The sequence below is a fragment of the Ranitomeya imitator genome, chromosome 5, assembly GCF_032444005.1.
Source record: "Ranitomeya imitator isolate aRanImi1 chromosome 5, aRanImi1.pri, whole genome shotgun sequence".
Lineage (NCBI taxonomy): Eukaryota > Metazoa > Chordata > Amphibia > Anura > Dendrobatidae > Ranitomeya > Ranitomeya imitator.
In genome coordinates this window covers 50,743,146-51,031,503 of record NC_091286.1, presented here as the reverse complement: position 1 = coordinate 51,031,503, position 288,358 = coordinate 50,743,146, and the positions used below count along the sequence as shown (strand labels likewise).

Genomic DNA, 288,358 nt, shown 5'->3' with positions numbered 1-288,358 from the left:
ACTGATTGATATTATTATGGTGTTTGGATACATATATACCATTCTTGATTGAAAGTTGCCATTTCACTATTTGAATATTATATTAGCATGCTCTAACCTTTACATTTTGCGGTTCCATGTCTTCATCCTCTTTCAATTCCTATTGCTTGGTTCATGCATTTCATTTTATTGTTTAAAATTTAATAAAGACCTATTTTTAAACTTTATATTTGCGATTTATCGTCTTTCGTCATATTGGTTTTTTGAGGATGTGTATAGAAAATAGGTATGTATAGGTATGCTTTTAGTTTAGGTTCTTAGACACAAAACTTCACCCACATTACATACTATGGATAATTTTAGTGAGGTTTTTGTAACATTTTAGTTCTCTTTGTTTATTTTTTTTTCGGTTGGCAAAAATTCTACAGCCAGATGATTGCTAGGAATCAAAAGTAAAAAATAAAGCCCTGCATCCAAAGTGGGATAAGTATATTATTACAATTCAAATGCTGCCATTAACCCTGTGTGACCAACGTTTTACTATTGATGCTGCCTATGCGACATCAATAGTAAAAAGATCTAATGTTAAAAATAATTAAAAAAAATAAAAAATCGTTATATACTCACCGTCCGTCGGCCCCTCGGATCCACAATAGGCCTTTCCCGCTCGCGACGCACCGGTAATCGGTCTATGTTGCGATCTCGCGAGATGATGATGTAGCGGTCTCCCGCAATGCATGCGTCAGACCGGAGTGCGCGAGGACTTAGCGTCGGTAACCGCTTCGCTAGGATCCGGGGGCTCCGGAAGGTGAGTATATAACTATTTTTTTTTTATTCTTTTTTTTGAACAGGGATATGATGCCCACATTGCTATATACTACGTGGGCTATGCAATATACTACATGGGCTGTGCAATATACTACATGACTGGGGCAATATACTACATCGCTGGGCAATATACTTCGTGACTGGGTTTTATAAAAACCCAATTATTATAAAACATTAAGCTCAAGATTAACAGGGGTGCCCAAACTTTTTCATATAACTGTAATGTATCTCATACCTAGATTAATGGCTGTAGTCCACAGCTAGGATCGCTTTTCTCAGGATAATTATAGATTTCATATGCAAGACAACTAGAGCTGGTTAAAATTCACCCTTAGCCTCCCTGACATGTTTTGCCATGACTGACTTCATCAGGGAACTGCTAGGTGTTGAGATCTCGCCTCTGCACAGAGGAAATCTTGAACCATCTCCGCTGCGGTCCCCCATTCTTCTCCGGCCGCAGTGGAGTCTGCTCAGCGGAGACATCAGTCCCAGTGTCTAGCTCAGGCTGATACTGGACGACTGGTTACTGCTGCATTTCCACCTTCTGCCATTGTAGCCAGTACTGGGCAGCGGAGAGCAGATGTGTTTGGGACTAAGTCCTGCTCTTTCCTTTCTGAGCATGCCCAGGGCAAGATCTCTCATTGGAGATCAAGGGTCACATGCTTAGATACTGCAGCAAATCCCATTGGTCCTTTAGGAAGGTCCTGAAGGTGTTCTTCTTCTGTGGCTGACTCCCATTGGTCCTTCTGGGAAGGTCCTGTTCTTGCTGCAGAGATAAAAGGTTCGCATGGCCGCACGGCCATGCGCTAGTGTACATTTGGAATCGTGTGTGTGTTGATGAGTGCAAGTCATTCTGTAAAATCCCTTTCCCTTGTGTATGACTGTTCGCAAAAGGTGGATGCTTGCTGTCTATCGCCCAACTAAGCTGTCAACATTAAGACACACGATACAGCTTCTATTGCTGTAACCGCCAGTGCGGTGCCGTGCGCTTAGAGAGCACTTTCCTATCTCAAGTATGGGTGGTTTGTGGCGTCCACCAAAGCGGCACAGCATCCACATTGTACCACCATATAGTCCGCCATTACTCAGCAGCAGGTTCCATCTCTGCACAGTGGACCCCGGGCTGCGAACACACCTTATACCATCTCTCTTATAATTTGGTGCGTTCCGCTTGCCCTAACATTACACTAGTGCCAGGGTCTGGCTAGTAATGATGGACAAACAGCAATCCTTGCTGTACATCCAGCAGCTGGAGGGTAGGTTGGCAGCCCTCGAGTGCACAACCTCAGCTGTGGATGTAATCGCAGTTGCTGTTCAGGCTGCTAGGATGGCTGCAGCAAACTTGTCCACTGCCACCCCTGTTCCAACTCTATCTCACCTCCCGCTGCCAGAAAAATTTTCTGGTGATAGTAAGGGTACCATCACACTATACGATTTACCTACGATCACGACCAGCGATATGACCTGGCCGTGATCGTAGGTAAATCGTAGTGTGGTCGCTGGGGAGCTGTCACACAGACAGCTCTCCAGCGACCAACGATGCCGAGGTCCCTGGGTAACCAGGGTAAACATCGGGTAACTAAGCGCAGGACCGCGCTTAGTTACCCGATATTTACCCTGGTTACAAGCGTTAAACTAAAAAAAAACAAACAGCACATACTTACATTCTGGTGTCCGTCAGGTCCCTTGCCGTCTCTGCTTCCCGCACTCAGTGACTGCCGGACGTAAAGTGAAAGTGAAAGCACAGCCGCTGTGCTCTGCTTTCACTTTACGGCCGGCAGTCACAGTGCGGGAAGCAGACGGCAAGGGACCTGACGGACACCAGAATGTAAGTATGTGCTGTTTGTTTTTTTTTAGTTCAACGCTTGTAACCAGGGTAAACATCGGGTAACTAAGCGCGGTCCTGCGCTTAGTTACCCGATGTTTACCCTGGTTACAAGCGAACGCATCGCTGGATCGCATCGCTAGATCGCTAGATCGGTGTCACACACACCGATCTAGCGATGACAGCGGGAGATCCAGCGATGAAAGAAAGTTCTAAACGATCTGCTACGACGTATGATTCTCAGCAGGATCCCTGATCGCTGCTGCGTGTCAGACACAGCGATATCGTAACGATATCGCTGGAACGTCACGAATCGTACCGTCGTAGCGATCGAAATGTTATAGTGTGACGGTACCCTAAGTCTTGTAGGGGTTTTGTGAGTCAGTGCACTATACATCTCGAGCTTCAGAGTGGGCTAATGTGGGATTTATTGTGTCTCTCCTGTCAGACAGAGCATTGGAGTGCACTACGCCGCTGTGGGAGCATGGCGATCATGTGGTGCAGAGTGCTTCATTGTTCCTGAGCACTCTGAAACAGGTCTTTTTAGGACCTTGTGTCACCCATGATATGGCGCTCCAGCGGTTGGCATTGACTCAGGGCTCGTCCTTGGTCAGCCATTTTGCCGTCCACTTTTGCACCCTAGCATCTGAGTTGGAGTGGTCGGATAAAGCCCTTATTTTGATATTTTTGTAATTGGTCCATGATCACAGTAATGATATAATGGTGCTAAAAGTGAACATGTCAGCAGTTTTGGCCGATATCAGATGCGGCCACTGCCTTTCAGGGCTGATATACAGCATTCTATAATGCTGTATATAAGCCCCCAATGCAATCTGCAAGAAGAGAAAAATAACTTTTATTATACTCACCTGCAGGACGGTCCTGTCCAAGGGGTGTCGCTAGTCTTGCTCCGGTGCCTCACATCTTCCTACGATCCCCGTCCTCCTGCTTGCTTCATGTGGAAGATGCATCCACACAGTCTCCTCGGCACCGTGCTCCTGTGCAGGCACACTTCTCTGTCCTGGTGACGCCAGAGCAAAACACTGCAGTGCGCAGGTGCCAGAAAAGGTCAAAGAGCCCTGACACCTTTGTATTGCAGTACTTTGGTCTGCCCTCAACAGGGCAGAGAAGTACGCTTGTACAGGAGCGCATTGCCGAGGAGACTATGTAGATGATGCAGGGCCACATCATCCACACAAATTAGGCAGGAGGGAGACATCACAAGAAGATGAGAGGTGCTGGACCAGGACCAGCCACACCCCTCGGACTGGACCGCCTTGCAGGTGAGTATAATAAAAGTTATTTTTATTCTCTTGCAGGTCGGGTTGGGGGCAGATATACAGCATTATAGAATACTGTATATCAGTCCTGTAAGGTGATGGCCATATCTTATATCGGCCAAAAACTGAGGGGGAATGATTTTCTTCATCACTCTAATCTGTATGGCAAGGGATTCAGAACAACTTAAAAATCATGGGGGACAGATACAAACGTATGACTGATAAAAAACAATTGTCATGTCTGGATCTGAGAGTCAATGATTTAGTTTAACTGTCTACCAGAAATATTAAACTGAAAATTCCTTTCTGGAAATTAGGTTCTAAGTTTATTGATCTTTACAAGGTAGTCACCGTATTTAAACCTGTCGCTTTTTGTCTTGAGCTTCCTCTAACTCTCTCAAAGTCCAAAATGTTTTACACAGGTCATTATTAACAAAAAATGTACTCAGTTATTTTTTATAGTATTTTGGAGTTCTATGTGGCTAGAATTGTGAATTTCCTTATGGTTCCCCACTCTTTACACTGGAAGAAGTATGGTCCTGAGGAGAGGATGTGGGTACTGGCATCAGAGGTTGATGCTAATAAAATAATTTGGTCCTTTCATGCCACCCATCTGGATAAACTTGGCCCAGAGGGTCCAGTGGCCCCTTGGAGAAAGGGGGATACTCTCACAAGGGTGTCACATCCCCCTAGGAGACCTGGAGTTAGAAGGTCACTATAGTTAATGAATCACAGGTCGTCTTTAGAGGCGGTGTGATTTGTGTCCTATTTTAAATGGATTTCCTTTCCATCAGTGCTGAAAGGGTTATGGAATATTTCCTTGCTGGCTGGGAACATAATGCGTTATTGCTCTCAGCTTCTGATAAAATTTCCATTCCCTATATATACTAGCTCTGGGAGTTTCTACCTTGCCGGTGAAAAAATCTTCTTCCTGGAAGTGATGAGCGTTAAAGTTGAGAGTAGTTATTGGAGTGTTTTGTATGCAGTAGTTTCATTAGTGTTTATCTCCTCATCTTTATTCTTATTTCGTTTGTTTGTTCCTCCCTTTCCCTCCCTATATTTGGTGAGTGATTTGTATAGTAGTGGGTTTCAATTACCCCTGTCTGTCTTTGTGTCTGGTTTACTTTACATTTTGGCAACATGCCTCATGGTGTGGGGGAGGGAACAGATTAGATCGTCACAGGAGCATAGTAAGGTTGGAGATTTAGGCCTCTCTACCATCAAGAGTACCCCTAGGACAGGGATAGTTCAGTTCCCAGTTACAGGGACAGTTTTCGGCACCTCTCCCTTACTTCAGACTGTCACATTCTAACAATACTGCACAGTTCTTGTACATTTTCAAGTATTTATAACCTAGGATAAAAACAAAATAAGCATGTACCCTGTGGTAAGTAAATAGTTATAGTATGTATAAATAACATAGGGTACTTAGTCAACACAATTTGGATAAAAAAAAGTGCAAAGCCATTCCATCACAACAAGATATGCCCAACCAGGATGACTGAAGCTGGACACATTTGAAGGGGGTATCCGGGACTTTATAAAAAATAAAAAAAGTGCCTAAGCACTAACAGGCAGGTAATTACAACTCAGCTGCCTGTTGTGCACTGCGCCGTTATTCCCCGGCACAGAGCAGTCACATACAGCTCCTGCCAGGGATTCAGCTGCTTCTGCTGACATGACAGCTCAGGACTTCCGGCATCATTCTGACTGATAGCCAGCTCCCCGGCTGTCAATCAGAATGACATCAGAAGTCGCGCCTCTTTGACAAAGCGGAGCAGAAAAGAACCTTGTGCTCTGTAGATGTGACATCAGCAGAGGCTTCTGAGTCTTTTACCGCTCTGTGCTGAGGAAGAAAGGCGCCTTGCACAACAGGCAGGTAAGTTACAATTACCTACCTGTTAGTGCTTAGGTACATTTTTAGTTTTGCAGTGCAGCAGAATGTCTGTGTCTCTCTAGCTCCTTCTTCCCTCTCTCCTCTCCATAGAACTTTCTATGCACCAACTGTTATCTCCTATATCAATAATGGGAAACTTTATACAGATTTTACCCATGAATTTAGAGTGAAAGATCTAAATCCATCCACATTGTGGCTATTAACAAATAAAACCTAGGATAAAAACAAAAGAAAAAAATTAATAGTTATAAATAACATACGGTACTTAGTTGACGCTGTTTGGTCTGGACCTGCTCTGAACATATCTATTGAGGCTGGTTGGCATATAGAGTACTGTAGAGATAGGATCATCCTGCAAAGCAGCCTGTATTAGCCGCATGGGATAGCGCTCTGTGCTGACCAGCAGTGCTATCATGCTGCTGCTCCACACTGTCAAACATCAGGAGCGCACCTAGAAAGCTGGAAGGCAGGGGAGCACTGAACTATTCTCTATTAGGCCGCAGTCACACATGCGAGAAACACGTCCGTGTCTCGCGCAAGATCTGGCGCCGGCACTCCAGAGCGGAGCGTGCGGCCGCATAGCAACACATGGAGCCACACGCTCCGCTCCGAAGTGCCGGCACCAGAGCTTGCTTTTCACATGCGAGACACGGATGTGTTTCTCGCATGTGTGACTCCGGCCTTAGGGCTATTCTCAAGTTTGAAAGTTATCCTCTGTTTATAAGATATGAGATAATTTCAAAATCCCTGGGGGTGTGACTGCTGGGAAGTCCACCAATACACACCTGGAGATTGCAGATCACTGCGCTCGGCTGGTCTTAGACACTCCTCTAAGAATACAAGAATCGGCAGTGCCCGTAATCAACCTCTGCTCCATTCACTTGTGGCTCTCCAGATCGCCAGATCCCTGATCCTCGGTGGGAGTTCCCATCTGTAGGACCCCCAGTTATGGGTAGGTTATCTCCTATTTCATAGACATGGAATAACTTTCAAACTTGAAAATACCCCTTTAATCGTGTTCTCCATTATTAGACTTAACTAGGCAGATTGAATAGAGATAAGTTAGTAATGGCAGCATAATAAGGACAGTTTATGTAAATTGTTACTAGATGTTTCATTTTCAAGTTTTATTTTTTTTGTTGACAAAGTTGTTTATAAAGAATGTAAAAGCTGAAGTTTGACAGAACGTCACGTACGAAGATTATATTATATTTGAATCGTGATCCATTATTTACTATGTTAATTATAAAGAACATTGATGCCACCCTGTGGTCTCTGGTTGAAAGGAGGGATTCGATGCGGCACAGAATACTACAACCCTCTGATTTATACATAATTGAAATGAATTCATCATTCCCCAGTACCGACGGCTCATTTTATTACATTTTTAAGTAATGTTTTCCCGTGTTAGTAAATAATTATCAGACTTTAATGTTATTCCGGTATTCGGAGATTCAGAAAATTCTTTGATCGTAACAGTTCCCGAGAGAAAGCTCTACGTTTGAAGGAATTCTTGTTTTTCACCCTTGAGATGCAACTGGAGCAAAGGAAAAAAACATTCAAAACAATTTTGTTTCCTTAGGAAAATTACTTTTAAAAATGCCAAAAAAGTGTTTTGTAATGCAGGGCATTTCTTGTTTCAGGAGAGAAGTGCTATACGGTTCTATAAAGCAGTAACATATATCATTCATGATGGCACTAAAGTGCCACTGGAAATGACTAGGAATTATTACCTACTGTAAGTCCATAATGCACCAAAAAAACATAAAACTTCTTACGACTTCCATTCTTTTCTTAAAAGGTGTCTCCATTAGGGTTGAGCGACCTTTACTTTTATAGGATTGGGTCAGGTTTCACGAAACCCGACTTTTTCAAAAGTCGGGTCGAGTGAAATCGGCCGATCCTATAAAAAAGTCGGGGTCGGGGTCGGCCGAAACTCGAAACCCAATGCAGTGCATTGGGTTTCCAATGGTTCCCAGGGTCTGAAGGAGCGGAAACTCTCCTTCAGGCCCTGGGATCCATATTTAAGTGTAAACATATCGGAAATCGGGATCGGAATTCCGATACCACATTCAGAAGATCGCCGACTTCATGGCCGACCCCACACAGGGGTCGGGTCGGGTTTCATGAAACCCGACTTTGCCAAAAGTCGGCGACTTCTATGTGGCCGACCCGTTTCACTCAACCCTAGTCTCCATCATTAAATTTCTACCTGGGTTATCTGACCTGTAAGAGATGTAATGATCAGATTCAACCTCTAGAGGGAACATGGGAGCAAGTGCTAAATTACCCTGCATTGCCTCTACAGGAAAAATGAAGTATTACATGGTGCTTGGTGAAATCATCAGGTCACTCCTTAAGAATCACCTTATGTTGGGCCAATTTTAACAAACCTTGTAGTTAAAAAAAATTAAATTTGTCTGCATAATTACAACAATGCTAAACGAATATCTTTTTCAATGCTTTTAGTAATTTTGCTGAATAAAAACATGCTTTAAAGAAATAAAATGTGATAATTGTGTCGCTACATTCTAAGGCCCATTACAATTTTCATTTTTTTCTTGAAGAGAAAAGCAAGCCATTGTTTTTTTTCTGGTGAGATTAGTTTTTTTCCATTTTATTTTCCATAATAAAAAGTGAAGTTTACATAATGCGTTGTCTTTTTCTACAGGCTGCTATGTTTTCATGGTATAATGCATCTAATTAAAAAGCATTGAAAAATGTATCTTTTATTCTCTCTTTTCACAAATGGGGCAGTGTTTTATTACATTTTATTGATTTTAATTTGACATTTTTTTTCCTTCTAGGTAACTACAAGCTGAGATTATTTGATTGCTTTTTTTTAATGCTTTAAAATACTCTGTATTCAAAATACATTATTGTCTGATGGTGTAAAACTGACAACCAATAGATCAAGATTACATATCTGGCAAGGCCCAATCAGCTTTCACCCATTGCAGACCTGGAGGGCTTTATCGGATACCCAGGTGCCATGGAACTCCATTGGGATCCTAAAAATGAACACTATATGTAAGGGGTTAAATAACCGGGATTGTCGGTGGCTGATCTTGGCGATTGCAGTAGGTTGTCAGCTTTACATAATAGTGTAGTAAGAGAAAATTGGCACGCACACGGTGTACTACGGGAGCGAGGTGCAGGTGTAACGGGCTGTGGGAAGCCCCTAGTATAATGAAAGATATGCAATACACCGCACACTCTAGATGCAATAATAGTGAAAATTTATTGAGGATATAAACATACAGTTGTGGCCAAAAGTATTTTGCAATTCTGTCAGATAATACTCAGTTTCTTCCTGAAAATGACTGCAATCACAAATTCTTTGGTATTATTATCTTCATTTAATTTGTTTTAAATTAAAAAAAACACAAAAGAGAATGAAGCAAAAAGCAAAACATTGATCATTTCACACAAAACTCCAAAAATAGGCCAGACAAAAGTATTGGCACCCTCAGCCTAATACTTGGTTGCACAACCTTTAGCCAAAATAACTGCGACCAATCGCTTCCAGTAACCATCAATGAGTTTCTTACAATGCTCTGCTGGAATTTTAGACCATTCTTCTTTGGCAAACTGCTCCAGGTCCCTGATATTTGAAGGGTGCCTTCTCCAAAATGCCATTTTTAGATCTCTCCACAGGTGTTCTATGGGATTCAGGTCTGGACTCATTGCTGGCCACCTTAGAAGTCTCCATTGCTTTCTCTCAAACCATTTTCTAGTGCTTTTTGAAGTGTGTTTTGGGTCATTGTCCTGCTGGAAGACCCATGACCTCTGAGGGAGACCCAGCTTTCTCACACTGGGCCCTACATTATGCTGCAAAATTTGTTGGTATTCTTCAGACTTCATAATGCCATGCACACGGTCAAGCAGTCCAGTGCCAGAGGCAGCAAAGCAACCCCAAAACATCAGGGAACCTCCACCATGTTTGACTGTAGGGACCGTGTTCTTTTCTTTGAATGCCCCTTTTTTACTCCTGTAAACTCTATGTTGATGCCTTTGCCCAAAAAGCTCTACTTTTGTCTCCTCTGACCAGAGAACATGTTCTCTACCAGACCCCACACCAGGGTTTCCTACAACTTCATCACTGTGGCATAGCGCTACTACAAATCTTGCTCTACGAATTCTAAGGATCTTCTTTATCCTCTACTCTATTCATAATAAAGCGATTACATGATTAAGGTTCTGACAGAGCCAAAATGTCAATTAACTTCTGGGTGCTTTCAAACATACAGCACAGACCAAAAGTTTAGACACACCTTCTCATTTAAAGATTTTTCTGTATTTTCATGACTATGAAAATTGTAAATTCACACTGAAGGCATCAAAACTATGAATTAACACACGTCTAATTATATGCTTAACAAAAAAGTGTGAAACAACTGAAAATACGTCTTATATTCTAGTTTCTTCAAAGTAGCCACCTTTTGCTTGGATGACTGCTTTGCACACTCTTGGCATTCTCTTGATGAGCTTCAAGAGGTAGTCACCGGAAATGGTCTTCCAACAATCTTGAAGGAGTTTCCAGAAATGCTTAGCACTTGTTGGCCCTTTTGCCTTCAGTCTGCGGTCCAGCTCACCCCAAACCATCTCGATTGGGCTGTGTGGAGGCCAGGTCATCTGGCGTAGCACCCCATCACTCTTTTTCTTGGTCAAATAGCCCTTACATAGCCCGGAAGTGTGTTTGGGGCCATTGTCCTGTTGAAAAATAAATGATGGTCCAACTAAACGCAAACCGGATGGAATAGAATGCTGCTGCAAGATGCTGTGGTAGCCATGCTGGTTCAGTATGCCTTAAATTTTGAATAAATCCCCAACAGCATCACCAGCAAAGCACCCCCGCACCATCACACCTCCTCCTTCATGCTTCACGGTGGGAACCAAGCATGTAGAGTCCATCCGTTCACCTTTTCTGCATCACACAAAAACACGGTGGTTGGAACCAAAGATCTCAAATTTGGACTCATCAGACCAAAGCACAGATTTTCCACTGGTCTAATGTCCATTCCATGTGTTCTTTAGCCCAAACAAGTCTCTTCTGCTTGTTGCCTGTCCTTAGCAGTGGTTTCCTAGCAGCTATTTTACCATGAAGGTCTGCTGCACAAAGTCACCTCTTAAGAGTTGTTGTAGAGATGTGTCTGCTGCTAGAACACTGTGTGGCATTGACCTGGTCTCTAATCTAAGCTGCTGTTAACCTACGATTTCTGAGGCTGGTGACTCGTATAAACTTATCCTCAGAAGCAGAGGTGACTCTTGGTCTTCCTTTCCTGGGGTAGTCCTCATGTGAACCAGTTTATTGATAGCGCTTGATGTTTTTTGCAACTGCACTTGGGCAATCAACTGGAACCACCGCATAGAAGAATTTAGTTGATATCTTTGGCTAATGAACTGGTGAGTGGAGAGCTTCGCCAAAGAAGTCTGGAGACGAGTAGAATCCCCTACATCCTGCGAGTCTGGCTGAAAAGATTTCATCCCAAAGATGATCAAGAAAAATCACCACCTTTCCCACTTCCCAAAAGATGTTGATGCACCACCTGCACCACTGAAACTGGTGGCACAACTTGATCTGCCTGTCCCATGCAAATATGATCTGCCAGCCTTTGCTTCTCTACGTGTAACTGTGTTTCTTCTGCTGTACATGTAACCTCTGGATCTGAGTGAATAGTAGTCAAGAAGCAACTAAGTGTGTTACCATTAAGTTTTTTTTTTACTAATTTTAATGTTTAGCAATGGTTATGTCATGAAAACTGGAGGCTATTGGTGGTAGTGGAGAAATTTAGTACTTTTTGTTTTAATATGTTTACAGCTATTAATTATTTTTTTTTTTTGCATTTGATTTTGTTTACTCTCTTTTAATGCATTCCTATGAAGGCCACTGATTACTTTTAGAGTCCTGAAATTGAGATAATTAGACATTATAGGTAGTTTTACAACCTGTGCCTGACCGAGGGTTTAGAAGGATATTTGGGCAATGGTCCCTTCGCAAACTTCAGGACGCCTGCCCAAGTGTGGCATATGATAAAAAAGTGCTAGATGACCAGTTTTGAAAAAAATAAAGATTTTACAACACTCTGTTAAAAGTCACATATGTGTAATGTGAATTGCAGCCTGTCAATAGACAGAATTTGTACATTAAGAAAGTTCTTAGTATAATATGGATTGGACACATTTGCTTATACAGACTGAGTGTCACATCTCCGAAACCTTCTCCAGCGATGTCTGCTTCTGTCTACAGGTGTAGATGTATTTATTCTGCAGACGGCACTGTTGATGGAGGAGATGTTGGAACCAAAGGTTCTGGACAGCATATGCTCTATTCCAGCTATTATGTTTGCTGTAGTTGGGACCTATAGTACTCTCTAGTCTGACAGTATGAGTGTGTGTGCTGTCCAGCTGGAGTCATCAGTCCCTTGCTCAAGCCAATTGGAGAGCACACCACAGTAAGTAGCTCATATTAAGAAAGGTTTAGGTGAATTGAAGCAAAATAACATCAAGCTTTATGTAAATGTATCAAATACTTGTATGAATTTTAATCACCATGTGAGGTCAAGAAGATTTTACCGTTTAGGAGAAAATTGCCTTTAGTCGTATAGGTTTTTGTCTTTCTCAAAATCAAACAAACTTCTAAAATGGACTCCTCTTGCTTTCATTCTTGTTCTCTCTCTTCCCCTGGTTTCTTAACAGCACCATGCAGCTATTTACGGTAGGTCCTAATATTTCCTTGATAAGGTGTTGAAATGGCCAACATAGGTGTGTATAGGACTAATGTGGTCTGTATAGGAAACCTAGCATCTTAAAACTATGACATTAGAAAAAAAAATCATTAAAAGTAACCTGAATCTCTGTCAAATATATTGCAGTTAATAAAGCTTAAATTTCTAATTGCTTTTGACATTCTTAGCGTTGGTTGTCATTTTATCTTTATAATAGCCTAGCAAAAACAATTAAGTGAAAAGAGGCAAAGCCATAAACCAATTATATAAATGACAATAAGATAGCTAAAACAATAATTATTTTAAAGGAAGACGATAGCTATAATATTACTGAATGGCTCCGTTTCACTACTGATTAATAAACAACATTTACTAGATGTGGAATTTAAGTCAATATGTCATTTACTGGACATCAGAAGGATTAGCTCCTGGCCTCACTTCACTGATACTGGATGTATAAAAAACGTATTTGTGTCTGGCAGGGTGCTCTGCAGATAAATCATATGTAATTGTAAAAATGCACCTACCATTTCTACTTGTTTCTTTATGTAATATATTACGTACAATGGCTGATGGCCGGTGGGGCCCGGGGTCATGAGTAGCTCATCTTTCAGAAGTGCTTAGCTCTTTCATAAGCACACGCAGTGCAGTGTAAGAGCACAACAGATAATCTATATACCTCTCTATGTGCGCTCATACTGATGATGAGCATTTCCATCTGATTAGCTGGCCATGTCTGGAAACGTTTTTGAGTAATGGGTGGGTGTCACAGCACTCAGACCCTGACTGATCTTCAGCATGTATAAGGAAGCATATTTAAAAGGGGTTTCATTTAACATCTATGGCTCATCCTTAGGATAGGTCATCAGTGTCTGATCGGTGGGGGGGGGAAACCCAGCACCCATGCTAATCAGCTGTTCCCGTGTTTACGGCAACCAGAACTGCACAGCACAGCTACATCAAAGGAACAGTGACCATGGCCTAATACTGCACATCTACTACTCTACTGATTAGAATAGGCGGCGAATGTGCAGCACCCGGTCATGGCCACTATACAGTTGATGGAGCTGTGCAGTTACGTAACTGGGCAGTTCTGGAAGCAGACATGGGGATAGCAGGGCTGGAAGGCCGGGTGCCACACCTCCACCGATCAAACATTGATGACCTATCCCAAAGATAGGCCATCAATGTTAAAGTCCGAGACTGTCCATTTCAAATTGAGCAAATCGATTCAAAGAGAATCAAATTCTCTTTGAAATTCACATAAAATTTGGGTTCTTTAGAAACACAAGTTTTGCTATTTGATTCTCTACAATCAAGGCTGTTGTGTACCATTTTGCATAACTCTTTTCAGAGCCAGGGTTGGGTTACAAAAATAACATTATTCTCACTTTGACCTTAGCCTATTCTGGCAACACAGCTTTATACCTGTCCTCTGCTAACTCATTTTTTCATCTGGCTTCAAACTTCTTTTCTTTCTCTACTAGTGCTTCCAGCGTTGATTGGGCCTCAAGTGACATGATATCGCTATGGATGCACTACATGCTGTCGTATGATTTCTAGTCAGTGCTAGACAAGCTGAAGAGTAGCATGAAAATCGCAGACAAGATTGGAGCAAGAGGAAGGATGAGACCGAGCAGAGGTCTGGGTGGGAAAGGCTGTGGTACCAGGATAGCTGAGGGGTGTAAGGTGATTATAAATTATTTTATTTTATAACACCTCATTTTATTATGCCCTGGGATTTGGTGAAACCTTAGAACATAATACACAGCTTTGCCAGTAATCTGATTTGCGTCAAATAAGTGTGATGTTAATTTCAAGGTAATCTGGCATATTTAGTTTAGTCAAATTCGTTTATCTGTAAGTATAGTAAGTGAGAAACAAGTTGAAATTAAAGGTGCACAGTCAGGTTTACATTGGCCATCTAGGACCTATCTAGTTGTAAATCACGAGCCTGTGAGAGTGTAAGCAGGTTGCGAGATGCAGTGACACAAGGGAGACAGAGCATGGGTTAACAAAATAACAGTTTAATTAACACAAAGGAGAAAACTCTTCACAGGGAGATAACCAGTTAAATTTGAATAACGAGCAAATGTAAGATGACAGCAGTCCAATTATCAAACTTATCGTGTCCTTATGGTCCTCCACAGCAGATGATCCGTTGGGGGTTGTAGTACTGGCAGCGTCTGGAGTAGTGTCCACAGATGGGGTCCCACAATCAGCTATCCAGCTTCTGGCGGCAACCAGCGGTCTGCGGTTTTACCCATTGAGCACCTAGTCCATGAGCTTGTGCAGCCAAAGCAATGAGAGCTGCACCAATCCTGGAATCAAACGTGAGCTCAGGTGTGCTGTCCAGCAGACGGTACCGTGGCCTAATGTCCTGCAACTGGCCCACACTTCTTTGCACATGCACGGACTTAACTGCCTCTGGGCGTGCAGCACTCTCTACACGCACTGTTGTTGTGAATTCTGTGGTCGAGCTCCCTCCTGTGGTCACAAGTGGTACTTCGGCTGATTCTGTCTATGGGCTTCCGTTGGTGGATGTGAGTGGTACTGCGGCTTCTGAGTTTCCTTCCTCAGGTGATGAGGTTAAGTCGTTAGGTGCTGCTCTATTTAACTCCACCTAGTGCTTTGATCCTGGCCTCCAGTCAATGTTCTAGTATTGGTCTTGCTTCCTCCTGGATCGTTCCTGTGGCCTGTCTCCCAGCATAAGCTAAGTTCTGCTTGTGTTACTTTTGTTTGCTATATTTTCTGTCCAGCTTGCTATATTGGTTTTTCTTGCTTGCTGGAAGCTCTGAGACGCAGAGGGAGCACCTCCGTAACGTTAGTCGGTGCGGAGGGTCTTTTTGCCCCTCTGCGTGGTTGTTTGTAGGTTTTTGTGTTGACCGCAAAGCTATCTTTCCTATCCTCGGTCTATTCAGTAAGTCGGGCCTCACTTTGCTAAATCTATTTCATCTCTGTGTTTGTATTTTCATCTTAACTCACAGTCATTATATGTGGGGGGCTGCCTTTTCCTTTGGGGAATTTCTCTGAGGCAAGGTAGGCTTATTTTTCTATCTTCAGGCTAGTTAGTTTCTCAGGCTGTCCCGAGTTGCATAGGGAGCGTTAGGCGCAATCCACGGCTACCTCTAGTGTGGTGTGATAGGATTAGGGATTGCGGTCAGCAGAGTTCCCACGTCTCAGAGCTCGTCCTATGTTTTTTGGTTATTGTCAGGACACTTTGTGTGCTCTGAACTTCAAGGTCCATTGTGGTTCTGAATTACCTATTCATAACACACTGTCCCGCTTACATTACCCGGAGGCATTGGCTGCCATACATCGCAGCATCGGGGCTCAGGTTGCGGAGCACACTTCTCACCCTGCAGCGCTCTCCCTGATGGTGGGAAACTGCTCACCACTTTGCACGCTTTTCCCTTAACCTCCGATTCACACGTACCCTCCCTTTCCGAGTCATGGGACCTGTCCAGTCCCCTATTCCGTCCCCCGGGCAACATGGGACGCGGCCTCAACAGTTTCGGAACTGGCTCACCGCAAGTACCTGCAGTCTGTTCTTCCTCCTTACAAGACCTCAAAAGATCCTATTTGGGGCTGTGAACTATAGTATACAGCAGCCCATAGTCAGCAAATGAGGCAAAATCTATTATACAGTCTGTGGTAAAACAACCTATAGTCAACTAACATGAAACAGCTGTTTCTGGCTTGCTATAACATGAGTATTCTTCAACTATTGTACAACCCCATTTGGATAGTAAGACAACAAGATTAAAGGCATCAAAAATATTGACCCCCTGAGAAAGCTGCAGCCAGAGGCGACATGCAGGGAACCTTCCTAACAGCTCCATGCCAGCCTTCCCCATGTTCTTTAATGCTTTTTTTTACTGACATCTGGGTTGTTTCTTCTTGTACTTTTGATGACTATTTAGTACTTTTTTGTTTGTATCCTTTAATTTTCCAGTTCATGGGTTTTTATTTCAATGTTATTTTTCACATACAGTCTACTAGGCTTATTTATTTCTGAAATGCTATTTGGCCATTGTGGATCTTGTACTCATGATATATTTGAGTCACATATATTTGACTCCATTAGCTTCATTTTGGGGAGTTATTTTGTAGAGAACCACTTTATTTTGTTAGTGGAGAAGTGCAGGGTGTACAACTATATACCTTGCTAATACTTTTACTTGTATTGATCGGTAATGTTTCAATAAAGATGAAGTTGGTGTAAATTGATTCACACAACCTAGCAGATTAGCCACAACAGTGGCAGTAATCTGTAGACATAAGATGGACTTTGTGAGAACTTCTTCCTCTGTGGATCCATTGCTCTTCATTTGATTAGCCAGCCTGTGTCATCATCATTAAGGCAATACATCACTAGTTGTGAATGATGAACAGAGCCGCATATGATCAGGTAACAGATTGTATCCTGGCACACTGATGCCATTGCACAGCAGCAATTCTAAGGGCTAATATTCTGCTCTTCTCTTTGTATCAGATACAATCTACAATTAGTGTAGGGAGTGTGAGACAGTTGCAGGAGCAGGGAGAGTGGCTAAATACAGACTCTAGGCAGGGCTTAGGGTTTGCAATCCGTTGGTAAATATATAGCTGCGGCAGTTGACATTTTTATTTTTTGGGTGAAAAAATTGACTATATTGTCATCCATAGAGTATTCAGTGCTTTGTGGAACAGTTCTGGGTTGCATAACACTCACAAAAGCACTGAAACACTTTTTCTGTATTCACTTACTGATCCATAGAGTATCCCATGATATGGGGTATATTTCTGGTGGCATATAAAATTCTGCAAAAGCCTTTTTCTGTATTCAATTACTCTTCCATCTACTATTATGTGGTCTGTGGTATATTTAGGTGTTGAGAGTCCAAAGAAAGCATTGAAACATTTTTCTGTATTGAATCATTTATCCATATACTATTATGTGATCTGTGGTACATTTAAAAACAGAATTGAAACATTATTCTGTATTGAATTACTCATCCATATAGTATTACATGGTCTGTTTTAAATTTTGATATTAGATAACACTCCAAAAAAGCTTTGAAAAATATTTCTGGATTCAATTAGTCATCCATAGACTAATCGGTGCTTTCTATAACATTTCAGTGGTATACAAGATTCCAAAAAAGTGTTGAAAAATATGTTTGGATTCAATTAGTCAGCCATACAGTATTAGGTGCTTTCTTTGACATTTCGGTAGTCTATAAGATTCCCAAAAAGCATTGAAAGATTTGTCTCAATTCAATTAGTCATCCATATAGTATTTGGTCTTTTCTGTGATACTTTGGTGGTATATAATACTCCAAAAAATGTTGAAAAATTTGTCTGGATTTAATTAGTTATCCATACAGTATTAGGTGCTTTCTGTTACATTTTTGTAGTATATAACAGTCCAAAAAGTTGAAAAATATTTCTGGAATCAATTAGTCATCCATAGACCATTATATGCTTTCTGTTACATTTTGGTGGTATATAAGACTCCAAAAATGTGTTGCAAAAATTTGTCTGGATTCAATTAGTCATCTATACATTATTAGGTTTTTTCTGTGACATTTCTGTGGAATATTATACTACAAAAGAGCATTGAAAAATGTAGCTGGATTCAATTAGTCATCCATATAATATTTGGTGCGTTCTGTGACATTTCGTTGGTATATAAGTGTGAAGCCATCTGCAGACCGGACATAACTGCAAGAGAAGTATGCTGCCTTCCAGGTGCGATGGTCAAGGATGTGACCGATAGGATACCAAAGCTCTTTAACTCCAAGGACGTCCACCCATTTCTTCTGATACATGTTGGCACCAATGACACGGCAAGGAAGGACCTACCGACAATCTGCAAAGACTTTGAAGAGTTGGGGAAGAAAGTAAAGGAACTGGATGCACAGGTAGTTTTTTCTTCTATCCTTCCAGTAGACGGGCATGGCACCAGGAGATGGAACAGGATCCTTGATGCAAACAACTGGCTAAGACGATGGTGCAGACAACAAGGATTCGGATTCCTGGACCACGGTGTGAATTACTTGTACGATGGACTCCTCGCCAGAGACGGACTACACCTCAACAAACCTGGGAAACACACATTCGCCAGAAGACTCGCTACACTCATCAGGAGGGCGTTAAACTAGAAGAAGAGGGGACGGGAAGAAAAACATTAGACTTGAACAAAGAAGATCCAGGAAAACATACTCAGAAGGGAGGTAAGAACATTTCTAAAACAATCCACAGAGAGGAGATTGGAACAAAACAAAATCCTCTAAACTGCATGCTCGCAAACGCCAGAAGCCTGACAAACAAGATGGAAGAACTAGAAGCAGAAATATCTACAGGTAACTTTGACATAGTGGGAATAACCGAGACATCGTTAGATGAAAGCTATGACTGGGCAGTTAACTTACAGGGTTACAGTCTGTTTAGAAAGGATCGTAAAAATCGGAGAGGAGGAGGGGTTTGTCTCTATGTAAAGTCTTGTCTAAAGTCCACTTTAAGGGAGGATATTAGCGAAGGAAATGAGGATGTCGAGTCCATATGGGTCGAAATTCATGGAGGGAAAAATGGTAACAAAATTCTCATTGGGGTCTGTTACAAACCCCCAAATATAACAGAAACCATGGAAAGTCTACTTCTAAAGCAGATAGATGAAACTGCAACCCATAATGAGGTCCTGGTTATGGGGGACTTTAACTACCCGGACATTAACTGGGAAACAGAAACCTGTGAAACCCATAAAGGCAACAGGTTTCTGCTAATAACCAAAAAAAATTATCTTTCACAATTGGTGCAGAATCCAACCAGAGGAGCAGCACTTTTAGACCTAATACTATCTAATAGACCTGACAGAATAACAAATCTGCAGGTGGTCGGGCATCTAGGAAATAGCGACCACAATATTGTACAGTTTCACCTGTCTTTCACTAGGGGGACTTGTCAGGGAGTCACAAAAACACTGAACTTTAGGAAGGCAAAGTTTGACCAGCTTAGAGATGCCCTTAATCTGGTAGACTGGGACAATATCCTCAGAAATAAGAATACAGATAATAAATGGGAAATGTTTAAGAACATCCTAAATAGGCAGTGTAAGCGGTTTATACCTTGTGGGAATAAAAGGACTAGAAATAGGAAAAACCCAATGTGGCTAAACAAAGAAGGAAGACAGGCAATTAACAGTAAAAAGAAAGCATTTGCACTACTAAAGCAGGATGGCACCACTGAAGCTCTAAAAAACTATAGGGAGAAAAATACTTTATCTAAAAAACTAATTAAAGCTGCCAAAAAAGAAACAGAGAAGCACATTGCTAAGGAGAGTAAAACTAATCCCAAACTGTTCTTCAACTATATCAATAGTAAAAGAATAAAAACTGAAAATGTAGGCCCCTTAAAAAATAGTGAGGAAAGAATGGTTGTAGATGACGAGGAAAAAGCTAACATATTAAACACCTTCTTCTCCACGGTATTCACGGTGGAAAATGAAATGCTAGGTGAAATCCCAAGAAACAATGAAAACCCTATATTAAGGGTCACCAATCTAACCCAAGAAGAGGTGCGAAACCGGCTAAATAAGATTAAAATAGATAAATCTCCGGGTCCGGATGGCATACACCCACGAGTACTAAGAGAACTAAGTAATGTAATAGATAAACCATTATTTCTTATTTTTAGGGACTCTATAGCGACAGGGTCTGTTCCACAGGATTGGCGCATAGCAAATGTGGTGCCAATATTCAAAAAGGGCTCTAAAAGTGAACCTGGAAATTATAGGCCAGTAAGTCAAACCTCTATTGTTGGTAAAATATTTGAAGGGTTTCTGAGGGATGTTATTCTGGATTATCTCAATGAGAATAACTGTTTAACTCCATATCAGCATGGGTTTATGAGAAATCGCTCCTGTCAAACCAATCTAATCAGTTTTTATGAAGAGGTAAGCTATAGGCTGGACCACGGTGAGTCATTGGACGTGGTATATCTCGATTTTACCAAAGCGTTTGATACCGTGCCGCACAAGAGGTTGGTACACAAAATGAGAATGCTTGGTCTGGGGGAAAATGTGTGTAAATGGGTTAGTAACTGGCTTAGTGATAGAAAGCAGAGGGTGGTTATAAATGGTATAGTCTCTAACTGGGTCGCTGTGACCAGTGGGGTACCGCAGGGGTCAGTATTGGGACCTGTTCTCTTCAACATATTCATTAATGATCTGGTAGAAGGTTTACACAGTAAAATATCGATATTTGCAGATGATACAAAACTATGTAAAGCAGTTAATACAAGAGAAGATAGTATTCTGCTACAGATGGATCTGGATAAGTTGGAAACTTGGGCTGAAAGGTGGCAGATGAGGTTTAACAATGATAAATGTAAGGTTATACACATGGGAAGAAGGAATCAATGTCACCATTACACACTGAATGGGAAACCACTGGGTAAATCTGACAGGGAGAAGGACTTGGGGATCCTAGTTAATGATAAACTTACCTGGAGCAGCCAGTGCCAGGCAGCAGCTGCCAAGGCAAACAGGATCATGGGGTGCATTAAAAGAGGTCTGGATACACATGATGAGAGCATTATACTGCCTCTGTACAAATCCCTAGTTAGACCGCACATGGAGTACTGTGTCCAGTTTTGGGCACCGGTGCTCAGGAAGGATACAATGGAACTAGAGAGAGTACAAAGGAGGGCAACAAAATTAATAAATGGGATGGGAGAACTACAATACCCAGATAGATTAGCGAAATTAGGATTATTTAGTCTAGAAAAAAGACGACTGAGGGGCGATCTAATAACCATGTATAAGTATATAAGGGGACAATACAAATATCTCGCTGAGGATCTGTTTATACCAAGGAAGGTGACGGGCACAAGGGGGCATTCTTTGCGTCTGGAGGAGAGAAGGTTTTTCCACCAACATAGAAGAGGATTCTTTACTGTTAGGGCAGTGAGAATCTGGAATTGCTTGCCTGAGGAGGTGGTGATGGCGAACTCAGTCGAGGGGTTCAAGAGAGGCCTGGATGTCTTTCTGGAGCAGAACAATATTGTATCATACAATTAGGTTCTATAGAAGGACGTAGATCTGGGGATTTATTATGATGGAATATAGGCTGAACTGGATGGACAAATGTCTTTTTTCGGCCTTACTAACTATGTTACTATGTTACTATGTAAGACAGCATTTCATCTTAAGATATCTATTTTCAGTAAGCCAGAATGCATAGACTGTAATCTTTATGTTGACTTTTCTTGTAGGTTGAATTGATCTTTGTAAATTGATGAATGGTTGTTATTTACCTTTTATATTAGCTCATACAATTTATTGTACTGTTATCTTTACAAAACAGGGATGCAGGGTCACTGAACATTGATGTTTGCAGATATGTTGATTAAACATTATACCAGGCATGCAGTTAATTTACTTGCTAGCATTGAAGGATAAACTATAAATAATAAAATAACAAGTGGTAACCTCTTCACCCTTTCCTCTTGTCCTGTGGATTATGGCTTAAAGGACAACAGTTGTGAACTATAAAAAGGGATATGCCTCTGTAACAAGACATCCAAGAGATCCAGGGATCCAAAGAACCAGAGACTCTTTACAAAACCACAGCAAGAAACACTGTACATGACAGCTACCAGATCTTGACTCCATCAAAAGGGACACAGATTTGACAAAACTTGAATATTGTCTCATATACTCTATAACTTTTTTTGTATGAAATTTTCAATTGAATTTAAAAAAAAATGACCTGGAACAGTTTACAAAATATTTTTGTCCCAAAAATTGACTGTTGTAATATATACTGTAGAATTGCTTTGTGTGAATTATCATTAGTTTGATCTAAAAACCAAAATTGGTCTGCTATAGATGTAGAAATTAGATTGTTCAAAAATTGTCTATTGTCACATATACTCTATAGCTTGGTATGTGTTAAATTTCATTGGTTTCAAACAAAAACATAAATTGGCCTGCTACAGGTGTCGAAATTTATTGAAAAATTGACTTGTCATATATGCTGTAGAACTTGGTTTGTGCGAAATTTGGCTGGTTTGAAATATAAAAAACAAATTCTCTTGCTACAGGTGTACAAATTTAGTCCCTTGGTACTTGGTCCCCATCCATCACTATTTCTCCCCTTGTGGCGTCCCCACCTTGTACCAGGTCTTCAGCACTAGCTCAGTGAAGCGGCAACAGGCTCTGCTGAAGCTTATTTGTCTAGGAGACAAATTGCATACCGCAGCAAAGTTAATAAAAGAATAATAGACCAGACAGACCTGTGGCTCTCACCACTGAACCTCCAACCAAGCATCATATGTGATAATGGGAGCAACCTAATTTACCCAGATTTACCAGAGCTTCTGGTAAAGGTACGCTGGGTTAATACCCATTTCCACAAGTTGGTTACAGCTGCTGCCGCTCTGGCAGTGCTGCAGCCTCACATGCAAGTACCAGCTCATCAACTGGTGTGCAACGTGACCACGCGCTGGAACTCCACACTGTACTTGCTGGCAAGGCTTTGTAAGCAGCAGAGGCAAGTTCTGGAATACCAGCTCCACCACGCCTGTCAGTATTCTGGTCAGCCTCCACACAGAACAACTGGTGAATGGGCATGGATGTCTGCCATTTATGCAGTTCTCCAAGACTTTGAGGACTCCACAAAGAAGGTGGGTGGTGATGATGCCATCATCAGAGCAAAACTATCCCACTTCTGTACCTACTTAAACAGTTGCTGATGACAATTAAACATGAAGCTTTTCATATGGACCAAGTGGAGACAGAAGACATGGGGCAGGAAGATACTTTCCAGCCTCAACTCATCTCATCAGCTCAGGGCAGATTGGGTAACAATGAAGAGGTGGAGGCTGAAGAAGAGGAATAAGACCTGGCTGATGACTGGGTATTTTTAATCCCTTCACCCCGAATCCTGTTTTCACCTTCCTGACAAGGCCAATTTTTACAATTCTGACCACTGTCACTTTATGAGGTCATAACTCTGGAACACTTCAATGGATCCCACTGATTCGGAGAATTTTTTCTCGTGACATATTGTACTTCATGATAGTGGTATCATTTATTTGATATAACTTGCATTTATTTGTAAAAAAAAAAGGAAATTTGGCAAAAATTTTGAAAATTTCAAAATGTTCAAACTTTTAATTTTTCGGCACACTGGGGCTCAGAAGGGAGGGGATCATTTGGATTTGGGAACCGAGAATTAGCTAAATTTCTTTTGGTGGGCAATGAGTCATTTAACTTTTCCAGAGCCTTTGTGCTACAAAAAATGTGGAAGCTCCCAAATATATCCATTAAATATGACAGACCTGAGTGAGGGCTTGCTTTTATGTGAATTGAGTTGAAGCTTTTATTGGAAACATTATACATAACGTTTGAAATCACATTTATCCGACACTCTACGCTGAGCACTTGCATCTGGGTTTCCATATAAATCTCCGAGTGACGTGACAGATGAAACCACAGATGGATCCATTCACTATAATGAAGCAGCAGAATTACTCTGGACTCTGTCTGGCCTCTGTTCAGCGGTGTCCTTCTTTTCAGAAGTGCACAAAACTGTGGCCTATGGCACTTTTATGCAATCCCTAAAGGATCACTGGTCCTAAGGCATCCACAGTGCATCCATCTACCTCATTATAGCGAATCTTTTGCCAGGGGTTCTGTTTGAATCACGTATTTCAGAGATTTACACAGAGACCCCGGTGTAAGCGTTCAGCGAAGAGCGCAGGATAAATGTATGCCAAGCCTTACTGCGATCTTTGGGAGGTAGAATGAAAAAATCAACAGCATGTGAAGAATTGGTTTTATTTATTTTTTATGCAGTTTTTCGCATGTTATAAGTGATTAGGCGACTATTCTTTGGGTCGGTGCAATTACAGTGATACCAGATTTATATCAGGTTTTAATATTTGTCTGCTGCTTTCTATTGCCAAAACTAGTTTTGCATCACCATGTTTTGAGACCTATAATTTTTCCATATTTCAGCCACAGAGTCATGTTATGTCTTGTTTTTTGCGGGACGAGCTGATGTTTTTATTGGTACCATTTTCGGGCACATGAGACATGACATTTTTTGATTGCCTTCTATTTCGATTTTTGGGAGACAGAATACACAAAAACTAGCAATTCAGGAATTGCTTTTTTTATACCATTCCGCAAAAATTGATAAGGCAGCTTTATTCTTTGGGTCAGTGTGATTACAGCAAAACAAAATTTAATGTTTTTTTATGTTTTCGCGCATTTACACAACAAAAACTATTTTATAGAAAAAATATATTTTTGCATCACTTTATTGTGAGTGCTATAACTTTTATTTTTTTGCTGATGGAGCTGTATGATGACTTGTTTTTTGCTGGACAAAATGACATTTTCAGTGATATCATTTTTATTAACATTCATCTTTTTGATTGCTTTTTTTGCGCTATTTGTTATGTTAGGCATGATGATAAAGCATTGTTTTTTCCTCGTTTTTTAATTATTTTTTATCGTGTTCACTAAAGGGGTTAACTAATGAAACATTTATACAGAGTGAGTCGTTACGGACGCAGCAATACCTAATATGTGTACTTAATTTTTTTGTTACATAAATAAATATATTTATTGGAAAATATTTGTTTCATTTTTTTCTTTATTTTGGGATTTTTAAAAAAATATTTTTTTACACTTTTTTTTCTTCACTTTTTTACATTGACCCATCTTGGGACCTCACTGTATGGTGTCAGATCACTGATCTGATACTCTGCACTGCAGAGTATCAGATCAGCATCTGACAGGCAGGGAAGAAGGCATGTCAGCTCACAAGCCACCTTCCCTGCAGGACCCTGAAGGTCCCCGCTGTCATCTTGTGGCCGGGGGTCTCCATTGAGACTATCAGGACAATGCAATTTCATCACGTTGTCCTTATGGAAGTGTGCAGGGAACTGATTCCCTACGCGATGCTCCTCTATGTCACTGTCATAACTGACAGCGGCATCACAGGGGTTAAATGCCCTCAATTGGTGCTAGCACCAATCATGGGCGTTGCTGCGAGATGTTAGCTCTAATACAGAGCTGACATCCCCCCCAATCTCCACAGCGCTCAACGTGAGCTGGCGTGATCATGCCGCCACACATATACTACTCTTTGCCGGAATGCAGCTCCCACAGAGCAGTGTATGTATGGTGCATGTCGGGATAGGGTTAACAAGGAGGGAAAACTTTTTAGAGATGGTCAAGCAATACCTAGCTGAAAAAAACAGCATTTCCCTAATTTCTCTATGACCTTCAGCTATTGGGTCTCAAAGCTGGATAGCTGGCATGAGCTGTCACGCTAAGCCTTGGAAGTGTTGTGCTGCCCTTCCATTAGCGTCTTCTCTAAGCCTGTGATTACTGCCACTGAGGATATCATAACAGGCACTTTAGCCTGTCAACAGAAAGTGCTGACAAGCTCACTCTGACAACAATGAACAAAGCCTGGTTTAAACATCACCATCAGATGATAGCAGCACATAAAGTGTTTTTAATGTTCAATATTTAAATGAGGCCCACCAGTTGTTGCCTTCCAGGGTCTATGGATGACTGGGTGACCTTACTTATAATTTTTTCCTGGCCTTGCACTTTGTGTGTAAAAGTATCATAACTACACTTTGTTAATTTTTTTATGAGGTACTCCAGTTGATGCCTTCAAGGATGTATGGTTTACTCTGCTTGCAATTATTGGTAGTCTTTGCACTGTGTGCAGAGGTTTTATGAGTGTAGGAGAAACACAACTACACTTTGTTCACAATATTTGAATGAGGCACTGCAGTTTGTATGTCTGTGCTTGTAGTTTTGGGCAAGCTTTGCACTTAGTCCATAGCTTTATGAGTCTAGGAGTACCTCTACATTACAATTTGAACAGAATTTGTACGAGGCCTTCCTTTATGTCTAATACAGGGTGCATCTCTGTCCCTGATTTTTGGCACTTCTTGCTTCCTTCATGAATGACACTGACATTTCCAATTTCTTTATAAAAATTTCAGATTTGTTTTACTTAAATTATAAATAAGAATTTTTTTTAATATTGCCTTACATACTCAGCCAGTATACAGGAAAAATGATTCTTAACATTTTTTTACCTGTGAACTCCAATTTCACGTTGATTTTGAATGTTTTACTGTCAGTCCTTAAAGTGGAGGAAAAGTTTGAAACCATTGCTATCAGCGGGGATCTGGGAGTCAGAAATGCTTCCAAGGGTCTTCCCCACGCTGTTCTCCTTCTATTCAGTACTTTTTTTTAAAAATTTCAACCTTTTCACTGCCACCCCAGACCTCCTTGTAGGATTTACCAGAAAAAATTCTCGGATTTCCTTCTGACTCCCATTTTACTCGTTACTCATTAGAAATTGCTCAGTTTGAGTAACAAGCATCTAATTATTTTAGTGCTCCCTCATCTCTTCTCAAAACACATAGCCCTGTGATTATTTTTAATTTTTCCATTTTGATATTTTAATAGTTACTAATAAATAATGTTTTTTTTATAGTCCTTTCCATTGAGTTTGCTGGATGTCTTCCTGCCTTCTACCAGATATTCATTATGCCAGGTTTTACATAAGATTTTCCATAAGCCTACCACATTATCTTAAAATTACAGTTATAAAAATTGTATTTCATAATGGTTTTCTGACAAAACTTAGCCCTTCTATATCTGTCCACCAGTCTGTTTCCATCATAAATGTCCAATGCCTCGTTTTATACTGAGCTCCTGGTGAGTTATTCTACTGTTGGACTATTTATCAAGTATGTTTATTCTGATTTATGTTTGGCTTTATATTCTGGCATTGTACAAGTTTTCATCTTTCATAAAGTTCAGTCTTACAGTTTTTGCTGATGACTATAAACAATCCGGTGAATTATAGCATGCATGCAAAATGCAGCATTGATGGATTATAAACTTGCTATCCTTTGACAAGTTCTAAACCATTTTAAACTAAGTGATTAAAATCATTACAGTAAACTCTTCACCATTCATTACCTTTAATATCATAAAATGACAATCTAGTTAAAGCTACTGATAGTGTCAGCTGAATGATTTGTTATATTTCACACAGAAAGACTATAAATCATGCCAGGGAATCAATGAATAGCAGCAATGCAACCATATGTTTTCATTTGTTCTGACATTCAATTATAGCGTGTTTACAAAGGTTTATTAATAAATTCTTACATTACATAAAAGCAAATAATTCGCAATGTGGTCCTTCCACTTTTAATGGGATCTTGTCATTGTAAGGAAGACTGCCATATTTCACTAACGTCTCTGTTGCGCTTCATGTACAATTTGCCTTTATTGAGTTTTTACAATTATAACAAGAAGCAAAAAAGACATTTTTTGCTCAGTTTTGACATAAGGGTAAACTCAGGAATACATTGCATGAGCATTGATAATGATACAGACATTAGTATTTTAACGCAGAAATAAAGTCTGTCAACAGTAAAAAAAATAGAAGAGAAAGGAGGATTAAAAATGGAAAAAAAAGAGAGAAGAAAACCTCTTCATGACCTATGATGTATAGATACGTCATATGTTGTGTCTCTCCCTTTAATGCTGTCAATCTCCGACAGCGGCATTTAACAGAATCGAGCCGGAAGCGCATCACAAACCACACCCATCTGTGCCCCATGAGGCGCTGATTGGTTGGCATGACAACCAGGGGTCTGCAGAAGACCTCTCTGCTTGTCATTGCCAACTTGCTATGGGCTGGGGTTCATAGAAGATGATGATTTTTGCTGAAGCCTTGCTATGTGTAGAACAAGTGATCAAATGATTGCAGCTTCAAATCTCCTAAAGAAACTATTGAAGCAAGTAAAATGTCAAAAAAAATATTTAAAAAATAAAAAAAACATACGAGTTCAAATCACCCCATTTTTGCCCCATTCAAAATAAAACAGTAATGAAAAAGAATGCACATATTTGCTATCACGGCATTCAGAAATGCCTGATCTATCAAAATATAAAAACAATTAATCCGATCGGAATATGGCATAATGAGAAAAAAAAACAATATGCCAGAATTACGGTATTTTGGTCGCTACAACTAGGGTTGAGCGAAACGGGTCAGCCATTTTCAGAAGTCGCCGACTTTTGGCAAAGTCGGGTTTCATGAAACCCGACCCGACCCCTGTGTGGGGTCGGCCATGAGGTCGGCGATCGTCTGAATCTGGTATCGGAATTCCGATCCCGAGTTCCGATATGTTTGCAATATCGGAAATCAGTATCGGAATCCATATTTAAGTGTAAAATAAAGAATTAAAATAAAAAATATTGCTATACTCACCCTCTGACGCGCCCTGGTACTAACCGGCAGCCTTCCTTCCTTAGAATCAGCACGTGAAGGGCCTTAGATGACGTCGCGGCTTGTGATTGGTCGTGCGACCGCCCATGTGACCGCTCGCGCGACCAATCACAAGCCGCGATGTCACCGAAGGTCCTTCAAGCGCTGATTCTTAGGAAGGAAGGCTGCCGGAAAGAAGCAGGGCGCGTCCGAGGGTGAATATATACCTAATAGGAATAACACTTAAATATGGATCCCAGGGCCTGAAGGAGAGTTTCCTCTCCTTCAGACCCTGGGAACCATTGGAAACCCAATGCACTGCATTGTGTTTCGTGTTTCGGCCGACCCCGACTTTTTTATAGGATCGGCCGATTTCACTCGACCCGACTTTTGAAAAAGTCGGGTTTCGTGAAACCCGACCCGATCCTATAAAAGTAAAAGTCGCTCAACCCTAGCTACAACAATGCAATAAAATGCAATAACAGGAGACCAAAACATCAAGTCTACTTCAAAATGGTATAAATAAAAAAAATGTCAACTTGACGCGCTAAATAAGCCTTCACCCAGCCCAAGATCCCAAAAAATGGAGACGCTATGGGTCTCAGAAAATGGTGCCATTTTTTATTTTACGAACGTTGGATTTTTTTTTTACCACTTAAACAAAAAAGAACCTATACATGTTTGGTATCTGCAAACTTATAATGATTTGGGAATTCATAATGGCAGGTCAGTTTTAGTATTTAGTGAATTTGGTAAAAGAAAAAAAAATAGTGGAATTGCATATTTTTGCAAGTTAACCGCACTTGGAATTTCTTTCCCATTTTCCTGTTCACTGTATGGTAAAATCAATGATGTCATTCAAAGGTACAACTGGTCCAGCAAAAAACAAGCCCTTCCATGGCCATATTGATGGGAAAAAAAGTAATGGCTCTGGGAAGAAGGGGAGCATAAAACAAAAATGGAAAATTCCAAGGTTTTGACGGAGTTAAAGGGGTTGTACAGCACTAAGGCTGGGTTCACACTGTGTTGTGTGAACCCGTTTAACGGACTACATTACACCACGGCATAACGCGGTGTAATGTAGTCCGTTAACGCTGCCATTACTGGCAATGGTGAACGCATCGCTAGCGCATGCCCACAATAAAGATGTGCCGTCATTGAGTGACGGACCCGAGACGCGGGCTGCAGCGTTTCTGGGTCGGTCACTAGTAGCGCACTGCTATCGCAGATGGAGCTAGCAGATGCTCCTTCTGCGCTAGCACAGTGCCAAAGTTGGCACTTGCGTTAGTGCAGTCCGTTTAATGGATTTGTTGAATGGACTGCACAACGCAAGTGTGAACCTAGCCTAAGATATCCAGAGCATAGGTTATCAATATCAGACTGGTGGTGATCTGACACTTGGTTCCAACACAGCTTATACCTAGGGTTTGAGACAATGACATCCACAAAGAATGTAATATGTTGTTAGCTGCAACACATATAGGGATTACCTGTTTATTAGACAATCCCTGCATGTGTTGCTGCTGTCTAACAGCCATGAAATATGCAGCCGCTGGGACTCGAACATATTATTCAAGCAAACCGAAGACACTCGGTTAGCACAAGAGTATGCTCGGATAAGACCTTATCTGGGCACATTCTCTGATCACTAGTCGCCAGCCGATGTGTTAGCTGGCAGCTTTCCCATAGAGAATACCAGAGCCATGCCAAGTAAGCACTTTTGTGTATGAGACTGGTGGCTGAGATGGCTGTCATCCAAAGCATTGTTCCTCCGATAACCATCTAATCTGTATGGCAGCCTAAACTGAGAGATTGGACAGTTAAAAGCCTGATTGTGAAAGTAAGGAAACATTGGACCAGACCTAGAGGACAAATGGTGTTTAGTTGCCAAAAAACTACTTTAAAAAAATAATAATATGGAGCTAAGTAAAGTCCAGTGTTGTTTTTATCTTCTTAATATATTACAATCATTATATTATATAGCACTGTTTACTTCCAATTGCTCATATATTTTCCTTTCTAACCAGATAAATCTTCTGTTTTCCATTAGGTCTATGACATCATTTGAGTAAAACCTGACTAGCTGAGTCTTTCTAAGCTCAATGTAGAGACAGGAGGTCAATTTTCTCTGCACAAGTCATCAGTAGTGTTGAGCATTCCGATACTGCAAGTATCGGGTATCGGCCGATATTTGCTGTATCGGAATTCCGATACCGAGTTCCGATATTTTTGTGATATCGGAAATCGGGATCGGAGTGTGCGGTGCGTATGGTTCCAAGGGTCTGGAGGAGAGGAAACTCTCCTTCTGGCCCTGGGATCCATATTAATGTAAAAAATAAAGAATAAAAATAAAAAATATGGCTATACTCACCCCTCCGAAGAACCCTGGCTGTCACCGCTGCAAGCGTCCGCCTTCATTCATGAGAATGTAGTGAGTGAAGGACCTTCGATGACGTCGCGGTCAGGTGACCGGTCACGTGAGCGGTCAGGTGACCGCGACGTCATCGAAGGTCCTTCACTCACTACATTCTCAGGAATGGAGGCGGACGCTTGCAGCGGTGACAGCCAGGGTTCTTCGGAGGGGTGAGTATAGCCATATTTTTTATTTTTATTCTTTATTTTTTACATTAATATGGATCCCAGGGCCTGAAGGAGAGTTTCCTCTCCTTCAGACCCTGGGAACCATCGAGGATACATTCCGATATTTGTGTCCCATTGACTTGTATTGGTATCGGGTATCGGTATCGGCGAGATCCGGTATTTTGCCGGTATCGGCCGATACCATCTGATACCGATACTTTCAAATATTGGAAGGTATCGCTCAACACTAGTCATCAGTCATTGCAAAAGTCTACGGCAGGGGGAGGAAGGAGCAAATAGGTCAGGAACTGAAGAGGAGGATGATGAATGCAGGAACAAAAAACTTCCTTTTTCTATATAGAGTAGAGAAAAGAGAAGAATTAACTGGGTAGAAAGGGAAAGTGACCAATTGTGCTATATAAGATGATTGATGACTGAAATATATTTTAAGAGGTTAAAAACTTTAAAGGGAGAGCCTCTTTAACCCATAACTCTTTTAAAGTGAAAACAGTCTAAGAGGTGAAATAGAAATGCAGCTTCATGATATATTCTAAAGTCCTGAAGACCTATTCACCCAAACTATTTTAATTCAGTCAGGACTGTCCTGGATAACCGTAGTATGCTAATATTCCAAAAAATGTTTCCTTTTACCTTGGTACTTTGAAGTAATGAAAACAAAAGCTCCAAAATAGCTTATTACAAATGGAGATTCTTGTTTAACTTTACATAGGAGAAATGGAAAACTTCTTTGAAGGGTCAATATTGGCTACTGGCATCTATAAAGTCATCAAACTGATAGTAGGTAAATAATTAGAGCAACTGAGATGAAATGATCAACTTGATTACATTTATATGCTTAAACTATGAATGGAGCAACAGTGTGACATCAATGGACCACTGTGACCAAAAATAAATTGAAAATTCTCCTCACTGTAGTTGCAATAAGAAAACCCCCCAGAGAACTAGTAATGGCTAATGGATAAATGGTATTAAGTGCAAATTAACCATTGTGTTATCCTACAGATTAATTCACTTTTTTAAATCTTTTTCAAGCATTTCTATGAAGGTCCTTTTCTTTGAAAGAAAGTTCACTCTTTCATCTTATATCTTCAATACATAGGTCTACTATACTCTTCTACTAAAGGATACTGTAGCTACAACTTTCTGAGAGAAACCATGAACAATATGTCAACCCCCAGCTCAATTAGTAAAGTACAGTAAAGTACAATGTGCACCCATTGTTTTCTTAAAGCACTACTCCAGCATTTTTATTTTTATTTCAGCACTGGAGTAGTACAATAGTAGTACAACTAATGTATACTCACCAGACGTAGTCTTCAACTCTTGCCCGCGCTGCTCCAGTCCCACTCCTCTGTCTTGTGACTGTAGCTTCTGACTCAACAGAAGTCTATGAGACCCTAGTTCTTGCCCTCATAGACTTACATTATGTTGTGACTTCCGGATTGCCCAGCAAACACTGAAGTCCATCAGGGCGCAACTTGCAGAAGACCGACCGGAGCAGCGCCAATAACAGAAATCAGCGGCTAATAAGTGCATTACTAGGAGCAGGGAACTTAGATCAGTTGCACCACTCTATCATTGCAAAAACAAAAAACACTGGAGTGGTGTGTTAGGGCTAGCGGAATGCACCAAATAATTAAATAGATATAATAAGGTGCGTTCGCAGCCCTGGGTCCACCGTGCAGAAATGGAACCTGCTGCTAAGTAATGACGGACTATATGGTGGTACAATGAGGATACACACATGGGTTAACTTCACCCTGTATGAAGAAAGCGATCCCTGTTAAGTCACAGGGTCACGGTACGGCACAGTGAGCGCAAGCAAGGAACTACAGGACACAGGATTAGAGTTAGTGCAGACCTCTTGCGATCGACACCACAATTGGGGTATCAGAGGTAACTAATATGCACAGAAGTGCATGCTGTGCCACACTAACGGACACCACTAACCACCCAGACTTGGGTAAGGTAAGCGCTCTAATAGCACACGGCGCTGCACTGACGGTCACAGCAGTTAGACGCTGTTTCGTGTGTTAAAGCTGAGTTCAGTCGGGTGCTAGATTGCAGCCATACACCTTACGCGAACAGTCATACACAAGGGATGGGTTTTTTAAGGAACGACTTGCACTCATCAACACACACACGATAACAATTGTATACTAGCGCATGGCCGTGCGGCCATGCAAATCTTTTATAGCTGCAGCAAGTACAAGACCTTCCGAGAAGGACCAATGGGAGTCTGCCACAGAAGAACACCTTTAGGACCTTCCTAGAGGACCAATGGGATTAGCAGCAGTATCTAAGCATGTGACCCCCGACCTCCAATGGGAGGTCATCCCGTGGGCATGCTCAGAAAGGCAAAATCTGGACTTAGTCACAGAAAGATCTGCTCGCTGCTGAACATTGCTGGCTACAAGAACAGAGCCTGGAAGGGCAGTAGTAACCAGTCGTCCAGTATTAGCCTGAGCCAGACGCTGGGACTGATGCCTCCGCTGAGCAGACTCCACTGCGGCTGGAGAAGAATGGGAGACCGCAGCGGAGATGGTTCGAGATTCCCCCCGTGCAGAGGCGGGAACTCAACACCTAACATGGTGCTTTAAAGCAACCCTCCACCCTGAACTGATGAGCATACATTTCTCATGAATAGTCACACTACCTGATATTCTGTTTGCCATACATTGCCTCACTTGATCATATTGGCGTTTCATTCCTTCTGCTTCAAAGATGGCCACATATAAAGCATGGCGAGTACAGTGGTAAGATTAAACCATGCCTCACTACCATTTACTGTGATGTGGAAAAAGAAAGTCAGGGGAGACATGGTCTAGCCATACCATTGCACTCCCTATGTGGCAGATACAGTGCCTTGCGAAAGTATTTGGCCCCCTGGAACTTTTCAAACTTTTACCACATATCATGCTTCAAACATAAAGATACCAATTTTTTATTTTTGGTGAAAAATCAACAACAAGTGTAACACAATTGTGAAGTTGAACAAAATTTATTGGTTATTTTAAATTATTGTGGAAATTCAAAAACTGAAAAGTGGGACGTGCAATATTATTTGGCCCCTTTACTTTCAGTGCAGCAAACTCACTCCAGAAGTTCATTGTGGATCTCTGAATGATCCAATGTTGTCCTAAATGCCTAATGATGATAAATATAATCCACTTGTGTGTAATCAAGTCTTCGTATAAATGCACCTGCTCTGTGATAGTCTCAGGGTTCTGTTTGAAGCACAGAGAGCATCATGATGACCAAGGAACACAACAGGCAGGTCCATGATACTGTTGTGGAGAAGCTTAAAGCCGGATTTGGATACAAAATGATTTCCAAAACTTTAAACATCCCGAGGAGCACTGTGCAAGTGATCATATTGAAATGGAAGGAGTATCATACCACTGCAAATCTACCAAGACCCGGCCGTCCCTCTAACCTTTCATCTCAAACAAGGAGAAGACTGATCAGACATGCAGCCAAGAGGCCCTTGATCACTTTGGATGAACTGCAGAGATCTACAGCTGAGGTGCGACAGTCTGTCCATAGGATAACAATCAGTAGTACACTGCACAAATCTGGCCATTATGAAAGAGTGGCAAGAAAAAAGCCATTTCTCAAAGATATCGATAAAAAGTGTTGTTTAAAGTTTGCAACAAGCCACCGGGGAGACACACCAACCATGTGGAAGAAGGTGCTCTGGTCAGATGAAACTAAAATCTAACTTTTTGGCAACAATGCCAAACGATATGTTTAGCGTAAAGGCAACACAGCTCATCACCCTGAACACACCATCCCCACTGTCAAACATGGTGGTGGCAGCATCATGGTTTGGGCCTGCTTTTCTTCAGCAGGGAGAGGGAAGATGGAAGATGGATGGAGCCAAATACAGGACAATTCTTGAAGAAAACCTGTTGGAGTCTGCAAAAGACCTGAGACTGGGACAGAGATTTGTCTTCAAACAAGACAATGATCCCAAATATAAAGCAAAATCTATAATGGAATGGTTCACAAATAAACATATCCAGGTGTTAGAATGGCCAAATCAAAGTCCAGACCTCAATCCAATCTAGAATCTGTGGAAAGAGCTGAACACTGCTATTCACAAACGATCTCCATCAAACCTCACTGAGCTCAGGGCTGTTTGCCAAGGAAGAATCGGCAAGAAATTCAGCCTCTCGATGCACAAAACTGATAGAGATGTACCCCTAGCGACTTTCAGCTGTAATCGCAGCAAAAGGTGGCACAACAAAGTATTACGTTAAAAGGGGCCAAATAATATTGCACACCCCACTTTTAAGTTTTTGAATTTCCACAAAAATTTGAAATGACCAATAAATTTCGTTCAACTTCAAAATTGTGTTCCACTTGTTGTTGATTCTTCACCAAAAATTTAAATTTGGTATCTTTATGTTTGAAGCATGATATGTGGGAAAAGGTTGAAAAGTCCCAGGGGGCCTGTGGAGAAATGGGTTCAGTGGGTGCTCTCGCCCGCTGGCCCGGCTGTCTTTAGCAAGACTGCATGGACCAGGGCTCATGCCACTGAACGCCCCCTTTATCTCCCAGTGGGCAATACACTACACAGACAACACAGGGTTAAGGTAAAACATTGTGGCAATATTTTATTGAACAAAAACACACAATAGCAGACAGAACACTCTCAGCAATTACTCCAATATAATGCACATTACAGGGTTTCACTCTTCCACTGTTTCGTGGGGATAATGGTTGATGTTATATCAGAGCTCCCAGGTTCGTTATTCCACCTGTGATATACACACAGAGAAGAGATATCGACAAGCGTAGGGAGATGACAGAGAACAGTCCATAGAGTCCATTCAAGATCCAAAGCCAGGTGACACAAGAGTCACCACCTGGCTTATCCGACCATCTCCATTGAACCAGGCTACCAACGGATCCCAAACCTGACTTTCTCCAAACATATCCATGGTTCAGAGATGGTCACTGGATCAGATCTGTGTCCTTCCAACCGGGGCTGAAAACCCCTAGGTTGTTTCCTATAGAATCATAGATCAGTGTCCCTTGTGATGGTGCCATGATGAATTGGCTGCAGTTCTTTCTCTTGTATGTGGGGTGGTTTGCAGAATGTCTGGCTGGTAGCTCTGTGTTACTTCAGCCCTAATGATGTGATCTCTGAGTCTTTTTATACCCAAGGCATGTAAGCTATTTTTAGAATTACCCAGTGTCCTTCAGTCCAACATCAAGATAAGGTAAACAATGGTGATGAGATCAAGTAGTACTACTTGACCATTCAATCTATTTGCACAGTCTCTCCCTCTCTGCTTTAGAAGTCACCAAGCTGGTTCCAGAATTCAATGCACAAGTAGCATATCAGCACACATCAATAAACAAAGATTAACCCACACTATATACCAGTCACTATTACAGACTTACTCAGTATGTTAAATGGTATATCAGTTTGCAAGTCTGTCTTTTTGAACCACCCGACATAAACACTTAAATCCACAAACCAACATACAGATGAAAAGTCAGTTCTTATTGGTTTGCAAAACATAGCTGTCTGGGTAATTAAGATATACTCTGGGTTCTTCACATAGCTCCCCCATTTTAATTAGCCAGAAATGATAGGATTCCGAACATCCAGTTTCCTTAGAGCATATTCCATGTAAAATAAACTCCACAAGTAATTGAAGAATAGCAACTGGTATCCATTGGGTCAACGCATCCTTCCTCCGCATTCCATAGTTCCTGAATAAAATCCTATTCAACTTATTGAAGGTGTAACATCTCCTGCAGTTTCCATTTCTTGTTGAGGTCATACATCCACTCAGGTCCTCTTCCCAAGGCCGATTTGGTGGGGTTGGACATAGTGGCATCCGAGACCTGCTGTGCATGCCTCATCAAAGGTCTGCTGTCTCTGTCTGTATACCTTCCTGGTTGTAGAGCCCTGGACGATGTCTACGAACGCCAGTCCCCTGCAGCTCTCCCGATTCCGCAGGGCTGAATAGTGCCCACTGCTGCCACCAATTGTGGAGAAACGGGTTCAGTGCATGCTCTCATCCACTGGCCCGGGTGTCTTTAGCAAGACTGCATGGACTAGGGCTCATACGGCTAAAAGCCCGCTCTATCTCCCAGTGGGCAATACACTACATAGACAACACAGGGTTAAGGTAAAAGAGTGTGGCAATACTTTATTGAACCACAACACACAATAGCAAACAGAACAATCTCAGCAATTACTCTATTATAATGCACATTACAGGGTCTCACTCTTCCATTGTCTCATCGGGATAATGGTAGATGTTATATCAGAGCTCCCAGGGTCGCTATTCCACCTGAGATATAAACACAGAGAAGAGATATCGACAAGCGTAGGGAGATGACAGAGAACAGTCCATAGAGTCCGTACAAGGTCAAAAGCCAGTTGACATGATGTCAGAGCTCTCAGGGTAGCTAATCCACCTGTGATACACACACAGAGAAGAGGTAACGACTAGTGATGAGCGAATATACTCGTTACTCGAGATTTCTCGAGCATGCTCGGGGGTCCTCTGAGTATTTTTTTAGTGCTCGGAGATTTAGTTTTTCTTGCCACAGCTGAATGATTTACATCTGTTAGCCAGCATAAGTACATGTGGGGGTTGCCTGGTTGCTAGGGAATTTCCACATGTACTTATGCTGGCTAACAGATGTAAATCATTCAGCTGCAGCAAGAAAAACTAAATCTCCGAGCATTAAAAAATACTCGGAGGACCCCTGAGCATGCTCGAGCAATCTCGAATAAAGAGCATATTTGCTCATCACTAGTAAAGACAAGCGTAGGGAGATGACCAAGAACAGTCAATAGAGTCCATACAAGGTCCAAAGGCAGGTGATACAAGAGTCACCACCTGGCTTATCCGACCATCTCCATGGAACCAGGCAACCAGCGGGTCCAAAACCTGGCTTTCTCCAAACATATCCATGGTTTAGACATGGACACTGGATCAGATCAGTGTCCTTTCAACTGGAGCTGAAAACCCCTAGGTTGTTTCCTATAGAATCTTAGATCAGTGTCCCTTGTGATGGTGCCATGATGAATTGGCTGCAGTCCTTTCTCTTGTCTGTCGGATGGTTTGCAGAATGTCTGGCTGGTAGCTCTGTGCTACTTCAGCACTAATGATGTGATCTCTGAGTCTTTTTATAATCAAGGCATGTAAGCTATTTTTAGAATTACCCAGTGTCATTCAGTCCAACATCAAGATAAGGTAAACAATGGTGATAGGATCAAGTAGTACTACTTGACCATTTAATCTATTTGCACAGTCTTTCCCTCTCTGTTTTTGAAGTCACCCAGCTGGTCCCAGAATTCAATGCACAATTAGCATATCAGCACATATCATTAAACAAAGATAAACACACACTATGTACAAGTCACTATTACAGACTTACACAGTATGTTAAATTATATATCAGTTTGCAAGTCTGTCTTCTGGAACCACCAGACATAAACACTTAAATCCACAAGCCAATATACAGATGAAAAGTCAGTTCTTAATGATTTGCAAAAACATAGCTGTCTGGGTAATTAAGATATACTCTAGTTTCTTCACAGGGCCGAATACTTTTGCAAGGCACTGTATCTTGGTAGCATGAAGAACAGATTGCCAATCTGAGCAGGAAAAGCAGCTGCAGGTAAATGGCGTGCACCATGTAAAGGATATGGGTATAATAAAACCTCTTCTCTCAGGAACCATTCCTATATTTAATTGCAAAAAAACAACTGAGAATGATGTTCCTAATATACTAATGAGAGTCATATCCTCCTCATGGCTTTCTGTTCCCTAGACCTATGCCTATTTATAACGGTGAGAAAGTTTCAATTGAGCTAGAAATATTATTGTATAATTAGACTACTAAGACAGAGGTCTGGAGAGTGTCAGTAACCTATATCATCTTTGTTATTTGATGTGTTCTTCACCTAAATACTGCTCTCATCCCATATTATAGAGGATTTCCTTATTAACCCCATTTAGATAATTGCATTTCAAGCCTGTATTCCCAAAGGAGGATTTTTTTCATTTTATCTTTGTTTGGAACTGGTCCCAGTGTTGAAAAAAATGCAATTGACTCATCAAACATGATCATGTGTAAGAGCGCTCAAGTTTTTTAATATCTAGTACATTATATTCCGCAGAAAACATTTCATTTACTGAAGATTTTACAATAGCCTCTGATCTGAACATCTTTGAAAATCTGTGGCTAGACCTCAAAATAGCAGCGCATGCAAGACGACCCAGGAATCTCACACAACTGGAAGAACTGTCCAAAGAAGAATGGATGAAAATCCCTCATACAAGATTTGAAAGACTCTTATCAGACGGCTATAAAAAGCATTTACAAGCTGTGATACAATTGGAAGTTCTACCAGTCATTAACCATGCAAGGTGCCCATACTTTTGCATAGGCCCATTTTCCATTTTGTAAATTTTAAAATGTAAATAGCAAAATCTATATATATATATATATATATATATATATATATATATATATATATATATATATATATGTATATATATATATATAAAACTCAAAATCTGTAGTAGCCCGCTCTATACAAATCCATAGTTCTCGTCCTTTTTGGGTGAAATTTGGCATGCCCCCTCTCCACCCACAGGAGAAGAATACTGCACAGGTTACATCTCTCTAGTGTCCCCTCGTCATGAGATTGGGGCCCCCAAAGTTAGGCCCTGTACATATAATGGAGAAATGTGAAGGTGAAAGTAAAAGTGCTGAGGAGAAAACAGTTGTGACTGACAGGGACGGATTATAGCGATGGTGCCAAAGAGTCGCTGCTAAAGGGGCCACACCACCACACACAACACACAAACATTTCACAAACACCATACAAACATCACACAGACAGCACACAAACACCAACCCACAAGCACAACACCACACAAATGCCACAACACACCACACAAACAACAGACCTCTCTAAGCACACACAACACAAACACCACCCTACAAATGCCACAACACGACCCCATAAATACCACATGCACACCACACAAACACAACACCACCCAAACACCACAACATACCACACAAACACCAGACCACTCTAGACACACACAACACAAACACCACCACACAAATACCACAACACGACCCCATAAATACCACACCACCCCATAAATACCACATGCACACCACACATGCACGGACCACACACGCACGCGAAAACTCTCAGATGGATGCACCCTACGCACACGGACGAACTTTACTGAGCAGCAATATTGGTCAGGCGAAAAATGATTAATAGTAAGATTGTCATTATTGCTTACTATACAGTAAGCTTTCATCACTGAAGCTACTGAGGTAAAGTGAAAGCTGAGATCTGATCGGTTGCTATGGGCAACTAGACAACATAAATATTATGACAAATTAGTAAAATGCCAAAACAATAAAAATTTAAGGTGTAAAACATTTTTTACTGTAGCACTCTGAAAATGTCAATTTCAGGGTGACACTGAAAATTTTGCTTTAGCTACTAGTGATGAGCGAATATACCCGTTACTCGAGATTTCTCAAGTATGCTCGGGGGTCCTCCGAGTATTTTTTAGTGGCAACCCCCACATGTACTTATGCTGGCTAACAGATGAAATCATTCAGCTGCGGCAAGAAAAACTAAATCTCCGAGCACTAAAAAATACTCGGAGGACCCCCGAGCATGCTCGAGAAATCTCGAGTAACGAGTATATTCGCTCATCACTATTAGCTACCATAACCAACAACTTAACATATTTTCCATGAGCGAAGCCACGGGTATTCTACTAGTCTATATATATATATATGTATATATATATTGCATAAATTACAAAGGAAATGTCATCTTTAACTTTAAGTCTTTCAGAGATCATTTCATCTTCAATTTGCTTAACTGTTCATAATAACAATAATTTTGACCAGGAGTGCACAAACTTTTACATACCACTGTATATGTCTTATTTCAAGGACCAAGCCCTAAATTGTGTCTCCTCTCCAGTTGGTCTTTCCTCCTCTACTGCTCTTCTTACTGTGACAACCCTATGCACACCGATGACATAATTTTCATGGACTAATTGAACCTCAGGTGGAGAGACACTGTTTGGGTATTCAGGTAAGACTTTTCATTGCCATTTCACTCAAACTCATCTGTCCTGCAGTACCTATACCCTCTGTCTGTGTTGCTTAACAGGGATATCTAGGATTTAAAAAAGGCATACAGTTGCTAACAGAAGCAACTACCTGTCTGTTGTACCCGATGCCTGTCATTGTCCGCTCCTGCCATAGATTCAGCTGCTCCCTGTCAAGAGAGCAGGAGTCTGTCTTCCTGTCGATAGGGTGGGACTATTGGCATCATGCTGATTGACAGCCAGATTCTCCCAATTAGGCAGCAGAGAACCAGCTGTCAATCAACATTACACCAGTAGTCCCGCTCTGTCAACAGGAAGACAAACTGCCACTCTGTTGATGTGAAGCAGAAGTCAGTGACCGCTCTGTGCCGGTGGAGAACGGCGCTGGGCACAACAGACAGGTAGGTAGCAACTACCTTCCTCTTAGTGCTTATGCACTTTTTTTTTCAAGTCCTGGATATCCCCTTTAAAAGCTACTCATGAAGACCGGGGGCTTTGATGAACCATCTCAAAAGGTTAGACAAAACAGCTGACAGTGTCCATGAGGAAGAAGAGTAAACCTACTTAGACCTTCATCTAATGATTCTTAGCTAGCCAACTCTGCTATTTTTACCTTTTGGAGAAGACTTTCGTTGTACTTTCTTTCTCAAGGAGGTAGGCTAATTTACCTAATCAAGGAGTTTAAATGACCTAAGTAACTTTTCAAGTATTGTTCCACCCATAATACCATACAACATCATCCTCCATATATCCTCCAGTGCTTATCCCACTAAATACATTCATCTACAGAACAGATTCTAAATGTATGATCGTCAGAAGTCTGACTGCTGGGACCCCCATGATCTTAAGAATGGGGACCACAAAGACCTATGGAACCTTCAGGATATTATGAGCATTTGTGTGGCCAAAGTCACAAATGAGCAACGTATGCAACTAGTTTCTCCATACAGGAGGTGTCTTAAAACGGGCATCATCAACTAAGGATTTTGTATGAAGTATTAAATACATTTCAGTAAGCTTGTTCAATACGTTTTCCCTGTTTCATTTCTGATTATCACAAATAACTTATAAATTATGGACATCTATAGTTTTATTTTTTTGCCTGTGGGGATTGGGTGAGTAGTTCTAGACATCTGGTGAGAATTACATGTCGTTGGCACCTTTGGAAATATATCTACTTAGAAAATTGGTGACATGTTCAATACTTTCTACTATAAATATACAGTGGGGGAAATAAGTATTTGATCCTTTGCTGATTTTGTAAGTTTGCCCACTGACAAAGACATGAACAGTCTATACTTTTAAGGGTAGGTTAATTTTAACATTGAGAGATAGAATATCAAAAATAAAATCCAGAAAATCACATTGTATAAATTATATAAATGTATTTGCATTTTGCAGTGAGAAATAAGTATTTGATTCCTCTGGCAAACAAGACTTAATACTTGGTGGCAAAACCCTTGTTGGCAAGCACAGCAGTCAGATATTTTTTGTAGTTGATGAGGAGGTTTGCGCACATGTCAGAAGGAATTTTGGTCCACTCCTCTTTGCAGACCATCTGTAAGTTAGACGCTCCTAATAAAGTCATTACCTGCATTAAAGTCAACAGTCTTGCATAGTCACATTTATAAAATACTCCTGTCCACAGACAGACTCTAACCTCTACAACATGGGCAAGACCAAAGAGCTTTATAAGGATGTCAGGTGCAAGATCATAGACCTGTACAAAGCTGGAATGGGCTACAAAACCATAAGTAAGACGCTGGGTGAGAAGGAGACAACTGTTGGTGCAATAGTAAGAAAATGGAAGAAATACAAGATGACTGTGTTAGGGGTCGAGTTCCCGCTTCTGCACAGGGGGAATCTCGGGCCGCTTCTGCTGCGGTCTCCCATTCCTCTCCTGCCGCAGGTAAACCTGCTCAGCAGAGACGACGGTCCTTGCGTCTGGCTCAGTCTCACTCTGTGCTTAGGCTTGCTGTTGCTTCTCCAGCTTTTGCCATTAAAGCCAGTGCTGGGCAGCAGCGAGCGGACGCTTTTGGGACTAAGTCCTCCTTTTTCCCTTCTGAGCATGCCCAGGGTGAGATCTCCCGTTGGAGATCAAGGGTCACATGCTCAGATGCTGCAGTGGTTCCCATTGGTCCTCCTGGCAGGTCCTGAAAGGGCTAACTTCTGTGGCAGCTGCCCATTGGTCCTTTATTGGAAGGTCCTGAAAGTACTACAGCTATATAAGCTTTGCATGACCGCACGGCCATGCGCTAGTGTACAATTGTATACGTGTGTTTGTTGTGAGTGCAAGTCGTTCATTAAATACCCCTACCCTATTGTATGACTGTTCGCGTATGGAGTATGGCTGCTATCTAGCGCCCGACTAACCACTCAACGTGTCACACACGTATCAGCGTCTATTGCTGTGTCCGCCAGTGCGGCGCCACGCGCCAGTAGTGCGCTTCCTGACCCACGTCTGGGTGCTTAGTGGTGTCTGCCAGCACGGCACAGTTCGCACTTCGGTGCTCTAATTATAATAGTTACCTAACACACCCAGTTGCGGTGTTGTGTCAGCAAGTGGTCTAATCGGACTTCAATCCTGAGTCTTGGGGTTGTATTCGCTGACTCCTTGCTTGCACTCTTTAGTGCGGTATTGCGGACCTGTGGCTTTACCGGGTTCGCTTCCACCGCCATATTACGCTGCCATTTACTAGCAGCAGGTTTTCACCTGCACGGTGGACCCCGGACTGCGAACACATCTATTACATCTTTCTTGGTGCGTTCCGCCAGTCCTAACAGACTGTCAATCGACATTGATCTGGGGCACCATGTAAAATCTCACCTCGTGGGGTATCCTTGATCATGAGGAAGGTAAGAGATCAGCCTAAAACTACATGGGGGGAACATGTTAATGATCTCAAGGCAGCTGGGACCACAGTCACCAAGAAAACCATTGGTAACACATTACGCTATAAAGGTTTGAAATCCTGCAGTGCCCGCAAGGTCCCCCTGCTCAAGAAGACACATGTGCAGGCGCATCTGAAGTTTGCCAATGAACACCGGGATAATTCTGTGAGTGATTGTCTCCCATTCTGTGGTCAGATGAGACAAAAATTGAAGTCTTTGGCATTAACTTAACTCGCCATGTTTGGCAGAAGAGAAATGCTGCCTATGACCCAAAGAACGCCGTCCCCACTGTCAATCATGGAGGTGGAAACATTATGTTTTGGGTTGTGTCTCTGCTAAGGGCACAGGACTATTTCACTGCATCAGAGAGAATGGATGGTGCCATGTACCATAAAATCCTGAGTAGAAACCTCCTTCCCTCCGCCAGGGCATTCAAAATTGGCCGTGGCTCCAGCAAGACAATGACCCAAAACATACAGCCAAGGCAACAAATGAGAGGCTCAAAAAGAAGCACAATAAGGTCATGGAGTGGCCTAGCCAGTCTCCAGACCTTAATCTCATAGAAAACTTATGGAAAGAATTGAAGCTCCGAGTTGCCAAGCGACAGCCTCAAAATTGTAGTGATTTAGAGATGATCTGCAAAGAGGAGTGGACCAAAATTCCTCCTGACGTGCGCAAACCTCATCATCAACTACAAAAAAACTATGCAATTCTTGTTGTTTTGATTTTTATAGCTTATTTTTATACATCAACTGCCAAGAATCTATATTGTGAATTTTTGTTTTGTAAAGAATTTTTAAAGATAAGTAAAATACAGCAATTCTTTTATTTCTGCCATATACCATCTGCTTTAATCATCCCAGCATATAGTATTTCCTCTAATCCCTCTAGCTTTACACATATTAATGTAAAATTCTGGGTGACAAGTGAGGTAAAGTGTTCTATTAAGGTAAAGTGTAGATTATGGCTCTGGCAGTCCTGAATATATTACTGTAATAAGAATCTTCTTTTTTAACTTAACGTTGCTAAATAGAGAAAAAGTGAAGGCAGACATTACCAGTTAGTGGTTGATGAATGAAGGAAGTAATTGCAACAATACTATTTCTGTACAAAAAGTATTTTGACAGGCAATAATTGTCAAAAAACATCCAAATTATTAGCATGATGCAATATTTCCCAGCAGAATATTGACCAGAGTATCGCATTTAACTAGGTACTGTAGCACCAGTGCACCAGCTCAGGTCTGGTCCCGGCTCCTGATCCACTCCCCGCTACCTGTCGGAGGTCTCCTCCGGGGTTTCTGGCTCCGGTCCATTGCATCCTTCCCTCGCTGCTTCTTCCTGGTGCGCAGCCCGCAGGTCTCCAGGCACTGGTCTGAGGACACGTGCGCACGCACTCCCAGTCTCTTAAAGAGACAGTGTGCCTTTTTCTAAAAGGGTCAGAACCAATGGCTGAGTAACTGATATTATTTCAGGCACCTCTGCACTAGGGGAGGTGCCTGAGCAACAAGTGCTTCCTGTTGCTATTCCCAGGTTCCCTGCACCTTGGTGTCAGTATTCCGCCAGTATCCTGCTAATTCTGTTTATCTCCTCAGAGTGCCAGCTGTGCCTTCCTACACCTCCTAGGACGTTGCCAGAACTTCCTGCACCAGTTGTTACCTGCTCCAGGCCGCTACCTGATTCTTCTGCCTGCCGTCAGCCGAGTGCTTCACTACCCACAATACCTGCCAATCCACCTTTTCTTTGGTTCCACAAAATTGCAATAAACGAATGTACACTGCAACATCTGTGCCTCCGTTTCCATTCATTACAGGTAAGTGATGCATACACTTAGTCATCCACATAATGAAAAGATATTATTTTTTACCAAATCGTGCAACTTATTCTATTGCCCCATGTTCTAGGTCTAATGGGTCAATTTTATGCCGGACAGCACAGTAGAGCAACCTGACATTTTAATATCCTCCATTGTTACAATTTTGATTTTTTTTCTGTAAAGGTAATAGCTCCACAATTCTGTGCTATGCAATGTTTGGGGAGGGCTTATTCAGACCACACACTGAGGATGGCAGAAGGACATGTAATAATGTTATTGGGTTCACACGATCACGCTTTACAGGTCCTCCTGCACTTCTACCCATAGAGACTTCACAGATAATGCAGTACTAGTATTATCAGTGCAGTCTGTACATTATGCAATCAAGTAGCCTTTGACCGAAGAGTACAGCACAGGCACCCTACCTCCCATTCTGGTTGCAGACTATGGAGCTGACCTTAGATTGCCAGAACAGGGGAAGCTGCCACCCCGATATTCTAAGCTATGGTGGGGGCAAGTTCTTTCTCTAGTATGTTGCTGATCGCTCATGATTGGTCAGCATCATACAAGGAGAAGAAGTACACACCCCCAATGAAAACTATATGATAATACCCACTTGGATTTTAAAAAAAATTAACTCATTAGGGAACAAATACTTTGTTAATATCGCCGTAATTGAGAGTCAAAATGTAAAAAATGACAAAAACATTTTATTTTGTGTGAAGAGTTCAACATGAAAAACATTGGTGAAAGTTCCTCTTTAAAAGGCCGCTGCATTCCCTGCCTGGGCTTTTATACAGGCTGTGATAGTTGCTCCAGACTAGCTGCTCTATACCAAGTGATGTGATTGCTTCATGGTATTATGGGGAAGCCTATGCAGTTGAACCTCAGGTCGGATGAAGCTATTATGGCTACTGCAATCTTCTGCAATGTTTAAAATGGTGGTAGGCATTTTTAGGGCAATTCATAAAAATCTAAATCCAACCCTTTTGAATTTTCTAAGACCTGCAAATGTAATAAAATTCAACGCAAATTAGATATGGTAGGTACAGTGGAGCTGGGTTTGTCAGGATGCAGCCTTTAACTGAGTGGGGTGACGTAGCAGAGCCCAGTGGTTGTAGTAGAACTGGGCATACAATTAGGCACCTGATAGCAGAGGGAGGGGGCGATATAGCAGTTGAATAACAGTTGTTGAGCTATCATAGGTATGTAAAGAGGAAAGTAGTAGATCTCACTGATTGTAGCAGAGCTGGGCAGAGTTAGCAACATAATTGAACAACCTTAATACTCAGGCAGCATACTGCTGACAGAGCTGGACTTAAAGTCCTTGAGGAGAGATACTGTAGGTACTACAGTAACCTGATGTTCACAAAAGCAGAGCATTGATGAAGAGCACAACGCTGGAACTGAACAAGTGAGTAGCAAAATCTTTCTATCATAGTCATCAATCTTTTCAGAAATTTGTGGTGCCATAGCTGAGGAATTAGACCAGGCGAGTAAACTTCCTTCTCTACATGCATCAATGAGCCTTGTTTTCCAATGAACCTGTTAGTTAGGGGGCGTCCTTGTACCATTTTTTTTTAGGTACTGACAACTGCATACTGGGGACACCTCACAAGATCTGAGCTAATCATATCCCCATCACAATTTGACCCCTTGATAAAGTTGCTCAAATCTTTACACTTGTCAATTTTTCTTTCTTTCAACCGATCAGTTTCAAGATTTGATCGTTCACTTGACAGGCACCATTGTATCAAGATAATTAACGTCATTCACTGCAACTGGTTTTATTGTTATGGCTGATCGATGTAATGCACAACGTCACCATACCTGAACTCAGCCTGAACATTCAAGCACCATTCTAAGGGAATCTGTCATCAGAATTTTGCTACCTCATATGAGAGCACCATGATGTTGGGAAAGAGACCCAGCGATGTGTAACAATCAGAGTTTTCTCTGCTGTAGCAGTACTCGGAAAGCTAACCCCACCCACACCACTGATTAGCAGCTTTCAGTGCATATTATATATTGCCAGTAAGCTGCTAATCGGTGCTGGGTGTGTTTGGACCAGGGGGCACGCTAGCAGCTAGTCTGGCAGAGATAATCCCCTGCTGATAAAACACTTATGGTATTAAAACTACAGCACACAGCCTAATATGTAGCACATCATTAAAATCATTTCCTCAGCCTCTACCTCATGCCGCCTTCAGATTACACATAAAAAAACAGATTCTGTTTAAATCTAAAAAAAGTTTGTGTAACATTTTCTTTTAATTCCCAAATCCTTAACTCTATAGGTATAGGATATGCACAATGTGTTGACATTCGAAAACAAAAAAGCAATGAACAAAACTCCTGACACAAAGATTGCACTTAACGACTTAGGGAGCATAAAATAATGTAAGGAACAGAGTGAAATCAGACAGAACATTGAGTGCCTTTGTCAATTAAGGAGGGTGATTTAATACATTCCAAGAATAACAGCTGCGTATTTGACTCTATTGTCATCAAAAGTTAAATAAGCAGAAAAGTTCAGCTGCTTCTGTACGACAAACATATTGTTGTGTTCTCTTTTGAATACTATGTTGCTTGTTTTTTTTCCTAGCAAATTAATTTATGTTCTAAAGCCAAAAGTTCATTGCTCAACACCAGAAATGTTCTTTATGAAGTTTTTTGACTTTCTGTAAATAACAAACTATTTCATACACGTATCTCAATATAATGAGGACTAGATTTACATTGGTGTAAGATGCCACAGTAAAGTGTGGTACTATGCAGATCCTTTATATACCCACCTGTAACATGGCACTGATTGTCCTTAGATTCCTATAATACAGGACTTATTTCTGGTACTTTTGTAATTTAGATGTCAAATCTTATACTTAATCCCACGTGTCAGATGATGACGTTGGTGGTCTGAGAATCAGAGGCGTAGCAGGGGTTTTGGTCCAGGGGGCGGAGCTTCTGAGTGAGCCCCTAACCAGGTAACCTTGATTACAACTCGGTGACCCTCCCTAATACAGGAGGAGAACCTCAGCAGATGACCGCGCTGTTACTGAAAATAATCTCTATATAAAGACCAATATGGATATTACCGCCATATGGTCAGTGATAGATACCAGCCCTACAGAGCATATAACAGATCACAGCACAGTTACAGATAATGACTTACCGCTGATGTTCTCTCTGATGGAATCGTTCATTTTTCCCATCTTTTTATCTGGCCCAGACCGACATGACAACTTCTTCCAGCCACGACTCACCTGCAGAGAAAACAACAAAGACATATTTCACTTCTTATATTCCAGCCCCATAACCATCTATTCCAAACCTGCACAAACTCCTCATCCTGCCGTTACCCTAATACTGAGCCGCTGCTGCCGTATGTGTCCCTATTACTGCACCTGATACCCCAATACTGAGCCGCTGCTGCCATATGTGTCCCTATTACTGCCCCTGATACCCCAATACTGAGCCGCTGCTGCCGTATGTGTCCCTATTAATGCACCTGATACCCCAATACTGAGCCGCTGCTACCGTATGTGTCCCTATTACTGCACCTGATACCCAATACTGAGCCGCTGCTGCCTTATGTGTCCCTATTACTGCACCTGATACCTCAATACTGAGCCGCTGCTGCCATATGTGTCCCTATTACTGCCCCTGATACCCCAATACTGAGCTGCTGCTGCTGTATGTGTCCCTATTACTGCCCCTGATACCCCAATACTGAGCCGCTGCTGCTGTATGTGTCCCTATTACTGCACCTGATACCCCAATACTGAGCCACTGCTGCCGTATGTGTCCCTATTAGTGCACCTGATACCCCAATACTGAGTCGCTGCTGCCATATGTGTCCCTATTAGTGCACCTGATACCCCAATACTGAGCCACTGCTGCCGTATGTGACTCTATTACTGTCCCTGATACCCCAATACTGAGCTGCTGCTGCCGTATGTGACCCTATTATTGCCCCTGATACCCCAATGCTGAGTCACTGCTGCCGTATGTGTCCCTATTAGTGCACCTGATACCCCAATACTGAGCCACTGCTGCCGTATGTGACTCTATTACTGCCCCTGATACCCCAATACTGAGCCGCTGCTGCTGTATGTGTCCCTATTACTGCACCTGATACCCCAATACTGAGCCGCTGCTGCCATATGTGTCCCTATTACTGCCCCTGATACCCCAATACTGAGCCGCTGCTACCGTATGTGTCCCTATTACTGCCCCTGATACCCCAATACTGAGCCGCTGCTGCCTTATGTGTCCCTATTACTGCACCTGATACCTCAATACTGAGCCACTGCTGCCGTATGTGTCCCTATTACTGCACCTGATACCCCAATACTGAGCCACTGCTGCCGTATGTGTCCCTATTACTGCACCTGATACCCCAATACTGAGCCGCTGCTGCCATATGTGTCCCTATTACTGTTCCTGATACCCCAATACTGAGCCGCTGCTGCCGTATGTGTCCCTATTACTGCACCTGATACCCCAATACTGAGCCGCTGCTGCCGTATGTGTACCTATTACTGCACCTGATACCCCAATACTGAGCCGCTGCTGCCATATGTGTCCCTACTACTGCACCTGATACCTCAATACTGAGCCTCTCCTGTCGTATGTGTCCCTATAACTGCACCTGATACCCCAATACTGAGGCGCTACTGCCGTATGTGTCCCTATTACTGCACCTGATACCCCAATACTGAGCCACTGCTGCCGTATGTGTCCCTATTACTGCACCTGATACCCCAATACTGAGCCCCTGCCGTATGTGTCCCTATTACTGCCCCTGACACCCCAATACTCAGCCGCTGCTGCCATATGTGTCCCTATTACTGCACCTGATACCACAATACTGAGCCACTGCTGCCGTATGTGACCCTATTACTGCACCTGATACCCCAATATTGAGCCGCTGCTGCCGAATGTGTCCCTATTACTGCACCTGATTCTCCAATACTGAGCCGCTGCTGCCGAATGTGTCCCTATTACTGCACCTGATACTCCAATACTGAGCCGCTGCTGCCGTATGTGACCCTATTACTGCCCCTGATACCCCAATACTGAGCCGCTGCTGCCGTATGTGTCCCTATTACTGCCCCTGATACCCCAATATTGAGCCGCTGCCGAATGTGTCCCTATTACTGCCCCTGATACCCCAATACTGAGCCGCTGCTGCCTTATGTGTTCCTATTACTGCACCTGATACCTCAATACTGAGCCACTGCTGCCGTATGTGTCCCTATTACTGCACCTGATACCCCAATACTGAGCCGCTGCTGCCGTATGTGTCCCTATTAGTGCACCTGATACCCCAATACTGAGCCACTGCTGCCGTATGTGTCCCTATTAGTGCACCTGATACCCCAATACTGAGCCGCTGCTGCCGTATGTGACCCTATTACTGCACCTGATACCCCAATATTGAGCCGCTGCTGCCGAATGTGTCCCTATTACTGCCCCTGATACCCCAATATTGAGCCGCTGCTGCCTTATGTGTCCCTATTACTGCACCTGATACCTCAGTACTGAGCCACTGCTGCCGTATGTGTCCCTATTACTGCACCTGATACCCCAATACTGAGCCACTGCTGCCGTATGTGTCCCTATTACTGCACCTGATACCCCAATACTGAGCCGCTGCTGCCATATGTGTCCCTATTACTGTTCCTGATACCCCAATACTGAGCCGCTGCTGCCGTATGTGTCCCTATTACTGCACCTGATACCCCAATACTGAGCCGCTGCCGCCGTATGTGTCCCTATTACTGCACCTGATACCTCAATACTGAGCCACTGCTGCCGTATGTGTCCCTATTACTGCACCTGATACCCCAATAATGAGCCACTGCTGCCGTATGTGTCCCTATTACTGCACCTGATACCCCAATACTGAGCCGCTGCTGCCCTATGTGTCGCTATTACTGCCCCTGATACCCCAACACTGAGCCGCTGCTGCCTTATGTGTCGCTATTACTGCCCCTGATACCCCAATACTGAGCCGCTGCTGCTGTATGTGTCCCTATTACTGCACCTGATACCCCAATACTGAGCCGCTGCTGCCATATGTGTCCCTATTACTGCCCCTGATACCCCAATACTGAGCCGCTGCTGCTGTATGTGTCCCTATTACTGCACCTGATACCCCAATACTGAGCCGCTGCTGCCTTATGTGTCGCTATTACTGCCCCTGATACCCCAATACTGAGCCGCTGCTGCCATATGTGTCCCTATTACTGTCCCTGATAACCCAATACTGAGCTGCTGCTGCCGTATGTGACCCTATTATTGCCCCTGATACCCCAATACTGAGTCGCTGCTGCCGTATGTGTCCCTATTAGTGCACCTGATACCCCAATACTGAGCCACTGCTGCTGTATGTGACTCTATTACTGCCCCTGATACCCCAATACTGAGCCGCTGCTGCCGTATGTGTCCCTATTACTACACCTGATACCCCAATACTGAGCCGCTGCTGCCATATGTGTCCCTATTACTGCACCTGATACCTCAATACTGAGCCTCTCCTGTCGTATGTGTCCCTATAACTGCACCTGATACCCCAATACTGAGGCGCTACTGCCGTATGTGTCCCTATTACTGCACCTGATACCCCAATACTGAGCCACTGCTGCCGTATGTGTCCCTATTACTGCACCTGATACCCCAATACTGAGCCCCTGCCGTATGTGTCCCTATTACTGCCCCTGACACCCCAATACTCAGCCACTGCTGCCATATGTGTCCCTATTACTGCACCTGATACCCCAATACTGAGCCACTGCTGCTGTATGTGTCCCTATTCCTGCACCTGATACCCCAATACTGAGCCCCTGCCGTATGTGTCCCTATTACTGCCCCTGACACCCCAATACTCAGCCACTGCTGCCATATGTGTCCCTATTACTGCACCTGATACCCCAATACTGAGTCGCTGCTGCCGTATGTGACCCTATTACTGCACCTGATACCCCAATACTGAGCCACTGCTGCCGTATGTGACTCTATTACTGTCCCTGATACCCCAATACTGAGCTGCTGCTGCCGTATGTGACCCTATTATTGCCCCTGATACCCCAATACTGAGTCACTGCTGCCGTATGTGTCCCTATTAGTGCACCTGATACCCCAATACTGAGCCACTGCTGCCGTATGTGACTCTATTACTGCCCCTGATACCCCAATACTGAGCCGCTGCTGCTGTATGTGTCCCTATTACTGCCCCTGATACCCCAATACTGAGCCGCTGCTGCCATATGTGTCCCTATTACTGCCCCTGATACCCCAATACTGAGCCGCTGCTGCCGTATGTGTCCCTATTACTGCACCTGATACCCCAATACTGAGCCGCTGCTACCGTATGTGTCCCTATTACTGCCCCTGATACCCCAATACTGAGCCGCTGCTGCCTTATGTGTCCCTATTACTGCACCTGATACCTCAATACTGAGCCACTGCTGCCGTATGTGTCCCTATTACTGCACCTGATACCCCAATACTGAGCCACTGCTGCCGTATGTGTCCCTATTACTGCACCTGATACCCCAATACTGAGCCCCTGCCGTATGTGTCCCTATTACTGCCCCTGACACCCCAATACTCAGCCGCTGCTGCCATATGTGTCCCTATTACTGCACCTGATACCCCAATACTGAGCCACTGCTGCCGTATGTGACCCTATTACTGCACCTGATACCCCAATATTGATCCGCTGCTGCCGAATGTGTCCCTATTACTGCACCTGATTCTCCAATACTGAGCCGCTGCTGCCGAATGTGTCCCTATTACTGCACCTGATACTCCAATACTGAGCCGCTGCTGCCGTATGTGACCCTATTACTGCCCCTGATACCCCAATACTGAGCCGCTGCTGCCGTATGTGTCCCTATTACTGCCCCTGATACCCCAATATTGAGCCGCTGCCGAATGTGTCCCTATTACTGCCCCTGATACCCCAATACTGAGCCGCTGCTGCCTTATGTGTCCCTATTACTGCACCTGATACCTCAATACTGAGCCACTGCTGCCGTATGTGTCCCTATTACTGCACCTGATACCCCAATACTGAGCCGCTGCTGCCGTATGTGACCCTATTACTGCACCTGATACCCCAATATTGAGCCGCTGCTGCCGAATGTGTCCCTATTACTGCCCCTGATACCCCAATACTGAGCCGCTGCTGCCTTATGTGTCCCTATTACTGCACCTGATACCTCAGTACTGAGCCACTGCTGCCGTATGTGTCCCTATTACTGCACCTGATACCCCAATACTGAGCCACTGCTGCCGTATGTGTCCCTATTACTGCACCTGATACCCCAATACTGAGCCACTGCTGCCGTATGTGTCCCTATTACTGTTCCTGATACCCCAATACTGAGCCGCTGCTGCCATATGTGTCCCTATTACTGTCCCTGATAACCCAATACTGAGCTGCTGCTGCCGTATGTGACCCTATTATTGCCCCTGATACCCCAATACTGAGTCGCTGCTGCCGTATGTGTCCCTATTAGTGCACCTGATACCCCAATACTGAGCCACTGCTGCTGTATGTGACTCTATTACTGCCCCTGATACCCCAATACTGAGCCGCTGCTGCCGTATGTGTCCCTATTACTGCACCTGATACCCCAATACTGAGCCGCTGCTGCCATATGTGTCCCTACTACTGCACCTGATACCTCAATACTGAGCCTCTCCTGTCGTATGTGTCCCTATAACTGCACCTGATACCCCAATACTGAGGCGCTACTGCCGTATGTGTCCCTATTACTGCACCTGATACCCCAATACTGAGCCACTGCTGCCGTATGTGTCCCTATTACTGCACCTGATACCCCAATACTGAGCCCCTGCCGTATGTGTCCCTATTACTGCCCCTGACACCCCAATACTCAGCCACTGCTGCCATATGTGTCCCTATTACTGCACCTGATACCCCAATACTGAGCCACTGCTGCCGTATGTGACCCTATTACTGCACCTGATACCCCAATATTGAGCCGCTGCTGCCGAATGTGTCCCTATTACTGCACCTGATTCTCCAATACTGAGCCGCTGCTGCCGAATGTGTCCCTATTACTGCACCTGATACTCCAATACTGAGCCGCTGCTGCCGTATGTGACCCTATTACTGCCCCTGATACCCCAATACTGAGCCGCTGCTGCCATATGTGTCCCTATTACTGCACCTGATACCCCAATACTGAGCCGCTGCTGCCGTATGTGTCCCTATTACTGCACCTGATACTCCAATACTGAGCCGCTGCTGCCGTATGTGACCCTATTACTGCCCCTGATACCCCAATACTGAGCCGCTGCTGCCGTATGTGTCCCTATTACTGCCCCTGATACCCCAATACTGAGCCGCTGCTGCCGTATGTGTTCCTATTACTGCACCTGATACCCCAATACTGAGCTGCTGCTGGCGTATGTGTCCCTATTACTGCACCCGATACCCCAATACTGAGCCGCTGCTGCAGTAGGTGTCACTATTACTGCACCTGTTGTGTGGCTCTCTGTGCCTTCTAAATTCTAAAGTATAGTAATGCCGGGTGCAAGTGCCCTAGAAAGCAGTGCCCATATTTTGCCCCCTAGAAAGTAAAAATACACTTTGTGCCCCTTTGATAGTCACAGTAACCTGAGTTCCCCTATAACAATAAGTGCCCACTTTACATTTAAAAATGTTTCCCCCCTGTACAGCTCCCCTATACAAGGTATAATGCCCCCTCACTGTATAGTACCACCCACACAGTATACTGACCCCTTAGTAGCCCCCAAACTGTTTGATGGCTCCAACACTATATAATGATCCCCACACTGTAATCTCCATACTGTATGATGGCCCCCTACATAGCCTCCATATACAGTAGCATAATGCACCAAATAGTCCACAATATAGTATAATGCACTCCCCATAGGCAGACTCTATAGCATAAGGCAGCCCCCATATGCAGACCCTGTAATAAGGCAGCCCCCATAGTCAGACCCTGTAATAAGGCGGCAGATCCCCATAGGCAGACACTGTAATAAGGCAGCCCCCATAGTCAGACCCTGTAATAAGGCGGCAGATCCCCATAGTCAGACCCTGTAATAAGGCAGCCCCCATAGTCACACCCTGTAATAAGGCAGCACCCCCATAGTCAGACCCTGTAATAAGGCGGCAGATCCCCATAGGCAGCCCCTGAAATAAGGCAGCACCCCTATAGGCAGACCCTATAATAAGGCAGCACCCCCATAGTCAGACCCTGTAAAGAGGCAGCGCCCCTATAGTCATACCCGGTAATAAGGCAGCACCCGGATAGTCAGACCCTGTACTAAGGCGGCGGATCCCCATAGGCAGACCCTGTAATAAGGCAGCCCCCATAGTCAGACCATGTAATAAGGCAGCAGATCCCCATAGGCAGCCCCTGTAATAAGGCAGCCCCCATAGTCAGACCCTTAATAAGGCAGCACCCCCATAGTCAGACCCTGTAATAAGGCAGCACCTCTATAGTCAAACCCTGTAATAAGGCAGCACCCCTATAGGCAGACTCTGCAATAAGGCAGCACCCCTATAGTCAGACCCTGTAATAAGGCAGCACCCCTATAGTCAGACCCTGTAATAAGGCAGCACTCCCATAGTCAGACCCTTTAATAAGGCAGCCCCCATAGTCAGACCCTGTAATAAGGCAGCCCCCATAGTCAGACCCTGTAATAAGGCAGCACCCCTGTAGGCAGACCCTGTAATAAGGCAGCACCCCTATAGGCAGACCCTGTAATAAGGCAGAACCCCCATAGTCAGACCCTGTAATAAGGCAGAACTCCCATAGTCAGACCCTGTAATAAGGCAGCACCCCCATAGTCAGACCCTGTAATAAGGCAGCCCCCATAGTCAGACCCTGTAATAAGGCAGCCCTCATAGTCAGATACTGTAGTAAGGCAGCACCCCTATAGTCAGACACTTTAATAAGGCAGCACTCCCATAGTCAGACCCTGTAGTAAGGCAGCCCCCATAGTCAGACCCTGTAATAAGGCAGCCCCCATAGTCAGACCCTGTAAAAAGGCAGCACCCCTGTAGGCAGACCCTGTAATAAGGCAGCACCCCTATAGGCAGACCCTGTAATAAGGCAGCACTCCCATAGTCAGACCCTGTAATAAGGCAGCCCCCATAGTCAGACCCTGTAATAAGGCAGCCCCCATAGTCAGACCCTGTAATAAGGCAGCACCCCTATAGGCAGACTCTGTAAAGAGGCAGCACCCCTATAGTCAGACCCTGTAATAAGGCAGCCCCCATAGTCAGACCCTGTAATAAGGCAGCAACCCCATAGTCAGACCCTGTAAAGAGGCAGCGCCCCTAGTCAGACCCTGTAATAAGGCAGCACCCCCATACTCAGACCCTGTAATGAGGCAGCACCCCTATGGGCAGACCCTGTAATAAGGCAGCCCCCCATAGGCAGACACTGTAATAAGGCAGCACTCCATAAAAAATAAATAAATAAATACTCACCTCTTATCTTTCTGGTTGCTGCGCTGCTCTCGCTGATCTCCTGACAGGGCGCGCTGGGCAGTGACATCATTGCGCCAGCTGTCAGTGCCGGCAACGTCAGACACCGACACTGACAGGAGGATGATGGGAGAAGGAGCGAAGCGCTCCTTCTCCTATCATTGTGATCAGCTGTATTGGCTAAATGCCGATACAGCTGATCTTCCAATGATGGCAGGGGGGCCCACTGCTGGCACTGGGCCCCCCGCCTGCTCAGTGGCCCATAGCGTCTGGGCGGCAGAGCAGGGAGACTGATTCTCCCTGCTCTGTGCAGAAAGTAACTGTATCGGTGTGCTGCGCATGCCGATACAGTTACAGTAGCGTAGCTCTGGGTGGGCCCCCACAGACCACCGGGCCCATGGCGCCCGCACCGTCTGCTCCCCGGTAGCTATGCTACTGCTGAGAATTGGTGGGATAAGAGGCGAGCAGAGAGAGCCTTCAGAGCCGGGTACAGAGCTCAGGCAGATTTTACAGATCAGCTGGCTAGGTTCTCTCTAGTTTGCCCAAGCTGGTTGTTAAAATAACAGAATCAATAGCAAGAGGAAAGCGCAAAAAAAATCCTCCCAGCATTCAATTGCTTCCACATCGGTACTGCACAGGTAAAAATGTATAATCAAGCCTGGCTCATGGGCAACGATGCCAGTGACATGATGATGTCATTATACCATCAGCATCCCTGTGCAGGAACTAGGCCTGGCAAGAAGGGGCCCCAACAGTTATATTAATTCATGTTAGAGTGGAAATAATGTGTTAAAATTCATGTCTGTCATGATCTCCACTCTGTTCCTGCCTGATATCTTACTTTGTTTAGGGGCTGTCACTCTGTTTTGGTTGTGCTGGGTCTGTGCTGCAATCATCTGTGTTCACTTTCCTTGATTAGTCTTCTAATTAATCATGCTAGCTCCTCCATCCAGTGTCAATCTTTCACTTGCTGCTGCCTATGTAAGACTGATCCCTCTGAGCTCTGTGCCTGACCCAGCCTGACTTTATTCCCTTCCTGGACTTAGACTCTTTGCTTGTGACCTGACTTCTCTTGTGTCTGCTCCCTGTAAACTGTCTTGTCTTTCTGGTTTTCCTGACCTCGGCTCGTGAAATGGATTTTGTCTTTGACTTCCCCTTGTTGTACTGCGCCATTTCCTGGACCTGACCTCAGATTGTTTGACTTCTGTAAGTAGTACATACAGTATTTTTGCTATCTGCTATTATAGTCCTTCTCTCCTTTTCTGCGACTAATATTTTCTATAGTGACTTGTGTCACAATGTCAATGGAGTCACAATTAGAGATGAGTGAATATTTAGAAATCTGAATTTGCTGACTTTGCAGCATTTTGCCCCCCAAAATTAATTCAAGTCGAATACATTTGCACGTATTTCAATATTTGAAAGCTTGTAATTGCTTGTAAAATACAAGTGGGGAAGAGGAGACAGACCTTGCTGACCACTAGAGCTTACACTTCACAGGAGAGGAAGAGAGGACTCTGTTGATCATAAGAGTACACACTTCATAGGCAAGAGAGAGAGGACCCCAATGGTCCTAACAACTCACACTTTATAGGAGAGAGAGGACCCTGCTGACAATAAGAGCTTACACTCTACAGGAGAGAGGAGCCCTTTGACCATAAGAGTTTACACTCTACAGGAGCCAGAGAGGAGACCATTGACCATAAGAGCTTACACTCTACGGGAGAGAGAGGACCCTGCTGACCATAAGAGCTTACACTCTACAGGAGAGAGAGGACCCTGCTGACCATAAGAACTTACACTCTACAGGAGAGAGAGGACCCCGCTGACAATAAGAGCTTACACGCTACAGGAGACAGAGAAAGAACCCCATTGGCCATAAGAGATAACACTCTACAGGAGATAGAGACTTACTTAGTGACTCTGCAGATGGAAAATTACACTACAGTGAAAACTGTGCTCTGCTGGCCCAGGTTCTGACCGCCATAATCATCAGCATAGACAGAAATAAACACTTGAAATAGATCACTCTGTTTGTAATGACTAAAATATAATAAATGAGTTTCACGTTTGGCATTGAAGAACTGAAATAAATTAACTTTTTTGATGTTATTCTAAAGTAGTGAGAAGCACTTGTATGTAATTGTCCAAAAATAAAAATGACAGTACACACTGCTGTAATTTAACCCCTTTCTGACATCGGACGTACTATCCCGTCCATGTGGGGTGGGCCCCTATGACCATGGATGGGATAGTACGTCCAGCGCGATCGGCGGCGCTCACGGGGGGAGCGCCGCCGATCGCGGCCGGGTGTCAGCTGCCTATCGCAGCTGACATCCGGCACTATGTGCCAGGAGCGGTCACGGACCGCCCCCGGCACATTAACCCCTGGCACACCGCGATCAAAGATGATCGCGATGTGCCGGCGGTGCAGGGAAGCACCGCGCAGGGAGGGGGCTCCCTGCGGCCTTCCCTGAGCCCCCCGCAGCAACGCGATGTGATTGCGTTGCTGCGAGGGTCTTACCTCCCTCCCTCCCTGCTCGAGCCCCGGATCCAAGATGGCCGCGGATCCGGGTCCTGCAGGGAGGGAGGTGGCTTCACAGAGCCTGCTCAGAGCAGGCACTGTGAAGGCTGCAGCGCTGCATGTCAGATCAGTGATCTGACAGAGTGCTGTGCAAACTGTCAGATCACTGATCTGTGATGTACCCCCCTGGGACAAAGTAAAAAAGTTAAAAAAAAAAATTTCAAATGTGTAAAAAAAAATTAAAAAAAATATTCCAAAATAATGAAAAAAAAAAAAAAATATTATTCCCATAAATACATTTCTTTATCTAAATAAAAAAAAAACACAATAAAAGTGCACATATTTAGTATCGCCACGTCCGTAACGGCCCGATCTATAAAACTGGCCCACTAGTTAACCCCTTCAGTAAACACCGTAAGAAAAAAAAAAAAACGAGGCAAAAAACAACACTTTATTATCATACTGCCGAACAAAAAGTGGAATAACACGCGATCAAAAAGACAGATATAAATAACCATGGTACCGCTAAAAACGTCATCTTGTCCCGCAAAAAACGAGCTGCGATATAGCATCATCAGCAAAAAAATAAAAAAGTTATAGTCCTGAGAATAAAGCGATGCCAAAATAATTATTTTTTCTATAAAATAGTTTTTATCGTATAAAAGCGCCAAAACATAAAAAAATGATATAAATGAGGTGTTGCTGTAATTGCACTGACCCGAAGAATAAAACTGCTTTATCAATTTTACCAAACGCGGAACGGTATAAATGCCTCCCCCAAAAGAAATTCATGAATAGCTGGTTTTTGGTCATTCTGCCTCACAAAAATCGGAATAAAAAGCGATCAAAAAATGTCACGTGCCCGAATATGATACCAATAAAAACGTCAACTCGTCCCGCAAAAAACAAGACCTCACATGACTCTGTGGACCAATATATAGAAAAATTATAGCTCTCAAAATGTGGTAACGCAAAAAATATTTTTTGCAATAAAAAGCGTCTTTCAGTGTGTGACGGCTGCCAATCATAAAAATCCGCTAAAAAACCCGCTATAAAAGTAAATCAAACCCCCCTTCATCACCCCCTTAGTTAGGGAAAAATTAAAAAAATGTATTTATTTCCATTTTCCCATTAGGGCTAGGGTTAGAGTTAGGGCTAGGGCTAGGGTTAGGGTTAGGGCTAGGGTAACGGCTAGGGTTAGGGCTAGGGTTAGGGCTAGGGTTAGGGTTAGGGCTAGGGTTAGGGCTAGGGTTAGGGCTAGGGCTAGGGTTAGGGCTAGGGTTAGGGTTAGGGCTAGGGCTAGGGTTAGGGCTAGGGTTAGGGCTAGGGTTAGGGCTAGGGCTACAGTTTGGGTTGGGGCTAAAGTTACAGTTAGGGTTTAGATTACATTTACGGTTGGGAATAGGGTTGGGATTAGGGTTAGGGGTGTGTCTGGGTTAGAGGTGTGGTTAGGGTTACTGTTGGGATTAGGGTTAGGGATGTGTTTGGATTAGGGTTTCAGTTATAATTGTGGGGTTTCCACTGTTTAGGCACATCAGGGGCTCTCCAAACGCGACATGGCGTCCGATCTCAATTCCAGCCAATTCTGCGTTGAAAAAGTAAAACAGTGCTTCTTCCCTTCCGAGCTCTCCCGTGTGCCCAAACAGGGGTTTACCCCAACATATGGGGTATCAGCGTACTCAGGACAAATAGGACAACAACTTTTGGGGTCCAATTTCTCCTGTTACCCTTGGGAAAATACAAAACTCGGGGCTAAAACATATTTTTTGTGGGGAAAAAAAAGATTTTTTATTTTCACGGCTCTGCGTTATAAACTGTAGTGAAACACTTGGGGGTTCAAAGTTCTCACAACACATCTAGATTAGTTCCCTGGGGGGTCTAGTTTCCAATATGGGGTCACTTGTGGGGGGTTTCTACTGTTTAGGTACATTAGGGGTTCTGCAAACGCAATGTGACGTCTGCAGACCATTCCATCTAAGTCTGCATTCCAAATGGCGCTCCTTCCCTTCCGAGCTCTGCCATGCGCTCAAACGGTGGTTTCCCCCAACATACAGGGCATCAGCGTACTCAGGACAAATTGGACAACAACTTTTGCGGTCGAATTTCTCCTCTTACCCTCGGGAAAATACAAAACTGGGGGCTAAAAAATAATTTTGGGGGGAAAGATTTTTTTTTTTAATTTTCACGGCTCTGCGTTACAAACTGTAGTGAAACACTTGGGGGTTCAAAGCTATCACAACACATCTAGATGAGTTCCTTAGGGGGTCTAGTTTCCAAAATGGTGTCACTTGTGGGAGGTTTCTACTGGTTAGGTACATTAGGGGCTCTGCAAATGCAATGTGACACCTGCAGACCATTCCATCTAAGTCCTCATTCCAAATGGAGCTCCTTCCCTTCCGAGCCCTCCCATGCGCCCAAACAGTGGTTCCCCCCCACATATGGGGTATCAGCGCACTCAGGACAAATTGGACAACAAATTGTGGGGTCGAATTTCTCCTGTTACCCTCGGGAAAATACAAAACTGGGGGCTAAAAAATAATTTTTGTGGGAAAAAATTTTTGTTTTATTTTTACGGCTCTCCATTATAAACTTCTGTGAAGCCCTTGGTGGGTCAAAGCGCTCAGCACACATCTAGATAAGTTCCTAAGGGGGTCTACTTTCAAAAATGGTGTCATTTGTGGGGGGTTTCTACTGTTTAGGTACATTAGGGGCTCGTCAAACGCAATGTGACACCTGCAGACCATTCCATCTAAGTCTGCATTCAAATGGCACTCCTTCCCTTCTGAGCCCTCCCATGTGCCCAAACAGTGGTTCCCCCCACATATGGTGTATCATCGCACTCAGGACAAATTGGGCAACAAATTTTGGGGTCCAATTTCTCCTGTTACCCTCAGGAAAATACAAAACTGGGGGCTAAAAAAATAATTTTTGTGGGAAAAAAATTTTGTTTTATTTTTACGGCTCTGCATTATAAACTTCTGTGAAGCACTTGGTGGGTCAAAGTGCTCACCACACCTCTAGATAAGTTCCTTAGGGGGTCTACTTTCCAAAATGGTGTCATTTGTGGGGGGTTTCAATGTTTAGGCACATCAGTGGCTCTTCAAACGCAACATGGCGTCCCATCTCAATTCCTGTCAATTTTGCATTGAAAAGTCAAACGGCGCTCCTTCCCTTCCGAGCTCTCCCATCCGCCCAAACAGTGGTTTACCCCCACATATGGGCTATCAGCGTACTCAGGACAAATTGTACAACAACTTTTGGGGTCCAATTTCTTCTCTTACCCTTGGGAAAATAAAAAATTGGGGGCGAAAAGATAATTTTTGTGAAAAAATATGATTTTTTATTTTTACGGTTCTACATTATAAACTTCTGTGAAGCACTTGGTGGGTCAAAGTGCTCACCACACCTCTAGATAAGTTCCTTAGGGGGTCTACTTTCCAAAATGGTGTCACTTGTGGGGGGTTTCAATGTTTAGCCACATCAGGGGCTCTCCAAACGAAACATGGCGTCCCATCTCAATTCCAGTCAATTTTGCATTGAAAAGTCAAATGGCGCTCCTTCCCTTCCGAGCTCTCCCATGCGCCCAAACAGTGGTTTACCCCCACATGTGGGGTATTGGCATACTCAGGACAAATTGTACAACAATGTTTGGGGTCCATTTTCTCCTGTTACCCTTGGTAAAATAAAACAAATTGGAGCTGAATTAAATTTTTTGTGAAAAAAAGTTAAATGTTCATTTTTATTTAAACATTCAAAAAATTCCTGTGAAGCACCAGAAGGGTTAATAAACTTCTTGAATATGGTTTTGAGCACCTTGAGCGGTGTAGTTTTTAGAATGGTGTCACACTTGGGTATTTTCTATCATATAGACCCCTCAAAATGACTTCAAATGAGATGTGGTCCCTAAAATAAAATGGTGTTGTAGAAATGAGAAATTGCTGGTCAACTTTTAACCCTTATAACTCCCTAACAAAAAAAAATTTTGGTTCCAAAATTGTGCTGATGTAAAGTAGACATGTGGGAAATGTTACTTATTAAGTATTTTGTGTGACATATCTCTGTGATTTAATTGCATAAAAATTCAAAGTTGGAAAATTTTCATAATTTTCGCCAAATTTCCGTTTTTTTCACAAATAAACGCAGGTACTATCAAAGAATTTTTACCGTTGTCATGAAGTACAATATGTCACGAGAAAACAATGTCAGAGTCACCAGGATCCATTGAAGCGTTCCAGAGTTATAACCTCATAAAGGGACAGTGGTCAGAATTGTAAAAATTGGCCCGGTCATTAACGTGCAAACCACCCTTGGGGGTAAAGGGGTTAATAGAATTAAAAAAACCATGGCTAAAAATGTGGGAGCTAGTAGCAGCAGAACATCCTTCACTAGTAGCAACCAGCTGCCTGATCTTAGAACTACCAAACACGGGCTGAAATTGGTATCATTTGCCTCCTTTGTGGAAAGGAGGAGGAGGGCACTGTGGGTTAATGGCATTACCCATAGTACTGACACCAACAGTTTGCATTCTTGTTCTGCATAGAGCAATCTGCCTGATCGCAAATGGCTAAGTTGTATAATTTTTGAAGGATTCTCCAGCTACAGGGTAAGTGTAGCTTTAGAGATTCCTCTAGAGTCCACTACTCATAATTTGCTGCACAGTGCAGGAGAGGGGGGAAGACAGGATCTCTATATAAGTCCTTGTGGTGCCAGATCACAGCTATACCAGGGACAGACACGTGATTGGTGCAACCTGTGTGGCCGCACAGGGTCCCAACGGGTAAGAGTGCCCATGTCTACCCCCAAAACATGTGCAATTTTGCATTTTTAGGAGCTTTTGGGCTGCAAAGGGCCCATATATTGTTTTTGCATAGAGGCCCTTTTCTAATGTGTCCGCCTATGAGCTATACAACATCCTGGTTGTGTACAAAAGCAGCTATCTCCACAACAGGTACATGCAGGTGCTGCTATTGCACACTTTACTAAGAGCAGGGAAGGATTGATAGCTGCTGCAACATAGATGATTGCTGCTGCAGATACCCAATCAATAGCATGCCCCTGATAGTTGAATAAAGCATATGATTACTGCTGACAGGATCATTTTGTGTCCAGGAACATTCGATTCAATTCAATTCAAAGAAGCTTTATTGGTAGGACCAAATAAACATTAGTTTTGCCAAAGCACGTGTGCAGTAGGGAATAGGGAGTAGGGACTGTGGGGATAATGAGTGGGTACTGTGGGAACGATGGATGAGGTACAGCCCGTACAGTCTATATCTACAATAATGTATACCTGACAGGAGCCCATACAGTCAAATTCAAGGAAGCTTTATTGGCAGGACCAAATAAACATTGGTTTTGCCAAAGCATGTGTACAGTAGGGAATAAGGAGTAGGAGCTGTGGGGATAATGAGTGGGGACTGTGGGAACGATAGACGGGGTACAGGGTGGGGGTAAGTAAGTCCATGGCATATCATGATTGTCTTTCTCGCAGCCTATGGCACGCACTCACATACTGCGCTGCTATCTCCACTGCGCTCTCTTCTTCCCCCAGCAGGATATATGTTTTCTCTTTCCTCCTTCATGGAGCTGAAATCCGGGAAGAGATCGGATGGTCTCCTGAAGTGAGTGTCCCTCACTGCTGAGTATTTGGTGCAGTGTAACAGGAAGTGGGTCTCATCCTCCAGGGCCTCCAGGTCACAGTGTCGGCACAATCTGTCTTCCCTGGGCTTGTAGCTCTGTTTGTGCCAGCTGACCTCAATGGCCTGACCTCATACCGGCTCAGGATCTCGCAGTCTCTGGGGTCCGAGAGTTTCTCTAGATTTTGAGCTAGTCTGTAGTCTCATCATAGTGTTGAGCGATACCTTCTGATATCCAGAAGTATCGGTATCGGATTGGGTCGGCCGATATCCAAAAAATATCGGAGATCACTGATACCGATACCCAATACCAATGCAAGTCAATGGGACACAAATATTGGAATGTAAATAAGCCCTTTCTGTCCTTCTACATCCTGTTCCGGAGGGGGGAAGAGTGTGGGCGGTGCGTGGGCGGACACTGCGTGTGTGTGTGTGTGCGGGCCTGCTTTGGATCTGTATCGGCCTGCCGGGGGTCTGTGTGGGCCTGCCAGGCTCTGTGCAGCTTGCCGGGGCTCTGTGCGGTATGCGAGGCTCTGTGCAGTGTGCGGGGCTCTGTGTGTGTTGGCCGGGGCTCTGTGCGGCATGCCGGGGCTCTGTGCGGTGTGCGGGGCCCTGTGTGGCGTGCGGGGCTGTGTGTGTGTGTGCCGGGGCTCTGTGCGGTGTGCCGGGGCTCTGTGCAGCGTGCGGGGCTCTGTGCGTGTGTGCCAGGGCTCTGTGTGGCGTGCCGGGGCTCTGTGCGGCGTGCGGGGCTCTGTGCGGTGTGCGGGGCTCTGTGAATGTGTGCTAGGGCTCTGTGCATGTGTGCAGGGGCTCTGTGCGGCGTGCCGCGGCTCTGTGCAGCATGCGGGGCACTGTGCAGCATGCGGGGCTCTGTGTGGCGTGCCGGGGCTCTGTGTGGCGTGCGGGGCTCTGTGCGTGTGTGCCGGGGCTCTGTGCGGCATGCCGGGGCTCTGTGCGTGTGTGCCGGGGCTCTGTGTGGCGTGCCAGCGCTCAGTGCAGCATGTGGGGCACTGTGCAGCGTGCGGGGCTCTGTGCGGCGTGCGGGGCTCTGTGCGTGTGTGCCGGGGCTCTGTGCGGCGTGCAGGGCTCTGTGCGTGTGTGCCAGGGCTCTGTGCGTCGTGCGGGGCTCTGTGTGGCATGTCGGGGCTCTGTGCGGTGTGCAGGGCTCTGTGCGGTGTGCGGGGCTCTGTGCGGCATGCGGGGCTCTGTGCGTGTGTGCTGGGGCTCTGTGCGGCGTGCCGGGGCTCTGTGCGGCGTGCCGGGGCTCTGTGTCTGTGTGCCCGGGCTCTGTGTGATGTGCCAGGGCTCTGTGCAGCATGTGGGGCTCTGTGCGACGTGCCGGGGCTCTGTGCAGCGTGCGGGGCTCTGTGCGTGTGTGTCGGGGCTCTGTGTGGCGTGCCGGGGCTCTGTGCGGTGTGCAGGACTCTATGCGGAGTGCGGGGCTCTGTGCAGCATGCGGGGCACTGTGCGGCGTGCGGGGCTCTGTGTGGCAAAAACCTGATGTGTGAAAGCAGCCAGATATATGGATAGATACATCTATGTATCTATAGATATATCTATCTATAAATACATCTATAGATAGATATATCCATAGATATATAATAGAAAGGCCAATGTTTCTAAGGCTACTTTCACACTTGCGTTTTTAGCAATCCGTCGCAATCCATTGTTCTGGGAAAAAAACGGATCCTGCAAATGTGCTCGCAGGATGCGTTTTTTACCCATAGACTTGTATTAGCGACGGATGGTCACACGTCACGTCCGTCGTGCAACGGATCCGTCGTGTTTTGGCGAACCGTCAGCACGAAAAAACGTTCAAGTGAAGGTTTTTTGTCCGTCGCGACCGCCATTTTCTACGAGCATGCGCGGCCGAATCTCCGCCCCCTCCTCCCCGGGCTTCAGAATGGGCAGCGGATGCGTTGAAAAACTGCATCCGCTGCCCATGTCGTGCACAAATTTCACAATGTGCGTCGGTACGTCAGCCCGACGCATAGCAAAGGACCCGTAACAACGCAAGTGTGAAAGAGGCCTTAATGAGAGTTGAATTAAAAACAGAATTAACAGAAAAAAACGGCGTAAGCTCCCACGCAATTTTCTGCGCCAGAGAGGGAAAGACGACGGCCGGGGGCCAATATTTGTAGCCTGCTATGAATATCAGCCCGCAGCTGTCTGCGTAGCCTTTACTGGCTATTAAAATAGGGGGACCCCCAAAAAAATTGACGTGGGGTCCCCCTATATTTTATAGCCAGAAAGGCTACGCAGACAGCTGCGGGCTGATATTCAAAGCCTAGAGAGGGGCCATGGATATTGGCCCCCTGGCTACAAATACCAGTCCGCAGCCGCCCCAGAAATGGCGCATCTGTAAGATGCGCCAATTCCGGCACTTAGCCCCTCTCTTCCCACTCCCGTGTAGCGGTGGGATATGGGGTAATAAGGGGTTAATGCCACCTTGCTATTGTAAGGTGACATTAAGCCGGGTTAATAACGGAGAGGCGTCAATAAGACGTCTATCCATTATTAATCCAATAGTAATAAAGGGTTAACAAAACACACACACATTAGGAAAAAAGTATTTTAATATACTTCATTTAACCATACTTACCATACTTCAGCGCCTGCAAAAAATGTAAAATAATAAACCGTATACTACCTGTCCGCCGTAGTCCAATTAATAACGAGTGTCCCACGATGATCTCCCCTATAGAACAGTGACATCGGGTGATGTCACTGCTCTATTTGACCCTCAGTGACACATTGACAGGAGACAAAGGCTCCTGCAGTGCATCACTGAGAAGTTACCTTAGGACAAAGTCTCACTTTATGGCAATTGCTGAGTGGGAAAATTTCTCATACAGCAATGCCAAAAGTGAGACTAGGGACTATTTTTTCTTACAGCGGCAGAGGAATACAGTGCGGAAGGATACCTTCTTCCCGTCATTGTGTTCCTGGAGCCCCTAGAAAGACGGTCGCATCAGCTGTGCTGCCGTTCTCTACGGGAGATCGTCGTGGGACACTCGTGGATTTCTGCGGACAGGGAGTTTATTGGTTGTTTGTTATTTTCATATTTTTTTTACAGATGATGACTGGCTTCGGGGAACAAAGTGACAAGTAATGGTGCGTATGAACTCTATGTTTAATGTACTGTATGTCTGTATGTATGTATTGTATGTAATGTATGAATGTACTGTATGTGGTATGTATGCAGTATGTATGTATGTAGCACGTATGTAGCATGTATGTAGCATGCACAGTATGTAGCATTTATGTAGTATGTATGTAGCATGTATGTTTTTTGTTTTTTTTATTCATTCAACACATTAGCCGGATGATGGGACTACTACTGTCCCATCATTGACTAATGTTTCAATCACTGTCACTGTAGTAGGCATCGTCTGATGGGACTTGTAGTCCCATCAGACGATGCCTGCACACAGGCACAGAGCCCCGGCAGCCCGCACAGAGCCCCGCACAACGCAGAGAGCCCCGGCATGCCGCACAGAGCCCCGCACAGAGCCCCGGCACGCCGCACAGAGCCCCGGCTCACACGCACAGAGCCCCGCACGCCGCGCAGAGCCCCGACACAAACGCACAGAGCCCTGGCACGCCGCACAGAGCCCCGACACAAACGCACAGAGCCCCGCACGCCGCCCCAGTATCTGATATCGCAAAAGTATCAGAACTCGGTATCGGAATTCCGATACAGCGAATATCGGCCGATACCCGGCTGATACCCGATATTTGCAGTATTGGAATGCTCAGCACTACTCATCAGCAATCTCTTGTGGACCAAAGTGTCCCCTCGGCACCTCCCATTCCCTTATATGCTATATGTAAATAGGAAACTTGCCCTTGTCCCTGTAACCAGGGACAAATGAACCTGTCATGTCCAGAAACACTGTTTACCTGTAGATAGGGGTAATCTGAGGGTAAATAGCATTTAAAGCCTGTGTAGGCCACTTAATAGAGCATTGAGCTGAAAGTGATGTTATATAGTTCCTGCAGCTGCCTGCTTCCAGTCATCGGGGTGGTGCACTATACAATGAGCATACTGTAATCACCATTTACACTTTGATTGATAGCCCTCTCTGCAAACACTCGGAACAGGCTGTCAACCAAAGTGCCAAGGAGTAATCATAGTGAGCAAGGAACGTAACCGCTGCCTGCACCACCGCAGTAACTGGAAGCAAGCAGCTTTACGGAGAATATCACTTCATTTTCTCCCTTTAGTTATTGCTCAAGTAAGCCAGTTTAACAGGATTGAAATATTATTTACCAGCCGATTCCCCGTATATTTCCAGGTAAGTAGTGTTTCTAGATTTGACAGGTTCCCTTTAACTCTTAATCTAACCATACTCACTCAGATCCTGGGATCTGGTAACGTCATGTGTAGGAAAGGAAGGATAATCCAGCCCAACTGACTTGAAATCTCCTTTATTCAAGTAAGTATTTTACAAAGATTGACTGGTAAAACATTCATGTTAAAGTCACAGATGGCTCACATATGACTCTTACACTACATTTTTCATGACTCCTTCATTGGAGTTCTACAGAAAAGATATTAATTTTATTATTAGACTAGTGTCTAAAATGCCACACCACTACTTCCATATGCAAAAATGTGCTGAACGGTTCCATTTAAAATAATAACCTAGAGGACAGAACATATCCTGGTCATTTAATATCTCCATAGCATGAAATGGTTGATAGAAGGGACAAATTATTTCTAATATAGGAGTTTTCCGAAACTTAAAATGTATTCTTTATCCCCCAAAGCTGAAATAAAAAGCCAGCACTATACCCAGCAGTCCCATAGAGAAACAATGGAGTGGACCTTCGCACCAGACAGAGCCACCAGTAATCAGTATATTATCCCCAATCCTATGAATAAGGGATGACATTACATTTTGGGGACGTCGCTTTAACCTACACAAAAGTGAACAAGCTAAACTTTAGTTTTAGTATACTAACGGAACAAATGTGGTGAGATGTCATGTTCAAAAGTGACAGCAATTGTTGGGGCCGCCTCAGGCCAAAAATAGATAAACGATTATACCAATTTCTCTTATACTTTCCACCAACATCATTTTTTTTTTAGAATGATGTCCCTTTAATCGTCCCATGTAAAGCATCCTGTAAGAAAATGCAAGGACATCTGACACTCCAAACACTCAAAAAAGGGAGTGGTGACATTACACCCATATGAACAAAGTCCGCCCACTTTTACTGCAATCGTAAAGTGAGCTAGCAGTGCACCAGTTTTTCAATGCAAATGTCAGTAGTTGCTCCCCCTAGTGTTTAAAAGTGGAACATAACAAAATAATTTAAATTATTTTTCAGATTTTATACCATTAGAAAAAAAATGACACATATATGTATTAAAACATAAACACTTTACATTTTTCAAATTGTTGACAATATTTTTTTTTATGGCGTATTCCCTTTAGAGAAAAAAAAATAGAAACGAATTCTATGTTCCACTCATAACTCATGATGTGAACTATGTGCTTAATCACTTCAAAGTTTGTTTCAAGGTCATTGGGAAGCTAGAATGTTGTTTGTTCATTGTTGTTTTTTTTTTTTTTTTTATTAAAACGGTCACACAATTGCCACCAAGACTTGGGTTACTAAATAGTATTCTACGAGATGGATTGTTTTCTCAGCACTTCGGGGCTTGGCTCAGTCTGAAGGCGGACTTAACTCATTTGTTGATACAGGACACAGGGATCTCTGACTGAATGGGAAAAGCAGCCGTGTCCTGTACTGTACGCAGTTATGAGGCTCCTGAGTTACATGTATGCACTGGTTCTCATTTACCCCTCTTGTGGATGTCACTATTCTAAAAGCATTTATAGCTGTCAGGGAAGAAAGGTGGAGCATGTCCCCCAGGATATTCCCAAAAATGCTTCAGAAGTGTAAGTGCAAAACTTCCCTCCAAGCGTCAGTCTGATAATATACATATTGATGGTGTTGCTTCAGTCTAATTATGTTTGTTTATAGAAATGTAACAGGACAGAGATGGTGTTTTCTTTTCTTTTTTTATCTTTTCGGGGCCGCGTTATTGGTGTATTCAGGTAATTTAGTATAAGGTCCTTTGTAAAACTTGCATTGATACATAGTTGTGCTGCAATAAATCAGATCTGCTACATCCGTACGAGCATATTTACAATATAACTGGAATATTAATTGTTTTTCAGCCCTGATTTTACATGATTACAGTGTTATTTTATTACATTAATTATTATTATTAGTAGTAGTAATATTAGTAATAGTAGTAAAAGTAGTATTAGTAATAATAGTCGTAGCAGCAGTACGGTTTACGGTGAGCGAAAGATTCTATATCAGATATTCATTGTATTAGACGAATCTGTTTAAAATTGCATAAACTTAGGAGGAAATGACTTATTATAAATAAATGATACATAAAAGGCAAAGGAAAGCAGAGAGTCAGCACGGGCGGCCGAGCAGCAGCTCAGTAGGCACAGAATTAGGAGTAAACACGTTGATGAAATATTCGGTGTACTTACGCTGAGAAAATGCTAATCCTTTTATTTGCAAAAAAATATATGCAAAGCACTTTAAGACTATTAACAACATCACATCATAGGACATCAAAATGGGAAACTGGCTGGCACGCAGAGCTTTTCTATAGGATTTTTAAAATCCCCTGTATTTTATGTGCAGTCGTCGAATACGCGAAGCAGGTTGTAATACTTTTTGAGTGACAGCAGAGAGGAGGGTACGGTTTACCCATTTGTACCTTAGTAAAGTCAAAGACTTCTTGGCATAGACGTGACTTATGACCAGAGTTATGCAAAAGATGTGTTGCAGTCCCTGAATTAGCCATATAACTTCCCCGGGGGGATAATAATGAATGTGATTGTCATGGCAAATTGACCATAGAATCGGATATGTTGCTTATGCTTATACTTCAACATTGGTGAACTTAGTATTAAGTGGTGGTCTTTGCTGACCATAAGAGAGGACATACTGGCAAAAAGTCCAGGGCTCCCATCCCGAAAGTGGCCTCCTGTTTCAGCATTGTTTGTCAGCTGCCGTCCACATAAGCAAGGCGGAAGCTAAAAAATAGAGACAGCAGAAGACTCCTGGAGCATCCCATCGATATTTTAACTCTTACAGCTCATCTTCTGCTTAGATGTTGAACTCTGTCCTGGTGCTATTTGTTGTCACCATAAATGAAACCTTGGAACCTTGGCCATGACCATACTTCGTCTAAAGTCAGCCTTGGTAATTACCGTATCTACCTTTAAAAATTGTAGATGTCAAGATTCACCAGATACTAAAGCTATTTCACAGATACCATCCACCATCCATAAATGTTATTCTGATTGCACTCAACCTCACACAAACCTTGAACCTTCGCTAATTATTTTGTGCAGACAATATATGTCTTTAAAGTCCCTCACCCATTTGCTGGTCTACACCTAAAGGTACCGTCACACTAAGCGACGCTGCAGCGATACCGACAACGATCCGGATCGCTGCAGCGTCGCTGTTTGGTTGCTGGAGAGCTGTCACACAGACAGCTCTCCAGCGACCAACGATCCCGAGGTCCCCGGTAACCAGGGTAAACATCGGGTTACTAAGTGCAGGGCCGCGCTTAGTAACCCGATGTTTACCCTGGTTACCATCCTAAAAGTAAAAAAACAAACGCTACATACTTACCTACCGCTGTCTGTCCTCGGCGCTCTGCTTCTCTGGTCTGGCTGTGACGTCACCGCGCTGCTTTCCGGCCGCTGTGCTCACAGCCAGACCAGAGAAGCAGAGCGCCGAGGACAGACAGCGGTAGGTAAGTATGTAGCGTTTGTTTTTTTTGCTTTTAGGATGGTAACCAGGGTAAACATCGGGTTACTAAGCGCGGCCCTGCGCTTAGTAACCTGATGTTTACCCTGGTTACCAGTGAAGACATTGCTGGATCGGTGTCACACACGCCGATTCAGCGATGTCTACGGGGAGTCCAGCGACGAAATAAAGTTCTGGACTTTCTTCCCCGACCAGCGACAGCACAGCAGGGGCCTGATCGCTGCTGCCTGTCACATTGGACGATATCGCTAGCGAGGACGCTGCAACGTCACGGATCGCTAGCGATATCGTCTAGTGTGACGGTACCTTAACTGCTAATTGTCATTTCAAGCACTGTTTACTAGACCACCACCTATCTGTCACCTGTTCAAGGTTTTCTTATTTCTTGAAGAAGTTACAAAGTTGGTAGGTGACGTATGATCATTGCAAATAAGTTTCCTGCCGATGGAAGTTTTTGTTTTTGGGTTACAATTTAAGGGCTATTACATTAATTTATAATGGTGGAAATGTGCGCATGCCTATGTGAAGGAAGGTGTAGGAACTGAAACTGAATGCTGATAAGAAAAATGTAAGTCGGTGAACAGCCAGGCTACTATGGCAGAAAATCAGAGTGGGAATACAAACTCACATGGTATGATTTTCATAGTTGGTTGTGGCAATTCTTACTGTGTTGGTAAGCAGAAAGCTTTTACAGATAAATTTAGTTATTTAACCCCTTTACGCCCAAGGGTGGTTTGCACGTCAATGACCAATTTTTACAATTCTGACCACTGTCCCTTTATGAGGTTATAACTTTGGAACGCTTCAACAGATCTCGATGATTCTGACAATGTGTTCTCGAGACATATTGTACTTCATGATAGTGGTAAAATTTCTTTGATATTACCTGCGTTTATTTGTAAAAAAAATGTAAATTTGGCAAAAATTTTAAAAATTTTGCAATTTTCCAAATTTGAATTTTTATGCAATTAAATCACAGAGATATGTCACAGAAAAAACTTAATAAGTAACATTTTCCACATGTCTACTTTACATCAGCACAATTTTGGAACCAAAATTTTTTTTTGTTAGGGAGTTATGAGGGTTAAAAGTTGACCAGCAATTTCTCATTTTTACAACACCATTTTTATTTTAAGGACCACATTTCATTTGAAGTCATTTTGAGGGGTCTATATGATAGAAAATACCCAAGTGTGACAACATTCTAAAAACTGCACCCCTCAAGGTGCTCAAAACCACATTCAAGAAGTTTATTAACCCTTCAGGTGTTTCACAGGAATTTTTGGAATGTTTAAATAAAAATTAACATTTAACTTTTTTTAACAAAAAATTTACTTCAGCTCCAATTTGTTTTATTTTATCAAGGGTAACAGGAGAAAATAGACCCAAAAAGTTGTTGTACAATTTGTCTTAAGTATGCCGATACCCCATATGTGGGGGTAAAACACTGTTTGGGCGCATGACAGAGCTCGGAAGCGAAGGAGGGCAATTTGACTTTTCAATGCAAAATTGACAGGAATTGAGATAGGACACCATGTTGCGTTTGGAGAGCCACTGATGTGCCTAAACATTGAAACACCCAACAAGTGACACCATTTTGGAAAGTAGACCCCCTAAGGAACTTATCTAGAGGTGTGGTGAGCACTTTGACCCACCAAGTGCTTCACAGAAGTTTATAATGCAGAACCGTAAAAATAAAAAATCATATTTTTTCACAAAAATTATCTTTTTCCCCCAATTTTTTATTTTCCCAAGGGTAAGAGAAGAAATTGGACCCCAAAAGTTGTTGTACAATTTTTCCTGAGCACGATGATACCCCATATGTGGGGTAAACCACTGTTTGTGCGCATGGGAGAGCTCGGAAGTGAAGGAGCGATGTTTGACTTTTCAATGCAAAATTGACAGGAATTGAGATGGGACGCCATGTTGCGTTTGGAGAGCCACTGATGTGCCTAAACATTGAAACCCCCCACCACAAGTGACACCATTTTGGAAAGTAGACCCCCTAAGGAACTGATCTGAATGTGTGGTGAGCACTTTGACCCACCAAGGGCTTCACAGAAGTTTATAATGCAGAGCCGTAAAAATAAAACAAAAATTATTTTTTAGCCCCCAGTTTTGTATTTTCCCGAGGGTTACAGGAGACATTGGACCCCAAAAGTTGTTGTCCAATTTGCCTGAGTACGCTGATACCCCATATGTGGGGGGAAACACCGTTTGGGCACGTGGGAGGGCTCGGAAGGGAAGGAGCACCATTTGGAATGCAGACTTAGATGGAATGGTCTGCAGGTGTCACATTGCATTTGCAGAGCCCCTAATGTACTTAAACAGTAGAAACCCCCCACAAGTGACACCATTTTGGAAAGTAGACCCCCTAAGGAACTCATCAAGATGTGTTGTGAGAGTTTGAATCCCCAAGTGTTTCACTACAGTTTATAACGCAGAGCCGTGCAAATAAAAAAAAACTTTTCCACAAAAATTATTTTTTAGCCCCCAGTTTTGTATTTTTCCAAGGGTAACAGGAAAAATTGGACAATAAATGTTGTTGTCCAATTTGTCCTGAGTACGCTGATATCTGATATGTGGGGGGAACCACCGTTTGAGCGCATGGCAGAGCTCGGAATGGAAGGAGCATCATTTGGAATGCAGACTTAGATGGATTGGTCTGCAGGCGTCAAATTGCGTTTGCAGAGCCCCTAATGATCCTAAACAGTAGAAACCCCACACAAGTGACCACATATTGGAAACTAGAACCCCCAAGGAACTTATCTAGATGTGTTGTGAGAACTTTGAACCCCCCAGTGTTTCACTACAGTTTATAACGCAGAGCCGTGAAAATAGAAAATCTTTTATTTTCCCACAAAAAATATTTTTTAGCCCCCAGTTTTGTATTTTCCCAAGGGTAACAGGAGAAATTTGACCCCAAAAGTTGTTGTCCAATTTGTCCTGAGTACGCTGATACCCCATATGTTGGGGTAAACCCCTGTTTGGGCACACGGGAGAGCTTGGAAGGGAAGGAGCACTGTTTTACTTTTTCAACGCAGAATTGGCTGGAATTGAGATCGGACGCCATGTCGCGTTTGGAGAGCCCCTGATGTGCCTAAACAGTGGAAACCCCCCAATTATAACTGAAACCCTAATCCAAACACACCCCTAACCCTAGTCCAAATGGTAACCCTAACCACACCTCTAACCCAGACACACCCCTAACCCTAATCCCAACCCTATTCCCAACCGTAAATGTAATCCAAACCCTAACCCTAACTTTAGCCCCAACCCTAACTGTATCCTTAACCCTAGCCCCAACCCTAACCATAACCCTAGCCCTAACCCTAGCCATAACCCTAACCCCAGCCCTAACCCTAGCCCTAACCCTAACCCTAATGGGAAAATGGAAATAAATACATTTTTTTAATTTTTCCCTAACTAAGGGGGTGATGAAGGGGGGTTTGATTTACTTTTATAGCGGGTTTGTTAGCAGATTTTCATGATTGGCAGCCATCACACACTGAAAGACGCTTTTTATTGCAAAAAATATTTTTTGCGTTACCACATTTTGAGAGCTATAATTTTTCCATATTTTGGTCCACAGAGTCATGTGAGGTCTTATTTTTTGCGTGACGAGTTGACGTTTTTATTGGTACCATTTTTGGGCACGTGCCATTTTTTGATCGCTTTTTATTCTGATTTTTGTGAGGCAGAATGACCAAAAACCAGCTATTCATGAATTTCTTTTGGGGGAGGCGTTTATACCGTTCCGCGTTTGGTAAAAATGATAAAGCAATTTTATTCTTTGGGTCAGTACGATTGCAGCAATACCTCATTTATATCATTTTTTTATGTCTTTGCACTTTTATACGATAAAAACTCTTTTATAGAAAAAATAATTATTTTTGCATCGCTTTATTCTGAGGACTATAACTTTTTTATTTTTTTGCTGATGCTGCTGTATGGCGGCTCGTTTTTTGCGGGACAAGATGACGTTTTCAGTGGTACCATGGTTATTTATATCAGTCTTTTTGATCGTGTGTTATTCCACTTTTTGTTCAGTGGTAAGATAATAAAGCGTTGTTTTTTGCCTCGTTTTTTTTTTTTCTTACGGTGTTTACTGAAGGGGTTAACTAGTGGGACAGTTTTATAGGTTGGGTCATTACGGACGCGGCGATACTAAATATGTGTACTTTTATTGTCTGTTTTGTTATTTAGATAAAGAAGTGTATTTATGGGAATAATATTTTTTTTTCTTTATTTAGGATTTTTTTTTTTTTTTTTTACACGTGGAAATTTTTTCTTTACTTTTTTACTTTGTCCCAAGGGGGGGACATCACAGATCGCTGATCTGACAGTTTGCACAGCACTCTGTCAGATCAGCGATCTGACTTGCAGAACTGCAGGCTTACCAAGCGCCTGCTCTGAGCAGGCACTTGGTAAGCCACCTCCCTCCCTGCAGGACCCGGATGCCGCGGCCATTTTGGATCTGGGCCTGCAGCGAGGAAGGAGCCCCTCCCTGCGCGATGCTTCCCTATACCGCCGTCACACCGCAATCATGTTTGATTGTGGTGTGCCGGGGGTTAATGTGCCGGGGGTGGCCCGTTACCGCTCCTGGCACATAGTGCCAGATGTCAGCTGCGATAGGCAGCTGACAACGGGCCCCGTGAGCGCTGCCGATCGCTATGACGTACTATCCCGTCGAGGGTCAGATAGGCCCAGGGCACCTCAATGGGATAGTACGTCAAAGGTCAGAAAGGGGTTTTAATATATTGCTTGTCAGTATCTGCAGTCACTTTTTGATGTCTGTCATTTTGGTACCTGACCACTTCTTTGTCTCTTTGCACAAGGTTCTTTGTGGTCCTAGAGAACATTCACAATATATAGACGATTTCCTGCATTGACAATTGACATTCAGCATGTAAAGTATGTGAGTAGTCCTGTAGACCAGAGTTTGGGTATATATTGTCGATTCACTGGTTGGGAATGTAAATTTACTTGACGAGAGGTGTGCATGTTGCTGAATTAGTGGGCTTGGAGATACTGCAAGAAGGTCACTCGCTATCATAATGTGGATTCCATAACACCATTGATGTTGACCCATCCGTTCAGAGCTTGGACAATGGCTGTGCAGCCGCCAAAATAAGCGATAAGTATGCACAAAACACAAAAAGTCATTATAAAAGGTGAATTTGCATTAGTATAACGCTCATATCAATGCATGGTTATGTTTAAGGGTGAGTGTTCACCTGAATTGCGTTGATGTGAGTGTTATATTAGCGCAAATTCACCTGTTATCGTGACTTTTCGTGTCCTGTGTATGGATCTCATTTAAATAAAGAAGAATCTATTCATGAAGTTGGACTATTTCTTTGCTTATCACTCGCTATCATGTTCACTACTTAGGCCAGGGAGATACATAGACAATTTGTAGCACTACTCTTTGATTTTAACAGTTAAGTGACAGCTGCAGTCCACAAGATTGCATGTAATTCAGTGTATGCCTTTGTGTCAGTGTATTCCAAAATGTCTCAATGTAGCCTGAGCCACATAAAAGGCTGATCAGATGTTTATTGAAGTCCCTCAGCAGTTTACTGGCTTACACTTTGCTGAGGGCTCGTGCAGACAACCGTTTTTTCAGTCCAAATGCGATTCGACAAAACATCAGATCGTGCTTAGCTCAATGTTAATCTACGGGGCCATGTCCAAATTTTTTCCACGGAAATTGTCAGTATCAGGAAAAAAAAAAATCGCAGTATGCACAATTATGCATCCGATATTCGGATGGCTATCAGACATCTGAGTGCCGTCTGGTAGTCACGGACCAACACAATGGAGAAGATGGAGACTTTTTTTTCCCCCATCTTCTCATCCAAGAAAATCAGATCACACTATGGTCACACTCTGAGCAAACTCTGATCAGTGTTTAATCAGAGTGTGATTAGCATAATAATTGGCCCAATTTTTTCAGCTTAGAGAAATTACGGTGGTATGACCCTAGCCTTAATACCATGTCTTGGGATTATGTTCTCCTGTTTCTTGCATAACATCAGCACATGGAAGACCATGAGGTCCCTTTTTGGATTTCCATGAGTGCAGTCAAAGTCTTTATGACCTTGTCTTCGAACTGAACTTCAACAGTTATACCTACTACGATAGTAGGTTAGAAATGTGACTATGGTAGAAATGCGCGAATGCAGGTGGAAGGTATGGGACTTAAATATTAATCAGACTGTTGAATAAGGAATGTGGAAATAATGAAAGCAATGAGAAAGATCAGCTGGAATCTATCAAAAAAAGGGTTTGCTCTGCACTGGAATCAAATGCTGGATTATCATTGATTCTGAATAATAAGATGCCATATTGACGGCATTTAAAAATGTTTCTCATTGTTTAAGCAGTGTCCACACATGTCGGATTTGCCGCCGATTTTCCATCCAGATTTCAACAAAATCTGCAGGTCCACTATTAAAAAAAGTATGGAAATCAATAAAAGAAAAACTCAATACTCACCGTGTGGATTTTCAAACAAGATTTTTCAAAGGAAAAAAGCAGCAAAATATAAGATTAAATCTGAACAAAACCCATTTTCGGAAAATGTTCACACAGAAAATAACCTGTGCAAAAAAAAATTAATCCACAGTGTATCAATTTTATTTAAAGATTAGTCAAGGATTTGGTGCAAAATTTCCACAGTGAGTTCAATTGGTAAAACAAAATCCAAATACCAATTATTGAAGATTTTGATTCAGATTATCCTCTATCAGGGCATATTTTCTGAGTCGTAAGTAAAACAAAAACGATTTTTAAAAATTCCAACCTCACCTCGTTTGGCGGGACTGTGTAGCAGTCTGTGATTGGCTGTAGTTTTCACATAAGATGACAAATCACTATGGTATGGAAAGAAGGAAGGGAACAATAGAGGGAGCGAAGGAATATAGTAGGTTTTTTACATGGTCAGTTGTTTTACGCGAGGAAATTGGCAAAAAAATCCACAACAAAAACGTCATTATTTGGTGTGGATATGCCACTGTCTATTTCATATTATTGGGAAAATCAGTCCTTATTACCCAGCTCCGCAAAATAATGCACCACTCAGACAGTTTTTATGCAGGAATTAGTGATGAGCGAGTATATTCGTTACTCGAGTTTTGCAAGCATGCTCGGGTGTTCTCCGAGTATCTTGGGTGTGCTCGTAGATTATGTTTGTGTCCCCGCAGCTGCATGATTTGCGGCTGCTAGACAGCCTTAACACATGCAGGGATTGCCTGTTTGTTAGGGAATCCCCACATGTATTCAGGCTGTCTAGCAGCCGCAAATCATGTAGCTGCGGGGGGTCAAACATAATATACGAGCAAGCCCAAGATACTCGGAGAACACCCGAGCATGCTCGGAAAACTCGAGTAACGAGCATACTCGCTCATCACTAATAGGAACCTTTATATATTTATTTGTAATGTGCTGTATACTTGTCTAATGACCTGGAGCAAAAAAATCTGCCCTTTCACATGCAAGAAGTTGGATAATATGAAATAGGACAATAGTTTTTGGAAGCAACCATGCGATTTGTGTAATATTGTTCAAAGGTAAATTGATATTGGAGAAGTGCATGTGATCTTTCCCCAGAACAGCTTTCAAATACGCAAAAAAGGAAAACAAATATATATAAACAATTCTCCTATATAATAATTGCATAATGTTTTCTTTTCATAATCTTGATATGTTGAAAAGTTTGTTCTGTGCCAAGAGCTGTCAGTCAGAAAGGAAGTGGGTTGGATGTATGTACAAACCAGAATTAACTGCACATTCTGTAATAATGTACTTTTCATATGAAAGCTCCAGCACAGACACCAGAGGCACCAAGGAAGCTTCTTCCCCACTTCCATCGTGTTGACTGTGACCAGTGATGGGTAACAGGGGGTCATCCATCTGCCTCATTTCAATAGCTTAACCTGTCGCATGCCTCATCATGACTGATTCCAATGTGAAGACGTCTCGGCCAACAGAAATGGTGAGGCCTGTAAGTGGAAGTAAAATTGTGCGATTGATGGAGCTTCATAATTTAAGAATATTAATAAATTCAACTAAAGGGGTTATCATGGACTTCTTTAAACTATAGGTCTAAGAACAAACAGGCAGGTGGTTGGTATTTACCTGCCTGTTGTACCTGGCCCCATTCTCTGCAGGCACAGTTTGGTCACAGACCTTTCCTGGCAGCTATTCTTTGGCTTCTGCTGATGTCACTTCTACAAATCAGTGGCTTCTTTTCCACTCTGCTTTGTTGACGGGGCGTGTCTGCCGATGTTATTTTGATTGCCAGCCGGCTCCCTACTGCCCAATTGCGAGGAGCTGGCTATCAATCAGCATTGGCAGTCATGCACTGTCAACAGAGCAGCCCTAAAGAGAAAGAGCTGCTCTGTTGACTTAAAGAAGCTAAATTGCATGCAGGAGAACAGACAGGTAGATAGCAACTACCTGCCTGTTAGTTTTTAGGCCCATAGTAAAAAAAAATAATTGAACAACCCCTTTAATTTCATTTTGAAATACATTCAAAACACTGATATTGCCCAGGACAATCCCTTTTAATCCCCTTTATTGCATATCTATGGGACAAAGGCCTTTATCCTGCTTTCTAAAAAAAAGGTGATTTCCCCTAATTCTGTTCTTGTTTGTTGCTGTCAATATACTTTCTATGAAAGTACGTAGAAGAAGCAATAAAATGATTGTAGATTCAAATTCCTCCACTCCAATCCATCCTGAATGCAACAGCCACGGTCATAAGCTTGTCCAGCTGCTTCACCGATGCCTCCACTTTATGCCCATTCACTACAGAATACAATATAAACTTATCTCTCACTCACAAAGCTTTCCAAAGTTCTTCATCACCATATATATCAGCCCTCATCTCTGTCTATCACCCTACACGTGCCCTACGTTCTGCAACTGACCTAAGACTAACATCCTCCCTCCGAACCTCGCACATCCAGTTCTAAGACTTCTCTCGTGCTGTGCCAGTTTTTTGGAATGCACTACAGCAGGGGTGTCAAACTGCATTCCTCGAGGGATGCAAACAGGTCATGTTTTCAGAATTTCCTTGTACTGCACAGGTGATAATTTAATCACCTACACAAATAATGAGTTGGTGATTAAATTATCACCTGTGCAGTACAAGAAAATCCTGAAAACATGACCTGTTTGCAGCCCTCGAGGAATGCAGTTTGACACCCCTGCACTACTGTTAGGAACTGGTGGTTTAGGAGCAACATGGGACGAGCTCTGAAGGAGGTGATACCTGTACTGACCGCAGTCCCTAAGCTCAACACAACACTTGAAGTAGCCGTGGGATGCTCCTGTCACTCCCTAGGCACCTCGTCACAGCCTGAGAACTAACTACCCCTAAAGACAGAAACAGGAAAACTATCTTGCCTCAGAGAAAATCCCCAAAGGATAGATAGCCCCCCACAAGTAATGACTGTGAGTGGAGAGGGAAAAGACATACGTAGAATGAAACCAGGATGTAGCACAGGAGGCCAGTCTAGCTAGATAGATAGGACAGGACGGAATACTGTGCGGTCAGTATTAAAAACTACAAAATTCCACACAGAGTTTACAAAAATCTCCACACCTGACTAAAGGTGTGGAGGGTAAATCTGCTTCCCAGAGCTTCCAGCTTAACTGAATTAATCCATACTGACAAGCTGGACAAAACATAGAATGCACAGAACGAATAAGTCCACAACATGTGAACAGAAAAGAGCAAAGACAGGACTTATCTTTGCTGAACTGGTCAGGATATCAGGGAAATCCAAGAGAGATGTGAATCCAACCAGGAACCATAGTCAAGTGGCACTGCTGAAGGAAAGAGCCAGGCATAAATAGCCGAGCAGAAAGACAATCAGTGGAAGCAGCTGCAGACTGCTAAATCCAAGGAGCAGCCATTCCACTTAAAACCACCGGAGGGAGCCCAAGAGCAGAACTCACAAAAGTGCCACTTACAACCACCGGAGGGAGCCCAAGAGCGGAATTCACAACAACTACAGCAAACTGATACCTAGCCCCCACATTTTTAAGAGTGCTTTAAAGGCACATCTCTTTAGACAGGCCTATCCCCTCAACTCACCAACATAACTCTCCCCTCTTGATCCTTCTAAACAATGTACAGAATTTGCTCCCTCCTATTCATCAGTCTCCACACCCTCCATGCACACAATAACTGTACTTAAACATACTGGCTGATGACCGGATCATGCAGCTTCACATGATAACCTCTATTTATTATAATGGCTGAACCATACATGACAAACTCATTTTACCTTTTGAGTTCCCCTAATTCTTTGTAGATTGTAAACTTGCGAACAAGGCTCCCACTCCTCCTGTAACTATTCAACTGTCCTACCTTCTATTCAATTTATTGTCTGTATATGTCACCGCTTAATTGTAAAGCGCAGCGGAATATGCTGGCGCTATATTAATACACTTATTATTATTATTATTATACTCTGATGTGCAAAAGGCAATCTCTTGTTCAGCTCCATCAAAAGAAAAAAGAAAAAAAATCTGAAATTTAAAAAAAAATAAAAAATTATTTTGAGTTGACTTTTTCAAAGATTAGTACCGTAACTTTTCTAAGGCACTAAAACAATAATAATAATGATATCAATAATAATAATAAGCATCAAAGACTAGTAACTTTTCTAAGGCACTAAAACAATAATAATAATAAGCATCAAAGACTAGTAACTTATCTAAGGCACTAAAACAATAATAATAATAGCAATAGCAATAATAATAATAATAGGAAGAAGAATCAAAGACTAGTAACTTTTCTAAGGCACTAAAACAATAATAATAATAATAATAATCAATAAAAGCTTAGTATTGCTGTTATCATACTGACCTGGAAAATTATGTTTCTAGGTCATTCACAGTGCACAATCAACATTGTGCAAGCCCCCCCCTCCAAAAAAAATCAATGACAGAATTGCAATATTTTCCCATCACTTGGAACAGTCTTTTGCATTTTTTTGTACATTTCTATCTATTGCGTGTATCTATAAAATGTAAGTAGTTATTGCAGGGCTCTCCTCTCATATTTATATCATGTAGTAACTTCTTGTACCGATAAGTATGCAGAAACAAGGGCACTCGATGTGAGCTTGTTTTTCTTCCCTTCCTCATTATTTGGCAGGATATCAATATGTTGTTTATTATGGGATGTTTTCTTGCATTTTGATATTGGATATACTAGAATCCATCTGCCAGCTTGTAAGCTGTGTTATTATCACCAACTTATGTTACACTGTAGGGAAGATGGACAACACATGCTTTGTATTCTTTCTCGTTGTTGTACTTGTACAAATTTATTTTAATATGTTCTCTTTTTTATCTGGCTGTATGACACCCAACATGATAATCGCTTCCGATCTGTCAATTTAGAAATTAACTGGTTTAAAGAGAAGTCGATTTGATTTTTTTTTTTAAGAAATCAAAAGCACAAGTGAAGATAAGAAACTTTTTAATCTCTAAAAATAAAAAAAATATTTTTTTTCCCGGCTTATCAGACTGTTTTGAATTCACTACTCAAATCTTTCATCAGTGAAGAAAGGCTTTCAGCTCACTTAGGGATCAGATTACATTTGCCGCCTACAAAATTCTAAAATATTGATGATCATCAAATCATTCTCTACACAATTATATGGTGACAGTTTAATGAACTGACAGTTTCCCATTATACAATTAAAAACTCAGAAAAAAAAATTAAAAACATAGTTTGAGATCTGCTGTGAGATACTTTAATCTATTTGTTTTCCTATACTTATGTTTAGATAGTATAACATTTCTGTTTATGAATTTTTACAATCTAAATTGTATATTTTAGGCAAATTGGTGTTTTCTTGTCATCCCAATATTCCAAGGCACTAAGGCCTTTAAGTGAACCTGTCAGCAGAATTTTGCTCAGTAAACTACAGACAGTGTCAGGTTGCCGCCATTATACTGATTAAAATAATACCTGGATTGATGAAATCTGTCTTGTGGTTGTTGTGGGGGAATATAGTCAGCTTAAAATTTGGGTTATCCATTGGTCATTCCAATATTTATCAAATAATCTATGCAATTTTTTAACTTTTTAAATTCCCAATAATTTTGGTATATGTAGTGCAGTATTAATTAAAGAAACCATTTTTATAATTCAAAAATTACATTTCTGATTATTGAGGCATATATGCATTTGATTCAGAAACTATATAGTGAAGTTTTGCACTGCTTGATGCTATAGGACCCAGGGTGTAAATGTTCATAGTTCCTTTGAGCAATACTTCCTGGAGGAAAAGCTTCAAATATAATAATAATTTTATTTATATAGCGCCAACATGTTCCGCAGTGCTTTACAAATTAGTAATTCTATATGACATCCATTGAAGCCTGCCATGACTTTTTCCTGTTATATTCTATACAAATTAAGCATGGAAAAAACAACATCGCACAAATGTCACACGCTATACAGTATTTGCACAAAAATGTGTTGTTTTTTTCTATTTTATACTAATGTCAATGCTTTTAGAAAGCTTCTTTAGTCTGGTTTAAACGCAAATAAGATTTTAGCCTGATTAATGAATTACAATCTTAAAAATGTTGCAGAAAAAATTCAAACTTCAATCTCGTAGAAGAATAGAAAGAAAGGTGAAAAAACAACTTTAAACAGAATTATTAGATCTAAAGATATGCCAAATTTAACAAACATTGTTTGATAAATTTGTCACAAATAACGACAATGCAACTTCAAGTAAAAGAGACCAGACATGAGCAGACCAGGATCCAAAAAGCATAGTTTGAAAAACTTTTTTTAAAGGCAAAAAAATGGATGGCAACTGGATCCATTTTTTTTAACATTGAAGTCTTTAGAAAAGGGACCATAATAATAATCTTTATTTTTATATAGCGCTAACATATTCTGCAGCGCTTTACAGTTTGCACACATTATCATCGATGTCCCTGATGGGGCTCACAATCTAAATTCCCATTCTTTGGAATGTGGGAGAAAACCGGAGAACCCGGAGGAAACCCAAGCAAACACGGGGAGAACATACAAACTCTTTGCAGATGTTGTCCTTGGCGGGATTTGAACCCGGGACCCCACTGCTGCAAGGCTGTAGTGCTAACCACTGAGCCACCGTGCTGCCCTATGTTATGTCATCCATTAACAAACCCATTTTTAAGCACTGCACATGCTCAGAACACTAGGGGTGTTCAGGGATACGTGTACTAAAATAATTCCATTATAAATGGATGCAAAATGGAAACCAAAGTGTTCATCAATTTTTGCTCCTTTTCTAATACATCCAGTTTTTTTTAAATAATGGATCCATTCCAAACGGATAATACCTGGACTTGTGAACTGAGCCTGTTAACAGTATTTTGTGCTCATTTTGTGGATTTTTGTTTTCCTTTTATGCCTTCACTGTTCAACTTCCCTCTTCCAATTGAGCTCACGAAGACAGTAATGAACTTTATATTTGTCTTCTTCCACCTGACCTGTTATCGATCTTGTATGTCCTTAGGTCACATAACCACCTATTTGATTTCTATTCTCCTGCTTATCCCTAAGTGTGTTTTATGATCTCGGTTATTCAGTTTTCTATGGGCTTTCGCACAGCTGATTTATTGTGGCTATTGAAAAACAAATCAGTTTTATTATAAAATTATATAAAGCAGAAGATGAGACTATTATAAATCAAATAATGCATTTCAACAGTGGTGTTCACATGGAGACCTAGGGCGAGAGGCAGAGGGTAATCGATTCAAGTGGAAGATTAGAAGAGCTGTAAATCAGCTAGCTATGATTGATAGCCCATTGTTAATTCATGGTCTAAATCTGATAGGAGTTCTTTGGTTGAATGAATGCAAATATTTAGTTAGGAGCATCCATGACTACGCCTTGCGTTCATGCAAGTGTATACTAAAATACAATCATTGTAGACACTTGTGAAAAAAATATGAAAAGTAACTCTTACCAGCAAAGCCAGACACCCATCGGAAAACAGCACTGTTGTGGGGTTTTGCACCTCATTAGTACAGAGCAACTCTGTCCTGATGAGATGCAATAACCCCCGAAACAGTACTGTCTATAGATGAGTGTTTGATTTGGCTGGTATGAGCTACTTCGAATTTTTGTTTCTTTATGGAGCAGTACTTTGAAAACAAGTCTCCATAATGAGTCATGTCTCTTCAATCAAAGTCAGTATGTTCCATGATGAGCAATATTTAAAGTTAAATGCTCTGTTCATACATGGCTTACATAATTAAGGGAAGTCTGGGTTCATGTTTAGATTTCACCAGTGACCATTTAAAGGGATTTTCCCATAAGTAAAACTTATCACCAGAGATAAGGGAATCACCTTATACCTGCTGGCATCACTGGCTCCTCTTTAGGTTGGCTAGCCATGCGTGACGATACCTCACAATGCTGGAAGATGAAAAGAGGAGCCAGGGATGATGGAAGATAGAAAGTGCTTCACAGGGTTTCTATCTGAGGTCATGGAGTACTGATGTGGCCACTAGACCATGTTCCTGCAAATTGATTCCCTCATTTTTTCTCTACTAGTCACCTATAGGGCTGAGCAGACCCATTTATGTTCGGGTTCGTTGAGTTTGGCCGAACTAGTTAAAAGTTTGATTCAGTATACGAACTTGACCCCAAAATTAACCCTGAACCCGAGCCAAATAAAAGTCAATGGGAACATGAACTTTGGTGTGTTAAAATGGAGGTGAAATGGTCATAGTAAGGGCTATGGGGCTGCAAAATGAAGCTAAATAAGGTAAGAGCAAGACTATTGCCCTGCAAACAAATTTCTATAGGAAAATAAATTAAAATAGCAGAATAAAAAAAAGAAACAATTATAACCTTGAACCAGTAGGCGGAGATCCAAGTGGAGGAGGAGATTGTTGAGGAGGTGAAGGAGGACGAGGTATCCAATACTGTTTTTGTGTGTTTTTTTCATTGCTGTTTTTTGGGAATACTCTGCTTGCCACTCTCTTTATGTACTCAGGTCGTATAATATTCTGCACTTTTTTTGGGTTGAAAATAATGAGGAGAGCATCAAATAGGGGACATAGTCGTGTTGCTGGTGGTGATGTAGATGCTTCAGAGATTGAGAGACCTTTATCTATCTGTGCTGCTATGCGGCCAAGTGCAAGCAGGCAACAGGATGTTCTGGACGAAAGCTAGATGAATGGTGAGACCAGAAAAAGTAGTGGTGGTTTTAGGTTGGTTGGCTGATAGTGCCTTCAGTTCTTTCACTTAGGGTACCATCACACTATACGATTTACCAACAATCACGACCAGCGATACGACCTGGCCGTGATCGTTGGTAAGTCGTAGTGTGGTCGCTGGAGATCTGTCACACAGACAGCTCTCCAGCGACCAACGATGCCGAGGTCCCCGGGTAACCAGGGTAAACATCGGGTTACTAAGCGCAGGGCCGCGCTTAGTAACCCAATGTTTACCCTGGTTACCATCGTAAATGTAAAAAAAAAAAACAGTACATACTTACATTCCGGTGTCCGTCAGGTCCCTTGCCGTCTGCTTCCCGCACTGAGTGACTGCCGGCCGTAAAGTGAAAGCACAGCACAGCGGTGAGTCACCGTTGTGCTCTGCTTTCACTTTACGGCCAGCAGTCAGTGAGTGCGGGAAGCAGACGGCAAGGGACCTGACGGACACCGGAATGTAAGTATGTACTGTTTTTTTTTTTTTTACATTTACGATGGTAACCAGGATAAACATCGGGTTACTAAGCGCGGTCCTGCGCTTAGTAACCCGATGTTTACCCTGGTTACAAGCGAACGCATCGCTAGATCGGTGTCACACACACCGATCTAGCGATGACAGCGGGAGATCCAGCGACGAAAGAATGTTCCAAACGATCTGCTACGACGTACGATTCTCAGCAGGATCCCTGATCGCTGCTGCGTGTCAGACACAGCGATATCGTATGGATATCGCTGGAACGTCACGAAACGTACCGTCGTAGCGACAAAAGTGCCACTGTGTGACGGTACCCTTAGTCTTGTACCCTGCTGAAAGCACATATTCAGCACCTACGGCTCATGGGAATCTGTCTTCCATCTCACCCTCATGCAAATCAGGCAAGCAGTCTGAGCCCCAAGTCAGCTTTTTAATCATTCTACTGTCTGTGGTTCTGTTGGCCATCCACCTTGCCCTGGCCAACAATATGAAGCAGTTGAGAGCACTGAAGCCCAACCACTTGTTCTGTTGGAGCATGAGTACGTGGGAGGGGTAGTGCAAATGGTCAGCGGACCACCACAGCACATCTTTGATGATGTTGAAACACAGGTGCCAACTGCTGCAACTTTCTGCTGTGTAAAGTCCAGGAAGGAGTGCAGGGGTGATGACTGGGTGGGACATCATGTGAGGAATTATTATTATAAAAAATGTTTAGAGCACCATTGATTCCATGGTGCTTTACATGAGGAGAGGTTATCTACAAACATAAATAAAAATTAAAATGAGCAAAATAATAGTGACAGACAGGTACATAGGGGAGAGGACCCTACACTTGCTGCCTTACATTCTAAAGGATTATGAGGAAGGAGGACAGTAGGTTCAAGGGTGGCAGCAGCTCTGGTGTTGGCGAGGTTGCAGCGGGGTCATTGCAGGCTGTTAACTGTTCTAAAGACATGGGTTTTCAAGTTCCACTTGAAAGTTCTGAATGTAGGGGATAATCGGATGTGCTAGGTCAGAGAATTCTGCAGGATGGAGGATGCTCAGGAGAAGTCTTACAGGCAATTGTATGAGCAACTTACAGTTGTGGAGGAGAAAAAGAGGTCTTGGAAGGACTAAAAATTATATGGCGGGAGATTAGTTCAGAGATATAGGGGGGCACAAATCATGGACAACTTTGTAGGTCAGTGTTAGTAGCTTGAAGTGGATACATTGTTCAATTGGGAAACAATAAAGGATTTGCAGAGGGGAGAAGCTGCACAAAAAATGAGGGAGCAGGGTGCTAAAGCACCAAGGCCAGCCCCTAGCTATTAAGTTCGGCTGCTCCTGCACACTAGTGCTGGCCCCTAGCCTTTTCTCTGTCCGTGTTTCCTCCTCGTACTCCGCTTACTCTACCTTCTCCTCATCCGGTCAGAAAGTCTAGGCTGTCTGTGCACACTTTTAGCTTTCTCACCCTGCTGCTCCTCGCCTGTCTGCGATGCTGCATCACTTTTGCCTTCCTGCTCACCACCTTAAATGCAACGTACCAACAAGGTGAAACTCCACCTTGCACAGCGAGAGAGTGTAGGAGCAGCAGCAGGTGATGGTAGGGAGACTGTGCAAGCAGCAGCAGGTGATACTGGAGTTTGAACTGCAGCACGCATAGGTGAGTCGCTCTGCGGAAAACACCACTTTACGATCAACGAGTAGGTCTCCATGTGGGATATGAGTCCTGTGATGCGCTGTTTCAGATACATGGCCAGCGTTGATTACTCCATCATCAGCGTTACTATCCTACTTTTATGCCTCCTAGAAAAAAAAAGATGATGATGGATGAGGTGGTGGCTAAGGAGTAAGAGTAGGAGGAACAGGGCCAATTCACTCTATTATAAGGCCAGGAGTCCACACATGTCTTGGAGGATGGGTTCCTTTACTAACAACAACCTGGTACACAAATGTCCAGCCATGGGATAGTTATGGGGGATGAGGAACAACTGTGTTCACAGAATGTTGGCAATCAAAGCAGCTCACGGGCATCATTGGAATGTGGCTGGAGAGATACAGATGATACCAAGGACCCAGACAATACACCTTCCCTGAAGACAGCTTGTCATTGCCTCCTGGCAGCCTGGCACACATGAAGCAATACATGCTATTGTGCCTGCTCAACAACAGCCAAGTTGTCCGGATTGTTACAAGTGCTGTTTACTGTCTGGCCACCCTGCTGGATCCTCGCTACAAGGACTACATGCCATCCTTACTTCCGTCATTAGAGCAAGATCTAAAAATGCAAGTGGGAAGATCTAAGGTTGTGGGTTGTAATAATCACCTAGGAAGGTCAGCGATACAACAATTTTGTATTCCTTACGTCCATGGTTGTACAACAAATCCAGGTAGATGGCCAAAATACATTGCCCCAGTCCACAAGATCCCCTCCCTGGGGCCAATAGTCCTACTGCCCCGTACCAGGTGATACTCACTGTCTCCCAACTTTCGGTTGGCCCACAGATTTCATATCTACCAGAACTATAGTCTGTAATCAGAGTCCACTCTCCTCCAAATGACAGGTAACACAATCAAAGCCCATGTATCCGGCAGCAACAGTCATTAAGAAAGTTCCTGAAATCCAGACTGCAGCTCCTTCAACAGTAGCAAGGTTGCCCAACCCAGCCTGCAACCGATCTCCAAACTCCATAGACCATCCATCCGTGTGCTCCAGGACATCATCATTGATCCTTTCCCTTCAACATCACTCTCCCAACTAAGAGTACACACAGTAGCTTTTCGCACATACTCCCACAGGCAGGATTTCAGAGTACACACAACGACTTTTGTAACAGTTCTCCATCAGGTAGGGTTGCAGAGAACACACAGAGGCTATTTGGCACAGTTCTCTCCTCCCATGACAATGAGACAGCTGCAGAGTCAAATTGTTTTTGATGCATACTGCTTATACAAACACGGCTACAGAGAGCACTCAGTGGTTTTTGGCAGAGTTCTCCCCAGGCAGGGTTACATAGTACACACAGCAGCTTTTGGCACAGTACTCCCACAGGTGGAGTTGCAGAGTACACACAGCGTAAATTTTTTGGCACAATACTCCCACAGATATGAGTGCAAAGTACACACAGTGGCTTAAAGGCCCAGTATTCCCACAAACAGGGGTGCAGAGTACATACAGCAGCTTTTGGGCACAAACTCCCACAGGTGGGGTTGTAGAGTACATAGCGGCTTTTGGCACAGTACTCCTACTGGCAGGGTTGCAGAGTACACACAACGGCTTGTGACACAGTGCTCCCACAGGTGGGGATTCAGAGCACAAACAGGATCTTTTTTGGCACAGGACTCCCACAGGCAGAGTTGCAGAGTACACACAGTGGCGTTTTGGCACAGTACTCCCAAACAGATATGGGTGCAAAATACACAGCAGTTTTAAGGCACCAATACTTCCACAGGCAGGAATGCAGAGTACATGAGGCAGCTTTTTTGGCACAGTACTCCCACAAACGGGGTTGCACAGTACAAACAGTGACTTTAAGGCCCAGTACTCCCACAGGTGGCGGTGAAGATTACACACAGCAGCTTTTTGGCACAGTACTCCTACAGGCGGGGTTGCAAGGTTCACACAGTGACTTCTGGCTCAGTATTACCACAGGCTGGTGTGCAGAGTACACACAGAAACTTTTTAGCACAGTACTCCCACAGGCACAGTTGCAGATTACACACAGTGGCTTTTTGTCTCAGTGCTCCCACAGAGTACACACAGCATCCTTTGGCAAAGTACTGCCACATGAAGGGTTGTAGAGTACACTCTGCGGCTTTTGGCACAGTACTCCCACAGGTGAGGCTGCAAAGTACACACAGTGGCTTTTGGCACAGTGCTCCCACAGAAGGGGGTTGCAGAGTACACACAGTGACTTTTGGCACAGTACTCCCACAGTAGTGGGTTTGCAGAGTACACACTGGGGCTTTTTAGCATAGTTCTCCCACAGTGACATGTGCAGAGTAGACATAGTGTCTTTTAGGCAGAGTGTACTACCTAACACTGTCCCTCAATCTAGCTACGTCCTATCCCTACACCATTACTTGGCATGGCTGTAATGTCTCCGAAAGTGCCCACAGTCTTAAAGCTTATTGATTGGCTATGCTGCAGCTTTTCAACAAACTCTATTAGGCCAGGCTCACACTAGCGCAGAATACGGACGAGTGCTATGCGAAAAAACATCGCATAGCACTCAGACCAGTGTTAATCAGTTGTGATTCATATTGTCTATGATTACTGTACTTGTTTTTATTATGTAAACCCCTTCTCACATGTAAAGCCCAATGGAATAATTGGCGCTACAATAATAAATAATAATAATAAATTATGGGGCAGCTCACATCACCATATTTTTTCTCCAGTGTATTCTATGTGCATGTAAAATTGCAGCATGCTGCGATTGTCACCGAGACTTGGCCGTGACTTACCAATGTAAGCCTATGGGTGAGAGAAAAAAATCGCACAGCATTCAGACCATGCAAGTGCTGTCCGATTTTTACGTACCGGTGTTCTTTGAAAAGCCGGCAAATCATGTGCCTTTGTATTGTCAGGTGACATCAAGCCCAGAGGTTAGTAATGGAGAGGTGTCAATAAGACGCCCCCATTAATAACCCCATAGTCACATTGTATGAAAGCACAGACACCCAGAAAATAGTCCTTTAATGAAAGAATGACTTATTAATTAAATACATGTCCAGTAATTTGCACACTGCACTAATTGTATTTGTCAGTGACATTTATATATCTACCTATCCCATTTGTATTTACTGTATGTAATCCATCTCATCTATCCTGCAGTGATTTTAGAGAACACGGCAGATGAATTACCGGCTTTTCTTCTATCTATCTATGTAATATATATACATATACACTGTATATACAGTATGTGTCACTGACATCTATATATCTACGTAATCTATGTGTATATACCTATTCTCTCTATTCTATTCTAATATGTCAGTGTGATTTTACTGTGCATAGAACATGAATTGCCAGCTTTTCTTTCATCTATCTATTATTTATATATACATGTAACACCCCAGGTAACCGGTTGTTACAGTGGCATTGCTTTCCTCTCAGGGAGGGTGATGCCATGCTTGGAAGCGAGGAAGGATCCCTTTAAAAGGTAACCAGTACATGCAACACTGTTCTGACTCCAGGCCAGAAGGGGGAGCTCGAGACCCGGATTCAGGGGAACTTCCCTATATATTCTGACTGGAGGAGGAGTTAGTAGGTCAGTCTGTCAGAGGGACAGGGGAAAGAGACAGAGAGAGTCTATGAGAGGAAAGCTGAGGCAGTGCAGACAAGAGGTTCTGCAGCTCCTGAAAGGAAGAAAGAGAAGCAGAGCAGTCTGTAGAAGACTGATAGGGGAAGAGAAGCAGAGGAGAAGTAAAGAGCTGGAGGGGAGCTGCGACTGAGCCCCTTCCAAACTGAAGCTCAAGAAACCGGTAGCAGGAAGACCGAGGTTGTGGAGGTAACTGTATGCCCCACAGCAGAAACCGACGAACAGGAGATTGCAGGTGGCCTGCCCACCATTAACACCCGAAGGACAGCAGCACATACAGCCCGAAGTCATACTTAGAGACATCTGTAAAAAGGCTCGAGTTGCCTGCCATGCTGGTAGCGTCCTACTAAAAGGGACAGAGAGAAAGTGAGGACCTTGTGTGAGGCCTAAGGCAGCAAGGGACTACAACACAGCACAGAGAGGAAGGCTTCCAACCCCACCTGGCTAGGGGGTTTCCGAATCGCTTCCAAGCTGGCTGGACCTTGCCATCACCTGTGATCCGTATCCCACCTGTGATCCCATAGACTAACATAGGTCCTAATGCAATCCAATGTTTTGTCGGATCACACTCAAACCAAAAATACTCTCATCTGCACCTGAACTTAGGGTGTTATACCCCAAATAGTCTGTCTGGCAGCTGATACCTTATTATAATACCAGAATTATTATGGTGCCTTTAATTTCACTTTAACTAGATGTGTATATACTTTGCCCATAGGGTGAGTACAGTTCTGGCATATAACTATCTGTAAAGTTCTCAAAAAGTTTTGTTAAATGGCATGAATTATTTGACCATGAAAAGTAAACAGTGACATCTTGATGGCCCAATACATCCTATTTACAGCCCAGTCACAGATTAATACTTTTGGAAACATAAAGTCTAGGCTAGTGGTATCTAGAGATGAGAGATATATACACCCGCATTCACAACAAGCTGCATTCTGTCTAGTTTGCGAATCTTGATGAGCAAAACATAGAAAATTCGCTCATAATGTTCTCATCCGGAATAGGAGAAATCGGAGGAAATGGCCGTTACCTGCTGTGAACATCTGATTTGTTCATGGAACATGACATCCTGCTGACATTACTACTTTATAGAGATTACAAGGCTGATCTTTACTCTTTCTGCAGAGTCGTCTTTTGTCAACTAAAGGTGATCTCGGCATAATGTTTCTTGAACGCTCCCATAAGAAATGACAGCACAATGTGTAAATTTCCAATGAATGTGTGTGTAAAGCAAAACTCCGAGTTCTGAATAAGAAAGGAAACTTCGTTGTATTTTCACTTCTTTATTTATAATATTATGTTGTTGTTGTTTTTATTTCTTATTTGTATGTATGTGGCTTTTTGTATTCTTGAATTACTTGAAACTTAGGTCATATGAGACATGATGGATATGTGACAAATTACGACTGCAAGAGGTTAAACAGTATTATCATCTCCTAAAGTGATGGCATCTCACATCTCCCTAGGGTGGGCCATCACTTGATGATCCAAGGGAATCCAGCCTTTTGGATCCCTTCAATCCAGAGATTTAAAGGGGTATTCCCATCTCTAAGATCCTATTTCAATATGTAGTAGGGGTAATAATAACAATATTAGCTAATACCTCCAATTAGAAATGTAGTATAGTTTTTCTGATTCACTATGTCTCTTTCCTCATGTGCAGCCATTGCAAGACCTTAGGTATCCATGGTTATGACCACTAGCAACTAACTAACTGTCTCTATGTCAGTAACCATGGATACCTAAGGTCTTGCAATGCCTGCACATGATGATAGAGACATAGCGAATCAGAAAAACCATACATTTCTAATTGGATGTATTTGCTAATATTATTATTATTATTATATTATTATTATTATTATTATTATTATACCTATTACACATTGAGATAGGATCTTGGAGATGGGAATATCCCTTTAACAAATCGTTGCATCCCCTTCAAATTTTTCCCTGCACAATGGCGCTCCTAGCTGTAAGTTTCCATCTTTAACAGCTTCAGTCCGTTGCAATGGCCAAGTTAAGAAAAAACAGCCTTGAAATCTTTTACCCCTTTTTTTTGCCACCTCATCTGACAAAAGCAAAATGTATATACAGATACACAAATTCCAGTGATGTGTCACTTGCTAGGCTGCTTGAGTAATTTTAATAAAGTAACTGTTTTATCAGCAGGAGATTATCACTAGAGGGCTAGTAAACCTGCCGCCATGTAGTCCACCACATTCATGAGTTCTGTTTAACCCCACCTTCATCACTGATTGGCAGCTTTCTACTTATGAACAGTGTACACAGAAAGCTGCCATTCAGTGGTGTGGGCGGGGTTATACAGAGCTGAGCCCAGTAAGTGTTACATCGCTGGAATCAGGGACTCTACTTCTACATTATGCTGCTGTCAGATGGGGGAGCAAAAACCTGATGACAGATTCTCATTGAAGTGAAGATTGCAAAGTCCCAAAGCCTCCCCCTGTTGACATATTGGGCCCTTGCTTCTGTTCTAAGATGTGACTATGACTGATAAACACAAAAATGTCTTGAGCTTGAAAATTAAGGGTTTAGATGTTCATGTTATCCCATTAATGTTTATATAGATTTTTTTTTTGGCTAGGAAAATATTTTTAAACCATAAATCTGTCACATCTATGACTCCGCTAATAGAAAAAAAAGGTTAAAAAGTTCAATCCATTATATGTGATTAAGAGGTCACATTTCTGTACGGTTTTATTTGTCTTTTAATACCAAGCAGAATTTGGCACCAAAAAGAGAGAATTGTTCCAAGAGAGAACGCTAGAAGGTCAGATTGTTCACTGTATAGCAGACATCCATCAGGTCCAGCGCCGAGCCGCAGAACATCACATGTGCACAGAATAGTCCTGGATGGATCGCTCTGTCCACTTGATACACTGCAGAAATACATCGCAAGTTATTTTGGCTCTAACTGACCATCTTTGCTCCACATTGTGAAGCACAGATACGTCCGAGGAAGTAAATAGCATTTTTTTGCATTCCCATTCTGTTGATAAAGTATTTACTACTCTAAGGACTAGTGTTGAGCGATACCGTCCGATACTTGAAAGTATCGGTATCGGATAGTATCGGCCGATACCCGAAAAATATCGGATATCGCCGATACCGATATCCGATACCAATACAAGTCAATGGGACATCAAGTATCGGAAGGTATTCTCATGGTTCCCAGGGTCTGAAGGAGAGGAAACTCTCCTTCAGGCCCTGGGATCCATAGGGATGTGTAAAATAAAGAATTAAAATAAAAAATATTGATATGCTCACCTCTCCGGCGGCCCCTGGACTTCACACTGCTAACCGGGAGGCTTCTTTGTTTAAAAAGCGCGCCTTTCGGACCTGTGAATGACGTCCCGGCTTCTGATTGGTCGCGTGCCGCCCATGTGACCGGCACGCGACCAATCAGAGGCCGCGACGTCATTCGCAGGTCCTCAATTCCTAGAATTAGCAGTTTTGTGAATGAGAATGACGTCGCGGCTTCTGATTGGCCGCGTGCCGGTCACATGGGCGGCACGCGACCAATCAGAAGCCGGGACGTCATTCACCGGTCCGAAAGGCGCACTTTTTAAACAAAGAAGCTTCCCGGATAGCAGCGTGAAGTCCAGGGGCCGCCGGAGAGGTGAGCATATCAATATTTTTTATTTTAATTCTTTATTTTACACATCCCTATTGATTCGATACCGATACCCGATATCACAAAAATATCGGATCTCGGTATCGGAATTCCGATACCGCAAATATCGGCCGATACCCGATACTTGCGGTATCGGAATGCTCAACACTACTAAGGACTAAAAGTTATAGTCATGCGGAACAGCCATTAATGTACTTCACTAAAATTTACTAAAAAGGGAGATTAATAGTTAGTAACCAGTAGTTAGTAACACTATAAACACTTCTACAGCTTTGGCAAAAATTAAGAGACCACTGCAAAATGTTCAGTTTGTCTGATTTTTCTCTTTATATGTATATTTTTGAGTAAAATGTAAATTTTTCATTTATTCTATAAACTTCTGACAACATGTCTCTGAATTTCCAAGCAATAAATTTGTATTTTATTTCTGAAAAGGAGAAATGGTCAAAATAAAAAAAAAACAGTGTTTTCAAAGCTCAAATAATGCAAAGAAAACAAGTTCATAATCATTTAGAAACAACAATCCTAATGTTTTAACTCAGGAAGAGTTCAGAAATCAATATTTTGTGGAATAACCATGATTTTTAATCACAGCTTTCATGCGTATTCTTGGCATGCTTTCCACCAGTCTTTCACACTGCTCCTGGCAGCAGTTCTTCTTTGTTTGATGGCTTGTGACTATCCATCATCCTCTTGATTACATTCCAGAGGTTTCCAATGGGGTTCTGGTCTGGAGATTGGGCTGCCCATGACAGGGTTTTGACGTGGTGGTCTCTTAATTTTTGCCAGAGCTGTATTCACTATTAGAGAATGGTACATTTCTTCTGAAAATGTATCCAAGTGGTAACGTTTCTCATTGTAAAGAGTGACATGCCTGACATGCCAGTGTAAGGAGACTTATAGGCCATGCAATGCTCCTCTAGGAAATTAAATATCCAGATTGACTCCTCAGAGAGGAAGAAGACTAGAACGTTAATGCCACCTATCGGAAGTAGCAATCCTAAAATTCAATATCGATCCTTAGGATAAAAGCCAAACCAGTATCTTAATTTGCAGACTTGGTGTTTCGGGATACTGCCCCTCATCAGTTCACATTGTATAATAGAGGTCTTATTTTTAATATTTAATGTAAATGTAAAAACACAAATCAATAAATTATTTTCATAATTAATGAGTAGAAGCAATAATTATTCTAAAATATATAGGAAAGTATGGGATACGTTTCGTCATGAGTTCTTATCTTCTGCTAATTTAAGTGGGGGCGAGGATTCATATGCAAAGTGGGCGTTGGGATATGCTCATAAAATGTCTTTTTCAGTCGGATTTTGCCTATAACCCAACTGAGACAAGTGCTAAAAAATGGAAAAGAAAGTTGATATGTGTGGATATGTGGGCAGCATAATGGCTCAGTGGTTAGCAGCACTTGGGTCTTGGCTTCAGTCCCATCAAGGACAATATCTGCAACTAGCCCAAGCTCCCTGTACCTAGTTACCATACTTACCAGCCACCATCTTCATCTTCGGCGCCGCTCCGGTTGGTCTTCTGCAGGTTGTGACCTGCTGGATTGCTATCGTGTTTGCGGGATGATCCGGAAGTCACTCCTCAATGTAAGTCTATGAGAGCATGAATGAGGATCTCATAGACTTACACTGAGAGCTTGTGACAGTTACCTCCGACTTACAGTCAGACGTTGCGGTCACAAGATGGCGGTGTGGGACCTGAGCGGTGTCGAGAAGAACTGAAGACGGCAGCCGGTAAGTATAATGCTATGTTAATGGCACCGCTCCAGCACTGATATAAAAAGAAAACGATGGTGTGGTGCTCTAAGTGCAGACTTGAGAGCGGACACCAAAGACTAATCAAAGCCTTGACTCAATGTTCTTTCATTAATCTTTGCTTCTCGTAATATAGAAAAATCTATTAAAAAAAACATAAAAATGGATCCAATTTTTAACCGTATAAACAACAGACCCCTGTGTCAAGATATTATCTCTTTAATGAATAATTAGAAAATATTTTAGCAGCAATCCATGTACTCTAACTGTGATAATCGGAAGGTAGAACGTTCTACTAGTTTTTTGTCAACTTCGTGTTTATTTTCCAACTTTTGAAACCTTACTACTGGATTCCACAACATCCTCATTAATAAATGATTAACTTACTAAATCAACATCCTCTTCATTGTCTAGCACACATTTAACTCTAGCTACATCAATGAACAAGGAATGGTTCCAGACTAATAGTTTAGAAAGCTTAAAGGGAATCTGTAACCAATTTTTGGGGAATTTCAACTGAGAACACCATAATGTTTAGGCAGAGACCCTGATTCCAGCAATATATCACTTACAGGGCTGCATGCTGATATTTTGCTGAAATCACTATTTTATTTGCAGCAATTTTCTAAATATTGAGACCTGTGTCACCCCACCCACACCACTGTTTGGCAGCTTTCTGCCCATGTACAGTGTATACAGAAAGCTGCCAATCAGTGGTGGGGCAGGGATTATATAGAGCTGATCAATATGGTGGACTACAGGCAGCAGGTTTAATAGTCCAGTAGTAATAATCTCCTGCTGATAAAACTATAAGTGATACATTTCTGAAATCAGGGTCTCTGCCACTCAGATTACTGTAGCTGGCAAAGCTGTGGTGACCTGGTAAAAGATTCCCTTTAAATGGGTTGTCCCGTACCAGACAATCCCAACCTAATCAATTCAGGACCTCAATTAAAATAAAAACAATGTTACTCACCTCCCTTAATGTCACCATTCTAGCAATGTTGGCACTGCTATTTCCAGAATGACATTGTTATGATATATGTCCGTTGCAGTCAATGAATGGTCGCTGTTACTATTTTGTCAGAATAAATGTGCACCATAACCATAACGCAATATTGATGAGATGCAACCAAGCACTTATTGGCTGCAGTGGTCACGCAGTTAGTCTCTTGCAGCTCCGCCATTCCAGCAATGACGACACCACTACTGGAGGTGAGAATTCTTAATTTTTCTTTTTAACCCCTTTACCCCCAAGGGTGGTTTGCACGTTAATGACCGGGCCAATTTTTACAATTCTGGCCACTGTCCCTTTATGAGGTTATAACTCTGGAACGCTTCAATGGATTCCAGTGATTCTGACATTGTTTTCTGGTGACATATTGTACTTCATGACAATGGTAAAAATTCTTTGATAGTACTTGCGTTTATTTGTGAAAAAAACGGAAATTTGGCGAAAATTATGAAAATTTCGCAATTTTCCAACTTTGAATTTTTATGCAATTAAATCACAGATATATGTCCCACAAAATACTTAATAAGTAACATTTCCCACATGTTTACTTTACATCAGCACAATTTTGGAACCAAAATTTTTTTTTGTTAGGGAGTTATAAGGGATTCAAGCTTGAGGAGGCTAATTTGCATATTCCAGGTGCCTTCTGGGAAAAGCGAAGAGTCTCCCTAAGCTAGAAGATCGTTGGGTACAGCAGGGACCAGCTGCTTGGAAAGAATCACCATCACCAGAATTTTTGCCTGTAGGACATTATTGCAAGAGAGCTTGGCTGAGTAGATTACACAAGAAGGAAAACACACAGCAAGTCAGCAGGATCTAGGAGCAACATGGCAGATGTGACAACCTACATGGTGAGCTGCAGCATGTGCTACATGTTCACAGATCGACCAGAAGAAGAATTAAATTTCACCTGTCAGAAGTGTAGACTAGTGGCCCTTTTAGAAGAAAAGGTGCGGGGTCTGGAAGAAAGAATAGCAACTTTGAAACTCATCAAAGAGAATGAAGACTTTCTAGACAGAACAGAAGCATCTCTACTGGTCACAGAAGGTGAAAAAAGTGTCAGAGAACCTCCAAAAGCAGATGAGTGGAAGCATGTGACCAAAAGAAGCAAGAAGACCATGGAGAAATCACCAACCACACAACTGAAGAACCGATATCAAATCTTTGTAGAGGATGAAGATGGTGCACCTAAGGATGAAGCAATACCAGCAAGCAAAAAAGAAAAGGGCACACAGCAACAAGTGACAGCAAAAAGTACAGCCAAGAAGCAACGAAGAGTGGTGGTGGTGGGAGACTCACTACTGAGAGGCACAGAAGCAGCCATCTGCAGACCGGACATAACTGCAAGAGAAGTATGCTGCCTTCCAGGTGCGATGATCAAGGATGTGACCGATAGGATACCAAAACTCTTCAACTCCAAGGACGTCCACCCATTTCTTCTGATACATGTTGGCACCAATGACACGGCAAGGAAGGACCTACCGACAATCTGCAAAGACTTTGAAGAGTTGGGGAAGAAAGTAAAGGAACTGGATGCACAGGTAGTTTTTTCTTCTATCCTTCCAGTAGACGGGCATGGCACCAGGAGATGGAACAGGATCATTGATGCAAACAACTGGCTAAGACGATGGTGCAGACAACAAGGATTCGGATTCCTGGACCACGGTGTGAATTACTTGTACGATGGACTCCTCGCCAGAGACGGACTACACCTCAACAAACCTGGGAAACACACATTCGCCAGAAGACTCGCTACACTCATCAGGAGGGCGTTAAACTAGAAGAAGAGGGGACGGGAAGAAAAACATTAGACTTGAACAAAGAAGACCCAGGAAAACATACTCAGAAGGGAGGTAAGAACATTTCTAAAACAATCCACAGTGAGGAGATTGGAACAAAACAAAATCCTCTAAACTGCATGCTCGCAAACGCCAGAAGCCTGACAAACAAGATGGAAGAACTAGAGGCAGAAATATCTACAGGTAACTTTGACATAGTGTGAATAACCGAGACATGGTTAGATGAAAGCTATGACTGGGCAGTTAACTTACAGGGTTACAGTCTGTTTAGAAAGGATCGTAAAAATCGGAGAGGAGGAGGGATTTGTCTCTATGTAAAGTCTTGTCTAAAGTCCACTTTAAGGGAGGATATTAGCGAAGGAAATGAGGATGTCGAGTCCATATGGGTCGAAATTCATGGAGGGAAAAATGGTAACAAAATTCTCATTGGGGTCTGTTACAAACCCCCAAATATAACAGAAACCATGGAAAGTCTACTTCTAAAGCAGATAGATGAAGCTGCAACCCATAATGAGGTCCTGGTTATGGGGGACTTTAACTACCCGGATATTAACTGGGAAACAGAAACCTGTGAAACCCATAAAGGCAACAGGTTTCTGCTAATAACCAAGAAAAATTATCTTTCACAATTCGTGCAGAATCCAACCAGAGGAGCAGCACTTTTAGACCTAATACTATCTAATAGACCTGACAGAATAACAAATCTGCAGGTGGTCGGGCATCTAGGAAATAGCGACCACAATATTGTACAGTTTCACCTGTCTTTCACTAGGGGGACTTGTCAGGGAGTCACAAAAACACTGAACTTTAGGAAGGCAAAGTTTGACCAGCTTAGAGATGCCCTTAATCTGGTAGACTGGGACAATATCCTCAGAAATAAGAATACAGATAATAAATGGGAAATGTTTAAGAACATCCTAAATAGGCAGTGTAAGCGGTTTATACCTTGTGGGAATAAAAGGACTAGAAATAGGAAGAACCCAATGTGGCTAAACAAAGAAGTAAGACAGGCAATTAACAGTAAAAAGAAAGCATTTGCACTACTAAAGCAGGATGGCACCATTGAAGCTCTAAAAAACTATAGGGAGAAAAATACTTTATCTAAAAAACTAATTAAAGCTGCCAAAAAGGAAACAGAGAAGCACATTGCTAAGGAGAGTAAAACTAATCCCAAACTGTTCTTCAACTATATCAATAGTAAAAGAATAAAAACTGAAAATGTAGGCCCCTTAAAAAATAGTGAGGAAAGAATGGTTGTAGATGACGAGGAAAAAGCTAACATATTAAACACCTTCTTCTCCACGGTATTCACGGTGGAAAATGAAATGCTAGGTGAAATCCCAAGAAACACTGAAAACCCTATATTAAGGGTCACCAATCTAACCCAAGAAGAGGTGCGAAACCGGCTAAATAAGATTAAAATAGATAAATCTCCGGGTCCGGATGGCAAACACCCACGAGTACTAAGAGAACTAAGTAATGTAATAGATAAACCATTATTTCTTATTTTTAGGGACTCTATAGCGACAGGGTCTGTTCCGCAGGATTGGCGCATAGCAAATGTGGTGCCAATATTCAAAAAGGGCTCTAAAAGTGAACCTGGAAATTATAGGCCAGTAAGTCTAACCTCTATTGTTGGTAAAATATTTGAAGGGTTTCTGAGGGATGTTATTCTGGATTATCTCAATGAGAATAACTGTTTAACTCCATATCAGCATGGGTTTATGAGAAATCGCTCCTGTCAAACCAATCTAATCAGTTTTTATGAAGAGGTAAGCTATAGGCTGGACCACGGTGAGTCATTGGACGTGGTATATCTCGATTTTTCCAAAGCGTTTGATACCGTGCCGCACAAGAGGTTGGTACACAAAATGAGAATGCTTGGTCTGGGGGAAATTGTGTGTAAATGGGTTAGTAACTGGCTTAGTGATAGAAAGCAGAGGGTGGTTATAAATGGTATAGTCTCTAACTGGGTCGCTGTGACCAGTGGGGTACCGCAGGGGTCAGTATTGGGACCTGTTCTCTTCAACATATTCATTAATGATCTGGTAGAAGGTTTACACAGTAAAATATCGATATTTGCAGATGATACAAAACTATGTAAAGCAGTTAATACAAGAGAAGATAGTATTCTGCTACAGATGGATCTGGATAAGTTGGAAACTTGGGCTGAAAGGTGGCAGATGAGGTTTAACAATGATAAATGTAAGGTTATACACATGGGAAGAAGGAATCAATGTCACCATTACACACTGAACGGGAAACCACTGGGTAAATCTGACAGGGAGAAGGACTTGGGGATCCTAATTAATGATAAACTTACCTGGAGCAGCCAGTGCCAGGCAGCAGCTGCCAAGGCAAACAGGATCATGGGGTGCATTAAAAGAGGTCTGGATACACATGATGAGAGCATTATACTGCCTCTGTACAAATCCCTAGTTAGACCGCACATGGAGTACTGTGTCCAGTTTTGGGCACCGGTGCTCAGGAAGGATATAATGGAACTAGAGAGAGTACAAAGGAGGGCAACAAAATTAATAAAGGGGATGGGAGAACTACAATACCCAGATAGATTAGCGAAATTAGGATTATTTAGTCTAGAAAAAAGACGACTGAGGGGCGATCTAATAACCATGTATAAGTATATAAGGGGACAATACAAATATCTCGCTGAGGATCTGTTTATACCAAGGAAGGTGACGGGCACAAGGGGGCATTCTTTGCGTCTGGAGGAGAGAAGGTTTTTCCACCAACATAGAAGAGGATTCTTTACTGTTAGGGCAGTGAGAATCTGGAATTGCTTGCCTGAGGAGGTGGTGATGGCGAACTCAGTCGAGGGGTTCAAGAGAGGCCTGGATGTCTTCCTGGAGCAGAACAATATTGTATCATACAATTAGGTTCTGTAGAAGGACGTAGATCTGGGGATTTATTATGATGGAATATAGGCTGAACTGGATGGACAAATGTCTTTTTTTCGGCCTTACTAACTATGTTACTATGTTACTATGTTAAAAGTTGACCAGCAATTTCTCATTTTTACAACACCATTTTTTTTAGGGACCACATCTCATTTGAAGTCATTTTGAGGGGTCTATATGATAGAAAATACCCAAGTGTGACACCATTTTAAAAACTGCACCCCTCATGGTGCTCAAAACCATATTCAAGAAGTTTATTAACCCTTCTGGTGCTTCACAGGAATTTTTGGAATGTTTAAATAAAAATGAACATTTAACTTTTTTTCACAAAAAATTTAATTCAGCTCCAATTTGTTTTATTTTACCAAGGGTAACAGGAGAAAATGGACCGCAAAAGTTGTTGTACAATTTGTCCTGAGTACACTGATACCCCATATGTGGGGGTAAACCACTGTTTGGGCGCATGACAGAGCTCGGAAGCGAAGGAGCGCCATTTGACTTTTCAATGCAAAATTGACTGGAATCGAGATGGGACACCATGTTGCGTTTGGAGAGCCCCTGATGTGCCTAAACATTGAAACCCCCCACAAGTGACAACATTTTGGAAAGTAGACCCCCTAAGGAACTTATCTAGAGGTGTTGTGAGCACTTTGACCCACCAAGTGCTTCACAGAACTTTATAATGCAGAACCGTAAAAATAAAAAATCATATTTTTTCACAAAAATTATATTTTTGCCCCCAATTTTTTATTTTCCCAAGGGTAAGAGAAGAAATTGGACCCCAAAAGTTGTTGTACAATTTGTCCTGAGTACGCTGATACCCCATATGTGGGGGTAAACCACTGTATGGGCGCATGGGAGAGCTCGGAAGGGAAGGAGCGCCGTTTGACTTTTCAATGCAAAATTGACAGGAATTGAGATGGGACGCCATGTTGCGTTTGGAGAGCCACTGATGTGCCTAAACATTGAAACCCCCCACAAGTGACACCATTTTGGAACGTAGACCCCCTAAGGAACTTATCTAGATGTGTGGTGAGCGCTTTGACCCGCCAAGGGCTTCACAGAAGTTTATAATGCAGAGCCGTAAAAATAAAACAAACATTTTTTCCCACAAAAATTATTTTTTAGCCCCCAGTTTTGTATTTTCCCGAGGGTAACAGGAGAAATTGGAGCCCAAAATTTGTTGTCCAATTTGTCGTGAGTGCGCTGATACCCCATAAGTGGGGGGGAACCACTGTTTGGGCGCATGGGAGGGCTCGGAAGGGAAGGAGCTCCATTTGGAATGCAGACTTAGATGGAATGGTCTGCAGGTGTCACATTGCGTTTGCAGAGCCCCTAATGTACCTAAACAGTAGAAACCCCCCACAAGTGACACCATTTTGGAAAGTAGACCCCCTAAGAAACTTATCTAGATGTGTGGTGAGCGCTTTGACCCACCAAGGGCTTCACAGAAGTTTATAATGCAGAGCCGTAAAAATAAAACAAAAATCTTTTCCCAGAAAAATTATTTTTTAGCCCCCAGTTTTGTATTTTCCCGAGGGTAAGAGGAGAAATTCGACCCCAAAAGTTGTTTTCCAATTTGTCCTGAGTACGCTGATACCCCATATGTGGAGGGAACCACCGTTTGGGCGCATGGGAGGGCTCGGAAGGGAAGGAGTGCCATTTGGAATGCAGACTTAGATGGAATAGTCTGCAGGCGTCACATTGCGTTTGCAGAGCCCCTAATGTACCTAAACAGTAGAAACCCCCCACAAGTGACCCCATATTGGAAACAAGACCCCCCAGGGAACTCATCTAGATGTGTTGGGAGAACTTTGAACCCCAAAGTGTTTCACTACAGTTTATAACGCAGAGCCGTGAAAATAAAAAATCTTTTTTTTTTTCCCACAAAAATTATTTTTTAGCCCCTAGTTTGTTTTTTCCCAAGGGTAACAGGAGAAATTGGACCCCAAAAGTTGTTGTCCTATTTGTCCTGAGTATGCTGATACCCCATATGTTGGGGCAAACCCCTGTTTGGGCACACGGGAGAGCTCGGAAGGGAAGGAGCACTGTTTTACTTTTTCAACGCAGAATTGGCTGGAATTGAGATCGGACGCCATGTCGTGTTTGGAGAGCCCCTGATGTGCCTAAACAGTGGAAACCCTCCAATTATAACTGAAGCCCTTATCCAAACACACCCCTAACCCTAATTACAACGGTAACCCTAACCACACCCCTAACCCTGACACACCCCTAATCCCAACCCTATTCCCAACTGTAAATGTAATCTAAACCCTAACCCTAACTTTAGCCCCAACCCTAACTGTAGCCCCAACCCTAACTGTAGCCCCAACCCTAACCCTAACCCTAACCCTAGCCCTAACCCTAGCCCTAACCCTAGCCCTAGCCCCAACCCTAAAGCTAGCCCTAACCCTAACCCTAGCCCTAACCCTAGCCCTAACCCTAGCCTTAACGGGAAAATGGATATAAATACATTTTTTTAATTTTTCCCTAACTAAGGGGGTGATGAAGGGGGGTTTGATTTACTTTTATAGCGGGTTTTTTAGCGGATTTTTATGATTGGCAGCCGTCACACACTGAAAGACGCTTTTTATTGCAAAAAATATTTTTTGCGTTACCACATTTTGAGAGCTATAATTTTTCCATATTTTGGTCCACAGAGTCATGTGAGGTCTTGTTTTTTGCGGGACAAGTTGACGATTATATTGGTAACATTTTCAGGCACGTGACATTTTTTGATCGCTTTTTATTCCGATTTTTGTGAGGAAGAATGACCAAAAAACAGCTATTCATGAATTTCTTTTGGGGGAGGCGTTTATACCGTTCCGCGTTTGTTAAAATTGATAAAGCAGTTTTATTCTTCGGGTCAGTACGATTACAGCGACACCTCATTTATATCATTTTTTTATGTTTGGCGCTTTTATACGATAAAAACTATTTTACGGAAAAAATAATTATTTTTGCATCGCTTTATTCTCAGGACTATAACTTTTTTATGTTTTTGCTGATGATGCTGTATGGCGGCTCGTTTTTTGCGGGACAAGATGTCGCTTTCAGCGGTACCATGGTTATTTATATCCATCTTTTTGATCGCGTGTTATTCCACTTTTTGTTTGGCAGTATGATAATAAAGCGTTGTTTTTTGCCTCGTTTTTTTTTTTTTTTTCTTACGGTGTTTACTGAAGGGGTTAACTAGTGGGCCAGTTTTATAGGTCGGGCCGTTACGGACACGGTGATACTAAATATGTGTACTTTTATTGTTTTGTTTTTTTTATTTAGATAAAGAAATGTATTTATGGGAATAATATTATTATTTTTTTTTTCATTATTTTGGAATATTTTTTTTAATTTTTTTTTACACATTTGAAAAATTTTTTTTTAACTTTTTTACTTTGTCCCAGGGGGGGACATCACAGATCAGTGATCTGACAGTTTGCACAGCACTCTGTCAGATCACCGATCTGATAGGAGTGCAGGCTGCTTCACAGTGCCTGCTCTGAGCAGGCTCTGTGAAGCCACCTCCCTCCCTGCAGGACACGGATCCGCGGCCATCTTGGATCCGGGCCTGGAGCAGGGAGGGAGGGAGGTAACTCAGGGAAGCCCGCAGGGAGCCCCCTCCCTGCGCGGTGCTTCCCTGCACCGCCGGCACATCGCGATCATCTTTGATCGCGGTGTGCCGGGGGTTAATGTGCCGGGGGCGGTCTTTGACCGCTCCTGGCACATAGTGCCGGATGTCAGCTGCGATAGGCCGCGATCGGCGGCGCTCCCCCCGTGAGCGCTGCCGATCGCATATGACGTACTATTGCATCCTTGGGAAGTAAAGCCCACCCCACATGGACGCAATAGTACGTCTAATGGCAGAAAGGGGTTAAATGACTTCCTGAATTGACCAAGCTGGCGTTGTCCAGTAATGGACAACCCCTTTAATTATACTAACTTAAACTAAAGTTTTTAGCTTATGTGTCATTTAGACACTGTTTGGATCTTTTACTCAATCAAGAATAAATCCATGGCTATACTTTCAATGGAAAACTCCTAATAATCCATTCCCAAAAGGTCTCATTACAAAAAATGATTTTTTTTTACTGCATACTTTGGCCGTAAATATCATATTAAAGAAGAAGACTAAGTTTTTACCCTCTTAGTACACTACTCAAAAATAAAAAGAACACTAAAATACCACATCCTTGATATCACTGAAAGAAATATTCCAGTTGAAAATCTTTATTCATTAGAGTGGAATGCGTTGAGAGCAAAAAAACATAAAAATTATCAAAGTAAATGAAAATTAATATCCCATGGAGAACTGAATTTGGAATGATATTCAAAATCAAGGTGGAAAATCAAATTACAGGCTGATCCAATTTCAGTGGAAATGCCTCAAGAAAAGGAAATGATGCTCAGTAGTGTGTGTGGCCTCCGCGTGCCTATGTGACCTACCTACTATGCCTGGGCATGCTCCTGATGAGGTGGCGGATGTTCTCGTCCCAGACCTGGATTAAAGCATCAGTCAACTCTTGGACAGTCTGTGGTACAACTTAGCATTGGTCGAGGAAATGAGACATGATGTTCCAGATGTGCTCGATTCGATTCAGGTTTGGGAAACGGGCAGGCCAGTCTATAGCATCAATCCCATCATCATGCAGGAACTGCTAGCACACTTCAGCCATATGAAGCCTAGCATTGTCATGCATCAGAAGAAATCCAGGGCCCACTGCACCTGCATATGGTCTCAGAATGGGTCTAAGGATCTCATACCTTGACCTAATGGTGTGGTCAGAGTACCTCAGGCTAGCACACTGAGGGCTGTGCGGCTCCCCAAAGAAATGCCTCCCCACACCATTACCAACCCACTGCCAAACCAGTCATGCTGAAGGATGTTGCAGACAGCAGAACGTTCTCCACAGCATCTCCAGATTCTGTCACGTCTGTCACATGTGCGCAGTGTGAACCTGCTTTCATCCATGAAGAGCACAGGGCGTCAATGTCGAACTTGCCAATCTTGGTGTTCTATGGTAAATGCCAATCACCCTGCATGGTGTTCAGCTGCAGGCACACCACCAACATGTGAATGTTGGGCCCTCATACCACCCTCATGAAGTCTGTTTCTGACAGTTTGAGCAAACACATGGATGCTATTGACCTTCTGGAGGTCATTTTGCAGGGCTCTGGCACTGCTCCCCCTGTTCTTGGTTGCAAAAAGAAGGAAATAATGGTCCTGTTGCTGGGTTGTTGCCCTCCTATGATCCCCTCCATGTTTCCTGGTGTACTGGCCTGGTTCCTGGTATCTACTCTAAGATCTATACATTGTACTGACACAGTTCCCCGTCTTCCACAGCTCACATTGATGTGCCATCATGAGTAACTTACAGTACAGACAAAAAGTTTGGACACACCTTCTCATTTAAAGATTTTTCTGTATCTCCATGACTATGGCAATTTAGGCAAAGGCACCAAATGAACCATCTTAGAAAATCGGTCACAGACAACCCAGATAACCGACATTCTTTGGGAAACAGGAAGATCGGAAATAAAATCCATAGAAATATGCGTCCAAGGTCTCTCAGGGACCGACAATGGCAAAAGCAACCCACTAGCGCGGGAACAGCAAGGCTTAGCCCGCGCACAAATCCCACAGGACTGCACAAAAGAACGCACTTCCCGTGACAAAGAAGGCCACCAAAAGGACCTACTAACCAAATCTCTGGTACCAAAAATCCCAGGATGGCAAGCCAACACAGAACAATGAACCTCAGAAATCACTTTACTAGTCCATCTATCAGGAACCAACAGTTTTCCCATAGGACAGCGGTCAGGCTTATCAGCCTGAAATTCCTGAAGAACTTGTCGCAAATCAGGGGAGATGGCAGAAAGAATCACCCCTTCCTTCAAAATGCCGACCGGCTCAAGAACCCCAGGGGAATCAGGAAAAAAACTCCTATAGAGGGCATCCGCCTTAACATTCCTAGTACCAGGAATGTACGAGACTACAAAATCAAAACGGGAGAAAAACAGGGACCATCGAGCCTGTCTAGGATTCAGCCGTTTGGCAGACTCGAGGTAAATCAGATTCTTATGATCGGTCAGGACCACAATACGGTGCTTGGCCCCCTCAAGCCAATGTCGCCACTCCTCAAATGCCCACTTCATAGCCAACAACTCCCGATTGCCGACATCATAATTGTGTTCCGCAGGCGAAAACTTCTGAGAAAAGAAGGCACACGGTTTCATCAAGGAACCATCAGAACTCCTCTGAGACAAAACGGCCCCTGCCCCAATCTCAGACACGTCAACCTCAACCTGAAATGGAAGAGAAACATCTGGCTGATGCAACACAGGGGCAGAAGTAAATCGGCGTTTAAGCTCCTGAATGGCAGAAACAGCCGCGGAGGACCAATTCGTCACATCAGGTCCTTTCTTGGTCAAATCGGTTAGAGGTTTAACCACACTGGAGAAGTTGGCAATGAAACGATGATAAAAATTAGCAAAGCCCAAGAATTTCTGAAGGCTCTTCACAGATGTGGGCTGAATCCAATCATGAATGGCCTGAACCTTAACCGGATCCATTTCTATAGATGAGGGAGAAAAAATGAAACCCAAAAAAGAAACCTTCTGCACTCCAAAGAGGCACTTTGACCCCTTCACAAATAAAGCATTATCACGGAGGATCTGAAATACCATCCTGACCTGTTTCACATGAGACTCCCAATCATTGGAAAAAATCAAAATATCATCCAAATATACAACCATGAATTTATCAAGATAACTCCGAAAGATATCATGCATGAAGGATTGGAACACAGATGGGGCATTAGAGAGTCCGAATGGCATCACAAGGTATTCAAAATGGCCTTCGGGCGTATTAAATGCAGTTTTCCATTTGTCACCCTGCTTGATACGAATAAGATTATATGCCCCTCGAAGGTCAATCTTAGTAAACCAGCTAGACCCCTTAATCCTAGCAAACAAATCAGTAAGCAAAGGCAAGGGGTATTGAAATTTATCCGTGATCTTATTCAAGAGGCAATAATCAATACAGGGTCTCAAGGAGCCATCCTTCTTGGCAACAAAAAAGAACCCAACGGTGAAGAAGATGGCCGAATATGCCCTTTCTCCAAAGACTCCTTAATATAGCTCCACATATTCAGGCACAGACAGGTTGAAAAGTCAGCCCTTAGGGAACTTACAACCTGGAATCAAGTCAATAGCATAATCACAGTCCCTATGCGGTGGAAGGGAACTGGATTTGGGCTCATCGAATACATCCTGGAAGTCAGACAAAAATACAGGAACTTCAGAAGAGGGGGAAGAGGAAATTGACATCAAAGGAACCTGATCATGAACCCCCTGACAACCCCAACTAGTCACAGACATGGATTTCCAATCTAACACCGGATTACGTAGCTGCAACCATGGATAACCCAGCACAATATCATCATGCAAATTATGCAACACCAGAAAACGACAATCTTCCTGATGGGCTGGCGCCATGCGCATGGCCAGCTGTGTCCAAAACTGAGGCTTATTTTTAGCCAACGGTGTAGCATCAATGCCCCTCAAAGGAATAGGGCTCTGCAAAGGCTGCAAGGGAAAACCACAACGTCTGGCAGATTCTAAGTCCATTAAGTTCAGAGTGGCGCCTGAATCCACAAATGCCATGACAGAAAATGATGATAATGAGCAGATCAAGGTCACGGATAACAGAAATTTAGGTTGTATAGTACTGATGGCAACAGAACTAGCGATTCTCTTAGTACGCTTAGGGCAATCAGAAATAACATGAGCAGAATCGCCGCAGTAAAAACACAACCTATTCTGACGCCTGAATGTTTGACGTTCAGCTCTAGACAAAATCCTATCACACTGCATAGGCTCAGGGCTCCGCTCAGAGGGCAATGCCACAGTGTGCACAACTCTGCGCTCGCGCAAGCGCCGATCAATCTGAATGGCCAGAGACATAGAATCACTCAGACCAGCAGGCGTGGGGAACCCCACCATAACATCTTTAACGGATTCAGAAAGACCCTTTCTGAAAATTGCCGCCAAGGCATCCTCATTCCATTTTGTCAGTACAGACCATTTTCTAAATTTCTGGCAATACAATTCTGCCGCTTCTTGACCTTGACACAGGGCTAACAAGATTTTCTCAGCCTGATCCACAGAATTAGGCTCATCATACAACAACCCCAATGCCTGAAAGAACGAATCAACATTAAGCAAAGCAGGATTGCCAGATTCCAGGGAAAATGCCCAATCCTGTGGGTCACCACGCAGCAGAGATATGATGATTTTAACCTGCTGAATAGGATCACCAGAAGATCGGAGTCTTAATGCAAAAAACAGTTTACAGTTATTTTTGAAACTCAAAAATTTGGATCTGTCACCAAAGAATAAATCAGGAGTGGGAATCTTAGGTTCTAAGGCAGGAGTTTGAACAATGAAATCTGAAATACCCCATACCTTAGCAGCAAGCTGATCCACCCGAGAAACTAACTCCTGAAGATTCATGTTAATACTAGACTCCGTAGCCACCCAGAGGTAAAGAGGGAGGAAAATACCAAACAGGCTAAGGAAAAAAAATGGCTCAAAAGCTTCCCGCCCTTCTTCTGAGATGCAATTAACTCATTGTTGGCCAGTTGTACTGTTATGATCTGGTGGCCTAGGAGCAGCATGAGACGGACTCTGGAGAAGGTGGTCCCTGTACTGACCGCAAACCCTGAACCTAGCAGCGCAACTAGAAGTAGCCGTGGGGGGTACCTAACACTCCCTAGACCCCTCGGCACAGCCTAAGATCTAACTACCCCTAAAGACAGAAACAGGAAACCTATCTTGCCTCAGAGAAAATACCCAAAGGATAGATAGCCCCCCACAAATATTCACTGTGAGAGGAGAGGGAAATAACATATGCAGATATGAAATCAGATTTTAGCATAGGAGGCCATACTAGCTAAAAAGAAAGAAAAGAACAGAGTGCTATGCGGTCAGTACAAAAACACTAGAAAATATCCACCGCAGAAAATACGGATCACCACATCTGACTAAAGACATGGGGGGTATATCTGCATCTCCTGAGAAATAGCTAGGCTGCAAAAAATCCTTCACAGACTAAGCTGGACAAGACAAAAACATGAAAAAGCACAGAACTATAAGGTCCACTGCAGGTGGACAGCTAAAACAAAGCCAGGACTTATCTTTGTAGAAAAGCACAGCAAACTGGAGAGACCAGCAGGGAAGTGAATCCTTCCAGAACAATGGACAACTGGCACTGACTAAAGGATTCTGCAAAGCTATATACTCCAGTCAGTTTTGCAATTAGTAGATACACCTGTCCACTCCTGCAGTCCAGGCACAACTGCATTACCCTCTACAACCACCGGAGGGAGCCCAAAAGCTGAATTCACAACAGAAATGGTCTGTGGTCACCCCCTGCAGAACTACTCCTTTATAGGGGTTGTCTTGCTAATTGCCTATCATTTCTACCTGTTGTCTGTGCCATTTGAACAACAGCAGGAGAAATTGATTTGCAATTGGTGTTGCTTCATAACTGGACAGGTTGATTTAACAGAAATGTGATTGCCTTGGAGTTACATTATGTTGTATAAGTGTTCCCTTCCCTTGAGCAGTGTACATTGCAATCATCATATTATATAACACTGAAAACTTACAATTGCTCTTTTGCCTTTCTACCCAGTTAATTCTCTTTGCACTATGTAGAAGCTGGAAGTTTTTTGTCCCTGCAGAAATCATCCTCCACTTGAACTCTTGACTCAGCTGCTCCCGCCTCTCCTCTACCAAGGACTTTTGCAGTGACTCATAACTCATGCAGGGAAAATAGACTTCCTATTTCTACATAGAGTTTAGAAGGATTCAGCTAGTCAGTTTTTGATCATGTGGTGTCATAGACCTAATGGAAAAGTTATTAATTAGCTGGGTATAAAGGCAAAATGAGCAAAATGAGCAATTGTAAGTACACAGTGGTAAATGATAAGATGATATGATGATTGCAATATATTATTAGTAGAAAAATGTTAATGGGAGTACTTATTTTATCTACGTCTATTAGTCTGCCACTTGTGCAGTATTCTGACACATAACAATTCAATGGGATGCTTCAGACACACTTGGCACTCAGCATATATACCAGGAGCTTTCCCACACATAGGTTAGGAGCACACAACCTTTTTCTCTCCCTCTGAGTAAAATGGTCTGATTATTCTGATCAGAGTTTGATCAGTGGCATCAGTTTTTCTCGTATGTGGAGAAAAGAAGAACAAAAAATGTCTCCACCTTCTCCATTACGTCAGTCCATGTACATCGGACTGCACTCAGATGTCCTTCACGTGCAGTCCGATGTTTTCCATGGACCCATAGACTTGCATTACCAATTTTTATCTGACACCAAGATCAAACTTGAACATGTCACTGACTTTTTTCCTCAGGCCACTTGGTCCCAGGCAAAGACTAAAAGAAATTCTGAAGAATCACATATTTATGCACAACATAGCACAGAAAAAAAAAACAAAACTAAAAACCATGGAACCATTCCCCCTTTTTTTTCTGTGCTATGTTGTGCATAAATATGTGATTCTTCAGAATTTCTTTTAGTCTTTGCCTGATAAAGAGACCTGTGTAGTCTCGAAAGCTTGCAATTTGTTACCATCTTTTCAGTTAGCCATTAAAAGGTATCAACCACTGAGGACTCTCAATTCTAAATATTTTTGTATCTACTGGCTAACATGGTACCAAGATATATATCTTTCCTGTATCTTTACATAGAGATGTTTAGTGATATATAATTCCCCCACATGTGCTCAGGAGCCCCCTCCTCAAGCTGGTATATCAGGTTTCATTTAGGACTTAGGCCAGTGGACAATAGATTTGTGACCTCATCCCCACACAACTGGGGCTGGACACACCTCTTCTAGCTGGACATAAAAGGCACAAGACACATGTGCTCTGCCTCTTTTTGCTGTGCCTGCATTGCCTGGAATGATGATGGACCCAGATGGCTTAAGTATACTCTGTATTCCCTTTTCTTAATAGGCCCAGTACTATTTATTTGGGTTAGCTAGCCATAGGTGGGAGGGCTGATATTGTATGTGTGATTTGGGTAATCGGACAGTTAATTGCGAGTTTTTATATTGTGTAATATTGTTGTGATATTACTGGTTATTGTGGGTCATTACTGTGTGATACTGTTGGGATATCTCTGTATACTGTAGTGATATTACTATATCAGAGTTATGATATCCGTATATTTGTATATACATATATATTTATAGTTGCCAGCTTGGGTATAAATATATATGCATGCTATAGACTGTAGACTTATGTGTGTGTAATAAATACCCTTTATTGTTACACTGTTTTGTCTCAGTTAATATATAGTATAAGGTAAAGATAACGTTGTGGTATTAAGTGGATATTAATTATTAGTAGTCAATTTTGGCATTAATAGTTGATATCGGACCTCAATAGAGGTGTAAGGAGAATTTCCCTCTTTGATAACCATAAGTTTTGATATAATTTGTAGTAGCAACCCCATCCTTTTACAATTGTAAGAAGAGTTCCCCTCTTTGAAAACCATAAGGTTCGATATAATTTGTAGTGGCAACCCCATCCTTTTACAGATATCTTGATGAAAGCGCTCTCCTTGCTACTCTGAATAGGCACCCATGTTGTTTGAATCTATCAAGATGGGCATCAAGGGCATGTACTTTTAGTGACATTTTGCTATAGCTTTCACCAGAGTCTTAATCAATGTAACATGGTTTTCAGCTCTATGATTTCCAAAGAAGATTGTAATTACAAAATTACAAGATTGTAATTCACAAAACTGATCCATGGTTCTTCTTACTTTTCTTCAGACGGTTGAGGAAACTCTTGACACTATAACTTTCTTGATTTGAGGGCCAATGAAAATGCCAGCTTTAACTTTTGCTTCTGGACACATTGAGAAGAAATCTTGTAGATACTTGAATGCCACTGATTCCTTGTCCAAAGCTGTGACAAATGAATTCATGAGGCCTTGTTTTATGTCCAAATGTGGCTTTGGTATCTTTCAAGGGTCTACAAATGGCTCCCATTTAATGTTGTTATTCAACAACAGTTCATCTCAATATTTCATTATATATCCTTTGTTGGCAATGACAGAGGTCAAACATTTTCTGTAAGTCTTCACAAGGTTGGCTCCCACTGTTGGTGGTATGTTGGCCCATTCCTCCAAGCAGATGTCCTCTAGAGCAGTGATATTTTGGGCCTGTCAATGGGCAACACAGACCTTCAACTCCCTCCAAAGGTTTTCTATGTGGTTGAGATCTGGAGACTGGCTAGGCCACTCCAGGACCTTCATATGCTTCTTACCAAGCCACTCCTTTGTTGCCTTGGTGGTGTGCTTGGGATTATTATCATGCTGAAAGACCCATCCACGTTTCATCTTAAATGCCCTTGCTGATGAAAGGAGGTTTGCACTCAAAATCTCACGATACATGGCCCCATTCATTTTTTCATGTACATGGATCAGTCGTCCTGGTCCCTTTACAGAGAATTAGCCCCAAAGCATGATGTTGTAAACTCATGCTTCAAAGTAGGTATCTTGTTCTTTGAATGCAACTCATCATTCTGTCTCCTCCAAACACGATGAGTTTTGTTTCTACCAAACAGTTCTACTTTGGTTTCATCAGACCATATGACATTCTCCCAATACTCTTCTTGATAATCCAAATGAGCATGTACTGGATTAAGCAGTGGGACACGTCTGGCACTGCAGGATCTGAGTCCATGGCGGCGTAGTGTTACTGATGGTAGCCATTGTTACAGTGGTCCCAGCTCTATTCAGGTCATTCGCTAGGTCCCTCCGTGTGGTTCTGGGATTTTTGCTCACCGTTCTTGTGATAATTTTGACCCCATGGGGTGAGATCTTGCATTTAGCCCCAGATTGAGGGAGATTATCAGTGGTCTAGTATGTCTTCCATTTTCTTATTATTGTTCCCACTGTTGATTTCATCACAGCATGCTGCTCGCCTATTGCAGATTCAGTCTTCCCAGCCTATTGCAGGGCTATAATTTTGTTTCTGGTGTCCTTCGACAGCTCTTTGGTCTTCACCATAGTGGAGTTTGGAGTGTGACTGTTTGAGGTTGTGGACAGGTGTCTTTTATACTGATAACAAGTTCAAACAGGTGCCATTACTACAGGTAATTAGTTGAGGACAGAGGAGCTTCTTAGAGAAGAAAACAAAGGTCTGTGAGAGCCAGAAATCTTGCGTATTTTCTGCCAAAATTTGCAAAATAAATCTTGCCAAATCAGACAAGGTGATTTTCTGGATTTGTTTTCTCAGTTTGACTCTCATAGTTGTGGTCTACCTATGATGTCAATTACAGACGTCTCGCTTCTTTTTAAGTGGGAGAACTTGTACAATTGGTGGCTGACTAAGGTACCGTCTCACAGTGGCACTTTGGTCGCTACGACGGCACGATCCGTGACGCTCCAGCATCGCTCCATTATCGCTCCAGCGTCGTAGACTGCGGTCACACTTCGCAATGCACGACGCTGGAGCGATAATTTCATGACGTGTTTGCAATGTAGAAGCTGTTGGTTACTATGCACACATCGTATACAATATCGTGCACACCATTGTTACACGATGCGATCATGCCGCCACAGCGGAACACTTGACAACGAAAGAAAGTTTCAAACGATCTGCTATGACGTACGATTCTCAGCGGGGTCCCTGATCGCAGTAGCGTGTCAGACACAGCGAGATCGTAAGTATATCGCTGGAACGTCACGGATCGTGCCGTCGTAGCGACCAAAGTGCCACTGTGAGACAGTACCCTAAATACTTTTTTCCCCACTGTATCTGAGTTAAATCAACTGTGAGACAGTTGTGAGAAAACTAAACTGAACAATGATGAACTTATGTGTTTCTATAGCTTTAAACAATGGCAAGTTCAGAATCCTGAAGTACTGAATATCTTACACACTTTTGTTACTATGAAAAGAGAAAACAAATCTTATCAGATAATCAGATCAGTTCACATTAACAATGACATTTGAATATATTGGTTTTACTATTGGACTATGTAAGTATGATAATATCATTGTGACAGCCACAAAAGCAAAGTTTCTAGGGTACATCAACATTTTCCAAAATAAGTGATGCACAATTAAACAGAAAATAACACTTTTAAACTAGGAACAGAATTTTTTTTTTAGATAGAAAGTGTTATACATAGTGTATATCATACATCATACTTCTCAAATAAATATATACATTTTAGACATCTGGTTTTCACTGATATATTTTTCTTGCCATCTCCATTATTCGCATTATTATGCCCGTATAGATTACATCAAAATAACAGAAAAAAGTAAGTACAACCTAATAAGTGGAAATGGCTTCTGAAGGATAGAAGCTAGTAGTAAAAATGATGAAGAAGAGAGATAAAATCACAAACAATATATGAAGTCTAATAGCGGCTATTGTTGTGGCTTGTTCACCAGAGATGCAGAGATAAAGGACTTAAATGGAAAATTGATTAAAAACAAGCATTAGTAAGAACGTCTTTACTCTAATGATAAAAGTGATGAATTGGCTATTTATCATATAGGTTTGCTGGAGCAAAGACACTGTAGTAATTCAAGATTCAATTACTTGTCTCGTCATGCAGTGTAGCAAATATTGCAGCACAATATCTCTTTACCACAAATAATATGCTGTGGTCATTACTTGGGACCACTATAAATTAAAGTGATGCCCCCTTGGAAACTAGATGGTTGTTTATTTTTGGAATTAGAAATATTGCGTAGCGGCCAATTCCAATTTTCTTGCAAAATGACACAAGTCCCATGAGGATTCGTAAAACATGTACTTACAACACTTGTGAGAGTGAACACATCCATACTTTACTAGGGTGAATTTATCATCCATTTTATGCCCGTGATTCATGGACAACAATAAAGATATGACCAATTTAAAAAGAGATGTGCTCTTCCTTAATTTTTTTTAATTCAACAGACTATAGATCTATTGTTGACGAGTAAAGCACTGGTCTTGAAAAATTCCTTCCCAGAGGCTACAACTGCTACCAACGTGGTTTAGTCAGTTTGCTGCTCTGAAGCTCCCCTTATGCATTAGACTAATGTTGTCTGATCCGACCAATATCAATGGTTTTGGCAGACAGTCTAATGTGTGTGGGAGCCCCGGACAGTTTATTAACGGGGGAAAAATGTTTCCGTCATGTCTGATCTTGAAGTACCGTTTGTATTGTCTCCCGGAATTAAGTTGCTGGTGACAGCTCTCTTGTAGAGAACACAGGAACGCTCAGCCAAATGAGCATTCCTGAGTGTGGGAGATCTGACCAAGATCGCTGCTGGCCGAAGAATTGGTCAAAACCATCGTTAAGCTGACAGCCATCTAATGCATACGGGAGGATTTAGCCAGTAGGTCTCTTATTTAGCTTTTTCCTCTTTTTCCTATACCCAATGACTCCCTTGATCATGTCACCTGCGTCTTAAAAACATCTCCAGTATCCGACCTTTCCATTAAATTTGAAACTGCAAAAATTCTTACTCTTCAGTCTGATTCATTCTTTTCCTGACAACTACAACTCTCTACTGATTGGTCTACCTCTTACTGAACCTTCTCTTTAATTCATCCTGGGTGCGACAGTCAGGGACATATTTCTTACCAGCAGCTACACAGATGAGTTCACCTTGTACCAATCATTGCACTGGTTACCTATCCGCTACAGAGAACAACATAAAGTTATCTCTCTCATCCACAAAGCTCTCCACAGTCCTGCAACAACATACATGTCCTCTGTTCTGCAACTGAATTAAGACAACATCTTCCATAAGCCGAACCTCACACTTCTGTGTCCAAGACTTCTCTCGTGCTGCACCAGTTTTCTGGATTGCTCTATCCCGGACATTCCGATTAATACCTAGCCTCACGTGTTAAATTGACCTTTAAAAATACATGTCTTTAGACAAGCCTATCACCTCACTTCACTAATATAATTGTTTGTCTATTCCCCCTTTCTAAATTTTTCACAGAATCTGGTCCTTCCTTCTCATCTGTTACCATATCCTCCATGCACTTGTGGCACCCCTAGGGGTATTTGCCACAAAAATAGTTACTGACACTAAATGCGAATACTAAAATAGCAAGACTGCACTACCACCTCCGGCCAGAAGGGGGAGCTCCAGAGACTCCCCTTGATCCATTCTGGTCTGAGAGAAGAAATGGCAGTTGGGCTAAGGAGCTGATAGTGAGAGGTCATACAGCTGAATTTCTAACAGCCCTATGACGGTTTCCAGGCCCAAATCACCGGCCTGAGGAGAAGAGGGACAGAGAAAAGGGACATTGTGAGAACCGGGTAGCATTAATCACTACCCAGAACAGGCGCAAAGACGGATACCGGATCCGTGGCTGTATTCATTATATATAATACAGCAACCGGAAAAACGTGAGGTGATATCAGCTTCACTAGGGCCGGACGCAGCAACAGACACAGAGTTCAGCGGTACTCCTGGAGGGGGTAAGCCGATAAAAGGACTCGGGTTGCCCGTCGAACCAGGACCCGGAGGGGACAGATTGGGCCGGCAGCCAGTTCACATACAGCAGCAGGGCCACACAGAAATTGCGCACAATAAGAGGCGAAGACCCCGGCAGGGTCAAAGTAACTCAGAGTTCCCATACAGACTCCGGTGACAGGACTGGTTGTGAATCCCTTTATGTTGAAGTAAACTGGTTAAACGTTTCAGTGCCTCAGTCTTTCATTTGGACAATAGCCATCTATCCAGGATCGGGATCGTCACCGCTGGGAGAACCTGCTGCTGATCAAGTAAGTGCCTGTCCCCTCACGATACCCCTTACACTGTGCATTGCCTGAGGCCACAGCACCGGGTCAAGCCACCTGTGACATCCCCCTCAAGAGACAGACCCCATTGGTCCGGTGCTGGGTATCCCGGTCTCCTGGGCGTCACAATTGGCGTCACGAACAGGATCTAGCCAGCCCGTATACCGGGTATTGTGTGCCGTGATTGGAGCCCAAAACTGTGAAAACTTGGATGAAAAATCTTGAAAATTGACTTTATTAAAGAAAAATCCATTCCCCATTGAAAACTATTGAAAGTGACTTTTCCCCATTGGTTATAATGGAGTAAAGATGGCCGCCATCCCCTGAGGTAATCACCTCATAACTGTTAGGCACGAGACGGTTAATTGAGCTACGCCATCACCTGAGCCCCAGTCTAACTGAAAAACTTCAGAATCCACCATTACAGAGCGCGCGGCCGGCAGGAGCAGCAGGGGGCGTGTCATTGTGGGCGGCACCAAGCTGAGCGCTCTGACATCAGAGCAAGGGGAAAATCGATCCTGCTGCACAGCGAAACGAATCTACACTATCCCGACGGAAGCGGAGGACCGGAAGGGTCCGGATTAACTAAGGGGGCACAGTATGTTGCAGCACGGAGACGCCGCAGCATCCGGCGACGCTAATGCAGCTGAAAGACAGAGTGTCGATAGAGAGTCCGGTAGCGCAGCGGTGCAAGGAGTGGCGCCCATCATGCCGGTGCTGATGCCATATACCCCGGGTGGCCCATGGCTTCCAATGTATGAAGGTGAGCCTAATACCCTTGACGATTTCAGAGAAAAGATGCTGGCCCATTTTGACATGTTCCCCGTGGGTGAAGTTCAGCGTGTTAGTCTCCTGATGATGCAGTTAAGTGGCCATGCTAAGCGAGAAGTCACAGCATGGGCAGCTGATCTAAAAGGCACTGTTGAACGCATATTTGCTGGATTAAAAGCTACATTTGAAACCACTGCCAGCAGCAAAGCTAAAGTACGATTCTTTAATTGCAAACAAAAAGTTAATGAGGGCGTGAGAGACTTTGCCTTAAACCTGCAGGAAGCCCTTAAATCACTTACACTGGCTGAACCCATTTTTAACACCGGAGCGGATAAACTGCTAAGAGATCAATTTATTGAGGGACTCTACACCCCTTCTCACCGGGGGCATGTGAGCATGCTTGTTTTTAAGAACCCTGAATTGACATTTGCCCAATTAAAGGAGAGCGTTATACGTCTCCAGCTGGCAGAGGCCCCTCGGGATCAGGAGCCTGCGCAACTCATGGCAGAGGCTCCTCAACAACATGGATTACCAGTGACATCAGCTATGTCCGGGGCCATTAAGCCCCTGGGGCCCAGTACTAATGAGGCTTTTCAACAAAAGCTTGACTCTTTAACTGATGTTGTTGCTTCAATGGCTAAAACCATGCAGGAGATAAGAGGACCCAAGATGGAGTTGTCAAACCGTAGAGAAGGTGTTCCATGGATGAGACCCCGGAGATACCCGACATGGAGAGGACGACCCCGCGACCGCTACCAACCGGATGGACAGCCCATTTGCCGCCGTTGCCAGCAGCCAGGTCACTTTGCACGAGATTGTGATTTAAACGGGAATCCCCTGGGAATGCGGGCCGCTTCGCAGGAATGAACTTTCAAGGCCCAACACCCTGGCACGACAGGTACATCGGAGGACGACCCATTATCCCTATCGTGCTGGACGGAATGCCCCTCAACGCTTTGCTGGACACAGGTTCCCAGATTTCATCTATACCGTATATCCTTTATAAGAGGTACTGGGCTGATGCAGATATTGATAAAGGGCCCTCTGATGTTGAACTAGATATATGGGCCAGTAATGGTAAGTTGGTACCGAAACTAGGATTCAGGGAGATGACCATAAAGATTGGTAAAGTAGAATTGAAGAAACAAGGTATAATTGTTGTTGATGTTGACCGGCGGAACTGTGAACCAACTGTATTGATAGGAATGAATGTGTTAGAGAACTGCTTTTCCGAAGTCATTTCTGTCTTACAGCAGATTGCTGAAACTGCCCAATCCTGCCAGCAGAGAGTTCTCCGGAGGGAAATAAAAGTATTGATGTTAAGGCAACAGGTAGAAGTTGCAGGTGGAGAAATCGGCAGTGTGAGGGTAAGTGATCCAACGTCTATTGTAATCCCACCAAAAACAGAAATGCTGGTATGGTGTAGAGCAGCCATTGGTACTAAGGGACGAGATTATCAAGCCTTAATAGAACCAGTGTACACCGACAGCAGGCCCACTATACTCACAGCACGAGGGATAGTCGAGGTACACCGGGGACGAGTGCCGGTACGACTTTTGAACTGTGGAGAGGAAGAGGTCACTTTGCCAAGGTATGCTACAATGGCAAAGCTATATACTGTTGACAACAATGCCATCACAACCATTGAGCCCTTAGAACCAACCTGTCAGGTGGAAGGCAATGGCTCAGACGGAGAATTGGAGGATTGGTGCCAACAGCTACACGTGGGTATAAATTCAACACCTACCCATCAAAAACAAGGGGTGTATAGGCTAGTGACGGAATATGAACAAGTCTTCAGTAAACACCCATTGGACTTCGGACGGATAGAAGGGGTAGAACACACAATCCCCACCGGTGACCATCCCCCAATAAAAGAAAGATATAGACCCATACCGCCCGCTCACTATCAGTGTGCAAAAGATATGCTGAGGGAGATGAAACAGGCCGGGGTAATACGAGACAGCTGTAGCCCCTGGGCGGCCCCTTTAGTGATTGTCAAAAAAAAGGACGGAACCATGAGAATGTGCGTAGACTACCGGAAGATTAATAACATCACCCATAAAGACGCCTACCCCTTGCCTAGGATAGAAGAGTCCTTAACTGCTTTGAAATCTGCTAATTATTTTTCCACCTTAGACTTAACAAGCGGGTATTGGCAAGTCCCTGTGGCTGAGAGAGATAAGGAAAAGACGGCATTCACCACACCAATGGGTCTATGTGAATTTAATCGCATGCCGTTCGGACTCTGCAACGCATCCGGTACCTTCCAGCGGCTGATGGAATGCTGCCTCGGACACAAGAACTTCGAGACCGTCCTCCTGTACCTAGATGATGTGATCGTCTACTCAAAGACTTACGAACAACACTTAATAGACCTGGCAGAAGTGTTCGAAGCCTTATCCAGGTACGGCATGAAAGTCAAGCCATCCAAATGTCACCTTCTCAAGCCAAAGGTACAGTACCTGGGACACATCGTGAGTTCGGAGGGAGTAGCACCAGATCCCGAGAAAATAAGCGCCATAAGGGATTGGCCAAGACCTACCAGCGCAAAAGAAGTGAGACAATTCCTGGGATTGGTGGGTTACTATCGCAGATTTATAAAAGGATTTACCAAGTTGGCAGCACCCTTGCAAGACACCTTGGTAGGGCAGAGGAAGAAACCTTCAAACCGAAACCCTCCTTTTCAGTGGAACAACGAAAGGGAAGACTCCTTTGAACAACTAAAGAAGGCACTAACCGGAGAAGAGGTTCTGGCATACCCAGATTACCATCAACCTTTCATCCTCTACACCGATGCCAGTAATGTGGGACTAGGAGCGGTGCTGTCACAAAAGCAAGAAGGTCGGGAGAAAGTCATCGCCTTTGCAAGTAGAAAGCTCCGGCCTACTGAAAGAAATCCAGAAAATTATAGCTCCTTCAAATTGGAACTACTGGCAGTAGTTTGGGCTGTGACTGAACGTTTCAAACACTATCTGGCCGCTGCAGAATTTATTGTCTATACTGACAACAATCCGTTGACCCACCTGGACACAGCCAAATTAGGTGCGTTAGAACAGCGATGGATAGCCCGGTTATCTAATTACAACTTCAAGATCAAGTATCGAGCAGGTCGCAAGAATGGAAATGCCGATGCCCTATCCCGGATGCCACACTTGAGAGATGTAGAAGAAGAAACGGGGGAGCTTGAAGAAATTGAACTACCAGCCTTCCATCATCCCAAGGCAAAACATCATCAGTCAAGTACCTATCAGAAACAACAAGAGGTGAATTTTAATCCGTTAACACACCATAGATGGGCTGACACCCAAGACAGCAATCCGGCTGTGAAGTTGGTGAAGGAACTGTTAACTGAGCAAAGTGCATATCCCGATGAGGATGCCCCAGAAGAGACGCATCAACTCTGGAAAGAGAGAGGCAAAATGTTCCTGTATCAAGGGAAGCTCTGTAGAAGGTACACCAATCCGAAAACACATGAATTGGTTTGGCAGATTATCGTGCCTAAACAAGATGTCAAGATGGTCCTCGAAGCTTACCATAATGGTGCTGGTCACTTTGGTTGGAAAAAGTTAGAAGTACTTCTAAGAGAAAGATTTTATTGGGTCGGGATGAGAAAATCAATCGAACAGTGGTGCAGAAATTGTGGCCCGTGCAACCTCAGAAGAAACGATCAAAAGAACCAAAGAGCACCACTGCAGCCCATAATCACCAAACAACCACTTGAACTTGTAGCCATAGACCACGTGAAGTTAATACCAAGCCGGTCCGGCTATGTCTATGCCTTGACCATCGTGGACCATTATTCACGCTTCTTGGTAGTAGTACCCGTAAAAGATCTGACAGCAAAAACAGCAGCCAAAGCGTTCCAAACGTACTTTTGTAGACCCCATGGATATCCGGAACAGGTTCTCACCGACCAAGGTACAGCCTTTGAATCAGAGATCTTCAGAGAATTCTGTAATATGTATGGTTGCAAAAAGATCCGGACGACGGCCTATCATCCACAAACAAACGGCTTATGCGAGAAGATGAACCATATTGTAATAGACCTACTAAAGACTTTACCTGAGACAGAAAGGAATCAATGGCCAGAGAAATTGCCTGACTTGGTGGATCTGTATAATCATGTCCCGGTGAGCTCCACCAACTGCACCCCAGCTTACCTTATGCGTGCAAGACCCGGCCAATTACCAATCGATCTAGAAATGGGAATTCTGAAACCAGACGCAGGAGTTCAAGACTCCAATTGGGATATCATACGGCAAAAGCAGTATCGCCAAGTGCAAGAGAGTGTGGAAAGAAGCCTTCAGCAAACTAGAGAAAGACAAGAGCGAACTTTCAACCAGAATGCTCTAGCGACCCCATTAAGACCGGGTGACCAAGTGCTCAAGAGAAATCGTCGAACCAATAAACTGGACAATCAGTGGGAAGCCGTACCCTACACAGTTTTACCAACAAGAGTGGATAATCCTAAAATGTGTCTCATTAGCAAAAACGGAGGCTTAACATCTGTACTAGTGTCAAGAGACAATCTTAAATTATGCCCGGAAGCATTGAAAGAGCCAGACGTTGCCCAGCCAGAACCAGAAGTTATTCAACCCATACAGGTTCAACCAGTAAAGGAAAAAGAAGAGGAAATGTATCACACCTGTATAGGAGACTTTCCCAAAACCCTACTAACATACCATGGTGCAGTAGTGGTTCCCATGGTGGCCTTTTACCCAACACCGAACCCAATACCAGAAGTCCCAAGACAGGAAGAGGCTGACCCCGTACTACAGGAGGTTCCAGGCCAGGAAGAACAGATTCCTGGTCAGAGTAATCCCATTCACGGTGGACTTGCCAACTCCATAGTCGTGGAATTATCTTTAGCAGAGCGGGCAGATTCTACATCCGCAGTAGACAGTAGTACACCACATGAAGAGACACCGCTATTACGTAGATCACAGCGTAGTACCCAGGGTCAATTACCGGCCAGGTATGCAGATTACCAACTATAAAGCTCATAATGTGAATTGTATATATGTTATGCCGTATATAGTTAAACAGAAAATGTAGTATAGTCATTGTTATCAGTCTGCAACGTTTAAGCCCAGTGCCTACAGAGACTTGTCTGTATGAACTTCTTGCATATTCTTGAACTTTTTATCAGCCCGGAGGCACTAAATCAAAGCTCCGGAAAGACTGCTTTTTGAATTTTGCTTTTTGCTCTTTTTGAACTTTCTTTAGACTTTATATTGATAACTCCGTTGGAAAAATGGAACTAAATTCCTGGACACTAAGTACAGTGCCTTTCCTAGTACCTTCAAGGATAGAACTGTATTAATGGACGCTATTTGAAGTGACTTTTTACAGAACTCTATTTTTGTTTCCTTGAGTGGTTTTTGTAACTTTTCATTTTTAAGACTCTGTACATATTAATTGTTATTTCAAAATGTTATCGTCCCACAGTCCCGGAGTACTGTTCTTAACTAAGGGGGAATGTGGCACCCCTAGGGGTATTTGCCACAAAAATAGTTACTGACACTAAATGCGAATACTAAAATAGCAAGACTGCACTACCACCTCCGGCCAGAAGGGGGAGCTCCAGAGACTCCCCTTGATCCATTCTGGTCTGAGAGAAGAAATGGCAGTTGGGCTAAGGAGCTGATAGTGAGAGGTCATACAGCTGAATTTCTAACAGCCCTATGACGGTTTCCAGGCCCAAATCACCGGCCTGAGGAGAAGAGGGACAGAGAAAAGGGACATTGTGAGAACCGGGTAGCATTAATCACTACCCAGAACAAGCGCAAAGACGGATACCGGATCCGTGGCTGTATTCATTATATATAATACAGCAACCGGAAAAACGTGAGGTGATATCAGCTTCACTAGGGCCGGACGCAGCAACAGACACAGAGTTCAGCGGTACTCCTGGAGGGGGTAAGCCGATAAAAGGACTCGGGTTGCCCGTCGAACCAGGACCCGGAGGGGACAGATTGGGCCGGCAGCCAGTTCACATACAGCAGCAGGGCCACACAGAAATTGCGCACAATAAGAGGCGAAGACCCCGGCAGGGTCAAAGTAACTCAGAGTTCCCATACAGACTCCGGTGACAGGACTGGTTGTGAATCCCTTTATGTTGAAGTAAACTGGTTAAACGTTTCAGTGCCTCAGTCTTTCATTTGGACAATAGCCATCTATCCAGGATCGGGATCGTCACCGCTGGGAGAACCTGCTGCTGATCAAGTAAGTGCCTGTCCCCTCACGATACCCCTTACACTGTGCATTGCCTGAGGCCACAGCACCGGGTCAAGCCACCTGTGACATCCCCCTCAAGAGACAGACCCCATTGGTCCGGTGCTGGGTATCCCGGTCTCCTGGGCGTCACACACTCAGTAGCATCTAGCAACTGCACTTGCATAGATACTGGCTGATGACCGCATCATGCAGCTTTAAATCATAACTCCATATTTGTTAAAATGATGGCTGAACCATACTGTACATGACAAGCATGTTCTACCTAAGCCGTCCGCCCAAATTTCCTTATAGATTGTAATTTTGTGCTGTGTAATGTCTCTATTGTCTGAACATGTCCCCAATTAATTATAGAGTGCTGCAGAATATGTTGGTGCTATAGAAATAAAATTATTATTATTATTATGATTATTAAAAAGAGATCTCCTGACATGTCTGCTTTATAAAGCATTGTATTCCTCATGAAATAACAATTTGGGGGCATCTTTTCTTAAAACTCTGCGATATGCCATTTTGTGTCATTTTAGTCCTTTTAAAAATGTAAGAATATGTAAATTGACAACTGGGTGTTACCAATGGGGTGTTTGTCCCTCACACTCTCATAATGTCCAATCAGTGCTTACACTGTTGACTGTAACAAGAAAATGAATGGTAATGTCAGCTTATTTATCACTACCCAAAAGTAATAACAGAGAAAAGGCTCAAAGCAAAGTTGTAAAAAAAGATGCTACAGAATCATTACTGTAAGGATATATCAGTTTTTGCAACAACAGACATTTCAGGAAAGGTGACATGATCCCTTTAAACCATGACAATCATCTATTCCCAATTTCGCCTTATTTATAGAGTGCTAACTGATTCCGAGGTTCTGTTACATTGATTGTAATCATTTTGCTCCTGCCTCTGATGAGGCTCCTACTGTAATTTTCAAGCACACACTAGAGCCAAGAAGCTAATTATGTACTGTATTATCATCACGTTGTGGTAGGAAGCCAGAATACCTGATAAAATCCCACACAATTACAAGGAGAGCATACAAGGGCTATTCAGATATATCTGCACCTGGTCAGATAAGACTTTACATCCCCAATACGGCAAGACAATAGCGCTACAAAAAGCACTAGAAATTACAGATAAGTTCCTAAATTCCTGTAATCCAGATACATGATATTGCAGAAAGTTTGATCCGACGCTTGTTTCGAATACACAACTATTATGCACAAGATTGACTCGGGTTAATCAGTTAGAATGTTCTTCAGAATGTGAAATATAAAAAGAGGAATTTATCAAGGTGGGTTCACCAGTTTCATCGTGTGAAGAGATGCTGTTTAGTTTGGAATATTTTATTGCAATAAATTGGAATTTTTTGTATGATTTTGACTTTGCCATTGGTTAGGAAAGTAAGCAAGGTTTGACAAGAGAGGGGGTGTAAGCCAGATTAATGAATTCCGACATTTAGGCTACATTGAGCTTTTGATGTCGCAGATTTTCTGCACCTATTTAAGGTACCATCACACTCAGCAACTTTGCAAAGAGAACGACAACAATCCGTGACGTTGCAGAGTCCTGGATAGCGATCTCGTTGTGTTTGACACGCAGCAGCGATCTGGATCCTGCTGTGCCATCGCTGGTCGGAGCTAGAAGTCCAGAACTTTATTTCGTCGTCAGGTCGGCGTGTATCGTCATGTTTGACATCAAAAGCAACGACGCCAGCAACGAGCATAGGGCCCCTAGATGTGTGTCGGATCGGTACACTCCGGCTGTTTGACATGGAGCTAACAACCAGCGAGAATGAGAAGTGAGTCGCCGTTACATCACTGGATCACTCCTGCATCGTCCTGGAGTTCCTGTGTTTGACGTCTCTACAGCGACCTAAACAGCGACGCTCCAGCGATCTAGTTTAGGTCGGTTTGTTGTCTATATCGCTGCAGCGTCGCTGAGTGTGACGGTACCTTAAGGCTACTTGTGTTTTTTCATTGCTTTTTTTTTACATGCATTTTTATCTACTTTTTGAATTTGCATTTTTTGTCTCTTTTTGGTGTGTCATGTTTTAAAGAAAGCTGCTTTGTTTTTTATGTTTCATGGTATTAGGCTTTGCCAAAACTTTATTTTGTTTATTTTTTATTTTTTGCTTATTTTTTACCGACATGGGCGGAATACATGTAGAAAATTTGAACCAAAAATTCTGAGTAGCCGAAAGCAGGGCTGTCTTTGGGGGCAGGCAGAGTAGGAATTTGCCTAGGGCTCCTGCTCCCTCACGGGCCCCAGCCAGTAGCATGCTGCTAATAGTGGCATACCACACTGCTGCTATGGGGCCCATGAGTCAGGGGTGCCCAGAGCCAGCGCATAAATGGTGATACAGTTGAAAGCAATGATGGAGGAAAGCGTGTCAGATAATGCTTCCTCTTCCATCATTCCCCTGCAGGCTGCCCCTGATGCAGCCTGCATGCGATGAAGTGATGTCATGCTGTGCTGGCAAGTGGAGCTGCAGAGGCGCGCTGCAGAGACCAGAGCAGCAGGGGAACAGGGAGAGGGTAGTATTGTACTTTTTTAATATCAGTGAGTACGTGATGGCGATAATACTGCAGGACTGTGAGGCTGCATTATACGCTATGGAGTGACTGCATTATACTCTATGAGGGAGGCTGCATTATGCTCTATGGGATAGCTGCATTAAACTCTATGACAGGGTTGCATTATACTCTATGACAGCATTATTCTCTATGGTGTGGCTGCATTATACTCTCAGGGGGCTGTATTATAGTGTATGAGGGAGCTGCCTTATACTCTATGAGGGGGCTGCATTATACTCTATGGGGGCTGCATTATTATTATTTATTTATATAGCACCATTGAATCCATGGTGCTGTACATGAGAATGAGTTACATACAAATTACAAATATCACTTACAGTAAACAAACTAACAATTACAGACTGATACAGAGGGGCGAGGACCCTGCTCTTGCGGCCTTACATTTACTCTATAGAGGGCTGCATTATACTCTATCAAGGACTATTGGTTGTATTATACTTTATAGGGGCTGCATTGTACTATATGGGGGTTGCATTGTACTCTATCAAGGACTATTGGAAGTGCATTATACTATATGTACTATATGAGACCTGAATTATACTATATCGAGGAATATGGGGAATGCATTATAGTATATGAAGGACTATAGGGTGCATTATACTATGGGGAGTGCATTGTGGTAGATGGAGGAGTATTGGGTGGGTTCATTATACAATATGGAGGACTATGTGATGCTTTATACTATATTGAAAACTATGGGGTGTGCATTATACTATAGGGAAGATATGGGCTGTGCATTATACTATATGGAGCACTATGGCATGCATTTTACATTATGGAAGACTATGGGGTGTGTATTATACTGTAAGGAGGACTAAGGGGAGTGTATTATACTATATGGAGAGCTATGGGGCACATTATACTATATGGAGGACTATTGACTCTGCATTATACAATATGGAGAACTATAAGGTGCATTATACTATGTGGAGGACTATGTGGTGTATTATACTAAACAAGTAAAATGCTACCTTTTCATTGAGTGATTGGATTGGTTATGCTAAAACAAAAATAATTGTTCTCGGCCGCACATCACCATGTGAAAACTGCAGAAATACTGCTGATAACATGATACTGTATGTGGACAGATTGATCTACTAGTAATAGTTCCGTCACCATCATTGTTCCTCAGCCGATGTAAAGAGGCCCGGAAACAAGTGTCAAATGACTTCAATCTTGTTGATCACGTTCGTTTAGTGGCCTGAACTCAGCACATATAAATACAACTGAAATGTTTCTGTGAGATGGTGTGTTATGATAGTATTTGGGGCTGCACTTTAAACTTTTACAGAGGGCCCCACTTTGTCTAAAACGGCTCTGCCCAAAAGAAAAACTGACATGTTATGGATGTGAAGCACACACCACAAATCAGTTTTTGTTGAGTAAAAAAGAAGCACAGTGGGCATGAGATTTATATAAATCCCATCCACATTGCTGAAAATGTAAGATGCTGTTTTCAATGCAGTGAAAATATGAAGCGTCAAAAACTGCCAATGAATCAGTGGAAGGGTGAGACTCTGTCATTTGTGACATTTTAAGTACTTGCTGGGACTGTACTATATGTTATTGACAGTTGGTGGTTCAATAAAGTATTGCCACACTGTGTTACCCTCACCCTGTGCTGTCTGAATAGTATTCTGCCCATGGGAAAGGAGTGCGGACGTTCAGTGGGATTAGCCCTGGTCAATGCGGTCTTTCTAAAGACAACCAGGCCAGCAGGTGAGAGCATCTACTGTCCCTTGTGTTTTAATTTGAGCTTTCTTCCTAAAGGTTCTCAGCTCTATAACCCCTTTGGTCAGTATGACTTGGTACTGGGGTGGGTGTTTTTAGGAGGCTCAGGAGCTCAACCTGCTCCAAAATGGTCAGATGCCGGCAGATCTATACAGCTGATATCCGCCTCTTGCAGTAGCAGTTTAATCCTTTAAATGCAACAGTCAGTCTCTGCATCAGGGTGCTTGAATGCTGATGGACTACCATGGTAGTTTGAGACTTGATGAACTCCCAAACTGCTGCCATTTTGGCTCTCTTGTGAAGCCAATTATAGTGACTATATATCACAGTAACACATTCCTGTGCTATTGCAGTCTATAACACAAGCGATCAATCTCAGGTTCAAGCCTCCTAGAGGAACTAATCAAAATTTTGGTTAAAAAATACAAAACTTTGAGCCACCCACTTTTTCCCCATTTTAAAAAAGGTACATTTTATTTTGCTTCATTCACAAAAGTCTAACACATCAAATTATAACGTTATTTAACCCAAAAGTCAAACATCGTAAAGCAAAAAATAAATGTAATTGCCAGAACTGCTTTTTTCAGTCTCTGCACCTCGTCCAAAAATGCAATAAAACATTATCAAAATATCATATGTACCCCAAAAATGATACCATAAAAATCTCTAGCTTGACCTCCTAAAAAATAAGTCTAATGCAGCTCCATCGACAGAAATAAAAGGAAAACGTTATGGAAAATGGCAGCACAAATCACATTAATTTTTTTGCAAGCCACAAAAACAACTAAAATGCTAAAATGTTGTTAACGCTATAATCATACTGACCTAAAGAGTCACTCTGCAAAGTCATTTTTGCATAATAATGAAAGGCATAAAGCAAAATCCCCCCCCCCCCCAAAACTAGGGAATTTCATTTTTTTACCATAAAATTCAGTACATTATCTGGTAAAGTCTCTGGACTCCCCTCTAGCACTCTGGCACCACTCCAATCCATCCTACACTCTGCTGCCCGACTAATCTACCTGTCTCCCCGCTATTCCCAAGCCTCTCCCCTATGCCAAGCCCTTCACTGGCTTCCTATCGTCCAGAGACTCCAGTTCAAAACCCTTACAGTGACATACAAAGCCATCCACAACCTGTCTCCTCCATACATCTGTGACATGGTCTCCCGGTACCTACCTACACGCAACCTCCAATCCTCTCAAGACCTCCTTCTCTTCTCCCCTCTCATCTCTTCTTCGCACAACCACATCCAAGACTTCTCCCATGCTTCCCCCATACTCTGGAATTCTCTACCACAACACATCAGACTCTCGCCTACCATAGAAACCTTCAAAAAGAACCTGAAGACCCACCTCTTCAGACAAGCCTACAGCCTGCAGTGATCCTGAACTTACTGAACCACCGCACAACCTGCCCTACCCTCTCCTAGTGTTTCATCACCCATCCCCTGCAGACTGTGAGCCCTTGCGGGCAGGGTCCTCCCTCCTTATGTACCCGTGTGCCTTATTTGCTCATGTTTAATGTACTTGTCTATAATTGCCCCGTATCCACATGTAAAGCTCCATGGAATAAATGGCACTATAAAAATGTATAATAATAATAATAATAATAATAATAAAGTAAATAATGAAATTCAAAACTCCAACTGCAAAAAAAATATTCCTCATATGGCTTTGTTGACTTAAAATTAAAATAAAAAGTGGCATGAGTAAGAGAAAAACAAAAATGTAAAAATGAAAAATTGCCCAGTCATGAAGGGGTAAAATAAGCTTTATTTTCTTTTTCACAATAGTCCGATTACCTAGAGTATCTGATAATCTTCCACTATGAGGACCCAACGCTCATGGATTATATGAATTATACTACGTGAAAATAATAATTGAAAAGTGTAGTTGCTTATACTGACTGCTTCTCCTTTATCTCTCCGTGAGGATCATTAGAACAGAAGGAATAAGCTCACTGTATGACAATGTTTATTTTCTTAGCAAATTGGAAAAAAAAATATTTTTATTTTGCTTGGATTCTATTGAGAACAACAACATTATTCTGCCAGAAGCAATTTCCCTTAAATTCCTTCTTTTTTGTTTCAGGACCAAACAAGTTTAAACCAATTAAGCATCCCAACAAAACTAGTGCAAAGTATATTAGTCTATATTTGGGGAGTGAGGCTAATTTTAGCTTATAAATATTTTGTAAGGATTTGAAACACTGTGCAGAGAGATTGAGAGAATTGTTAAAGTGAAACCCAAGCAAATGTTCCAAATGAGTAAAATGGATAATCTACAGTCATTTTCATGTACCAGGACTGTAAAAGTGATGGTAGAAGAATAGGGGGCCGATTCATCAAAGCTTTTATACCACACAACGTGAAGTTGAGCAAAGCGTTTTTAACTTTTCAAACCAATTTCAATCAGTTGTGCCAAAATGGGTAGGGATAGGACGGAGACGGGGGTATGACCATGCCCACCCATCAAATTCAGTAAGTGTACTGACTTTTGTTCTCCAGAAATGCTACTGTGCTCCATAACTGAAGTAGCATTTTTGACGCAGCACCCAGAGGTGCACACAACTTACTAAAGTTGTCGAATTCATGAAGTGGAGTGTGCCTGTACTCCTGCTAAACTGGTGTAGGGTGTAATTGCGTGCTACGCTAGTCTTGATGACTAAAAAATTATAATAAAAGTCCTACTATTGGTCCAAAAAATAAAACAAGCACTTGAGCTCTTTTATTCTGAAGAGGGGGGAATACCATACCAGTTTGACCACCAGAGATCTGAAAATGATGGCTTATATTTGTGATATGCCATCAATTTGTATGATGGGAAAATTCCTTAACGTGGACCAATGAGAACAATTACACTAATGAGAAATCATGGTTTGATGCCTGAGAAATCAAGCTTGGAAGCAGGGGGAAAAAATCAAGATTTGAAGACTGAAAACTCAAGGTTTGAAGACTGAGAAATCAAGCTTTGAACACATTAGCCTGAAAGTGTCAATGTAGGGGTAGGGTGTGTTTATGCACTGAAAGGTTTTATTTAAAGGGCTTGATTTATATGCAACATTTATCAACTAACTTATGATGATTTCTGGGGGACTGCTTATCAAAACCCAAATTGAATTTGAGGGGTAGCACACATGTGATTACTGTTCTATTCACCCTCTAGGACTGGGTGGTCATGTGCTCTACTGTTCCCATGCACCAATAGAAGTGGATGGAGCAGTGATTATGCATGTGTACCATTGTTCTAATCACACAGATGGCTTTGGGACCTGTAATTTTCTAATTTAAGCATTTGCATGAAATTTTACTTTTTGATTTACTTCATTGTTTCTCCCCATTATAATGCCATTGTTGCAAAGTAATTTCAAGATATACAGTTTGTTGCCGCTCTAACTCATTCCAAAGATCTATGAGGGTTGTAGTCCCTAATACCACTGGTATAATATTTCAAGCCTCTTTACATGTATAGATTGGACAAATCCGAAAAATATCAATATACCAGGGGCCGACACACTGCATGTGCCGCCGGCTTAGCTACACAGGGGCACAAGTGGGGCATGTTTTTAGATCAGGACAATATTGTACTCATTCTGTTTACTCAGATTCCTTTATACAGTATATCGTTATAACGTTAACTAAATTATTGCTTTTCTTGAAGTGTGGTCAGTCTAGGAATTTAAATTCACAGCCTCTAGGATGGCGAGATTATTTATTCATTTTTTTCTCTATTAATGTAAGTGTTTGGAAAAAAAGGTGCTAATAAAAACTACAGCTTGTATCGGTAATAAACAAGACATAATAAATTTAAGTTTGTAAACATTTTTTTATTATATGTGTTATATGTATGTGTATATCCTATATATGTGAAAACCAAGAAGATAAGCAAAAAGGGCTCTTAACTAGTATACCAAAAGTTAGAATAAACTCCTATAAAATAACACAGGGGAACAATTTGAAAAACAATTTCTGTTGAGTTAGGTTTTTGAGCTGATTTATACTAAAATTGGCATGCTGATTCCAAAAATGTAGTCAGTTTTTTTCTAGCACGTCAAGTTTTTCCTCCACAACTTGCCTGCCAGAGAAGCACAATTGCACTGATATCTGTAATAAGACTTGTTATCTGATTACAATTCAACTCATATAGAGCTACGTGGCAAATTGTAAGAGTAGTCACAACTTTGTCATGCCTATTTCTTATATATTTCATTTTTTGTTCATATTTGTACTATTTAAAAAAAAAACAACACTTTTTAGGTACAGTAGTTTACATATTTTTGAGAAGACAAAAATCCTATAGTTCAAAAACTTGACGTGATAGAGAAAAATTGAGATCATTTCTGGATTCAGCATCCAAAAATTAATTAAGAACAGTTGTCTGACCTAACTCTTAAAAAATTGTGTTCCCCAGTGTAATCTTTATTAAGTGCTATTAAAATACTGGAAAAATAGACATCATGGAAAAAACACATGTAATAATGACCTACTAACTGCCAAGAGCAAGCTACATTACTCTGTCCTCCTTCTCCTAGACCTGTCTTCTGCCTTTGACACTGTGGACCACTCCCTTCTGCTACAGATCCTCTCATCTCTTGGCATCACTGACTTGGCCCTATCCTGGATCTTGTCATATCTGACAGACCAAACATTCAGTGTCTCCCTCCCCCACACCACCTCCTCACTTTGGCCCTTGTCTGTTGGTGTTTCTCAAGGCTCTGTTCTAGGACCCCCACTCTTCTCTATCTACATCTTCTGCCAGGGACAGCTCATAGAATCCCACGGTTTGCAGTACCATCTCTACGCCGATTACATGCAGACCTACCTATCCGGACCTGACCTCACCTCCTTACTTACCAAAATCCCACACTGTCTGTCAGCTATCTGTGCCTTCTTTTCTGCTCGCTTTCTAAAACTGAACATTGACAAAACAGAATACATCATTTTTCCCCCATCTCGCTCTACCCCTCCACCAGATCCATCAATGTTAACGGCTGATCACTTTCCCTAGTCCCACACGCCCGGTGCCTCAGGGTGATCCTCGACTCTGCCCTCTCTTTCAAGCCACATATCCAAGCCCTTGCCTCCTTCTGCCATCTCAAACTCAAAAATATTTCCCAAATCCGCGCATTCCTTGACCGCCACACTACAAAAACACTAGTGCATGCCCTTACCATCTCCCGCCTTGACTACTGCAACCTCCTACTATCTGGCCTCCCCTCTAGCACTCTGGCACCACTCCAATCCATCCTACACTCTGTTGCCCAACTAATCTACCTGTCTCCCCACTATTCCCAAGCCTCTCCCCTATGCCAAGCCCTTCACTGGCTTCCTATCGTCCAGAGACTCCAGTTCAAAACCCTTACAGTGACATACAAAGCCATCCACAACCTGTCTCCTCCATACATCTGTGACATGGTTTCCTGGTACTTACCTACACGCAACCTCCGATCCTCTCAAGATCTCCTTCTCTACTTCCCTCTCATCTCTTCTTCTGATAACCGCATCCAAGACTTCTCCCATGCCTCCCCCATACTCTGGAACTCTCTACCCCAACACATCAGACTCTCGCCTACCATAGAAACCTTCAAAAAGAACATGAAGACTCACAGCCAGCTCTACCCTCTCCTAGTGTATCCTCACCCATCCCCTGCAGACTGTGAACCCTAGCAGGCAGGGTCCTCCCTCCTTACGTACCTGTGTGCCTAGTTTTTTGCTCATGTTTAATGTATTTGTCTATATTTGCCCCCTTTTCGCATGTAAAGCGAATGGAACAAATGGCGCTATAAAAATGTATAATAATAATTATAAAAATAATAATAAGAATTGTATATAGGTCATAGTATAGAATAGATGGAGTGTAGGCTCTATAGTTCCCTAATTTAACCTTGAAGTAGCCCTACCTGTCCCCCGACATTGGCACCCTAGTGTAGACCATATGGTGCCCTCCTACTCACCTTGGATTGACTCTAATTTCTCCTATCTCCTTATTTAACCCCTTTCTGACAATGGACATACTATCCCGTCAAGGTGGGGTGGGCCCGTATGACCACCAGCGGGATAGTACGTCATAGTCGATCGACCGCGCTCACAGGGGGAGGGCGGCTGATCACGGCTGGGTGTCAGCTGACTATCGCAGCTGACATCCGGCACTATGTGCCAGGAGTGGTCACGGACTGCCCCCGGAACACACCGTGATTAAACATGATCGCAGTGTTCCGGTGGTGTAGGGAAACATCGCCCCCTCCCTGCGTGCTTCCCTAAGACCCTCAGAGCAACGCGATGTGATCACTTTGCTCCGAGGGTCATTAGCTCCTCCTCCCTGCAGCAGGCCAAGATACAAAATGGCTGCGGGGCTGCATCCGGGTCCTGCAGGGAGGTGGCTTCACAGCGCCTGCTCACAGCAGGCGCCGGGAAGCCAGTGCTGTGCCTGTGTGATCGCTGATCTGACACAGTGCACAGCAAAGTGTCAGATCAGAGATCTTTCACTATAACATGATGCAACCCCCCCCCCCCTTCCGGGGCAATGTTATAGTGTAAAAAAAAATATTCAGATGTGTTTAAAAAAAATTAAAAAATTCTAAAGAAAAATATATATATATATATTGTTCCCATAAATACATTTCTTTATCTAAATTTAAAAAAAAATAAAAGTACAAATATTTAGTATTGCCGCGTCTGTAACGACCCAAACTATAAAACTGTCCCACTAGTTAACCCCTTCAGTGAACACCGTAAAAACGAGGCAAAAAACAACGCTTTATTATCATACTGCCGAACAAAAAGTGGAATAACACGCAATCAAAAATACTAATATAAATTATCATGGTACCACTGAAAAGATCATCTTGTCCTGCAAAACACGAGCCGCCATACAGCATCATCAGCGAAAAAATAAAAAAGTTATAGTTCTCAAAATAAAGCGATGCAAAAATAATTATTTTTTTTGTAAAATAATTTTTATCGTATAAAAGCGCCAAAACATAAAAAAGTGATGTAAATGAGGCATCGCTGTAATCGTACTGACACGAAGAATAAAACTGCTATATCCACTTTACCAAATGCCGAACGGTATAAACGTCTCCCCCCCCCCAAAAGGAATTCATGAATAGCTGTTTTTTGGTCATTCTGCCTCACAAAAATCGGAATAAAAAGCGATCAAAAAATGTCACATGCCCGAAAATGATACCAATAAAAACGTCAACTCGTCCTGCAAAAAACAAGATCTCATATGATTCTGTGGACCAAAATATGGAATAATTATAGCTCTCAAAATGTGGTAGCGCAAAAAATATTTTTTGCAATAAAATCGTCTTTCAGTGTGTGACGGCTGCCAATCATAAAAATCTGCTAAATAACCCGCTATAAAAGTAAATCAAACCCCCCTTCATCACCCCCTTAGTTAGAGAAAAATAAAAAAATTTAAAACATTTATTTATTTCTATTTTTCCATCAGGGTTAGGGCTAAGGTTATGGTTAGGGCTAGGGTTAGGGATAGGGCTAGGGTTAGGGCTAGGGTTAGGGTTAGGGCTAGGGTTAGGGCTAGGGTTAGGGTTAGGGCTACAGTTAGTGTTGGGGCTAAAGTTAGGGTTAAGGTTGGGGCTAAAGTCAGGGATAGGGTTGGGGCTAAAGTCAGGGATAGGGTTGGGGCTAAAGTTAGGGTTAGGGTGGGGGATAAAGTTATGGTTAGGGTTTGGATTACATTTAAGGTTGAGAATAGGGTTGGGATTAGGGCTAGGGGTGTGTTAGGGTTTGGGGTGTGGTTAGGGTTACCATTGGTATTAGGGTTAGGGGTGTGTTTGGATTAGGGTTTCAGTTATAATTGGGGGGTTTCCACTGTTTAGGCACATCAGTGGCTCTCCAAACGCGACATGGCATCCGATCTCAATTCCAGCCAATTCTGCGCTGAAAAAGTAAAGCAGTGCTCCTTCCCTTCCGAGCTCTCCCATGCGCCCAAACAGGGGTTTATCCCAACATATGGGGTATCAGCATACTCAGGGCCCATTGGACAACAACTTTTGGGGTCCAATTTCTCCTTTTACCCTTGGGAAAATACAAAACTGTGGGCTAAAAAATCTTTTTTTCCACAAAAATTATTTTTTATTTTCATGGCTCTGCATTATAAACTGTAGTGAAACATTTGGGGGTTCAAAGTTCTCACAACACATCTATATAAGTTCCTTGGGGGGTCTAGTTTCCAATATGGGGTCACTTGTGGTGGTTTCTACTGTTTAGGTACATTAGGGGCTCTGCAAACACAATGTGATGCCTGCAGACCATTCCATCTAAGTCTGCATTCCAAATGGCGCTCCTTCCCTTCCGAGCTCTCCCATGCACCCAAACGGTGGTTCCCCCACATATGGGGTATCAGCATACTCAGGAAAAACTGGACAACAACTTTTGGCATCCAATTTCAACTGTTACCCTTGGAAAAATACAAAACTGGGGGCTAAAAAATAATTTTTGTGGAAAAAAAAAAGATTTTTTAATTTTCACGGCTCTGCATTATAAACTGTAGTGAAACACTTGGGGGTTCAAAGTTCTCACAACACATCTAGATGAGTTTCTTGGGGGGTCTAGTTTCCAATATGGTGTCACTTGTGGGGGGTTTCTACTGTGTAGGTACATTAGGGGCTCTGCAAACACAATGTGACGCCTGCAGACCATTCCATCTAAGTCTGCATTCCAAACGGCGCTCCTACCCTTCCGAGCTCTCCCATGCGCCCAAACGGTGGTTCTCCCCACATATGGGGTATCAGCCTACTCAGGACAAATTGGACAACAACTTTTGGGGTCCAATTTCTCCTGTTACCCTTGGGAAAATACAAAACTGGGGACTAAAATATAATTTTTGTGGGAAAAAAAGTATTTTTACTTTTACGGCTCTGCGTTATAAACTGTAGTGAAACACTTGGGGGTTCAAAGCTCTCACAACGTATCTAGATGAGTTCATTAGGGGGTCTTCTTTCCAAAATGGTGTCACTTGTGGGGGGTTTCAATGTTTAGGCACATCAGTGGCTCTCCAAACCCAACATGGCGTCCCATCTCAATTCCAGTCAATTTTGCATTGAAAAGTCAAATGGCGCTCCTTCCCTTCCGAGCTCTGCCATGCGCCCAAACAGTGGTTTACCCCCACATAACGGGTATCAGCGTACTCAGGACAAATTGTGCAACAACTTTTGGGGCCCAATTTCTTCTCTTACCCTTGGGAAAATAAAAAATTGTGGGTGAAAAGATAATTTTTGTGAACAAAAATATGATTTTTTATTTTTACGGCTCTGCATTATAAAATTCTGTGAAGCACTTGGTAGGTCAAAGTGCTCACCACACATCTATATAAGTTAATTAGGGGGTCTATTTTCCAAAATGGTGTCACTTGTGGGGGGTTTCAATGTTTAGGCACATCAGTGGCTCTCTAAATGCAACATGGCGTCCCATCTCAATGCCTGTCAATTTTGCATTGAAAAGTCAAATTGCGCTCCTTCCCTTCCGAGCTTTCCCATGTGCCCAAACAGTGGTTTACCCCCACATATGGGGTATTGGCGTACTCAGGACAAATTGTACAACAACTTTTGGGGTCCATTTTCTCCTGTTACCCTTGGTAAAATAAAACAAATTGGAGCTGAAGTAAATTTTTTGTGAAAAAAATTTAGATGTTCATTTTTATTTAAACATTCCAAAAAATCCTGTGAAACACCTGAAGGGTTAATAAACTTCTTGAATGTGGTTTTGAGCACCTTGAGGGGTGCAGTTTTTAGAATGGTGTCACACTTGGTTATTTTCTATCATGTAGACCCCTCAAAATGACTTCAAATGAGATGTGGTCTTTAAAAAAAATGGTGTTGTAAAAATGAGAAATTGCTGGTTCCAAAATTGTGCTAATGTAAAGTAGACATGTGGGAAATGTTACTTATTAAGTATTTTGTGTGACATATCTCTGTGATTTAATTGCATAAAAATTCAAAGTTGGAAAATTGTGAAATTTTCAAAATTTTCACCAAATTTCTGTTTTTTTCACAAATAAACGCAGGTAATATCATAGAAATTTTACCACTATCATGAAGCCCAATATGTCATGAGAAAACAATGTCAGAATCACCGGGATCCAATGAAGCGTTCCAGAGTTATAACCTCATAAAGGGACAGTGGTCAGAATTGTAAAAATTGGCCCGGTCATTAACGTGCAAACCACCCTTGGGGGGTAAAGGGGTTAAGCACCAAAAACACACAGTGAAATATATCACAAATCTTATAAAGGTAGAAAGTGAGTGGAAATTAACCCCTTGTTAGAGGTTATTAATAAGGACATATATAAATTACAGGCAAGTAAAGTTTGTAAGTTTGGACATATGTGCATCTATGTCATAAGGTGAATATATATTATTTATAAAGTCAATATATATCATGAATAAAGTCATTATATATCCTGAATACCGTGCATAAATAGCTCCCATGCCCATAATCTTTACAATATCACAATGTTCATAAGGTTAAAAATGAAAGCAGAAGAGGAACATAATGAGATTTTATCCATCTATGACACTGATATTAAATTTATGCAGCCCACTATCTAATATATAATTGTCTAAGGGTCACTTCCGTCTGTCTGTCCTTCTGTCACGGTTATTCATTCGCTGATTGGTCTCGCCAGCTGCCTGTCATGGCTGCCGTGACCAATCAGCGATGGGCACAGTCCGGAAGAAAATGGCCGCTCCTTACTCCGCGTAGTCAGTGCATCACCGCTAACACAGGGTTAATGCCAGCAGTAATGGACCGCGTTATGCCGCGGGTAATGCACTCCGTTACCGCCGCTATTAACCCTGTGTGTCCCCAACTTTTTACTATTGACGCTACCTATTCGGCATCAATAGTAAAAAATGTAATGTTAAAAATAATTTAAAAAAAAAACCTGCTATACTCACCCTCCGTAGTCGCTCGCGCCGGCCGCCATCTTCCGTTGCAGGTTCCGGTGACAAAGATGGTATGGGAGAAGGACCTGCCATGATGTCATGGTCATGTGACCGCAAAGTCATCACAGGCCCTGCGCGCCTGCTCTAGAAAGACCTGCCATGACGTCACGGTCATGTGACCGAGACGTCATCACAGGTCCTGTGCTCATACCAACCCTGGGACTGGAAGCTGCCGTGGACTACAAGGGGCCCTTGGAAAGGTGAGTATATGTTTATTTTTTATTTTTTAACCAAACCTGGCTGGGCAATATACTATGTAGCTGGGCAATATACTACGTGACTGGCCAATATACTACGTGGCTCTGTGCTGTATACTACTTCGCTGTGCAATATACTACGTGGCTGTGTGCTGTATACTACGTCACTGGGCAATATACTATGTGACTGGCCAATATACTATGTGGCTCGGTGCTGTATACTACGTTGCTGTGCAATATACTACGTGGCTCTGTGCTGTATACTACGTCACTGGGCAATATACTACATCACTAGGCAATATACTACGTTACTGGGCAATATACTACATGGCTCTGTGCTGTATACTACGTCACTGGGCAATATACTACGTCACTGGGCAATATACTACGTGGCTGCACAATATACTACGTCACTAGGCAATATACTATGTAACTGGGCAATATACTACGTTACCCTAGGCAATATACTACGTAACTGGGCAATATACTACGTGGCTGGGCAATATACTATGTCACTGGGCAATATACTACGTGGTTGGGCAATATACTACGTAACTGGACAATATACTATGTCACTGGGCAATATACTACGTGACTGGGCAATATACTATGTCACTGGGCAATATACTACGTGTCTGGGCAATATACTACATGTCTGGGCAATATACTACGTGGCTGGGCAATATACTACGTGACTGTGCAATATACTACGTGGCTGGGCAATATACCACGTGGCTGGGCAATATACTACGTGGCTGGGCAATATACTACGTGGCTGGGCAATATACTATGTGGGCTGTGCAATATACTACGTGGACATGCATATTCTAGAACAGGGGTCCCCAACTCCAGTCCTCAAGGCCCACCAACAGGTCATGTTTTCAGGATTTCCTTTGCATTGCACAGGTGATGCAATTATTACCTGGGCAAGACTAAGGAAATCCTGAAAACATGACATGTTGGTGGGCCTTGAGGACTGGAGTTGGGGACCCCTGTTCTAGAATACCCAATGCGTTCGAATTGGGCCACCATCTAGTAGAGAAATAATATCCCTCAATTCGTAGCAGTGTTAACAGTAACATAGTTATATATATATGATCCACACTTATCTATATCTTACCTCAAATTAGTCCCAGATTCTTGACATGTTTCCCCCCTCTTCATTCTAGGTGTTCATCAGAGAATAGTGGTACGGTGGAGTGGTGCTTGTGATATGCACCAACACCTTCATCAGTGATAAGGGCCCTAATGGAACGATGTGTGCTCTCCATTGACAGAGTAATAGGAATACAGTGTATAGGGGGAGAGAAAGTGATATCATTCTCTCCATTTCCTGTTGGGAATATGATAATGCCACATTGGAATGTTTTCCATCTAGACATCCACTGTATCATGACCGAAAGTGACGTGGCCATCATGGGCCACTTGGAAGCAGACTGCATTCCCCTATCTTATATATGCTTGTGCGCATGTCCCCACTGTTTATATGTATATTTTATAAGGAAATATAAGAGTTTATATATATCTTTAGAATATGTATATGCCTGATGGAGATTCGGCCAAAGCACAAGTGTCAGCAGTATATCTTATACATATTTAAATAATCTCTTACTGTGTCTACAAATGCCATGAATTAGCATGCTGTATGAGGTGTTATTACAAGAGATATTGTGTACTCGGGAAGAGACAGTAATCATGCACTGCATGAAAAATTCTTTGCCACTTTGTTAATTTTAAGGGCAACCTGTCACATTGGATAACGCTAACCTGCAGATGTGGACTTTCACTCATAAAGGAGTGTTGGTGCAGCTAAAGGCACTGATCAGAGTACAGTGTGTGGCGGTTGAAACCACACCCCTGCACTTTGACTGACAGCTAGATAGGTGACAACTAGGATCCACACTGGAAGAATGGGGAACTTTTATCTCCTTTTATCCCCTCATGCTTGACCGCCGCTCCATTCATTCACTATGTGGCTGCCGAGCGCTGCACTCTAATTTTATTTGCTATTTTCACCAAACCACCACTTTAATTTAATAATACTGTAAAAGTGCTTTGCATTGAAAATGCTGAAGGGCATATTAACCCCTTAACGACCGCCGATACACCTTTTAATGGCGGCAGTTAAGGGTACTTATACCACAGTGCCATTAATTAATGGCGCTGTGAAAAAAAGTGAATAGCACCCCCCAGAGTCGGATTTTCTCTTGGGTCTCGGTTGCCGGGGGTAGCCGAGACCCCAGAGAACATGATTTGTTTTTTTTTTTACCGATACAAAGTTTGAAAATTGCAAAATTTTAAAAATTTTCACCATATTTCTGTTTTTTTCATAAATAATCGCAAGTAATATCGAAGAAATGTTACCACTAACATGAAGTACAATATGTCACGAAAAAACAATCTCAGAATCAGCGGGATCCGTTGAAGCGTTCCAGAGTTATAACCTCATAAAGTGACAGTGGTCAGAATTGTAAAAATTGGCTCGGTCATTAAGTACCAAATTGGCTCTGTCACTAAGGGGTTAATACCCACACCCCTAAAATGTTTTCCTAACCCTGAAGAAAAAAATAATATATCTTAATCTAAAATCCATCTCCAGTATTCTAGAACTTATAATTTGTAATGTTACTACGCTACTTTTTTTTAAATACCAGAGTGAAGGCGTCATTATAAAAAAAGAAAGAAGTGTTTCTTAACATTTCAATCTGCCAAGCTCTGGTGGTCTCTACCTGGCTTGGAAATGATGGTGTCTTGTCCATTTAGTCACCTGACAGCTGATACCTCCAAGCATCTACAGAAGGGGTGTCAAACTGCATTCCTCGAGGGCTGCAAACAGGTCATGTTTTCAGGATTTCCTTGTACTGCACAGGTGATAATTTAATCACCTACACAAATAATGAGTTGGTGATTAAATTATCACCTGTGCAGTACAAGGAAATCCTGAAAACATGACCTGTTTGCAGCCCTCGAGGAATGCAGTTTGACACCCCTGATCTACAGAGTCAGGTGACTGATTGACAAGACATCATTTCTTCCAGTCCTGGTGGAGATAACTAGAAAATCCCAGTTCAATAGTTTTACTCCACTTACAGTAAAAAAACAATCTTCTTGTACTCTATTGTAGAATCATTTTCTTTCTAGACACCTTTGTAATAGATGCAGGTCTGGGTCTATTAAACTCGGCGATCAAGTAAGATTTATGCATTGACCTTTAATATGCACATAAAAAAAGCAATTATTGGGTCTCAACGCCAGATGTATTCAATATTCATCCTCCAATTTTGGGGCTCTGGCTGGGTCTGTGTGCTGCTGTTATCTTGGCGAAATACTCCCGCAAACCGCCTGCTGCCACTTGATATGGCATGCCAAGACCGGATGGAATGGAGATGAATGAGGGAGCCCACAGTCCAAAAATAAACTTTTCTTTACAGAACAACTTGATGAGAAGACTATACATCAGATAGCAGGCACAACACTTCACGAATACTTCCGCACAATCTAGAGGCAGGAACTTTGTGGTTACATGTTGCGGTACATTACTTCCATTACATGTTACATCAGTCTATCAAATCATTGTGGGAACTTCCATATTCCCCTGTGAAGACTTCATGGGTCGAGGTGTGTCACTATGGCCCCTCATGGTTAGTCCAAATGCACAGTTGATTTATGTGAACCTCAATACCAGAGGTGCATCAGTTCGGCTCCTCTCTCCTATTCCACAAGTGCATTCAATGAGGCCACATGCTTCTTGCTCCCATAGGAGAACTTGTGTCCCAGGATGGTCATCAAACCAGATAAAACAACATTTAAAACATGGCAATGCATTATAAGCTCTTCAAGAGGCTTGTGGGAATCTTCTCCACTCCTTTACACCTGTACAATGTTCTCATTGTATACTAGGGCTCCAAGCGCTACACAATAGTAATGGATAATGCGTTCAACCATATCATTATATATGAAGAGTTTTCAAAATGCTGTTTTTGTCTTTTAGTGTTTTCTTCTTTGAATTTGGCTTTATGCATTCTTATATTGTTTGTTTGTTTGCTTTTGTAGGAGATTTGTGTATACGAAAATTGTGGTTATACCAAATGGAACTTTCTCTGGATTTGAAGAACTTACCAATATGTATGTACATAATTTATGTCAATTTACTAGACAGGACACTGTATTGTTAGCAAATATGTAACACTGAATACTCTGTTTTCTGCAAAATTACATACATATACATAGTTGGTCGGAAGTAATTCCTGCACTATGGCATACGTGTGCATTATGAAGATTGTGCTGGAATAACACAATGACCAGCTGCAGTGTTGCTGTGATTGACAAGCACACTCCCATACTTATTACTGGGGTTTGATACCACACCTTGTATAGCATTGTGTTCAATGCAAAATTATTTTATGGAACTCTGATGCTACTTGGATGAGAAGCTACCACCAGAAACAGCAAAACCTGCCATTTATTGGCACGGGAAATGGCTGTAAGCAGAGAGGGAAAACGCACTAAGGCTTCTACCATGTTAAAGTTTGGAAATAGCTTTTTTCAAAATCAGAAGTTTTTCGACAATGATGAAAATTATTATTTCTGTGGGTGGAATAGCCTGGAATGAAGAACAAGAACTTTTCATACCCATGTCAACATGAATTTGAAGTACAAAATTACAGGACAAAAAGAAGGACAAAATTGCATTGTTTAAATTGTCCCTGTCAAATTAATAAATACCTAAATAGTCTATAAGAAATGTTAAACTATGCCAGAAAAATGTGTTTCTTTTTCCACTTCTCTTCTCTTAGCAAATCTTGATTTTATTATTCATTTTGAAAAAAAAGCAACTAAAAAGCTTCCTGCAAATAAAAACAGATAGACTGAAAACTTTCCGAGAGATTACACCTTGTTTTTGATGGTTATGGAGATGAGAGAAGAATGGAAGTGCATTGTGAGGCAGAGAGGTAAATAAGGATAGCCCCGCTGCTTTTGTGTGTTCTATTATTTCACCCCAATGCTGGATGCACAGCTATACTGCTCAGTACTGCTATCTAATATCCTCCATGCTTCTACTGCTGCTTCTATCCTTCATGCTTCTACTGCTGCTTCTGAACATGTGTCTGTGTGCTGTTGAGGACAAAAATAACAGATCATGGCTAACAAATGCAGACATGTAAATAAATCCACAAATCCTACTGTTTCATTCACAATATATATATATATATATATATATATGTACAAAAAATATACCATTTCTCATAGCGTGCTGGATACAATTTGTATCCTTTTTCAGTCCATGTGCTTATTTTGAACATTAGTTTCGCATGATGCAAATAAAAATAAAAAAAAAAAATTCCATTCTTCAACTGCCCATTATGTAGTAAAAAACAAACAGAACTAGGATAGCACACAGGCAACACCCGCATTATATCCATTTTTTTCCACTGGCTTCGAATGGCGAGTTTGGTCCATAATACAGTTCAAAAACAGACATCTCCATTTTGTTTGGTCCGCAAACAAACCGAAAATGTGAACAGAACTTGTACATAGGATGACCATGATATTTGGACCTCTGAATAAGGCTTAATGCTGAATCTTCTCTGTAGGTTTCATAAACCTATATACCAACTGGCTTAATTCCTTCTGCTCTATAACATGTTATCTCCCCTTTAATATGATTCTGACCCAAATCAATTCCATACAAATGCTTTTATTAACCTGAGTACTGGTCTTGCATACACAAGGTATAATTCACTTACGCTCCTTACCGTGTCTCCTTGCTTTAGGCAAAGTGCTCAACTTCTTGGGATTAAGGTGTTGATCTAAAATAACTTTTCCCTTTTCTCAATTTCCCTTTAGTTTTTCATGTTCCAACCTAAAATATTTTCTTATTTAGCTTGCGATGTGATGCTGACATTTCCCTTTTATCTATTTACTCGTTTATTATATTTTCTGGTTTCAGAAATGTGGTGATATTTCTCTTGTGAAGACTGAGATCTCTGCCCTTATTAGAGAATGATGACAAAGAAGAAAATGTTACATAGCCAGTATGGTTTCACTTAGATTAACTATGGATGGAGATCTTCCTTACAGAAGCCATAGTAAACATATAGAACATTTTCCTTTAAGGAGTGACCCGAAATAAAATTTGGATTTCAACCTAAATGTCTATCTATCTAATGTATAAATCCAGCCATTTTTCTATTACTCCCTACTGATTCCTTTCTGCTCTATCTTCCTACTTTTTTTTACTTCTGTTCAGATGTTGTTTTGTTGGAGAATTCCCACTGGATTCTGGGATAATCAATCAAGAAGTTATAAGGTAGCATAGTCTGCAGTCACTGTGGCAGCTGCTTTACCCACTCTGAAATGAAGCATCATTAGTGACGTGTTTCAGGTCCCTGCTCTACTGTTCATGCGCCAGTTGTCATTCCAAAGCATGCTCAGAGTGCACTCTATGTTCCTTTGAATGCAAATTTAAAGGATGCTCCCTCGCCAGCTCTAATAATAAGTGACAAGCTGTCAAAAGAGAGAGCAATGTTGGTGTGCGTTGCAAAGGATGGAGCGGCAAGCAGGGCAGAACCAGCCCCAAAACAGATGTCAAACATCACCATAACCTTAACAGTGATATATGTTTTGGGGCAGTGCTGATCTCTTTCCTCCCTGTCTGCTGTGATCTATCCTTTTCAGTACACAGTGACAGTGCGCTCTCTTTCAGCACCTCATCAAATCTCAGTAGAGCTGGCGAGGGAGTGCACTGTCACTGCATATTCAAAGGAATATAGATAAGGGAGTGCATGCTGAGCATATGTCAGAAATGACAACAGACACATACTCAGTAGACCATGGACTTGACCAGCCCCTGGAGCGAACATTTCTAATGACATTTTGTTTCAGGTAGGGTACAGCAGCTGTGGCAGTGATTGTAGCCCCAAACTCCTTGTTTAAGTATCCCAGCATGTACTGTGAATTTTCAAATGAACCATTATCTAAACAGAAGTAAAAAAAAAAAAAAAATAATAATACTCAGGAAGACAGAGCACAGAAGGAACATTAGGGAATTTTTTATTCATGTATATTAGAAAAAAATATTAACCCCTTTACCCCCAAGGGTGGTTTGCATGTTAATGACCAGGCCAATCTTTACAATTCTGACCACTGTCCATTTATGAGGTTATAACTCTGGAACACTTCAACCGATCCTGGTGATTCTGACACTGTTTTCTCGTGACATATTGTACTTCATGATAGTGGTAAAATTTCTTTGATATTACCTATGTTTATTTATGAAAAATGGAAATTTGGCGAAAATTTTGAAAATTTTGCAATTTTCCAACTTTGAATTTGTATGCAATTAAATCACAGAGATATGTCACACAAAATACTTAATAAGTAACATTTCCCGCATGTCTACTTTACATCAGCACAATTTGGGAACCAAAATTTTTTTTGTTAGGGAGTTATAAGGGTTAAAAGTTGACCAGCAATTTCTCATTTTTACAACACTATTTTTTTTTAGGGACCACATCTCATTTTAAGTCATTTTGAGGGGTCTACATGATAAAAAATAACCAAGTGTGACAACATTTTAAAAAACTGCACCCCTCAAGGTGTTCAAAACCACATTCAAGAAGTTTATTAACCCTTCAGGTGTTTCACAGGAATTTTTAGAATGTTTAAATAAAAATGACCAATTAACTTTTTTTCACAAAAAATTTACTTCAGCTCCAATTTGTTTTATTTTCCCATGGGTAAGAGAAGAAATTGGACCCCAAACGTTGTTGTAAAATTTGTCCTGAGCACGCTGATACCCCATATGTGGGGGTAAACCACTGTTTGGGCGCATGGCAGAGCTCGGAAGGGAAGGAGCGCCATTTGACTTTTCAATGCAAAATTGACTGGAATTGAGATGGGACGCCATGTTGTGTTTAGAGAGCCACTGATGTGCCTAAACATTGAAACCCCTAGGGAACTTATCTAGATGTGTTGTGAGAGCTTTGAACCCCCAAGTGTTTCACTACAGTTTATAACGCAGAGCTGTGAAAATAAAAAATCTTTTTTTTTCCCCAAAAAATTATTTTTTAGCCCCCAGTTTTGTATTTTCCCAAGGGTAACAGGAGAAATAGGACCCCAAAAGTTGTTGTCCAATTTGTCCTGAGTACACTGATATCACATATGTGGGGGGGAACCACCGTTTGGGCGCATGGCAGAGCTCGGAAGGGAAGGAGCATCATTTGGAATGCAGACTTAGATGGATTGGTCTGCAGGCGTCACATTGCGTTTGCAGAGCCCCATGTGTACCTAAACAGTAGAAACCCCCCACAAGTGACCCCATATTGGAAACTAGACCCCCCAAGGAACTTATCTAGATGTGTTGTGAGAACTTTGAACCCCCAAGTGTTTCACTACAGTTTATATCGCAGAGCTGTGAAAATAAAAAATCTTTTTTTTCCCACAAAATTATTTTTTAGCCCCCAGTTTTGTATTTTCCCAAGGGTAACAGGAGAAATTGGACCCCAAAGGTTGTTGTCCAATGTGTCCTGAGTATGCTGATACCCCATATGTTGGGGTAAACCCCTGTGTGGGCACACGGGAGAGCTCGGAAGGGAAGGAGCACTGTTTTACTTTTCAATGCAGAATTAGCTGGAATTGAGATCGGACGCCATGTCGCGTTTGGAGAGCCCCTGATGTGCCTAAACAGTGGAAACCCCCCAATTATAACTGAAACCCTAATCCAAACACACCCCTAACCCTAATCTCAATGGTAACCCTAAACACACCCCTAACCTTGACACACCCCTAGCCCTAATCCCAACCCTATTCCCAACCATAAATGTAATCCAAACCCTAACCCTAACTTTAGCCCCAACCCTAACCCTAAGTTTAGCCCCAACCCTAACTGTAGCCTTAACCCTAACCCTAGCCCTAACCCTAATTCTAGCCCTAACCCTAACCCTAATGGGAAAATAGAAATAAATACATTTTTAACAATTTTTTAATTTTTCCCTAACTAAGGGTGATGAAGGGTTTGATTTACTTTTATAGCGGGTTATTTAGCGGATTTTTATGATTGGCAGCCATCACACACTGAAAGACGCTTTTTATTGCAAAAAATATTTTTTGCGTTACCACATTTTGAGAGCTATAATTCTTCCATATTTTGGTCCACAGAGTCATGTGAGGTCTTGTTTTTTGCGGAACGAGTTGACGTTTTTATTGGTAACATTTTTGGGCACGTCACATTTTTTATCACTTTTTATCCCGATTTTTCTGAGGCAGAATGACCATAAACCAGCTATTTATGAATTTCTTTTGGTGGAGGCGCTTATATCGTTCCGCATTTGGTAAAATGGATAAAGCAGTTTTATTCTTCGGGTCAGTACGATTACAGTGATACCTCATTTATATCATTTTTTTATGTTTTGGTGCTTTTATTCGATAAAAACTATTTTATAGAAAAAATAATTATTTTTGCATCGCTTTATTCTGAGGACTATAACTTTTTTATTTTTTCGCTGATCATGCTGTATGTTGGCTCTTTTTTTTGCGGGACAAGATGATGTTTTCAGCGGTACCATGGTTATTTATTTCTGTCTTTTTGATCGCATGTTATTTCACTTTTTGTTTGGCGCTATGATAAATAAAGCGTTGTTTTTTGCCTCGTTTTTTTTTTTACCGCGTTCACTGAAGGGGTTAACTAGCGGGACAGTTTTATAGGTGGGGTCGTTACGGACGTGGCGATACTAAATAAGTGTACTTTTATTGTTTTTCTTTTAATTTAGATAAAGAAATGTATTTATAGGAACAATATTTTTTTTTTTTGGGGGGGGGGAATTTTGGGGGGATTTTTTTTTAATTTTTTTTTACACATGTGAATTTTTTTTTTTTACACTATAACATTGCCCCGGGGGGGGGGGGGGGGCAACATGTTATAGTGTAAGATCGCTGATCTGACACTTTGCTGTGCACTGTGTCAGATCAGCGATCTGACATGCACAGCTCTAGGCTTCACGGTGCCTGCTCTGAGCAGGTGCTGTAAAGCCACCTCCCTCCCTGCAGGACCCAGATGCCGCGGCCATTTTGGATCCGGGCCTGCAAGGAGAAGGAGGAGGTAAGAGACCCTCGCAGCAACGCAATCACATCGCGTTGCTGTGGGGGTCTCAGGGAAGCCCGCAGGGAGCCCCCTCCCTGTGCGATGCTTCCCTTTACCGCCGGCACACCGCAATCATGTTTGATCGCGGTGTGCCGGGGGTTAATGTGCCGGGAGTGGTCCGTGACCGCTGCTGGCACATTGTGCCGGATGTGAGCTGCGATAGTCAGCTGACACCCGCTAGACACCTCAGATCGCTATGACGCACTATCCCGTTGGTGGTAATTCGGGCCCACCTCGACGGGATAGTACGTCATATGTCATAAAGGGGTTAAATTAATACATTAAATAAACATTTAGGTTGAAATTCATCTTGGTTTCAAGCCACTCCTTTAAGCATCAGAGGAAACATCAGAGTGGGAAGAATATTCTATCTGGGCTGAGCAAAAAGTGTTTATTTCAAAGGCGCACCAAAGAGTAACTAATGGCCATGTCAAACTTTCGTTATGGCTTTCCTCACCTTTCCTTTTGGCTCTAAATATGACGAATTGAGATAAAGCATAATTTTGTGATACTCAGTAAGGAATTTTTTTTATACTGTGTGAGTTTATGTGTAGTCAGCAAGTGGTTATGGTGTGAATTGCAACCTCGCATTGGTTTTGCTAGTGTGTGGTGTGAATGTATTAAATTAGTATTGTGAGAATTTGAAAATTTGAGGAAAGATAAGAATGTATTTGTGTAGTAACGTTTAGGCTAGGGTCACAGAACTGTTTTTTTCTGATCAGAGTTTAATCATAGTGTGATCCGATTTTCTCCTATGTAGAGTATAAAAAAGAAGTCTTCATCTTCTCTGTTTTGTCAGTCCATGAAAATCCTAGTGCAGTCCAATTTTTTCCACAAACCCATAGACATGAATGACTGCACGCCATCCGATCAGATGCAACTCGTGCATGCTGCGATTTTTTCCTCGAACTGACTCAGCCCAATGAAAAAAGATGGATATGTGCATGACCCCATAGAATAACATGGGGTGAGTGCTATCCGTCAAGACGACTGATAGCACTCATCCGATTATTACAGCCGTATGGACGAGCCCTAAGGAAGTAAGTTTCAAACATCTGAAGAACATTTCCAGGCAAATTAATTCTCATTTTTCCCAGTTGGATAGAAAGTAGACGCGAATCATGCGGCAATGTCTTCTGCAAATTTAAATGTTGCCATGAGGGTCATTTACCAATGGTCCATCCTTTTGTTACAATATATTGCTGGTGTAAAAGTGCCTTAAAGAGTTAAGTCATGATTGAACAAATTGTTGTTTATTTTAGAGGCACATCGTAATTTTATTCTTCAGAACAAAATTAGAAAATGAGCATTTAAAAATAGCTCCGATCAATAAAAAGGAAAGTGTTTAGTTAGGAGTTTTAATTGGTGTTTCGTTCACAGTACAATTTCATCATAATATAATTTCATGGTGCTGTAAACAAATGCTGAAAATGTAAATTGCATAAGGACAAAGCTTGAGCTGCACAATACAAGCTCAGCATTAGTCTCCTTATTCTAATGAAGCTGAATAAAAACATAACTCCTATAATTATTTACTAAGCGCAGAATATATACAGTGTATTCGGTGCCCAACAAAAGCACATACTGTACATAATCACATTGTATGTAAATATGTGTATATTCCAATTAAATGCAACAAAGTTCAGCCGTCCCATCAGAAAAATATTGGGAGCAAAATAGATCCTCATAGGATATAGGGTAAGACATACAAAGATAAAATGAATTCCTAAAAATAGAGGCAGCACTCCAGTAGCTCCAAGTTAAAAAAAAGTGAAGGTTTAATCCACCTGTGGAATGTTTCTGCTTCAAGTACTGAAGTGCATGAAGAAGGCCTCAGTGTTGGAAGCAGAAACCTTGCACGGCTGCATTACACTTAAACAATTTTTTTTAACTTGGAGTGCGACCTCTATTTTGCCAAGGCAAATCTAGGTTTTCCTGCACCTTAGGTCTCAAAATTCAGTATGGCGACCCCTGCTGCACACAGCTTAAAGAGGTTGTCCACTATTTCAACATTGATGACCTAGCCTTACGATAGGTCATCAATGTCTGATCGGCGCGGGTGACGCCCGGCAACCCTGGCGATCAGCTGTTCTCGGCACCTATTGCGTCTGCAAGTGCCCAGTTAGGGAGCTGCTCGGTCTACTGCACATCCATCCCTATTGATTTGAATAGAAGCAGTGCCATCAGCAGGTGACCTCAACATACTGCTGCATGTTGACTTATACTCCGGAAGAGCTGGTGGTCAAAGTTTCTGAAACGCGTGAATGCAATTGACAGCAGAGCAGTCTACTGGTTCTTTGAGTAAGAGAACAGTCGAATTTCACTCCCCTTGGGAGACACCCCAGACCACCGCATGAGATGGGATGCTAAGCTCCTGAGACATGCAGATCGGCAATATAGCAAATCAATTATCACTCACTGAATCGTTCTTTTACACATGCCAATGCCAAATGTAAAGATGAGAAAGAATGTTTTATAGCTCTGTCCCCATACAATTTGAGCATTGTGGCAGCACATGCCCTATTTATATGCTGTTGATGTAACATGGTCCAGGCCAGTAGCCTGGTGAGGTGATTGTCTTCCATGCCCTGACATGCTACATGAAAATGGGGGTCCTGGCTGTGTGTCTGCTCATGTTACCTGGGCGATTTGCCTCTGCAGACTGCATGGTGCCAGGACCAGATGTTAGAGAATGAATGGAGGGAGACCAATGTCCAAACATAAACTTCTTTTTACTGAACATGAACTTAATAAGAACTATGTACATAAGATAATAGGCACATTTCTTATCTAAGGTTTATCTTGCATTAAGCAGACATGGGCACTTCTCAGTTACATTTAATGATACATCATTTCTCTTGCACTCTTGCATCTCCTGACAATGCAGTAAATGATTAGGGGAGACTTCATCTTCCCCTGAGTGAGCCGCTTGGGTTGAAGTGTAATGCTATGGTCACTCCCAGCTATTCTAAGTTCCCAACTGAATAATGATGACCCCACTGCTTGAGGTATATTGGTGCAACTACTCACTAGGACCTTGAAAGTCCACTGTTCTCCAAAGGAGAATTTAAATACAAATATGGTGATCATTACATATAACATAGTAACATAGTTAGTAAGGCCGAAAAAAGACATTTGTCCATCCAGTTCAGCCTATATTCCATCATAATAAATACCCAGATCTACGTCCTTCTACAGAACCTAATAATTGTATGATACAATATTGTTCTGCTCCAGGAAGACATCCAGGCCTCTCTTGAACCCCTCGACTGAGTTCGCCATCACCACCTCCTCAGGCAAGCAATTCCAGATTCTCACTGCCCTAACAGTAAAGAATCCTCTTCTATGTTGGTGGAAAAACCTTCTCTCCTCCAGACGCAAAGAATGCCCCCTTGTGCCCGTCACCTTCCTTGGTATAAACAGATCCTCAGCGAGATATTTGTATTGTCCCCTTATATACTTATACATGGTTATTAGATCGCCCCTCAGTCGTCTTTTTTCTAGACTAAATAATCCTAATTTCGCTAATCTATCTGGGTATTGTAGTTCTCCCATCCCCTTTATTAATTTTGTTGCCCTCCTTTGTACTCTCTCTAGTTCCATTATATCCTTCCTGAGCACCGGTGCCCAAAACTGGACACAGTACTCCATGTGCGGTCTAACTAGGGATTTGTACAGAGGCAGTATAATGCTCTCATCATGTGTATCCAGACCTCTTTTAATGCACCCCATGATCCTGTTTGCCTTGGCAGCTGCTGCCTGGCACTGGCTGCTCCAGGTAAGTTTATCATTAACTAGGATCCCCAAGTCCTTCTCCCTGTCAGATTTACCCAGTGGTTTCCCGTTCAGTGTGTAATGGTGATATTGATTCCCTCTTCCCATGTGTATAACCTTACATTTATCATTGTTAAACCTCATCTGCCACCTTTCAGCCCAAGTTTCCAACTTATCCAGATCCATCTGTAGCAGAATACTATCTTCTCTTGTATTAACTGCTTTACATAGTTTTGTATCATCTGCAAATATCGATATTTTACTGTGTAAACCTTCTACCAGATCATTAATGAATATGTTGAAGAGAACAGGTCCCAATACTGACCCCTGCGGTATCCCACTGGTCACAGCGACCCAGTTAGAGACTATACCATTTATAACCACCCTCTGCTTTCTATCACTAAGCCAGTTACTAACCCATTTACACACATTTTCCCCCAGACCAAGCATTCTCATTTTGTGTACCAACCTCTTGTGCGGCACGGTATCAAACGCTTTGGAAAAATCGAGATATACCACGTCCAATGACTCACCGTGGTCCAGCCTATAGCTTACCTCTTCATAAAAACTGATTAGATTGGTTTGACAGGAGCGATTTCTCATAAACCCATGCTGATATGGAGTTAAACAGTTATTCTCATTGAGATAATCCAGAATAACATCCCTCAGAAACCCTTCAAATATTTTACCAACAATAGAGGTTAGACTTACTGGCCTATAATTTCCAGGTTCACTTTTAGAGCCCTTTTTGAATATTGGCACCACATTTGCTATGCGCCAATCCTGCGGAACAGACCCTGTCGCTATAGAGTCCCTAAAAATAAGAAATAATGGTTTATCTATTACATTACTTAGTTCTCTTAGTACTCGTGGGTGTATGCCATCCGGACCCGGAGATTTATCTATTTTAATCTTATTTAGCCGGTTTCGCACCTCTTCTTGGGTTAGATTGGTGACCTTTAATATAGGGTTTTCATTGTTTCTTGGGATTTCACCTAGCATTTCATTTTCCACCGTGAATACTGTGGAGAAGAAGGTGTTTAATATGTTAGCTTTTTCCTCGTCATCTACAACCATTCTTTCCTCACTATTTTTTAAGGGGCCTACATTTTCAGTTTTTATTCTTTTACTATTGATATAGTTGAAGAACAGTTTGGGATTAGTTTTACTCTCCTTAGCAATGTGCTTCTCTGTTTCCTTTTTGGCAGCTTTAATTAGTTTTTTAGATAAAGTATTTTTCTCCCTATAGTTTTTTAGAGCTTCAATGGTGCCATCCTGCTTTAGTAGTGCAAATGCTTTCTTTTTACTGTTAATTGCCTGTCTTACTTCTTTGTTTAGCCACATTGGGTTTTTCCTATTTCTAGTCCTTTTATTCCCACAAGGTATAAACCGCTTACACTGCCTATTTAGGATGTTCTTAAACATTTCCCATTTATTATCTGTATTCTCATTTCTGAGGATATTGTCCCAGTCTACCAGATTAAGGGCATCTCTAAGCTGTTCAAACTTTGCCTTCCTAAAGTTCAATGTTTTTGTGACTCCCTGACAAGTCCCCCTAGTGAAAGACAGGTGAAACTGCACAATATTGTGGTCGCTATTTCCTAAATGCCCAACCACCTGCAGATTTGTTATTCTGTCAGGTCTATTAGATAGTATTAGGTCTAAAAGTGCTGCTCCTCTGGTTGGATTCTGCACCAATTGTGAAAGATAATTTTTCTTGGTTATTAGCAGAAACCTGTTGCCTTTATGGGTTTCACAGGTTTCTGTTTCCCAGTTAATATCCGGGTAGTTAAAGTCCCCCATAACCAGGACCTCATTGCTTCCTTTCAATAAACAAAATTGAGCTTCCCTTCACAGTAGCTAACTATTCACCAACATTCTTCTTTCTACTTTCAATCCTCTTTAAGAGGGCCTTCTAACTGTCATTGGTTTAAGTTCTGAACCGTTTAGGTGGCCTCCCTGTTCTGGATTTCAGGCTATCAAATGTCTCGTTAAGTTTCCTTGGTCCTTAGGACGCATTATTTGATGTCCTGTGGTCCTCCCTATTCGCATACAACACAGTAAAACATGTAATTCTGTGGGCCCTAACTAACGCACTATCGGGAATTTGTCTACTGTCTTCCGCCATAGCCTCTCCTATTCTGGGCTAGTCCCAACTATTACCTCTCGCATACATGCAAACTACTAAACAGACAAAATCACATTTAAGAAAGTGCAATTAGTTATATCACAGTGCACAACTTCAAGGGGGTTGTGGGAAGCACCTTCACTTCTTTTTCACAGAATTTCAAATACAAGTGCCCTAAATAAAAGCACCTTCACTTCCTTACATTTCTCCTTTCTTTAATGATAACTGTCCTCAGGCATCCAAACCTGCAAAACACTAAAGGCAACCACACAGAAACACAATATATACATGCATGCAGAATTATTAGGCAAGTTGTATTTTTGATCACATGATACTTTTTATACATGTTGTCCTACTCCAAGCTGTTCAGGCTTGAGAGCCAACTACCAATTAATTAAATCAGGTGATTTGCATCTCTGTAATGAGGAGGGGTGTTGTATAATGACATCAAAACCCTATATAAGGTGTGCTTAATTATTAGTCAACTTCCTTTCCTTTGGCAAAATGGGTCAGAAGAGAGATTTGACGGGCTCTGAAAAGTCCAAAATTGTGAGATGTCTTGCAGAGGGATGCAGGAGTCTTGAAATTCCCAAACGTTTGAAGCTTGATCACCGAACAATCAAGCTTTTCATGGCCAATAGCCAACAGAGTCGCAAGACGCGTATAGGGCAGAAAAGGCGCAAAATAACTGCCCATGAATCGAGAAAAATCAAGCCAGAAGCTGCCAAGATGCCATTTGCCACCAGATTTGCCATATTTCAGAGCTGCAACGTTACTGGAGTATCAAAAAGCACAAGGTGTGCGATACTCAGGGACATGGCCAAGGTAGGGAAGACTGAAAAACAACCACCTTTGAACAAGAAACATAAGATAAAACGACAAGACTGGGCCAAGAAATATCTTAAGACTGACTTTTCAAAGGTTTTATGGACTGATGAAATGAGAGTGACTCTTGATGAGCCAGATGGATGGGCCAGAGGCTGGATCAGTAAAGGGCAGAGAGCTTCACCTCCGACTCCGACGCCAGCAAGGTGGAGGTGGGGTACTGGTATGGGCTGGTATCATCAAAGATGAACTTGTGGGACCTTTTCGGGTTGAGGATGGAGTGAAGATCAACTCCCAGACCTACTGCCAGTTTCTGGAAGACAATTTCTTCAAGCAGTGGTACAGGAAGAAATCGGTATCGTTCAAGAAAAACATGATTTTCATGCAGGACAATGCTCCATCACATGCCTCCAACTACTCCACAGCGTGGCTGGCCAGTAAAGGTCTCAAAGAAGAAAAAATAATGATATGGCCCCCTTGTTCACCTGATCTGAACCCCATCGAGAACCTGTGGTCCCTCATAAAATGTGAGATCTACAGTGAGGGAAAACAGTCCACCTCTCGGAGCAGTGTCTGGGAGGCTGTGGTGGCTGCTGCACGTGATGTTGATCGTAAACAGATCAAGCAACTGACAGAATCTATAGATGGAGGCTGCTGAGTGTCATCATAAAGAAAGGTGGCTATATTGGTCACTAAATTTTTGGGGGTTTTGTTTTTGCATGTCAGAAATGTTTATTTCTAAATTTTGTGCAGTTATATTGGTTTACCTGGTGAAAAAAAACAAGTGAGATGGGAATATATTTGGTTTTTATTAAGTTGCCTAATAATTCTGCACAGTAATAGTTACCTGCACAAACAGATATCCTCCTAAGATAGCCAAATCTAAAAAAATCCCCACTCCAACTTCCAAAAATATTAACCTTTGATATTTATGAGTATTTTGGGTTGATTGAGAACATAGTTGTTGATCAATAATAAAAATAATCCTCTAAAATACAACTTGCCTAATAATTCTGCACAGTAATAGTAATTCTGCACAGTAATAGTTACCTGCACAAACAGATATCCTCCTAAGATAGCCAAATCTAAAAAAATCCCCACTCCAACTTCCAAAAATATTAACCTTTGATATTTATGAGTCTTTTGGGTTGATTGAGAACATAGTTGTTGATCAATAATAAAAATAATCCTCTAAAATACAACTTGCCTAATAATTCTGCATGCAGTGTAATGCATTCTTAATCTTGTGGAACTCTAGATCATCTTATCTTTTAAGGTAGAGTTGACCTGCTGCTTCTCGGTAAGGACCCTGGAACATCCATCAACACCAGTGACAGCCGATAGGATTGGTCTTGTTCTTCTCGGTCAGAACCCCAGAATAAGAATAACACAGTCCATCAATTTTCAGATAGTCCATAGGACTGAAGCACAGTCTATTAGCTCACCAACAGCCTTTAGGACAGGAGCAGCCTTGTATATCCAGCAGAAAAAAGGTGCAACAGTTCTTTTTTAGGTCCCGGATTATTTGACCTTAGGGCCACTGGTTTTCTGCTACTCTGGAGGCTTGAACTACTCCAGGGATGTGGGATGCAACAAACATAATATTTTTAGCATTTTCATCACTCTCAGACTCACTAAGACTCCTCAAGCATCTTTTGGTATTTCCTCCATCCTCACCCAGATTCCTTTCTGTCAAGGCGAAGCAACTTCCAGATGAAATCATCACTGGGACTACATATATATCTACATTAAGCTCCCAGAATGAATTAAAGGGACAAAATCCTTCCCAGAGCTCCTCTATCATATTCCTCCCCTCAGAATACCACTACTCAGTGCTTCTAAGAAACTCATCGTAGCTTTTTTGCGTTGATAACTGGGCACAGTACACAATGTCTGACTGGATGGGATGGATCTGAGGCCAGGTCCTTTGGGACATTAGGTGAAAAGTAATGTAACGGTGGGCACCACAGAAATATAAATGTTGTCCATTTTAGAGTTCACTCTCAGCGCCATCTTTAAACGCGCTTTAGTTGCATTTTTCGGGTCTTCCTCAATATACTTTTCTTGTGCGAGACTTGATCCTGTTGACTATGCCAAGTGTAAATTGGTGAGTTATGAGCCAAGAATATTTATTTACTTAAAACTAAAAAGGTTGGGTACCTGAAGTGCAACATTAATGGGCCAGCAATGGACTAGAATAAAGTAATGTATTTACAATATGAGTAAATCAATTCTGAGTAAAGAGATTCTATTAGCAATTCTAACAATTCAACTCTGCTATGCAAATAAATGTATGATTCTTATAACTATTAATGTCTTTATGTAACACCTCCGCCTATGATGCATTAGAGTCTACCCTATGGTCACTACCGTCATCACTTAGTCACTATATCCACAATATATGCCCTATTTGAAGACATTGATGCTGCTAATGTAGACCGCAAGTATCTTGCTTTTGAGACACTTAAACGATGCGCTACGTTAGCCGCCTTCGTCCCCTAGAGGACGGCTCTGGTTCCTTCTGTACCATATTATACATCTCTGGTCACAGCTCACAGTATCTGTCACACAATTCTGTCTCTGTCCACACAATTCTGTCTCTGCTCCCATGGCTCCAGTTCAGCTCACATAATACTGGCTCTGTGCACTTGACTCTGGTTCTCTCTATTACTCTTCCTAACTCCTTACTGAGACAATACTTCCTAGATTTCCCTAGCACTGATGATTCTGTTTATAAGTCAGCTCAGATGCTCCAGACGTCTGTCCTGATACTGGTTCAATCATCGACTTCTCCCCCTTTCTGCCCTACTAGGCCTTTAATAATTCTTAACTGCGACACAACTGTCACATGACCTGGTGTCCATTCTTATCTATTACCTCCAGGAAACACACTGTTCTATATACAGTTCCTGCTTGCTCTCTTTTTGTTCCTGTTCCTATAAACTCTGGCCTCTAGATGGCAATGATTACTTATTAAAAATTCCCTGTACATTCAGCTTCAGAGATCCTTGATTTCTATACATTGACAATAATTATTTTTCAAGCTACATAAAAGAATGGGGCAGCATTTCCTCGATCATCGGCTTATCTCTGCCATGTGTACACAGGCCAATGATCAGGAACAAGCATTCGTATTAACGATTGTTGAACAATTTTTAACCTGTATAAAAGTTCATTAAGGCTCTATTTATATTAACTTTAATGAGATACTTTGGGTTTCCATTGGGCATTTTCTTAGATGAAATTGCGGAGAAGTTAATTTACAAACTATGGTAATTGTTTTATTCCACTGCAATTGAATGTCATGTCACATAAACATCAGGTAAAGAACGTACAGAGAGAATGGGTGATAGGTAATTACCTTTTGCACCTTATTTGATTAATAATTTGGCTTACCTGGAAATGGATGTTGCTTAAGATGCACCAAATTATGCCAAAAATTTTTTTTCGAAAACAAGCAAACCAGGAAGTGGTATGGTGTTAGACAAAAGTGTCTAAGATGTTCCAATTTTATTATCCAGCTTGAGCGACTGTGATAAATTTGGTGCAGCTAGTCCAAAGTTACCAACTAAATTTGGTGCAGCTAGTCCAAAGTTACCAACATTTTGGGGGAAGTTTCAGCTCATCTCAGTCTCACCCACTCCCACTAGCACCAAAAATCTGCCCCAAAAGATATAACCCACCCCTTTCAGCTCAGGAGTAAATCTGTTTACATTAAAAAGGGTTGCCCATTCTGATGTATACCAGGAAATAAAAAGGTTTTTTTTCATTCTATGTGACTGCAGGCTGCTGAGTCTTGACATTGAGTGGCTTGCATGGTGTCATGAGTCTACTGCCTTCCTTGTAAGTGGGCAGTCATGTGAAAGCATGTATGCAATTTGCATACTTGCAAATATGTTCCGACTAGACTCTGAGCTTCTATCTATAGAAGAGGATTGATAGAAGTAGGCTGAGACTACATGTGGTTACAAGAATGTCCACTACTGAGGAATCTTGACAGTGTTACTACAGAAAAAAACAAACTACAGTTAGGGCCAGAAATATTTGGACAGTGACACAAGTTTTGTTATTTTAGCTGTTTACAAAAACATGTTCAGAAATACAATTATATATATAATATGGGCTGAAAGTGCACACTCCCAGCTGCAATATGATAGTTTCCACATCCAAATCGGAGAAAGGGTTTAGGAATCATAGCTCTGTAATGCATAGCGTCCTCTTTTTCAAGGGACCAAAAGTAATTGGACAATGGACTCTAAGGGCTGCAATTAACTCTGAAGGCGTCTCCCTCGTTAACCTGTAATCAATGAAGTAGTTAAAAGGTCAGGGGTGGATTCCAGGTGTGTGGTTTTGGATTTGGAAGCTGTTGCTGTGAGCAGACAACATGCGGTCAAAGGAACTCTCAATTGAGGTGAAGCAGAACATCCTGAGGCTGAAAAAAAAGAAAAAATCCATCAGAGAGATAGCAGACATGCTTGGAGTAGCAAAATCAACAGTTGGGTACATTCTGAGAAAAAAGGAATTGACTGGTGAGCTTGGGAACTCAAAAAGGCCTGGGCGTCCACGGATGACAACAGTGGTGGATGATCGCCGCATACTTAATTTGGTGAAGAAGAACCCGTTCACAACATCAACTGAAGTCCAGAACACTATCAGTGAAGTAGGTGTATCTGTCTCTAAGTCAACAGTAAAGAGAAGACTCCATGACAGTAAATACAAAGGGTTCACATCTAGATGCAAACTATTCATCAATACCAAAAATAGACAGGCCAGAGTTAAATTTGCAGAAAAACACCTCAAGAAGCCAGCTCAGTTCTGGAAAAGTATTCTATGGACAGATGAGACAAAGATCAACCTGTACCAGAATGATGGGAAGAAAAAAGTTTGGAGAAGAAAGGGAACGGCACATGATCCAAGGCACACCACATCCTCTGTAAAACATGGTGGAGGCAACGTGATGGCATGGGCATGCATGGCTTTCAATGGCACTGGGTCACTTGTGTTTATTGATGACATAAGAGCAGACAAGAGTAGCCGGATGAATTCTGAAGTGTACCGGGATATACTTTCAGCCCAGATTCAGCCAAATGCTGCAAAGTTGATTGGACGGCGCTTCATAGTACAGATGGACAATGACCCCAAGCATACAGCCAAAGCTACCCAGGAGTTCATGAGTGCCAAAAAGTGGAACATTCTGCAATGGCCAAGTCAATCTCCAGATCTAAACCCAATTGAGCATGCATTTCACTTGCTCAAATCCAGATTTAAGACGGAAAGACCCACAAACAAGCAAAACCTGAAGGCTGCGGCTGTAAAGGCCTGGCAAAGCATTAAGAAGGAGGAAACCCAGCGTTTGGTGATGTCCATGGGTTCCAGACTTAAGGCAGTGATTGCCTCCAAAGGATTTGCAACAAAATATTGAAAATAAAAATATTTTGTTTGGGTTATGTTTATTTGTCCAATTACTTTTGACCTCCTAAAATGTGGAGTGTTTGTAAAGAAATGTGTACAATTCCTACATTTTCTATCAGATATTTTTGTTCAACCCTTCAAATTAAACGTTACAATCTGCACTTGAATTCTGTTGTAGAGGTTTCATTTCAAATCCAATGTGGTGGCATGCAGAGCCCAACTCGCGAAAATTGTGTCACTGTCCAAATATTTCTGGCCCTAACTGTATGTGTCTTCATCGACAGTGAAATATTCCATAATTTGAAGACCTTCTCCAGTGACTTCATTATTGATTTGCCCCTTAGCTATTCTCCTGAAACAAAAATGTAAAAAATAACAGACATAACAGTTTTGCATATTTTGTCAATCTCATAGAACAAAAAAAAAACTCAAGTAAGAATAACGTTAGATAGAAAACAAAAACTAAGAGATAAACTGGAAGAGTAGCTGTGTCCTGAAAGTACGAAATTAGCAACGTCCTTGAAGTTAAATGACAAATTCAGTTGAGTTACATCTGGATGTCAGGCTTATCAGCACAGGTGACTGCAGGCTATTTCTGGGGCAGCTTTACAAAGTAAGCAGCATACCACAATGTGTTGGTGTAAACATGCAGCATACCACAATGTATTGGTGTAAACATGATAGATTATAATTGGCGGCCCACACCTGTAAAGCCTAAAAATAGGAGAAGCACACTTTTTGAAAGACCTTGCGTCTTCTGATTATTTCACGATTTTGTGCTTTTATTGTACTTTTTTTTCTAGCATATTTATGTTAACTTTCCCATTTACCTGAAAGAGGAAAAAGTTGTTGTGATCTTTTTTAATTTATATTTTACAAGGATTTTATTTCTATATCCAGAGATGACACGTTTTATAGGGTAGTTGATGTTTCTATGATGGTTGTGGAAGTTGGATGGTGTTTTCTAAAATTCCACCTTTTGTTTAGCAGCACACACTGTCTTTCACATTCAATCACCTCTTTGTTTTTGTGTCAATAGGACAGAACTGTGGGAGAGACCTTGAAGTTTGTTTTTCCCTTCTTCTTGATACATGCAGATGTACAAGGGTGCAGGAATGGGGAGTCTCTGACAACAGTAACTGAGGGCCTTTATCTCATACTTGATAAGAAGAATATGACATAATTTTGCTCAGAGAAGTAATTAGAGGAACCTCCTTGCTCGGTTACAATGTGTTACATATCACATCAATTATTGCAAATCTTGAAGCGCGTGTGTTAAAACGTGACAACATTTGTCAAAACATGTTATAAAACGTATTTATCTTTCTTTAATTGCAAAACATATTGTGATCAAATGATTAAACATTAAGTGAAGAGAAAAAAAATATTGTTGATGATCGACGGAGGTCTGACATCTGGTACTCTCACTATTCTAAAAATGAAGGGCATGCACTGACAATCACGTAACAGTTGCTCCAGACTTTCATAGAAGAGCCAAAGGAAAAAGGCACAAAGGGAGAACCAATGAAAATAATTAAGAAGAGCACAGGAACCGGTATAAAAATCAACAGATATGAATTAAGGAGTTCAAAGGTTCGAAACGCTTATCCCCAATGTCTTATAGACCTTAAGCATAATAATTAAAGAGGGGCAATGCGGAAGAGATAACATTGTCTCTAATTTCCAGACTGTCGTCACACAAGCAAGTGGAAAGGGAAGGTGGATTACTGTGATCGAGGGGGGCTGGTGATGTCAGACAAACTTATCGAAGGTGCAAGATCCGAGCATCAAATGGAGGAGGAAGAGATGATGGGCGAGCAACTGTCAGATGAAGAGGATAATCCTCCCCGGGAGGGGACAGAGGAAACAAGCCTCATTGTTACCCAGCCACCAACACAGCCTGGGCTTGGACATCATGGTAGAGCCTGACATATGAGTGCCTTCTTGCTGTATTATCTGCAACATGATCCACATATAATTATGATAAGAAATAGTGCTGACTACTAGGTTGCTACTCTGTTAGATCCATGTTATCAAACCAAATTTTGCAAGATGCTTCCCACCCCATAAAGGGACCCATGAATGCTGCTGTATCGAAACACACTTTTACATAACCTTAAGAGAGCTTTTCCCTAAGACAGCAATGAAGCACACAGTTCCCATCACAGCTCTAGACTTCCAACCTCCGGCACGTCAATTCGTCAACTCCAAAACATTAGCAGCAACAATAGTGTAAGTGGAAGAAGCAATTTCTGTGAATCCTTTTTTATGTACAATACAATAATCTGTAGGACTTGATATAGGTTGTAAATAAAACCATTCATCAATTTACAAATATCAATTTAACCTACAAGAAGAGTCAACATTTCACAATCTTGATCAACCGAAGAAAGAAGCACATAAATTAAAAAGTCAGCATATGAATAACAGTCTATTCCTCCTGGCTTACTGAAAATAGATGCCTGGTAAATTAAGATGTATTGCTGTGTCGTCACACCCTCTACAACTGACCCTAGGTGGCGGGAAGTCAACCCCTAAATGACCCAGATCTCCATCGAGTCTCACTACAGACAACAATACTCTGTAACCCCTAAATAACTCTGACACCCAACTCACTTGTGCTCTCCCTCAGCACCACAGTTACCCCGCACAATGTAAATTGCAATGATACAATGAACATATTGTAGAAGAAGTGCACTAATCATAAGTGTCAACAAAAATCTGAATACTCGAAAGTTACGTAGTCTCTCTTCTAAGGGGGTTAATAGTAAATATTTTTTCACTTATTAAAAACTGCAAATTGCATGCTTGCAGCCACAGAATGACAAGCTAGCCAATTAATAATCATAGAATTTTGAATTTAACTAGAAATGTTGCTTAAAAATGACCTGTCGCTAACTTAAAACTGAAAAAGTTTTTGCTCTATTTTATTCCCTGCTGCTTCAGTGAGTATTTGATATTGTTATTTTTTACTTATTTTTATGGTCTTTACCGGGTAGGAATTGCTTACAGGGTAATAATACAGCACAAACTAATGATATCCTTGTTACGACTGGCGGAACGTACCGAGTAAGTAGTGAGATGATATTTGGAGTGTTCGCAGCCCGGGGTCCATCATGCAGGAGAGAACCTGCTTCTGGCAAATGGCAGCACTATATGGCGTTGGAAGCGAACTCTGTTACGTTACAGGGCCGCGGTACCGGACAAAGAGAGCATGCAAGGAGTCACAGAACTCAATCCCAAAACTCGGGATTAGAGTTCGTCTAGACCACTTGCGCTTGACACCGCTACTGGGTGTCAGAGTATAACTCAAATAGTAATTTTAAGCACAAGAGTGCGAGCAGTGCCGCACTGGCGGATGCCACTAACCACCCAGATTTGGGTTAGGGAAGCGCTCTAAAAGCGCACGGCGCCGCACTGGTGGTCACAGCAATAGATGCTGTATTGTGTGATAAATGCTAATAGCTCAGCCGGGCACTAGATAGCAGACATCCACCTTATGTGAGCAGTCATACACAAGGGAGGGGATGTTTAAAGAACGACTTGCACACATCATCACACACACGTTTTCAAATGTACACTAGCGCATGGCCGTGCAGTCATGCGAACCTTTTATAGCTGCAGAAAGTACAGGACCTTCCTAGAAGGACCAATGGGAGGCTGCCACAGAAGTTGAGCACCTTCAGGACCTTCCTAAAGGACCAATGGGATTTGCTGCAGTATCTAAGCATGTGACCCTTGATCTCCAATGAGAGATCTTACCCTGGGCATGCTCAGAAGGGGAAAAGTAGGACTTTGTCCCAAAAACATCTGCTCGCCGCTGCCCAGTACTGGCTACAATGGCAGAAGCTGGAAAGGCAGCAGTAACCCTTTGCACAGAGTTAGACTGAGCGAGACGCTGAGACTGATGTCTCTGCTGAGCAGACTCCACTGCGGCAGGAGAAGAATGGGAGACCACAGTGGAGATGGCCCGAGATTCCCCTTGTGCAGAAGCAGTAACTCGACCCCTAACAATCCTCCCCCCAAATTCATGTGAGCACTGCCTTTTTGGTAAAGACAATAAAAATTAGAACTAACTAAAAAAACATATCTTTTGAACCATATAGCAGATTAAAAAAAAAAAATAATAAATCCAGGGAAACAATGGGAACAAAGGAAGAAAATAAGAGCAAAGATTATCCACTTTTGACCTAGTCTTTAAGAGTGGAGCCTGTGTTCGCTTAACAAACTGTTATGGTGCTCACCACAATGTATGCATTTAGTAATTACATGTATCCAGCTGAATATAGGTTCATATTAGTGAACATATTTATGTTTTTTTATTCCATTATAGTGAATCTACAGTAGCTTGACTTCTACGAGGCATATATAAAAATGACTTTCTGTTGTCTGATGTATGGTTATACAGTGCCTACAAGTAGTATTCAACCCCCTGCAAATTTAGCAGGTTTAATAAGATGCAAATAAGTTAGAGCCTTCAAACTTCAAACAAGAGCAGGATTTATTAACAGATGCATAAATCTTACAAACCAAAAAGTTTTGTTGCTCAGTTAAATTTTTATAAATTTTAAACATAAAAGTGTGGGTCAATTATTATTCAACCCCTAGGTTTAATATTTTGTGGAATAACCTTTGTTTGCAATTACAGCTAATAATCGTCTTTTATAAGAACTGATCAGGCCGGCACAGGTCTCTGGAGTTATCTTGGCCCACTCCTCCATGCAGATCTTTTCCAAGTTATCTAGGTTCTTTGGTTGTCTCATGTGGACTTTAATCTTGAGCTCCTTCCACAAGTTTTCAATTGGGTTAAGGTCAGGAGACTGACTAGGCCACTGCAACACCTTGATTTTTTGCCTCTTGAACCAGGCCTTGGTTTTCTTGGCTGTGTGCTTTGGGTCGTTGTCTTGTTGGAAGATGAAATGACGACCCATCTTAAGATCCTTGATGGAGGAGCAGAGGTTCTTGGCCAAAATCTCCAGGTAGGCCGTGCTATCCATCTTCCCATGGATGCGGACCAGATGGCCAGGCCCCTTGGCTGAGAAACAGCCCCACAGCATGATGCTGCCACCACCATGCTTGACTGTAGGGATGGTATTCTTGGGGTCGTATGCAGTGCCATCCAGTCTCCAAACGTCACGTGTGTGGTTGGCACCAAAGATCTCGATCTTGGTCTCATCAGACCAGAGAACCTTGAACCAGTCAGTCTCAGAGTCCTCCAAGTGATCATGAGCAAACTGTAGACGAGCCTTGACATGACGCTTTGAAAGTAAAGGTACCTTACGGGCTCGTCTGGAACGGAGACCATTGCGGTGGAGTACGTTACTTATGGTATTGACTGAAACCAATGTCCCCACTGCCATGAGATCTTCCCGGAGCTCCTTCCTTGTTGTCCTTGGGTTAGCCTTGACTCTTCGGACAAGCCTGGCCTCGGCACGGGAGGAAACTTTCAAAGGCTGTCCAGGCCGTGGAAGGCTAACAGTAGTTCCATAAGCCTTCCACTTCCGGATGATGCTACCAACAGTGGAGACAGGTAGGCCCAACTCCTTGGAAAGGGTTTTGTACCCCTTGCCAGCCTTGTGACCCTCCACGATCTTGTCTCTGATGGCCTTGGAATGCTCCTTTGTCTTTCCCATGTTGACCATGTTTGAGTGCTGTTCACAAGTTTGGGGAGGGTCTTAAATAGTCAGAAAAGGCTGGAAAAAGAGATAATTAATCCAAACATGTGAAGCTCATTGTTCTTTGTGCCTGAACTTCTTCTTAATACTTTAGGGGAACCAAACAGAATTCTGGTGGGTTGAGGGGTTGAATAATAAATGACCCTCTGAAAAGACTTTTCACAATTAAAAAAAAAAATAAACAAAGAAATAACATTCTTTTTTGCTGCAGTGCATTTCACACTTCCAGGCTGATCTACAGTCCAAATGTCACAATGCCAAGTTAATTCCAAATGTGTAAACCTGCTAAATCTGCAGGGGGTTGAATACTACTTGTAGGCACTGTATGTCTAGACCAATCTGCACAAATTTTGCTAGACAGGTAAATCCAGCTCTTCCAAAGATTTTAGATGAGATTTCAGCTCCAAATGACCTACTGATTTCAAGATATGTATAAAAAAGGAGTATGGAAGCAAATATTTATTTATGGCCAAATGGCTGGACCAATCTGCCTTAAATATGGTACATAGGAAAATAAGGCATTTTGGAATGTTTTAGACCAGGTTTCAGCTGTCTCAAACTTACTGTTCTTGATATATATGTATATACACACACACACTCACAAATAGATGGTTTTGATATGTGTTTTCATCTCTTTCAAACCTACAGTACATTTTTACAAAACAACAGAATACAAAAGAAAATGTTAACTTATCAACAAACAACTGACACATTCAGTAGTAGTAGATCCTAGAGAGCTGAAACCTAATACTTTCAGAAGTGTTGATTACATATTTACAATAAAACTGATCACAAAAGCAAATAATAATATAAATATCTTTAGCACACCACTAGTGAGATGTAAAATTTCGGTGCATAACAACTCAGATGTGTTGGCTAGACATCAGTAGCAAACAAAGTAGACCACAGACACAAACAACAAACAGTAAAACCATACAGAACAATGCAAAGGCAGGTAATTCTACTAGTGGTAAAACATAAACTCTAGGGCCTCTATTTCTCAAGACCGGCTTGAAGGGTGAACGTGGTGGAGTGTAAGGCTACTTATTTATTAAGAGACACATGTCTATTAATGAATCACAAGAAGCACGAGGTGGTGTGTGCCTTCCCACAAATCTCAATCCAGTTGGGGACTAAAGTAAGATTTGTGTTGTAGCAATCGCTGCTGTTCATCATGAATTTGATGAGTGGGAGTTGCTGCACCCCATCACACTCCCATCTCGCCCCAGCCACCTACTTTGTTGGAGCTCGGGAAAAATGGCTTGAAAACATAGCATAGCACCCACATTTTGCAACTTTTCAGAGTTTCTTATACCAGAATTCTGGCAAAAAAGCTTTACTGAATTGGGGTCTATGTTTATTTGGTTTTTGTTTTGCTTGTTTTTTAAAGATAACTTGCCAGCAGGATTTTGCTAGGTAAACTACAGGCATTGTCATGTTTATGCTGTAAGGCTACTTTAACACATCCGTCCTGCGCCGTCAGGCATAATCCGGCTGCGGGACGGATTGCTGGATCCGGCGCAATTAGTGTAAGGCTACTTTCACACTAGCGTCGGCCCGACGTACCGACGCAAACTGCAAAAAATATGAACAGGGGCAGCGGATGCAGTTTTTCAACGCATCCGCTGCCCCATTGTAATGTCCGGGGAGGAGGGGGCGGAGTTCCGGCTGTGCATGCGCGGTCGGAAATGGCGGACTCGACACTCAAAAACACTACATGTAACTTTTTTGTGCCGACGGTGCGCCAAAACACGACGCATCCGTCGCACGACCGATGCGACGTGTGGCGATACGTAGCTAATGAAAGTCTATGGAGAAAAAAACGCATCCTGCGGGCAACTTTGCAGGATGCGTTTTTACTCCAAAATGACCCATTGCGACGTACGTAAAAAACACGCTAGTGTGAAAGTAGCCTAAAAACTGATGTGCTGGATGTTAGGTGTCGAGTTCCCGCCGCTGCACAGGAGGAATCTCAAACCATGTCTGCTGCAGTCTCCCATTCTCCTCCAGTCACAGTGGAACCTGCTCAGCGGAGAAATCGGTCCCAGCGTCTAGCTCAAGCTGATACTGTGCAAATGGTTACTGCTGCCTTTCCAGGCTCTGACTTTGTATCGAGCACTAGTGTTGAGCGATACCGTCCGATACTTGAAAGTATCGGTATAGGATAGTATCGGCCGATACCCGAAAAATATCGGATATCGCCGATACCGATATCCGATACCAATACAAGTCAATGGGACACCAAGTATCGGAAGGTATTCTGATGGTTCCCAGGGTCTGAAGGAGAGGAAACTCTCCTTCAGGCCCTGGGATCCATAGGGATGTGTAAAATAAAGAATTAAAATAAAAAATATTGATATATTCACCTCTCCGGCGGTCCCTGGACATCACGCTGGTAACCGGCAGGCTTCTTTGTTTAAAATGAGCGCCTTTAGGACCTGCGAATGACGTCGCGGCTTCTGATTGGCCGCGTGCCGCTCATGTGACCGCCACGCGACCAATCAGAAGCCGCGACGTCATTCGCAGGTCCTTAATTCCTAGAATTAGGAGTTTACTGAATGAGAATGACGTCGCGGCTTCTGATTGGTCGCGTGGCGGTCACATAAGCGGCACGCGACCAATCAGAAGCCGCGACGTCATTCACAGGTCCTAAAGGCGCTCATTTTAAACAAAGAAGCCTGCCGGTTACCAGTGTGATGTCCAGGGGCCGCCGGAGAGGTGAATATATCAATATTTTTAATTTTAATTCTTTATTTTACACATCCCTATGGAACCGATACCGATACCCGATACCACAAAAGTATCGGATCTCGGTATCGGAATTCCGATACCGCAAGTATCGGCCGATACCCGATACTTGCGGTATCGGAATGCTCAACACTATCGAGCACTGATCAGCAGCAAGCAAGTCTTTCAAGTCCTGCTTTTCCCACACTGAGCATGCCCACCGGACGATCTCCCATTGGAGTTCAGAGGTCACATGCTCAGGTCCTGTTGCGGCTCCTATTGGACCATCAGGAAGGTCCTGGAGCGCTAGTGCTATAAAAGGTTCGCATGGCCGATGGATGACAGCTCTGAATCATTCCCATCCCTAGTGTTGTTGCCTGCTCGCGAATGGTGGAAGCTACCTAGCGCCAAACAGTGCTACTCTGCACATCCAGCACACAATTCAGCATCTCTCAGCAGCGACCGCCAGTCGCCAGTATGCACTCTTGTGCGATAAATTATTATTATTAGTTCAGTTCTATCCCTGACACCACAGTAATGGTGTCAAGCGTAAGATGTCTAGAGGGACTCTTTCCATGTGTCTTGGGACAGAGTTCTGTGACCCTTTACTTGTGCTGTCTGTGCGGTATCGCAGCCCTGTGACGCAGGGTTCGCTTCCTTCATACCGGGTGAAGCTAACCCGTGTGTGTATTCACATTATACCACCATCTAGTCCGCCATTACCGAGCAGCAGGTGTCCTTTCTGCACGGTGGACCCCGGCCTGCGAATGCACCTCATATCCTCTCTAAATATTATTTGGTGTGTTGCGCCAGTCTTAACACCGGATCAGCTTTTCTTCCGAATCCTGGATAAAGATATAATGTAAAAAATAATTTATGGAAATAAAAAATCATGATATTCTCACCTTCCGGCGGCCCCGGCAGCCTTCCAGCTCCTCGCAATGCTCCCACCAGCTCTTGTTCACAGTAATGCCTTGCGGCAATGACCTGTGATGACATAGTGGTCTCGCGAGACCGCTACATCATCTTGGGGTATTGTCGCTAGGCATCACTGGGAACAGGAGCTGGTGGGAGCATCGCGAGGAGCGGGAAGGTTGCCGGGGTCGCCGGAAGATGAGAATATCATGATTTTTTTTATTATTTTTTACATTATATCTTTTTACTATTGATGCTGCATAGGCAGCATTAATTGTAAAAAGAGAGAGAACGAGAGAGAGAGAACAGGGCATGTGCAGTTTGGAGGCCCGACTCCGGCACCGGATATCGTCATGTGGCGAATCCAGAGCCCATAGGCATCCATTGTAAGAAAAGCCGGATGGCGCCGATTCCGGCGCTGTCAGGTTTTTTGCCAGAACAAAAAACGTTCCTATGTACATTTTTTCCAGCCACCAGATAGGCAATTTTTGTGGGATCCGGCGAAAAACGGACGAAATGGAAGGCCATCAGGCGCAATCCAGCGCTAATACAAATCTGTGGGAGAAAACGAATCTGGAAGCATCATTCGCCGAATCTGTTTTTTTCACAATTCGCCGGATTGCGTCTGACGGCAAAAAAAGGATGTGTGAAAGTAGCCTTACACTGATTAAAATGATAACTACTGTGAAGCAATCTGTTTTGTGGTTCTTGTGTAATCTTTGGTTTTAGTCTTAATTTAATATTATGATCATGCTTTGAGATGGGACTGTGGTCAAGTCTTTTCTTGGTGCTCTAGGCTCTATCACTGAAGTCAAGAATTCCCCTGCTTGGAGTGCAGAGACTCCTTTGTCAGATGGACTCTTTGTGACCTCTCTCTGTCTGTCTGTCTACCTCTCTGTGTTTTTCTCTCATATACATCAACCACTCATGCATTCACAGCCCTGCCCCCTCCAGAGACCCTGCCAGGGCAGCACAGAGGATGTAAGAGCACAGAGAAGCAGAAAGCAGCACAGAGTATGTCAGTGACCACGCCACAGCAGCATTGAGAAGCAGAACAGCAGAGAGTATGTCATTGACCCTGCCACAGCAGCATTGAGAAGCAGAACAGCACAGAGTATGTCAGTGACCCTGCCACAGCAGCATTGAGAAGCAGAGCAGCACAGAGTAAATTAGTGACCCCGCCACAGCTCTGCCTGTCTGTTTTTCTCTGTCTGTCTCTCTCTCTTTCTCTGCTTTTTTTTTTATCTCTGGCTCTTTATGATGACAAACATGCTCGTGCTTTGGGGCGGACCTGTGAGCAGGTATTTTTTTGCTGCTCTGGCCAAGAGCACAAAGAGAAGACCTACCCACAGGTTCGTCTTGCAGCACGAGCATATCATTTAAGGGAATCTGTCATGTCCTTTGTAGCATGTAAACTGTCCCCGATGCATTGTTAGTGATGCACTGTACATCACTAAAATGTTTTTTCATTAAAAATGGCAGTCTATACACAGCTTCAGTGCGCACACGTGGGTAATAACTCGTCACGGCTCAAGCGCGACTCCTGGATTGACATTGCACTTTTGCGGCTCCATTATACACTGCGCAAGTGCGGAAGTTTCAAATTGGATTTGAGTAACATTGGCACAACCCTGAGAACATCAATTAAATTGTGCACGGTTCTGGTCTCCGGTGTATAAGAAAGACATAGCTGAACTAGAGCGGGTGCAGAGAAGAGCGACCAAGGTTATGAGAGGACTGGGGGGTCTGCAATACCAAGATAGGTTATTACACTTGGGGCTATTTAGTTTGAAAAAAGGAAGACTAAGGGGTGATCTTATTTTAATGTATAAATATATGAGGTGACAGTACAAAGACCTTTCTGATGATCTTTTTAATCATAGACCTAAGACAGGGACAAGGGGGCATCCTCTACATCTGGAGGAAAGAAGGTTTAGGCACAATAACAGACGCGGGTTCTTTAACTCTCTGCTGTATGATGTTGTAATGAGTGTTTCATTTCTTAAATTTAAGAGAGGATTGGATACCTTTCTTGAAAAGTATAATGTTACAGGGTATATACACTAGATTCCTTGATAGGGCGTTGATCCAGGGAACTAGTCTGATTGCCGTATGTGGAGTCGGGAAGGAATTTTTTTCCCCAAAGTGGAGCTTACTATTTGCCACATGAGGTTTTTTTTGCCTTCCTCTGGATCAACATGTTAGGGCATGTTGGGTTAGGCTATGGGTTGAACTAGGTGGACTTAAAGTCTTCCTTCAACCTTAATGACTATGTTACTATATTACAATTTAAAATATCAAAATAAAATAAAAAAGAGATTCTCTTACATTTTATGAAAAAATCATCTACTTGTTGTTAGGGCTAGCGGAACGCACCAAATAATAAGACTGATAGTGTACGGTGCATTCGTAGCCCGGGGTCCACCGTGCAGAGATAGAACCTGCTGCTGAGTAATGACGGACTATATGGCGGTACTCATAAGTATACTCGCGTGGGTTAAACTTCACCCAACGTGAAGGAAGCAATCCTGTTGCATCACAGGATCGCGGTACCGCACATAGAAGGCGAGCAAGCAGTCAGCGAACTTAACCCCAACTAGGATTGAAGTCCGATTAGACCACTTGCTGACACAACACCGCAACAGGGTGTGTTAGGCAACTCTTATAATTAGAGCACCGAAGTGCGAACTGTGTCGTGCTGGCAGGCACCACTAAGCACCCAGACGTGGGTCAGGAAGCGCACTACTGGCGCGTGGCGCCGCACTGGCGGTCACAGCAATAGACGCTGATACGTGTGTGACACGTTGAGTGATTTGTCGGGCGTTAGATAGCAGCCATACACCATACGCAAACAGTCATACAATAGGGTAGGGGTATTTAATGAACGACTTGCACTCACAACAAACACATGTATTCAATTGTACACTAGCGCATGGCCGTGCGGTCATGCGCAGTTTATATAATTGCAGGACAGGAAGTGGCCACAGAAACTTTGCCCTTCCAGGATCTGCCAAGAGGACCAATGGAATGTGCTGCAGAGCCAGAGCACATGACCCTCGATCTCCAACGGGAGATCTTGCTCTGGGCATGCTCAGTGTGCGCAAACAAGGACTTAGTCCCAGGGAAGTCCGCTCGCCGCTGACCAGCACTGACTTTAATGGCAGGAGCTGAAGAAGCAGCAGTAACTCTCTGTACAGAGTGAGAGCGAGCAAGACACTGGGAGCGACGTCCCTGCTGAGCAGACTCCACTGTGGCTGGAGGAGAATGGGAGACCGCAGCGGAGACGGATCAAGATTCCCCCTGTGCAGCAGAGGAAACTCGACTCCTAACATTTGTGCTTCTAAAAAAAATTAGAATATCATAAAAAAGTAAATTTATTTCAGTTCTTCAATACAAAAAGTGAAACTCATATATTATATACTGTAACGTCATTACAAACAGGGTGATTTATTTCAAGTGTTTATTTCTGTTAATGTTCATGATTATGGCTTACAGCCAATGAAAACCCAAAAGACATTATTTCAGTAAATTAGAATACTTTATAACATCAGCTTGAAAAATGAGTTAAAAATCCAAAATGTTGTCCTACTGAAATATATGTTTAGTAAATGCACTCAACACTTGGTAGGGACTCTTTTTGCGTCAATTACTGCATCAATGCGGTGTGGCATGGAGACGATCAGCCTGTGGCACTGCTGAGGTGTTATGGAAGCCCACGTTGCTTTGATACCGGCCTGCAGCTGTTCTTCATTGTTGGGTCTTCCTCTTGACAATACCAAGGTCAGGCGAGTTTGCTGGCCAATCAAGCACAGTGATACTGTGGTTTTTAAACCAGGTATTGCTACTGTTGGCAGTGTGGACAGGTGCCAAGTCCTGCTGGAGAATGAAATTTCAATCTCCAAAAAGCTTGTTGGCAGAGGGAAGCATGAAGCGCTCTGCAGTGCAGCACTTGTAGATGGCTACACTGACTTTGGTCTTGATAAAACACAATGAACCTACACCAGCAGATGACATGGCTCTCCAAACCATCACTGTTTGTGGAAACTTCACACTAGACCTCAATCAGCTTGGATTGTGGCCTCTCCACTCTTCCTTCAGACTCTTGAACCTTGATTTTCAAGTGAAATGCAAAATTAACTTTCATATGAAAACAACACCTTGGACCACTGAGCAACTGTCCAGTTCTTTTTCTCTTTAGCCCAGGTAAGACGCGTCTGTCGTTGTCTATTGGTTATTAGTCGCTTGACACAAGGAATGTGGTGCTTGTAGCCCATGTACTGGATATGTCTGTGTGTGGCGGCTCTTGAAGCAATGACTCCAGCAGCAGTCCACTCCTTGTGAATCTCCCCCAAATTTTTGAATGGCCTTTCCTTAACAATCCTTTCAAGGCAGCGGTTATCCCAGTTGCACCTTTTTCTACCACACTTTTTCCTTCCACTCATGTTTCGATTAATATTCTTAGATACAGCACTCTGTGAACAGCCAGCTTCTTTAGCAATGATATTTTGTTTCTTAAGCTCCTTGTGGAGTGTGTCAATGACTGCCTTCTGGACATATGTTAAGTCAGCAGTCTTCCCCATGATTGTGGAGCTACTAAAACAGACTAAGAGACCTTTTTAAACACTTAGGAAGCCTTTACAGGTGTTTTTGTTAGTTATTCTAATTTACTGGGATAATGACATTTACAGAAATAAATACTTGAAATAGACCTGTTTGTAATGACTCTATATAATATATGAGTGTCACTTTTTGCATTGAAGAGCTGAAACAAACTAATTTTTTGATGATATTCTATTTTTGTGAGAAGCACCTATATTTGCTGTGGATTTATCATTTATTTTTGCAAACCATTCATGCCCCAGTTGCACTTCATTGATCTCCAAAAGTACAATTTTTTTAATCTGTTTTTTGTACTTTAATAACAGCAATTTTTTAATTTATTTCACACAATAATGGAGCAAGGGAGTATCAAATATCCTGGAAGATTAATTTTGTAGCCCACCTGCTACATTTCGTGTTAAAATATAGAGAACTGATTTAAAACTATTTTCTTGTTCTGTTTGAAAGCTGACCTTATGGGTTAGCATCAGTCGGAAACTAATTGATGAGCATGTTTCTATGGCAATCCTTGTTAGTGTTCAGAAATATTCAGAACTGTAGAAGTCGGCATTTTATTGTCAGAGAAGCAGAAACACAAATTGCTTTTTTTATCATTGTTTTATATGTTTATTAGGTGTCTAAAAACATTTTTATTGTTATTTGTTTATTGAAAACACCATTAATTTGCTACTATAACTGTCACCGTTAGCTCATCGTTAGTCACCTAAATTAAGACAACATGTGAAGCAATACAGTGAGTTATAAATAAGAAGTCACTTTTTGTGTCAAGTTGAATTTGTTGGCAAACTTGAACTTTTAGATTTTAAATGTCAAATTGAAGTAAAAATGTAAATGAGGCAGACTTGTGTATCTTACAATTATTTTTTATAAGGGTACCGTCACACAGTGCCATTTTGATCGCTACGACGGCCGGCAGTCAGTGAGTGCGGGAAGCAGACGGCAAGGGACAGACACCGGAATGTAAGTATGTACTGTTTGTTTTTTTTTACGCTGGTAACCAGGGTAAACATCGGGTTACTAAGCGCGGTCCTGCGCTTAGTATCCCGATGTTTACCCTGGTTACCCAGGGACCTCGGCATCGTTGGTCGCTGGAGAGCTGTCTGTGTGACAGCTCTCCAGCGACCACACTACGACTTACCAACGATCACGGCCAGGTCGTATCGCTGGTCGTGATCGTTGGTAAATCGTATAGTGTGACGGTACCCTAAGAGTCTGGATTTAAAGACTGTATGCAAATTAACTCTCAATCCAAACCCCCCCGCCAAAAAAAATAATCTTTCAAGTGCAACCTAGTGGAGGTATCTTCCCAATATGTGGAGTGATTGTTGAAGTCTGTTTGCACAAAATGACTAGCACAAGAACTTGTATTTTTCTTCCTGTTTGTGTTTTATATATGTCCGCCCTCATTTTGTTCCTGGACAGAGTTGTCAATCAAGAAACAGGAGCACAAATATACATGTAAAACAAGTAGTTGGGAGGTTGCACTGAACTGCTCAGCCATAGCAAGGGCACACCCTTTTATTTAGTCAGAAAAAAAATCCTTTATTTTATAAGCATCAGATCTATACATGACCATATAGGAAATTTAAAATTGTAAATATTAAAAGTGAGATCAATCTATGAACATAGTCTCGGACTAGCTGTAAACTCTGTCCGAGAATTACAGCTAAAAAAGCCTTCTATGGATGGATTTGGTGGTAGCCACTCTCTCTTGTAGATCCCAGAGAAACCCAAGGTTCAACTCTTTAACTCTGTACAGGAGTTTGGACTTACAATGAAAGCCTCCTAGGTTGTACCCACGGAGTAGCTTCTGGTCATAAGAACGAGCCTGAGGCAAGGATTGTCACGCTAGCCGAGTGAGTAGCAAAAAAGAAAACCAGGGACATTAATTGAGACAAAGCCATAATCAGTGGAATATCCAACATCAGTCACCAGAAGAACAGACACAAAAACAAAGTCAGTCAAGACAGGCAAGATTCAAAGTCAGAAGGGATAACAGATCAGAAAAGGTCAGGATCAAGTCAGTCAGAATCAGAATTTCAGTAGGAATAGCACCAGACATAAACTAAGCACAATATCTGAGAACTCACTGGGAGGTTAAAAGTAAGATGTGGTACTGGACCATTGGCACAGCAAGGAGATAATTACCCCTGCTGTTTTTTGGACATAACACACATTCTCTCTTGCTGAGTGAAAAGAGAAGAAAACACTGCTATGAAATAAATCTTGAAAAGTCTTGAGGCAATAAAAGGATTGTGCAGCACCTGTGTTATCCGCTCAATCAACATTGGTTGTGGATAGACACTTCTGCACACCGAGTAAGGATGAACCTCTCCTATCTTCAACAGGTGTCATGCGCGATACCCGCTGAGTTTCAAACAGATGCCCTCAGCTCATAGAAATGTCTCCCCACACTTGACTTCAGATTGGGTGGTAGAGAGAGGCAGTGCACAATATACTTTCGCCAAGGTACAAACTTTGCTAAGCAACTTGAAGAAAATTAATTCAATTTGGTTTTACAAAAAGTGTTTGCTGTGACAGAAAACAAGATATCTATGTATAGCACAGAATACCATTAGTAAGGAGGACGTGTAATATTTCACAAAGATTTTAGCACCTGTCATTTTATAAGTATAGTTTCTGCCATTTGGCAAGTGCAAGATAAGGTGGTGCTATCATAGTTCTATTTATACTGTGGTTTATACAAACTATGCAAAAAAAAACTGGTTCAGACATTCCGGGCTCTACAGATTGTATTTTGCTGTTCTGTTTTATATTCTTAATTCTACTGTAATCATTATCTCTATTATCGCAGGCATCTCTCTTTATCTGCATTCATCCATCTGAAGTTTATGCAAAAGTTAGTAATTTGCAAGAAGGTACATCTGTCTCACATCTGTCAAATTTATGAACTGATGTGAAAAACTATTATCTCCCCTTCCAAGAGTCCCAAAATGTTGTACATTTGTTCGATTTCATCATTAAATGGAATCTGTTACAAGATTGTACAATATAAATGGCATGCATTCTTAAACGATTCCCTTTCCTCTGATGAGGCTGCTGTACTTACTTTGATATTCCACATCAGAGTAACTGTATACAGTAATAAAAACACATTTTTAAATCAAAAGCACAAGCTCCATCCCCGATAACATGTCGTTAATTTTCAGTCCCACTGATAAGCAGTTTGCCACTTGATCCAAATCTTTTCTTGTGGGAATGTCCCTTGGGGTGCTTACACATTGCATTTGTGAGTCCCATCAGGGCATACGTCTGAACTCCCCCACAAAACAAGGTGCAGTAATATGCGCAGATGGGGCCATAGTCTGAAACGATGCAGACAGGGCGAATGTGTGCTCTGACGTGCATCATTTCTGGAAGTGTACATGTAGCGCCCGCTAGGGTTGTGGGGTTCTCGGGCCGGGTCCGACGGTTCTTTGGGGGTTTGTCATGGCAGCTGAGGCCCGGTCCGTGGCCCTGGGCGTTCAATAAAAATTGATGAGGGAAAGTTTATAGGGGATTTAACATGATGCCACCTGTGGTGTTCGGCAATGAGTGGCTGATGCTGCTTAAGGAGACCGCTGGGGCCGATGGTGACGCAGGTGGGATGGTTCTGCTCCCCACAGGTGGAGTGGGTCCCCAGGGCTACCGGTATAGTTTTGTAAGGAATCGTGGACGTTGGGGTGCAGGACTAAGGGTGCGGAAATGACCGGAGGACACAAGGATTGTAGTTTTCTTTACCTTTACTTGGTGGTAGAAGGTGCAGTCTGGGGCATGGGAAACAGGTGATGATGGGGGTCCAGGCAGCCTAGAAGCAATTTAGGATCCACCCAGCCAGGTGGGTTCAGAGGCCTTCCTTCTGCGCTGTTCTCTTAGGTTCTTACTGCCTGAAGCTCTGCACAAGTCCCTCTCATGGTCTGTCAGTTTGTGTAAAACATTACCCCCATGGCAGGCTGCTTGAGCCTATTCCAGGTGTCGCTCCTTGATGGTGGCTCCGGGCTCGGATATGCTGCTGTGCCGCTGGGTGTTAGATGGGCCAGGAGACCTGCAGTATCCTGCCCTCCAGATTTAGCTGCCAGGACTTCTGTCCTTGTGCAATCACCGACTCCAGTGTCTGGTTTCTGGTGCTCAGCTCTGGGGTGAACTTGGTCACAGCTCCAATCCCCAGGCTATCCTCGACATTCCTCCTCTCCTCTCCGACTCAGACTACTCACTGACTAACTCCACCTCCAGGCCAGAACTTATAGGGAAGCTTCCCTGAAACAGGGTGTTAGAGCTCCCCCTTCTGGTCTGGAGTAAGAAAGGTGTTGGATGCTGGTATTACCTGGTAAGGGGACCCCTCGTTGCTTCCAGGCATGACATCACCACCTGTGAGCGAGGCAATGCCACTGTGACAACCGGACTCCTGGGGTGCCACATACGCCTACAGGAGGCTGACACTCAAACATAGTAGACTCCCGAAAATAATGCATGTCAGCTCTGCCGTCACCATAGCAGTCTATAGCCCCATTGGCGCATACATCCGAACCCCATTTTTGCGGGGTTTGGGCGTAAACTCCAAATGTGAAGGCACCCTTTCAGTAATATAGGCTGCATGTGACCTCTGTGTGTGTACTTAGGGTGCTGTTTATGCACCTGATTTCATGTATCAGCACAGATCCAGTACTGCATTTATTTCCCTTCCATGTATGTTCTTCCTTGTCAATAGCCTATTTTCTATACTCTCCCAGAGATGCTTTCTCTCCTTACCAGTGCAGATCTGTATACCACCCTTTCCATGTTGCTACCTCTCACAATGGGAGATCAGAGAGCTGGCAGAACTAGGAGCTGGCACTCTGATGGAGTTGTAATATTTTTTGCAAAATCGCTCAGCTAGATAAAGTATATACAGATACACTGCAGCAACAAAATGTTAGATTTTTTTTAAAAAGAAGAGTATTTTAAAAGTTGCTCAACTTTCTATAAAAGTTGAACAAAATGTGGACATAGCCTATAAAGAGTACATAAAGTTCTATTAGAGTTGGGTGAGTTTATTGAAATGGAATTGAATTCTATTTGAATTTAGCAAAAATCCATATTCCACAGAATGTAGAATTTTTGTAATTCTCTCGAATTACAATTTAGCAAGATGTTAGGTATTATATAAAACAACCCCTAATAATTACATCACTCCTCATTTCACTTTTGCTGTTCGCTCTCCCTGTTTGGTCATTGAAGGCATTTCTACTAAAACTGCTTGTTGAAACTCAGGGCCTCTTTATTCTAGGCTGGGACTTCCAGCCATGACCAGGCGGGAACATCTCTAGGCAAAGGCATTGTAAGGCTGCAGCATTATTGTTGCTTCCTGACGTGCACCATAAGCTTATAGCGAAATCTCTAGGCAAGGATTATTGGCCGTGGCTATGCCCAGGATTGGGACATCACTGCACATGTGTGGTGACTTCCCAAACCTAGTCATGGTTGAGAATGTCCCAGTGTTAGTGTTAAGATGCTCAGGGATTCATCGGACGATGGTGGTAAGAAGAGGCGCCATGGATTGAAAGAGATACAATGAACGAAGGAGGTGACTATTAGCTATTCATTCTTGTTTTCTAAAACTTACTTTTATTATGCTATGGGTTTTCAAGACTCCACAACATAATAGGGTACAATCAATTCATGGATAATAAAGTAGCTGTAAAAGGAATTTCTCAGTAAAATCCGCAAAAATTTTTAGTTTCAAATTTTACCAAATTTTGGTTAACTCTAAAAATACAGTTTGTGAATAAAAATAGATTTCTGATTTCATTTTTAAATTCTTTAGCAAAAAAAAAGTTAATTTTCACTTATTTCACCTTTTTTCAATTAAGTCATATATCATGCATCAGTTGCATAAAAGTAACACATTCAGTCCCGTTAAAAAACTGAGCTATCTCTCAATAGATCTAAAATTATGGCTAGGTTTTAAAGAAAACTTTTGAAATTCTAATCTATATATATGTCAATCAGTACTTATGTTGTAATGTCTGTATTCCTGTGATATGCATTAAGATGTAATATAACAGTATTTTTACCATTGTTACATTTACTGTATATTCATTTCTTATACAGAGAGATCTCTGAGAATTATGACTTGAAATCAATAGAGGCAAACGTGTTCTCCAACAACCCTCAACTACAAGAAATGTAAGTCATTGAAATATTTCCAAAAGATTCTTACCTTTCAACCAAACTAGGAATTATATAAGCTTGAGAAAGTTAAAGTGGCACTTAAAGGGGCATTCACCCAAAAGTTTATGCTTTCTTTATTTCCTATGGAGTTGAATGCAATCAGTTGCTCTCAGTAGACCAATATAGAAGAGACAGATTGCGTCTTGAACACTTTAACAGGATGACTAACAGGAATTCCAATAAAATGTCTGCCCCCATAATCATTACTTTATCTCAATTTTCTCAAAGTCTACTGGCCTCAAGAACTGTTTATATCTGTATATATGACTGATTTTACCGGTTACTTTTTTAACATCCATTTTTGTAAACTATTTGTATTGGGTTTAACCCCTTAGTGACCGAGCCAAATTTTTGAAATCTGACCAGTGTCACTTTATGTGGTAATAACTCTGCAACGCTTCAACAAATCCCAGTGATTTTGAGATTGTTTTTTCGTGACACATTATACTTTATGATAATGGTAAATTTAGTTCAACATTTTTTGTGTTTATTTATAAAAAATATAAAAAATTTGAGAAAAATGTTAAAAAATTAGCAATTTTCAAAATTTGAATGATTATCCCTTTAATCCAGATAGTCATACAACAGCAAACCATTAATAAATAACATTTCCCACATGTCTGCTTTACATCAGCACCATTTGTAAAATGTTATTTTATTTTGTTAGCATTTTAGGAGGTTTAAAAATGTAGCAGCAATTTTTCATTTTTTCAAAGAAATTTACCACATTTATTTTTTTAGGGACTTATCCATGTTTGAAGTGACTTTAGGGGTCCCATATATTGGGAAACCCCCAAGCGTGATACCATTTTTAAAAACAGCACCCCCAGACATATTGAAAACTGCTGTCAGGTAGTTTATTAACCCTTCAGGTGCTTTACAGGAATTAATGCAAAGTGGCATGACAGAAATGAAAATGTGTATTTTTACCAGCTAAATGTTGCTAACTTCTAAACAGATTACTATAGCCGTCAGACTCTAAGGCCACTATTTGGTCATGAATTGCCATCGCAAACATCAGGACAACAAAATCATGATCTGAGGGCACCAATTGGGATAAAGAAGAAGCCCCCACACTCTTTTAACCATTTATAATGATGTAGTCACTATTGACAGCAGCATCTAAGGGGTTAAACAGATTTAGAAGGTGCAAATATTGATCGTGGCTGATACAGCAAGTTGTCAGCTATAGTGTACAACCAACAGATGCTGGATTGTCATCTGTATGGGGAGGCTATTCTCTTATATCTCAGGTCAGTTAAAAGACGTATTGGCGGTCATTAAGGGGTTAATGCTCCTTTAAGAGAAGGAGGTTATAGATAACAGAAATTCAGTTTTACGTTGTTGACTGCTAAAGCTTTATTATATCTGTGACACAATTAATAAATATATGTGGTTCTAGAAAATGAATACATTTAACAGGTATTTGGTGTAATTGACATAAAATAGCCTATATTGTCATATGCTTCTATTAATGAAGCAAGTTGTTTGACACAGAGGTCAAGTACTGACAAATTTTAAGCTAATTGAAGCCCACTGGGATCTATTATACTTCTTTTTCCAATAATAAATGTTCCCGAGACTTGAACATGAGTTATATATCTTACATCTTGACGTCCAGAACAGTCAATAGTATCTAATCCAGAACTTTTTCTCCAAGAAACTACTTGCCGCTGCAGATCAGCTACAGAGAAAAGTAAATTAAAAGAACCAGTTAATTTGTTGAGATTTTTTTTTATTTGCTGTAAGTTGCTTTTTTATTTTTGAGAAGTACAAACTAGTGTTGGTAATAGAGAGGAGCAGATCTTCTAAAATTCTAATTCAAGTACAGGGTGGGCCATGTATATTGATACACCTAAAAAAAATGGGAATGGTTGGTAATATTAACTTCCTGTTTGTGGCACATTAGTATATCGGTGGGGGAAAACTTTTCAAGATTTTCAAGATGGGTGGTGACTAGAGTTGAGCGACCTTGACCTTTTTAGAGTCGAGCCGGGTTTCGCGAAACCCGACTATCTCAAAAGTCGGGTCGAGTGAAATCGGCCAATTATGACGTAAAGTCGGGATCGACCGAAACACGAAACCCAATGCAAGTCAATGGGGCAGCATAGTCGGCAGTGAGTGGGGGCCAGGAAAACACCTAGAGTGCCCATTTTAATGTCAAAACCATCCATTCTTCTTAATGAAGCTTGTCAAGCGTAATTTACCTTATAATAATTGGAAGGCATTTGAAATTGGGGGTCATTTGGCTAAAGTTGTGGTGGGTAGGGCTGGTTCAAGTAATTAGTGGGCCCAGGAAACCTGGACCACGTCACGGCAGTGGAGCAGGGAGAGGTAAGTATTTCAACTTTGCAAGTGCTGTGAACATGAGCAAGCAGGGGGGGCCCACTCGTTGGCATTGGCACTGGCACAGGGCCCCTCAAAGTACAGCGGTGTGTTTGCACGGCGGGGGTGCCTCCCACCGGCAGCAACACTTTTGCGTACTATGAGAGGCCCTGTGCCAGTGACGTCGCCAACTAGTATTCCTCCCCCCACCTGATGAAGGAACCTGCACTTTCATCTGCACCTTCCTCTTTGTCCCCGTGTAAGGTGGTATGGTATGCGGGAAGAGCAACCTGACTTTCAGCAGGGTCACAATGTTGTTGTGTAGCGTGCACGGGGAATGTTGCGTTATGGGTCAATGTACCAGCAGACTCATCTATCACTGGCTGGGCAATGGGTAGGATGAGGAGGAAACACAGATATAGGCCCAAAGAATAAAGTTGGCTAAATGCAGTTCAAAATTGGTAACACAGGAATAACCAGGGGGCATTGCAGTGGAGGACAACTGGAATGAGAGGCTGACACAGAGAGTAGGCCCAAATCAGTAAGTAGTCGAAATGCAGTTCAAAATTGGCAACCGTAGTAAACAGGCGGCACAGCTTTGTTCAGTGGAGGAGAACAGCAAGGAGTGGCAGACACCGATAGTAGGCCCCAACCCAACTAGTAGGCCAAATGCAGTCTAACATTAACAACTACTTAACGAGCGCCTGAAAACGGAATTTCAGGACAGGAAACCAGGAGAACAGCAAGGAGCGGCAGACACTGTTAGTAGGCCCCAAACCAACTAGTACGCCAAATGCAGTTGTTCCATTTAACCACAATTTAACGAGAGCCTGAAGATAGAAGCTCAGGAAAGGCAACCTGGAGAACACCTTGGAGTGGAACACACCATCTCTCTCCACCCCATACCCATTTTGTAGGCCTAATGCAGTGTAGTTTTCTACAACTACTAAACGAGAGTCGGAAGACCGAAGCAATGGCAAGGAAACCTGGGGAACACCTTGGAGTGTAACACACCATCTCTCTCCACCCGATACCCATTTTGTAGGCCTAATGCAGTGTAGTTTTCTACAACTACTAAACGAGAGTCGGAAGACCGAAGCAATGGCAAGGAAACCTGGGGAACACCTTGGAGTGTAACACACCATCTCTCTCCACCCGATACCCATTTTGTAGGCCTAATGCAGTGTAGTTTTCTACAACTACTAAACGAGAGTCGGAAGACCGAAGCAATGGCAAGGAAACCTGGGGAACACCTTGGAGTGTAACACACCATCTCTCTCCACCCGATACCCATTTTGTAGGCCTAATGCAGTGTAGTTTTCTACAACTACTAAACGAGAGTCGGAAGACCGAAGCAATGGCAAGGAAACCTGGGGAACACCTTGGAGTGTAACACACCATCTCTCTCCACCCGATACCCATTTTGTAGGCCTAATGCAGTGTAGTTTTCTACAACTACTAAACGAGAGTCGGAAGACCGAAGCAATGGCAAGGAAACCTGGGGAACACCTTGGAGTGTAACACACCTTCTCTCTCCACCCCATACCCAATTTGTAGGCCTAATGCAGCCTACTTTCCGACAACTACTAAACGAGAGCATGAAGATCGAAGCTCAGGAAAGGCAACCTGGGGAACACCTTGGAGTGTAACAAACCCTCTCTCTACACCACGGAAGGGCTGATTCTTAGGAAGGAAGGCTATCGGAAAGAAGCAGGGCGCGTCCAAGGGTGATTATATTCTTATTAGGTATATACTCACCCTCGGACGCGCCCTGCTTCTTTATTTGTAATGAATGTTTATTTGCAATGTGGTTTTGACTTACTCTATTTTTTTGGTAAATAATGATTTTATTATTTTCATTGTTTTGCATCTTCTTGGCAATAATATAAAGAAGACGCGACAGGACAACACTCGGTGGATGCCATATCTGTGTTTTAAATTGAAAAAAACTTTCAGTTAACTACTTGCAGGAGAAAGTTATTGTAGCTGGTGGCCATTTTTAGTACTGTACCAGATTTTTGTTGTATGTGTTTGTTTTTAATGTTAAAATGTCTGCATTTGATATCTCTCCAGTATTTTCTTTTTTATAAGCAAAATACTTATTTTTATATTTTCTGATGTTGGTTCAAGGGGTACACGGGCAGCAGTAGACAGGTCAGTGGAGGCCTAGTGGAAGGAGGGACCGCAGACAGGCTTCGAAGCCCTAACATAATAAATTGGGCTGGCTGTAGGCAATTTAAAATTGGTTCCAGGGGAACACGGGCAGCAGTAGACAGGTCAGTGGAGGCCTAGTGGAAGGAGGGACCGCAGACAGGCTTCGAAGCCCTAACATAATAAATTGGGCTGGCTGTAGGCAATTTAAAATTGGTTCCAGGGGAACACGGGCGGCAGTAGACAGATCAGTGGAGGCCTAGTGGAAGGAGGGACCGCAGACAGGCTTCGAAGCCCTAACATAATAAATTGGGCTGGCTGTAGGCAATTTAAAATTGGTTCCAGGGGAACACGGGCAGCAGTAGACAGGTCAGTGGAGGCCTAGTGGAAGGAGGGACCGCAGACAGGCTTCGAAGCCCTAACATAATAAATTGGGCTGGCTGTAGGCAATTTAAAATTGGTTCCAGGGGAACACGGGCGGCAGTAGCCAGGTCAGTGTAGTAGTAGTGGAAAGAACGGGCCGCAGACAGGCTTCGAAGGCCTAACATAACAAAAATTGGGCTGTAGGCAATTTAAAATTGGTTCCAGGGGAACACGGGCGGCAGTAGACAGGTCAGTGGAGGCCTAGTGGAAGGAGGGACCGCAGACAGGCTTCGAAGCCCTAACATAATAAATTGGGCTGGCTGTAGGCAATTTAAAATTGGTTCCAGGGGAACACGGGCGGCAGTAGACAGGTCAGTGGAGGCCTAGTGGAAGGAGGGACCGCAGACAGGCTTCGAAGGCCTAACATAATAAATTGGGCTGGCTGTAGGCAATTTAAAATTGGTTCCAGGGGAACACGGGCGGCAGTAGACAGGTCAGTGGAGGCCTAGTGGAAGGAGGGACCGCAGACAGGCTTCGAAGCCCTAACATAATAAATTGGGCTGGCTGTAGGCAATTTAAAATTGGTTCCAGGGGAACACGGGCAGCAGTAGACAGGTCAGTGGAGGCCTAGTGGAAAGAGTGACCGCAGACAGGCTTCGAAGGCCTAACATAAGAAAAATGTCAATACAATGGTATTGACAGTGCCAGGCATTGAAGGATGTCAGCGCATAGACTAAACATTGGTGGAGCTGTGAGAGAAAATTTTGCAAGTCGTAGAGCACTGTTTGACCTGGGGGGGGGACTGTCTTGTGGCCGGCGGTACAGGCCCAGGGCCCCTCATATTACAACGGTGTGTCTGACGTTGGGTGCGCACCACCACCGCCAGACACTTTATTGTACTATGAGGGACCTAGTGGCAGTGCTGTCGACCAAAAGCAGGCACACCCACCTCTTCAGACAAACAGTACTCTCACGGGTGCTGGCGCCAAGTGGCGATACCACGGCCCCGTGTGGGGACTTTGGCCATTTAGGGAGGTGTTAACATGTCGGATGCTGGACAATCAGGTGCTGCAAATTACGAGATTGGAAAAGTTGTTCAGAATAGTCCACAGGCAAGACCTTTACATAGGAAAGCTAGGTGTACGCCGGGCAAGGTGGGGCAAAAGATTTCGAAATCCAGTTGTGGTTCATTTTAATGAAGGTTAGATCATCTACATTTTGGGTAGCCAGACGAGTCCTTTTTTCTGTTAGTATTGAACCTGCAGCACTGAATACTCTTTCTGATAGGACACTAGCTGCCGGGCAAGCAAGCTCCTGCAATGCATATTCTGCCAATTCTGGCCAGGTGTCTAATTTTGATGCCCAGTAATCAAATGGGAATGACGGTTGAGGGAGAACGTCGATAAGGGATGAAAAATAGTTAGTAACCATACTGGACAAATGTTGTCTCCTGTCACTTTGAATTGATGCTGCAGTACCTGTCCTGTCTGCGGTCATAGCAAAATCACTCCACAACCTGGTCAGAAAACCCCTCTGGCCAACGCCACTTCTGATTTCTGCCCCTCTAACACCTCTGGTCTGCTGGCCCCTGCAGCTCATGTTAGAACGATCACGGGCGCTGTGTGCAGGGAATGCCAGAAGCAAACGGTCAATAAGAGTTGATTGTTTGGTTGCTAATATTAGTTCCAAGTTCTCATGTGGCATTATATTTTGCAATTTGCCTTTATAGCGAGGATCAAGGAGGCAGGCCAACCAGTAATCGTCATCGTTCATCATTTTTGTTATGCGTGTGTCCCTTTTGAGGATACGTAAGGCATAATCCGCCATGTGGCCCAAAGTTCCAGTTCTCAAATCTGTGGTTGTGCTTGGTTGAGGGGCAGCTTCAGGCAAATCCACGTCACTTGTGTCCCTCCAAAAACCAGAACCCGGCCTTGCCGCGCCAACAATTTCCACTGGCCCCGGAAAAGCTTCCTCATTAAAAATATAATCATCCCCATCATCCTCCTCGTCCTCCTCCTCCTGTTCGCCCGCTACCTCATCCTGTACACTGCCCTGGCCAGACAATGGCTGACTGTCATCAAGGCTTTCCTCTTCCTCAGCTGCAGACACCTGATCCTTTATGTGCGTCAAACTTTGCATCAGCAGATGCATTAGGGGGATGCTCATGCTTATTATGGCGTTGTCTGCACTAACCAGCCATGTGCTTTCCTCAAAACACTGAAGGACTTGACACATGTCTTGAATCTTCGACCACTGCACACCTGACAACTCCATGTCTGCCATCCTACTGCCTGCCCGTGTATGTGTATCCTCCCACAAAAACATAACAGCCCGCCTCTGTTCACACAGTCTCTGAAGCATGTGCAGTGTTGAGTTCCACCTTGTTGCAACGTCTATGATTAGGCGATGCTGGGGAAGGTTCAAAGAACGCTGATAGGTCTGCATACGGCTGGAGTGTACGGGCGAACGGCGGATATGTGAGCAAAGTCCACGCACTTTGAGGAGCAGGTCGGATAACCCCGGATAACTTTTCAGGAAGCACTGCACCACCAGGTTTAAGGTGTGAGCCAGGCAAGGAATGTGTTTCAGTTGGGAAAGGGAGATGGCAGCCATGAAATTCCTTCCGTTATCACTCACTACCTTGCCTGCCTCAAGATCTACAGTGCCCAGCCACGACTGCGTTTCTTTCTGCAAGAACTCGGACAGAACTTCAGCGGTGTGTCTGTTGTCGCCCAAACACTTCATAGCCAATACAGCCTGCTGACGTTTGCCAGTAGCTGCCCCATAATGGGAGACCTGGTGTGCAACAGTGGCAGCTGCGGATGGAGTGGTTGTGCGACTGCGGTCTGTGGACGAGGTCTCGCTTCTGCAGGAGGACGAGGAGGAGGAGGGGGTGCGAACGGCTACAGCCAACTGTTTCCTAGACCGTGGGCTAGGCAGAACTGTCCCAAACTTGCTGTCCCCTGTGGACCCTGCATCCACCACATTTACCCAGTGTGCCGTGATGGACACGTAACGTCCCTGGCCATGCCTACTGGTCCATGCATCTGTTGTCAGGTGCACCTTTGTGCTCACAGATTGCCTGAGTGCATGGACGATGCGCTCTTTAACATGCTGGTGGAGGGCTGGGATGGCTTTTCTGGAAAAAAAGTGTCGACTGGGTAGCTCGTAGCGTGGTACAGCGTAGTCCATCAGGGCTTTGAAAGCTTCGCTTTCAACTAACCGGTAGGGCATCATCTCTAACGAGATTAGTCTAGCTATGTGGGCGTTCAAACCCTGTGTACGCGGATGCGAGGCTAAGTACTTCCTTTTTCTAACCATAGTCTCATGTAGGGTGAGCTGGACTGGAGAGCTGGAGATCGTGGAACTAGCGGGGGTGCCAGTGGACATGGCAGACTGAGAGACGGTGGGAGATGGTATTGTTGCCGCCGGTGCCCTAGATGCAGTGTTTCCTACTACGAAACTGGTGATTCCCTGACCCTGACTGCTTTGGCCTGGCAAAGAAACCTGAACAGATACTGCAGGTGGTGCAGAAAATGGTGGCCCTACACTGCCGGAAGGGATGTTGCGTTGATGACTAGCTTCATTGGCCGAGGGTGCTACAACCTTAAGGGACGTTTGGTAGTTAGTCCAAGCTTGCAAATGCATGGTGGTTAAATGTCTATGCATGCAACTTGTATTGAGACTTTTCAGATTCTGCCCTCTGCTTAAGGTAGTTGAACATTTTTGACAGATGACTTTGCGCTGATCAATTGGATGTTGTTTAAAAAAATGCCAGACTGCACTCTTTCTAGCATCGGATACCTTTTCAGGCATTGCAGACTGAGCTTTAACCGGATGGCCACGCTGTCCTCCAACAGGTTTTGACTTTGCCACGCGTTTTGGGCAAGATACGGGCCCGGCAGATGGAACCTGTTGCGATGTTGATGCCTGCTGCGGCCCCTCCTCCTCCGCTTCAGAACTGCTGCCGCCTGCACCCTGTTCCCCCAATGGCTGCCAATCGGGGTCAAGAACTGGGTCATCTATTACCTCTTCTTGTAGCTCATGTGCAACTTCGTCTGTGTCACCGTGTCGGTCGGTGGTATAGCGTTCGTGATGGGGCAACATAGTCTCATCAGGGTCTGATTCTTGATCAGCACCCTGCGAGGGCAATGTTGTGGTCTGAGTCAAAGGACCAGCATAGTAGTCTGGCTGTGGCTGTGCATCAGTGCACTCCATGTCAGATTCAACTTGTAATGGGCATGGACTGTTAACTGCTTCACTTTCTAAGCCAGGGACGGTATGTGTAAAGAGCTCCATGGAGTAACCCGTTGTGTCGCCTGCTGCATTCTTCTCTGTTGTTGTTTTTGCTGAAGAGGACAAGGAAGCGACTTGTCCCTGACCGTGAACATCCACTAACGACGCGCTGCTTTTACTTTTACCAGTTTCACGAGAGGAGGCAAAAGAGCTAGAGGCTGAGTCAGCAAGATAAGCCAAAACTTGCTCTTGCTGCTCCGGCTTTAAAAGCGGTTTTCCTACTCCCAGAAAAGGGAGCGTTCGAGGCCTTGTGTAGCCAGACGACGAACCTGGCTCCACAGCTCCAGACTTAGGTGCAATATTTTTTTTTCCACGACCACCTGATGCTCCACCACTACCACTACCCTCATTACCAGCTGACAATGAACGCCCCCGGCCACGACCTCTTCCACCAGACTTCCTCATTGTTTTAAAAACGTTACCAAACTAACGGTATTTGTTGCTGTCACACAACTTACACGGTGAGCTATAACTTCAGTATGATTTAGCTACCCCTTTACAGGTGGGTGAGACCACAACGAAAATCAGGCACAATGTTACACACTCTGTTGTTGGTGGCAACAAATGAGAGAGATGCCACACACGCAGGACTGTCACTGAAGCGCAAATGTAAATATTAATCTCCCACTGATTTGTTTTTTTTTTTTTTAAAAGGGAGACTTAAGAAAAAAAAAATAATAAAAAAAAATGATTTTTTAAGGAAGAATTTATAAACCAAATAAAATGAAATGATTGTTTCAGGGAGAATTTAGAAAACAAATAAAAAAAAATAGGCTTTCTATGGCCCACTGAGTGAGAGAGGACGCACACAGGAGTCAGGAGTGGCACACAAGCCCAGAGGCCAATATTTATCTCCCACTGATTGATTTAGTGATTTTTTCAGGTAGATTTTGGAACCCAAATCAAGCAAAAAAATTAATAGGCTTTCTATGGCCCACAATTGGAGAGAGAGAGAGATGGCACACCCAGGAGTCAAGACTGGCACACAAGCAGAAAGGGCAATATTAATCTCCCACTGATTTGTTTTTTTTTTTTTTTTTTTTCAGGGAGACTTTAGAAAAAAAAATACAAAAAAATGATTTTTTTCAGGAAGAATTTAGAAACAAAATAAAATAAAATGATTGTTTCAGGGAGAATTTAGAAAACAAATAAAAAAAAAATAGGCTTTGTAGGGCCCACTGAGTGAGAGAGGACGCACACAGGAGTCAGGAGTGGCACACAAGCCCAGAGGCCAATATTTATCTCCCACTGATTGATTTAGTGATTTTTTCAGGTAGATTTTGGAACCCAAATCAAGCAAAAAAATTAATAGGCTTTCTATGGCCCACAATTGGAGAGAGAGAGAGATGGCACACCCAGGAGTCAAGACTGGCACACAAGCAGAAAGGGCAATATTAATCTCCCACTGATTTGTTTTTTTTTGTTTTTTTCAGGGAGACTTTAGAAAAAAAAAATACAAAAAAATGAATTTTTCAGGAAGAATTTAGAAACAAAATAAAATAAAATGATTGTTTCAGGGAGAATTTAGAAAACAAATAAAAAAAAATAGGCTTTGTAGGGCCCACTGAGTGAGAGAGGACGCACACAGGAGTCAGGAGTGGCACACAAGCCCAGAGGCCAATATTTATCTCCCACTGATTGATTTAGTGATTTTTTCAGGTAGATTTTGGAACCCAAATCAAGCAAAAAAATTAATAGGCTTTCTATGGCCCACAATTGGAGAGAGAGAGAGATGGCACACCCAGGAGTCAAGACTGGCACACAAGCAGAAAGGGCAATATTAATCTCCCACTGATTTGTTTTTTTTTGTTTTTTTTCAGGGAGACTTTAGAAAAAAAAATACAAAAAAATGAATTTTTCAGGAAGAATTTAGAAACAAAATAAAATAAAATGATTGTTTCAGGGAGAATTTAGAAAACAAATAAAAAAAAATAGGCTTTGTAGGGCCCACTGAGTGAGAGAGGACGCACACAGGAGTCAGGAGTGGCACACAAGCCCAGAGGCCAATATTTATCTCCCACTGATTGATTTAGTGATTTTTTCAGGTAGATTTTGGAACCCAAATCAAGCAAAAAAATTAATAGGCTTTCTATGGCCCACAATTGGAGAGAGAGAGAGATGGCACACCCAGGAGTCAAGACTGGCACACAAGCAGAAAGGGCAATATTAATCTCCCACTGATTTGTTTTTTTTTTGTTTTTTTCAGGGAGACTTTAGAAAAAAAAAATACAAAAAAATGAATTTTTCAGGAAGAATTTAGAAACAAAATAAAATAAAATGATTGTTTCAGGGAGAATTTAGAAAACAAATAAAAAAAAATAGGCTTTGTAGGGCCCACTGAGTGAGAGAGGACGCACACAGGAGTCAGGAGTGGCACACAAGCCCAGAGGCCAATATTTATCTCCCACTGATTGATTTAGTGATTTTTTCAGGTAGATTTTGGAACCCAAATCAAGCAAAAAAATTAATAGGCTTTCTATGGCCCACAATTGGAGAGAGAGAGAGATGGCACACCCAGGAGTCAAGACTGGCACACAAGCAGAAAGGGCAATATTAATCTCCCACTGATTTGATTTTTTTTTTTTTTTTCAGGGAGACTTTAGAAAAAAATAAATAAAAAAAAAATGATTTTTTCAGGAATAATTTAGAAACCAAATAAAATAAAATGATTTTTTCAGGGAGAATTTAGAAAACAAATAAAACAAAAAATAGGCTTTCTAGGGCCCACTGAGTGAGAGATGACGCACACAGGAGTCAGGAGTGGCACACAAGCCCAGAGGCCAATATTTATCTCCCACTGATTGATTTATTGATTTTTTCAGGTAGAATTTAGAACCCAAATCAACCCAAAAAATAAATAGGCTTTCTATGGCCCACTATTTGTGAGAGAGATGGCACGCTCAGGACTGGCACACAAGCCCAGAGGCCAATATTAATCTCCCACTTTTTTTTTTTTTTTCCAGGGAAAATTTATAAACCCAATAAAAAAAATAATAAATAGGCTTTCTATGGCCCACTATCTGAGAGAGAGAGATGGCACGCTTAGGACTGGCACACAAGCCCAAAGGCCAATATTAATCTCCCACTGATTGATTTATTGATTTTTTCAGGTAGAATTTAGAACCCAAATCAACCAAAAAAATAAATAGGCTTTCTATGGCCCACTATTTGTGAGAGAGATGGCACGCTCAGGACTGGCACACAAGCCCAGAGGCCAATATTAATCTCCCACTTTTTTTTTTTTTTTTCAGGGAAAATTTATAAACCCAATAAAAAAAATAATAAATAGGCTTTCTATGGCCCACTATCTGAGAGAGAGAGATGGCACGCTTAGGACTGGCACACAAGCCCAAAGGCCAATATTAATCTCCCACTGATTGATTTATTGATTTTTTCAGGTAGAATTTAGAACCCAAATCAAGCAAAAAAATTAATAGGCTTTCTATGGCCCACTCAGTGAGAGATGGCACACACAGGAGTCAGGAGTGGCACACAAGCCCTGAGGCCAATATTTTTCTCCCACTGATTGATGTTGTGATTTTTTCAGGTAGATTTTGGAACCCAAATCAAGCACAAAAATAAATAGGCTTTCTATGGCCCACTGAGTGAGAGATGGCACACACAGGAGTAAGGAGTGGCACACAAGCCCTGAGGCCAATATTTTTCTCCCACTGATTGATGTAGTGATTTTTTCAGGTAGATTTTAGAACCCAAATCAAGCAAAAAAATAAATAGGCTTTCTATGGCCCACTGAGTGAGAGATGACACAGACAGGGATGGCACTCTAGCAGAAATGCCAATCTTAATCTCCCATAAAAAAAAAAAAAAAAAAAAAAGGAACTGTCCTTCAATTACTATCTCCCTGCAGTAATCTCAGCCAGGTATGGCAGGCAGCAATAAGGAGTGGACTGATGCACAAATTAAATAAAAAGTGTGGACAAAGAAACAAGATAGCTGTGCAGAAAGGAAGGAACAAGAGGATTTGTGCTTTGAAAAAAGCAGTTGGTTTGCACAGCGGCGTACACACAGCAATGCAGCTATCAGGGAGCCCAATGAGCTACAGCGCTGAGGAAAAAAAAAATGTAGCTTCCACTGTCCCTGCACACCGAAGGTGGTGTTGGGCTGTGGAAATCGCTACAGCACAAGCGGTTTGGTGGTTAATGGACCCTGCCTAACGCTATCCCTGCTTCTGACGAAGCGGCAGCAACCTCTCCCTAAGCTCAGATCAGCAGCAGTAACATGGCGGTCGGCGGGAACGCCCCTTTATAGCCCCTGTGACGCCGCGGACAGCAAGCCAATCACTGCAATGCCCTTCTCTAAGATGGTGGGGACCAGGACCTATGTCATCACGCTGCCCACACTCTGCGTTTACCTTCATTGGCTGAGAAATGGCGCTTTTCGCGTCATTGAAACGCGACTTTGGCGCGAAAGTCGCGTACCGCTTGGCCGACCCCGCACAGGGGTCGGATCGGGTTTCATGAAACCCGACTTTGCCAAAAGTCGGCGACTTTTGAAAATGAACGACCTGTTTCGCTCAACCCTAGTGGTGACCATGGCGGCCATTTTGAAGTTGGCCATTTTCGATCCAACTTTATTTTTTCCAATGAGAAGAGAGTCATGTTACACATCAAGCTTATTGAGAATTTCACAAGAAATACAATGGTGTGCTTGGTGTTATCATAACTTTATTTTTTTCATGAGTTATTTACAAGTTTATGTTTGTTTACAGCCATTGACATGTCGCAGAGGTTAACTCGCGAGGAGCAGATAGAGATTGTGTTGATGTCTCGTGAACACAGTACCCTGGTCATTGCAGCAGATTTCAATGCAAGACACCCTACGCAAGAAAACTGTCACCATTTCCATGTTATTTAGGTGTATCCATATAAATGGCCTACCCAAAAAAGTTAACCTAATCACTGAACATAATGTTCTGTGTAAACTGAGGGTCCTGTTCCAATTTTTGTTTTGCCCATTCTGCATATTCAGCACGTCGATCTGGGTCATCCTTGTTGAGATGCTGCAGCAGCTGGATTTTGAAGACACAAAAGCGCACAGAGAGGTCAAAAAATGCTCTGTTGTAAAAAAAAGTCACAGTAAATAAGCAAGTGCTAGTCAGAAAATGAAAAAATACAGGGTATTTAGTTAATACGTTTTTTTGCAAAAAAAAAAAAGTATGTTAAGCTGCTCCACCAATCGCCAAGGTATACCCATAATAGAGCAGTCCTATCTAATGTATATAATCCCTATCTGCTGTATTTAAAAACCTGATCATCTGTATAGTACCTGAATGAGCAGGGTTCAGAGAGAAAATATCCATGGAGAACATGCAGGATGGAACAGCTACAATGCAAATGACCCACAGAGAAGTGGTGAACTCCCCAGTCTTGTAGAAACAAGAGAACAATTATAAAGCCAAAAACACATGGGCTACTTGCACAGTGAACAAGTCTGTAGAAAACTGTTCACACCACCAAAAAACTTGAAGACACAAAAGCGCACAGAGAGGTCAAAAAATACTCTGTTGTAAAAAAAAGTCACAGTAAATAAGCAAGTGCTAGTCAAAAAGCTGGATTTTGTAAGGGTGCTATTTGTGAGTAGCTAATATCCGCCAAAGGGATGATCGACTGATGCCAGATCGGCCAAAGTGCTGGCATGTGCTTAAAACTGCCGCTCATAGTGCTCTGGGTGATGACTGTTGATGCTGTATGCATGCCTGTATGACTGAAAACCGGCGGCTCCAAGGAAAAATAAAGGTAAGTTTCTCCTGGGTGCAGTACAGCTACTTGCACCTTCATAATGCTGATTAACCCGAGATCTGCAGGTCAATAACGTTTTTGGATGTGACAGGTTCTCTTTAAAAATCATTTAGTTTTCCTCGAGTTTATTGCATGAAAACTGTATAGAGCTGTACCTTAAAAATGGACTAAAGTATAGGAGCAAAGATCACTACTTGCAGTGCTCGATGTTCAGTGCTACAGTCAGAAGATGTTCAACAGATCCGCAGGAAGTTCATGTAAAATCTATGGAGGTGTCTGTGGACGATGAAACCAAGTTGACCCTCACAAGTTTAACAATGTTTACGTCAATATTGGGGTGAAATAGGAGTTGATATTAAACTAAAATGCATATCCATGTCTCTTCTTGTCTTTTTAGAAGAATTGAAAAAGCAAACAGTCTTGAATACATTGATCGAGATGCTTTCGGGAATCTGCCAATGCTGAAATATCTGTAAGACCAATTTTCTATTTGATGTACTAATTCTTATTAGCTCATCGCAGACACAAATTAAATATTTGCAATGATAATAAATGACCACTTGCTGCTAAGAAGCTGAGGGCACATGAAAGAAAATCTTTTCTTATAATAGCAGTAGTAAAAGTTCAAGATAGGAAGATATTAACCGATAATGTCTATGACATTTGGAAAGAATGTAAATGAATGTAATCCAATACAAATCCAACCCCTACTTCCCCCACTGTAAATCATCATAATTACACTGATACTTATTGACCCTATTCTCCATGGAGAGCTCTCGAGACGGTCTCAATATTGGCCTATAGACTCTTTGACACACTTTGTCTTCATTCTGAAACTCTTGATTGTTATTCAATGCAGTGTATGAAAAGTAAATGCATTTTCCATCTTTGTAAAAAAAAGAAAAAACACATTAAGGAGAAAAAGGGTATAATTATGAGTTTTTAATTCTATGGTTATTAGAACATAAATTAATATTTTTATTTACTTCTACTTTTACTCACTGATGGTCCCTTTGCAGTTCAATAGCTCATCACAATGCACAATTCCATGAGCTTTGGAGGTAGAAGTTGGCCCGTTACCTCTTAGACCCCTTTGCGGCTGCACAGGTTGCACCAATTGTATGTCCGCCCCTGCATTTATTTAATAATGCAATTAATAATCATCTATATCCTTATTGGTTAACACTGAGTAGCAAAATATAACTCATACCTATTCCAGGAGAATCTAAACTTAGTTACACACATAAGATCAAAATCAGTTGGACTTGATAATTTCATAAAGATAAGGCAAAAATTTCATCTGGAGATAAAAGTCTTTGGATAATCAAGACCAGCATTATTCATGAAAGTCTTAATGAGGGGTATGATGGAGTCAGATACTCCTGATTCACTAAAAGGCGTGTGCCTCTTAAAATGAGTTGTTGCATTACACCCCGTTATGGCCCTATCACAGCCCTTTTCTGCCCATTTTGATGAAGCTGGGAGAAACTGACGTGAAAACTACAAAAGTCAAAAATTTGTATTGCAATTCCACATTTTGCGGAGAAATCTACAGTTTTTCTAAGTTATTTACACCAGAATTCAGGTGTAATCACTTTGATGAATTCGGGCCAAAGTATTACTAGTGGCAGGCAGAAGCATTTTTCCTTATTCCTACTAAAATAAACATGTACACTTAACTGAACCAAGCGTGCATGCATATGTGGGGCCATGAGAAATAATTGTCAGTTGAGCATCTGGCTACAGTATCTCATTTAGAGGTGGCTTATTTTTTAATGGTAGTTAGGTTGCATTTTTTTTACCTGTAATATATAGTTTTATAGAAGTATTCGTTTTCATTTTTCGATAGTTCAGGAGTATTTTCCTTTAAGAGAAGGGATTTTTATGTTTTTTATATTTTTTTTAATTTTATGCTTGAAGTCTTCAACTAGTGGAGTCTCCACCACACCTATTGAAAGGATGTTTTGCACTGATTAATCACTCATTCTATTAAAAAGTACATTCTAAGTTTTGACAGATGGGTGCATTTGATTCCACTATTAGCTTAAATTGTGATAACGTTGGGGGGTTTCCAATTTTAAGGTATTTTTCAGGCCAAGTATACATTTCTGCAATCAATCTACATTCCTGAAGATTGCCAGATCCTGGCAATGTCTAAACTTCCTCTATTGTCAGCTCAACTGGTCGTTATGTGACTGCAAGAATACGATTTGTATGGTAGCAGTCATTGCCAGTATGCAAATCACTTACCGCTGTAGCTGACAATGATGGGGAATCTTAAGGGTGTGCCTATTCTTCACTGTCAGGATTCAGAAATCAGCCATTACCTAATAAGTGCAGAAATGTCTTCTCAGCCTTGGGGTCGCTTTAATTGATTGTCCAAAATATATACGTATACATATTTTCAAAGACATAAATCAGGGGATGCATTAAAATAATAAAATGACATTCTCACAAGCTAATTTATTTGCTATTCAGGCACCACCCTTCCTTTGTTCTTCCAGCCGTTTTGCACTATCAGCAAGTCATGTCCCATAGAATGTAAGTCTGCAAGGACAGGGTCCTCTCCCCTCTGTACCAGTCTGTCACTGTAAACCTGTTTACTGTAAACGATATCTATAACCCTGTACGTAACCCCTTTCTCATGTACAGCACCATGGAATTAATGGGGCTATATAAATAAATAATAATAATAATAATAGTGCCGATCAGTCACTACTCGAGTTGTATTGAATTCCACTTGAGATTTATAAAAATTTGTATTTTACAGAATACAGATTTTTTTGTAATTTGCTCAGTGCAAATTCAGTAAATTAAAGGCCGGCCACCATTTCATTATGCCAGGACCAGTAAAAAATGACTCACCTCACCAGTGCTCATATCTCCAGCCACTTCTGCAGCTTGCTCTTGCCTGCATGGTCCATGGTGCATCTTCTTGCTGGTCTAAAGTACAAGACCGTGGCCCAGTATGTCTCCATGCATGAAGAAACTTTCATACGCAACTAGGCCCATGAAGAGATGCGATGGGAAGCCACAGCCTAAAGATAAATTGTAGTGAGCAGTGTCAGTAAGAAGATGCGCTGAGGACCGTATGCAAAACAGTGAGCAGTGGAGGTGAGCAATGACCTGAGTAATTTATTTTCTATATTTTCCATGTATTATTGCCTAGGATCTCTCCAGACCACTGAGTATAGTAAGGTACATTCAATGCGCATAAAATAAATTTTCAGCAAATTGATTTTCCTGGTAAAATCTGCAAGATTTGGTGAATCGTCAGATCGGCTCATTTTTAGGTGTCAAACTTGCGAGTGCAATGCGAGAAACTCGCACGAGTCTCTCGCCTCAATTCTCGGCACTGCCACTGACACTTGGGACCGGAGTGTGCGACTGTATGTACAGTACAGACCAAAAGTTTGGACACACCTTCTCATTGAAAGATTTTTCTGTATTTTCATGACTATGAAAGTTGTAAATTCAGACTGAAGGCATGAAAAACTATGAATTAACACATGTGGAATTAAATACTTAACAATAAAGCGTGAAACAACTGAAAATATGTCTTATATTCTAGGCTCTTCAAAGTAGCCACCTTTTACTTTGATGACTGCTTTGCACACTCTTGGCATTCTCTTGATGAGCTTCAAGAGGTAGTCACTGGGAATGGTCTTCACTTCACAGGTGTGCCCTGTCAGGTATAATAAGTGGGATTTCTTGCCTTATAAATGGGGTTGGGACCATCAGTTGTGTTGTGCAGAAGTCTGGTGGATACACAGCTGATATTCCTACTGAATAGACTGTTAGAATTTGTATTATGGCAAGAAAAAAGCACGTGTTAATTCATAGTTTTGATGCCTTCAGTGGGAATTTACAATTTTCATAGTCATGAAAATACAGAAAAATCTTTAAAGGTGTGTCCAAACTTTTGATCTGTACTGTATTTTTATGCAGCTAACCGCTCCGGTCACGAGTGCCGGCGGCAGTGCCGAGAATTGACGCAAGAGACTCACGTGAGTTTCTCGCATTGCACTCGCAAGCGTGACCCCGGCCTTAATCACTAGAGATAGTAGCACTGTGGACATGTTAGCACTGTTGCCAGCAATTGGTTTCAGTTGTTACTGTCATCACTTTGGGACACTTCAATAAGACCAGCAGGACAACAAGAGTAAAGGAGCTGGAGGTCCAAGGAAAAGGGCAGGTGAGTATAATTTTTTTTTACTTTTTTAACCCCTTACCGGCATCGGACGTACTATACCGTCCGATGCCGGCTCCCCTGCTTTGATGCAGAGCTCCGCGGTGAGCCCGCACCAAAGCCGGGACATGTCAGCTGTTTTGAACAGCTGACATGTGCCCGTAATAGGCGCGGGCAGAATCGCGATCTGCCCGCACCTATTAACCCTGCTGTTCTGTTGGTCAAAAATGACCGACTTTGAACTTCAATATTCTTTAAAATATTCAAGATGCGGCTCTGAAACCCGTGGCCGACCGACCCATCCTCATTTAAGTCAATCAACCACAAGTTTCAGAACCGCATCTTGAACACCCCAAAAAATACCAAAGTTCAAAATAGGTCTCCCCAGACCGAACAGAACAGCAGGGTTAACTAGTTAAATGCCGCTGTCAAACGCAGACAGCGGCATTTAACTACCGCTTCCGGCCGGGCGGCCGGAAATGACGTCATCGCCGACCCCGTCACATGTCCGGGGGTCGGCGATGCATCTCCATTGTAGCCATAGAGGTCCTTGAGACCTCTATGGTTACTGATTGCCCGTCGCTGTGAGCGCCACCCTGTGGTCGGCGCTCACAGCACACGTGCAATTCTGCTACATAGCAGCGATCAGCAGATCGCTGCTATGTAGCAGAGCCGATCGTGCTGTGCCTGCTTCTAGCCTCCCATGGAGGCTATTGAAGCATGGCAAAAGTTAAAAAAAAAAGTTTAAAAAAATGTGAAAAAAATAAAAAAAACATAAAAGTTTAAATCACCCCCCTTTCGCCCCAATCAAAATAAATCAATAAAAAAAATATCAAATCTACGCATATTTGGTATCGCCGCGCTCAGAATTGCCCGATCTATCAAATAAAAAAAAGTATTAACCTGATCGCTAAACAGCGTAGCGGGAAAAAAACTCGAAACGCCAGAATTACGTTTTTTTGGTCGCCGCGACATTGCATTAAAATGCAATAACAGGCGATCAAAAGAACGTATCTGCACCGAAATGCTATCATTAAAAACGTCATCTCGGCACGCAAAAAATAAGCCCTCAAACGACCCCAGATCACGAAAAATGGAGACGCTACGAGTATCGGAAAATGGCGCAATTTTTTTTTTTTTTTTTTTGCAAAGTTTGGAATTTTTTTTCACCACCTAGATAAAAAATAACCTAGTCATGTTTGGTGTCTATGAACTCATAATGACCTGGAGAATCATAATGGCAGGTCATTTTTAGCATTTAGTGAACCTAGCAAAAAAGCCAAACAAAAAACCAATGTGGGATTGCACTTTTTTTGCAATTTCACCGCACTTGGAATTTTTTTCCTGTTTTCTAGTACACGACATGCTAAAACCAATGATGTCGTTCAAAAGTACAACTCGTCCCGCAAAAAATAAGCCCTCACATGGCCAAATTGACGGAAAAATAAAAAAGTTATGGCTCTGGGAAGGAGGGGAGCGAAAAACGAACACGGAAAAACGAAAAATCCCCCGGTCATGAAGGGGTTAATGCACTGCTTATGTAGGCAATGTTTTATTAACCTATTGGGCCCTGATGTAGCTACTACCACAAGTTTGTCTTGAAAATGAAAATGTAAAATATCTATAAAGTTATGTAATATCTGAAAAAAATACAGCTGTGAGCCTGACTCCTTATACGCGGCAGATATTAGTGTCATTGGATGCAGAGGATTTTGAGGCTGACAGCAGAAACATTTTTATTCTTCATTGTTTCCTCTGATAGGTTCAAATTTTGGGGCTTTGAAATGCACATTTACACCGAGCTCTACTGTCAAAATCATAGAGAGGTCCCATCGTAAGCGATTCACAGACTAAAGGAACTTCGCTGTTGTCTCATTCTGCAATCTTTCCATATGTCTCGGTAAATCATATGCTAATAAACCGTACTGGCAGGCAGGTATAAATTAAGATGTCTTGTAGGAATATTTGCAGACAGGAGCATCACATATACAGACAAATATTGTCATACAACAATGGCTTATTCATTATATACATCAGCAAAAATAGCAACCTGATTCTCCATCTCTGGCATCGCACAAATGCAAAAATATCTCTTGGCATCTGCCGTTATCGTGCACACATTTTCCTTGTGGACTCTGTCAGTGTCTATAATAAATATTTTCTTGAGGTACAGATGTAGCCCAACATTGCCTCTAGCCAAGTTTAATCTGGGCACAAGCTAAAACATATGCTCGCTTCTTGGAGCGGTGTCAACACACTTTATTGAAGAATGTTAGAAAAACAGAATGTTGTCACATGTGAAGCTGTAGAAACCTGAGCAGCACCTAATGGTGCTACCGTTTATGAGCAGTATCACTTAATGGAGCCTTAAAGGGAAGGTGCCATTAAAGAGGAGGCTGGTGGCGGTGAGCGGTGATTTAGCATCGCTGGTTGCCACTCACCGCTGATACTTACCTCACCGCTCCGCTGCCCGCACTGCTCCTCTCTCGCCGCCACCTCCCGTCCTGGTCACATCTCTCCAGTCTCCTTCTATAACAGCGTGGCTCAGATTGAGTCAAGCGGTTATAGGGGGAAAGTGGAGCTCACAGAATACACTGTGGGCTCCAGGTGCTGGTCTCCTCCCTCTGCTGTGATCTGGACAGCCCAGGGGGCATGCCGAGATCACAGCAGGGAGCAGCTCAATGCAAGGTATAGGGTTTGCAGGCGACCGCCGTCTTCTATACCCAGGGATGCCGCATTTGCAGAGTGTAAGTGTTGTGCAGCGACTCTTACACTCCTGCAAAGCAAAATGGCAGCCCCAGTGTCTGCAAAAAAATAATATTAATAAAAATATTAAAGTTAAAAAATGTAATTTGTATTAAAAATAATTGTTTATATAAACAATCATTTTTAATCCCCAAAAAAATGGTAGCACCTTCCCTTTAAAAATGATGAGCAAGATCTCAGTGGCTCCCCCTACTGGCGACGGCATGAAGCTAACATTTAATCACTTATCTCTTTGTTAACCCCTTAAAGGGAAATTGTCAACCCCCCTAAATCGCCAAAATGTCTCTACTGCCCTCTTTTCCTGCATTCAAGCAAAACCCTTTTGGCTGCTTAGCGAATACTGAATAAATGTAAAATTTACTTTTAACCCTGTTCTAGCGCTATGTAAATCAGTGAGTGTGTAGTCGGGGGAAGGATTATTTCCCTAGACTAATCCTCCCCCTCATCGTGTAAGAATGCTCATGATGGACATGATTTGTACAAGTGACGTCACTGCCGGCTCTTTGCAAATCTTGCGCATGCACAAAACATTCTGCCTCCCTGGGAATGCGTAATGAAGTTAGGTGTATGCTCCTTGATTTCGCCAGTGCACTGTGCGTGCCCAGGTGAGGCTGATGAACGCAAACCTTGTCAGCTGATGCAAATATCAACCAGCTGCTTGTTTTCTTCAGGTTGGGTTGTCTTTATCAGTGGCAGCCTTTTGGGATACTAAAAGGGAATCTGTCGGCAAGGTTTTGCTATGTAATCTGACGGCAGCATGAGAGAGGGGCAGAGACAAAGATTTCAGCAATGTATCACTTATTAGGCTCTGTGCTTTTGTGTCAATAAAATGATTGTTTTATAAGCAAGAGATTTAACACTACAGGACTACAGCTCATGTGCTTCCTGGTCCAACCACACCCCCAGTGTTGATTAGCAGCTCACTGTCATTAGACAATGTGTACAGAAAGCTGTTGTATGGGCAGTAGCAGCTTTCTCAGCTTCGCTACATGCTACATCTTAGAACTCTGATTGTATCACAATTGCTAACTAAGTGACACATTGCTGGAATCAGGGTCTCTTTTTTAATAATACGCTGCTCTCAGATGAGGTAGCAAAAACACAATGATACATTTCCATAAAAGTATAATTTATTACCTACTTTTTATTAACTGTTCATTTTTTATTTATTTTTTTATTTGGAAAACTGACTTTGTAAAGATGTTTTTACTTTTTTAAAACCATTTTTTGCATTATTTATTAGTCCCTCAAGGGATTGTAATATATGATCTCATTATCACATTAGTAATACATTAGTAGTGCTATGTATTACCCTATACTCTCACCGCTTGACTGACAGCCTATCATGCCCTGATTCCAGCAGGATCAGGTTGTGGTGCATGGCCAACCAAGAGGCATTTTCTAGGCGGACTTAGGTTGTCATAACAACCCATTGTCATTCTTGATCGCACTTCAGGCTACCGATGGGCTCATAGAGTGAGTGTTTTCCCTCTGTCAAACTCCTCATGTGCCGCTGTCACTATTGACAGTGGCATATGAGGGGTTTAACTGTTAGGATTGGCCAGACCTAAGCAGTACAGTGCAATCAGCATGATATGCTGTATATATCCATCATGTAGTACTAAGGGTACCGTCACACTATACGATTTACCTACGATCACGACCAGCGATATGACCTGGCTGTGATCGTAGGTAAATCGTAGTGTGGTCGCTGGGGAGCTGTCACACAGACAGCTCTCCAGCGACCAACGATGCCGAGGTACCCGGGTAACCAGGGTAAACATCGGGTTACTAAGCGCAGGACCGCGCTTAGTAACCCGATGTTTACCCTGGTTACCAGCGTAAAAAAAAACAAACAGCACATACTTACATTCTGGTGTCCGTCAGGTCCCTTGCCGTCTGCTTCCCGCACTCACTGACTGCCGGCCGTAAAGTGAAAGTGAAAGCACGTCACCGCTGTGCTCTGCTTTCACTTTACGGCCGGCAGTCACTGAGTGCGGGAAGCAGACGGCAAGGGACCTGACGGACACCAGAATGTAAGTATGTGCTGTTTTTTTTTTTTTAGTTTAACGCTTGTAACCAGGGTAAACATCGGGTTACTAAGCGCGGTCCTGCGCTTAGTAACCCGATGTTTACCCTGGTTACAAGCGAACGCATCGCTAGATCGCATCGCTAGATCGCTAGATCGGTGTCACACACACCGATCTAGCGATGCCAGTGGGAGATCCAGCGACAAAAGAAAGTTCTAAACGATCTGCTACGACGTACGATTCTCAGCAGGATCCCTGATCGCTGCTGCGTGTCAGACACAGCGATATCGTAACGATATCGCTGGAACGTCACGAATCGTACCGTCATAGCGATCGAAATGGCAGTGTGTGACGGTACCCTAGGGGACCTGTGCTCATAATGGAAATGTATGTCAAATAGCACTAAGGGATTAAGGGATTTAGATCACTGTTTCAAAAAATTGTCCTGTGACCTCTCCGAAGAAAATAAAAAATATCAATCAGATTCATAATTCTTAAAAAAAATACTAGAGCAGATGAATTAGCATTGAATTAAATTTTTCTAGCTGGAAACAAGAGCAAGCAACCATAAAATGTGCTAAATTACTGTATATTATCTCAGTAGCTTATGCTGTAAAGTATTTTTATTTGAGTTATTCCGTGTTATTTGCACACAGGCCTAAAAGGCCCCAGGTGCGTGAATATGGGGTAGTCCCAAGAAAAGGTTGTTATACCGAAATGCCTATAACATAAAAATATATGAACAACTGGAAATTACTAACAACTATATACCTGAGGTATACCTAGAGTTTCAAAATTCTAACTAAAGTAATTTTACAGAAAATAGAAAACAAGTAACCTGGCAGGCCTGCGAGGCCCCAGGTATGCGTTCTAGGGTTAAAATTTTAGCAAATTCAATTTTAAAAAGTTATTCTCATCTTCTTACGTGGGTAAAAATGCAAAGTTGCAAACTTTGCAATTAAGGGTATGTGACGTATTTTCCATGCTATTGTGCTCTACAAGTTTTGCAAGCAGAAGTCAGGAAAATGCCTGTAGTGTTTTTCCTACACCATTTTTTTAGTCTTCTTTTTCATCGTCTTTTTTCATAGCAATATTTTTGCATTTGTATGTATAAAATAGCGAATGGCTTCCAAGTGGAGGCCACCTGAAGAACGGCCAGGTCAATTTTTAAACTGCTTCTGGCCTTTACAAACGTAAATCACTTAGAAGAAGCTCAAAAGTCTGAATATGTGAACACGAAGTTGTTATTACATTGTGGTGCATATGTTCATTGTTTTTATCATTTATCATTGTTTTTATCATCTCTCTGGTCTGAATTTTTTATTTTATTGCTTATGTCTCATTGCCTAGGTTACTAGCAACAATTGCAGTGTAGTGCAGTAGACAAACATGTGCTGTACTTGCTAGCTCTTTCTAATAGAGTTTTTAAGCGCTGGTCTAAAGCTAGCCTGATCTATGGAGTGCAATCTTAGATCCCAGCTTTTAAGAGCTTCAATGGCACTGTGCTCCTCAGATTAAGCCAAGTTCAGTTTTAGCCAACGATGACACTCTGGATTCATGAAGAAATGCATGCTTCTTCATGAATCTGGAGCATCTGATAAGTGGCATCCGCCTCCGTGTGCTACGCTAGCAATCTCAATCCAGTCAGAGACTGCAGGAAGATTTGGGAGTACGGAACGCCAAAGCTCATCATGAATTAGTCGAGCTGTGGCATCACACTGAAAGAAACAGGTGTGAAAACACCAAAAAATTGCAGAATTTAGGTGTAACTCCAAGTTGCGCCTAAATCTTGTGACATAGTATAGCATAGTTAGTAAGGCTGAAAAAAGACGTTTGTCCATCCAGTTCAGCCTATATTCCATCATAATAAATCCCCAGATCTACGTCCTTCTACAGAACCTAATAATTGTATGATACAATATTGTTCTGCTCCAGGAAGACATCCAGGCCTCTCTTGAACCCCTCGACTGAGTTCGCCATCACCACCTCCTCAGGCAAGCAATTCCAAATTCTCACTGCCCTAACAGTAAAGAATCCTCTTCTATGTTGGTGGAAAAACCTTCTCTCCTCCAGACGCAAAGAATGCCCCCTTGTGCCCGTCACCTTCCTTGGTATAAACAGATCCTCAGCGAGATATTTGTATTGTCCCCTTATATACTTATACATGGTTATTAGATCGCCCCTCAGTCGTCTTTTTTCTAGACTAAATAATCCTAATTTCGCTAATCTATCTGGGTATTGTAGTTCTCCCATCCCCTTTATTAATTTTGTTGCCCTCCTTTGTACTCTCTCTAGTTCCATTATATCCTTCCTGAGCACCGGTGCCCAAAACTGGACACAGTACTCCATGTGCGGTCTAACTAGGGATTTGTACAGAGGCAGTATAATGCTCTCATCATGTGTATCCAGACCTCTTTTAATGCACCCCATGATCCTGTTTGCCTTGGCAGCTGCTGCCTGGCACTCGCTGCTCCAGGTAAGTTTATCATTAACTAGGATCTCCAAGTCCTTCTCCCTGTCAGATTTACCCAGTGGTTTCCTGTTCAGTATGTAATGGGGATATTGATTCCTTCTTCCCATGTGTATAACCTTACATTTATCATTGATAAACCTCATCTGCCACCTTTCAGCCCAAGTTTCCAACTTATCTGTAGCAGAATACTATCTTCTCTTGTATTAACTGCTTTACATAGTTTTGTATCATCTGCAAATATTGATATTTTACTGTGTAAACCTTCTACCAGATCATTAATGAATATGTTGAAGAGAACAGATCCCAATACCGACCCCTGCGGTACCCCACTGGTCACAGCGACCCAGTTAGAGACTATACCATTTATAACCACCCTCTGCTTTCTATCACTAAGCCAGTTACTAACCCATTTACACACATTTTCCCCCAGACCAAGCATTCTCATTTTGTGTACCAATCTCTTGTGCGGCACGACCTTAGCTTTTACTCCAGAATTCTGGTGTGGAAGCTTTGATGAATTGGACCCAAAGTGTCTAAATGCTCCCAATATTAGACTAAAATTGGTGGAACTCGTGGATATCGGGCAGATTGGAGATTGGTCAATCAGATGGTGTCATGGGAGAGAAGGACCAGCAGCTTAATTTGTCCCCGTGGGACTTAATTTTCTGCCAGGCACATCTATCATCACATTTCTCTACTCTTGGAAATATATGAAGCAAAATGTCCATGTATATGGGGAAATCAGAAGAGATATCTGTTGGCAGAACAAGAATTTGGCATATTGGTGTATGGGCACCTTTAAGCACAATAAATCTGGCACAAGCTATACAAGCCATTTTTGTATTTATTTTTTTTTTTTTTGGGGGGGTACAAATATAACTAGAATTCTGGTGTATTTTTCTTGGTAAACTTCCTTAATCTAAATTATAAACCCATTTACAAAGGCAAGTACGCTAACCAGTGAGGCCAATGATATGCTTTCATCATGTTTTATATGTACCACGGTCTGTAACATTGCATAATCATTGCTTGCTCTTACATCAGTTTAAGGATCATTACCTTAATAAACAATAGCGTGTGAGCGTACAGTATCTTTACAAGAAGCACAGAGTTTATTAAAAAAAAAGAAAAAAATAGTCTCGATGTTTAATAAATGATTGCAGTTTCTGTAAGGAGCAAGCAGTTACCTATCGAAGGCAGCAGAGAAGATGAGCAGGCAGCATTGCGTGAACTATGTAATGCTGGATGCTATCATTATTGCGTTTTTATCATTGTTATTGTTTTCTTATAACACATTTCTTGCTCCCAATAATTTCAGTGGTAAATTCTGTGCCAGAGGTCTCCGAATGAAAAATATTAATAATAAAAAACATAAACTTCAAGCTACACTTTCCACAGGCAGATGCTGTACACAGCAGATTCTTCTTCTCGGTATAAGCTGCATCTCCTTGTTTCCAAAAATAGTCGAAAAACCCGAGCCAACTTGGCACAGGGATAGCAAATAATTATTAAATCAGATTAATGTTCTTGGTATTCGACATGACAGTGCTAGGAATTTAAACCACTTTGCATTTCTTGTTAATAACAAAAGACGTTTAAGGGTGAGCAGCGATATGAGAAGTGCAGTGTCAGGAGATATGGTCCACGCACTTCCACCTACTTAAAGAGAGAAAAGTCAATTATAAAAGGTAAACTAGATGGATCTGCTGACGATTTCTAATTTAGAAATTTTGACAGTAGCAACCTCTTGCCTACTATGTCAGTGAGAACTCATGCACAATGTTGTATTATGGATCAATATATATATATATATTATTAATATATTTATTGTCAAATATGGGGTCATATTCCTTCTTGGGAAATCAATACAGTATTTCCTAAAGCTTTTACTTTGGAATCTTGAAGGAAAATCAGGTCCTGAATATCAGCCACAGTAACCCTATGTACATGTTATCATAGAAATTTCAGACTTTCAGGATTCTTTACTGTTAGGGCAGTGAGAATCTGGAATTGCTTGCCTGAGGAGGTGGTGATGGCGAACTCAGTCGAGGGGTTCAAGAGAGGCCTGGATGTCTTCCTGGAGCAGAACAATATTGTATCATACAATTATTAGGTTCTGTAGAAGGACGTAGATCTGGGGATTTATTATGATGGAATATAGGCTGAACTGGATGGACAAATGTCTTTTTTCGGCCTTACTTACTAACTATGTTACTATGTTACTATGTTATATTGCCACTTGTCTTTGTAAATTATCGTTTGTCTTTTCATAATTGCTATTATGATGAAATTATGATAGTAAAAATTGAAAGCAGCACTCCAGCATTTGTTTTTTATTGCAACACTGGAGTGGTATCACTAATCTAAATTCCGAGTCTAGTATAATACTTACCAGATGCTGTCTTCAGCTCTTCCCAGTGCCACTCTGCTCCCATTCCGCCATCACCGCAAGTTCTGACTGACCGGAATTCAGAGATAACGGTCACAAGTCTATGACAATCTCATTGTTACTCTCATAGACTTAAATCGAACTGTGACTTCCAGCTTGCCCACCAAACCCTGAAGCGATCTGGTAGATCACAAACTGCAGAAGACTAATCTGAATGGTGGTGATAACAGATGAAGATGGCGGCTGGTAAGTATGATACTAGGTGCAGGGAACTTAGATTAGTGCCACTTGTGAGTCATCTAAACCTGTCTATTCCGGTGGGATTGTGGTCAGCTACTGTATGTATGGAAACTTTTTGACCTTAGCCTGATTGAAGATGCATGAATATCTTCAAATTAATTTCTGGTAGATTTGTAAAGATGTTGAATTATGTTTTTATGCTCTGAGGTCTATCCACACCCTAAAACATGATAAACAGAAGGGAGGAAAGGGGATAAAAACACTATTACATAAACATTCTATAATATTCACCTGTCCTAGGCCTTAACATGTCCTTATGCCACAGCTGTCCTACTCGTACCTCTGCATTCCCATTCAGCATGTAGGGCAGAGAATGTAATTGATGGCTATGATGTGAGTCATCCAATATGTGATTGCGTAAGGTGAGGTCAATTACAGGTCACAGTAAAGGAAAGAAGCATTGGAAGATACATAAACCAGCATGGAGGATCGTAGAGCTATGCCAGGAAGACTATGAAAGGTGACTATAATTTTTAAGCTCTACCCGGACCGCAAAAGAAGACAGCAAATTTAAGTCAGATGGCCACTTTGCTGTTGAATTGTTTGCATATTGAGTCCCAAAAATTTCAGATTCTCAAATTTTTTAGATTTGGTTTGCAAGAATTTGAAGTGATATCAATCTATTTGTTCATCTGTAGGAAAGGATTGGGCATGTTGAATTTCCATGCCTCATGTTCTTAAGGAATATGAAACATCTTTGCCCATGTTGTTTCTCAATATTCAAAGCACATGCATGCTTGACCATTCCAAGTGTGCATGTGTATGGGTGGATCAGAAGGAGTAGATATTTGGACAGCATCAACTGAAGGTATATGGGAAGACAAAATACCCAAGAAGAGCAAATTGTTAAAAGTGTTTATTTCTTTAAATTTTACCTAAATGGAACCTGCCATGTAAATATAAGGCTAATAACCTTAAGAAATGTGGTTGATTTGCAGGTTAATAGCCTTCTGAAGCTGCCCAGCAGCTTTAATGTACTGCGTAGACCTAATAAATCTTTATTATGTGGACTTCATATTGTACCTTTAAGTTATTCTTTAATGTTGTGTTACGACATATTGTTATTAGAGCAATGAAATGATAATACTAATAATTCATTCTCATTCTATAAAAAAAAAAAATAATAATAATTTAATTTATATAGCGCCAACATATTCCACAGTGATTTACATTATAGAGGGGACTTGTACAGACAATAGACATTACAGCATAACAATAATCACTGTTCAAAATAGAAACCAAGGGGAATGAGGGCCCTGCTCGCAAGCTTACAAACTATGAGGAAAAAGGGAGACACGAGAGGTGGATGGTAACAATTGCTTTCGTTGTTCGGACCAGACATAGTGTAAGGATCGGGTGTTCATGTAAAGCTGCATGATTTGGTTAACAGCCTAAATATGTAACAGTACAGACACAGAGGGCGATTAACTGTATAAAGTGTATGAGAACATGATGCAAGGAAATGCGTTAATGCGTTGAGGCGGTAGGCCAGTCTGAATAAATGAGTTTTTAGGGTACGCTTAAAACTGTGGGGATTGGGGATTAATCGTATTAACCTGGGTAGTGCATTCCAAAGAATCGGCGCAGCACATGAAAAGTCTTGGAGATGGGAATGGGAGGTTCTGATTATTGAGGATGCTAACCTGAGGTCATTAGCAGAACGGAGAGCACGGGTAGGGTGGTAGGCTGAGACCAGGAAGGAGATGCCAATTAAAAATGCCCAGAATTTTCACCTCACCATTAAACTATGTACTTATCGGCATTCCTTTATGCACCAATTACAATCCTACCTTAAATACCGTATGTGTTAAAATGTCAATCTTTGAAATTATTGCCGAACAATGAAGAATATTGAAAATGCAATGCCGGCAATTAAGCATCTGGCACATTTTGCAGCTATTTTGTAAAAGCCCCATTCTTACAATGGACTAATATTAGTATTTTAATAGTTCTGTGCCTGAAGACTATGAACTCCATACTGACTGCGAAAGGCTTAATTGTTTCTTAAGTAGAGAAAAGAAAAAAAAAACCATCACAAGCCACAAGCCATCTCTGCTTTTTAGTCCTTAAATAATTCACACAGAGCCTACGTCTTCAAAACGAATGCAAACATGTTATCACGTTGGAAATACAAAGTATAAAATATATATTCTCATAGTGCTGTCATGCGGGGAATTATTTAGTCGATAGCATTGTGAATTTAACAGCCGTCCCACGGATACTGTAATTATAACACCTGGGGTATTCCGGAATCCAAATTATAATGCTCCCTATTATAGAAGGAAATGCAGGGCATTTTATTAGCAGCTTCCCTGAGTATATATCCTATAATACACTAAGTTCTGTAACCCTATAATACCTAATCATTGTGATACGGTTAATATAATGGAATTGTATTCCAGGCAGAATTAAGCTTCGAGGAATCATAGGAAACTTCATTTTGCAATTGTATCTCTTCCTTTAGGTTCATATACAACACCAGGATACATTCTATTCCTGCCGTTTCCAGGATACAGTCTCTGGAAAATGTATTTCTGTAAGTTTTTAACACTTTTAATAAATCTTTTATAACTTTAGAAATTGGAACGTTGCATGACATAGTATTAATAAGGTGTATTCCATCAAATAATAAAAAGCTCAAATTTAGAACTGACAGCAGGCAAGAACAGATAAATGTGGTGTATCGGCTACACAGAAGCTTCATGGAGAGAATTTTGAATATAAGATAAAAAGATAAAGACTAATTATGATCAAAAAAAGCCCATAAGGCCACCATCACAAACTTTTAGTTTCAGTAAAAAAAAAAATTACATTGTCTGGGATTTCACGTGTTTTTATTTCTGCCATTTTATTTTTTTAGTTGTTTGTTTTAGTACCTGTCTTGCAATTTTTAACACCACAGGTCAAGTGATTCATTAGTCATGTGACTCCAAGATTTCACGTAGAATCAATTGGCGCTAAAATGCAACAAAAATAGTCAAATTAACCCCTTAGAAAAGAAACAAGTCTTTGGAGAAAAATGCCATAAAGTGTGTCAAAATGGAGGATACCAGAATGTGTTGTGTCTTTATGGAAATAAAGTGGCAAGAAATGGGTCTTAGCTAGAGAAAACTGAACTCTTGGAAGAAAAGGGGCACCTTCACCAAAAGAAGCGATGGTTCATATCTTGTGTTTTATGTGTTCCTACTGACTCAAACATCTGGTATTTGTTTCTTAACCCCACTCCAAAGAAATAAAAATGTTGCACAAAAAAAGTGAAGGTACCCTGGGGCATGTTCCCACATGGCAAAAACACTGTGTTTCTTCAGCTTTATTTATTGTGCATGTACTCCCACCAAAATGCCCAATACCAGTTTGTTCAATTGAGGTGTTGGCCAGGGTTGTGATGCCCCCAAATAACCTGAGAAGCACATTCCTTAATTTATGTTAAAAGCCATGCCTGCATGCAACACATTGATTCCTGCACTGAATGTGTCAAAGGTCCTCATAAGTTTGTCCTCCCAGACTCTTCTGTCTATCTGAGATTTGTAGTTACCTTTCAATGCTAGGAATTTCATGTACTATTTTTAATGTAATATTTTTCTAATTTCTGGCTAACACAGTATCAAGATACGGTATATTTTTTCTTGATTTTTGATATGCATTTTGGTGAAAATTTGACACAGTATACAATTTTACACTTAAAAATGCAGATTTATGGCCTGATTTCTAATTTGTGATTTATTGAAGTAACTTTTCTTTTTTTTTTGTCTTGTGATATTTGCTAATACTTTTGTGCCAAATTTTTCAAAATGATGCCATGAATTTGGAGCAAAATATAAAATGTTCTTTATTTTTGTATGAAACTGTGTTTTGCTAATTTTCAGCACCAAAACTGCTAATCTTTTAAAAAGTTTCAAAAATGCTCCAAATTGAAAAGTCCTGCAGAAACCTTACATCAGTGGTAGGCGTGTTGGGGGACTGGAGTGAGATGTGCCAAAAAAATTTTAACATTTGGTAAAAGTCAGTGGTGCAACTACAGTCCAATGGGACCCAGTCCAAATTGGATCCAGGTCCCCAACTGCATGTTGGACAGATATTTGGGCCCTTGTAGCATTCTAGATACTATAAAGACATATGTGTTCATCCCCATGTAATAATGTGCCCCATCCTGTAATAATGTCCTCATCCTTAACCCATCCTGTAATAATGTCTCCATCCAGGTATAATGTCTGCCATCATGGATTCCTTGCAGAAATAATGTACCCCATCCCGGTCCCCTTCCTGATATAATGTTTCTAATCCTATAGTAATATCCCCCATTCTGCACCACTTCCAGTTATAATGTCACCAATCAAGGACCCCTTTCAATAATAATGTCCACCATTTGGGACCTTTTCCAGTAATAATGTCCTCCATCCAGGATCCCTTTCAGTAGTAATTAGTGATGAGCAAGTGTACTCGTTGCTCGGGTTTTCTTGAGCACGCTCGTGTGACCTCCGAGTATTTATGACTGCTCAGAGATTTAGTTTTCATCACGGCAGCTGAATGATTTACAGCTAGTAGCCAGGTAGAGTACATGTGGGGGTTGCCTGGTTGCTAGGGAACCCCCACATGTAATCAAGCTGGCTACTAGCTATAAACCATTCAGCTGCCACGATAAAAACTTAGTCTCCGAGCAGTCATAAATACTCGGAGGTCACCCGAGCAACGAATACACTCGCTCATCAGTAGTAGTAGTAATGTCATCCGTCCTGGGCCACTTTTAGTAATATCCCTCATCCTGGGCCCCTATCAGTAATAAAGTCTCCCAACCTGGGGCCCTTTCTGGTATAATGTTGCACATCATGGGCATCTTCTTGGTATAATGCTTCCGATTCTGGTCCTATTTCTGGTATAATGTCTCCCAATATGGCTCCCTTCCTGGTATATTGTCCCGCACCCTAAGCCCCTCTTTATATATCGTTCCCCATCCTGTGCCCCTTCCTATAATAATGTTTGCCTTCCTGAGCCCCTTCTTGATATATTATCACCTATCCTGAGCCTCTTTCTAGTGTAATAACCCCCATCCTTTGCCACGACTTGGTGTATTGTCACCCAGTCTGAGCCCCTTCCTGTAATTATGCTCCTTGCTCTTCTCCAGCACATTTCAAAAAATAAATAAATGATTCTTCCAACCCATCACTGACATACAGTACAGACCAAAAGTTTGGACACACCTTCTCATTTAAAGATTTTTCTGTATTTTCATGACTATGAAAATTGTACATTCACACTGAAGGCATCAAAACTATGAATTAACACATGTGGAATTATATAATTAACATAAAAAGTGTGAAACAACTGAAATTATGTCTTATATTCTAGGTTTTTCAAAGTAGCCACCTTTTGCTTTGATGACTGCTTTGCACACTCTTGGCATTCTCTTGATGAGCTTCAAGAGGTAGTCATCAGGAATGGTTTTCACTTCACAGGTGTGCCCTGTCAGGTTTAATAAGTGGGATTTCTTGCCATATAAATGAGGTTGGGACCATCAGTTGTGTTGTGCAGAAGTCTGGTGAATACACAGCTGATAGTCCTACTGAATAGACTGTTAGAATTTGTATTATGGTAAGAAAAAAGCAGCTAAGCAAAGAAAAACGAGTGGCCATCATTACTTTAAGAAATAAAGGTCAGTCAGTCCGAAAAATTGGGCAAACTTTGAAAGTGTCTCCAAGTGCAGTGGCAAAAACCATTAAGCGCTACAAAGAAACTGGCTCACATGAGGACCGCCCCAGGAAAGGAAGACCAAAAGTTACCTCTTCTTCCGAGGATAAGTTTATCCGATTCACCAGCCTCAGAAATTGCAGGTTAACAGCAGCTCAGATTAGAGACCAGGTCAATGCCACACAAAGTACTAGCAGCACACACATCTCTACAACAACTGTTAAGAGGAGACTTTGTGCAGCAGGCCTTCATGGTAAAATAGCTTCTAGGAAACCACTGCTAAAGACAGGAAACAAGCAGAAGAAACTTGTTTGGACTAAAGAACCCAAGGAATGGACATTAGACCAGTGGAAATCTGTGCTTTGGTCTGATGAGTCCAAATTTGAGATCTTTGGTTCCAACCACTGTGTCTTTGTGCGATGCAAAAAAGGTGAGCGGATGGACTCTACATGCCTGGTTCCCACCTTGAAGCATGGAGGAGGAGGTGTGATGGTGTTGCGGTGCTTTGCTGGTGACACTGTTGGGGATTTATTAAAAACTGAAGGCATACTGAACCAGCATGGCTACCACAGCATCTTGCAGCGGCATGCTATTCCATCCGATATGCGTTTAGTTGGACCATCATTTAATTTTCAACAGCACAATGACTCCAAACACACCTCCAGGCTATGTAAGGGCTTTTTGACCAAGAAGGAGAGTGATGGGGTGCTACGGCAGATGACCTGGCCTCCACAGTCACCAGACCTGAACCCAATCGAGATGGTTTGGGGAGAGCTGGACTGCAGAGTGAAGGCAAAAGGGCCAACAAGTGTTAAGCATCTCTGAAAACTCCTTCAAGATTGTTGGAAGACCATTCTCAGAGACTACCTCTTGAAGCTCATCGAGAGAATGCCAAGAGTGTGCAAAGCAGTCATCAAGGCAAAACGTGGCTACTTTGAAGGACCTAGAATATAAGACATAATTTCAGTTGTTCACACTTTTTTGTTAAGTATATAATTCCACATGTGTTAATTCAAAGTTTTGATGCCTTCAGTGTAAATGTACAATTTTCGTAGTCATGAAAATACAGAAAAATCTTTAAATGAGAAGGTGTGTCCAAACTTTTGGTCTGTACTGTACATTACCTGTGAAGAGTACACTAATGTCAGCTGCCAGCCTATCATTGGCACTGGTGTCGGCACCCCCTACCTATCCCCACCTCTCATGCACAGGCCCAGTTGTGGTCGTGACTGCAATCATTATGCCTTGGTAAAAGTCACATATCATAAATAAGTGTAAAACTAAAACATCTGGATAATCAAAGTTGTTAAGGAAAAAAATAGAATTAAAAAAAGACAGACAACTTAACAAAGAATATGGCACACATACTAAAGCCACTAAAAAGAAGCAAATTATGCCCGAAAGCTGAAGAAACAAAACAGTGATGAATCGGGGCATTAGTGCTTTTCAATGACATGTTATGGCTTTTTTTCACAGCATATTTGTTGTACATCTGTTGAGTCAACCAGTTGTTGCTTTGAAGTCTATAGTAACAAATTGTTAGATGACAAAAAAGATATTGGTGCATCAATTTGTAAAGACACTTCTTTATTGTTTAGTTCATTAAAATGTTACTCATGTTCTCTCGTGATGTGTTACCCATCATTAGACATTCACTTAGTCATAGAGATCATCTCTATGACTAAGGGTGTATTTAAAGTAAAAAGTAGTTGTCCACTACTTTAGTATTGATGATCTATCCCTAGGCTAGGCCATCAGTGTCTGATCGGTTGGGTCCAACATCCGACACCCCTGCGGTCAGCTGTTGTTGGTGTCAGCGGTGGCAGATGTCGAGCAGAAATAGTCACTTACGGAGCTGCTCCATCTTCTGGTGACGGATCCTACACCTCTGCCTCCTATTCCTCCGCAAGTAAGTATTTTTCGCAGATGGCCACGACCACCACCACCACCGATAACAGTTGGACCCCAACCTATCAGATGTCCAATCTTAAGCATAGGTCATCAATGCAAAAGTAGCAGACAACGTCTTTAACGCCGTTAACGCGTTCAAAATGTATATACTGAGGCAACATGAGCAACTTTTAATTAACTAAACAATAAAGACATGCATGTTTTAACTTACAAGTGAATGTGCCAATATTCACCTTTTTTCTCATCTATACTATACTCCACTGTCGACAGATGGAAAGGCACCTACAATAATATCAATGGGGTGTGTTTATTTACATGGTGAGTTCAGCATTTTTTTCTCTTTTGCACTATAGCAAATTGTTAAAGTCTACATTCTGGTTTTCTTTATTTTTTTCCCGAATCAGCACCTTTTTTTTTATTCTAAAATACAATATATCCTATGAAATGTTTCACTATAGGACTATGATTATAGAAAATGTATAAAAATTAAAATGGCTCCAAAACCACTTGAAAAGCACACCATTGAAAAAGCTTGAAAAACACGACTTTTATTACATACATTCTAAAATATATCAAAACAACAAGACTTCTTTAGAACCTTAGTTCATGAAGGCTGATAAATCCAAAATAGCTAAGTGCAAGTTTGATCAAAATGGCAATACTTTTTTCAATTTAACTCAGGGACCTCTACTGTATGTTCTGTTGATGGGTGTCTCTGGTGACCTTAATGATTGGTTGGGGTCTCAGCATACGTCATTGTGCCTCTTGTACAAGTATATTAAATTGCCACAATCAACAGAAGCTCACTGTAATACAGATGCACACCTTTTAGGTAATGCAGTGCTTACTGGAGACTATTATACTTGTAACTTTTTTTGTAGTGATATACAAGATAATATAAATATAAAGAAAATAGAAAAAAATACGTTCGCTGGACTCAGCCAGGAAAGCATCAGGTTGTAAGTATATCCATGTATAACACATTTAAGAGTGATTACCCCCCCAGGGCTCTTTAGACCATGCTCCCACATTTTTTTGTCCCGAAAATCTGCTGCATTTTTCAGTTTAGAAAAGTTAATCTGATTTGGCCACAGTGCAGTAAAAGACACTGTGCAACTTAATGCTAATTGGCCTATTTTTTCACAGGATATTTTGGTGTAGAATTTACATTGTCTTTTTAACTGCAAAATTTCTGAATCCCTGAGATAAGTATTAATTATTCAAATTAAAAGCCTAAAAAATCACCTAAAAGAAAAAATTCAAAAAAACACAATGATAAGCATAATAAACAATAAATGAATATGAATTTGTATTGCTGATTTTTGCGCAGACATCTATTGAAAACATAAAATTCAGTGATTTTATTCGTGGGAACATGAACTTAGGAAGAGCATTGCTGTATTTTAAGAGTTGCAATTATTTAACCTGTTTACCCCCAAGGGTGGTTTGCACGTTAATGACCGGGCCAATTTTTACAATTCTGACCACTGTCTCTATATGAGATTATAACTCTGGAACGCTTCAATGGATCCCAGTGATTCTGACATTGTTTTCTCATGACAAATTGTACTTCATGATAGTGGAAAAATTTCTTTGATATTACCTGCGTTTATTTGTGAAAAAAATGTAAATTTGGCAAAAATTTTGAAAATTTCGCAATTTTTCAGCTTTGAATTTTTATGCAATTAAATCACAGAGATATGTCACATAAAATACTTAATAAGTAACATTTATCACATGTCTACTTTACATCAGCACAATTTTGTTAGGGAGTTATAAGGGTTAAACGTTTACCAGCAATTTCTCATTTTTACAACACCATTTTTTTTTAGGGACCACATCTCATTTGAAGTCATTTTGAGGGGCCTATATGAAAATAACCAAGTGTGATACCATTCTAAAAACTGCTCCCCTCAAGGTGCTCAAAATCACATTCAAGAAGTTTATTAACCCTTCAGGAGTTTCACAGGAATTTTTGGAATGTTTAAACAAAAATTAATATCTAACTTTTTTTCACAAAAAATTTACTTCAGCTCCAATTAGTTTTATTTGACCAAGGTAACAGGAGAAAATGGACCCCAAAAGTTGTTGATCAATTTCTCCTGAGTACGCTGATACCCCATATGTGGGGGTAAAACACTGTTTGGGTGCATGGCAAAGCTCGGAAGCGAAGGAGCGCCATTTGACTTTTTAATGCAAAATTGACTGGAATTGAGATGGGACGCCATGTTGCAATTGGAGAGCCCCTGATGTGCCTAAACATTGAACCCCCCCACAAGTGACATCATTTTGGAAAGTAGACCCGCTAAGGAACTTATCTAGATGTGTGTTGAGCACTTTGACCCCTTAAGTGATTCACAAAAGTTTATAATGTAGAGCCATAAAAATAAAAAATCATATTTTTTCACAAAAATGATCTTTTCGCCCCCAATTTTTTATTTTCCCAAGGGTAAGAGAAGAAATTGGACCCCAAAAGTTCTTGTACAATTTGTCCTGAGTATGCTGATACCCCTTATGTGGGGTAAACCACTGTTTGGGTGCATGGCAGAGCTCGGAAGCAAAGGAGTGCCGTTTGAATTTTCAATGCAAAAATTTACAAGAATTTAGATGGGACGCCATGTTGCGTTTGGAGAGCCACTGATGTGCCTAAACATTGAAACCCCCCACAATTGACACCATTTTAGAAAGTAGACCCCCTAAGGAACTTATCTAGATGTGTGGTGAGCACTTTGACCCATTAAGTGATTGACAGAAGTTTATAATGCAGAGCCATAAAAATAAAAAATCATATTTTTTCACAAAAATGATCTTTTCGCCCCAATTTTTTATTTTCCCAAGGGTAAGAGAAGAAATTGGACCCCAAAAGTTGTTGTACAATTTGTCCTGAGTACGCTGATACCCCATATGTGGGGGTAAACCACTGTTTGGGCGTAAGGGAGAGCTCGGAAAGGAAGGAGCGCCTTTTGACTTTTCAATGCAAAATTGACAGGAATTGAGATGGGACGCCATGTTGCGCTTGGAGAGCCACTGATGTGCCTAAACATTGAAACCCCCACAAGTGACACCATTTTGGAAAGTAGACCCCCTAAGGAACTCATCTAGATGTGTTGTGAGTGCTTTGAACCCCCAAGTGTTTCACTACAGTTTATAACGCAGAGCCGTGAAAATAAAAAAAAAATGTTCCCACAAAAATTATTTTTTAGCCCCCAATTTTGTATTTTCCCAAGGGTAACAGGAGAAATTGGACCCCAAAAGTTGTTGTCCAATTTGTCCTGAGTATACTGATACCCCATATCTGGGGAGGGGGACCACCGTTTGGGTGCATGGAAGAGCTCAGAAGGGAAGGCGCACCATTTGGAATGCATACTTAGATGGAATGGTCTACAGGCGTCACATTGCATTTGCAGAGCCCCTAATGTACTTAAACAGTAGAAACCCCCCACAAGTGAGACAGAATGACCAAAAACTATTCATGAATGTCTTTTGGGGGGGCGTTTATACCGTTCCGCGTTTGGTAAAATGGATAAAGCAGTTTTATTCTTCGGGTCAGTACAATTACAGCGAACCCTCATTTATGTCATTTTTTATGTTTTGGCGCTTTTATATGATAAAAACTATTTTATAGAAAAATTATTATTATTTTTGCATCGCTTTATTCTGAGGACTATAACTTTTTTATTTTTTCGCTGATGATGCTCTATGGCAGCTTGTTTTTTGCAGGACAAGATGATGTTTTCAGCGGTACCATGGTTATTTATATCCGTATTTTTGATCCCGTGTTATTCCACTTTTTGTTCGGCGGTATGATAATAAAGCGTTTTTTGCCTCGTTTTTTTTTTACGGTGTTCACTGAAGGGGTTAACTAGTGGGACAGTTTTATAGGTCGGGTCGTTACAGACACGACGATACTAAATATGTGTACTTTTATTGTTTTTTTATTTAGATAAAGGAATGTGTTTATTGGAACAATGTATTTTTTATTATTATTTATTTAGGATTTTAATTTTTTTTACACATGTAAATTTTTTTTTAAACTTTTTTACTTTGCCCCAGGGGGGGACATCACAGTAAAGTGACAGATCGATGATCTGACACTTTGCTGTGCACTGTGTCAGATCAGCAATCAGCAGGGAGGCTTCCCGGCGCCTGCTCTGAGCAGGTCCTTGGAAGCCACCTCCCTGCACAACCCGGATGCAGCCCCGCTGCCATTTTGGATCTGGGCCTGCAGGGAGGAGGAGTTAAGAGACCCTCGGAGCAATGCGATCACATCACGTTGCTCCGAGGGTCTCAGGGAAGCACACAGGGAGCCGCCTCCCAGCGCGATGCTTCCCTATACCGCTGGAACACTGCGATCATGTTTGATCACAGTGTGCCGGGGTTAATGTGCCGGGGTGGTCCGTGACCACTCCTGGCACATAGTGCTGGATGTCAGCTGCTATATTCAGCTTACACCCGGCCGTGATCGGCCGCCCCCCGTGAGCGCGGCTAATCGCTCTGGACGTGCTATTCCATCCTTGGGAAGTAGGGCCCACCCCATATGGACAGAATAGTATGTCCAATGGTAGAAAGGGGTTAAAAGGAATGTCAGTAGGATCAACTTTCTTAAGTCATTTACAATGGCATGCAGGACATAGAAAACTGAATAAAATGATATCTTGATACTTGCAATCCGATGTTTAATTCCTGAGAAATTAACATTTTTCTCTATTTGTAAATGAGCTGTTAAGATCTATGGGCTGGACATAGATATTTCTGAGAATCTGTCTCCAGAGCTCATTTTAAATTAAAGACATGTAGATCAGGAGTATATAAAAATACATGGCACTCTGCGAAAGATGGAAGTAGGTGCTCAAGTAGGGTCAACAAATATGTAGAAAAACTCGGCACTCAATAGTTTCTGAAGAAGGATAAGTCTATTTATTTCACATCCTGACAAACAGAACAATTGCTGAACATTTTCGGTCCTATACGGATCTTCTTCAGAGCAATTTAGTTTATCGTGGATAGCACAGGATGCCCAAAGTGGGACTTATGGAGAGGATTAACAATTATTTTATTCTGCCTCCTGTGACGACGTTTCGGTCCAGAGACCTTTTTCAAGCACCAAAAAAGGTCTTGAAAAAGGAGATGTTTGTAAGATGTAGGTAACATGAGCAAGTGAGTGATTGGATATAGGGAATAAAAGAGAGTTCTGTTTCAAATATGATCCCAAGACGGTGAGTGTGCTGCTTGGGAGTTATGGTTGAACCACCCAAGGCAATTGCAATATCAAATTTAGGTAGAATAGTTGACCCGTGTCTGCACAGTGGTTGTTTGGGAAGCAGGCAATTTCAGGAAAATCAAGCTGGTCAAATGGTAATGTATTTAATGAGATGATGAACACAGAGAGGTATTTGTATATGTAGATTTTTAATACAACAAATTGGATTGATAAGTAGAGGCTAAAAAAAAGTCTAGAGGTTGTGGTGCCGCCTGCAGGTTATTGTTTTTTTCTGCAAGTTTATGAAAATGAATATTTAAACTGTATTTATTGATCAAATTGTGAATGTGTGATTTGTTTGTGTCTTTTCTGGCTGAAGTGGGCAAGTTTACTTTTCAAATGGTGTATTATATGTGTGTGTGGGGCGAAGTAATCATTGAAAAAGCAGTGCTAGTTTACAAATGTGTTTGAATATGTGACTCACCATTTGTGTGTGTGGGGCGAAGTAATCACTGAAAAAGCAGTGGATGTTTACAAATGTGTTTCCATATGTGACTCACCTGCAGTGAAGTGTGCAATCCTCGAATTTGCCTGAAATAGGCTGGGCAAGCACTTTGGCAAGCTGGAAAGACCCCAAGGTAAATGCCACATGCAGGTAATTTGACCTTTGAAATGGTGTATCATTTGTGTGTGTCGGTGGAGTATAAACGGAGCAAGTGTGCAATTGAATGGGCAGTGCATGTTTAAAAATGTGTTTGCATATGAGAAAATTGTAGCCCAACATATGAAAGAGCAGCAGTGGTGGTGTCCAACTGCTTGATCCAGGTTTCTGTGAGAGCAAGTAGGTTGAGGAAATTAAAAAAGAAGTCATGGACATAGGGGAGTTTGTTGCACACTAAGGCCGGAGTCACACTAGCGCAGAATATGGATGAGTGCTATGCGAGAAAACATCGCATAGCACTCATACCACTGTTAGTCTATGGGGCAGCTCCCATCACCGTTTTTTTTTCTCGGACGTATTCAGTGTGCGTGTGAAATCGCAGCATGCTGCGATTGTACGCATATATCGCCCAAGTCTCACCAATGCAAGTTTATGGGTGCAAGAAAAAAATCGGACACCACACGGACCATCAGTGTAGCTTGCAAGAAATACGTACACATTTTCCTCATTTCAGCATAATGAACCATTAAATTCAATGGGGAAAATCAGTGAGAAATGTAAAGCCATACGCATGTCATACGGATGTGATACGGATACATAGGTGTGAGAAAATCGCATCATCACATTGCAAACGTACTACACATGGATGACCATATGGAGAACACTTGTGCAACTCTCAGCAGGGAGACTCGGACCAATTTTCCATATGGAAATAGGAGATAGGAGAAGGAATGCACTGAATGTTAATAAGATTAGCAGAGTTTCTATGTGCAGCAAGAAGAGAGTTTTATATAATAGTTGTGATGCTGCGATCACTAGCGGGTGGGGGATTACTCACTTGAAAGCAAGGTTTAAGGCACACAGGAACACTTTCCACTTTAAACAGTCTATGCAGTTTATTATAAACCGTACTGTACCATGAACAGTCCATTACACACTCTGTGGGAACATGACATTACTGTAAGTTGTGGTCACTAAACATGCTGGACCCTACTCCGTCCAGTTACCATGGGTGACCGCACAGTTCATTAACTGACCCTTGTCAGTACACACGGTCCCCCAACTCTGGGTTACCTTCCTGGAGCTCCTGCTCCACATGCTTACCTCCTGTCAGTGCTCTCTCCTGGGGAAGCTGTCAAACTGGGATCACCGTCATTGTGACCAGTGCACTCCCGACAATCCAGATCCTCAAAAGGATGATAGCTCCCCCAAATGCAGTGCCATCACAGACTCTGCACATATGACCTCTCTGTGTGCTGTTCATGACATCCGTCCTCGCTTGGAACCATCCAACAGACAGGCCACCAGATCCAAGGCCTCACCATGTGCTCTTCATTATGTCCATCCCCACCTGGGACTATCCAACACACAGGCCTTTCAGGACCTTACACACGGACCAATCAGGTCCATACATTCTCTCATGTGACCACACCATGGTCACAGTATATACTTGTAACCATTCCTATATGTGGGAGGTGTGTGTGGTTAATCAGACAGGCCCGATTAACCCTGTAAGTCTCCCTTTAATGCTAAACAACAATACTTGTGGGACTACAGGTCCCAGAACAACATTATCGGCTTACAAAATGGAGGATTCTCCTCTGCGACACATATCGGCCATTTACAATAATGCCAGATGTTGTCTCATCATCACAGTTATGCCTGTGACTGCCATGCATTCTGAGGAGAACATGCAGTGCCTCCTAGCTGTAACAGGGATCACTGCATCTCATAGTGGAAGGAGGGACATATTTAGGGGATATATTGCCAATGACTTCGAGAGGGAAAAAAGAGAAGGATCAGGTGGTTCCGTGATTTGTGTAAGCATTTTGTGTGGTGTATAGTTGGTTGTAGTGGATAGTTTGGACTGTTTGACAAATGTTGAGCAGGGCTTCAGTATGTTGTGGTCATTCAGGTGGAGGGGTGAGTTAATGAGATTAGTAAGGGAGCAGAGGCAGGTGAAGATGAGGTCCAATGTGTGGCCATCTTTGTGAGTGGCCTCAGAGGACCATTGAGTGAGGCCAAAGGAGGCAGTCAGTGATAAAAGTTTAGAGGCAGCTGAGGTGGAAGTGTCAATGGGCATATTGAAGTCACCCATGATGATAGTGGGGATGTCAGCAGAGATGAAGTAGCCAGGTGGTGAAGTGGTCAAGAAAGGTTGAGATGTCTAGTTCTGAGGGGCGGTAGATAACAGCCAGCTGGAGGTTGGAGGGGGAATAGATGCGGACGGAGTGCACCTCGAACAAGGGAAGAGTAGCAGAGGGTGGTAGTGGGATTGGAGTAAAGGAGCAGGTGTCGGACAGGAGCAAGCCAACCCCTCCACTACGTTTGTTGCTGGGGTGAGGTGTGTGAGAGAGGTGGAATCCACCATAGGAAAGAGCAGCTGGAGAGGCTGAGGGGGTGAGCCAGATTTCAGTGATGCCAAGGAAGGAGAGTTTGTAGGTGATGAAGATGTCATGGATAAATGGCAGTTTGCTGCAGATGAAGCGTGCATTCCATAGTGCTCCAGGTAGGGGGACTGGGGGAGTGGGGGCTGGATGAATGGGTATGAGGTTATCATCGTTGGGAAAACATGCAGAGGATCATGGCAGGGGCTTAGAAATGAGTGTGGGGATGTGTTGAGGAGGGCCGGGATTTGGGGATACATCACCAGAGATGAGGAGTAGCAGACAGAGCGTTAGAAGGTGGGATCAGGATAGGACATGATGCGGCCATGAGTGTCTGGAGAAAAAGGTTTGCATGTGGAGGAACAGTTCTAAGGAGAAGGTGAGATGGCTGGGGAGTATTGAGGGAGAAATCACTAATTCTTTACTAGGTGGAGAGATTGCAGGAGATTGTAAGAAGGAAAGTCGTATGGGAGTGAAAGAAAAAAGAAACTGAAACATTGTAGTGGTTTGGTATAGCCCCCTCTACTTTATAAGAAGCTCTGAAGATTCTCAGGGATATCTGTGTCCGGTTCCATAGATCTTACTAGCTCGTTTACATATTGAGAAAAATATGGTTTATTCTGGAATCTTTCATCAAATTGCAGATATCAAATTATCATTTTTTTCATTCAACTTTCTATGACCTGCATGCTCATATAGGCAACTTAGGAACGTTGATCCTACTGACAAGATTCTCTTTGAAGGGGTTTAGTCAACACCATAAACTGTGAAATTTGAAAAGTGCTTGTTAAAACAAGCAACTTTGCAATTTACTTGTCGTTAAAAATCCACTTCATTTTCAAGAATATAGGGATTTATAATTTTTTTGTCTACTACCAAGTTTGTCCAAGGTGATTGGTATTTTAGGCAAGGAGTGCAGCACTTACAACTATTTTTCTATAGGTCTTGTAAGAGCTGCTTTGAAAATGGCTGGATCACTGCATTATTAGCGCAAAATCCCTGCCAGTTTCCTGAAACATTTATTCCTCTGAAGCTGCTGACACAAAGCTGCCTCTATTAGCAACATCAGAGAGTGCTCAGTTTGGATTAGTGGCATGATCATGCCCAAACTGTCAATCAAGCTGGAACATCAGCAACCCCCTCATCCCTGTCAAACAAAGAGCCGAAAGGAGGGGAGCAGTGCTATAAAAAGTTGGGTGTTCGCATAAATGGTTTTGTGACAGAACATACTGTATATACTCGAATATAAGCTGACATTTTCAGCCCATTTTTTTAAGCTGAAAGTGCTCCTCTCGGCTTATACTCGAGTCATTGTCCCAGGGGGTCAGCGTGGGAGGAGGAGCGACAGGAGTGGGGGCTGTCACATCATACTCACCCCCGTCTGATGTGTCTCTGCACGTCCCTGCTTCTCAGATGGTCTCTGCAGCTCTTCCTGTGTTCAGCGGTAACGTGGTATCGCTCATTAAAGTAATGAATATGGACGCGCCTTCACTCCCATAGGCGTGGAGCGCATATTCATTACTTTAGTGAGCAGTACCATGGGACCGCTGAACACTGGAACCAGCTGCCGGCACATGTCGGAGACCATCGGAGAAACAGGGACTGCATCACTGCAGAGAGCCAGACGACACAGCGGCGTGTGGCGGTGGAACGGGGACAGGTGAATATAGCAAGTTCTGGTGTTCTGAGCCAGTGGCGACTCCGCATCTGGCCCCCATAGCGCGCCGGTGTCCTCGCCTGCTCAGGACACCGGTATCAGACCCCCAGTGACGAGAGGTGAGTATGTCATTTTTTTTTAATTGCAGCAGCAGCATACGGAGCATATTATTCTATGGAGCATCTTATGGGGCCATCAACCTTTATGGAGCAGCATATGGGGCATATTATGCTATGAAGCATCTTATGAGGCCATCAAGCTTTATGGAGCGTTATATGGGGCATATTATTCTATGGAGCATCTTATGGAGCCATCATTATCCTTTGTGTTGCATTATATGGGGCATATTTTAATATGGAGCATCTTATGGGCCATTATTAACTTTTGTGCAGCACTATATGGGGCATATTTTTGTATGGAACACCATATGAGGCCCATCATGAACTGTATGGAGCATTATATGGGGCTCCTGATTCAATATGGATACTCAAAAACATTTAACCTACTGATGTCTCAATACATTTTACTTTTATTGGTATCTACTTTTACTTTTGACATTTACCGGTAGCTGCTGCATTTCCCACCCTAGGCTTATACTCGAGTCAATAAGTTTTCCCAGTTTTTGTGGCAAAATTAGAGGTCTTGGCTTATATTCGTATTGGCTTATACTCAAGTATATACGGTATATTATTAGTTGGATTAGTACAAAGTTTATTGGTTCATTGATTTTTGTTTCTATTCTTTCGACATAACTGGTACAGTTATTTTTCTTCCAGGCGGCTTGTACAGAATGATATTGAAGAGATAGAAAACTATGCTTTCAACGGCACAGTTTTGCATCAGCTGTGAGTTTATTGAACAAGTTTATCGTGTTCTTGTCCTTATCTTTTACTTTTAGTCATTTCTTTTTTTTTTCCTTTCTGTCAGTTTCCTAAGCGGCAATCAGAGACTAACTACATTACCAGATCTTGTTTTCCATGGAGCCAGTGGACCTGAAGTATTGTAAGTTATATCTCGCCTTGATGAAGTTTAAATTAAATTTCTGAAATCTTTAGTATTGTTTACAGCTCAGATCTATGAGAAAGAACAAATCAATACTTGAGTTGTAGAAGTTTAGTTTGCAATTTTGAGTTGTCCATACACTAACATAAAACTCCTCACATCGTGGCTCCCGGTGGACTGCTACATTCCATTATGATATTTGCAAATATAAATTTGGGATATCAGCAGCCTCTCTAAGGTATTTCTCATTGGTTGAAATTGAGTATCTGTCTATGCTTACCAAAGATATAGCTGTCCATACCTTAGTCGTTCTCCTGGCTCATAAGACAAAACATTAATTTTTTGTTTTCTATATTTGTTTCTTTCCTTTTGGCTACTATTCGTTATCAAAACTCATCTTTTTTATGCCCATAGGTCCTAGCCTTATATATTGATAGAGCTAGATCCAGCCATTGATATCAATAACATTTTATAAGCAATGGGGCTTTGCTTCTTTTATACTTTTTTTAAGGGTAAACATGCTTATTAAAACCTCTGAATCAAAAGAATAAAATAAAATACATTTATTTCAACACTTTTTAAGGGCTATTATTACATGTAGAACAATAACCAGTCCCTCATTTTCCCATTTTCTAGAAATGGAACACATACCCAGTTATGGCAGATTTTGTGGATATGCCATAAATGACTAAAATGGAAATAATTAGATTTTAATAAGATTTTGCATAAAAAAAATGAAGTACATTCTGTCAACAGTTTAAGGGATATTAAATATAGAAAATCCCCAAACCCATTCATTCTCCCCAGTGAAATTTCTAGAGGTGGGACTAGTACCCATTTTTTAAATATCTATCTATAGCAGAAGCCCTTCCCAATGCTTACTCTGCTGGCACACTAAATGCTGGTCTCCAATGAAACCCCATCAATTGTCAAATACCTTCCAGCCAAAGGGATGCAATGGATCTGACGTGAAAGAGTGCTTGTGTCCTCTGCAGATGTCTTCTAGTCAGTTTTAGGAGCATACAAAAAATAAGCAGATTTACAAGCATGTGGGCAAGTTTTGCACACCTTTCACAGACCTGAGTGAAGAGAGGGAACATGCATTGCCACCTATGCTTCTAAAGTTGTTCTCCAAAGAGTTGTTTTCCTGGAGATGAATGGATCAATTTAATTCAAATTAAATTTGTATTTGTATTATTATTATTATTATATTATTATCAATATTTTGCAAATTGGTTGTATCTTGCTGTAAGGAAACAAAAGCCAAAGGATACAGATATCCCCTCACCGTCACCAATCTGTGACGGAGCTTACACAGTCGCAGATCCCTGGTGCCCCCCCCTTACTCTCAGGTCAGTCAGTGAACTGCACCCAGGATAAGTAGTCACAGGAGAGGCTGCCCTGTTACCTACTTGTTATCAAGGCACTCTGCAGTGAGGACAGTATATATATATCACTAGTCCCAGGCCGGGAATATATATATATAAACTTCTGGTCCATCACTGCCATGATCCCCCAATAACACCAGAATGGTATGTTGCCACCAGTTTCTTGTTAGATATATGCCTGGTCCGTTAATAAGCTTATATCAGGTCAGAAACCAACCAAGGTAGCGTATAAGTACTAGCCGGACTCACGGACATGGGAAATCGGGATCTCAGATAAAAGAGCAGCCCAAAATTAATTGATAATTTAATTTCTGAAAGGCGCATTAGATAATACAAATATTTACTGTGTAATATACAGATATTACAGCCAGAAGTACAAATAAAGGTAGGGTTCAGGTATGAGATTGCAGTTAGCTGTGTGTGTGTTACCTTTCCTTATAACATATGGGCCCAGGGAAGCGCTCGAGTCCACAGGTACTTTCTTAGTTTCTGGTCCGTCTCCACACATCACATGAGGTGGCATCCATGGCAGAACAATGACACTGGCTAAAAGTGTGTAGCTAGCCTTTAACTCCTAGCTCACCCCTCCTATTTTTGCTACTGCCACTCTTGGTTGGACTGAAATCTCCTCCCTTGACCTCCTAGCTGAAATAATTCCCAATGTCTAGGATGGGTCATAACTTCCTAGTGGGAGGTACAAAAGGGTCGACTGACGTCACAACAGGTTCGTTGGGGCTGGACCGATATGGAGAGTCCAAACTTGGGTTGGCTAAGTGGTTCTGGAGAGCATGTCTCGATGACTTGGTACCTGGGACAGCTAGAGAATGATGAGACACAGGTGTATGTGTGAAGGGCTCCCAGGATTCTGGTGGTAAAGTGGGGGGAAAAAAGTAATTAGTCAGCCACCAAATGTGCAAGTTCTCCCACTTAAAAAGATAAGAGAGGCCTGTAATTGACACCATAGGTAGACCACAACTATGAGAGTCAAAATGAGAAAAAAAATCCAGAAAATCACTTTATCTGATTTGGCATGATTTATTTTTCAAATTATGGTGGAAAATAAGTATTTGGTCACCTAAAAATATGCAAAATTTCTGTCTCCCACAGACCTGTAACTTCTGTCTGTGCCCTCTGTGTGGTGTTTTCTATGCCAGTTGTTGCTACTGCTGCTGATGTTACAAATAATTTTTTGAAATGTGGAGACTTCAAGTTGGGTCTCCATCTGATGGATTGCCTGTGGTGGAAGGTGTGTCGGAGGCCTATTATACTGTTTCTACTCTGCGGAAATTGATGCCACTTTAGTGCTGTGACAATTATTTTTTGAAATGTGGAGACTCCAAGTTGGGTCTCCATCTGGTGGGTTGCCTGTTTAAGTAGGTCTCCCAGACAGGCAGGCCTGCACTTACTTTCAGTCAACTACCTTTGTTAGATTCCTTACATTTTTCTACCAATAGTCTATAAAGACTATGAATAAAGCTATGTACAAATTTTTAAATGGACTTTCTACTCCGTGTTTTTTGGTGTTTGGAATAGTTTCTATGGAGTGTCCATAATATATCAGGCCTGTTAACCTAAAGGTATAGAGTCTTTACTTTGATGGTCTTTACAATTATAACATCTATTCTAGTGGTATTGTTTTAATTTTTCTATCAATAGTAGTCTATAAAACTGATGCTTGTGCCATCCGAGTGTGGCTGGAATGAAAAAAAAATTGGAGGTGTTGCATGAGGTATAAGGTCTCCCAGCTAAAAAGGCTTACACTGCTTCCTTATCCACCAGGTCCTCATTAAAACTTAATTTCCATGCTGTAAATTCTGGGCCTGAGCCTGATATCTCATGCATGGCTGAAAGATGCTATGTCATTTTCAAATTTCTACTGTGGGTCAATTGATGCCACTTTTCCTGGTATCTGCTCCTAATTTTAACTATTTGGGAATCTTTTTGTCACCTCTTAAGGTGTTGTCTATGCATTTGGTTTTCCTCCCATTGAATCTAATGGGGCTTGGGTACATTCAGTGAACTGTTCAGCAAATAAGGGCCCGTTCGGCGAATCCAAACAGAACCGGACCTTGAAAGATTCACTCATCTCTATTCAGAATTTCTTGAAGTATGAAAAAGTGAATCCAGGTAACAAGGCAATCGGTTGGCATTTTTTGGTTATTACATTCTTCGTAAAAAAATAATATAATGTAAAGGGGAAAAATAATGGTAGTGGCAAATGGATTGGATAATTTTTTTTTTTTACAGCAGAAGTCATTCAAAGGAACTCTCCAGGTAAAACTGACACGCTATGTTATGAATAGTTGAAGGCCAAAGGGAGCAGAGTGTGACTCAGCGATTACAAGTACACCAAATACGGTAGATAATTCCTGTGCCATGCACAGCCCCTCAGGCCCTGCGCCAGGCATAAAACAGTGTATTAGTTTTTCCAGGGGTGTTCCTATAATTTGGCACTTTGTAGTCCTAAGGGAGGTACTAACAGTAGGAGCACTGAATACATTTACAAGCCTGGTCGCTGATGTATACTTTACTGAGCAGCACGGTGGCACAGTGGTTAGCACTGCAGCCTTGCAGCGCTGGGGTCCTGGGTTCTAATCCCACCCAGGACAACATCTGCAAAGCGTTCTCTCCGTGTTTGCGTGGGTTTCCTCCGGGCACTCCGGTTTCCTCCCACATTCCAAAGACATACTGATAGGGATTCTAGATTGTGAGCCCCTTTGGGGACAGTGATAATAATGTGTGCAAAATTGTAAAGCGCTGCGGAATATGTTAGCGCTATATAAAAATAAAGTTTATTTATTTACTGGGAATTGTAAACCTTTAAAATGATGAGTAGTTGATTCAGACAATTTATGGTATTACAGTGATAGCATCTACAGTACTCACGGTCTGCAGTTAGCTAAAAGGTACCTTCACACTGAACGATATTGCTAGTGATCCGTGATGTTGCAGCGTCCTGGCTAGCGATATCCTGGTTATGGGGGACTTTAACTACCCGGATATTAACTGGGAAACAGAAACCTGTGAAACCCATAAAGGCAACAGGTTTCTGCTAATAACCAAGAAAAATTATCTTTCACAATTGGTGCAGAATCCAACCAGAGGAGCAGCACTTTTAGACCTAATACTATCTAATAGACCTGACAGAATAACAAATCTGCAGGTGGTTGGGCATTTAGGAAATAGCGACCACAATATTGTACAGTTTCACCTGTCTTTCACTAGGGGGACTTGTCAGGGAGTCACAAAAACATTGAACTTTAGGAAGGCAAAGTTTGAACAGCTTAGAGATGCCCTTAATCTGGTAGACTGGGACAATATCCTCAGAAATGAGAATACAGATAATAAATGGGAAATGTTTAAGAACATCCTAAATAGGCAGTGTAAGCGGTTTATACCTTGTGGGAATAAGAGGACTAGAAATAGGAAAAACCCAATGTGGCTAAACAAAGAAGTAAGACAGGCAATTAACAGTAAAAAGAAAGCATTTGCACTACTAAAGCAGGATGGCACCATTGAAGCTCTAAAAAACTATAGGGAGAAAAATACTTTATCTAAAAAACTAATTAAAGCTGCCAAAAAGGAAACAGAGAAGCACATTGCTAAGGAGAGTAAAACTAATCCCAAACTGTTCTTCAACTATATCAATAGTAAAAGAATAAAAACTGAAAATGTAGGCCCCTTAAAAAATAGTGAGGAAAGAATGGTTGTAGATGACGAGGAAAAAGCTAACATATTAAACACCTTCTTCTCCACGGTATTCACGGTGGAAAATGAAATGCTAGGTGAAATCCCAAGAACAATGAAAACCCTATATTAAGGGTCACCAATCTAACCCAAGAAGAGGTGCGAAACCGGCTAAATAAGATTAAAATAGATAAATCTCCGGGTCCGGATGGCATACACCCACGAGTACTAAGAGAACTAAGTAATGTAATAGATAAACCATTATTTCTTATTTTTAGTGACTCTATAGCGACAGGGTCTGTTCCGCAGGACTGGCGCATAGCAAATGTGGTGCCAATATTCAAAAAGGGCTCTAAAAGTGAACCTGGAAATTATAGGCCAGTAAGTCTAACCTCTATTGTTGGTAAAATATTTGAAGGGTTTCTGAGGGATGTTATTCTGGATTATCTCAATGAGAATAACTGTTTAACTCCATATCAGCATGGGTTTATGAGAAATCGCTCCTGTCAAACCAATCTAATCAGTTTTTATGAAGAGGTAAGCTATAGACTGGACCACGGTGAGTCATTGGACGTGGTATATCTCGATTTTTCCAAAGCGTTTGATACCGTGCCGCACAAGAGGTTGGTACACAAAATGAGAATGCTTGGTCTGGGGGAAAATGTGTGTAAATGGGTTAGTAACTGGCTTAGTGATAGAAAGCAGAGGGTGGTTATAAATGGTATAGTCTCTAACTGGGTCGCTGTGACCAGTGGGGTACCGCAGGGGTCAGTATTGGGACCTGTTCTCTTCAACATATTCATTAATGATCTGGTAGAAGGTTTACACAGTAAAATATCGATATTTGCAGATGATACAAAACTATGTAAAGCAGTTAATACAAGAGAAGATAGTATTCTGCTACAGATGGATCTGGATAAGTTGGAAACTTGGGCTGAAAGGTGGCAGATGAGGTTTAACAATGATAAATGTAAGGTTATACACATGGGAAGAGGGAATCAATATCACCATTACACACTGAATGGGAAACCACTGGGTAAATCTGACAGGGAGAAGGACTTGGGGATCCTAGTTAATGATAAACTTACCTGGAGCAGCCAGTGCCAGGCAGCAGCTGCCAAGGCAAACAGGATCATGGGGTGCATTAAAAGAGGTCTGGATACACATGATGAGAGCATTATACTGCCTCTGTACAAATCCCTAGTTAGACCGCACATGGAGTACTGTGTCCAGTTTTGGGCACCGGTGCTCAGGAAGGATATAATGGAACTAGAGAGAGTACAAAGGAGGGCAACAAAATTAATAAAGGGGATGGGAGAACTACAATACCCAGATAGATTAGCGAAATTAGGATTATTTAGTCTAGAAAAAAGACGACTGAGGGGCGATCTAATAACCATGTATAAGTATATAAGGGGACAATACAAATATCTCGCTGAGGATCTGTTTATACCAAGGAAGGTGACGGGCACAAGGGGGCATTCTTTGCGTCTGGAGGAGAGAAGGTTTTTCCACCAACATAGAAGAGGATTCTTTACTGTTAGGGCAGTGAGAATCTGGAATTGCTTGCCTGAGGAGGTGGTGATGGCGAACTCAGTCGAGGGGTTCAAGAGAGGCCTGGATGTCTTCCTGGAGCAGAACAATATTGTATCATACAATTATTAGGTTCTGTAGAAGGACGTAGATCTGGGTATTTATTATGATGGAATATAGGCTGAACTGGATGGACAAATGTCTTTTTTCGGCCTTACTAACTATGTTACTATGTTACTATGTTACTATGTTGAGTTTGACAGGCAGCAGCGATCAGGATCCTGCTGTGCCATCGTTGGTCGGAGCAGAAAGTCCAGAACTTTATTTCGTCGTTGGATCTCCCGCAGACATCGCTGAATCGGCGTGTGTGACGCCGATTCAGCGATGTCTTCACTGGTAACCAGGGTAAACATCGGGTTACTAAGCGCAGGGCCGCACTTAGTAACCCGATGTTTACCCTGGTTACCAGCGTAAACGTAAAAAAACCAAACACTACATACTTACATTCCGGTGTCTGTCCCCCGGCGCTGTGCTTCTCTGCACTGTGTAAGCGCTAGCTGGAAAGCAGAGCACGGCGGTGACGTCACCGCTGTGCTTTCCGGCTGGCGCTCACAGTCAGTGCAGAGAAGCACAGCGCCGGGGGACAGACACCGGAATGTAAGTATGTAGTGTTGTTTTTTTTTTCACATTTATGCTGGTAACCAGGGTAAACATTGGGTTACTAAGCACGGCCCTGCGCTTAGTAACCCGATGTTTGCCCTGGTTACCAGGGGACTTCGCATAGTTGGTTGCTGGAGAACTGTCTGTGTGACAGCTCTCCAGCGACCACACAGCGACGCTGCAGCGATCGGGATCGTTGTCTAGATCGCTGCAGCGTCGCTAAATGTGACGGTACCTTAAGGCTCCCTGGGAACAGCAGCTGAGAAAGAGGCAGAATCCTCCCTTGTCTGTGCTAAAATCTGTAATGATCAACATACTGCACTGATTTCAGAGAAAGCCTTGGTTCCCCCTCCTCAGCCAGCAATCCCAGGGCCCTGCTGTTCCCAAATAATAGAGCAAAATCATTCTACAGTGGCCCTTCAGGTTACAATGACATCAGGTTACAATATTTTCAACATGTAATAACCTTCCCTGCTCCATTGTAACTTGAAACCACCTTTAACATATTGTACAATGCTGCATTCACTGCTTTAACTAATATTACTGAAGCCCAAGCCATGATTGGCAGCCCAATGGCACTTCCCTACAGTATAGTGCGATACTTCACATATTGTCCTGAGCTTCACTCTAGAGATGAATGAATCAATGTATAATGAAGCAAATTTGCAACAAATTTTTTAAAATTTCAGTTCTATTTAATCTGAAATTTTGGGATCCGATTCACATTTTGTTTAATGACAGCCAGCGGGTCACAACTTAGCTGCCTCTTTTTTAGGGCTGGGAAAAGGTTAAAATATTGAGATTCATTTTACTCACCTGTGCTAGGACCTCACCTGTCTGTATGCCATCTCTACCATTGCTCCCCAGTCCTCACACAACTCCCAAAATCCTCTTCACTGGTCTTTGGTTCTTTCAGAACTTATGACCATGAGACTAGTGATTGCTGTAAGTCTCACACTTTCACTTTGTGGTTGATGCATATCATTGACGTCAATGACATACGTTGCCATCACAGATGACGACATGAGGACAATCATTGGCCGGGAGTGCAGGAAGAACCAAAGAACTATGAGGGATACTAGAGAAGGTGGTGGCTGCATAAAGACAAGTGAGACTCTAGGACAATTTACTTTTTATGCTTTGGGACTTTGAGGTCTGAAAAGTGGCTTTTCGTGGCAATCATGGCACTTCTGATTCAAACTGAATTTCTGAAAATATTGGATTCTAGTAAGATTTTGACATTCCTTTTGTATGTATCCGACAAAACAACATCTTTTGCATTGCCACCAACCAACACATGACCGCGTGGAGAGAAAATGTCGGAAAGCTAAAAACTGGTGTTAACGACAAAGGAACTGTGGAGCAAGTAGCATGTTTATAATCTTTTCCCTCTGTTTATTGTGCTTTGGGAATCAGAGAATAATAAAAGTTTTTCAGGGCAATTGGTCCACTTTTGATTTGGACCTGATGGTATTCAGACCAAATCAAATTTACCCTTCGATATGAGCGAATCTTCCCAACCAAAATTTTTCAAGAGTCGCTGATCTCTAGCCAAAGTTATTGCACATATTTTGCCAATCCCCAAAATGTAAAAGAAAAGAAAGCTGTAGTGACTAATGGGCAACAGTAACATTAGGTATTCAGAATATCAGCTCTAATAATTATATACATGGCACAGAGCCATAGGAACTCAATGAACTACCGTTTGGTGCTTCTTGTGATGTCTCACTTTGTAGAAATTTTGCAAAGTCTTCTTTGTGGAATAGTCTGTTGCAGATATTCCCTAAGATATGGTAACTCATGAAATGTGGATTGATATTTTTAATCATCTATAGTAAATGGGAGGCATTAGAGGATGTGGTGACAACTCATGCACTTCTATCAGTGAAGAATTAGTATTGCATTGCTTTAGTCTGTTTTTCAGTTCGTAAGGACTACCATTGGTCTACTACAGTAAATCAACACCAGAAAATTGTCCCTAAAGAATTTCCATCTGGAAAAAGAAGAAAGACGCAGACCTTTAATATGCAATTCAACTGAATATAGTTTTTAAAGCATATGGTTTATGTTTGATCTATATGTAAAATATTTCACAGCAAAACTGGAAAAAATGAAGAGGAACCAAGTTACAAAATAAAATCAGAATGGATCAGTAATTTCCAGGGGGACGGGACAAAATTATATTATTAGAGAAAGTGATTTTAACTTTATTTGCTAAATTTCTACTCTATATATCATATTTGTAACTATTTTTGCAAGATTCCCTCTGTCAAAAAAAAAGCTTTCGCATCTTTGAAGCTTGTGAAAGACTAGTCCCTAGTTGCCATATTATACAGTACATACAGTACAGTTGTGTTAAAGTGTTTGCCCCCTTCCTGATTTCCTATTGTTTGCATGGTTGTCACACTTTAATGCCTCTGATCACCAAACAATTTTAAATATTAGACAAAGATAACACAAGTAAACACAAAATGCAGTTTTTAAATTACCGTATATACTCGAGTATAAGCCGACCTGAGCATAAGCCGAGACCCCTAATTTTGCCACAAAAAACTGGGAAAACGTAATGACTCGAGTATAAGCCTAGGGTAGAAAATGCAGCAGCTACTGTTAAATTTCAAAAATAAAAATAGATGCCAATAAAAGTTAAATTAATTGAGACATCAGTAGGTTAAGTGTTTTTGAATATCCATATTGAATCAGGAGCCCATATAATGCTCCATACAGTTTATGATGGGCCCCATAAGATGCTCCATAGATTATGCCCCATACAATGCTGCACAAAGGTTAATAATGGCCCCATAAGATGCTCCATAGAAACATTTGCCCCATATAATGCTGCACAAAGGTTGATTATGGCTCCATAAGATGCTCCATAGAAAATGTGCCCCATTCAATGCTGCATAAAGGTTGATTATGGCCTCTGTTGTGAATTCTGTGGCTGAATTCACTCCTGTGGTCACAAGTGGTACTGCAGCTTCTGAGCTTCCTCCCTCAGGTGTTCTGGTGAGCTCGTTAACTGCTTCATTACTTAACTCCGCCTGATGCTGCTATCCTTGCTCCTTGTCAATGTTTCAGTGTTGGATCTGAGCTTCTCCTGATTGTTCCTGTGACCTGCTGCTCTGTATAGCTAAGTGCTTTTTGCTTTTTTGTTGCTTTTTTTCTGTCCAGCTTGTCTTTTGTTTTGCTGGAAGCTCTGAGACGCAAAGGGTGTACCGCCGTGCCGTTAGTTCGGCACGGTGGTTTTTTTTTGCCCCCTTTGCGTGGTTTTGCTTTAGGGTTTTTTGTAGACTGCAAAGTTCGCTTTACTGTCCTCGCTCTGTCCTAGAATATCGGGCCCCACTTTGCTGAATCTATTTCATCCCTACGTTTTGTCTTTTCATCTTACTCACAGTCATTATATGTGGGGGGCTGCCTTTTCCTTTGGGGAATTTCTCTGGGGCAAGTCAGGCCTATTTTTCTATCTTCAGGCTAGCTAGTTTCTTAGGCTGTGCCGAGTTGCCTAGGTAGTTGTTAGGCGCAATCCACAGCCGCTTTTAGTTGTGTTTAGGATAGGATCAGGTGTGCAGTCTACAGAGTTTCCACGTCTCAGAGCTCGTTCTTGTATTTTTGGGTATTTGTCAGATCACTGTGTGCGCTCTGATCGCTAAGCACACTGTGTTTCTGGATTGCCTTCATAACACCTGTCATTAGCAAACATAACAGTACAAGGAGCCCAACTAATGATTCTCAATAGAGGGAAAGAAAAAGTTCTGACATCATTTTTTTTTTTTTTTCTTTTCTGCTCTGTGTTCACTTTTTTTTTTTCCCCTAGACATTTGGGTGATTCTGGACACAGGTGTGGACATGGATATTCAGGGTCTGTGCTCTTCAATGGATAATCTCGTTATAAATGTACAAAAAATTCAAGATACTATTGATCAGAAATCTATGTTAGAACCAAGAATTCCTATTCCTGATTTGTTTTTTGGAGATAGAACTAAGTTTCTAAGTTTCAAAAATAATTGTAAGCTATTTCTGGCCTTGAAACCTCATTCTTCTGGTAATCCTATTCAACAGGTTTTGATTATTATTTCTTTTTTGCGCGGCGACCCTCAAGACTGGGCATTTTCTCTTGCGCCAGGAGACCCTGCATTGAGTAGTGTCGATGCGTTTTTCCTGGCGCTCGGATTGCTGTACGATGAGCCTAATTCAGTGGATCAGGCTGAGAAAAATTTGCTGGCTTTGTGCCAGGGTCAGGATGATATAGAAGTATATTGTCAGAAATTTAGGAAATGGTCAGTACTCACTCAGTGGAATGAATCTGCGCTGGCAGCTTTGTTCAGAAAGGGTCTCTCTGAGGCTCTTAAGGATGTCATGGTGGGATTTCCTATGCCTGCTGGTTTGAATGAGTCTTTGTCTTTGGCCATTCAGATCGGTCGACGCTTGCACGAGCGTAAATCTGTGCACCATTTGGCGGTACTGCCTGAGGTTAAACCTGAGCCTATGCAGTGCGATAGGACTATGACTAGAGTTGAACGGCAGGAATACAGACGTCTGAATGGTCTGTGTTTCTACTGTGGTGATTCCACTCATGCTATTTCTGATTGTCCTAAGCGCACTAAGCGGTCCGCTAGGTCTGCCGTCATTGGTACTGTACAGTCCAAATTCCTTCTGTCCATTACCTTGATATGCTCTTTGTCGTCGTTTTCTGTCATGGCGTTTGTGGATTCGGGCGCTGCCCTGAATCTGATGGATTTGGATTATGCTAAACGTTGTGGGTTTTTCTTGGAGCCTTTGCGGTGTCCTATTCCATTGAGAGGAATTGATGCTACACCTTTGGCCAAGAATAAACCTCAATACTGGGCCCAGCTGACCATGTGCATGGCTCCTGCACATCAGGAAGTTATTCGCTTTCTGGTGTTGCATAATCTGCATGATGTGGTCGTGTTGGGGTTGCCATGGCTACAAACCCATAATCCAGTATTGGATTGGAATTCCATGTCGGTATCCAGCTGGGGTTGTCAGGGGGTACATGGTGATGTTCCATTTTTGTCGATTTCGTCATCCACCCCTTCTGAGGTCCCAGAGTTCTTGTCTGATTATCAGGATGTATTTGAAGAGCCCAAGTCCGATGCTCTACCTCCGCATAGGGATTGTGATTGTGCTATCAATTTGATTCCTGGTAGTAAATTCCCTAAAGGTCGATTATTTAATTTATCCGTGCCCGAACACGCCGCTATGCGCAGTTATGTGAAGGAATCCCTGGAGAAGGGACATATTCGCCCATCGTCATCACCACTGGGAGCAGGGTTCTTTTTTGTAGCCAAGAAGGATGGTTCGCTGAGACCGTGTATTGATTACCGCCTTCTTAATAAGATCACTGTTAAATTTAAGTATCCCTTGCCATTGTTATCTGACTTGTTTGCTCGGATTAAGGGGGCTAGTTGGTTCACTAAGATAGATCTTCGTGGTGCGTATAATCTGGTGAGAATCAGGCAAGGAGATGAATGGAAAACTGCATTCAATACGCCCGAGGGTCATTTTGAGTATCTAGTGATGCCGTTCGGACTTGCCAATGCTCCATCTGTGTTTCAGTCTTTTATGCATGACATCTTCCGTGAGTATCTGGATAAATTCCAGATTGTTTACTTGGATGACATTTTGATCTTCTCAGATGATTGGGAGTCTCATGTGAAGCAGGTCAGAATGGTTTTTCAGGTCCTGCGTGCTAACTCTTTGTTTGTGAAGGGATCAAAGTGTCTCTTCGGTGTGCAGAAAGTTTCATTTTTGGGGTTCATCTTTACCCCTTCTACTATCGAGATGGATCCAGTTAAGGTCCAAGCCATCCAGGATTGGATTCAGCCGACATCTCTGAAAAGTCTGCAAAAGTTCCTGGGCTTTGCTAATTTTTATCGTCGCTTCATCTGTAATTTTTCTAGCATTGCCAAACCATTGACCGATTTGACCAAGAAGGGTGCTGATTTGGTTAATTGGTCTTCTGCTGCTGTGGAAGCTTTTCAGGAGTTGAAGCGTCGTTTTTGTTCTGCCCCTGTGTTGTGTCAGCCAGATGTTTCTCTTCCGTTCCAGGTCGAGGTTGATGCTTCTGAGATTGGAGCAGGGGCGGTTTTGTCACAGAGAGGTTCTGATTACTCAGTGATGAAACCATGTGCTTTCTTTTCCAGGAAGTTTTCGCCCGCTGAGCGTAATTATGATGTGGGCAATCGAGAGTTGCTGGCCATGAAGTGGGCATTCGAGGAGTGGCGTCATTGGCTTGAAGGAGCTAAGCATCGCGAGGTGGTATTGACTGATCATAAGAACTTGACTTATCTCGAGTCTGCCAAGCGCTTGAATCCTAGACAGGCCCGTTGGTCGTTATTTTTTGCCCGCTTCGACTTTGTGATTTTGTACCTTCCGGGCTCTAAAAATGTGAAGGCGGATGCTCTGTCTAGGAGTTTTGTGCCCGACTCTCCGGGTTTATCTGAGCCAGCGGGTATCCTCAAGGAAGGAGTCATTGTGTCTGCCATCTCCCCTGATTTGCGGCGGGTGCTGCAAAAATTTCAGGCGAATAAACCTGATCGTTGTCCAGCAGAGAAACTGTTCGTCCCTGATAGGTGGACTAATAAACTTTTCTCTGAACTTCATTGTTCGGTGTTGGCTGGTCATCCTGGAATCTTTGGTACCAGAGAGTTAGTGGCTAGATCCTTCTGGTGGCCATCTCTGTCACGGGATGTACGTACTTTTGTGCAGTCCTGTGGGATTTGTGCTAGGGCTAAGCCCTGCTGTTCTCGTGCCAGTGGGTTGCTTTTGCCCTTGCCGGTCCCAAAGAGGCCTTGGACACATATTTCGATGGATTTCATTTCTGACCTTCCCGTTTCTCAAAAGATGTCAGTCATTTGGGTGGTCTGTGATCGCTTTTCTAAAATGGTCCATCTGGTGCCCTTGGCTAAATTGCCTTCCTCCTCTGATTTGGTACCTTTGTTCTTTCAGCATGTGGTTCGGTTGCATGGCATTCCTGAGAATATTGTTTCTGACAGAGGTTCCCAGTTTGTTTCAAGGTTTTGGCGAGCCTTTTGTGGTAGGATGGGCATTGACCTATCCTTTTCCTCGGCTTTCCATCCTCAGACTAATGGCCAGACCGAACGAACCAATCAGACCTTGGAAACATATCTGAGATGTTTTGTTTCTGCAGACCAGGATGATTAGGTGTCCTTTTTGCCGTTGGCTGAGTTCGCCCTTAATAATCGGGCCAGCTCGGCTACCTTGGTTTCTCCATTTTTTTGCAATTCTGGGTTCCATCCTCGTTTCTCTTCAGGACAGGTTGAGTCTTCGGACTGTCCTGGTGTGGATTCTGTGGTGGATAGGTTGCAGCAGATCTGGACTCAGGTAGTGGACAATTTGATCTTGTCCCAGGAGAAAGCTCAACTTTTCGCTAATCGCAGACGCCGTGTGGGTCCCCGACTTCGTGTTGGGGATCTGGTTTGGTTATCTTCTCGTCATATTCCTATGAAGGTTTCCTCTCCTAAATTTAAACCTCGTTTTATTGGTCCGTATAGGATTTCTGAGGTTCTCAATCCTGTGTCTTTTCGTTTGACCCTCCCAGACTCCTTTTCCATACATAATGTATTCCATAGGTCGTTGTTGCGGAGATACGTGGCACCTATGGTTCCATCTGTTGAGCCTCCTGCCCCGGTTTTGGTGGAGGGGGAATTGGAGTATATTGTGGAGAAGATTTTGGATTCTCGTGTTTCTAGACGGAAACTCCAGTATCTGGTTAAATGGAAGGGTTATGCTCAGGAAGGTAATTCCTGGGTTTTTGCCTCTGATGTTCATGCTTCCGATCTTGTTCGTGCCTTTCATGCGGCTCATCCTGGTCGGCCTGGGGGCTCTGGTGAGGGTTCGGTGACCCCTCCTCAAGGGGGGGTACTGTTGTGAATTCTGTGGCTGAATTCACTCCTGTGGTCACAAGTGGTACTGCAGCTTCTGAGCTTCCTCCCTCAGGTGTTCTGGTGAGCTCGTTAACTGCTTCATTACTTAACTCCGCCTGATGCTGCTATCCTTGCTCCTTGTCAATGTTTCAGTGTTGGATCTGAGCTTCTCCTGATTGTTCCTGTGACCTGCTGCTCTGTATAGCTAAGTGCTTTTTGCTTTTTTGTTGCTTTTTTTCTGTCCAGCTTGTCTTTTGTTTTGCAGGAAGCTCTGAGACGCAAAGGGTGTACCGCCGTGCCGTTAGTTCGGCACGGTGGGTTTTTTTTGCCCCCTTTGCGTGGTTTTGCTTTAGGGTTTTTTGTAGACTGCAAAGTTCGCTTTACTGTCCTCGCTCTGTCCTAGAATATCGGGCCCCACTTTGCTGAATCTATTTCATCCCTACGTTTTGTCTTTTCATCTTACTCACAGTCATTATATGTGGGGGGCTGCCTTTTCCTTTGGGGAATTTCTCTGGGGCAAGTCAGGCCTATTTTTCTATCTTCAGGCTAGCTAGTTTCTTAGGCTGTGCCGAGTTGCCTAGGTAGTTGTTAGGCGCAATCCACAGCCGCTTTTAGTTGTGTTTAGGATAGGATCAGGTGTGCAGTCTACAGAGTTTCCACGTCTCAGAGCTCGTTCTTGTATTTTTGGGTATTTGTCAGATCACTGTGTGCGCTCTGATCGCTAAGCACACTGTGTTTCTGGATTGCCTTCATAACACCTGTCATTAGCAAACATAACAGGCCTCATAAGATGCTCCATAGATTGTGCCCCATATTCTGTTGCTGCGATTAAAAAAAAAATCACATACTTCTCGTCACTCAGGCCCCTGGCACTTGCGATATTCACCTCTCCCCGTTCCACCACCTGGTGCCGTTCCATCTTCTGCGTCCTCTGCAGTGACCGTTCAGGCAGAAGACGGCGCACACTAAACACAATTACTGTTATTGTGAACAGTTAAGCAAGTTGAAGATGTTTCTTTCAGTTCTGTGAGATTACTGGGTCATCTTGCAAGCACTGCTATTTTGAGGTCTACCAACTGAATTTCAATGATGTTCATATCAGGTGACTGTGAGGGCCATTGTAAAATCATCAGTTTGCGCCTTTTGAAGTAGTCTTTTGTGGATGTTGACATGTGTTTAAAATCACTATCCATCTGTAGAAGCCATCCTCTTCTCAATTTCAGCTTTTTTTTACAGATGGTATTATGTTTGCTTCAAGAATTTGTTGAAAGTTCATTGAATCCAATATTTCTTCTCCCATGAAATTTTCCCTATGCCATTGGCTGTAACACAACCCCAAAGCATGGTTGTACGTTCAAGGGCAATAGCCACAGATGAGTCTGGTCTGTTAGACCTTTCAACAACTCAGCAGCAGTGGTGTGCAGTTTGTCACCTAAGCAGATTAGCTTCAGCACAGCTTGTTGCCACTTGGCTGAGGCAGGGCTGCAGTGCTTCCAGCTTGCGATTGATGTTGATGTTTGTGAGATGGAGGGTGAAGAGGAGCAGGTGCAGGGACTGCTATAGAAGGTGGGTGTAACTTTGATTGAACCAGGGCCCACAATCCTCAGTATCAGTAGCACGTTTTTCATCCCAGGGTCTGACTGGGTCCCAACTTCCACAATGTTCACCCAGTATGCTGTCAGGGAATTGTGTCCCTGGCAACAAGCACTTGTCCTGGTGTCCGTGGTTAAGTGGACCTTCCCAGTAACAGCATTGGTCAGGGCACAGCTGATGTTATGGGACACGTACTTGTGTAAGTTGGGGACGGCACACTGGGAAAAATAGTGGCAGCTTGGGACTGAGTACTGAAGGATGGCAGCTGCCATGAGGTCACGAAAAGGTTCCATCTCCGCAAGTCTAAAAGGAAACATTTTTAAGGCAAGCAGTTTGGAAATGTGGCCGTTTAGCTTTGTAGCCTGTGGGTGGGTGGCTGTGTATTTACCCTTGCTTTCCAAGCCCTGTGGCAGGGACAACTGAACACTGCACTGGGACAAGGACATGGACGTGGTTGCTGACAGTGATTGCAAGTGTGCAACGACAGATGCAGGGTGGGAGGCATCTTCGCCTATGTCATGGACAAGAGATTGGCATGCATGTAGAACAGGGGAAGAGGCAGTCGTCTCACCCACAGAAACTGTTTCTGAACCCTGGCATTCAGCCCAAATAGTCGGGTGCTTGCTTGCATATGCCTAAGCATTCTGGTGGTGATCAGGCTGGTAGTTCTGTTCCCCCTGCTGATGCTGGCATTGCAGATGTTGCAAAGGGCCTTTTTTGGGTTAACTGAACTATCTTCAAGAAAGCGCCATACTCGGGAACACCTAACCCTTTAGCTTGGCAACTTCACCCATGTTGGTGCACTGGTGATAAGTTGCCCACCTTGTGTCTCTGACCACTCCACTGCCTCTTCCTGCCTGTTGTGCTGAGGATCCCTCCCCTGTGCACTGCTGTCCTCGGTCTGCATGTTACCTTCCCAAGTTGAGTCAGTGACTTGACCACCACATTGTCTTCTGTTTCCAAACCCTGGTCCTCCTCCTGACTTACTGATGTAACAACACCACTTTCTGTCAATTGGGTCTCATCATAATCCAGCTCTTGTGACAGTAATTGCATTTTCCCACTGTCGCCTTCTTGTGAGCATGGCTGCTTAAATATTTGAGCATCGCTACATGTGATGTCCTCGTGTCCTGGTTGGAACAGGCAGGGAGAGAGGCCAGAATCTATCAATGGAAATGTGAACAGCTCTTCAGAGTGTCCAAGAGTGTGATCACTTGTGTCCGGGCACTTGGTATGATGAGAGGAAGGAGGATCAGGGTGAGGATTATGTGGTCGAGAATCACGGTTACTGAGACTGGACTATGTGGTAGACAGGACGGTTCTGGCTAAGTGACTGGGAAGCATTATCTGTCATCCATCCAACAACCTTTTCACACTGCTCTGGCTTTAAGAATGGTGTTCCGTGCCCCCATAAAAAGTTAGACAAGAAGCTAGATCGACATGATGTGTGTGTTTGTTGTGTTCTCGCGGCAGGCACAGTTTCACCTTGCCCATGGTCTCGGCTTCTGCGTTCACCATCAGCATCATGTCCACTTCCTCATCCCTTACCCCCTCCTTGCCCATTTTAAATTGCATATGATACAGTGGGGCAAAAAAGTATTTAGTCAGTCAGCAATAGTGCAAGTTCCACCACTTAAAAAGATGAGAGGCGTCTGTAATTTACATCATAGGTAGACCTCAACTATGGGAGACAAACTGAGAAAAAAAAATCCAGAAAATCACATTGTCTGTTTTTTTAACATTTTATTTGCATATTATGGTGGAAAATAAGTATTTGGTCAGAAACAAAATTTCATCTCAATACTTTGTAATATATCCTTTGTTGGCAATGACAGAGGTCAAACGTTTTCTGTAAGTCTTCACAAGGTTGCCACACACTGTTGTTGGTATGTTGGCCCATTCCTCCATGCAGATCTCCTCTAGAGCAGTGATGTTTTTGGCTTTTCGCTTGGCAACACGGACTTTCAACTCCCTCCAAAGGTTTTCTATAGGGTTGAGATCTGGAGACTGGCTAGGCCACTTCAGGACCTTGAAATGCTTTTTACGAAGCCACTCCTTCGTTGCCCTGGCGGTGTGCTTTGGATCATTGTCATGTTGAAAGACCCAGCCACGTTTCATCTTCAATGCCCTTGCTGATGGAAGGAGGTTTGCACTCAAAATCTCACGATACATGGCCCCATTCATTCTTTCATGTACCCGGATCAGTCGTCCTGGCTCCTTTGCAGAGAAACATCCCCAAAGCATAATGTTTCCACCACCATGCTTTTCAGTAGGTATGGTGTTTGATGGATGCAACTCAGTATTCTTTTTCCTCCAAACACGACAAGTTGTGTTTCTACCAAACAGTTCCAGTTTGGTTTCATCAGACCATAGGACATTCTCCCAAAACTCCTCTGGATCATCCAAATGCTCTCTAGCAAACTTCAGACGGGCCCGGACATGTACTGGCTTAAGCAGTGGGACACGTCTGGCACTGCAGGATCTGAGTCCATGGTGGCGTAGTGTGTTATTTATGGTAGGCCTTGTTACATTGGCCCCAGCTCTCTGCAGTTCATTCACTAGGTCCCCCCGCGTGGTTCTGAGATTTTTGCTCACCGTTCTTGTGATCATTCTGACCCCACGGGGTGGGATTTTGCGTGGAGCCCCAGATCGAGGGAGATTATCAGTGGTCTTGTATGTCTTCCATTTTCTAATTATTGCTCCCACTGTTGATTTCTTCACTCCAAGCTGGTTGGCTATTGCAGATTCAGTCTTCCCAGCCTGGTGCAGGGCTACAATATTGTTTCTGGTGTCCTTTGACAGCTCTTTGGTCTTCACCATAGTGGAGTTTGGAGTCAGACTGTTTGAGGGTGTGCACAGGTGTCTTTTTATACTGATAACAAGTTTAAACAGGTGCCATTACTACAGGTAATGAGTGGAGGAAAGAGGAGACTCTTAAAGAAGAAGTTACAGGTCTATGAGAGCCAGAAATCTTGATTGTTTGTTTCTGACCAAATACTTATTTTCCACCATAATATGCAAATAAAATGTTAAAAAAACAGACAATGTGATTTTCTGGATTTTTTTTTCTCAGTTTGTCTCCCATAGTTGAGGTCTACCCATGATGTAAATTACAGACGCCTCTCATCTTTTTAAGTGGTGGAACTTGCACTATTGCTGACTGACTAAATACTTTTTTGCCCCACTGTATATCCCTGTTGAGAAAACGTTAAACACAGTATTACAATGCCAGCAAAATTTGCCCACTACAGATGGAGGTATAAGACTGCAGTATTAATATAACAGTGCTATTTGTAACCAAAGTTTTTTGTGCTTGCTTTGAGGCTCAACTCTAGCACAATAAATTACATATAAAATGTCACCGCTGAAAAAAAATTGCAGTATTAAAATACCAAAAAAAGTTCATACTTCAGATGGATGTATGAGACTGCAGTATAAGTATAGCAATGTGATTATTGTAACAATTTTTTTTTATTAGGTTTGAGCCCCAACTGTAGCCAGCTAAATGCCGTATCAAATTTCACAGGTCCAAAAAAGGCTGTATTACAATGCCAGGCAAATTTGCATACCTCAGGCGAACATACAAGACAGCAGTATAAATAAAGTAATGCAATTTTTTTTAACAATTTCATATTTTTTTAGTTTTGAGGCCCAACTCTAGCATGATAAATACCGTATAAAATTTGAGTGCTCAAAAAAAATGCAGTATTACAATGCCAGGCAAATTTGCACAGCTCACATGGACATATAAACTGCAGTATTAATATAGCAATGCGATTCTTTTAACAAACAATTTCTTTTTGGGGGATTTTGAGGCCCAAGTGTAGCAAAATAAATGCTGTATAAAATTTCACTGCTCAAAAAAATTGCAGTATTACAATGCCAGGCACACCGCTCAGAACAATTTGCAGGGGTAAGAGCAAGAAGAATATTATCAGCCCTGTCAGTTGCAGGCTGCAGCGTAAAGGACGTACAATTCACCCTATCCTGTCCTACACAATCCCTTCAGCACAATCTCTCCCTAATTGCTGCTAACAGCTGTATTAATATGTATTATAATTAGCCCTAAGAAGGTCTGTTATACTTAACAGAAATATAAATTTGGTTGTATCCCTTGCTAATATGCAGATACAATTATGTTCCTCTCTAAACAGCACCTCTCCCTATGCTGCCTGTTTCCGGGGTACAGTGTGCTGAGCATAGCATCATGGGTCTTATATAGAACTAATGAAACTATGCGGCCAGCCAATCAGGTTAATGCCACAGCCCAGATGGCTGTGGCATTACAGTGACTGTCAGGCGATTCCCACATGTTCATTGGCTGTCTACAAAGCACCAAACCAGCAGAGCAGGGACTTTAGCTCCTGCTCGAGCATTCAAAAAATACTCACCGAAAAACTAACATTTGAACACATGGATGCTCAAGCAAGTAACGAGCATTGACAAGCACGCTTGCTCATCGCTGCTTCTCAATAATTATAAAATAAAACACCAATATCGAAGGATGCATTCACGTTACTTTTAAAGAGAGTAAACGCATATTTCATTTACTCATTATTATCCTTACATATAGAGCACCAACGTATTCTACATCACTTTACAGACATCATCATCGCTGTCCCCATTGGGTATGTATTCGGAGTGTTTGAGGAAACCAGAGCACCTTGTAGAAAAATTTGCCATCGTTCTGAAAAGACCTAACCTAACGTAACATTCACAGACCAGATGGAAGCCAAAATAACACTCTTTTGGTATAATTTCCCAACCATTCCCATTTTGACACTTCACGAGTCTCCTGATGGTCTCTATTTTCTAGTCCCTCTTGAGCATGCGGGAAATGACTGATCAGTTGATCATTGTCCAGAATGTTGACTCTCATCATCTACTTCTGCTCAGATGCCCCTGTGTGAGGAAGTTTATTTTGCATCAGGAAGTGGAGACTGGTGGGGGAACAGTAAGTTGGGAATCACTTTTTACATTCTGACCATTTTCAAAAAAAGTCAAACCCTTTATAGGAAACATGTCAGGTGCCCCTAACTATTTAAAAACACCACTATAACATTATATATGCCAAATGATGCATTCCAATAGTCTTTCTTGTGCCAAAGTAATGTTTCTGTGCTTTTAGAAATTAACTTTCTGTCAGTAGTATAAACATGCAAATAAGTAAGGACTACTCTGACTGAGCATCGCTTCCTTTAGACTAGTCCTAGCCCATGGGCATTAACAATATCCTCAAAATAATCCCCGCCATGGTAGGTCCACCAGAAGAGAAGAATGTTAGGAGTCCTACAATAAATGGAATTGTGTGTAGGTTATCAATAATGTCCTGGGGAAGAAATTAGAGAATCAGACGCCGGACTAGTCTGGGGATAGCGATGCGCCTCCGGAGAAGTATTGACTCATTTATATATGTCCAGCTGCAGATTAAGGCCCCAATTCAATAAGATACAGGTTTTACTCACCAATTTTGATGCAGGATCCGCTGGAGTAAGATGGGGCAAAATTATTAAGAATCCATGCCTCTTAGTGAATCTTGCTGCATCTTTCAGTTGCTGTGTGCCAACGTAAAAAATGTTTTACCATTAGACAAGAATACATTTCTGGCACAATTTATGCCAGTTTAGAGGTGTGAATTATGATGGATTTTTCAGCTACCATCATCAGTTCACACTTTCTCTAAAGCTTGGTCCATTTTTAAAAAGTTGAAGGATCTGGCATAAAAATGCCAAAAGTATTACAATAATTCCACAACTACTGAACTCTAGTGGAGATGAATCAGGAATGGATATAAATGTTATTTTTAACTCCTTCCCGAGATACGATGTAAAGTTATGTCATATATCGTGTCCCTGTCTTTGTTGGCATGGAAACCTGCATCTTTTCTGGCAAATGATGGCTGATTTAATCAGCCATCATGTTCATCTAACAGGGGCAAAAGGAGCGGAGATCCACCCACAGCTATTAACATTAAATGCCACAGTCAATTTTTGACAGTGGCGTAAAATACACATCAGCAAGGGATAACGTCATTCTATGCATCCATTAGCACACCCATGGTGTGATCTCAGCGTGCCGATGGGATGCCTTGACAGCTCTACTGAAGACCTCCATGCTTATCATGATGGTAGTCCTCTGAAAGCCATCTTGTAGCTGGCATTCATAGGAGACAGCCTCTCATCATCCACTACACAGCCCCTCATCATTATCCCTCCATTCCCCACACAGCCTCTCATCATCCACTACACAGCCCCTCATCATCATCCCCCCATTCCCCACACATCTCGGTAATCTCCTCACACTGCTGCATGCTGCAGACCCTCAGTCCTCTCCTCACACGGCTCCAGCAGCTTCCTGCTATCTATCTTCACTGGACTGAAGGAGGCCCCACCCCTTCAGGTGACATCATTACCTCCCGAAATCACCTCCATTCTAGTCATTGCAGTCAGATGTTCAATTGTACTCATATCTGTAAGATACAAGTACAATTGAATACTGGGAGCCGGCGCGCTGCAGCTTCTGTGCAGCTTGACAGTCCGACACAGAGAAAAACTGACTCCCAGTCCGGGGGCCGCAGAATGCAGCTGCCAGGGGAGACACTGCGGACCGCCGCATTTGGCGGCCTGACTGCGCCCCCCTGCCAGCTGCACCCGGGGCACATTCCCCGGCCCCCTAGATACGCCACTGCTAACCACTGAGCCACTGAGCTGCCCATATTTACCGCTATAGTCGTGGCTTCAGACTGTTAGGAGACCTGACCCGTTTCCATTAAGTCATGAAATATAGATGTGAACAGAAACTTAATGAGCACTGGAGGCTTCCAGAAATTGTAGTTTGGTGATTTATTGTACCTTACAAAAAGAAATGCTCTTTATAAAATGTGTTTGATTTTCTCTTTAAAGGGATATCTCAAAAACCCAGATCAGTTCTTTACCTCATGAAGGATTGGATGCCATTAAGAAATTGAAAGCTAGTCATGCTTATAACCTGAAAAAGCTCCCTCCTTTGGAAAAGTTTTCCGATCTTGTTGACGCGGATCTGACTTACCCAAGCCATTGTTGTGCTTTCGAAAACTGGAAAAAACAAAAAAGGTACGTTGCTTTTAGATTTGAAAATAAATATCCATTGAAGATGATATTTTGTAACAGTGACCAAGCCAAGGTCATATGGAGAGTGTTGGTTTTGCACAATATTCATTAAAAGGCTGAGGGCCATGGTGGCGTGCATGCTAACCTCCGGTAACCTACAGAAATATGTACTCTGCAAAATTAAAACTACTTGTTCTCAGGCATAGAAATTACAATGTGCGTCTCCCATGTTATTAACCTAATAATATGACATACAGGAATCCAGTATAGTATTGATTGCGAACATATGGGCCCAGGAAAAGGCAATTAAAATAAATTGTGTGTGAAATAGGAACTGAGCTCACCTGAGGACTTGTGAATTATATCACTGGAACTTTCATGTCATTTTTCAGTGTCATGGCTCAACATGATACAGATATAATGCATAGCATCTGCCATTCATAACATTACAAAGACAAAATGTTGTAGGCGCTGAAAACTGTGAATTTTGCCAACTGTCTGTCACTGAAAAATTACAGTATGTATCGTAGAATCTGTGATATTTTACCTTTGCCTATATATTTTCTCTGGCTCAGTTGATATTAGTATACTATACTATAAATTTAAATAAATTAAGAAATTAAGTTACTAATCATTTAAGCCATTATGGTTTTTGTTAAGCTTTATTTTTTTGATTAAGCTTTATGAAGCTTTTTTAGATTGTTTTGGATCCCAGATATCCGGCGCTGTACGCTGATTACTTACTTTGGGGTTTCCATCTAAATCTCCAAGTGACATGATTCAGATGAAACCCCTGATGGATCCATTCACTATAGTGAGGCAGCAGAGTTACTCATCTGGCCTCTGTTCAGTGTTGTCCTTCTTTTCAGAAGTGGAGGAAACTGTGGCCGACCACACTTTTATGTAATCCTAAAAAGACAGACACTGCCGGATCACAGGTCCTATGGTGTCCACAGTGCATCCATCTGCCTAATTATAGGGAAGAGGTTCCGTCTGAATCACATGTTTCAGAGATTTACACAGAAACCCCGGAGTAAGTGCTCAGCGCAAAGCACAGGATAAATGTGCAACGTACCTTCCTGCGATCTTTGGAAGGCAGAATGAACAAAACAGCATGTGAAAAATTGGTTTTAGTTTTTACGCCGATCTTCTTGCGGTATAAGTGATTAGGCGAATTTATTATTCTAGTTGGTGCGATTACAGCAATAACAGATTTGTATCAGGTTTTTATGTTTGGCTGCTGTCACACACTAAAAGACGCTTTTTATTGTGAAAACTAGTCATGTGAGGGCATGTTTTTCGCAGGACGAGGTGATTTTCTTTTGGTACCATTTTCAGACACATGACATTTTTTGATCGCTTTCTATTCCAATTTTTGGGAGTCAGAATGAACAAAAACCAGCAATTCAGTTTTTTTATGTTGTTCCACGTATGGTAAAATTAATAAGGCTGCTTTATTCTTCGGGTCAGTACGATTACAGAGATACCACATTTATATTGATTTTTTTGTGTTTTGGTTCCTTTACATAATAAAAACTATTTTATAAAAAAAAATATTATTTTTGCATTGCTTTATTCTGAGAGCTATAACTTTTTTATTTTTCCATTGAGTGCTTGGCGTCAGCTGTCAGATTCAGCTGACACCTAGCCTCTGTGAGTGCAAAATTGCCGGGACGTATCCATATGTCACAGGTCAAAAAAAAATTCCCAATCAGTTGATTTCTTCTTTTTAAGCCTTTCCAACCCTTAGCAGTAATTTTTTTGGGGGGATTCTAGGAGGAGCTAAATGACTGCCCACTGAAATGAATGTCTAATCGTATGAGTTAATGTATATTGATGTCCAGTGTCCACCACTTCAGGACCAGGAGCTCGTTTTTCCCTCATTTTATGACAATTGTCCTAAAATCTCATATAGATTAAATGCATTATCCTGTTGGTTAAAAGGAAAATCCCTAATTTATAACAATCTGTCACATAATTCCTATATTTTTAGAACTGTGGTACTGATTTATAAAACTGCTTTTGCCAGAATTGTAATGTAAAACTTTTTGAAATTACTCAAAAATTTGCACTCAATTTGTGGTGACTTTGGTGATTTTGTGCCCGTCTTGGACACTTCTGGGCAACTTCACCAATTTTTTTTAATGTAGGAGGGGCTTCAAAGGAAGGGGCATGGTCAAACATGCATGGGTAATTCTCTATAGTTTACACCACAAAAGTAGCATACATTACAACACAAATTAATCTAGTCCGCACTGGATTGCATTTCTTTTGGTAGCGAACTGCAGCCACAGTCCTCCTTCTCATGAATTTGGTGTATCTTAACTCCACCACTTCTTTCACTAAGACTAGAGTATAAACCCAAGTCTTCATTAATTCTGGGCATATTTATTATACGTAGCCCATCTGGTGAGGTGGATTCCCTAAGCCTTGGATCTGTATCAACACTAGGGACCAAAGGCATTGGTGCAGTGTAGAAAAGCTGAGCTGGAGACGCTAAATGACCTGAGTATGAAAGACAGCACCTTGGAATAGAAGATCCAAGCATGAAGGCAGACAGCTTAGAAGAAAATAGCCAATTATGCAGGGAGGCAACTTGGAACCTAAGAACCGAGTATGCAGTATTAAAGAAATGAGTTTGTCAGGACATTCACTTTGGGGTATTTGCAGCAGAGCCAAATATGACATGTGACATCAGAGTCTAGAAATGTGATAATGATGATAATGATAAACTACATGAATACAAAGGTGGTGCAGTACCTACTGATCTTGAGTATAGGCTAAGAGCCTATACAAAGCAACACTGTTTTTGTGGAAATCTTGTTTTATTCCTCCCAGAAATATGTAAACATATTGACCACTGGGTACAATCTACACAGTCTGACATCTCAAATTGGAGGTAGGCCTATTGACATAAGAAATCTGCAAATGGAGTTTCTAGCATGATATTTTATTCTAAGTCATCTGGCAAGGCTTGTTAAAGAGTAAATACTGACTCTCAGTATTGTTACCATTGTGACGCCCAGGAGACCGGGATACCCAGCACCGGACCAATGGAGTCTGTCTCTTGAGGGGGATGTCACGGGTGGCTTGACCCGGTGCTGTGGCCTCAGGCAATGCACAGTGTAAGGGGTATCATGAGGGGACAGGCACTTACTTGATCAGCAGCAGGTTCTCCCAGCGGTGACGATCTCGATCCTGGATAGATGGCTATTGTCCAAATGAAAGACTGAGGCACTGAAACGTTTAACCAGTTTACTTTAACATAAAAGGACTTACAACCAGTCCTGTCACCGGAGTCTGTATGGGAACTCTGAGTTACTTTGACCCTGCCGGGGTCTTCGCCTCTTATTGTGCGCAATTTCTGTGTGGCCCTGCTGCTGTATGTGAACTGGCTGCCGGCCCAATCTGTCCCCTCCGGGTCCTGGTTCGACGGGCAACCCGAGTCCTTTTATCGGTTTACCCCCTCTGGGAGTACCGCTGAACTCTGTGTCTGTTGCTGCATCCGACCCTAGTGAAGCTGATATCACCTCACGTTTTTCCGGTTGCTGTATTATATATAATGAATACAGCCACGGATCCGGTATCCGTCTTTGCGCCTGTTCTGGGTAGTGATTAATGCTACCCGGTTCTCACAATGTCCTTTTTCTCTATCCCTCTTCTCCTCAGGCCGGTGATTTAGGCCTGGTAACAGTCACAGGGCTGTTAGAGATTCAACTGTATGACCTCTCACTATCAGCTCCTTGGCCCAACTGCCATTTCTTCTCTCAGACCAGAATGGATCAAGGGGAGTCTCTGGAGCTCCCCCTTCTGGCCGGAGATGGTAGTGCAGTCTTGCTATTTTAGTATTTGTACTTACTGTCAGTAACTATTTTTGTGGCAAATACCCCTAGGGGTGCCACATTCCCCCTTAGTGAAGAACAGTACTCCGGGACTGTGGGACAATAACATTTTGAAATAACAATTAATATGTACAGAGTCTTAAAAATGAAAAGTTACAAAAACCACTCAAGGAAACAAAAATAGAGTTCTGTAAAAAGTCACTTCAAATAGCGTCCATTAATACAGTTCTATCCTTGAAGGTATTAGGAACGGCACTGTACTTAGTGTCCAGGAATTTAGTTCCATTTTTCCAACGGAGTTATCAATATAAAGTCTAAAGAAAGTTCAAAAAGAGCAAAAAGCAAAGTTCAAAAAGCAGTCTTTCCGGAGCTTTGATTTAGTGCCTCCGGGCTGATAAAAAGTTCAAGAATATGCAATAAGTTCATACAGACAAGTCTCTGTAGGCACTGGGCTTAAACGTTGCAGACTGATAGCAATGACTATACTACATTTTCTGTTTAACTATATACGGCATAACATATATACAATTCACATTATGAGCTTTATAGTTGGTAATCTGCATACCTGGCCGGTAATTGACCCTGGGTACTACGCTGTGATCTACGTAATAGCGGTGTCTCTTCATGTGGTGTACTACTGTCTACTGCGGATGTAGTATCTGCCCGCTCTGCTAAAGATAATTCCACGACTATGGAGTTGGCAAGTCCACCGTGAATGGGATTACTCTGACCAGGAATCTGTTCTTCCTGGCCTGGAACCTCCTGTAGTACGGGGTCAGCCTCTTCCTGTCTTGGGACTTCTGGTATTGGGTTCGGTGTTGGGTAAAAGGCCACCATGGGAACCACTACTGCACCATGGTATGTTAGTAGGGTTTTGGGAAAGTCTCCTATACAGGTGTGATACATTTCCTCTTCTTTTTCCTTTACTGGTTGAACCTGTATGGGTTGAATAACTTCTGGTTCTGGCTGGACAACGTCTGGCTCTTTCAATGCTTCCGGACATAATTTAAGATTGTCTCTTGACACTAGTACAGATGTTAAGCCTCCGTTTTTGCTAATGAGACACATTTTAGGATTGTCCACTCTTGTTGGTAAAACTGTGTAGGGTACGGCTTCCCACTGATTGTCCAGTTTATTGGTTCGACGATTTCTCTTGAGCACTTGGTCACCCGGTCTTAATGGGGTCGCTAGAGCATTCTGGTTGAAAGTTCGCTCTTGTCTTTCTCTAGTTTGCTGAAGGCTTCTTTCCACACTCTCTTGCACTTGGCGATACTGCTTTTGCCGTATGATATCCCAATTGGAGTCTTGAACTTCTGCGTCTGGTTTCAGAATTCCCATTTCTAGATCGATTGGTAATTGGCCGGGTCTTGCACGCATAAGGTAAGCTGGGGTGCAGTTGGTGGAGCTCACCGGGACATGATTATACAGATCCACCAAGTCAGGCAATTTCTCTGGCCATTGATTCCTTTCTGTCTCAGGTAAAGTCTTTAGTAGGTCTATTACAATATGGTTCATCTTCTCGCATAAGCCGTTTGTTTGTGGATGATAGGCCGTCGTCCGGATCTTTTTGCAACCATACATATTACAGAATTCTCTGAAGATCTCTGATTCAAAGGCTGTACCTTGGTCGGTGAGAACCTGTTCCGGATATCCATGGGGTCTACAAAAGTACGTTTGGAATGCTTTGGCTGCTGTTTTTGCTGTCAGATCTTTTACGGGTACTACTACCAAGAAGCGTGAATAATGGTCCACGATGGTCAAGGCATAGACATAGCCGGACCGGCTTGGTGTCAACTTCACATGGTCTATGGCTACAAGTTCAAGTGGTTGTTTGGTGATAATGGGCTGCAGTGGTGCTCTTTGGTTCTTTTGATCGTTTCTTCTGAGGTTGCACGGGCCACAGTTTCTGCACCACTGTTCGATTGATTTTCTCATCCCGACCCAATAAAATCTTTCTCTTAGAAGTACTTCTAACTTTTTCCAACCGAAGTGACCAGCACCATTATGGTAAGCTTCGAGGACCATCTTCACATCTTGTTTAGGCACGATAATCTGCCAAACCAATTCATGTGTTTTCGGATTGGTGTACCTTCTACAGAGCTTCCCTTGATACAGGAACATTTTGCCTCTCTCTTTCCAGAGTTGATGCGTCTCTTCTGGGGCATCCTCATCGGGATATGCGCTTTGCTCAGTCAGCAGTTCCTTCACCAACTTCACAGCCGGATTGCTGTCTTGGGTGTCAGCCCATCTATGGTGTGCTAACGGATTAAAATTCACCTCTTGTTGTTTCTGATAGGTACTTGACTGATGATGTTTTGCCTTGGGATGATGGAAGGCTGGTAGTTCAATTTCTTCAAGCTCCCCCGTTTCTTCTTCTACATCTCTCAAGTGTGGCATCCGGGATAGGGCATCGGCATTTCCATTCTTGCGACCTGCTCGATACTTGATTATGAAGTTGTAATTAGATAACCGGGCTATCCATCGCTGTTCTAACGCACCTAAGTTGGCTGTGTCCAGGTGGGTCAACGGATTGTTGTCAGTATAGACAATAAATTCTGCAGTGGCCAGATAGTGTTTGAAACGCTCCGTCACAGCCCAAACTACTGCCAGTAGTTCCAATTTGAAGGAGCTGTAATTTTCTGAATTTCTTTCAGTAGGCGGAGCTTTCTACTTGCAAAGGCGATGACTTTCTCCCGACCTTCTTGCTTTTGTGACAGCACCGCTCCTAGTCCCACATTACTGGCATCGGTGTAGAGGATGAAAGGTTTATGGTAATCTGGGTATGCCAGAACCTCTTCTCCGGTTAGTGCCTTCTTTAGTTGTTCAAAGGAGTCTTCCCTTTCGTCGTTCCACTGAAAAGGAGGGTTTCGGTTTGAAGGTTTCTTCGTCTGCCCTACCAAGGTGTCTTGCAAGGGTGCTGCCAACTTGGTAAATCCTTTTATAAATCTGCGATAGTAACCCACCAATCCCAGGAATTGTCTCACTTCTTTTGCGCTGGTAGGTCTTGGCCAATCCCTTATGGCGCTTATTTTCTCGGGATCTGGTGCTACTCCCTCCGAACTCACGATGTGTCCCAGGTACTGTACCTTTGGCTTGAGAAGGTGACATTTGGATGGCTTGACTTTCATGCCATACCTGGATAAGGCTTCGAACACTTCTGCCAGGTCTATTAAGTGTTGTTCGTAAGTCTTTGAGTAGACGATCACATCATCTAGGTACAGGAGGACGGTCTCGAAGTTCTTGTGTCCGAGGCAGCATTCCATCAGCCGCTGGAAGGTACCGGATGCGTTGCAGAGTCCGAACGGCATGCGATTAAATTCACATAGACCCATTGGTGTGGTGAATGCCGTCTTTTCCTTATCTCTCTCAGCCACAGGGACTTGCCAATACCCGCTTGTTAAGTCTAAGGTGGAAAAATAATTAGCAGATTTCAAAGCAGTTAAGGACTCTTCTATCCTAGGCAAGGGGTAGGCGTCTTTATGGGTGATGTTATTAATCTTCCGGTAGTCTACGCACATTCTCATGGTTCCGTCCTTTTTTTTGACAATCACTAGAGGGGCCGCCCAGGGGCTACAGCTGTCTCTTATTACCCCGGCCTGTTTCATTTCCCTCAGCATATCTTTTGCACATTGATAGTGAGCGGGCGGTATGGGTCTATATCTTTCTTTTATTGGGGGATGGTCACCTGTGGGGATTGTGTGTTCTACCCCTTCTATCCGTCCGAAGTCCAATGGGTGTTTACTGAAGACTTGTTCATATTCCGTCACTAGCCTATACACCCCTTGTTTTTGATGGGTAGGTGTTGAATTTATGCCCACGTGTAGCTGTTGGCACCAATCCTCCATTTCTCCATCTGAGCCATTGCCTTCCACCTGACAGGTTGGTTCTAAGGGCTCAATGGTTGTGATGGCATTGTAGTCAACAGTATATAGCTTTGCCATTGTAGCATACCTTGGCAAAGTGACCTCTTCCTCTCCACAGTTCAAAAGTCGTACCGGCACTCGTCCCCGGTGTACCTCGACTATCCCTCGTGCTGTGAGTATAGTGGGCCTGCTGTCGGTGTACACTGGTTCTATTAAGGCTTGATAATCTCGTCCCTTAGTACCAATGGCTGCTCTACACCATACCAGCATTTCTGTTTTTGGTGGGATTACAATAGACGTTGGATCACTTACCCTCACACTGCTGATTTCTCCACCTGCAACTTCTACCTGTTGCCTTAACATCAATACTTTTATTTCCCTCCGGAGAACTCTCTGCTGGCAGGATTGGGCAGTTTCAGCAATTTGCTGTAAGACAGAAATGACTTCGGAAAAGCAGTTCTCTAACACATTCATTCCTATCAATACAGTTGGTTCACAGTTCCGCCGGTCAACATCAACAACAATTAAACCCTGTTTCTTCAGTTCTACTTTACCAATCTTTATGGTCATCTCCCTGAATCCTAGTTTCGGTACCAACTTACCATTACTGGCCCATATATCTAGTTCAACATCAGAGGGCCCTTTATCAATATCTGCATCAGCCCAGTACCTCTTATAAAGGATATACGGTATAGATGAAATCTGGGAACCTGTGTCCAGCAAAGCGTTGAGGGGAATTCCGTCCAGCACGATAGGGATAATGGGTCGTCCTCCGATGTACCTGTTGTGCCAGGGTGTTGGGCCTTGAAAGTTCATTCCTGCGAAGCGGCCCGCATTCCCAGGGGATTCCCGTTTAAATCACAATCTCATGCAAAGTGGCCCGGCTGCTGGCAACGGCGGCAAATGGGCTGTCCATCCGGTTGGTAGCGGTCGCGGGGTCGTCCTCTCCATGTCGGGTATCTCCGGGGTCTCATCCATGGAACATCCTCTCTACAGTTTGCCAACTCCATCTTGTGTCCTCTCATCTCCTGCATGGTTTTAGCCATTGAAGCAACAACATCAGCTAAAGAGTCAAGCTTTTGTTGAAGAGCCTCATTAGTACTGGGCCCCAGGGGCTTAGCAATGGCCCCAGACATAGCTGATGTCACTGGCACTCCCTGTTGTTGAGGTGCCTCTGCCATGGGTTGCGCAGGATCCTGATCCCGAGGTGCCTCTGCCAGCTGGAGACGTATAGCGCTCTCCTTTAATTGGGCAAATGTCAATTCAGGGTTCTTAAAAACAAGCATGCTCACATGCCCCCGGTGAGAAGGGGTGTAGAGTCCCTCAATAAATTGATCTCTTAGCAGTTTATCCGCTCCGGTGTTAAAAATGGGTTCAGCCAGTGTAAGTGATTTAAGGGCTTCCTGCAGGTTTAAGGCAAAGTCTCTCACGCCCTCATTAGCTTTTTGTTTGCAACTAAAGAATCGTATTTTAGCTTTGCTGCTGGCCGTGGTTTCAAATGTAGCTTTTAATCCAGCAAATATGCGTTCAACAGTGCCTTTTAGATCAGCTGCCCATGCTGTGACTTCTCGCTTAGCATGGCCACTTAACTGCATCATCAGGAGACTAACACGCTGAACTTCACCCACAGGGAACATGTCAAAATGGGCCAGCATCTTTTCTCTGAAATCGTCAAGGGTATTAGGCTCACCTTCATACATTGGAAGCCATGGGCCACCCGGGGTATATGGCATCAGCACCGGCATGATGGGTGCCACTCCTTGAACCGCTGCGCTGCCGGACTCTCTATTGACACTCTGTCTTTCAGCTGCATTAGCGTTGCCGAGTGCTGCGGCGTCTCCGTGCTGCGACATACTGTGCCCCCTTAGTTAATCCGGACCCTTCCGGTCCTCCGCTTCCGTCGGGATAGTGTAGATTCGTTCCGCTGTGCAGCAGGATCGATTTTCCCCTTGCTCTGATGTCAGAGCGCTCAGCTTGGTGCCGCCCACAATGACACGCCCCCCTGCTGCTCCCACCCACCGCGCTCTGTAATGGCGGATTCTGAAGTTTTTCAGTTAGACTGGGGCTCAGGTGATGGCGTAGCTCAATTAACAGTCTCGTGCCTAACGGTTATGAAGTGATTACCTCAGGGGATGGCGGCCATCTTTACTCCATTATAACCAATGGGGAAAAGTCACTTTCAATAGTTTTCAATGGGGAATGGATTTTTCTTTAATAAAGTCAATTTTCAAGATTTTTCATCCCAGTTTTCACAGTTTTGGGCTCCAATCACGGCACACAATACCCGGTATACGGGCTGGCTAGATCCTGTTCGTGACGCCAATTGTGACGCCCAGGAGACCGGGATACCCAGCACCGGACCAATGGAGTCTGTCTCTTGAGGGGGATGTCACGGGTGGCTTGACCCGGTGCTGTGGCCTCAGGCAATGCACAGTGTAAGGGGTATCATGAGGGGACAGGCACTTACTTGATCAGCAGCAGGTTCTCCCAGCGGTGACGATCTCGATCCTGGATAGATGGCTATTGTCCAAATGAAAGACTGAGGCACTGAAACGTTTAACCAGTTTACTTTAACATAAAAGGACTTACAACCAGTCCTGTCACCGGAGTCTGTATGGGAACTCTGAGTTACTTTGACCCTGCCGGGGTCTTCGCCTCTTATTGTGCACAATTTCTGTGTGGCCCTGCTGCTGTATGTGAACTGGCTGCCGGCCCAATCTGTCCCCTCCGGGTCCTGGTTCGACGGGCAACCCGAGTCCTTTTATCGGTTTACCCCCTCTGGGAGTACCGCTGAACTCTGTGTCTGTTGCTGCATCCGACCCTAGTGAAGCTGATATCACCTCACGCTTTTCCGGTTGCTGTATTATATATAATGAATACAGCCACGGATCCGGTATCCGTCTTTGCGCCTGTTCTGGGTAGTGATTAATGCTACCCGGTTCTCACAATGTCCTTTTTCTCTATCCCTCTTCTCCTCAGGCCGGTGATTTAGGCCTGGTAACAGTCACAGGGCTGTTAGAGATTCAACTGTATGACCTCTCACTATCAGCTCCTTGGCCCAACTGCCATTTCTTCTCTCAGACCAGAATGGATCAAGGGGAGTCTCTGGAGCTCCCCCTTCTGGCCGGAGATGGTAGTGCAGTCTTGCTATTTTAGTATTTGTACTTACTGTCAGTAACTATTTTTGTGGCAAATACCCCTAGGGGTGCCACACCATCAATAGGTGTTACTACAGCTCAAGTCCTATTGTTCTCTAAAGAGAATAATTGCATATTTAGTTTTTCAGTGGAGCATTGCATTGCCTATTGTCTCCCTACTCTGGCTTGTCTCTCTCTATAAGGAGAAATATTCCTACTCAGACCACCTGTTGTAGGTCTTTCACTTAGCCAAAGCTCAATTAACCAAATCATACCTCCTGCTTTGCACTGATGAGGGGCAAACACCCTGAAACACGTCTGCAAATGCAAAATCTGTTTTTTTCTTCCCGAATTTATGTGCCAAAACCTGTTAAAGGGTCAATATTAACTTTGAAGTTTGTCGAGACCAATAGGTGATGCTAGAGTTACTGTCCTCTTCCTCTATGAAGGGATATTTTCATATTTAATTCCCCAGTGGAGCAGTATATGACATATAAGTCTTCCTATACTATCATGTTGTCCTCCACAAGGAGAAATGTTCTCCCTTGGTCCACCCCTGTCAGAAACGTCTTATCCAGCCAAATCAGAAATACTGACTTTGCTTTGAGAGTAGTGTTGACACTGTTGAGCATTCCGATACCGCAAGTATCGGGTATTGGCCGATACTTGCGGTATCGGAATTCCGATACCGAGATCCGATACTTTTGTGGTATCGGGTATCGGTATCGGATCCATAGTAATGTGTAAAATAAAGAATTAAAATAAAAAATATTGATATATTCACCTCTCCGGCGGCCCCTGGACATCACGCGTCATTCCTCAGGCCCTAAATTCCTAGAATGAGCGCGGTTAGGACCTGAGGAATGACGTCGCGGCTTCTGATTGGTCGCGTGCCGCCCATGTGACCGCGACGCGACCAATCAGAAGCCGCGACGTCATTCTCAGGCACTAAACTCCTCATTCTAGGAATTTAGGACCTGCGGAATGACGTCGCGGCTTCTGATTGGTCGCGTGGCGGTCACATGGGCGGCACGCGACCAATCAGAAGCCGCGACGTCATTCCGCAGGTCCTAAACGCGCTCATTTTAAACAAAGAAGCCTGCCGGTTACCCGCGTGATGTCCAGGGGCCGCCGGAGAGGTGAATATATCAATATTTTTTATTTTAATTCTTTATTTTACACATTAATATGGATCCCAGGGCCTGAAGGAGAGTTTCCTCTCCTTCAGACCCTGGGAACCATCAGGATACCTTCCGATACTTGGTGTCCCATTGACTTGTATTGGTATCGGATATCGGTATCGGCAATATCCGATACTTTTCGGGTATCGGCCGATACTATCCGATACCAATACTTTCAAGTATCGGACGGTATCGCTCAACACTATTTGAGAGTGAAAACATCTTGAAATTTGTGTCTGCGAATGGAGTGTCTGCTTTGGCTTTTATCCTGTCATGTGGCAAGGCTCGTTAAAGGGTCAACATTGACTTTTAGGATTGCTACATCCAATAGTTAGCAGTGGAGTTATAGTCCTCTTCCTCTCTGAAGAGGATATTTGCACAAAGGTAACATTGACACACGGTTGTTAGTTTATTCATGTATTTCCTGGAGGAGAAATAACAGACAAATGCCTGAATTTCCAGCTTCAAAGCACTATTTGCTTCATAAAAGACAATAAAGAATAAAAGGCTGAAATAGCAAGATCGGCTCCATTACAGAAAATCCGGCAACTGCTATTTCACTCATCTCTATTCTTTAGGTAGAGTAGAAAGCAGCATAATCTGTTTAGCAGCCATATTAAATAAAATGTATGGAAGATAAATGGAAGAGACCACAGCGATGTTTTGTCTGTGCAGTGTCCGTGCCGTTAACTACAAAGACTTCCAACGTCCTGCTGTTTCAGGTCACTTAGTGTCTAGTAGAATCTCTTTAGATATAGTGCCAGCAGTATAAAACTAGTCCTAGATGGCACGCTTCCCTTCGCCTGATGCAACCATGTAAACCTGCTGGAAACATTAAATACAGTCCTACGTGTCAATTATAATCACCATATTGTAGGATAATGCGGGAATTTAAGTTGCAGGACTTAAATATGCAAAAAATAATGGATTATTATGTAGATTTCACAGCATGCACTGGCAACATTTAATAACAACTAATTCGTCCAGGAGAGTAAAATATATTAAATATACTGCACAGCAACGTACAGGAATACTAGAAATCACTGAGGACCTTGTAAGCTGTGAAACTGCAGGTAGTCATGGAAATCAGACGTAGCTTTTAATATCCACCTTGGTGTAACCAGCACAGAATACATTATACATTACCATGTCTACGTTTTCATTTTTAAGTAAGATTTATTGGACTTTCTATCCCCCTTTTTTTTCTTCATTTAATTTGCAGGTAATTTTGAGCTTCTAATCCAACAGTGGTCAATTTAGTATTAATAATGCCTTAGACTTATAGGGCCCAATTTATTATTGCATTTCTGCTTTTTTCTAACTATTTTTTTTCTGCTTTTTGCATGGTGTTCATTTGCACCTCATTTTTCTTTTAATTTGCGCCTTTTACATATGTTCATGTGGATTTTGCTATGTTTGTCATTGTGAGCACGGTTTAGGGTTTGGAGGTATTTTTGGCTGATCCGTCAATCGCAACATTAATATCAGGTGGCAAATTTTTGTGCAAACGTCTCAAGACATGGCATGATTTTATGTATGCCTGGAATTTTTGTGCACAATTTGAGAGAATCTAGAGGTAAATGCTTATTTTTGCACTAAAAAGTAGCAACTAAAGTTAAAGATTAAAATAAAGAGCATTTTTTGTTATTGTACACAAAATTTATGAACCACATGCTCCAATTTGAAGAATTTGGTGCAAAAATGTTCACAAATACCACAAGACAATAATAGATACTTAAAAGGTTTGTGCAGTCAAATCGATGTTTGCAGTCACTCTGTGTGACTACAGACATGTGAATCCCCCCCAGCACATGCATTGTGCGCTACAGGGATTCGCCTGTTTCTGACCTGGGACCGGAGAGTATGTATGTGTTATATATACTCCCGGCCAGCACTCACTCTTCATACGCTTGTATGTAGCGAGGTCGCGTCCTCTAGTCAGGCACGCCCACTGGCCAGCCGCAATAAAGTGTATGGAGTGAGGCCGTGCCCACTAGATGGGCCCTGGCCGGGAGTATGTATAACTCATACATACCATCCAGTTCCAAGTCAGAAACTGGTGATTCCCCGCAACGCACACTGCGTGCACTGGGGGATTCATAAGTCTGCAGTCACACAGAATGACTGTAGACTTATTGATTTGGACCCATCAACCCCTTTAAAGAATATATCACATTTTCCTCTAAAATGATGCAAAGTTTGTGCAAAAATTTTAAGTGTACATAAAATGATTTATTTATGCATTGCTTACATAGTGCTACCTTATTCTGTAGTGATTTATACACATTACTATCTCTGTCCCTGATGGGGCTCGCAATGTAAATTCCTTATCATTATGTCTTTGAAGTGTAGGAGGAAACCATAGAACCCGGAGGAAACCCAGACAAACACAGGGAGAACATACAAACTCCTTGCAAATGTTGTTCTCCTGGGTTACCTTTAAGGGGGATTGAAATACGTATGCTCTAAAAGTTATCAACTTTTTAAAAAGTCACAATTGATGAACCCTATATCCTGCCCACAATGCTAAAAATAAAAAAAAGTTGACTGCATATTAAATAAACTTTCTAAAAGGCGGAAATAAAAAAAAATAAGATGCAAATTAAAAAACTGCAAAAAAAGACCCAAAAAAGGCACAAATGAAATAATGAATCGGTGCCATAGTACTTTCAGTATTTGAAAATTTTGACTCTTGACAGGTCACTGATATGTTAGGGCATAATTGCTCAAATATTGACATACATGCTTTGCACCTGGTGTTTAGGGTGTTTTATATATGTTTTGTGCCTTTCTAGCATGGCTTAAAGCAGGGGTGGGGACCTCAGGCCCCAGGGCCGTACCTCGATGACCATTTATCAGGCAGATTCTCAGGGACCGCATTCTTGGACAGGGAGGTGTATTTTGATTACAACCAGCTCATTAATTTCTTCTGGCTCTGTTGCACAAACACACACACACACACAGTGTTCAATACTGAACAATGAAGAGCATGCAATGAAAGATTACGTCCTGACAGCAGTGCCAGAGTCAGGATGCACTTCGTGGGCGGAGTTTGTACGGCCCCCGAAGGATGGAATAAATATCCAAATGGCCCTTGGCAGAAAAAAGATCCCCACCCCTGGCTTAAAGGAAGGAGAGCAAGATTTATGGGGAAATGGAACATGGCTAAGCAGAAATTGGATATTGTATGAAATGCATAACATGGTGCCAATATTTTGGTGCGAATAACTTGGTCTAAAGTAAACCAATTAAGAGAAGATATAAAGTTGGACAAAAAAAAAAAAGTTGTCCCATATTTATCACCCAACATGAGCTAATGTGATAAATGTGGTGCGTTGTCTATAGTACAAATGAATCTTTATATTAGTTCAAGGGGAACTTAAACTATAGCTCAGGGATAATGGTGAAACTGGGTGTATGTGCCCAAGTCTGCACTGCGCATAAGGATGAATGGCAGACAATATTTTTCAAAGCTTTATTTGAAAACAGGTTATATAGTCAATGTGTTTCGAGGTCCTGCATGACCTTGAAACGCGTTGACTATATAACCTGTTTTGAAACAAAGCTTTAAAGAATATTGTCTGCCTTTTATGCTTATCAGCAGCGCAGATTTGGACACATTCACCCGGTTTGACCATTATCCTCGGTCTTTGGACCCGTGTCCTGCAGCAGCTGATCTATGCTTTTTTCATGTTGCAACAAAACAAGGTAAGCGTACCTCTCCCCGATGCACCCCATGATTTTAACCAGTTAAGACCCTATTTACGCTTTTTTTGCTCTCCATATTTTCTACTTTTCTGACCAGGGACTGGAGAGTATGTATGTGTTATACATACTCTCGGCCAGCGCTCACTCTCCATACACTTGCATGCAGCAAGGCCGCATCCTCTAGTCAGCCACGCCCACTGGCCAGCTGCAATAAAGTGTATTATAGCTCAAGGATAGTTCATGAAAACCCCACCTTCCCCTCCACTTCAATAACAGTAAACTGATTGAATTTTAAAGAGAAAGGAGGGATTAGAAGGTCAGACATCTTACGACTAATGGTGCCTGAACGAGTCAGAAACGCGTCAGGTTTTAGTTTTAACCATTTTTTACGTCAATCTAATACAATATATTTTTTTATTATCTGGACGGATGTGCTGGATCAAATCCCTCCTTTCTCTTCACCTTGGCTGCACTCATCGGCACCCTCCAGTGGATCTCCAACCCCGACAGAAATACTACACAGCGTGGTGAACTCTACAATCTCCCCACATCTATTTCCTATGATTGAATTTTAGTAATGCAAACTGTTTCATAATTACTTGTACAGAAGTTAAGGGATCGATAGAATGCCATATACAAATGTAGCAGCCTCCAACATGATAGATGTCGCATTTCAAGACTAGCATCATGCTATGTGATCAGAATTATTTTTGATTAAGCATAGCGCTACTCAAATAGTGTAGATAGTATGTTATCATACTGCAGATGTCAGGTTTGGAGCTGCTTCATCTGTAGCATCTGAGCAGCCCTATAGCTGCTGTCATAGGTGATAGAGCTTTATGTAGGCTCAAGTCTTCCCCATGCAAAATGGAGAACACTGTGCAACTAATCTTAGTCTGCCATAAACAAATCAACATTTGTAATAAATGTATGATTGCTGAGTGTCCCTCATTACAAAAATGGGGGTCCTGACTCACTAGGTTGTTTGAATGGAACAATGTTTGAGCATCTACCCCCTGTTTCGAAATCAATTGGTCTGTTGGGAAAAACCTGTGACAATGTTACCTTTATGGCAAAATGCACATTCCATGCTTTATCCTGGTTATTATGAGAACATATGTAGCAAAGGTTATCATGACTCACAACACATCATATTGAAAGCCTTTCTTAGAAAGCTATCTCACAAGAGAAGCAAGATAAAACTGCAGGAGCTATTGACTAATGTTGACTTAGGTGTTGTTGAATTACACTTTTTGTACCGTAATATCCCAAATGCTTTGCTATCTGAGTCAAAGTAACCTTTTCTAAATATATATATGCCATGAATATCTATTAAACTATGCTCTCTATAATTTTCCAGCTCCAAATTGCACCCATTATGCAATGAAAGTCATTTTTTCCTACACGGTGATTTAAAGCCTATGAACAAGACATATGGAGAACTTGACGATGAGTTGAGCGATGCACTACTCTTTGACCAGAGTGAAGTTTTCGACTACGATTTCTGTGGTGATAAGCAGAATGTTGCTTGCTCCCCTAAACCGGATGAATTCAACCCATGCGAAGACATAATGGGATACAACTTTCTCCGAATTCTTATGTGGTGTATTAGCATTTTGGCCATTACGGGAAACGCAATAGTGTTGATCATTCTAATAACTAGTAAGTCAAAATTCACCGTCCCGAAATTCTTAATGTGCAATCTCTCATTCGCAGACTTTTGCATGGGAATTTATCTTTTGCTTATTGCATCTGTGGATATAAAAACCAAAAGTCAATATTATAATTATGCAATTGATTGGCAAACTGGAGCGGGATGTCATGCGGCAGGATTTTTTACGGTGTTTGCCAGTGAACTCTCTGTATACACACTGACGGCCATAACTTTGGAAAGATGGCATACAATTACCTATGCAATGCAGCTACAACGTAAGGTTCGGTTTCGGCATGCTTTCATCATTATGATTTCTGGCTGGATATTTGCTTTTGTTGTGGCTCTACTCCCTATTGTCGGCGTTAGTAGCTACATGAAGGTTAGTATTTGCCTACCGATGGACATCGAAACTATACCTTCACAAGCTTACATCATATTTCTACTAGTACTTAATGTATTAGCATTTGTGGCTATTTGCATCTGCTATGCCCATATATACATGACTGTACGTAATCCCGATATGATTTCTTCAAACAGCGATACAAAGACTGCAATACGTATGGCAATATTAATATTCACAAATTTTCTATGCACAGCTCCCATTTCCTTCTTTGCCATTTCGGCATCACTTAAGGTCCCTCTAATAACCGTCTCCAACTCCAAGATTCTTTTAGTTCTTTTTTACCCCATTAATTCATGTGCTAATCCATTTTTGTACGCCTTTTTCACAAAAGCTTTTCGCAAAGACTTTTATGCTTTAATGAGTAAACTTGGCTGCTGTAAATCACAGGCTCAGATTTTTAGAACCGAAACATCATCTTCCAACCTCAACTCAAGAAATGGACATTACACCCCTGGTCAGAAAAGTAGCACCGGATCTGTGTACACATTAGTCACGCTCAATCAACAAAACTGAACTTGTGACTTTTCTTTTTAATTTCTAAATTATTTACAATGTTTTTTCCAGTTTTTAGGAAAGTGTTATGATGAGCAATACCTAAAATTCAATATGGCAGTTCAACCAAAGCTGAATTTAGTAAAATTGTATAGAGAAATATTTCAGGATTGTATACTAAAATATTTTATGCTGGATAAAATAAATTTTTAAAACCTAAAGGATTGTTACATTTGCCCAAATGTTTTGGTAGAGAGCAGCCTCATCCAGTGCTGATCGCAGGAAGAAACCCAGCTATTGGACTGGCAAGAGCCACAAGTCACAGGAAGGAAACAGGGCTACTGAATAGTCACTCTACATTGGCCAAGCACAGAGCAGGAGTAAATAGGACAGGCAAAGTGATAAAAAGGCTAACAGACTCAGTCACTGATGCTACATTCAAGTAAGGGTGGTTTCACACTTGCGTTTTTGTCTGCAGCGTTTTTTTTCAAAGAAACGCATGCGTTTTTTTTCCTATATTTAACCCCTTCATGACCAGGGGATTTTTTCGTTTTTCCGTGTTCGTTTTTTGCTCCCCTCCTTCCCAGAGCCATAACTTTTTTATTTTTCCATCAATTTGGCCATGTGAGGGCTTATTTTTTGCGGGACGAGTTGTACTTTTGAACGACATCATTGGTTTTAGCATGTCGTGTACTAGAAAACGGGAAAAAAATTCCAAGTGCGGTGAAATTGCAAAAAAAGTGCAATCCCACATTGGTTTTTTGTTTGGCTTTTTTGCTAGGTTCTCTAAATGCTAAAAATGACCTGCCATTATGATTCTCCAGGTCATTACGAGTTCATAGACACCAAACATGACTAGGTTATTTTTTATCTAAGTGGTGAAAAAAAATTCCAAACTTTGCTAAAAAAAAAAAAAAAGTTGCGCCATTTTCCGATACTCGTAGCATCTCCATTTTTCATCATCTGGGGTCGGTTGAGGGCTTATTTTTTGCGTGCCGAGATGACGTTTTTAATGATAGCATATCGGTGCAGATACGTTCTTTTGATCGCCCGTTATTGCATTTTAATGCAATGTCGCGGCGACCAAAAAAACGTAATTCTGGTGTTTCAAATTTTTTTCCCGCTACGCTGTTTAGCGATCAGGTTAATACTTTTTTTTAATTGATAGATCGGGCGATTCTGAGCGCGGCGATACCAAATATGCGTAGATTTGATTTTTTTTTATTGATTTATTTTGATTGGGGCGAAAGGGGGGTGATTTAAACTTTTATGTTTTTTTTATTTTTTTCACATTTTTTTAAACTTTTTTTTTTAACTTTTGCCATGCTTCAGTAGCCTCCATGAGAGGCTAGAAGCAAGCATAGCACGATCGGCTCTGCTACATAGCAGCGATCTGCTGATCGCTGCTATGTAGCAGAATTGCACGTGTGCTGTGAGCGCCGACCACAGGGTGGCGCTCACAGCGACGGGCAATCAGTAACCATAGAGGTCTCAAGGACCTCTATGGTTACCATTCACAAGCATCGCCGACCCCCGATCATGTGACGGGGTCGGCGATGACGTCATTTCCGGCCGCCCGGCCGGAAGCGGTAGTTAAATGCCGCTGTCTGCGTTTGACAGCGGCATTTAACTAGTTAATAGGTGCGGGCAGATCGCGATTCTGCCCGCACCTATTACGGGCACATGTCAGCTGTTCAAAACAGCTGACATGTCCCGGCTTTGATGCGGGCTCACCGCGGAGCCCTGCATCAAAGCAGGGGAGCCGGCATCGGACGGTATAGTACGTCCGATGCCGGTAAGGGGTTAACATTGAAAACGCATGCGTTTTTTTGTGTACGTGTTTGGTCGCGTTTTTTTACGCATGCGTTTTTTTACTGCATGCGTTCTTTTTCTGAAATGCTACTTGTAGTATTTTTAGAAGCGTTTTTTGGACCAAAAAAAAAACGCATGCGTTTTCATGCGTTTTTTTTGGGTCAAAAAATACATTGGAGTCAATGGGGACGCATGCGTTTTTTGGTGCATGCGTTTTTTGCGGTAAAAAACGCATGCGTTTTTTTATTAAAAAAACAGAAAACACACTGATATGCCACCACCCAACATAAAGGTGATAAAGGGAACCTAACCCTACCCCTAACGCTACCCCTAACACTAACCCTACCCCTAACCCTAACCCTAAGGGATCCTAACCCTAACCCTACCCCTAACCCTACCCCTAACCCTACCCCTACCCCTAACCCTACCCCTAACCCTACCCCTAACCCTAACCCTAACCCCTTTATGGTTAGGGTTAGGGTTAGGGGTAGGGGTAGGGTTAGGGTTAGGATCCCTTAGGGTTAGGGTTAGGTGTAGGGTTAGGGTTAGGGGTAGGGTTAGGGTTAGGATCCCTTAGGGTTAGGGTTAGGGGTAGGGTTAGGGTTAGGGTTAGGATCCCTTAGGGTTAGGGTTAGGGGTAGGGTTAGGGGTAGGATCCCTTTAGGGTTAGGGTTAGGGTTATGATCCCTACCCCTAACCCTACCCCTAACCCTAACCCTAACTATTTCTGTTTATAGTGGGTTTTTTACTTTATTTTGATGATTGGCAGCTGTCACACATTTCTCAGCATGCGTTTAAAAAACGCAAACGCATGTAAAAACGCATGTAAACGCGTCAAAACGCCGCGTTTTTTTCACCACATGCAAAAACGCATGCGTCAAAAAAACGCAGCGTTTACACGCGTTTACATGCGTTTTTTCACCATGCGTTTTTTGCGTTTTTTACCGCAAAAACGCACCCGAAAAAACGCCAATGTGAAACCAGCCTAAGAGCATTATGTCACAGATGGCTTCACAGATGCACTGCTCAATATTGTTGCATAATGTCTTCTATGCTGCTGCTTCTGAACATTTGTTAGAAAAGTGAGCAGATATTCCTTATGTCTATCTGTGCAGTATAAGGCTAAGGTCACACTGGGCATTTTTGCTGCGTTTTTTTCTGCAGCAAAACCTGCACTCTTGGCAGAAAAGAAGCAATGTCAAAAACGCATGTTTTGGTGTATTTTTGGTGCATTTTTTGATGCGTTTTGGTGCATTTTTTCAGGATCTCAAAGTTTAACTTTGCTTCCACCACAAAAGCATAAACACAGGTCACCAATACAAGTCATATATTCATGAAAATATACACATACATATGTAGCAGCTGGAGAGGTGAATTGGTCTGGAATAATTTACTTAAGACCCTGGCAGTATATTGAGTTTGTAGGACACTGTTTAACTTTCACACTTTGCATCAGTCATTGAGTTGCTCAGACAATGTGCTATCTCACACCTTGGTCAGCCACAGGCATTGCTCAATCTTACACCTTGGTCAGCCAATGTTTACTTTGTACACATCAATAATTTAATGAAACTGTATTAATACCAACTGCCATCTCAGGAGACCAAGACAAGATGGTAAACCTGGAAAAATCATATACTAGTGTACTTAATTTTTTTTCATTTTGTCAGCATTTTTTCATCACCCATTGCTTTCAAAGGCTGAGAAACGCTGAAAGAAGTGACATGCTCCATGTCCAAAAATCCATGCAAAGCACAAAATACTGATGACAAAAAAAAAACAATCTGTGTCCATGAGATTTATGAAATCTCATTGGCTTTGCAGGTACTGTAAAAAACTGCTGAAAATTAGCATAAAAAAGCAGCAAAAATGCCTAGTGTGAACTTTACCCATTTGTCTACATCCAATAGCGCAGAGAGAATTGAAAATGAGTGATAATGGTCATATAATGGCTAGGAATATTGTTCCCAGAGTGTTAGCAGGAATATTCGTGAGTCAACAGATTGAATCTTTCAATTAAATGGGTTATTCCCATCTCAGCCATTCATTGCTGAGGTGGGGATATCGGCATCGAAGTGCTGGTGACATAAAGTGTGATCACGAAAACACCTTGTGGAAACAGGGTAGCCCAGCCTGGGTAATTGTTTCCAGAGCCCCGTCTCATCTATAGCTTATTTAGATGCTGATGTTTTGGTCTGACCTATTATACAAAGAGTGAGATTTGACAAAAACCTTTTAAAAATAAAAGCCACTGTGATAAAAAAGGAAACAATATATATAATTTAGAATAGGTGAACAAATGACATATAAATAGATGTTTCGTAAAATGTGTGATTACATTGTGCACTCCTTCCTCTGTATGTTGATGCAAAGTACTAATTAACCTTTGAAACTGTATTCACTAGTTCACTCCCCAGTAAATTATATTAAAATGTAATTATCTCTCTTTGTAACTGTTTATTATTAACAAATAAATATCACATTATTGTATTTAGAGCTGTTTTAACTGACTGGGGTCTTCAGGATCATCTGTGGGTCACATGAAAAATTTAGTATTTAGGTCTTTGTGTACTAATATCTCTATGATATAATATTCATGATGATCTATGACCTCTGTGATCTAAGTTTTTATAGGGGGTTTTCCCGGATCAGACTCTTGATGGCCTATCCTTAGAGATCATCAATATTAGATGAGTGGCGTTCTGACTGTAAATCATCATCGCTCACGTGAGTGCTGAAATCTTTTCAGCTTTTACTTTGATTTATCAATTTTACTTAGCAGAAAATATCATAGGGTACTTAGTTCACACTTTTTTGATCTTAAAAGCTATCCCACCGCAACAAGGTGTACCCAATTTGGATGGTCCGATCCTGTCTCTAGTGTATGTACCATGCGTATGAGCACATTAACACTGTGACCATTTCACATACAATACCCAAGAAGAAAAAAACTAATTATAGGCCTTCTAAACTAATTTATTGGATTAGATCTAGAAATAAATAATTACAATGTAACTTGAGTTCTTCTTGTCTCCTTATTAACAATGCCACGTGTGCATACTCTATCCTAGGTGTTCTGCTTCAAGGTTTGTCTAGATGAGCAGATAATCGTTTAAGTGATGAATGATACTATCGTAACTCACCAGCAGCAAACAATTTCAGACAAATTATAATTTACCAATAAACCACACTGGCGCTACACGTGCTTAGACCTAAAAGAGAAGAGAAGAAAAGAAAAGCTGCTGGTATTTAGACAGAAGCTGTGCTAACCTCTGTCAGGTATATTTACATAAAGGATAATCGTTAAAAAATACAGCGCTAAAAGAAGATCTACTTGGGACTGGTGGTATAGATAATCGTAAATAAATGAGCATATATAGGTGTACTTAAAGTTAAATTCAGTCCGGTCAACCACACTCAGATATTTATACACCGGGTAATGAACATAATGCACCAACCCATTTCCTCAAGTTACAAATGGGTCACACTCCAAATTAGATATAAACATATTGACAGAACGGTTTACTAAACCCAGTCACGAAGTGTATGATACTAAAAATAAACCTTTATTCACATATAACAATACAAAGCTATTAAAACAGTGCCTCAAAATCAGATAAAGTTCGACGTCAAGGAAAGCAGCGGGAATTATAGGTATATAACTTCTAGTCTACTTAGCAGTTTCTTAATAGTCACCAAATGAACATTTCCCTGTGGTTCATACCACAATCGAACACTGACATCGCAAAATTGCTACCGTATCTATCCACGGTGACCATTCAGAAACCACACATAATGCGAACAAAATGATCACTCACTCAATAGGAGTCTTGGGGTAGCCTTTGTCCATGAATTGTTGTGTTAGGTGGTTGGCTTCTCTATTATAATCCACCATGTTGGAACAATTACGTCTGACCCTAGTGTACTGACCTTTTGGCATATTGGTTAGCCATACCGGTAGGTGGCAGCTGGTAATATGAATGGAACTATTCGAATCCACCTCCTTTCAATGGCATTTTGTATATAATTGGTTATTTTCCTCATAGATATTTAAATCTAGGAAATTGATGTTGGTACTACTAATATTTGGAGTAAATTCTAGGCCATACTGATTAATATTGAGGTCTGCAATGAATTGGTCAGGTCAGTTTGAGAGCCTTCCCATATGAATAGAATATCATCTATGAACCGGCGCCATATGACTAGGCCCGGATGTAACCGACCTCCAATTTGGATATGGGACTCCTCCCTTTTGGCAACATATATTGGCATAACTTGGAGCGAACCACGTCCCCATTGAAGCAACATGGAAGGAAAAAATGAACATTTAACTTTTTAGTCACAAAAATGATCTTTCAGCAACAATTTTTTTATTTTCCCAATGGTAAAAGGAGAAACTGAACCACGAAAGTTGTTGTACAATTTGTCCTGAGTACGCTGATACCTCATATGTGGGGGTAAACCACTGTTTGGGCGCACGGCAGGCCTTGGAAGGGAAGGAGCGCCATTTGACTTTTTGAATGAAAAATTGGCTGTCTTTAGCGGACACCATGTCACATTTGGAGAGCCCCCGTGTGCCTAAACATTAGAGCTCCCCCACAAGTGACCCCATTTTGGAAACTGGACCCCCCAAGGAACTTATCTAGATGCCTAGTGAGACTTTAAACCCTCAGGTGCTTCACAAATTGATCCGTAAAAATGAAAAAGTACTTTATTTTCACAAAAAATTTATTTTCACCTCAATTTTTTCATTTTCACATGGGCAATAGGATTAAATAGATCCTAAAATTTGTTGGGCAATTTCTCCCGAGTATGCCGATACCTCACATGTGGGGGTAAACCACTGTTTGGGCACACGGCAGGGCTCGGAAGGGAAGGCGCGCCTTTTGACTTTTTAAATGGAAAATTAGCTCCAATTGTTAGTGGACACCATGTCGCGTTTGGAGAGCCCCTGTGTGCCTATGCATTGGAGCTCCCCCACAAGTGACCCCATTTTGGAAACTAGACCCTCCAAGGAACTTATCTAGATGCATACTGAACACTTTAATCCCCCAGGTGCTTCACAGAAGTTTATAACGCAGAGCCATGAAAATAAAATATAATTTTTCTTTCCTCAAAAATGATTTTTTAGCCTGGAATTTCCTATTTTGCCAACGGTAATAGGAGAAATTGGACCACAAATTTTGTTGTCCAGTTTGTCCTGAGTACGCAGATACCCCATATGTGGGGGTAAACCACTGTTTAGACGCACGGCAGGGCTCAGAAGGGAAGGCACGCTGTCATGATCCCAATGGCAGGGGATCACTAAAGGACAAGCACAGATACAAACAAGCTCTAGGGCGATGGAACCTGAGCTGACCGCGACCCTGAACCTAACACACAAATAAAAGTAGCCGGGGAACGTGCCTACGATGATCCTAGACATCTCGCTCCAGCCGAAGATCTAACTTCCCCTAATAGAAGAAACACAGACCTCTCTTGCCTCCAGAGAAATACCCCATAGAAATAGCAGCCCCCCACATATAATGACGGTGAAATGAGAGGAAAGCACATACGCAGTATGAAAACAGTTTCAGCAAAATGAGGCCCGCTAAAGCTAGATAGCAGAGGATACAAAAGTGAACTGCGCGGTCAGCGAAAAACCCTTCAAAAAACCATCCTGAAATTACTTGAACTCATGTGCCAACTCATGGTACATGAGGAGCAATTTCAGCCCACTAGAGCAACCAGCAGCAAAGAATCACATATCTGCAGGCTGGACTAAAAAACCAAATAAAGCAAAACACCAAAACAGGAAAATCCAAACTTAGCTTGACCAGAAGGTTCTAGGAGCAGGGAGCAGAGGTAACAAGACACACTGGATACATTGATAACCGGCGAGGAAATGCCAGCAAAGCCAGGTTAAATAGGAAACTCCCATATCCTGATGGAACAGGTGGAACCCAGAGACCCAGGAAAGACAAGTCACCCAGTACCATCAGCAACCACCAGAGGGAGCCCAAAAACAGAACTCACAACAGTACCCCCCCCTTGAGGAGGGGTCACCGAACCCTCACGAGAACCACCAGGGCGACCAGGATGAGCCCTATGAAAAGCGCGAACCAAATCATCAGCATGAACATCCGAGGCAACCACCCAAGAATTATCCTCCTGACCATAACCCTTCCACTTGACCAAATACTGGAGTTTCCGTCTGGAAACACGAGAATCCAAGATCTTCTCCACAACATACTCCAATTCTCCCTCCACCAGCACTGGAGCAGGAGGCTCAAGCGAAGGAACAACAGGTACCTCATACTTCCGCAACAACGACCGATGGAACACATTATGAATAGCAAACGATGCCGGGAGATCCAAACGAAACGACACAGGGTTAAGAATTTCCAAGATCCTATAGGGACCGATGAACCGAGGCTTGAACTTAGGAGAAGAGACCTTCATAGGAACAAAACGAGAAGACAACCACACCAAGTCCCCAACAAGAAGTCGAGGACCCACGCGGCGACGGCGATTAGCAAACTGCTGAGCCTTCTCCTGGGACAACTTCAAATTGTCCACCACATGACTCCAAATCCGATGCAACCTATCCACCACCATGTCCACTCCAGGACAATCAGAAGGTTCCACCTGACCAGAGGAAAAACGAGGATGAAACCCCGAATTACAAAAGAAAGGAGAAACCAAGGTAGCAGAACTAGCCCGATTATTAAGGGCAAACTCGGCCAGCGGCAAAAAGGTAACCCAGTCATCCTGATCAGCAGAAACAAAACACCTTAAATAAGTTTCCAAGGTCTGATTAGTTCGTTCAGTCTGGCCATTCGTCTGAGGATGGAATGCAGACGAAAAGGACAAATCAATGCCCATCTTAGCACAGAACGTCCGCCAAAATCTAGACACAAACTGGGATCCCCTGTCAGAAACGATGTTCTCAGGAATCCCATGCAAACGAACCACATTCTGAAAAAACAGAGGGACCAACTCAGAGGAGGAAGGTAACTTAGGCAAGGGTACCAGATGAACCATTTTAGAAAAGCGATCACACACAACCCAGATGACGGACATTTTTTGAGAGACAGGGAGATCCAAAATAAAGTCCATGGAAATGTGCGTCCAAGGCCTCTTCGGGATAGGCAAAGGTGACAACAATCCACTGGCCCGAGAACAGCAAGGCTTAGCCCGAGCACAAACCTCACAAGACTGCACAAAAGAACGCACATCCCTCGACAAGGAAGGCCACCAAAAAGACCTGGCCACCAAGTCTCTAGTACCAAATATTCCAGGATGACCTGCCAACGCAGAAGAATGGACCTCGGAGATGACTCTACTGGTCCAATTATCCGGAACAAACAGTCTCTCAGGCGGACAACGATCAGGTTTACCCGCCTGAAACTCCTGCAAAGCACGTCGCAAGTCTGGGGAGACAGCAGACAAAATCACCCCATCCCTAAGGATACCAGAGGGCTCAGAACTTCCAAGGGAGTCAGGCACAAAACTCCTAGAAAGAGCATCCGCCTTCACATTCTTTGAACCTGGCAGGTATGAAACCACAAAATTGAAACGAGAGAAAAACAGTGACCAACGAGCCTGTCTAGGATTCAGACGCCTGGCAGACACAAGGTAAATCAAATTTTTGTGATCAGTCAAGACCACCACACGATGTCTAGCACCCTCTAGCCAATGACGCCACTCCTCAAATGCCCACTTCATGGCCAAAAGTTCCCGATTACCAACATCATAATTCCGCTCAGCAGGCGAAAACTTTCTAGAAAAAAACGCGTATGGCTTCATCACTGAGCCATCGGAGCTTCTCTGTGACAAAACCGCCCCCGCTCCAATCTCGGAAGCATCAACCTCAACCTGAAAAGGGAGCGAAACATCTGGCTGACGCAACACAGGAGCAGAAGAAAACCGGCGCTTAAGTTCCTGAAAGGCCTCCACAGCCGCAGGAGACCAATTAGCAACATCAGCACCCTTCTTAGTCAAATCCGTCAAAGGCTTAACAACACTAGAAAAATTAGTTATAAAACGACGATAGAAATTAGCAAAGCCCAAGAACTTCTGTAGACTCTTAAGAGATGTAGGCTGCGTCCAGTCACAAATAGCCTGAACCTTGACGGGATCCATCTCAATAGTAGAAGGGGAAAAAATATACCCCAAGAAAGAAATCTTCTGGACTCCAAAGAGACACTTTGAGCCCTTTACAAACAAGGAATTGGCCCGCAGGACCTGAAACACTTTCCTGACCTGCTGAACATGAGACTCCCAGTCATCAGAAAAAACCAAAATATCATCCAAATACACAATCATAAATTTATCCAGATATTCACGGAAAATATTGTGCATAAAGGACTGGAAAAAAAAAAAAAAAAAAAAAATTGAGCTTAACTTAAGTTGGTATACATGCAGAGGTAAAACGCATGTTAAAAATGGCCACAAAACATAAAACCTACAAGAGAAAAAAGTAAATGAAAACCCTGATATAACTAAGTAAAAAAAGCAAAAATGCATTTAAATAACACAGAGTTTTTAGTAATACTGTTTTTTGATCAAAAAATAGCACAAAAGCCATCCCACCTCGTCACGGTAACTCTGCTCGGGACAGTCCTAAACTATCTAATATTAAAACCTTATCATGTGTCAATGTTGACCTCAATGTGAATAAGGGCAGATGAAAGGACTGAGCACAAACAGTGAAACACTAGACTAGGGAAGCCTTATATAGTTTCTAGCTCAGAAACAGGGAGGCCACACCCCGGATTGCACAGAATGCAACAATACACAGAAAAAAAAAACAAAAACACAAAATTGAGCTTAACTTAAGTTGGTATACATGCAGAGGTAAAACGCATGTTAAAAATGGCCACAAAACATAAAACCTACAAGAGAAAAAAGTAAATGAAAACCCTGATATAACTAAGTAAAAAAAGCAAAAATGCATTTAAATAACACAGAGTTTTTAGTAATACTGTTTTTTGATCAAAAAATAGCACAAAAGCCATCCCACCTCGTCACGGTAACTCTGCTCCGGACAGTCCTAAACTATCTAATATTAAAACCTTACCATGTGTCAATGTTGACCTCAATGTGAATAAGGGCAGATGAAAGGAC

The 288,358-nt window shown here is 42.3% G+C and overlaps 1 protein-coding gene across 1 annotated transcript; it reads left to right on the top strand.

Moving 5' to 3' along the window:
* The first annotated feature begins 71,690 nt into the window (after positions 1–71,690).
* On the top strand, positions 71,691–277,656 carry LOC138680525 (follicle-stimulating hormone receptor-like). The gene is made up of 10 exons (XM_069767896.1): positions 71,691–71,863; positions 149,385–149,456; positions 187,639–187,713; positions 203,050–203,124; positions 219,264–219,335; positions 225,277–225,354; positions 235,077–235,145; positions 235,228–235,302; positions 258,973–259,161; positions 276,250–277,656. Exons 1-10 carry the CDS (start codon positions 71,724–71,726, stop codon positions 277,457–277,459), a joined length of 2,055 nt encoding a protein of 684 aa, XP_069623997.1. The 5' UTR covers positions 71,691–71,723; the 3' UTR covers positions 277,460–277,656.
* The last annotated feature ends 10,702 nt before the right edge of the window (positions 277,657–288,358 follow it).

Excerpts from the sequence above, each read along its gene's own strand:
- LOC138680525 (XM_069767896.1), top strand. The coding sequence starts at position 71,724 with ATGAGGCTCCTGAGTTACATGTATGCACTGGTTCTCATTTACCCCTCT. Across the intron at positions 203,125-219,263 it reads CTGCCAATGCTGAAATATCT|GTTCATATACAACACCAGGA; the intron begins GTAAGACCAATT and ends CTCTTCCTTTAG. Across the intron at positions 235,146-235,227 it reads GGCACAGTTTTGCATCAGCT|TTTCCTAAGCGGCAATCAGA; the intron begins GTGAGTTTATTG and ends CCTTTCTGTCAG.